The sequence below is a fragment of the Lithobates pipiens genome, unplaced genomic scaffold (assembly GCF_037356315.1).
Source record: "Lithobates pipiens isolate NorthernLeopardFrog02 unplaced genomic scaffold, aLitPip1_a1.2 Scaffold_8, whole genome shotgun sequence".
NCBI lineage: Eukaryota > Metazoa > Chordata > Amphibia > Anura > Ranidae > Lithobates > Lithobates pipiens.
The window spans coordinates 505523424-505786784 of NW_027507903.1; the positions used below are offsets into that span (position 1 = coordinate 505523424).

General features: G+C 44.6%; 1 protein-coding gene across 2 annotated transcripts; it reads right to left on the reverse strand.

Annotated features, from left to right (window-relative positions):
- Nucleotides 1-33188: 33188 nt before the first annotated feature.
- Nucleotides 33189-200326, reverse strand: DENND5B (DENN domain containing 5B). Of its 2 annotated transcripts, XM_077469294.1 has the most exons (22): nucleotides 200091-200326; nucleotides 144391-144447; nucleotides 139893-140002; nucleotides 136340-137000; nucleotides 131990-132177; nucleotides 117558-118094; nucleotides 110553-110784; nucleotides 102603-102753; nucleotides 100869-100962; nucleotides 75532-75663; nucleotides 74333-74485; nucleotides 71366-71444; nucleotides 70638-70719; nucleotides 65421-65549; nucleotides 61040-61161; nucleotides 59068-59213; nucleotides 54560-54678; nucleotides 51270-51457; nucleotides 47897-47979; nucleotides 46688-46814; nucleotides 41783-41957; nucleotides 33189-40399 (listed from the first exon to the last, which is right to left on the reverse strand). In XM_077469294.1, the coding sequence occupies exons 1-22, from the start codon at nucleotides 200200-200202 to the stop codon at nucleotides 40216-40218; spliced, it is 3861 nt and encodes a 1286-aa protein (XP_077325420.1). In that variant the 5' UTR covers nucleotides 200203-200326; the 3' UTR covers nucleotides 33189-40215. The 2 variants fall into 2 exon arrangements, with proteins under 2 accessions (XP_077325420.1, XP_077325421.1); XM_077469295.1 differs by lacking the exon at nucleotides 144391-144447.
- Between the last annotated feature and the right edge of the window lie 63035 nt (nucleotides 200327-263361).

Below are 263361 nucleotides of genomic sequence, written 5' to 3' on the forward strand. Positions count from 1 at the left end.
TCGAGAACTACTTTCAAAACCGGTGCGACGCCGATGGAGTCATAGTCGCACCAATTTCACCACTTCCATAGCGGACAATAGGGTTTGAATTGTCATGCGATTTGAAATTTATTAAGCCCACGTTCACACTGAGGGCAGGTTTGAAATTGTGCAAGATCAGCCGAATTCGCACGCATTACAGTCTGACTTCGGGGGTGATTTGACTGGACATCTGTGCAGGTTCTGGTACAATGTTTTTATTGGCATAAAGGAAAAAAAAAAAGGAAACCAGATAAATTCTCTTGCAGGGGATATGGGCATGGAGCATAAGATAGAAGTTGGACATCTGTGCAGATTGCCTTAGAAGTTGCCAAAAGTAGTGCAGAAACTACTTCTGGGAATTGGTGCAGCGCCAGAAAGTCAATGTCGCACCGATTTTGACAGTGCCGTTGACTGCAATAGGCTCTGATTTGACATGTGAAATTGGCCCAACGTGAACGTGTCCTAAATCACATAACAAGCAGCACTAGCGTGACCAGTGATCTGCTTAGTTGTAACAAATATAAATCAGACCTGGGCTAAATGACATAAAAAAAGAAGAACTCAACCTGATTGTGATAGATACCATAATTGTAAGACAAAATGGGGTTAATTTAGTAAAGCAGATGAGTGCAAAATCTGGTGCAGCTCTTTATAGAATCCAACCAGCTTCCAGTTTTTTTTTTTTTTCTTGTTAACAGAAGTTATTGCACTTTCATTTCATATTTTGGACTGTGATTATTTTATTAGTTTTTTTGGGGGTTTATTGATCACAATTGCATATTATGTTTACTAGGGATGAGCTTGATGTTCGTATCGAACATAAATTCAACTCGAACATCGGGTGTTCGTCTCTTCGCAGAACAGCGAACATTATGGGGTGTTCATGGGAAATTTGAGCGCTGTGGAATGCCCTATAATGCACTGCGAGAATGCAGTGCGTTTCTGTATGATTATTGTCCAAAGCATGCACTTGACCTGCATGCTTTGGCCAATCACAGAACGCACTGCTGAGAGAGCAAAAAATTACCAAATCAATGCCCCACACTGTATAAGGCTGCTTACATAGCGACCATGTTTAGTGTTGGTGTGGACTAGGGATGAGTCAGACACCCCCGGTTCAGTTCGCATCCAGAACATGTGAACAGACCGAATGTTTGCGCAAACTCTCAAACACCGTTAAAGTCTATGGGACTCCAACGTGAAAAAACAAAACTACGAATTTTAAAGGCTAATATGCAAGTTATTGTCCCAAAAAGGGTTTGGGGACTCGGGTCCTGCCCCAGGGGACATGTATCAATGAAAAAAAAAAGTTTTAAAAGCAGACTTTTTTCGGGAGCAGTGATTTTAATTATGCTTAAAGAGGAAGTAAACCCTGATGGGTTTACTTCCTCTTTGATTCCCTGCAAAGGTAAAGCATAATGGACTACTATGCATTGCATAGTAGTCCATTATGTGTCACTTACCTGACACAGGAGCCAGCGAAGTCACCGCTGTCCCCTGTAGTTCCGAGCGTCCATCTTCTTGGTGGGTCTCCGTGGGTCTCGCTGCTCCAGCGCTGTGATTCGACGGAGCGGCGATGATGTCACTCCCGCGCATGCGCACGGGAGCCGACACTCACGGCATATTGTAGACAGCGGTGCCTGTCTTCAGGTAAATATCTCCTAAATCGTATAGGTTTAGGAGATATTTCTTGGACCTACAGGTAAGCTTTAATCTAGGTTTACCTGTAGGTCAAAGTGGTTTGTAAGGGTTTACAACCACTTTAAAGTGAAAAAATAAAAGAGAAATATTCCTTTAAATATCATACCTGGGGGTTGTCTATAGTATGCCTGTAAAGTGGCATGTGTTTCCCGTGTTTAGAACAGTCCCTGCACAAAATGACATTTCTAAAAGAATAAAAGTCATTTAAAACTGCTTGCGACTGTAATGTAATGTTGGGTCCCGGCAATATAGCTCAAAATGATTGAGAAAAAAGGCATGGGTAACCCCCAGCCCATTACCAGGCCCTTTGGGTCTTGTATGGATAATAAGGTGAACCCTGCACCCAAATAAAAAAAAAGAAAGGGCGTGGGGCCCCCAGGCCCTATACTCTGAACAGCAGTATATAGCTGGTCCCAAGAAAGACAGGGACTGTAGGTTTGTTCTTAAGTTAAATCTGTTTGTAATTTGGAACAGGTACATTTTGTAAGTGTAGCTCCAGCCAAAAAATCTATTTTTAAGCTTTTTGGAAAACATAGGGAAGAGTTATCATCACCCTTGTAACATTTGTTTTGCTGTCTGTGCCCCTGTTCAGAAGATTTCACCTCACTTTCTGTCCCAATGACAATTGGATTTGGAAAATTTGGGTTTTTTAGGGAAACAAGGATTGGTGATAAAGCATCAGTGGAGGAGACACCTTTTCCCATATTAACTCTTACGGGCAGCCACTCTATTGCATTGCACCATTGCTGTTTGCATGTCTGAAGTGGATCAAGCATGGCCAGAACAGCAGCCGCTTGGGCACCACATGCTTGACCAGACATTTGACGACCTGCCATACAGTCTGTTGGCAACAGCACTTGAAAGACCCACATCAACGAAAAAGGCAGACTTCCCCTTGCTCCTCATCTGGGATATCCAACCCTAATATACCTCCGGTCCTCTCAAAAACCTGCACTGAGAGGAATGAAGGTATAGCAATAGGTGTCCCAAGTACTTGCAGCCAATTTGCTAGCAGTACACCATCAATTGATTTTAGCAGGCAAATTTGACTACCCCAGTTGCTGAACCGTAAGCCGTCCACGTGTACAGTGTCTGAATGCTAGCTTGGCCAAATTGCTAGCACTGCAACTGCTGCCTTTCCAGCTGGTAGACTCTGCCCCCTTTCATGAATTTGTGGAATGTGTTGTACCTTAGTGGTAGGTTCCAAAACGCCATTTCTTTTCACAGAAGGCCATTCCGGCTCTCTATCGACATGTGGAAGGCAATGTTTTGGTCTCGTTGGACAGGGTGGTCAGCAGTAAGGTTCATATTACCGCTGACTCATGGTCCAGGAGGCATGGGCAGGAACGTTACCTTTCCTTCATGGTGCACTGGGTAACTCTGCTGGTAGCTGGGAAGAATGCAGGACAGGGTTCAGTGTTGTTGGAGCTTGGCAACAACAACCTTCTCTCCACCCTCCCACAGACACTTGACCAACGTGTTCCATGTTTGGCACACATCCTGAATTTGGTGGTGCAGCGGTTCCTGACCAGGTACCCAGGCTTACAAGATTTCCTGAAGCAGGCCAGAAAAGTCTGTGGTCATTTCTGCCGGTCATACAATGTCAGTGCTCAGCTGGCTGACATTCAAAGGGAATGCAACCTGCCCACCAATCGCCTCATTTGTGACATGTCCACCAGGTGGAACTCAACATTGGCAATGGTGCAGCGGCTGTGCACACAGCAGAGGGCCAACAATGAGTACCTGTGAGAGTATGGCACCAAGACAGGGTCAGGGGAGATTGGCTTCTTTTTGCCACGCCAGTGGCTTGAGCTCAAGGATGCATGCACTGTCCTGTCACCATTTGAGGAGGCCACAAGGATGGTAAACAGCAACAATGCATGCATCAGTGACACTGTCCCTCTAGTCTTCCTGCTGGAGCACACGCTTTGTGGAATCATGGACAGGGCACTTGAGGCAGAACAGCAGGAGGAAGAGGAGGACTTCCTTTCCTCTCAAGGACCCCCTTTATCCAGATAGCATTCCTGAGGGCCCACCAAACACACAGAAAGAAAAGGAGGAGGGTGTCAGCATGGATGTGGAGGATAACACTCAGCAGCAGTCTTCAGTCCCCAGAAACCCAAGGAGTTGTACGTGGCTGGGAGGAGGTAGTTACAGATAATGTGATCCTTAGTGACCCAGAGGACTCAGAATCAAAAGCCTCTGAAAACTTATACTGCATGGCCTCCCTGATTCTGCAAAGCCTGCGAAAGGACCCTAGGATTCGTGGTATCAAGGAGAGGAATTATTACTGGCTGGCAACCCTTCTTGAACCACGTTACAAGGGTAAAGTTGTAGAGCTCACCCTGCCTTCGCAGTGGGAGCAGAGCATGAAACATTCATGAGGCCTTGAAAAGGTTTGTGTAACACCTTTCCAGACCCTGGGAGGTTACCATTTCCTGGTGCTGGACAACGTGTTTCTGAGGCTTTGTTCAGTCAGAAGAAGAGTGGTGGAGAAGGTGGCCAGCTGACCGATGCCTTTAAACAATTTTTCAGTCATCAGTGCCAAGTTCTGATCAGTTCAAGTAACCATCTCCAGCATCTGCAATATATGGTGCAGGAATATCTAAGGGCAAGAGCAGACTTGGAGACCTTTCCAACAGAGCATCTACTGTGTTCCTGGGTATCGAGGGTGGACCACTAGCCAGAACCTGCTCAATATGCAATCGCGCTACTGGCCTGTCCTGCATCCAGCATGCTTTCTAAATGCACAATCAGTGCTGCTGGAGGGTGTGTAATGGTTCAAAGAGTGCACCTGTCCACAGACTCAGTTGATAGGCTCACATTCATAAAAATGAATCAATCAGTCTTGGATCAGCAGATATCAAGCACCTGATGCTGATGTAACTGATTGAATTTGCTATGGATCTGGGATCCCTTGAAGACTGCCTATGCTGACTAGGGATGAGCCGAACACCCCCCGGTTCGGTTCGCACCAGAACTTGCGAACGACCCCCGCGTTCGGTACGAACGTTAGAACCCCATTGAAGTCTATGGGACTCGAACGTTCGAATTGGAAAGTGCTAATTTTAACGGCTAATATGCAATATAGTGTCCTAAAAAGGGTTTGGGGACCTGCCTCCTGCCTCAGGGGACATGGGTCACTGCAAAAAAAAGTTTTAAAAACTGCCGTTTTGGCGGGAGCACTGATTTTAATGACGATTAAAGTGAAAAAAAAAAGTGAAATATTCCTTTAAATATGGTGCCTGGGGGGTGTCTGTAGTATGCCTGTGAAGTGCCACGTGTTTCCCGTGTTTAGAACAGTCCCTGCACAAAATGACATTAAACGGAAATAACACCATTTAAAACTGCTTGCGGTTTTAATGTTATATCTGGTTCCTGCAATATGGTTGAAAATCATTGAGAAACATGGCATGGGTAGCCCTCCCTGCCCATTACCAGCCTATTTGGGTCTTGTACGCATATTAAGGGGAACCCCGTACCCATATTAAAAAAAGGAAATGCGTGTGGCCCCCAGGCCCTATATACTCAGAACAGCAGTATACAGGCGGTGCAAACAAGACAGGGACTGTGTAGGTTTGTTGTGTTAAGTTGAATCTGTTTGTCATTTTCAACCGGTACATTTTTAAAGTGTAGCTCCAGTCAAAAAAACTATCTTTAAGCTTTTTGGAAAACATAGGGAAGGGTTATCACCCCTGTATAATTTGTTTTGTCGTCCATCTTTTTTCATCTCACTTGCTGCTGTCTCCTTGCGTTTGCAAGTAGGAGATGTTTGTAAGTTGGATGTTTGAAAGTAGGGGCCTGCCCTATATTATAGCGGTATGTACTGGGTACAGAGCACGCAGACAGCACGCACTATCTCCTAACACTACTGACTGCAAGCTCTATTATTAACCACTTGTTAGCCCAATGTTTGCATAAAGTGAAAGATGAAGTTATGCTGAGTAAATAGATATCAAACATGTCACTCTTCAAAATTGCACATGCCCGTGGAATGGCGCCAAACGTCGCTACTTAAAAAATCCCCATAGGCGACGCTTTAATTTTTTTTTTACTGGTTACATGTTTTGAGTTGCAGAGGAGGTCTAGGACTAGAATTATTGCTCTCGCTCTAACATTCTCGGCGATACCTCACATGTGTGGCACATGCGAGCACATGGAGACATGGGCGCTTTAATTTTTATTTTCTTTTTTTTATTGTTCATTTTACTTTATTTATGTTAGTTTGACATTTTTTTCCCCAAAAATATATTTTTGATCACTTTTATTCCTATTACAAGAAATGTAAACATCCCTTGTAATAGGAATATGGGGTGACAGGTCCTCTTTACAGTGAAATCTGGGGGGTCAATATGACCCCACATCTCACCTCTAGGCTGGGAAGCCTGAAATAAAAAATAAAAAAAATATTCTGGCTTTGATCGTACTGGCGAGTTGGTAGAAGCACCGGAGGGCGGTGAGGGGTGGGGGGCGTCTATGGCTGGGTATTTCAGGGTATCACCGAGTATGGCTGGGTATCTCTGAGTATGGCTGGGTATGGCAATTTATGGCAATTTATGGCAGGGTATTACAGAGTATTGGCGGGGTATTGGCGGGGTACTACAGAGTAATAGCAGGGTACTGCAGAGTATTGGGGGGTACTACAGAGTAATGGCAGGGTACTGCAGAGTATTGGGGGTACTGCAGAGTAATGGCGGGTACTGCAGAGTAATGGTGGGTACTGCAGAGTATTGGGGGGTACTGCAGAGTAATGGGGGTTACTGCAGAGTAATGGGGGGTACTGCAGAGTAATGGCAGGGTACTGCACTGCAGAGTAATGGCAGGGTACTGCAGAGTATTGGGGGTACTGCAGAGTAATGGCGGGTACTGCAGAGTAATGGCGGGTACTGCAGAGTATTGGGGGGTACTGCAGAGTAATGGGGGTTACTGCAGAGTAATGGGGGGTACTGCAGAGTAATGGCAGGGTACTGCACTGCAGAGTAATGGCAGGGTACTGCACTGCAGAGTAATGGTGGGGTACTGCAGAGTAATGGCAGGGTACTGCAGAGTATGCACTGGTATTGCAGAGTATTGGCAGGGAATTGAGGGGTTAAATTCGGTGAGCAGCGATGTGGGCACTGCAGATGCAGCCCACATCGCTGCTGACACCGATCTCTTTCCCCTCCGCTGTACCGATCGGTACAGAGAGGGGAGGGAGGAACAGGCGTCATAACATGACGCCGGTTTGTTTCCAAGTGATCACTCCATCATTTGACGGAGCAATCACGTGGTAAACGGCCGCTATGACCGGCCGTTTACCGTGATCCGTGATGCGACCCGGCGGTCACGGATGCTCTCGAGTGCGCACACCTCGGGGCACACGAGAGCAGAATTCTGGGAGGCCGTTAATTAACGGCCTCTCAGAGTTAAACAACCGCCCTGAAGCCGTTAATCGGCAATGGGCAGTTGTTAAGTGGTTAAAGCTAGATCACTAGCTATATAGGTGAGGTGAATATAGTGGTGTATACTGCAGTCAGGGCACAGACAACAACCACTACACAGCAGCAAGATAGGAAATCAGCCAAAAATGATTGGTGTGTACTGTGTTGAAGGTACACAGAACACCCACTGCTTCAGATGCTAAGTAACACACTACACGAAGCCGCCTCAAAGGCGGCCTTATATAGTGTGGGGCGTGCACTACACAGCCTGAGCTATGATTGGCCACAGGCAGGATGCCTGTGGCCAATCATGGCTCTCCTCGCTGCCGACGCTGCGATTGGCCAAGCATGCGGGGTCACAGTGCATGCTTGGCCAATCATGGGGCAGCAATGCACTGCGCCACCGCAGTGCATTGTGGTCCGCGCACGCGTCACTCGAATTTTGACGCGAACGGCCCAAACGTTCGGAATTCGCCGAACGGCCGAACAGCCAATGTTCGAGTCGAACGTACGTTCGACTCGAACACGAAGCTCATCCCTAATGCTGACTAACCTATTCCTCCTCAATCTTGATAATGCTAGCTTCCAACAATATTTTTGGTTTAGGGCACCACCACCCAAGGCCCAAATTTTCTGCCCCCTTTTAACAGGGGCATGTAATTACAATTTTTGATATAATATTTCACAGCAGGGCCTGTTCCTGCACCCAACAAAAGTAACTGAGGGCTTACAGTGTTCTGGCACCACCAAAACCAAAGGCCCAATTTTTTAGCCCCTGTTTAACAGGGGCAGGGATGAGCCGAACACCCCACAGTTTGGTTTGCATCAGAACATGTGAACAGGCAATAAATTCGTTTGAACATCCGAACACCATTAAAGTCTATGGGACTCAAACATGAAAAAGCTAAAGTGCCAATTTTAAAGGCTTATATGCAAGTTATTGTCATAAAAAGTGTTTGAGGTCCTGGGTCCTGCCCCAGGGGACATGCATCAATGCAAAAAAAAAAAAAGTTTTAAAATTTGCAGTTTTTCGGGAGAAGCGATTTTAATAAGGTGAAACAATAAAAGTGAAATATTCCTTTAAAATTCGTACATAGGGGGTGTGTATAGTATGCCTGTAAAGCAGCGCTTGTTTCCCGTGCTTAGAACTGTCCCTGCACAAAGTGTAATTTCTGAAGGAAAAAAGTAATTTAAAAGCACTCTTCAGATCTGGTATGGATTTTAAGGGGAACTCCATGCCAAATAAAAAAAAAAATGGTGTGGAGTTCCCCCAAAAATCCATACCAGACCTTTTAACCGAGCATGCAACCTGGCAGGCCGCAGGAAAAGAGGGGGGAATGAGAGAGCGCCCCCCCTCTGAACCATACAGGCCACATGCCCTCAACTTGGGGAGGATGCTTTGGGGGTCTGTGACCCCTCAAAGCACCATGTCCCCATGTTGATGAGTACAAGGCCCTCATCCCCACAACCCTTGCCCGGTGGTTGTGGGGGTCTGCGGGCGGGATGCTTATCCCACCTCCCTGTTTGAAATGGTAACGGGTACGTTGTACCCCTACCATTTCACAAAGAAAGTCTAAAAAAAAAAAATAAAAAAATAAAAACACACACAGACACCATTGGGATAAGTCCTTCATTAAAAAAAAAAAAAAAAAAAAAAAAAAGATTCCAGCGGTGGTAATCCACTCTCGATATCCTGCGATGGGTGATCTCCTCTCCAGGGTCCAGCAATGGATGATCTCTCCTCTCCAGGTCCAGGGTCCAATGATGATGTCCAGTGCAGTGCATCCTGTCTCCACCGCAGGAATCCCTGTATAGAAGAATACATACCGGCCTAAACTGAATAAAACATTTTTTTTTATATATTTTTTGGGGATATTATAGCAAAATGTAATTAATGCGTTTTTTTTTTTCAAAATGTACTCTTATTTTTGTTTATAGTGCAAAAAATAAAAACCACAGGGTTGATCAAATACCACCAAAAGAAAGCACTATTTGTGTGAAAAAAAAAAAGGGATGTCAATTTTATTTGGGAGCCATGTCGCACGACTGCGCAATTGCCAGTTAAAGTGACGCAGTGCCGAATCGCAAAAAGTGCTCTGGTCAGGAAGGGGGTAAAATCTTCAGGGGCTGAAGTGGTTAAATTACATTTCTTTCTTTAGAAATGTAATTTTGCTGTGGTACTGTTATAAACATGGGGAAGGAGTGCCACTTTACAGGCATACTAAGGAGACCACCCAGGCACGATATTTACTGGAATATTTCATTTTTATTGTTTCACTTTATGCATTAAGATCACTGCTCCCAAAAAAACTTCAGTTTTTAAAACTTTTTTTTGCATTAATACATGTCCCCTGGGGCAGGACCCAGGTCCCCAAACACTTTTTATGGCAATAACTTGCATATAAACCTTTAAAATGAGCATAAGGGTGTTCGCACAAATTTTTTTTGCATGTTCTGCTGCGAACCGAACCGGGGGGAGTGTTCGGCTCATCCCTAATGTTCACATCATTGAGCTGAGGAGTGATATAGTTCCTGGTGTCTGACCCTCTACCATTATTTAGATTTAAATTTTTTACATTGGATTAGCGCACTATTATTTTTTACCTTATTTACTATAAGTGTGAGATCACTAATGAATAGTTGCAGCTGTCCTGTTTTTATACTATTATTATGACAACATACATAGAAGCGCTTGGGTATTTCTTATACACATTTGTATATCTGACCATTCTATAGAACACATATGAGTTTAGCCCTGGCTCACACCTGAGCATTTGAAGCGCTTTTCTAGAAGCATGATTCTTATTGTATCTTAAGGTGCCCCATCACATCTGATCATAGTGTCACTTGAAGCTTGAAAAAGCTCATGAGCTTCCATGGGACAGAGTCATACGTTTCATACATTTCTGGTCCTTATAGATTTCAAAGGGAGCACCCAGTAATGTGCACTTTTCACTTGATTTTAGCCTCTCTTTCTCCTAGTAATTAATTTTCCATTGGATAAAACAAAACACTGAAAATGCTTGAAGAGCACATGTACAAATATGCATAAAAAATGCACCAAAATGCTTGGCAATCCACAAAGCTAACACATTATAATATAAATATATATATCTTTATTCAATAAGAGTGAAAAAAAGATTGGAAAATGACAGTCATAGGACTGAAATAAAAAACCTTATAGTTGTGTACACTATAACAAGGACTTTTTATATAGGATAAAAAAAATATTGGTTTGTTTCCGCTCTTCCTCCTTCTCCCCTACCATATTAAAAAAAAAAAAAAAAAAAAAAGATTGAGAAGAGTGCGCATTGTTTTGGTAGGTACCTGCTCCCCCTTCTGCTCACCTTGGCAATTTGAGCTGAAGTTCTGCCACCCTCCCTTCAGGTCCCAGGAGGCTGCAGGATCATTCACAGTGTGCAGCGTGGCTTGTGCTTGTTGCCAGGGAAATAGGCGCATCCCTATGCACAATTCCGCAATGTTGGTGAACCAGCATAGGCAAGGTCGCGCATCAGCGCACACGGATGCACAATGTCTTTATTAAGCGAATGCCTGGCGCTGGGATCGGGCGAATGCGCAAAAATGCTGCGGTTATGCAAACGCATGTGCGCAACAACGCCACGGTCATGCCAACGCGCGCGCGAAGTGACACAGACGCCTTGTCTATTTAAACACTCCTCTGACATTGCTGCATTACTGGATTATCATCAGCTTCTCCTGTATACCTATGTTCGTGATTCCTGTTATCTGATCTCTTGTGCACCTATCCCGCTGGTTGACCTGCTCCTACTGACCTCCTGGCTCTTATCGGCTTGCATCCAACCCCTCCTTGTCTGCTCCCTGCATCTGATCCCGGCTTGGCTAACGGACTGAGTATTCCTGTCTCCTGTTCCTGGATTTATGGCTCCAATCTGTGGACTGACTTATCGTGTTTGACCCCTGGCCTGGTTTCAACTCTGCTATTGGACATCCGTTTGTCCTCTCCTTTGGACATCCTAAAGCACAACTGCCTCCAGAGACTTGCTCTACCTAGATCCTGGCACCAGCTGCTACTACCAGGCAACCCGTGCTCCTGTGGGCACCGCATCCCTGTGTCATCTTTAAGGGTTGTGCTGCACTCGGCCGCAAGGGGAGCCCTCCCGGGATCTCAGCCTCCTACCAAGATCCTGACACTTGTGCAGCGGGAAGCTACAAGAAGTCACAGCCAGCTTCCCATGCCGGTGCCAGTAACTTGAAGACCAGCAAAGAATTGGCCTGGGTGAAGACAACGCTAGATCCTTGTATAGGCGAGTGTCTATTTAATAAAAGTCAACAGCTTCAGTTTTTTTTACAGACTTAATTTTTTGGAACCTGGCTGAAGATCCTATTTAACGTGGTAGTAAATCTACTTTTCCTCATCTTTTAATATATAATAAGGATTACCTGTAGGTATTGTGAATATCAGACGGGACCACACTGCTTCTGACGCAGCCGGCGGTGACTGGCGAAACTGGTTAGGCTCTCTGTTTCCTTGTCCACCTTGCTCCTGTGACTGGATGATATGGACACTTGCTCATGCTTGACGGGCCTCATTGGAAATTGGCAATGGCACTGAAGATTTATCTTTCCATCACCAGCTGATAAGTATATATTTACTCTCTTTCTACTTGGGACTATACGCTTTGATCCATGTATGGTCTCCCATGGACCAGGATTGTCAGCTTGCATGCACACTCTGGATATAAAATTATGGCTTTCAACAGTGAGAGGGAGGTTACAGGACATTGTTTTGCATTCAAATCTCTGGCATTTTATGCCACATACATGGGCGTCTGCATAATTTTAGGATCACCCATGCACCGCCCCTTTTTGACAATGTCATTATCACATTATCATGGTCAGAGACTGCAGACATAGAACAATCCCTAGGATGCGTAATGGATAATGGCCAACAGGCCCTCTTAATAGACCCAGCGAAACTACAGCAGTGATCCCTCTGGCTGGATGATCGCTCACTCTGAGTTCCCCTGCGGGCGACTCTGGTCAGTAACGTAGCATGTCTTTACCCTGGCAGTGGCTCAGTCTCTCTCTCTCTCTGGTGGTGTTGGGCAGTGTGGCTCTCTCTGGTGGCGCTGGACAGCATGACTTTCTCTGGTGGCGTTGGGCAGCGTGGCTCTCTCTCTCGCTTCTGCCCTGCACACTCCTCATTCTTTTTCCTGTCGCACTCTCTCCCTCAGCTTTTTTCCAGGCTGCAGTCTCTCAATCTTTTCCTCGATTGAGCTGTAGCCTCCTCCATGTAGGCCACCAATCTTTGGGACTACATGTCCCATGATGCTCTCCTCTCCTAGTCTCCTTTGATTGGCCTTCTGTTATGGCCAATAGGGAAGGAACAGAGCGGGCAGAAAGCTGGGCGAGGAGCCTGGTGAGAGCCGTCATCTCTTCTTCCTGACTGGAGAAAGGGGGGGGGGGGTCACCGGGGAAAACCTGATAGCCCGCAGCTCGCCATTCTCTTGTCACAGCGCCGCCGAGTTCTCTGCTGGACTGAGCAGGGAAAAGAGCCCACAGTCACACTACACAGATAGGGGGGCTTGACAGCACCTTGATGGTGCCACCCTCTGGGGGGTTGCACATGGGTGTGGGCTGCCCGCACCCCAATAGCGATGGAACTATGTTGAATTAAAGATCTGATCTCTGATTCCAGGGGGGGCACTTGACCCCCCTTGCCCCTACCTGCGGACGCCCATGGCCACATACATACTGTAACTGTATCTTTCAATTCCATATACCTCCTCTAGACCACTGTTGACCCTGGATGCCGTTCTTTTCCTTTTCTTATGTCAGCAATTTCGCCCCTATTGAATACATCAAGGAATTAACACCACTCACAATATGCCAGGTGCCTTTTTCCCCAGGATCCAGGTCTGATCTCCCTAGGATAGGATCCATTTCCCATTAGGAGCCAACTTAGCTCCGCATCCTATTCACATGCATGCAATTTCCATGTTTCAAGATATTGATATTGAAGATATTGTATTTTCACATTCCTCGCTATATATATATATATATATATATATATATATATATATATATATATATATATACACATACACACTGTCGCTGGATAAGGGCAAGAATGGTGGGCATTGAGTTTTTACTAAAGTATGATTGACATGTGAATGATTCAGTTGTTATCATTGGCTATTCCATTACGTGTTTTTGATATAATACATTTTGACTTTTTGTCCTTGCAGTGTATTACCTTTCCTTTTTTCCTTATCCCACATCATTGGAGTCAGCTGAGTCCAAACAGGGCTTTTATTATGAGTTCTTGTTGACATGATATAGAGAGCTGCCACCCCAATTCTTCCCCCCCCCCTCCTTTTTGCAGTTTCAAGCGTATAGGGGTTTATTTGTATTTTTAGATATTTATAGATGTATTCATATCTGCCACTAGCAGGGATTTGCACCTTGAGGGATCCTTATTTTTAGTTCTAAGTACTGTGAATATATGGGCTTCATTTTAAGGCAAGTCTCTCATAATGTGCTAGGATGCATACTAGCACATTATGACATTGCCTTGCAGGGGATGTTTTTTTAACTGCAGTTTACTACCGCTTTAAGCTGGCCATACACGGATTCAAATTCTGCTGAACCTGCCAAACTTTGATCGTGGTGTGGCCATCCTTTAACAGACATCAATCGTTCCATCAACTTCTGTAGAAGAGAGATGCTGGCAAATGTTAGTCAATAAGCGGCTGCAGTAGTTCGTCCCCCTGTCAGAATACAATGTCCCAGTTGTGAGGGGGGATTCCTCCATCCACCTTGTTTCTGTGTATGAAGGAACCTGGTGGCTGAATGAAAAAAGAAAATCTGTCTATGGGCACCCTTATCTACATACAGATAATCTAATCTGTGTGGGGTAAAATAAGCCCGATGGACCATCTTGAACTGGATTAGTCGGTCCCTTAAAGCGGTAGTAAACCCGCAATTTTTTTTTTTTTTTTTTAAACCTGCAAAGCAAAAGGCATAATGAGCTAGTATGCACCGCATACTAGCTCATTATGAAATACTTACCTTAGAACGAGGCCCCGACATCTCGCCCGATCCACGCCGAGGGAGCCGACATGCTCCCTCGGCGTCTCTTCCGGGTATCGCGGCTCCGGCGCTGTGAGCGGCCGGAGCCGCGATATCGTCACTCCCGCGCATGCGCGCGGGAGATTTAAATCCGGCCGGACGAGCGCTGCCAGATTTTCACGGAGAGAACCCCCTTGTGCGCATGCGCCGCTGCAGTCAGCGGCGCATACCGAGGGGAATATCTCCTAAACCGTACAGGTTTAGGAGATATTTTTTTTACCTACAGGTAAGCCTTATTATAGGCTTTCCTGTAGGTAAAAGTTAAAAAAGTGGGTATACAACCACTTTAAGGAGACCAGGGATCTGAAAGGGAAGTCCCATATGTCATCCCAATGGTCATTGTCAAGTCGGGAATGTCTTGCATCCATTTGTTCCCGAGTTTCTCTAGGGTAGGGAGGGAGGTCGTCATCAAATGGGAGAAAAGACTCAAAGTGGGCTTATTTGCACAGCCGGACCGGAGGAGGTCCTCTAATCAGGGCCGGATTAACACAGGGGCTTGTGGAGCTGCAGCTCCAGGCCCCTCCCTCAATATAGGCCCATGCCAGTGGCTTATCACTATCTGTAGCCTTCTGGAAGGAAGAGGAGCCCTCTGTGCACTGCACACATGGAGGAGACAAGTGTAGTCACTGCAGCCCAGTCTTGTCTCTGCAGATGTCCGACTCCTATCACAGGATCTGTTCCACTCACACAGATCCTCTGTGTCTGGGAGCTGTCTGGGGGAGGGGCGCTGATGTTGTCCTATGCAGCAGGAGCCCGGGAGGAAGGACATCTCCCATGCTGTTGACATGAGGTTAGTAAATTTGTTAGGGAGGTGTTGTGTAATTATTGTGCTAGGGGACACATTGCTGCTTCCCCCCATGTAATGTGCTCTCTTGTGCCCAGTGCCCCCCATGTAATGTGCCCAGTGCCCCCCATGTAATGTGCTCTTGTGCCCAGTGCCCCCATGCAATGTGCTCTCTTGTGCCCAGTGCCCCCCATGTAATGTGCTCTCTTGTACCCAGTGCCCCACATGTAATGTGCTCTCTTGTACCCAGTACCCCCCATGTAATGTGCTCTTGTGCCCAGTGCCCCCCATGTCATGTGCTCTCTTGTGCCCAGTGCCCCCCATGTAATGTGCTCTTGTGCCCAGTGACCCTATGTAATGTGCTCTTGCGCCCAGTGCCCACCATGTAATATGCTCTTGTGCCCAGTGAACCCATGTAATGTGCTCTTGTGCCCAGTGCCCACCATGTCATGTGCTCTCTTGTGCCCAGTGCCCACCATGTCATGTGCTGTGCATTGCAGTGCCCACCATGTCATGTGCAATGCAGTGCCCACTATGCAATGTGCAGTGCCCACTATGTTGTGCAGTGCCCACCGTGTCATGTGCAGTGCCCACCATGTCATGTCATGTGCATTGCAGTGCCCCCATGTAATGTGCTGTGTCCAGTATGTAATTTGCTGTGCATTGCAGTGCTCACTATGTAACGTGCAGTGCCCACCATGTCATGTGCTGTACATTGCATTGCTCTTCATGTGATGTGCAGTGCCCACTATGTCATGCTGTGCCTTGCAGTACCCACCATGTAATGTGCAGTGCCCACAATGTCATGTGCTGTTCCCACCATGTAATGTGCAGTGCCCACCATGTAATGTGCAGTGTCGACCATGTCATGTCATGTGCCATGCAGTACCCACCATGTCATATACTGTGCCATGCAGTACCTGCCATGTAATGTGCAGTGCCTACCATGTCATGTTATGTGCCTCCCAGTGCCCACCATGTCATGTGCCGTGCCATGCAGTGATCCCATCATGTAATGTGCAGTGCCCAACATGTAATGTGCTGTTCCATGCAGTGCCCACCACGTCATGTGCAGTTCCCACCATGCCATGTGCTGTGCTCAGCATGTAATGTGTTGTGCCCACTGTGTAATGTGCTGTGCTGTTCAGCAGTGCCCACCATTTAATATGCCGTTCCTAACATGTAATATGCAGTTGCATTGCCCACCATGAAATGTGCTATGCTATGCAGTGCCCACCATGTAATGTGATGTGTCATACAGTGCCCACCATGTAAATTGCTGTGCATTGCCCACCATGTCATGTGATGTGTTGTGCCCACTATGTCATGTGCTGCGCCATTGCAATGCCTACCATGTAATGTGCTGTGCCCACCATGTAATGTGCTGTACATTGTCCACCATGGCATGTGTCGTGCAGTACCCACAATGGAATGTGGGGGCTCACCATATCATGTGCGGAGTCCACTATTTAATGTGCTGTGTTAACAATGTAATTGCCTGTGCTGTGTCGTGCAGTGCCCACCAATGTGCCCAATGGAATGTGATGTGCAGGGCTCACCATGTCATGTGCGGTGTCCACCATTTAATGTGCTGTGCTCTCAATGCAATGTGCTGTGCTGTGCTGTGTCGTGCAGTGCCCACCATGTCATGTGGTGTCTTTTTCATTGCCCACCTTGTTTTGTGTTGTGCAGTGCCCACTATGCCATGTGCAGTACCCAACATATAATATGCTGTGCTCACCATATAATGTGCTGTGCAGGGCTCACTATGTAATGTGCTCAGCTGTGCCCGCCATGTCATGTGCTGTGCCCACCATATAAGGTCCTATGCTCACCTTGTGCATGTGCTGTGTTGTGTCCACCATGGAATATTCTGTGTTGTGCAGTACCAACCATGTCATGTGCTGTGCCAACCATGTAATTTGCTGTGCACACAATGTAATTTGCTATGCTTTGCCCACCATTAAATGTACTGTATCCATGTATCCACCATGTAATATGTTGTGCCAACCATGTAATGTACTGGGCTACCCCCCCCCCCCCCGTTTAATGTACTATGCTGTGCTTCCCCTCCCCCCACAGACTCTCCCCCTCACTCTCACCTCCCCTCTTTCTCTCTTTTACCCACTCACCCCCTCTTGCATCCCCTCTCTTTCACCCTGTTCTCTCTCACCACCTTCATCCCCCATTCTCTCTCTTGCCCCCTTCAACCCCCTCTTTCCCACCACCCTCTCTCTATTCCCCTTTTTCTTTCCCCCTCTCTCTTGTCCCCTCTCTCTCACCCCCTTTCTCTCTCTCTTCCCCTCCCTCAGCCCCCTATCTCGGTATCACCCCCCCTTTCTTTAATTTAACAAAAAATTGTTTGCATTTTCATTTTATTTTCATAAAAAGGCCCACCAAAATTCTGAGCACCAGGCCCATGATGCTCTTAATCTGGCCCTGCCTCTAATGCAGATTGGACGATTTGGAGGGGAGAGCTGGAGAATTGGCGACTGAAGGCATGGGAGAGTTGTAAATATCGAAAAAATAGTGCTGGGGGACATTGAAATCAGAAATCTATTTGGGAAGCTGGGCCAGAGATTGATTTGATATTATTTGGTCCACAATTTTAATGTTGAATTTAGTCCAAGCGTGGGGTTCGGGCAGTTTGTAAAAATGCTCCAGAGTGGGGTTCAACCACAAGGGGGCAGCTGGAGAAAATGTATTTTTAGGGTATCTTTCAATTTTAAGGCACGCACTCCATGCACGCAGCGGGGGGCAGTGGATACGGGGCATTAGGGCCATGAAAAAAATGTCATCGCTTCCAACGAATTTACTACCGCCACTTCAACTAGGGTAGCGGGGTTTGTTTTATCGGGAGTGAGCCAACAAGCCGCCGTTACCAGCTGGGTGGCCAGGAAGTATTTTTATAGAGTCAGAGCATGTGTGACAAGTGTTGACCATCCGTATCTGGGGGACTGGGTTCCCCAGATAAAGGAGGCGAAGAGACTGTGTAATTGGGTGAAAAAGGATTTGGGTGAAAAAGGATTTTTGAGGGAATTGGACACATCATATATTTAAAATTTGCTGGATCACAATCAAGAGTTGTGATAATTTAACAGGAAGTTCCTGAACTAGGACTTTCATGGTAGGACCAGGTATTATATTAATGAAAGCTGCAAATGCAAGAAGATTCAAAAAAACTTTTGGAACACTGACGTGGAGATTTGACTATACGCAATCCATGTCTCCAGCGCTATAAAGCGCCCTTTCAGCCTTTTGTTATAATCTATCTCAATAAGCCCGTGTCTCCGCATTTCCCCAAGTAAACAGACGTAGTCACTGTCCTCACATTCTCAGCTCCATCGCTCGACTGCCTCCCCCAAGCACAGCTGCTTGGTTTTTATTCATCAAAAGAAAATGACAAACAGGAAGTCATGGCCCCAACAGCCAATCGCTTCCTCCATGCAAAATGACATCACAGGAAATGACAACACGGGAAATGACCACACAGAAAAAGACAACACTAAAGGGGAAGGCATCCACAGGCTTGGGAGGGAGAAGTACACGTCTCATCCACTTGAGGCATGTACACTGCCCTCTGCCCAGCCACATGCATGCACATCCACCATCTTGGTCAGCATGGAGCCCACTCAATACTGCTCAGAGTAAACAGTATGTAGTAAGATCATTCTACTTGTTCTTACAGGCTTGAGAAGATCTGTGGGGACATTGCCATTGCTGTTGCCAATATACGGTACGAGTATATTAACAAGGCAGATATCAATGTCCTCTTATTAAAGCAGATAAGTATCCAAAAAGGGATAGCGTAGCCACAACAGAGATATAATATGTTTCTCTCGTTATGCGGACTTCGCTTCTCTAATGTGCATAGACATTTAAAAGGTAAGAAGTAAGCTTGATACTTACAAACCGGCAAACGCCCACACACAAAGAACACGTCTCCAAGCCAATGAGATTGTTTTAATACTGATGGTTTTACCGCTGGTCTCAATTCATCCCAAGTGCGCTCTGCTAGAGCGCTCCTTGGTTAAATCAGACACAGGGAGAAAGATGACAATCTATAAAACATACATAATTAAATTTTCACAACAACATGAACATGTTTAAAGAGTAATTCCACTTTTGTTGAAAAAAAAACAAAAAAAAAAAACATTCCCCTCTGGGTGATCTATGCACTTTGTTGCAGATTCCTACCTGTTATTCCTACCCCTGTTATTCTGAAGAAATCACAGCATGTCTGTGTCCATGTGCCGAGTGAATGTAATGGGAGTGAGTTTCATAATTATCAGTTAGCTGCTGCACCTGCAGGGCTCTAATGAGGAAAATTGCAGGATCTGCACCTCTTTAGATGTGATTTCCTATTTGGAGCATCTCACCAAAGATGACATTTGTGTTGCAGGGGATGCCTGAAATCTGACTTATATCTTAGTTGCAGACTTCTGGGAAAATCAGTGAGTCAATCACACAAGTAGGAAATTATGCTTCTGGGGGGAGTCCTGTACACATTCTGTGTACAGAACACCTCCAGGTAGCCATATTGCATTTTAAAGAAAATGACAGAGCTGCAGATTGAAAAGGAAAGGTAATTTTTAAAGCGGGAGTCCACCGGGACTCCGCGTTTTTTTTTTTTTTTTAAAAGCCAGCAGCTACAAATACTGCAGCTGCTGACTTTTAAAATAGTGACACTTACCTGTCCAGCGCGCCCGCGATGTCGGCACCTGAAGCCGATCTCTAGATCGACACTCGAGTGCTGCCGCCGCCATCTTGGGTATGGGAATCAGGAAATGAAGCCTTTTGGCTTCATTTCCTGGTTCCCTACTGCGCATGCGCGAGCCGTGCTGCACAATGAGGACGGTCCCCGCTGCCTCTGGGATCTGTGTGTTTCCCAGCAGGCAGCGGGGCACTTGCGGGAAGGGGTGTAAGTTACGCCCCTTTCCGCAGAGAGCTATCCCGGAAGTGGGTGCAGTTACCTGGATTATCCAGGTAACTGCACCCCCCTCCCCCCTGAAAGGTGCCGATTGTGGCACCGGAGGGGGGGAGGGTTCCGATGAGCGGAAGGTCCACTTTAGGGTGGACCTCCGCTTTAAATAACATTCAGTCAATGACTTGTGTTGCAATTGCATATGCTATTTTTTTCCCACGAAAGTGGAATTACCCTTTAAGCTTGTAGAATATTTTAGTGATTGGGTTTACATCAGTTTTAGCTGCAGCTTCATTTTAAGGGGGGGCAGCCATATTTCTAAGCAGATTAATACACGCAGGGGCCAGACTGTTTCTATTGCTGAACTGTCTACCTGCACTGTGGTTCACACAGAGTTCCAGCCCTGGAATGTGAAGAATGCAGTCTCATGTTTCATTCCTGGATATCTGTTGTCATGACACAAGGGGCTACCAAGCTCTGCAGAGGGATCAAGGGAAATGAGGATTCATGTAAAGGGAAGGCACAAATGGGCCAGTATTGGAATCAATGAAATCAGCCTTTATAGAAAACTTCTAGACATTATATTTGGGGGGTCGTCTATTGTTCCCACTGAACTGACAATTAAAGTTAGCCATACACCAGCCCAATTTTATTCAAACGCATGCAAATTGAGAACCATCGTTATCACAGCACTCTGCAATACTCTTATGGACTCGACAAATTTTGCATGAAAACCAACCCTGACAATTTTTATTTGATTACCATGCCAATGATTTGAACTCTACATTTAGTTTCAGGATGCACATTACAAGAAGTGCAATTTTTTCCCAAACAAAATTCAAACTTAAAGAATTCTGTTCATTCCACAAAGATTTTCCATCCTTCTTCGATTTTCCTTATTACTATGGTCAAAAAAGATAAATCAGTGTAACCAGTGGCAGCCGGTGGTATATATTTTTTTCAAGGGGATTGGGGGGGTTGTGGGGGCGACAAACAATGCACCCACAGCCACCCCCCAATCGCTCGGGCACGAACCCCGCACTTACCCCATCTGAGTCGTGGGCATCGCTTTCTCCTGGCGACTGGGGATTCCCCTGCGTCTCCTCCTCCTCCTCAGCATCACGTTGCCCAATCTCGTGACGGGTCTCAGGACCAATTTCCTAATTGGCCGGGGGGAGAGTCCGGAAGACAATAGCGAAAAAAAGCAAAAAAAAAACACAAACACCCCCTTGGAATCCAATGCATGGATTAGGGGGGCGGTGCCCCGTATATGGATGGACCACCCCTGAATGTAACCCCATTAACTACTTGAAAGTTGCACTAATGTCCAAAAAAATGATTTTTTTTCCCCAAACACGGCCAGCTTAATTTTTCCTAAAGCAGAAGTGTAAGCTCTTTTGCCATAATAGACGTATGCACAACATTCCTGCACATTATTATACAGGATTTATATAGTGTCAACAGCTCTTTACAACATTAGGGAAGACAGTACAGTTACAATACAATTCAATGCAGGAGCAATCAGAGGGCCCTGCTCGTTAGATCTTACATTAGGACATACTTTTACCTGACCAGTGTCCACCTCCAGCAGTGATTGGCGACGTCATTCGCTGCTCCATTCCCCATCTACGCTCTCTCTTTTGCTGCTACTTCCAGGTCATTTGTCGTCCTCTGACTATTGGTGGCCTCTGATGGTGTAAGTGGAATGTGCACAGTTACATCATTACTGTCACCCAGTTACATTGGCATGTCTCTTCTGCCAAAAAAAATAAAAAATACTTTCCAGCAGTTTTCTTCTTTTGACTTTACTTCTGCTTTAATAAAACGACCAATGGTGCATATCAGGCTTTTCACATTAGCAGTGTTGTTTACTGCCCTCTACAGTGAACCACTATTCAAAGGGTGGTAGAGCAGTGACCAACAGGCATTTAGGCAGTGCGGCTGTCACATCCTGAATGCCCGTTTTGTTTTTTCCACTTTTTAAATTGCCAAACAATTTTACATTGTGGGACTCCAGCTTCCGATTGCTGTGCAGCCCCATTGATGTCAATGCTTGAGTTTACCAGGTGTTGCCATCATGAGAGACAGTGGCATCTCCAGCTTTCATATTTGGGGGGGGGGCACATGGGGGGGCAGGGACAAAAGTAGGGGGGCCCCCCACCAAATACAAAATGAAATACATACACACAAATATTTACGAAAGGCAAATCCACTTTGCACTGAAAGTGCACTTGGAAGTGCAGTCGCTTTAAATCTAAGGGGTAGATCTAAAATGAGGGGAAGCTCTGCTGATCTTATCATCCAATCATGTGCAAGCTAAAATGCTGGTTTTTATTTTCCTTGCATGTTCCCCCGGATTTACAGCGACTTTACTTCCAAGTGCACTTGCAGTGGAAAGTGGATTTTCCTTTAGTAAATGACCCCGTGTCTTGAAAAATTATTGGTGGATGCAGCCAGGTGGAGGGGAGGGCAGGGTGGATGCAGCCAGCTGTAGGGGAGGAGAGGGTGGGAGCAGCCAGCTGGAGGGGAGGAGAGGGTGGGAGCAGCCAGGTGGTGGGGATTTGGGGCAGGTTGCGCGCACAGCCCCCCCCCCCCCCCCCCCATGATCTGCCCCTGACCGGAGGGCGGCTGGACGCAGGAAAATTGTGAGCGTTGACTGTTTTAACCAGAAAAGGAACCAATTCTCCTATCCACACATTCAAAGTGGATGGAAGAGTCCTCAGCAATATGCCTTTGTATTCTGACCACAGGACTCCTCAGCAATCAGAATACACTGACCAGCACTGAAGCCCATTTGCCGCAGTGCTGATCAAACTGAAATATTCTAGCAGTCCTGTTTGTGAGAAGGCGAACATTAGATCTACTACTTATGATTGGTAATGGTCATAGATGGAAAGAAATTAGTCCAGTCCCTGCTGAACCGGTGAAAATTGTAATCCGCCCATAACTAGCTTTAGAAGTGTACTAAACTGAATAAGGAGGTCCTATAACTATTTGGTCTTAGCAGTACTCAGTTGTACCAAGCCAAATGTTGATTTTAAAACATTTCCCTTGTTATAGTTATTAAAGTGGGCAACCCAAAGTTCACAATTCACTATAGCCTCTCTGTAATCTGCCCCAGTGTCTGTGCTTTATTATAAAAAAATGCAGCTATTAACCCGCCGAGCATGACCCCCCACCCGCCTCTCTTCTCCCTATCTGACAGCTGCAGTGGGCGAGCCCGAGATTCCCCTGCTGACATCAGGAGGAGAAAGAGAGGTGGCGGGTCACATGAGCGCTGCTATGAGATTAAGTTTATTATAAAACACAGACACTGGGGCAGATTACATTATTAAACAGAGGATAGTGTGACTTGCGAACTGTAATTTTAGCAGAAGGACAACGCAGGCATGGACACGGAGATGACAGGCGGGGAGGAATGGGGGAAGAGGACGACAGGAGAGCTGCGGATGATGGAGGCACTTAAAGCGGGATTCCGCTCTTTTTTTATTTTTTTCTTACCTGTCTCACTGGTGGGCGAGTGCTACCTTCGATTGGCATCCACGTCCGGCGTTTATTTGACCCCCGGCGCGACGAATCTTTTCCTCAGGATGACTTATAAAAACCTGCTCTGGCGTTTTCCATTTTAACTGTGGGCGTCTGAAGCCCACAGGCATTTACTTCCTGGTATATGATGACGTCTGGCTCCCAGCATGCTCCGCTCCATCTTGCACATGCTCAGTGAGAGCAGTGACAAGGAAAGAAAAAAAAACTTTCATTGTCCCCCATGGATTCTTGGGAAATTTCCCAGGGACCATTGCGAGGACGATAGCCACGCCTACTCCCACGGGAGGACAACCCGGAAGTCAGCTGAAACATCAGAAATAAAAGGTAAGTAAATAATATTTTTTTTTTTTCAGGGTTTGTTTAGGTAAGTATGCTATCTGTTGATTTTAATAACATGAACTTTCATTTTTAGGTACCAAACCACTTTAAACTGTGTCAGCAGCCATGATAAACTGTGGTCAGTTTACAAAGGGGAGGGCAGAACCAGGCAGGATCAGCAAGGTATTTCAGTTGATATGGGGGGTGGGGTCCAAATTACACAGCACAAGCACTGTGCTGTATAATATGCTTTAAAAGAACAGGAATCTTTATTTTATTTTTATTTTTTTGGGGGTAACAAAAAGCTTTTTGGTGTATGTAGACCCCGACCATGAATGTCTCTAATCTGCTCCCTTTTAGTCTAATATATAATTGGAAAACATTTCTATATCTGTTTGTAAAGTGCAAAAAAGGACGCGTTAATCATGTCAGAAATTAAAGACTGTCCCGTGGACACTTTCTGCAGTATATCTTAAAGTCCTTCCAGTTATTTTCTTTGATTATAGAACAATACATCTCTAGATTGTAGAGATAGGGATGGGAGTGATTCAGTAGTTTAACAGGGATGACACCTATTTTTGTAATTTCAGTCCACAAAAGACAGGGGGTGCTATTCCACAAGGATTTTTTTTTTTAATGCAAGCAGCAGAACAAAGCCATTCAGTTCCTGTGCTGGTAACAAGCATGCTAGTATGAGGAGAATGCAGAGCCAAAGACTGATGAGCTCACTGTGCCGCTTCTCCTTACACTGTCCAGTCACAGGCTAGGGGCAGGTCCAGGTTGACCTGGACTCAGTGGAATTAGGATAAAATTATACTGGCCAGACTAAGGACATCTAGTGGCACTAAAAGTACTGAAGGGGAATCTTCTGAATTGGAGGTGAATATTGCTGCAAAAGCTTGGCTTTATATTTTTCAATGGGCTAATTATAGGTCCATTTTAAAGTGTCACCTATAAAAAATAAAAAAAATAAAAAAATAGCGGGGATTGAAGTTGGTTGTAATTTTGTGGCTGTGCTAAATATAAAGTTTGACATGTTGGGTATCTTTTTACTCTGCACAACCTCATCTTTTCTATCCTATAAAAAAAAAGAAAAAAGGGTAATATATTGCATTTGTGCCCTAAAATTAACTTAAAATATTTTTTACTGAAATGTTACGCTGGATAAGCAGTTAGGCCTGGTTTACACCTATGCAGGGTGTAGTTTGCAGATCCCAGGTGCATTTTGCATTTTTTCAATACACATTTTTTTTGACTCATAGGAAACCATGTTAAATGGACTGTAGTGTGTTTCTGCAAAACGGAAAATGCACTAAAGAAAATGTGAACCAGGCCTTATGCAAATACAAATTTTTAGGTCACGTGATAACTGCCATTAATTTATTCTCCAGGGTGTCTGCTTTAACCACCGAACCATTTGGCTGCCCAAAGACCAGTGCACTTTTTGCAATTTGGCACTGTGGCTTTAACTGACAATTTGCTATAATAAATATCCCCAAAAAAAAAAAAAATATATATATAAAAACTTTTTTCCCTTAGTTTAGGCCAATAGGTATCCTTCTACATATTTTTGGTAAACAAACACTGCCCAGCCCACTGCTGGTACCATGTGATCGCTGTAACCAATTACAGAAAATCACATGACAATTGTAAACAATGGATGGCTTCCTTTAATGCCATCCCTTGTGTACAATTGTGTTGCTAGATAAGATTGTGATCACATGGTGCAGACAGGGCCAATTACAGCCCATCTGTACCATGTGATTAGCTGTGGCCAACCACAGCTAATCAAACCAATACACACTGAATGAATCAGTTTCATTCAGGTCGGGTTTACACTATTGAAAACTGGATGTAGGATTACACTGGATGCCACCTCATCCCTTTAAAACTTAACACATTACACAGGTTCTGTGCCCGATTAAGGTGGTAATTAAACTCACGTGGTGCCTTGTCTGCATTAAATTAGCCTCAGAACTTGTGTAATCCATATGTGTTCAGGTTTAAAGGGATGAGGTGGCAATTCTACACGGGATCCCCTGCAATAGCCGTTTCACATATCTCCGCTGTGGCTCCAGTGCAAATTTGCACAGGAGCCCTGTGTGTCTCTTATGATCCGTTTCAGGTCCGAATTCAGCCCAAAATTTGGGCAGAAATCAGACCTGAAATGGTGAACCAGGAAGCACAGGACCCCTGCTGGGAGCCGCATCAGCATCCAGTCTGAACCTGTGAGCCTCAGTAAAAATGGTTGCTTATACTAGTGAAATTCACTGGTATAAGCAATCAATGTGTGTGAAAAATAAAATAAAAAAAAATAATCCTGGGGGCGTGGCCTGGACCGGCATGGCGTGAGGAGCACTGTGTGTGAGCTCCGCTGGACCGATATCCGTTTACCTATATCCTGAGGCTATTTCTGCTCCAATTTGTGTTGACACGGGCTACTGAGCATCCTGAACCCACAGGGGACATGTCTCCGCCCAAAGCTAAGCTGGAAGCGGCGGCTAAACTGGCTAAATTCCGCCACGCGGAGAAGGGCAACATGGCCGCGGATGGCGCCTCTCCCCCCTCCTCCTCCTCCGCACCTGACCAGGATGCCAGAGTCTTGGAAGCTATCCTGGACTGCAAAAGTGCTCTCATGGGGAAAATCGAAAAGGTAAAGGTGGATGTGTCTCTCCTCCGGCAAGATATGCAGAAGCTGCGGGACAGGGTGACCGAGGCAGAGACCCGTATTGGCCGCGTGGAGGACGAGCTGCCCCCGCTCCAGACAGCCACCGTGCGATTGCAACACCAGCTATCCACGGTCCTGGCAAAACAGGACGACATGGAGAACCGCTTAAGGAGGTGCAACCTGCGCTTCGTTGGCTTGCCCGAGGGGGAGGAGGGCAATGATCCCCCCATGTTTCTTGAACAACTATTGATCACCTCCTTTGGCCGTGCAGAGATTTCCTCGTCCTTTGTGGCGGAGAGGGGCCATCGCATGCCTGCAAAACCCCCCCCGCAGGGGGCTCCCCCTAGAACCTTCATTGCTAAATTTCTGAATTTTCGGGACCGCAATGCGATCCTGAGACTGGTGAGATTGAAGGGCAACATCCCCTATCACAACACTGAGCTTAAGGTTTTCCCGGATTTCTCGGCGGAGGTTCAAAAGAAGAGGGCACTCTTTACTGAAGCTAAGCGTCAGCTGCGCATACATCACTATTCGTACGCCATGCTTTTTCCGGCCCGGCTCCGGGTTGCGGGAGAGGACAGGGCTCATTTCTTTGATACCCCGGAGGCGGTGTTTGGGTGGCTGGAGAGCAGGGCAGCACCAGCGCGAGAGGTAGCCTGAGCACCCGTGGTTTTACTGGGCATTGTGGCAGCCAGTTTGATGGGGAAACGGGGGAACGAGGCATTTTGGATCCTGTTTCCCGGGCTGCACCGGCGGCCTGTCCTCTGACAAGGTACTGTACTTCTTCTCACCCTGAACCATTTGCCCTGGTGGACGCTGTGGCCTGCACTGGATATTTCCCCTGCTGCTGGACCTATGGCCTCCCCCCCCCCGATCCTATCCTGCACCCCTTTTGTGCCCCCCAGACCCTCTTGTTCCTGGGTTGCCACCTTCTTTCTCCCCCCGGCCCCCCCTCCCCCTATTCTGAACTGTAATGGCCGCCATCTTCCAGACTTGTACGTGTCATTGCTATGGATATTCAGCTATTCACATGCCTGTTGAACGTTCTGTGTCCTTACAGCGGACTCGGACCCATTATGGCACCCCGGGCGGATACGGGACGATGGCCTCCATGCTGTATCCCACTGCCTTGTGACGATCCGTGGATGCATCCGGGGGCCATGCTCCTCATGGTTTTGTTCCTTTTTTCAAAGTTTAACCATTACACTAGGTTTGTTTTATAATGAGACCTCTACAAGGTTCCGTAAGCCGCGGAACTGTTATCTCATGTTTCAAGCTTGGTTTCCCTGGGCCGGTCGGTGTCGGCCCCTGTCTTCGGCCCTTTGGCTGGGACGGGGCCGCGCAGGACGGTCCGGTGTATGTTATACTGTAAGTTTTTTAGTGTACAGTTCTGTAGTTTTCAAACGTTGGTGTTTATTATGCCTGATTATGACAATCGAATGCTGGTTCGTTTACATGTGCGACAGTGGGCTGTGTGCTCTGTTTGTCCCTTCTTTGTTGTGGGAGGTGGGAGGGGGTAATGGCTCTTCCTCCTTAGTAAATTTTTGTTTACTTTACGAGTAGCTTGAAGTGCCTTACTTGGAATGTTAGGGGGATTAGGGCAAAACAGAAACGCAGTGCAGTCCTGACTTATCTTAAAGCTCAGAGGGCAGATGTAGTAGTGCTGGTTGAGACACATCTTACTGGTCAACTTATGTTAACGCTTAAGAAACCCTGGGTGGGCTGGGTGTACCAGGCCCCGTTCTCTGCCAATTCCAGGGGAGTGGCGCTACTAGTGTCTAAGTCAGTACAATTTTTACTTCTCTTGCTTAAATCTGATCCCGAGGGGAGGTATCTCTTCCTACATGCCAAACTTAACGGTCAAGACCTTCTCCTTCTGGCTATATATATATATATACCCCCCCCCCTTCCAGTTCGCTGTTTTAAACGAAGGCCTGGCGTTTATGTCCCAATTCCCCACTGTCCCGGCAGTGTGGCTGGGGGACTTCAACAACGTCGCACATAGGGATCTAGAGAGACTTACGTTGACTCCCCCACCCGCGCTGTCTCCTGGGCTTACGAGGTTTGGTAGGTTCTTCCTGGAGCTTGCTCTGGTGTATTCCTGGCGATATAGATTCCCTATGGACAGGCAATACTCCTGTTTTTCGGCGTCGCACTCTACTATGTCTTGGATCGATTTTATTTTTATTTCCCGCTCCTTCCTCCCCTATTTGGATGAGGTGGGGGTTCAACCCACGAATACTTTCGGACCATGCCCCATATTGGGTCGTGTTGCAACTCCCGGGCCCTCCAAAATCCTATACCTGGAAATTGAACCCCTTTTGGTTGGGAGTGACCCCTGGGCTGCAGGACGCGGGGTCGGAGTGGGAATTATTTTTTCAAGCGAATCGCGATACGGCCCCTTTTGCGATGGTCTGGGACTCGTTTAAGGCTCACGCTCGACTATTCCTGGCCCAACAGATTTCACAATATCACAGGACGTTGGCTAGGGCATTACTCCAGGCGGAGCACCAACTGTCTATTGCTGAACAAGATTTTGTTAGAAACCCTTCCCCAGGTGCGGCTGACCTTCTTAGGCTGCAATCCAGGGTGGTAAATGGCTTACATTTTGAAAAAGTAGAACAAAATATTTTTCATATTAAACAAAGGGTGTATGAGTGCGGGGAGAGGGCTGGTCGCTTGTTGGCTTACCTGGCGCATATGGACCAAAAACCCCCCACAGTGGTCTCCCTACGTGGCTCTGATGGGATGTTGATTTCTGACCCCGACGCGGTGGCTGAAGAGTTCAGGGCATTTTATGCCTCTTTGTATTCCTCGGTGGGCACCGATGCTGGGGACGGGGTGGATGGGCTTCTTAGAACTCTTAATTTACCCTCGCTTACGCCGACTCAGGTAGCGCTGCTGGAGGCCCCTATTACCACTGACAACATTGCGGAGGCGATGTCCCAATTAAACGTGTCCAAAGCCCCTGGTTCGGATGGGTTTCCCCTAGAAATTTTATATTAACTATGCTGACACTCTGACACCTCAGCTGCAAGAGCTGTTTTCTCACATATTTGAGTCGGAAACCCTTCCTCCCTCAATGTGAGGCTTACATAGTCCTTATCCCCAAACCTGGGAAAAATCTGGAACTCCCCGAGTCTTATAGGCCTATTTCCCTGCTTCAGCTAGACATCAAGATCCTGGCCAAGGTCCTGGCTATCCGCCTGAACACGGTTATTCTCGACCTTATCCATCCCGACCAGACGGGGTTTATGCCGTCCAAAAACACGGCTTACAATTTGAGGAGGCTCCACATGAACCTGCAGGCGCAACACAACCTGGTAGGGGCTAGAGCGGTGGTGTCTCTGGACGCAGCCAAAGCAGTCGATTCAGTAGAATGGCGGTATTTGTGGAGTTGCCTACAGCGCTTTGGTTTCGGACCCCGCTTTATTAAATGGATTCGCCTTTTGTATAGCGGTCCTTGTGCCAGGATCTTGGTTAATGGGCGGGTGTCGTCCCCTTTCCCTCTCTCTCGGGGTACTAGGCAGGGCTGCCCCGTCCCCATTGTTGTATGCTATAGCAGTAGAACCGCTTGCGGCAGCCCTTAGGGGACATCCCGGTATCAATGGGCTGGAGTGTGGCAGCCTGGAGGAGAGGATCAGCCTGTATGCGGATGATATGCTGCTGTATTTGGCGGATACAGGCCCCTCCCTCCAGGCAGCTCTTAAGACGATCCAGATGTTTGGAGCATACTCAGGGCTTAAAATCAACTGGGAGAAATCCCAAATTTTGCCCATTGATGTATGTGCCCTCTCTGAGAATGAGGCCTCTACTTCCCTCCTACGGGTTAGCGCGATAAAGTACTTGGGCATCGCTGTCACCAGGTCCCCAGAGGAATACATAAAGCTAAATATAGATCCCCTAGTAGCCACCATGAAAGCCAAAATTAAGACGTGGGCTAAACTCCCATTGGGTGTTCTGGGCCAAATAAACTTGGTGAAAATGGTCATTTTACTTGGGTTTCTATATGTGTTTTGGCACTCCCCTGTTTATTTGCCCTTGAGGCTGTTTAAATCCATAGAAGCCCTGCTAAACTCATTTGTCTGGGGTTTACAGCGGCACAAAATTTTGTGGCAAGCATTGAAGGGCCCTGGGGATCTGGGAGGGGCGGCCCTGCCAGATTTTGCCCTGTACTACCTGGCGGCCCAGGTGTCCCACCTATACCACTTGGACAAACAAGACAAAGACAGGTATTTGACATTTATTTGCCCCAAACGTGGATATTTGCTCACCCATCCCTTTCAACTATTATTTAGAGATCGTGCCTCGGCAGGGTTTCAGGGGAATCGCAAAGGGCTGCTATACGCACACTGTAGGATTTGGGAGGTGGTCAGGAAAAGGCTGACACTTCCTGAGACCCACTCCTATACCCCACTTTGGGATAACCCCGGTCTGAGTGAACTGCGGCTGCTTCCCGACTACTCGATATGGCCCGCACATGGGATTACATATCTCTCTGACCTATACCGAGGACAGGTGTTGAAGTCGTTTCAGGAGCTTAAGGAGGAATTTGCTCTCCCGAACACAATGCACTACAGGATACCTCCAGCTTCGCCATGCTCTCCAGGCACAATTTGTGCAGTCCCCACCCAGTGTACAAAATCTTGCAGTAGTGGATATACTCTTGGGGCAAGATCCACGCAAATTGATCTCCAGTATATATACCCTCCTGATTAGACCCACAGCGATAGCATTGACAGGGGACCTTAGAGGGAGGTGGGTGGAAGATGTGGGGGAGCTTGAGGATGATGAATGGGAAGAAGCCCTAGACAATGGTAAAAAGGCCTCATCTAGACTCTCGGACCGATTCACGCACCTGAATATTCTACACAGAACTTACTTGACACCAAAACGTATAGCCAAATACAAACCTGACTACAGCCCCCTTTGCCCCAGGTGCGGCAGCTCACAAAGCACTTTCTTCCATATCCTGTGGTCTTGCCCGGAGATCCAGCATTACTGGTCTCACATTATAAGATTTATTCATGACAAAATGGGATCGCCTTTGACGCTGTGCCCCAAACAATGTCTTTTGGGGGGTTTTTCCCGATCCGGACTCGGACAAATACCACAAGATATTTTTGCATGAATCTCTATTTATGGCTAGGTTGCTGGTGGCAAGAAAGTGGCTGCAGGCTCAGCCCCCCACACTTCAGGAGTGGATGGCTGCGATTAATAATGTACTCCCATATAAGAAAGAACTTTATTCCCACAGGGGTTGTCAGTCTAAATATAATAAGGTCTGGGACACATGGTTGAATAACGCTGCCACATGCAATGGGCTTCCCTCATAGGAGCTGGGAGATCCTGAATAAATGACCCAGAGAGGGTCAGGACTGCGCTGCGAAACGATGGCACGACATTGTGCACTCCATTTGTAGATCTAGATCTCCCCCGCTGTTACGCTGTCTTAGCTTAGGTTTATAGGATTGCCTTCCATAATATCTTTTAGTTTTTCTTTCTATCATATGCTTTGATATGTTGGGGACCTGTGCTCCCCCTGCCATGCACCATGTATTTTTTTTCTCACTGCTACAGAATGCTGTCATACCGTCTGTTCTACATATTGTCTGTACATCCCTTTTCTTTGTTTTCAATAAAACACCACGTTATTTGTAAAAAAAATAAAAAAAATAATCCTGATCCTTTACTATGGTAACACTGTATTGCTCTGGTGACAGTGTGTTAAAAAAATAAAAATAAAATTTAAGAAATACATTTTTTTTTTAATACATACTGTTACCAGTCCATGTCCCCTAATTTTCTGAGATCTCTCTCTCCTGATGGCCTATCTAATTTCTTGGGACCCGAAAGTACCAGGACAGTGCAAATATCCCTCAAATGCCCTCATGTAAAGTAGACAGGTATTTAGTAAGAGGCATGGTGAGCTATATCTCTATATCTAGATAGATATATATCTACCTAGACAAAATATATATATATATATATATATATATATATATATATATATATATACACACATATACACACACATATACACACACACACACCACAGTTTGTAGACTTTATAACTTTCCTACATTTGGGTTATTTTCACCAAAGAAATGTATAATACATTTTGACTTAAATTTATGTAGAAAGGTCATTTTCAAAATGTTATAACAGAAATGAAGAAAACTGCTTTTTTCCACAAATGTCCATTTTTTTTAATTTTGTTTAGCAATATGCAAAAATTCGGACTATTGTGGCACGCCTTGATATCTTAAGATACCAAGGAGTGCAGCAATATTCTGGATTTTTTTCAGGTTACTGAATCTCACAGACGAGCTGTGCAGCTCCAGTTCACATATGAAAGTTGGTCACTCCCCTAGAGTGGCATCTTTTTGGCTTTTTTTGTTTATTTAGTAAACAATAATGGAAAAAACAAAATAGTGGTGATTAACTACACCCAAAAGTAAGCTCTATTTGAATGAAAAAAAAAAATAATTTCTTATGGGTACAGTGTTGCATGACTACACACTTGTCGTTCAAAGTGTGTGACAGCGCTGAAAGCTGAAAATTGGCCTGGGTCGGAAGGGGGTGAAAGTGCCCGGTATTGAAGCTGTTAACAATGTTTTTTATTTCACCAACCGCTAACGGGTTCATGCCATCCACAGGTTTGCAATGCGATGAAAAATAGTGACAAGGAAATTCTCAAGAGATAAAACACATTTTAATACTGAAAAAAAAAAGTGACAATTGTGTGAAAAAAATTCATACAGAACAGAAACATTAATACTGATGTGGAAAAAAAAAAAAGAAGCAGCTTTTGTCTAACAAACAATTTAAAAGAATTCCAGTACCACATGAGAGAAAAAAGCCGAGTTACATTTCCATGATTCAGATCACTAGACGAGGATGCAGAACCAAATTCATACACAGATTACGGTATTGCTCCAAAGGACAAAAAAAACGTACTTAATCCTTTCCTAGGAATAGAGTCCTCTAGAATCCTTCCAGGAGATGGAAATCGAGAAACATTCTGGTAATGTCCTCAGCTGATTGGTCCATTGCAGGTGTAAGAAGCATTGAGTGAACTACAAGTCCCAGCATGCTCTGTCAGCCAGCAATGCTCTTAAGTACTAATAAACTTATTTTTTTTGGGAAAGCACAGTGTAAACGGACAAGTGTGATAGACAATGCTGCTAGCTATTCAATAAGGAGCTGACTAACACAATGACGCATTTCGCATCCTCTACAGTAATGGCAACAAAGAAAATTAGAGAGAGGAGTACATGTCAAAAGGACAACTCCAACATATACAGTTCACACAAACACAGCCCCCTTTCTCAAGTGTAACAAGTAGTGCAATACTTTAAATTCCACCCTTTAAAACAAAAAACCCAGTGTATCTGAATAAATAGGAGTTTGTACAAGACAGGTCGCAGCCAAAAAAAAAAAAAGCTGTAGGTCCTGAAGCAACGGCTAGTGATTTCATACCACCACCTCTGGAATGACATAGCTACAGTTTAAAAAAGAATCCATGTACTAAGCACCTTTCATACATAATAGGTTACCATTAGGCAAAACATTTGCATTTAGGATAGAGCAGAGAGGGTTAGAACATCTGTCAGGTTTTTATTGCTGTGTATTATGTCTGGGGGAGTCACCCTCTTAAAGTGAAACTAAACACTTTCAATTATTAATTTTAATCCTTATGCTGCTATCATTAGTAAATAGGTAGAAAGGTATATTATATCAACTTGTTTTAAACTTTTTTTTTATTTTTATTTTTTTACATTTCTTCAATTGTTTCCTGGTTTCTAGTCTAGGCCAAAATGATCATACACCCCAGGCATTTTCATGGGCATTTTATTCTTTCATTGGGAGGAGGGGTTTCTCTGCTAAGTACACCCTCCTTCTTGCACGCCTGAGCTAAGGGCAGATGGATTCCAGGAAGTAAATGCTACATGAATCATCTGCCCTTACTAAAGATGGCCACAATGAAAAATGCTAGAGGGGGGGGGGGGTTGTTCTCAACAAAATAAAACACGGAGACATGGATGGATGAATGAGGTTGCTCTGAATATTGAAAATTAATTGAATAGCGATTTCAGTTTGTGGTGTTTAGATCCACTTTTAGATCAGAGTTCAGTTCCTCTTTAAAAGTCCTGGGGACAGCTGTTGCTGGGATAAAAAGCATTAAGAATTCACAGGAACAGGAGGTGAATGAAATCTTCTAATAGGGACATCGGCTCTGGTGACAGCTGTCTTAAAGGCGATTTTCCTTTATATTGGAGAGATTTTTAGCTGAATTCCAGGCATGCACTATTTAATTCAAATATATCCCACAATAGATAGAACAATTTTTGTGCACGAAATGCTTTTGCAAACCCAGTTATTGCCTAGTTAAATTAGCAGTGACATCACTGTGCTGTAAATAGCCTGTACAGAGAGCTGTGGGAGGGACCCAGCAGGCTCCACCCACTACAAGCTGCCTGCAGGAAACTACAGGAGGGGGAGGAGTCAAGACCAGTCACCCTACACAAAGAGTGCAGCAGTGAAATGCACAAAAAAAATTATATATATCTCAACCCATCAATGACTGAATATGGAGTAATTTACAGTCAGGTAAATGTGAAGGGTCAAACATACAGCAAGTGGACTTCTGTTTTTAACCCAGTGGAGAGATTTTCCTTCATTTCCTGTCCCAGAGACACAACAGAAAGTGAATGGAGATCCCTCCAAAGTAAGAGGAAGTCCCCATTAAAATATTTCCTCTATTCCTGTTCTGGTGACAGCAGTTAAAAAAAAAAAAATAGATTTCTCACCACTGTCTACCACCGACAACAGTCACCAGGACAAATAGAGAGGATACAGACAGTAAATAAAACCTAACAGAGGTTCTAACCCTTTCACACTTCATCCAAAACTTTTGAATTGAGTTTTGAATTGATGCACTTAAAAATGTTCTAGAGGCTCATTTTAGCCACAGGAAAAGAAAGGTTCTCCATTGGCCATGTTCACACCTTGGCGCTTTTTGGGCAAACCGATACACTTTAGATGCGTTTTACATGCATTGGCATTCAAGTGCATCAAAGCAGCAAGCTGTGCCAAAAACACACCAATGTGAACATGGCCTATTAGCTCAAGGTAAGCTGTGCTGTCATTGGACAGGATGTAGCGAAAGAAGGGGACTGGCACAAATCAATGTATTTATAAAATATATAGTCTACCTCTATTTTCTCTACAGGTTGATCAATTAAAAAAAATGGAGCAGTTCAGAAAAAAATACCATCTTGTGGTCACTAGATGGTGCCGATGATCACAGCAAATAAGAATTTCATTCCTTTGATTGTCAGCTCCATCTGGTGGTCATAATGTGGTATTTTCCCTGATTCCCTTTTCTGTATGAAGAACAACATTCCATCTGATTTTGACCTCAATTGCACATGCAGTAAAGATCTTATATATATATTTTTATAAATACATCCTAAAATGTTACTGGTTAACACAATCTATGCTACTTTCCCCACATTAAGAAACAGTCGAATGGATCAACGGATCACTGCGTTATAATATGCCAAGTTTACATTAGACTTAGATTAGAACCTGAAAAGTTCAGTGCTGTTATAAAAAGATGGACAGTTTGTAAATGTAAAAAAAAAATACAAATGAAAGGGAAACTGTAAAACTTTAAAGCTATAACGGTAAATAAAATCAATTAATGTAATCTGATCAGTGTATCGATGTAATAACCTTGTTGCTGTGCATAGTTCAATTATATGTGACATTGTCCATGTAGATGGTGGCAGACATAATGCCCATTACATAGGAAGGCTCTTCTTCATAGTGCTGCATAGTGGTTGTGCCTTATTGATCACCTTGCATGATGCAAGTCTAAAAGACAGATCTGCTTTAGTGGAAACAATGCCTTCCCTATGTGGTGTGACTAATTGCAATGAGATACACACAGCCACTAGATGGACACTCTACAATTTCATATGCAATATGACAATGGAAATATGGTACAGCAATAATGAAAAAAAAAAAAAAAAAAGTAAAGTCACATTGGCATTTAAACTGAACTTTTCACTAATACCTGTGAAAATACACAATGCTTTACAGTTTGCCTTCAGCACTCTTCACCTGCCTTTCCTTATTGTGGGGATGCAGCTCATATGCAAGACAGCAGCCTAGCAATACCCAAACCACTCAACTACATGCCTGTGCATGCTGCTAATGTACAACCTGGCAGTATAGCTGATGCAGGAGCAGAGTAGGGAAAGCCGCCTTTCATGAGATTTTCTCAAATTCAGAGCTGCTGAGTGACCACATACAGGAAACCCAACAAAATCTGATGACATGGGGGTCACCGTGAAAAACTTTTTTTTACAAAAGGGTCGTCGCTCCCTAACAGGTTTCCATTGTGTGGCCACATTGGATCAGTAATGGTGCTTAGCGGAGTTCTTTTTTAAATGTGACGGAATCGTAGTGTAGGGATGTTGTCACCAAAATGGTTAAATCCATGAGGAAGGGTAATGCTTCGATCTGGACAAATATGATATAGAATAGGTATAGATCAGGACAGAGGCGGCTGCATTACTAATACTTGCACTGATTTCTTACTATACAACTTAGGAAAATAGTTCTCTTCAGGATTTCAAGGTACTTACATAATACATACATAAACATCTCAGACATGCTTTGCAATTAACACCATAGGAGATGCTTAAATGCCAACTCCACCCAAAACTAGATTCTTATGTGTGTGGGCAATGATGGATTGAATCTCCCCACCAGGTTCCTATAGATCAGTAGTGTGGTTTATCTATCCCTCCCGCATGAGCTGTATTGATGGTGTCACTCTCTAGCATCCCCTCTTCATTAAAGTGCATGTCCAGCCAACCAATTTTATTTATTTTTCGTTTTGGGATGTAGTGGGGGAGGTTTTGAACCTCTGTTGGTTTTTATTGCTGTTAGATTTTTCTCCTTATTTAGGCTAGATTCAGGATCCTCTCCTGTACTGAAATTGCTTACTCTGATTTCATTGCAAACAAGAGGCAGCTTCCTTGTCTGGCTAAAGAACATCCAGTATCAACTAGCCTTTCCTCCCCAGCCTGACTGTATCTAGCTCGCCCGCGTCAATTTGGGTACAAACTCTCTAGATCAATGGGTCTCCAAACTTTCTAAACAAAGGGCTCGTTGACTGTCCTTCAGACTTTATGGGGGCCAGACTGTTGCCATAGGCAGAACAAAACATCCCAGTGTCAGTGGGAGTAAACAATCCCTCATCAGTTGGTGTAAGTGGGAGGAATTGTGCCCCACCATTGGTGAAATTGGGCCTCACTGTTGGGTGTCATTGGGAGGAATTGTACCCCATCATTGGCGCCATTGGGCCCCATTGTTGGTGTTGTTGGAAGGAATTGTGCCCCATTGTTGGCATCATTGGGAGGAATTGTGCACCATCAGTTGGTGCCATTGGGAAGAACTGTGTCCCACCATTGGTGTCAGTGAATAAAATAGCACCTCAAGGACAGGATAAAAGCAAGCAAAGGGCCACATCTGGCTCCAGGCCATAGTTTGGAGACCACTGCTCTAGATCATAGAGGCTCAACATCACATGTGGATGTCACCTAGGGCTAGGACTGCCCACTTTTCTGAATTGATAGCCACCCTTTAAGGTATTTTGAGATTAGCAGAATTTCTCCTAAGAGTCAGCCCACTGCTTGCATTAGGGGTCTTGAGAGGAATACTGAAGCAGGCTGCTGGGATGTTTTCAGAAAGCAATGTACAGCACTCTGCCGGCTTCTCCCACCAGTCATGATCTGCCTGCATTGCATAGCTAAGCACATTGATGTCATCAAGTCTAAAACAAGGTATGTAATAAGAATGCTAAGGTTGTATATATAAATGTTATTAGCATGTTAATGAGGGGTAGGGAGGGGTCAGGAAAGACAAAATTTAATCCCATTAACTTCAGCCTAAAAAAAATAAATACAAATTTTGGCTGGTCATACATTTTAATAAAAAAATCTCTATGATCAGGATACGTCAATCATTTGGCAACTACTGCAGAATTTCAGCGAGATTGGGAATTATTATGGGATGTATCTGCACTCGAGTCACCAGATGGGGATTCCAATTCCCAGCAATAAGAAACCAGTTCCCGGTGGAGTTGGGCATTTAATTAGCACCTGGAGAGGCAGACATCTTGCCAGGTGAATCAGTATTCATGGGAATGCGGCTAATAAATGCCAGTGAACAGGTCAATGACATCACAAGAGGTAAATGTTTTATGGGTTAGACTTCCTGAGAGAGCAACCAATGAAGTAAATGGAAATCAGTGACTTCACAAAAGGGAGTCACTCTGTAAACGGAGACAGGCGTTAAGAAATTTGACATTAAGCTGGCCATACACATATATTGATTTTTCCCCTCCATTTAGCCTGTGGGCTTACAGCAGTGGTCATCAACCCTGTCCTCGGGGCCCACTAACGGGCCAGTTTTGCGAGATAACTGAAATACATCACATATGATTTTCATTTGCTGCTCAGTGATTGCAGTATTCTAGTCTGCATCTCCTCAAGGTAATACGTAAAACCTGGCCTGTTAGTGGGTCCTGAGGACAGGGTTGATGACCACTGGCTTACAGAATAAAAAAAAAGAAAAAAAAAAAAGAGCAGATTCCTACATCCAAGCTACACAGCACAGATAGACAAATCTGCAGCCATTATACTTTGACAGCAGACCCCACATGTCAAAATATACAGCGGCCGCACTTGACTGGATGCAACTGCTGCTTGGCTGACAATTTTCAGTCCAGATTTTTCAATTAAGAGAAGCCAGGTAGGTGGTGGCTGCCAGAGCAATCCAAAAATGGAATTTAGGATAGGTCATCAAGAACCAAACAAAATTCGAACAGTGTGTGGCCAGTTTTAGTCCCAGATCATGAGAGGAGCCACTTAAAAGTGGAGACATCACAGTCATTATTCTGTCTCAAAGGGAATGTAAAGCCCAATTTTTTTACAATTCATTCCCATGTTCCCGTTTGGGAGATTTCCCTTTACATTGTGTTAAAGACTGGTTTCACCAGAGACAGGAAGTGGGATAAAATCTCCATATTGGAGACACAGCAATACAATAAAAATAGTTTCTAACCCTTCCTCCACTGTATGCAGAACTGAAAAACATTTGCATCAGCTTATTATTTATGACTGTTTAGCATTTGATCACGTTCCCCCCCCCCCCCCGAATACTGCGTCACCTTACAAGACAGTTACTGCCACTCTCAGGTGAGTTATTCGGCTCAGAATGTCTAATGCAATGGAAACAAATGAGCATCTACCTGCTTATTTGACAAACCAAAGCACCTTTGATAGGCAGAAAACTTACTGTATTTCTACAGTTTCTGAAAAATAATTAAATAAAAAGTACTAAGTAAACCTACCTGATATAGTCAGAATCTTTAAAAAACTACAGTCGTATTTACACACGAGACAGGAAAATACTCTATTGTACTAAATATCTGATTCAAATTTACTGTAAGTGACAATGTATGCCATGATTCAGAGCCCGACTCATGCTTACGCATTTTGGCTTCCAGTGATTCGCTACCAAGTCCAGTATTCCACCTCGGAACACTTCGGCGCAGGCCAGAGTTCTAGGAAATGCAACAAAAAAATAAAATAAACCCCAGAGGGAAAGAACGATATTGTACAGCGTCCCATAAGCAGAGCTAAACGTCGACGGCTTTGGTGAGGGAACTCTCCAGGACGATGTTGAAGTCTTGAAGAGTTTGTAGCACTCGGACCAAAGAATTCACCATCATGTTATCCCGTAGCAGCGCCGTCTCCTCGTACATCCGAACGATCGTCGGGCATTCAGCCAAAAGAGGAATCCACTGGGAAAGCAAATGATCCCTAATGGACAAAGGCAGAGAACATGGAATGAAAATACCACCTTTAAGCAGTTTACAAATATATTCAGTTAAAAAAAGACCCTTTAAAAAAGGGAAAGCCTCACCCTAGTGGTGGCCATACATGCTTCAATAAATAATTTTTCTATTCAATCTCTCCCAATAGGAATAATTGATCAGCAGGTCATTGCCCAATGGATCAATACGACACACATGGGAAAGCTTTCAAAATCGATAACTTAAGATCATATCTTCCAGTTATCAACTTTTCATTATCAAAACTCATAATCTGATTGAAAAAAATAAAATAAAAAATAAAGCATCCCGGTACTGCTGGTTCATGCAACAGTCAATAAACTCAGGTTGATCAAATATTAATTAGATGTGAAGGGAAGTTATGCCTAATTGATTGTCGATTTGATCATTTTGATTAAATTGCACATTGATCGGAAAAACAAATCAAAGCATGCATGACCATCATATGGCCTCATTCACACTGGCATGGTGAAGCTTGCCTTTGTATGGGTGTAGAGGACATTTATAATGCATGTAAATGATTCATTCACATTGTGTGTTTACCTGCATTTAGGTGCGGTCATTTTAATTTTGTTTAGAAAAAATTAAAAATAAATTCTGTACATCGTAGATCCAATTAGAAATGCTAAACGTGTACTGTAAACGTGATGAACCCCACTTTAAAGTAGTAACAGCTAAACGTGGGAAAAAGTAATCTCCAAATCCTAGTACACACGGACCAAATGTAAGGCGACATTGGCCCGTTCAATAAAAACCGGCCGACGTTCACATGCTGCTAAAAAATATCAGCAGCTGACTGGCTACCAATCAGGGCTTTCAGCCAATGACAGAGTGCTGACCGGAGTGTCCCTGTCAGAACACAATAGAACAGCAGGGGAGATCGCTGTACTAACATCAGATTATTAGTACAGTAGCTTGTCCAGAGCAAAAATATGAACGCCTCTACTCTATCCAAAATGTTAAAAAGGTTTTGGCTTTAAATATACTTTAAGTCTGAGAAATCTTCATCCTTCCGGTGTCTGGTCATGTGACCAATCCTGAGTAGAGATCATTGGTTTTCAAAAAGCCTGATGGCCAAGTCCATCACAAGCCGATCTTGGCAAAGGTCACATGACTAATACCTTCGCATTAGTCACATGATTGACAACATATGGATGATAAATTACATGAATTACAGGATAAAAGTAGTCATATGGAATGTGAAGAAAATTCTATATATTATGATCAAGCCCTTTTCCATCTTGAAAAATGTGTAAAGCTTGCTCTGCATTGTATAGAATAAAATTGATCTATCTCCCCCCCCCCCCCCCCACACACACACACACACACACACACTTATACACCAGCTCACCTTGCTCCCAGGCACACCAGCAGCTGAAACTTTCCATCCTTGCCAATATTTCTGGGGGCAGCTACAATGGAGTTAACGTAGTGACAGAAGGTTTTGCAGGACGATATTTGAAGAAGCTGGTCTTCCTCACCATCCCCAAATTGATCAGTAGTTTCAAAGTAAGCCACGGCCTTCTCTGTATAAAAAGCACACCAGTCACTTTTTAATAATTACCATTTTAAAAAGGAACGGCTCAAACTAAATGTAAAAAAAAAAAAAAAAGAAAAAAAGAAAAAAAAAAGGAGGACACACAGATAAGTCAAAACACATCTTTTTTTAAAGCCATATTAAATACACCTAATTTTTCAACCCATCAGTCATCGTTGGGTCTCCAGGCAGATCATGACTGGCAATACTCCTCTAAAGAGCCCTGATGCAAGCAGCTGGCCGGCTGTTGGGAGGAGTTTTGAAAATACCAAAATGCGGTTGTAAGTTTGGAGGAATTGACGTTTGAGGCAGGCTGTATTTGCATGCAGATCAGTTTTGGTAACACAGATATCAGGGTTGCCAATCTCCCGCAGCATTTTTTACTGACAAAACATGGAAAATTTAGTGGCGAAGCACATTTTTTTTTTACTGGCAACCTGATAAATTATAGAACCCCTATTGAAAACTAACAGTGAATATTTGAACAGTATAAAACATGATATGGAATCACTGACAATACCTATAACAAAGTAATTTGCTTGATTTACACTTAAAAGGTCAACACAGCATGAAAATTATCGGCCACTGATATTTACTGGCAGATTTTTACAAACTGTCAGTAAATTTACTGGAGGTTGGCAACCCTGACTGATATGCGATGCTGAGCCTCCATGATTGAATAATATGAAATCCTATCAATGAATGGTGCAGGCCAGGGATAGTAAGGCTAGGGATGAAAAGGGAGGTGAAGCTGGATGTCCTCCAGCCAAGAAATGAAGTAGGTTTCTATCTGACAACTGAAGCTTCTAATACAGAGTGTGCAGTAAAATTAGAGAAAGCTTAATCAAAGTTCAGCTTTCTTGTCAATATTTTTATTCCGAAAATTTGGAACAAAATCAGCATTTGCCGTTGTAACAGAAAGTGATTGCTCATTGTAAAACAGGAGATGATTCGTTTACAGCACAGAAGAGTATATTTTGACATTGAATTCAATGTATTATCCACATATTTGTGTGAGAAAATCAAACAAAAAAATTAGACCATAAAGAAACACTAACTTATGCAACATATAAAAAAGCAGCTTTAACAATCCATCACAGTTCACCTTTTAAGTGATAAACAGCGCACCAAATTTTAAACCCCACAAGAGAGCCGAAGCTGAAAAAGCATAAACGTATGACGTCTGCACTGCCATTTGACAGATCGGGACAAAGGAACACACTGCCTTCTCTGGATCTCAGGAAAAAGTGACATTTAACAAAATGTCAAACTGGGACTTGCTATTAGTCATCAGGAAGATGGCAGATGTCTGACATTTGGTTCATTTGAACTGCCTGCAGGGGGCAGCAAAAACCTAAACTTAAAAAACAGTTACATAGTTAGTCTGATTGAAAAAAAAGATCCATCCAGTTCATAGCAGTGGTTACGGATTTTGAAGTACACAACTATAGTCCTAAACCTGAAAAAATCCATGAAATTTTTCTCCTTTTGTATATACTGTCTGCCTATCCTAAGAGCACATTGAGAATTGCACATAAACTTTATGTGTTAGAAAGTAGAAGGAGAATAAAGGACTGCTTTTTTATTAACAATGTTTGCAAGATGCTTTACTGGAGTTGAATATCTGGAAGCATATTTGAAGTACACCTACTCCTTAAAAATTATAATTTTTGCACTCAACGTAAAACATTTTTTTGAGCTCTTTGAGGGACACAGGAAGTTTTACACTGTCAGCTTATACTGCCTCCTACAGGAGGATTGGACACCACTAAAAATACTACAGTACATGACTTCCTGTTTCCTTCAAAGGACAAGAAAATAGGAATTTTGTACTCCCTGCAAAATCCTTTTCTTGGAGACCTTTGAAGGACAGAACAATAGTGAAGTGCAGGCCCTTTATGTGGCACCACATCCAAACAAAGAATACAGAATAATAGGGCAGAAAGAAAAAGGACTTAACTGTTGCCACTTTATAACCCCAGGTGAGAAGAGTACACAAAATGTTAGTATAAAATCAATAAAATTATGAACGTTTATGCATAATATATTACCATAAAATGGTATAGAACCGTTAATATGTATGACCTGTAATCCCCAATAGGACTAAAGCTTATATCACATACTGTATGTATCTAAATAGAGTAACTACAAACATCAACATACATAACTGGTGAAACGCGTAGAGTTCAGATTTCAAGATCAATATATTACATATACCAGCTGGCTACATCTGTGTTTATTAATGATTGTAATTACTCTATTTGGATACACATGTGATATACATGTGCTGAATTATTATGGGTTTACCAGGCTTTAGTCCTATTGGGTATTACAGGTCATACATGTTAATGGTTCTATACCATTTTATGGAAATATATTATGCATAAACTCTTGTAATTTCATACGAACATTTTGTGTACTCGCTTCTCTCACCTGGGGTTATAAAGATGTAACCTTTAAAGCCCTATTTTCTGCCCTATTGTTCTGTATTCTGTGTTTGAATGTGGTACCACATAAAGCGCCTGCACTTCACTATGGTTCATAGGAGTCCTTTGAAGGACACAAAGTCTTGTACTGTAGCTGGAACCAAACATTTATACTGGTTTGGAACACCTGGGTCCCCAACCAGCCGCTACAGCATTACAGTGAACTCTAGCGGCAGGAGGAAGCACAGCACACAGCGAAGGATCAGCCATCTGATCGATGCCACGTAATGGATTTGCAGAGGCAGCCGTAGCTCTTCAAGGAGGGCCAAGAATAGATATATAAGTGAGTAATCTTTTGGTGAATGACTCAGTTTCAAGTGACAAGGTTACTTTAACCCTTCTGAGACTACAGATCATTGAAGCTCAGATGCCCAGACCACATTTAGCAGTGCTGAATATGGGTTGATTAACTTAACAAAAACTGACTAGTATGCATAATTTTACATTTAGAGCCAGTTCACACCATAGAAACAGTCCGGATGCATTCCAGGTGCTTTTATGCATGTGCATTTTTGCTGCAGTTCAGTGCTTTTTTTTACCCCTCTTTTTTCTTGACCTTACATTAGGACAAGTCTGTTCCAGTGCATTTTTGGTGCATTTCCAGTGCAGGAAAAATGCAGCATGTTCTACTTTTTTCCTGGAACTGGAACACCCTGTATCTGCAAGCACTGGTGTGAACTATGCCATTGAAAACCATATAACCTACTTTCCAATGCGTTTTTGATGCAGAAAAAAAAAAAAAAAAACACACACTGGACTGCATGTGGTGTGAACTGGCCCTTCAAGCGCAACTCCAGGCTGCTTTTAAATGTAACCTTGCAGTGGGGTTAACACAGGTTAAATGCTCATTGGCTATGGGGGGGGGGGGGGAGAACAAATACTTACCTTACAGTACTCCTCGCTCTCACAGGCTTCATTCTCTGAGTGACTGGTCCCCCAAAACAGCTTCACTTCACTGCCTGCCTGGTCACAGTTCTCTGACATCAAGTACAATGCAGGGCCAGCAGGCTTCCATTGTATGGGAAAATGGTGAGGGCCCATCTTTGGACAACATAGATCATCATCTGATCCATCAGAGTGGAGAAGAGCACTGGCTGTCAGTGGGAATGAGAAGTATCTGTACTTATCCCTCAACTTTCACATGTTGTGCCTGTCTCCAGTGGCTCTTTTTCCTCGCTTCTTGGTCTCACAGGCTCTGCTGAGGCCCTGTCAATCAAAGCCAGTGACAAGGGAGCAGGTTCAAGTCTTGCTGTCTATAGACGCAGGCAGCAGGGCTTGGGAGCAAGCCAACATGAATGCCCCCATAGAAGTGGCTTCCTTTGGTGGGCGCTTGCCGAAGAGGAGCCAGGAACACCGGTGTGGGACCTGAGAAGAGGAGGTTCAGGGCCACTCTATGCAAAACCACTGCACAGAGCAGATGAGCATTTTTACAGTAGTCCTAATACAATCACATCAAGCATAGATGTTTTTAGCGCTCAATAGCCCGGATTACCCCAAACAGGGCTGTGATGGGCAATGGTTTCAGCGATGTACCCATCCTCCAAATGGACGGTCCTTCCAAACACTGCAAAAATGTACATGTGCATGGGTGCCTTTGCATGGTCAGAGGAATATTTTGTTCATATATTATTTTTTGATTCATCCGGCGATCTTTTCATGTATTGCATATTTAATAATAAACTTATTTTTTTGTGGTGTTCAGGGGGATCGATGAGAAGGTTAAAATCGCCCCCCGCCCAGGAGCTCTTGGGGGGGTGTCCTCAGTGTGGAAACTCTCAAATAGTGTTTCATTGTTTGATGGGAGTTAGCTCAGAGGAAGGGGGTCTGTACCCCAAAATGCATAGCCATTCCACCACGTGGCCGTAGGGTAACCCACCCATACGATAAGCCCGATTTTATTCCTACTTTTGTGAGTATAACTAAAATGATTTTAATCAATGATAATTTATGGTAATGCCCTCTTGTGTACGTTTTTGCAGTGTATGGATGTTTTTATACAGCTCCCCAGGGTTTGCAGTTTACAAAATTAAGCCTGTAATTGGAGTAAACAGATTATGCTGACTGATAGAGAGTTTAGCTGCTCCCACAAACACACAATCATTCCTCCTGTCAATCAAGACATAGCCAATGTGAAATAACATGGACCAGACAATTGCATTCAGGGCAAATGTTTACAGAACAAGATCACAAGAAGCAATGTTTCAGTTGGAGAAGGATGAGCCTCTGATTTTACCTATAAAGTCCCAGATGAAGATGCTCTTGTGGAAAATGCGGGCGGTTTTAAATCCATGATGGAAGACTTGCTCCAAAGCTGAAACGAGGCCATTTTCTCCGCAGAGCAGGATGGTTAAACTGCCTCTCTGCAGGGAAACAAATCACATAAGAGGCTTTAAAGAGGTGCTGCTAATGTGGATTAGTGCAGCAGACCCACAATGGAAAACAGCAGCTGACGAGGAAGGGCGCTTTCTGCAGCTCGGCAATGACATACAAGAGGACATTCAGTCATGATTACACTGCAGTGTACAATTGCTCTGTGCTTTCTGTATACCAATTTCATTTCTCTCTCCTACTGTCCTGACCCCATTTGATATCCTTTCACTGTGATAAACTGGATTCAGCACAAAACATGATGCTAATCTGCGCCCTCTTACTTCCCTCCTTTCTGCAGTGCACTATTCTGCCTCCACCCTGCAGTGCGCACTCTTCTGCCCTTCCCGCCACCCTGCAGTGCGCACTCTCCTGCCCTTCCCGCCACCCTGCAGTGCGCACTCTCCTGCCCTTCCCGCCACCCTGCAGTGCGCACTCTCCTGCCCTTCCCGCCACCCTGCAGTGCGCACTCCCTCCCTTCCCGCCACCCTGCAGTGCGCACTCCCTCCCTTCCCGCCACCCTGCAGTGCGCACTCCCTCCCTCTGCGTTGTCCTGTCTGCTCAACCCTGTTATCCTCCTCTCTTCCCTGCACAGCCCAGTCTTGTTGCCCTCTTTGCCCTGCCAAATCTCACTGCCCTATTCCCTGGTCCATCCCAACCAGTCCCCCTTTTCCTATCCATGCGCTGCTCAACCATGTCTTTTTCTCTCCCATTCATTGCCATCTCACCACCTTTCTTGCCCTCTTCTCTCCCCAACTATTACCCATCTTATGCTATATTACAAAAGCCCCCCCCCCAGAATAATATTTTAGCAACACTGAATTAGAAAAAAAAATAAAAAATGGGACAGAGGGTCAGAGCAATTAGTGAGCACACGACAAGTAGGTTAATCCCGAGTCTAAGAAGCCTGGCGTTTTCAGGCCAGGAAGGATTTTATTTTTTAAATAGGGAATTGCATAACGAGACTTTTCTGCTCATTTCCTTTTACTGCAGTAAGGGGGGTCACACAATGTCTAACACACATTCATCTTTTACACCCTCCGCTGACAACACAAAACCGCTATATCAATGTTACCTCTTTTTCCGGCTTATGAAAGTGTTTCACGATATTGTTCACAGCTTCGCCAATTCCCTCTTGGATTTGACCGGCATTTGGCTCTGTAAGACAGGATGAAGAGCTCTAAATTAAAAAGGGACACTACACCGGATTTTTCAGCAAGCAGGCAGGCATTAAAACGTGTAATGTTTGAAATATTTTGATACTAGATTTTATATGGTTGCCCCCTTATTAACGATTTATATAGCACCAACAGTTTACACAGCGCTTTACAATGTAGAGGGGGGACAGCTCAATTACAGTACAGTTCAATACAGAAGGGACAGGAGGGCCCTGCTCGTTAGAGCTTACATTGTAAAAGGGAGGGGGTTGGGGTACAAAAGGTAATAGATGCAGGGAATGATTTGATGGGGGGTGGCTCGGGGAGAGTTGTAAGGTGGGTGTGGGATAGGCTTCCCTGAATAAGTGAGTTTTCAGGGATCTCCTAAAGGTGGACAGGTTAGGGGCTGATCGGATATACCGGGGCAGGGAGTACCAGAGGATGGGAGAGGCTCTGGGGAAGTCCTGAAGGAAACCATGAGAGGAGGTAACAAGGGAACTATTGTTGTCTTTTAAGAACAGATTGGTTCAAAAGGCGATTCCTATGGCATACAGTGCAATCAGCACCTGTGCTGAATTACTGTTATAAAGGTCAATTACACAACAAAAATAAGCTGGGATGGTTAACACAATGAGGGAATTAACATTTGTGCAAGCAAAAGCTTGCACAAGTCTTCTAAATTTAAATCATGAAGCACATGTTGCCAATTAACAAAGGGTGCAAAAGCCCAAAGCTCCAACAGTGCATTTGTAAGTTGCGTAAAATTGCCACCAGCTGCGAGCGGGTGTTCAGTTGCCGTAAAAATGGAGGTTCCGACCTCTTGCATCTGCGTCAAAAACTGGTGTGCTATTGGGTTGCAGTTGTTTCAAACTGACCTTCCTAGAGTTCCTCTAAAGCCGCATACACACTATCAGATTGTCTGCTGATTTTTGTCTTCAGATTTACCAAAACCATGTAGTGGAAGTGCCTGCCTGATTGCATACACATTGAAACTCCTAAGGTTTGACCTCATATTATATGGTTTTGGTAAATCTGAAGGAAAAAATCAGCAGAAAATCTGATAGTGTGTATGGGGCTTTACATGCACAGGTTGCACTGAACATCTCCCCTATGAGACCCATGTGCAAGCAGGTGTGCTGAGAGCCTTGTTACAAGTCTGTAAACTAATTCCGATCTGGTGGAAGTCCCTGTATCTCAACTTTTACTAAGTGAAAACACCAGCTTAAAGTGGTTGTATATCGCTGGATGTTTTTTTCCCCCCGGCAAGGAAAAGTGATAATAATCTAGTATGCATCGCATACTAGCACATTATGTGGAACTTGCCTTGAAACAAAGCTGTTCCAGTGCCACAATGTCAGCGCTGCAGGGGCTCCCATCTTCACCAGTCTTTCTTTCGGGTTTGTGGGCTCCAGTTCTGTGACTGTCTGGAGCCGAAATTACGCATTCGTACAGTCGCCATTCATGGCACAGGGTGGCTGTTCCTTCAGAGCACATGCGCCAGTGATTGGCTGCATGTAGTGTAAATATATCCTAAACAGTGCACATTTAGGAGATATAGGTAGTATATATAAGCAAGCCTCATTATAGGCTTACCTATAGGTAAAAGTCAGTAGAGAAAGTTGACATCCTCTATAAAAGGAGAAGTGACAAAGCTCTTTTGGCCCTACTTCTGTGGGTCCGCTCTCTTGTGACCCAGATTCAGCCGACATCGGACTATAGTCCGGACACTGGAGGGATCCCAACTTTAATGTTATCCACCGAGATGCGTGAGCAGCAGCTGGATTTGCCTTTCCGCCTGCTGCTGAGTGCCTGGGAAAGCCCCTCCTGCCCCATTCACAGTCCAGTGCTCCAGTGAACACTGGAGGGGCAGCGCACACAGCCAGTTACTGACAGTCACCAGCTCTCTGCTCACTGAAGACAGAGAACTGAGCGATCAGCAGTCTTTGATCACTCAGTTCTCAGTGTAGAGGTGGCAGGAGACCGAAGCGGCACCGGTTCAAAGCTGCATCCACCTAGTTGAGTAAATATGTTTGTTATTTTGAAATCCCACACTTCTCTTTTAAAGAGGAATTTAGGTCCCTGGTATTTTAATCCAATCCCTCCTAGCCAGTGTTGACATCGCTGAATGTTTTGTATGTGTGTCTTTAAGACCCAGTAGCTACCTGCGACACGTGTGCATGAACACACAATGCTGGTATTTTGGGACCTTGGATACTTGCAGTGTGTCAATGTGCCACAGGCCACTGCTGGGTCCCAATACTCTATGGAACATTTGAACACACGAGAAGAAAATCTGAAGTAAACTTTCTTATGACCAGCGGATTATCTGATCGTTAGTATACTGGTTTCGACAGCCGATTCTGACTATTTGGATGACAAAACCTGAAGGTGTAGGCTATAAAATGTTTATCATAAGTGAACACAACATCCGATTTTCATTTAATACAGTCTTCATCCAAAAAAATTCATAAGAGCAAGACTACGCATGGTTGGAAATGAAAGCATACATTACAAAACATTGCAACATATCACTTCTGAAGTTGTATTCTGTCGTATGAGAATTTTCCTAAGTTGAGTAACCTTCGATATGAGACTAGCATGCAAAAAAAAAAAAAAATGGACAATTTGTCTGATTTTCTTAGTGTACCACATCCATGCCCAACAGGATATGTCTGGAACATTTCATAGGACTTGGGGTATGTGGCTTGTAACCCTGGATTTGTTGAGCGTGTCATTTTTACTGTGTGGATATTTGTAATATAGAACTCCTAAACTGAATGGGAATTAGCATTTCATCATCTACACTGCATGCAGATTCGTGGTGCTGATGGTTGGATCCCATAATGCAATTGACTATTTTTAAGCCATTTTAAAATTGTACTCTATGCCATTATGAGGGCATATAATGTTCTGTATGGTGGTATTCAGGTTAACAACATGCTAGGTTAGTTTACTGTGTGTTACATAAACATTGTAATGGTGGTTGTGAAATCTTTAATAAAATGCAGGTCCTAGCAGGTATATTGCACTTATGATGATGCAAGTGCTGATAAGTAACATACCCACCAGCAACTCTGTTCTGATCAGCAGGAAAATTGCAGTCACATGACTATGGGGGGGGGGGGGGGGGAATGAAATACCGCTATTTTTATGATTTGGATCACTGCAAAAAGCAGAGAAATGCAATGACAAGTCAATGATCTGTTTGATGAATTAAAGCTTTACAACTACTTTAAATCATACATACAAATTCCTTCTCCAGTAAATAAGAGTTCTACAAACATTACTTACTGCTGTTCTTTCCAGTGAGGGAGGTGATGCTTAGCCTACGAGCCGTTGTGGGGGATTTCTGCTGAGGAGGAGTACGGCTCTGTTTGCTGAGATCATCATCTGATACTGGGGTTATCAGTTCACCGATGAGGATTCTTTCTAAGCTTCCGTCATCTATTCCCTTTCCTAACCAACGACCACATGGGAATCTGAAAGGAAGGGGAGATATCACTTTCAGTAACAGCTGAATTGGACATGGGCAACTGGCAGCTGTTAGTCACAAAAGATCTTCATACACATCTAAACCCCCCCCCCCCCCCCCCAAAAAAAAATAAAATAAAAAAATTGTATTTTGCAGCTTAGATGTGATGGCTGCATTACTTTCCTTTGTGCCTATATTTTCACCTGGTAGACCACACTTCCTTTCCAACACTCACTGCCCTGTATCTATGAAGGAGCAGCATGGATCCCAAAACGCTGCTCACCTGATTTTGAGTAGAAACACCTCCTCCTCACCCATCACCAATACATAGAGGGGTGTCCATTTGTAGTCCACAGAAGATAGCTGAGAAAACTGATAATGTTTGAGATCTCAGTTCAGTCCACAGGAAGTTACAAGGACACTGAATTTCTGGCAGGGTCAATGGGTAATTCACTGTACATGCAGAAACAATTGTATACTGAATAGAAAGAAGAAAACAAATGCAGCCACCACAATCTAAGGAATGTTAGCTGCGATTATGTTAAATTTTTGTTTTTGGGTTTCGATACTTAATTTTTTCTACAAATTCAAACTGAAAGAGAAGGCAACAAAGAATATAATAAAAGAATGATCGGAGACCAATTTTGCTTGTTTACATACTGCTCTTTACCATGGGGGGAGAAAAAAAATGTAATTGTGTATTTCTGAAAACATTCCATGAGCTCCTAAAAATAATTAGCACTTTCCAGAAGCAGCGGGGGATGCTTCCTAGACACTATATGGCAGGACAGAGCACAAGCAACATGTCACCCAGCGGATGAAGTTGGCGATCAGTCCCACAGTATTGAAGAATAATTCCAAGCATGGGTGTTTTATACAATGTAACTATGTATATACCCCTACCTGGCTGATGACTCTGGAAGTTGGAAATCACTAAAGCAGACACCACTACTCCAGCGATCTCCACTTGCCTCTGGGTCCCACACTGATCAGCTGCCCTACTGCATTCTGAACACAGGAGGTCGGCCACTTCGCACACAGCCATTCAGAGAATGCTTTGCAAAACATTCTCTGACTGGACAGGGTGGAAAGTGTGATGTCACTACCTCTCAAACCTGTTTTTTCAGAAAACACTACGGGGTTGATTTACTAAAGCCAAATAGACTGTACACCTTGCAACGTGCAGTTACTCTAGAGCTTAGTAAATGAAGTAAAGCTTCACTTTGCAAAAAATACCCAATCACATGCAAGGAAAATTAAAAACAGCATTTTTGCTTGCACATGATTGGGCTATAAAGTCAACAGAGCTTCTGCTCATTTACTAAGCTCTGGGGCAGTCTATTTGCCTTTAGTAAATCAACTATGCATTCTTTGGGAAAATGCAAAGCATTCTATGAATGGCACCGTGCCAAGGGGCTGACCTCTTGTGTTCAAAAAACAGAAGTGTAGCCACTCTGTTCAGGACCCGGAAGCAAGTGGAGATCACTGGAGTAGCAGCATCTGCTTTAGTGGTTTCCAGTTTCCAGGGGCACAGACCAGGTATGGTATATTCATAGCTACATTGGTCCAAGCTGCACCTACGTAACTATGTATAAAATACCCATGACTGGAAAAATTATTTACATGCATCATGGTAGAAACTGGTGAGAAACAGGAAATTTTAAAGGATCCTAGCAACCTATGTACTTAACCCCTTCATGCCTGAGGGTAAAAAAAAATGTTAATGCCTGAAACACAATTTTGTAACTGACATATTAGTAAAACTGTACATATTGCAACTACTTTATGCATCCAGGTTAATTATACCTCGTTTTTTTCAGGACAAATGTTTTTTAATTTTATTTTTTTTTTATTTTATTTTTTTAGAAAACAGAAAAACGGACCCAAAATAGTAAACAAAAAAAAAGTATTTAGCTGTATATTTCTTGCTACTAACCTTACCTACCACCAAAAAACAACTCAGAATACATGTTCCTGATGGACACCACATATGCAAGTAGTTGTTTGTACCCGTAGTACAGCCCAGAAACAATAGTGCACTTTTTTTTCTCTTACCTAAAACATACTGACACTAATGCAAATTAAAAAAATTATTTAAAAAAAATAATAACCCTGACACCGACCTAGAGGAAACCTTCATCCAGGTATTTTTACTACTTTTATTTATTTTTTACACACACTTGTTTAACTTTTTCCTGCAAGGAGAGAGATACAATGTAAAAGAAAGAAAACACAGGAGTGGGCTACACAATTACTGATCACCGTGATAGCCAGAGGCCAACACAGCAATCAGGTGACAGGAACCATTAGTACAAGACCCAGGGCTCCCAAGGAGAGCCTGGTCTCTGTGCAGGGAGTGCACTTTGCAGCGTGCTCCCAACATGAAGACAGATATGCATACATGTGGCCCCATGGAAAAAAAGCCTAGTTCAGCGAGGTCACATATATGCGTACTGGGGTTAAGGTAGCCAACAATGCTTGGCCAACTGGCTAGCTCACAGAGCAAGTCTTCGGGGACAAGGCCAGTGCTGAGGCAATACCAATAGCTCTGAACCTGGGAAAAGCTCTGCAGCTACCTTTTTACCAAAACAGTCTGAAAAGTGCCCTACACAGAACCCACTGGCAGGTAGTCCCTTCCAGGGTATCCCCACAAAGTCTAGTCCAGTGGGGTCCAGACACGGCACTATATAAGCCTGGCTAAGGTGGATAGATGCAAATTGGACTGAACAGCTTTAGCAGTTATGTAGAAAAAGTCATGATTGAAGGAAAAAAAAAATGATGCTATCAAAAGAAAGTTAGTATTTTCTCAGCCAAGCTAAAGAAAAAAAAAATGGTCATCCTCCTAGGACACTAGCAAAAAAACCGAGGCAAGCTGGTAGTGAAGGGGTTATCCAGGGTGGTCTCACCTTTTTTTGTTTGACAATGTTCAATCCACCTGTAGGTGGCAGTATAAACCTGAAGGTGAGACTTTCTGTACCTTTCAACCATAAGAAATTATATGGAATTGTACATTTCTTAAACACAATCCATGAGCACCTAGAGATAAGCTGGCAACACTCTTTACTCCAACCCCATTCATGACAAAGGATCAGATCAATGTATTGCTTACTTATATGTATGTCCCGTTATCTCGTTTCTGACCATTACGCAGTCCACCAGCCACTTGGCCAAAAGTCCTGAGTTGTCATGTCCCAACTGGACTGTTGTGAGTTTTCCAAGATTCTGACACTGAATGATACAGAAATTATTATTGATATGCAAACATGCTTAGATGCACATAAAAATACATTTGTAAGTGTAGTTTTAGATGGAATGTTGTAGGGCTAGAACCTCTGGCATATTTTTTATTGTGGGCCGTGTCACTGCTGGGGAGATTTACCCCTCGATTTGTCCTTGAGACAATGGAAATCAAGCAAGACATTAAAATTGGAGGCAAGGAAAAAAACTAATTCGTAGTATTTTTTTTTTAGATCTGGCTATGATCACATAAGGTCTAACACCCAGATCAGCCCCCAGACCTTGTGATTTGCTACAAAGTTGTTCATCTTCCAGGGTTAGCACCAATTTCCTAGATGCTCAGAGATGACACAGTCATGTAATGCTGGGTTCACATGTCTGCACTGTGTGGCATCGCAGGCGATTCGCACCGCACTGCTGTGCAAATCACATGCGATGTCTGTGCGGTGCAAATTTAGCCATACATTTGTATTGTATGGCTTAATTTGCATCGCATTCGAACCCAAACTGTGCAGGACCCTTTTTTTGACCCGCCCTGTCTAAACTGACAGTTCGCACTGCGATATGTGAACTGATCTGGGTGGGTCATTAACTATGTATTGACACTTGCGAGTTAGGTGCGATGCGGGAGCCCACAGTGGATTCGCAGGGTTTCCCGCATCGCAGCAATGTGAACCAAGCCTAAATCCTGGTGCCTGTGCATTTCACATTGGGACTGATTACAAAGTTACAACATTGCAGTCTGACCACTGGGGAAAGGAGACTGAGGAAACACTTCCTTATGATGAAAGGCGTTGCTTAAATAAATATGTACGTGTAATATAATTACACTTTGCTACAATGTAAAGTAGTGAGTGTACAGCTTGTATAACAGTGTAAATTTGCTGTCCCCTCAAAATAACACACAGCCATTAATGTCTAAACTGTTGGCAACAAAAGTGAGTACACCCCTAAGTGAAAATGTCCAAATTGGACCCAAAGTGTCAATTTTGTGTGGCCATCATTATTTTCCAGCACAGCCTTAACCCTCTTGGGCATGAAGTTCAGAGCTTCACAGGTCACGTCTGGAGTCTTCTTCCACTCCTCCATGACGACATCATGAAGCCAGAGCAGTCTTTAGCGCAGGGCAAATAGGGCAGCTGCCTAGGGCGCAATCACTGTTGGGGGCCCAAAGCAGCTGCCAATTGAGCCCACGCTGCTGCCTGCTGGAGTTCTGCCACTTGTTAGCTGCTCACTAGTCACTAATGTCAGTTGTAGATACAGAGAAGCACTGCTTCTGTATTTACAAGTGACAGCGCTCCTCTGTCGGCGGCCACTCCAATCCTTCTCCGCTCTGCAAATCTCTATATGAGAGCAGAGGAGTGAGAGCGATGAGGGGAGGAAGGAGGCGGCGGAATGTACACGGGCAAAAGCTCCTCGTGAAGCAGCCAGTCACCTGCACTGACGAACGTCCTGCAAGTTTAGTTGATCTTCTGTAGCTAGCTGCACTCCGGCTGAGATTTTCTAGATGCTAGGAGAGGATTTTGGGAAGGAGAAAATCTCTAAACTGGAGTCAGGGGGAGAAGAGCTCTGAACTGAAATCTGGGGGGAGAGCTTTGTACTTGGGGAGGATGGAGAACTTGCATATACACAGCCCTCAGCCCTGCACTCCATACAAAAGTTGACCCCTCAACCCCGCATTCCCTACGTAGTGCACCCATCAACCCTGCACTCTATACAAAGTTTACCCCGCACGCTGTACATAGCTCAACCCGGTACTCTGTATGTAGCTCATTCCTCAACCATGCACATAGAACACTCTTCAACCCTCTACCCTCTACAAGTAGTAAGCGCTATGATGACAACACTGTAAATCTGTTCTATTACATCTTTTATGTGTTTTTTATGCATGTTTTGTACTTATCATATTGAATAAATATTTTTCAAACTAGATTTACTTTTTCTAAATAATGTTTGTGCCTTTAAAGTCCACCACAAGGGGATGTTGTTTTCTGTACTCTATGTAGTGCACTCCAGAAAACTGCAGTCTGTGTATGGTGCACTCCTTAAATCCTGGTTTATAACAATGCCTCGCTGTTAGTACAGTTTAGTACAGTTTAGCCACACTCACAATTTGATGCAAAGGTAATGATGTGCAGTAGCCTCTAGCAACCAACCAGTGAACAGTAATATGCTATAATCTCTAGCAGTCAGTGAGCAATAATGATATGAAATAACCTCTAGCAACCAGTTAGCAGTAATGATGTGCAGTAACCTCTAGCAACCAGTGAGCGCTGAGGATTTCCAGTAACCTCTAGCAACCAATCAGCAAGTAGAAATAATGTATTTTAGCTTCTAGCAACCAGTCGGTGAGTGGCAATCATATGCTGCAAGACCTTGTAGCACTAATTTAGTCACATGACACTGGGGAGAAGAAATGGCTAATTGGGCCCATTTTGAACATTTTCATTTAGGGGGGGAATCACTTTTGTTGCCAGCGATTTAGACTTTAATGGCTGTGTGTTGAGTTATTTTGAGGGGACAGCAAATTTACAGAGAGAGAGAGAGAGAGAGAGAGAGAGAGAGAGAGAGATTATATATCACACATGGCGGCAAGAAAACATGTGAACCTCTTGGAATTAACTATTTTCTACAGTAATTTGCAATAAAACGTGATCTGATCCTCATCACAAGAGACAAACACAATGTGCTTAAAGCTGATAACACACACAATTCTTATTTATTGCATCTTTACTGAACACACCTAATAAATAACCTAACAAACATTCATAGTGTAGGAGGAAAAAGTAAAAGTAAGTGAACCCTGGCGCTAAAGGCTGGTTAAACCTCCTTTGGCAGCAATGACTTCAATCAAGCACTTTCAGTATCTCTGGATCAGACCTGCACAATGTTCAGGACGAATTTTTGACCATTCCGCTTATCAAAACCGCTTCAGCTCAGACACATTTGGAGGATGTCTGGTGTGAATGGCTCTTAAGGCAATTCCACAGAATTGGAGTAAGGTCTGGGCTTTGACTGGGCCACTCCAAAAAGGTGCATTTTCTTAGTATGAATCCACTCTGCTGTAGATTTACTTCAATGCTTAAGGTCATTGTCCTGCTGCATCACCCAACTTCTGCTAAGCTTCAGCTGGTGGACAGCCACCCTGACATTATCCTGTAGAATATTTTGGTAAACTTGGCAATTAATTTTCCCTTCGATGATGGCAAGTGGTTTAGGCCCTGAGGCACGAATCAAGCCCAAATCATGATGTTCCCTCCACCATTGTGATGCTTCGAGGTTTGTAAGCTATAGTGCTGAGTATTCTTCGTGAACAATTCAACTTTTGTTTGATCAGTCCAAAAAAATATTTCTCAGTAGTGTTGTAGTTTGCCAAAATGTTCTTTGGAAAAATTTCAGGTGCGCAAAAATGTTTTTTTTTGTTTTGTTTTTTTGAGTGTAGCAGCTTCATCCGTGACATTCTACCATGCGTGTTCAAAGACTAATATGGTGGTCTCATGAACAGGGAAGTTTGCCAGTTACTATGATGTCTTCAAGCCTTTAGCTGTTATTTGTGGGTTCTTCTGCATCTCATCGAGGATTCTGCATTGTACCAGGGGAGTCATCTTGGCTGGGTGCCCACTTCTAGGAAGAATAGCCATTAGGGGTGCAAAGGATCGTTACCGATCCGTGATCCGGATGGGTCAACCTGTTCAGACTGGCACACCCCATGATCCGTGGAGTGCTTCGCTGCCTCGGCCTTAGGAAAGGCCGTGGCTTTGGCCTAGCTCCGGAGCGGCGGCCATCTTGGTACACCTGGCGGCCGTTTACAATTTGATTGCTCCGTCCGATGCTCTCCCCTCTGTGTACTGATCTGTACAGATCAGATGACAGCAGCGCTGTGGGTTGCATTTGTAGTGTCCACAGCGCTGCTCTGACAATTGCAGTCACATCCATCCAAAACTACAAGTCCCATCATGCCTCTGCCTCTGGGTGTCATGCTTGTGGCTGTCAGACTCTTGCTATGCCTGATGGGACTTGTAGTTCTGCAACAGCTGGAGGTCCACTAATTGCATATCCCTGGTCTATGGGGTTGATTTATTAAATAAAAAAACAGCTTTTTCACTTGTACATTATAGAAATCAGCAGCGCTTCCCCTCAGATCTACAGCAAGTGCAGTTCAAAATGCACAGTATATTTCCTGTTAGTAAATCAATCTCAACGGGTTCACTTACTTTTTCCTCCAGCACTGTGAATGATTAATGGGTGTGTTAAACAAAAACATAAGAGATTAGCCTAAGCACATTATGTTTGTCTATTGTTGTGACTCAGATGAGTGACATGTTAGGAATTTATGCAATTATTGAATGGTCCACTTTAAAGCACATATGGAAGCCATACCTCAAAAGTCATCTCCAGCAGGTTTTTGGGGATCTGCATTACGCCCGTGTCTCCTAGCTCACCAGAGACACAGATCCAAGGGTTGGATGTGATGATGGCATTGCTCAGCTTCTTGATGGGAATAATCACAGCTCGGTACGGAATCACTAGGGAGCAGAGACTCAAATAAGTATAAGAAGAGGGATTGCAAGGAGAATCATGACTGCACGTGTTAGAAACTGGGTCAGCAAAAAACAGTTGCTTCAGTGTCCGAATTACACAACCCATCTTCTCTCACAAGGCAGAGCAAAGATGACATGCAAACTGCATTAACCCCTTCAGTACCAGAAGGCATTGACATGTAAATGTTCTGACCAAGTTTGGGAGGGTCACAATCTGACAGTATTTCTAGGACTAATTTGCCTACTATAATCTTTAGCATGTTAATGTAATTCCAATAGTCAACTGTAGTGCATTTAAACCTGCAGCTTTCATTAAACAAATTCCTGGTGATTCTGCCTTCATGGTCCTTGTCAAGGCACTTGTTAAATGGTGACCATGCTCTGTCCTTGTCTCCCAGTTATGTTCCTCATTGTCACCCTTTACTTGTGCTTGATGTGCACACAGAAGGAAATTGCTCGACAGTCATTACATGATTACTATGCTTTGCTTCGGATCATTAGTGGGGACCAAAGCTGTCAGCAAATCGCCTGATCCATCTGCCACCAACATGCACCGGTTTAAACTTTATAAAAATTCATGTAAGCCTTCTTAAGCTTTTTGCACCTGAAATATATTTAGATACTGTATTTATTGTCGTATAACACGTACTTTTCCCCCCTAAAATCAGGGGAAAATCGTGGGTGTGTGTTATACAGCGATCCCTGCTGTCTCTGAGGGAAGAGGCGGGAGCGTGGCTGAATTACATAGAGCTGCGACCTCCTGTGTACTGGGCGCTCTGTCACTCACAGCCACACCTCCTGGCCCTTCATTGGGCCACTGTTCTGTCTACCATATGAGCAGGGCCAGGAGGCATGGCTGTGAGTGACGGAAGGCCGGGTACACAGGAGATCGCAGTTCCGTGTAATTCCGCGGCGCTCGCTTCTCCTCTTCCCTCGGAGACAGCAGGGATAATCTAATACTGGTGAGGCTGCAATGATGGGAAAGGTGAGGCTGCAGATGGGCACTGAACAGGCTGCATTGTTGGGCAATTTATAGGCTGCAGATGGGCACCGAGCAGGGTGCATTGTTGGGCAATTTAATGGCTGCAGATGGGCACCGAGCAGGGTGCATTGATTAGCTGTGACCCTCATTTTGCTTCAAAGTTCTTTATTTAAAAACAATTTTTCATTAAACTTCCCTCCTAAAATCCAGGTGCATGTTATAAGCTGATCAATACGGTAATTTCAACGTAAATTCAATTGGGCCTAACAGAAGAAATCTTGTTGATGTGGATTACAACAAATTGCTCATCGCCTTACCATAAGCCAGAAAGTGCCAGATACTGCACTATTTTTTTAAAACAGGACCAGGGCCCCCTATAATTACTACCAGTTCAGAGATGCTTCCTTTTCTGATTGCAGGCTGTAAGCGCCCTATAACAGCCTCTCATTGATGTGTCCGAGACACTTTCAGCCTCAGTCACACAGCAAATCTATACATTCTCTTTAATGTACAAATCAATCCTAACTACTTAGAACGATGGAGGATAACAACCTAGGTGACTCAATGGCTTCCGCTGGCCATTCTATTCATGAATCATCTGAAGAATAAAGCAGAAGCTCATCTCATCGGCCATGAATTAAAACTCCCACAACCCCCTGCACTAATGAATACACTGTCTAGGGATCAGGTTAGGTTGGCGACTGGGAAGGTTAGCATGTATATTTCTGCATTGAAATAAGTCTGAAGGTCAGCTAGTAGACATTTCAAGGTGAACTGCAACGAGTGACAACAGATGCAAGCCAAGCAGAGGTAATCTCAAAGGACATACGGATCGTGGTGAAGACCCCGGTGAAGCAGAAATAGTCCACGGCGTTCAGTGATAGCAAGTGATACAGGAACTGCTCCTTCTCTTCTTCGCAACGCAGGAAGGCATAGCGTTTGTACAGCTTCCTGCAAAATGTATCAATTGATTAATGCAGAAGTTTTTATGTTAGGTGCACGTTCACATGTCAAGTATGTATTCATAAGCCCTCCCCCACAGAACCCATAGCATTTCTCGCCAAAAGGAGGACACCATTTTTGCTCAGGCATCATCCAGGGTCACCATCTACTTCCTGAACCGAGATGCCAACACAGAGATGACAAAGTCATGTAAATCCTGGCACCTGTGCAGTTCTCAGCTCTGTTCACAAATGTCCAACACTGGTCAGCCCCTGTTGCAGTCCATTACCTTGTGACTTGCTACAAGTTACAATGTACAGTCTGATCACTGGGAGAGGGGAGATTCGGGACATGAGCTCAGTTTAGGCAAAGGGTAACTTGAGAGCTCAATGGCTACTTTAACAAAAGATGAAGCTTATTTCTTAATAAAATTATACTGTGGTGTATATGGTGACAGGTCACAAATTTATTCATGCACATGTGTAAAACTTCTACTTTAACTCTCACATTAAGGGGAAAATGTAAAATGAAATAGTCAGTACATACAAAAGTTATAGTCTAGCACTGCCTAATCAAAACAAAGTCATTTATTCTTGATAGATTACAGAAGGGTTAGAACCACTGACAAGTTTTACTGTGATCCTACTGGGGAGATTTCCCCTCACTTCCTATCTTGAGGAACAAACAGAGAGGGAGCAAATGTCTCCTAGAAACTATTGGAAATCTCACCGCTGACGGCTGTCAGTAGAACTGGTATACTCATTTGAAAGTTTCTTTGTACTTCTGGTATTGGTGACAACTATAAAATGTTGGGTTTCCCCATTGCTTTCTCTACCTGTGACAATGATCACCAGGGCAAATGAAGGTGAACCTATCCAGTAGACAGCAATAGAAACCCTAAAGAGGTTCTAACCTTTTTATATACAAATAATAAAGAGTCTTGGCTAGAGTTCTACTTTAAACCTTAAACTGAAACGTCAATTGAAATCAGCTAAACACATTCCAAATGCACCATCTTTTTCTTTAGGTAGCCGACATTGCCTAGGTATAAAAGCCTGTACCCTGCAAGCATGCTGCAAAGAAGGACCTCTGTGTGGAAACAGCAGTTTCTCTGCAAAGGTCCAGCAAGCCCCTGCCGAGTCAAAGCTTTCCAATCAGCAAAACTCCTGCTTCCTGCATGTTGGACCTATGCAGAGAGACCACTGCTTCCACACAGAGCGCAAGGGTCATTCTCTGCAGCATGCTTGCACTGGACTGTATTCAGACTGATTTCTAAGGATAAATAACTATAAGACTTCATACACATCTTGTTTTGATGCAACTGGAATGTATTACGGATTTAAACCAGTACCCTATACCCTCCCCCCTCCAGAAGAGGCCAGTATAGCCATTTCACCCCCTTTACCCTTCCCCAAGCTTCCCCCCATACTAAGGTCTGACATAACTGTCCCTGTAAACATTTCATTATCTGGAGATCATTTCAGTTTAACCACTTCAGCTCTGAAAGGATTTACCCCTTTGCTGGCCAGGCCATTTTTTGCGATACAGCACTGAGTTACTTTGACAATTGCGCAGTCGTGCGACACTGTATCCAAATAAAATGAATGTCCTTCCCCCCCCCCCCACAAATGGAGCTTTCTTTTGGTGGTATTTGATTACCTCTGCGGTTTTTAGCACGGTCACTGTATAAATGACACTGGCAGGGAAGAGGTTAACATCAGGGTAATCAAGGGGTTAAGTGTATGCCCTGGAAGTGATTTCTGTGTGGGAGATGGACTCACTATGTGAACAGAGTGATCCAACCTCCTGCTTAGCAGAAAAACAAGATCGCTCTATTCATAATGACTGGATGGCCATCTGCCTTGTTTACAACAGCAGACCGCCGTCCCGTCTCTCTGGGGAGCGATAGCGATGTCTGCTGGTCCCGCCAATTGGCTCCCCCGCTGGCCAAAAAAAAAAAACTTGCACACTGCACTGATGATGGTCAAAAGGCTGAAACCATTGTATGCAGTTTGGAACAAATGGCTATATTTGGTTAGTAGGCTATATATGCACTATACACCAGCGGTTCTGGATTTGGATCTGATGGGGCAAAAAAATAATGATTTGCATGGCTCTGCCCACTGTCTTAAAATGAGGAATAACCCTATTTTTAAGATATGCGATAGATTAGTCAAGTGAATACCTTTTGTGCTAAGCAGTGGTGGCAGCTCATTAGGGACGCACCTCCCTCTAATCAATGCGTCTGGCCCCTAATCTACATGCAGGGTGCTGGACGCATGGATTTCAATGGGGGTTTTTTTTTTTTAAGCACATGATTAGAGCCTGAGGCTCCAATTGCCTTCAAAAAAAGGGTGGGCTCGGGACGCAGAGCACTGCACCCTGAGCCCACCCTGTTGTGTGACATTAGCAAATTAATATTCGCCAATGTCTTCCCGTTTCTCCTCCTGGCCAATCAGGAAATGGGTCCTTAGGGTCTGAAGATCCCATTGGCCAGGAGTAGAAACGACGGTCGGGATACGGAGGAGATGGAGGGAGGAAGCCGCTGCCGCGACCTGCATGCGGTAAGTGCAGGGCTGACGGGGGGGGGGGGGGGCCTGGTGGGGCCAGAGGGCGAACTAATGGTCTAAAAAAGTTTGTTCATCTTTCTAATAGAGCTGCATGATTCTAGATAAAAGGAGAATCATAATATATTTGCTTAGAATAAAGATCACAATTCTCTCACGATTCTCGCAGCGTAACATATTTCACATTATACAAAAAAAATTGGGCTAACTTTACGGTTTATTTTTATTTTTTAATTGAAGTATATTTTTCCTTAAAAAACTGCGTTTGAAAGACCGCTGCGCAAATATAGTGTGGCATAAAATATTGCAACAGCCGCCATTTTATTGTCTAGGGTGTCTGTTAAAAAAAAAAAAAACATACATTTTATTTATATATAAAAATAAATAGTATATATAAATAGTGTATATATATATATATATATATATATATATATATATATATATATATATATATATATATATATATATATACATATACACACACATATATATGCGCAACAAGAAAAGAAAAGGGATTGGTCTTTAAGTGGTTAAAATGACCTCATCTACCGAAGTTCATTCCTTTCATCTAAAAGAACCCAGAGATACATTGTATCTCTTAGAGCTGAGGAAGGTTGATAAACATTTATCAGCTTTTTTTTTTTTGACAGCTCGGTTCTGCACTGTTTACATAGAATCACAGAAACAGCCGATTAGCAACGTCAGGGAGGTTGAATCGAGATCATGATCTTTTAACGAGTAATCTTCCACCTCTACTTTCTAATCATTAGTGGGTCAAATCAACATTCATTTTCAACAGCAGTGGCGAGAACATTCAAAGAATGAATTTCTAACAGTATGTGGTTTTTGCACGGTAAAATAAAAATTTTTTTGAGGCAGTCGTTTTTATTCAATCAACGGGCTGAAAAACAAAAAACAAAAACACAGACTCAATACCTCCACGCTTCACAGCTGGACTTTCCTGCCATCAGAATACAATGATCAGCACTGTCAGCTATAGCTGGTGGCGCTGATCAAGTATTCAACAGAGCAGCAGTACAGAACTCGATCAGTAGATCAACTTCTGTACAACCACCTTTGCCTATACATGGATCAAAATTCAGCCACTCCCTGACGAACCGGCCAAAGTTTGATCCACGTATGGCCAGCTTAAGACTTTTCCTAAGAATTTTCACTTGAAATGCTATCCATCTATGGCCAGCTTTGGTCCCTTCTCACCATAACATGCAAGGTTACACGGTCTCTCCGATTTACAGTAAGCTGAACTGGGATTTAGATTGTCCAATCACCCTTTGCCAAGTTCTTGTACTGGCCATGATATTCCTCCAATTAGAACATTTCGCTCTATCAGTAGAATGATTTGTTCCAGTCTCTTGGCTGATCATCACTTTTGCAAGTGTTTTTTCTTGTAATGGCAATTTTCCGGCTCGGTGAAAGATTACCAGGGCCAGTTTTACTGTCAGCACTATGGAAAAAGTCACTATTGATCTCTCATCATATTAATGCTGATGCTAAAACTTGTGTCACATCTGATGAAAACGCGCCTAGTGTATTCCCAACATTAATGTACAGAACACTTATACTACAGTGACTGAGTGCTATAATTATCGGAATCAAAAAAATTTCAGGCTTTAGTTGCTGTAAGCAGGACCCCCTTCACCACAGTGTACTGAGCATATCCCACATGACAGTGACACTCACTTAGTAAGCGGCTGATTGGTCAGCAGCTGTTTGAGGTGCTGAGACAGCAGCTTCTTCTCCAGGGATAGCCGGATCCAGCCTCGAGCTCGTCCAACATCGGTCTTGATTACACGCAAGTTCTGGATATGCCTGGAAAAGGATAGCAAGAAGTATTTTACCAGCATTAAAAAGTATCAAGATGACATTTAGCTGTCTAAAGTGCTGTGTGTCAAGATAATTGTTTTTTTAAATATAAAACATTTTTTTAATCACTTACCTATCAGGCCAATTCTGACAGACACGTCTCACATACATGTAAAAAATCTATTTTTTTTTTTGCTAGAAAATTACTTAGAGCCTCCAAATTACATTATATATACACACACATTTTTTTTTCACATAGTTTTTTTTTTACATGTATGTGAGAAGTGACCGTTGAACAAATACTGTGTGACAAACTGCAAAACCCATTTTAGTTAGAAAAAAATAAAAAAAATGAGATATATATATATATATATATACACACACACACACATATATATACACATATATACACACACGAGAAGGGGATAACTAATATGGGTTTTGCAATTTTTTTTAGGTCACACAGTATTTGTTGAACGGTTGTTTCAAAGGCAAATTTGTTTGGGAAAAAATACACTAATGAATTTTTTATTGCACACATACATAATATACTACCTAATTATATACTGAACATGTCACGCTTTAAAACCATGTATGCCTGTGGATTAGCACCAAACTATGGTACCTAAAATTTTCCAATGGCGACGCTTTTTATTTTTACAGGTTACCAGTTTAGAGTTAGAGGGGGTCTGGCACTAGAATTATTGCTCTTACGCCGACATTCACGCGTGTGTGACTTAGGTTTGCATTTGCGCACAAGCATTGGGAGATGGGGACACTTTAAAAATGTTTTCATTATTATTTATATTAAACAATTTTTTTTGCATTAACTTTATTGCCATCAGAGTCTTAACAGGTCCTCTTTATGGAGAGACCTGGGGTCAAGCCAAAGCTCATTTGGCTGTACTTATGTGGATCACAGAAGTGCAGTTCGTTCTGAACTCCTGTGACCCGTTTTCAGCTAGAGTCTGCTGGCGGCTGACGTCAAGGCTTAGGAAAGATCTGGTGGGGATCCGCCCACATGCCTGGACCAGCACCCAGCTCAGGCTCTCAGCGAGCTGCTGAAAGCCTGAGCAGGCCACTCCCACCCCTTCCACATAGAATAGAGAGCTGACTGACTGTCACTAGCTCCCTGCTCATGCTCGGTTCTCAGTGTTAGAACCGGCGGGGGACAGATGCAGCATTGGACCGATGCTGCATCCACCTAGGTAAGTAGGATTCTGAAAAAAAAACAAAAAAAAAAAAAAGTTCCCATACTTCTCTTTTAAGCCTAGAAAAACTTCTTCATAGGGGAGAAGAGGAAAAAAATTAGGTCTCATGGTTATAGGGGGACGTTCAAGGTCCAACAGCTTAGCCAGTGTCCAATCACCTGAATATAGCAGCCAATAACCCAGAGTCTATGAATATCCAGCCTGTGTCCTGTACTCTACAAATACAATGTAGTTTTAAGTAGACTTTAGTGACAAATTAAAGCCCAAAAATCCAAACACTTTTCAACAGTTCCAAAAAATATTTTTTTTCCTTTTGGGGATAAAAAGGATTAAAATGTATGGAGTAAATGTTGACTCTTATAAGCACCCCGGTCAGTGTTATATGATGTGTCCCAACCACTGTAATAGTCAATTTATAGTAAATTTTGCTGGACAGCTTGGTATGTTACAGGAAATGGAAACGTAATGGGAGGATCAACAGGGTGATCACATGCAAAATGCAACCTGTTGGCTGTCCATGAAAATACTGTATACAATATTTCATATTTACCCAACTAAATGATTTAATCATACAAAAACCACTACACACATTCCCTTTAACATGTTTTCAGCCCCCAACCCAGACTGAAAAATGCAGGGCTAGCGCAAGGATTTGACACCCTAGGTGAAACATTTTGCTGCCCCCAATCCACCCCCCCTTGGCTCCACCTGACTTTGCACCCGACTCCACCCCCTTTGCCCTGCCTACGTATACGGTGGCGGGTGGAAATTTTTTGTAACCCCCCCCCCCCGCCCCCCAATGTAATCCCTTTAGTGCAATGCCCCCAATGCACAGTATACAGGTGGGTGCCTCTGACTGATGGAGGGGGATAGGAAGATGCCAGGAGAGGTAAGGGATGCCATTGCGATTCAGCTGCTCTCCTGATTATTTCAACACACATAGTGGCTGTGGCTGCACTCCAGGCAGCTGCCTAGTGGTAACGCCTACCCTGGAAATATAAAGCTTGGGGTTGGACTGACCTTTTAAATTGTAAAGCTTGAACTTTGCTGTGATTTATCACCTGGAATTTTACATCAATCAGCTCACTGTGCCTTGTTCATCCCACCATGTTTGGTACAATTGAATGCTATTAAAAAATGTAAACTTTTGCTGGGAGTTTTTCAAAGTTTATTTCCCCAACAACTTTATACGCCAACATCTTGATAGTCCCTCTGTGGGTTTACCTTTAGAATTTAGTTGTGCATCCCAGTTTTCTTCTTTCCAAATAAACTACAAAATATACACCATCACCCGTCCTAATGTAATTATTTGCAGGTTTTGATGTGAGGGGCCAGGGGACCATTTTGTGTTAATAGGAGGCTCTGCCGTGCAAGACTGAAATTGCTAATTAAGGAATTAACATTTTAAATTAAGGGAATGCGAGTGTTGGCTGCTAAAGTCCATAAGCCTCCTTCAACCACACAAATAGCCTAAAGACTTAGAACTACTTTATAAGGAAAAAACAAAACAAACTCTGCAATGAGAAAAAACACATTAGACCTCAGTTATACAGAGTTTATGGCAATACAGACTTTGTATTTTCTTTTGCCATAAAACCTTTCCCTTGCTGTTAATTTACAACTGCAGTGCATGTGTACTGTGCTAGGAGGGGTCTGGGATTGAACACTGTACAAGAGTGGGAGCTGAGTGGCAGGGTGATGAGTTATGTCATCAATGGTAAAACAATGGCTGAAGACAAAAAACTCAGCACCAGAAGTCATCTGGGAGAAGATGGAAGCGGTGACAAAGCGACGAGAGGTAAGCATGAACTTTGCATGGTCTGAAGAGGGCATACTAGGAGGCAAGAATGCCATACTGTGCATGTACCCTATACCGTATTTAAGGCCCAGTGATGTCATAATTGGGTCTCTGTTGTTCTTTATACAATGAAGGCAGATGATGGCTGGAGGAAGGGGCTGGCATAGTGCTGTACATGGCTTCCTGAAGCCATCACAGCCCAGTGCCTTACTAATCCTTTACAGAGCCCTCAGACCTGATGAAAGCAGTGTGCTGGCTTTTGAATAGATTTATGGAAATAACAAAATTCCTTGATGGGTGGATGTCATTTTGGAGGAGGAGACTGTCCATGGAAATGCCCATGTGTGACTGAGCCTCCATTGTTGAAAGAATTCAAATTCAATACAGGAAAAGAATAGGCTGGGGCGGAAAGAGATAGATGATGCTGACTGTCCTCTAGCCCAAAAATTAGATGGGCACTGGCTTGCTTTAACATCTGTCCTCAATGAATAGACGTGTTCTCGCTCTTAAAATGCCTCATTGGTTTGTGACTGGGCTGACAGGATTCCAGCTTCTACATTAAAGATTCTACACAGTTTATTTTAGCTTTTCTGTCATTTTATATACTAGACATTCACATTATAATGGCCTAGCCTGCACTCTGAATAATTTATTATGACAAGTTTTCAAATATTTATGGTCAACGACTGAGCATTGATCAGCAACTCGAGGCATAGGCGAGTTCTGTTTACGTTTTGTTGACTTGCGTATCTGAATGAAGGAGAAGGCAAGTGCCAGAAAGAGCCAGAGAGAGCGAGCGCCAGAGCGAGCGAGCGCCAGAGCGAGCGAGTGCGAGAGGGAAGGGGGCAGGGAGACAAAAGGAGGAGGACTGAGATGGAGACAGGAGGGGAGGGAGACAGGTGAGGGAATAAGCAGAGAGGAGGGAAAGTAAGAAACGACAAAGAGGAGATGGGAAACAAAGGGTCAGCGGAGAGAAGAGAGGACAAAAAAAAAAAAAAAAAGAGAAATAAATAGAGAGAGAAGATAACAAAGAAAAACAAACAGAATGGGAGAGGAAAAGGGAGAAGAAAAAAAAGAAAAAAAGAAAAAAAATAGAAAAAGCGGTAGAAAGGCATCTTTAGGCCGCATGTACACTGCTGCTGGTAAACGGACGGACGTTTAGGAGCAGTTGGGCATTGAGTTTAGAGGCATTTCAAGTGCCAAATGCTTCTAAACGCACCAACTCGCATTTAGCTGCATTTAGTTTACAGGTTTCGCCAAACGCTTCTAAACGCAGACAGCAAAACACGGCATGTAAAGGCGGCAAAATGGACGTTTTAAATAAGGGCTACTAGCTGTCAATTTAAATCGTTCAGGAGAGATTGTAAAACCCTTCAGTGTACATGAAGCCTTTGGCTTCATGCACACTGGAGCTCATTAACTGCAGTTTATTGGAGTTTGGGCGTTTTTTTTTTAAAAGCCCATAAACTCCACTCTGTTAGCCTATGTGTCCATGCACACACGGACGTTTTTTTTAGCTTTAACCAGCAGTGGAGTTTATGGGCTTTTTCTGAACGCCAGAAATTCGCTTTCAAAATGCCGTTTTGCACCGCCAAAAAACGACAAACGCTTATAAACGCTCATAAACACGCGTTACTTAGTGTTCGGCATTCTATTTTTTCAATGCATTGTGGGAGTTTGGAATGCACTGTGGGATTTTTAGAGTGTCCTCTGTGTATTATTGAAAACGCCCATAAACGCTAACAAACGCTCAAACACTAGTACAAAACGCTGTTAAAAGCACATTTTTCAACCAGCATTTTCTGCCAGCAGTCTGGCGTCCAGAAAAAGCTTTGAGCTTCAGTGTGCATGGAGCCTTAATCAGAACTTTTTTTTTTTTTTGTCAACCCAGTATTTACAATCTTATGCAACAGGTTAAAAGACAACTAAGTCAAAACAAGAGTTGTAACATTCTCAACATGTAAGCAGAATGAAATGTCACTTCTATCTCCGTTATGGATTACATTGCATGCTACGACAATCCTGCTATGCAGCTTTATAAAGTAAAGTACGTTTCTAATAATGAACCCGCTGTCACTCACACACCTCATGTCCTGGATCAGTGACACCCGCAATGATGGTAATCCGCCAAAAGTATCTGATTTTCGTCTTTCTGAGGCCAGAGTAACTGAAATTTCAAATGAGAATTAAAACAATACATCATTCAATGTCTGAGGGCACCTTAAAGATACTCCATTAGGTTATTGTACCAAAACATTTTTTTTGTACCTTAATCAATAAAAAGCAAAAAAAAACAAAAAAAACAAAAAGGGGGGGGGGGGGGAAGAAGGATACCCTGTTACTGACTAAAATATTGCACATAAAACACAGAAAAATCAAGTATTTTAAATACTTGCTTTTTTTATATATTCTTAAAATGTGGCTCCAAGCTTGCTAGAAAACCCAAATACTCCAGGAGAATCATAGCCCTCTTCTCTTCTGGGAGTGTCCAATTACTGGCTGCGCTGACCCAGCTCCTCTGACCCTCCCCTTACCTCCCTAGAAAACCTTTCATGTGTCAGATTTGGGGAAGAGTGATGAATATTATAGTGTGTAATGTAATTGACAGCTCAGGGTCTACTGCAGCTGCCAACATCACAACAGCACCCAGCAATAGCCACAGGTCTTTTGGATGTTTACACAAGGGAGGGCTTTACAGGTGAATAAAAAGGCATAAAATGTTAGATGCACATATAATCCTATGGAAAGATTCCTGTCGAAATATACTGGAGAAATAAAGTAGGCGACAGGCTGTGTAACAAAGGCACATGTACCTGGAGATTCAGAATTGCGCTCATGCCTCTCCTGTCGGTCCTGGTAGTGTACCAGATGAGACCACAAAGCAGACTTCCCCTGCAGAGAACACAAATACAAAATGTGTACAATACATAGATAAATACAGTTTTCAGTAAACACAGACAGCTTCTCAGTGTCTGATATTTTTTTTTTTAAAGCTGGCCACTTACTTTATAATCTGTACAAACTTTACACAATGTTACTTTACCAACAAATACAAAGCGTAAATGCTCATCTAATAATCCAGGTGCATACACTCATAGGCATTGTGCATATATAATTCAGATCACAAAGCCATAGACAATCGTCAAGTTTCTGTAGATCACACAGAGGACAATGTCACAATCAATTAAACAAGTTATGTTGATAGTTATCCAAAAACAGTTCAATAAAAATGATCACAGATAATGCCGCAAGAAATTGGTTTAAAAAAGCCCATCAAGGCCAGTCACTAAAGCCAAAAAAGGGTTAAAGTCTATGTCCAAGCAAGAGCCAAATTACCCCCAAACTGCTTTAAATTTTGCCTGGGACATCATCACCAAGCTTGTAGATTCTTAAAGGAGCAGCTGCTTGGAGCAAAGCTGCTACTGGTGTAGGCATTGTCCCAGAACTACATCTCCTAAGAGCCCTTTCACTACACAATTAAATTGAATACAGTCCGAAGGGCACTTTTTTGGCAGTAGTTCCCTTAACTACCTGTGCCTAATTCAGGCAAGCATTTACCCCATGGGTGCGATACCCATATTTGTGAAAGGATTTGTCACTGGGTGGACGGAGCCTGATGGGAAATTGAGACACTAGTTCCACATCAAGGCTGCTTTACTACTGATCGATAGCGCACGGCAGTGGTTGAATTCAAAAGTTGCTTTAGACTGAATAGCGGCTATGAATCCGCCCACTGCTGTGCACTGTCAATCAAAAGTAAAGCGGACCTAATGGGGAACTAGTCTCACTTTCCCCATCAGGCTCTATCCACCCCAGTATTAAACTCCCAGGCAATGTGCCTGCCAGCGTGATGGGTGGAGTTGCAGGGGAAGGAGGGAGGGAGTGCACAAGTGTCCAGTATGGCACTGTGCTGTCAACCCAAACAGATTGTATAGAAGCTTATTGGATTTTTTATTTATTTTTTCAAAGATCGGCAGGTATATTTCTGCACTGTTTCTAATCTGAGTGGACTTCATACAACGTCTTCCTGAAACAGGATGCGCTGCAGGCGTGATCTGTCACTGGCTGTGGCTGATCAGTGTACCAGCCCCCTCCTGGTACCATGTGAACACTGACCAATCACAGAAGATCACATGACAATTGTAAACAATGAATGGCTCCAATTAATGCAATTCATTTTCTAAAAAATTATGACAAAAAATGACAACTTCAAAAAACTCTATGCCTCTTACTAAACACCTTGGCCTGTCTACTTTCCAAAAAGGGGTCATTTGGGGGATATCTGTACTGTCTGGACATTTTGGGGCCTCAATAAACGATAGGCCATCAGTATTTCAGGACTGATTAATTTTCTGATACCATACTTTGCGGATTCTTGAACTTTCCTACAGGCTAAATAATAAACACCGATTTGGGTTATTTTTACCAAAGAAAATGTGACAGAATACATTTTGGCCTAAATTTATGAAGAACGATTATTTGCAAAACTTTAGAAATAAAAGAAAAACGCTTTTTTTTCTCCCCCAAATTTTACAGACTGTTTCATTAGGAAAAAAAAAAAAAAAAAAACAGCGATAATTAAATACCACCAGTACAGTGGGTACAGTGTTGCATGTCCACTCAATTGTCATTCAAAATGTGACAGTGCTGAAAGCTGGCATGGGCAGGAAGGGGGTGAAAGTGCCCAGTATTGAAATGGTTACAGACATGCGGAAAAGTGCATGTAATGCAGAGATGTACTAGATATGTGTTTTTTTTATTTTTTATTTTACCCAGACACACTTTAAATCAATGTTTCTCAACTCCAGTCCTCAAGTACCCCCAACAGGTCATGTTTTCTGGCTTTCCATTATTTTTCACAAGTTATTTGATCAGTTTCATCTGTAGGAAATCCTAAAAACATGACCTGTTGGGGGTACTTGAGGACTGGAGTTGAGAAACACTGCTTTAAATAACTGCACAATATGTCTATTTCAGATATGTATACCTTTTATCAAGAACATCAGTAAACTAATTCCACGTTGGCAGAGGACAGTTATATATATAGTATAGTAGACCGATAATAGGCACATGATCAAGTGATCTCACCAAATGGACTTTGATATTGAAGCTTATACAATTCCGTGGAGACCTGGAGATTATGTAGGATTGTCAATACACAATATCTACAACTGTTGCATTTGACTGAATCATTTCTTTGGAAATCAAATAAACTATAATAAAATGTTTGTTGACATGTATAAGAAATAAACTTTGATTCACATAGTCCAATAAACATACAGATTAGCATGAGGTGTGGTGATCACCTTTGGACTTCCCAGTGTATAATTACTGTATTTGAATTGCAAAGTGTTTAGTCAACGAGAACATCCAATCAGATGCTTCCTTTCATTATCTATCCTGTACCAGAATAGCACCAGGTGAAATCAGAGGGGCGGGTATTGGCTTTTCAAAAAATGTCGGCCCATAGGTCTCATGTGCTATAATGATGTCAAAAGATATGAGACTTTAAATCCTACAATACAATTGAATCCATCAAAAATATCAGCACAATCACTCACGGTAATGCAACTGAAATCACTTGAATAGATTTATAACCAATACATGTGAATAAATAAAAGTCCAGATATTCTGAAACCAATGTAAAAACATAACTATATCCCAAAAAACGATTTCTCAAAGTGTACCATATTCTCTCTGTACTGCAAATTCTCAGCAGGCACACAATCAGAAAAGTAAACATCAAAGCAAACAACAAACCCTTTTTGGAAGAAGATTACCTGTTTGACCTGAAGGCCATGGCTCCAAATTCGCTCCAGCAGGTCACACAGACTGGCTATCAGAGTGTTTTCTTCTAATCCAGTTATGTTGGCATCAGCATGACCCAACTCCACGGCCTCATGACCCATCTTCTCCACAAGCATCCGTTTTGTCTACACATACATCAGTGTGGTCAGTGATAGACAACTTTGAATTTTACTACAGTACTTTAATTCTCAAAAAGGTTAATAGCCAAAACTAGAAAGAAATTCCATCTACTGGATAGTGAAGGAAATGTGTAAAGTTAAACTTCAGCTATAAAAATAGTTTATACCAGTAAATTGCTCCAATACTTACCTTTACTCTGGAGCTTACCCCTGTAGTAATTATTTTCTGCCACTAGGTGTCCTCAGTATTCCAGGATGAATGATGGATAGAATCTTTAACCCACTTCTGGAGCCCAGAAGGGGGGGGGGGGGCAGCCTGGGCTCAGAGTATTAATGCACTGATTGGCAAGCACCTGTTAGGTTCACGCCATTCAGTGCAGTAGTAAGGATCACTACGTAGAGTATTTATACTTTTTTTTATAATAGACTTCAGCTTTAAACCTCCTGTAATTTTTTAGTGCAGTCTGTGTCTTGTTAGGGAGATTTCCCTTCATTTCATGGAGACAAAATAGGAAGTGAGAGCCAATTTTACCAGAGCAGGAGAATTCTTCCAGCTTGCTACAGAGAAGGACGACACCTGTTCTGGGTGTTGAAGCAGTAGACTCTCTGCTGAGGTCTGATATGTCCCCTGCTAAGCTTGATCTATAGTTCAGCAACCAAACTTATGCTCCCTATTACTGTGTTCATCAGCCTATTCTTAATGTACAAATGTATGTTGTTGGACCAATTTTGCCCTGTCTTATGCACGCGATAAAAACCTTTAAATGAAAAAAAAAAAAACTATGCTCCCTGCTGATTGAAGAGCTCTGGCTCAGTAAGGGGCATGCTTCTGCAGAGAGACCACTGCTTCCACACAGAGAGCGAAGGTCCTTTTCTGCAATATGCTAGCAGGGGATAAGATTTTCTACTTAGAGGGTGGCTGTATAAAAATAAATAAAACTTTTTGCATTTTTTGGAGAGTTGAATTGTAAGTGCACGTTTATTAGGGCTTTAATAGTTTGACAATATTGTTTACACTGACACATTCACATTCTTTAAAATGCAGAATTTACCTTCATCCGACATTCTTTCAGCAACCCTTCAACAAACTTGGAGTTGGTCTGGGCTATGACCGCAGGGGAGAGATCAGAGAGTTTGGGTTGTCTCACTGTCTTGCCCAGGCATCTTGCCTCTTGCATATATTTCTATAGGAAAGGAAGATTAAACACGTTGTTAAAGAAGAACCCTGCTTTTGCTTTCTATCGTCTCCCTCCAAAACTTTCCAGACTCAGTTCTCTAGGACTCCGGTTGTTTTAAAAAAAAACCCTAATGCTTCTCACATGAGGAATGACACATAAAACAGGAGCAAGGAAACAAACTAAACCTGCCACAAACATGGGGTATGTAAATATACATAAGTCAAGGTTACCTTCAATTCATTCTAAGTTAAATGATCAGCAGATCCAGACTTGCAGGCAGCTGAAGTTTTGTGCAAATCTTGACTTTTCCTACAAGTTTAATGCTGCCTCTTTCATTTCCTAAACTCACCTATCGGTCAGTGGGGTGATCAATATTCTTAAAGTGTATGTCAGGACAAAATAAAAGCATTTGCAGTACATGTAGACTGAGTTTTTATCCCTTTAAAGACCCTGCAAGTACAAAATATCCATTGATCTGTCAGAAATGCAATCAGCTCCCAAGTCTTATTGTGGGCTGACAACACAGCTTTCTTGTAGACTGAGTGGTGTCAGCCCTGCCCAGCTTTCTTTAGCCAAATTACTTAACCACTGCCACACAACATAAAGGCTAATTATTGTGTAGTCTCAACATAAGGACTGGAAGGGAAATTTAACCTCCTTGAAATAAAACATGAAGTAAGCCCTGGGCTAAAATTCTGATATCAATGGGTATTACACTTCTAATAGTATATTTAATGGACCAAAGAAGAGCAAATAAGAGAAGTTCAGTGTTACTGTTTATGTACACTTTAAGAGAATACACAAAGCATATGGGATAGGACAAAACAAGGCTAGGTTTGCATATGATGTTAGCTGCCTGCTGGATCTACTGACCATTTGACATCCAGTTCCACTTCCTGTCCCATAGCCAAATAGGAAGCGAGAGGAAACCCCTGCAAATTAAGGGAATCCCTTTGGGACCCGGAGGTCACCAGAACCGTGTCCCCATTGGAAGATTTCCCCTCTGTTACTTTTCTGGGGACAACCCAAAATTTGAGATTTTCTTAGAGACCCCTTTTCACACTGAGCTGCCCCGGGCGTCGGCGGTAAAGTGGTGTTATTTTTAGCGCCACTTTACCGTCGTTTTAGCGGCGCTATTCGGCCACTAGCAGGATAGTTTTAACCCTCACTAGCGGCTGAAAAAGGGGTAAATCTGCCTGCAAAATGCCGCTACATCGGCCCTGCTCCATTGTTTTAAATGGGCAGGTGCGATGTATTCACCACTCCTCCGCTGCTGCAAGGAAGCTGCTGGCAGGACTTTTTGTGACGCCCTGCAGCTGGGGCTTTTTTCGGGTGCTATTTTTAGCGCTGTAGTGCCTGAAAAATGCCTCCAGTGCGAAAGGAATCTTACTTTCACTTTTAATGATAAAGAGGACAAACAGAGGGCGAATCTCCTTAATGGTGGTTTAAAAGAGGAAAAAAAATAAAACAAAAAAAAAAAAAAAAAAAGACGTCCCCGACCCTTTCCATGGCTGTAAAACGCATAGATGTGAACGTGTACCATAGGAAACCATGGTAAAATGGGCTGTAGTGCTTTTCTGCAAAAAAGCGCATAGGTGTGAATGTAGGGTAATACTTCATTCAGAATGCAGACACCCTAATGCCTCGTACACACATTCCGTTTATCGTACGACTTATTCGCATTTTGTTGTGTAAAACTAATATTGAATACAACAGTGCAAAATGTGCTCTACGAAAAGTATGATTTTTGTCGTACGATTCTGGAAAAACCTTCCAGTGTGCGTAGCTACGTATCTGAAATGATGTCAAATATGTATGACCCCTGTGTCCTTCTGGTTTATTTTCGGTTTATGATCATGCGTGGTGTTTGTCTATCGATTTTTAGTGGACGCATACTGTACTGATTAAACCATTGTCGCACGATGGGACAGGCGGACCCGACCCAGTCTGCTAGTATGAAAGGGGCCTTAGGGTGTCTGCAGTCTGAATGAAGCATTAATAGATCGGACCCTTTAGTCTCCTCTATGGAGCGGTGGGTGTCAACGGACATGTGTATTGACACCGGGCAACATCTGATCAAAACATTACATTACATACGTTCCCCATCCCTCTGGCGGATCGCATGGCAGTCAGCGGTAAACGGACAGGCGGTCTGTTTACATCTGACCGCCCATAGAGAAGAGCGGGCTGTGTCCATTCTGCAGACGTGGAGTGGACACAGACTTGTCATCTGCCTGCTCAGCAGGAATCAGCTGATAGATTCCCCACTGAGAAGGCAGACTCCACTGCAACACTCCTAGATATGCATTTCACAGAGTTTACAGTACTGCCCTTGAAAATGCCTTGATCAGCTGTTTTTCTCCAGAAGGATGGAGCCATCTTTGTTCAGGCATCATCCAGGGTCACTACTTCTTGGACTGAGAGAACGTCCAAAAGACGACATAATCCTGTAAATCTTGGCGTCTGGGTTCACAAATGTCTGACATAAATGAGCCCTTGCTGTAGCCCCTCACCTTGTGACTTGATAAAATTACAATAGTATAATAAGCATGGAAAGCTAGCCCTGGTTCACATTGATGCTACTTTGAAATAGTGCTACTTTACTTCAAGTAGCACGATTTCAAAGTAGCAGGTCAGTGCAATTTCAGGCAACATTTGGCTGACATCTGTGCCACTTCACGCAGAGATGTCTATGCAAGTCACATCTAAAAAATATAAAAAAAAAAAAGTGCAGGAACTTTTTTTTGGTGCAGCACCGCAAAGTCAGTTGCACTGATTTGAACGGTTCCATTGCAGACAATAGGGGGCAACATGTCATGCCATTTGGAACTGGGGCCGGAAATACTCAGATCACTGTGGTGATCATATCTGGAATTGGGAGCCTATCAAAACCAGGTACCTGCTCCCCCAAAAAGTGCCAAATGTAGCAGTGGAGGGGGGCGGGGGTGCACACAAGCGGGGCTTACCCTTTTGGGTGGAGCTCTGCTTTATGTACAACTACCCAAAACTTTAAAAAGTTTGGTGTAGAGAGGGGTTAGAACACCTGTCAGGCTTTATTGCTGCCTGCATCCCTGTTAGGGAGATTTAACTCTATTTGTTCTGTTCACTGAGAGTGAAAGAAAATCCCAAATTTGCGTTGTCACCAGAAGAGGAATAGAGGGGAAATCTTCTAATGGAGACACTAGTTATGGTGACAACTAGAGATTTTCCTCACTTTGAAGCAATGTATTCTCACTTTCTGTTAGGACTATGGGCAGAAATAGAAGAGAACTCTCCTCTATGGGACACAGATGGTAAAATATAAAACCGCCAGAGGTTATAACCTCTCATTCTATTCAAACTAGAGAAAAAAAAAAAAAAAAAGCAAAATTAAATCATTACATGGTCAGTTTAGCCAAATGATTATTTAGTTTTGTATAGTTGGGAAAGATTAGAACTCCTGTTGGGATTTTTACTTCTATTTGGCCCTCTGTTAGAGAAATGTACCCTTCCTTCACCAACAGTGTCACCATACAGGAAATGAGGACAAATCTCCCACAAGGACACAGGGCAATAAAATTGAAAGGAAATTCTAGACTTCCCTAACTTTTTTTTTTTTTTTTAAGTTTTGGTAAGATTTACACTTCAATCTTATTGTCTGATGGGTGGCCGTCCCAATTTGTCTCCTTGCTCCAGTTTATATACATATAGTGTGTAGAAGGCCATGCAGCCTCTGTGCCTGGTGTTACAATCTTACATGGCTCAAAGTGCACGGCTTCAGCAACTGTCAAGTGAACACACTAAGTGACGGTTAAGAGACAAGCCTTGCTATTATGGTTACATTTATTGTGTGCATTCGCCTAGATGTAATAGACATCACAGCATGTATGTACAAAACTCCTGCATAGAATAAATGCAATGCATCTGCAATAATTATTTTCCAGAGGTGAACAAAGCAATGAATCTATGACTAAAGCTTTACAAAGCTGAAAACAAAATCCTTTCATGAGGGATAGAAAAAAGCAGAAGCGGGTTCAAAGCCTTCTAAACTACAAAGCATTGCGTGCCCATCTATATAGCAGGACTACAATGACAGTTCAGGGATGACTGCGTGCAGAAACACAAGAGGCAGCTGTAAGTAAAGCCAACGTACCAGGCAGCACTCAGAGAAGGACTTTTTGGGAGGCCGAGCTTGAGCGAGGAAGCCCTCATCCCACTCCCAGAATATCATAGAGTTCTGACGGATCAGGACCTCCTCACATGGCTTACGAGGAGACCCGACACAGGACAGAAAAAGCGAAAAAAAAAAAAAAAAAAGGGGAACAAGCAGGCATGCACATGATCCAGATTAATAGAAAAGAAAAGAAAATGGAAAAGTAAATACAAAGTAGCAAAATGAAAAAACACACAACATGAGAGCCCATTCACACAGGGGCAACTCCTGATCCGACTTCAGGTCGCCCCTAGTCGCCTCAGGTCGCCTCAGGTCGGACAACATTTAAAAAGCAATGTAAGTGAATGAGAGCCGTCTTAATGCACACTACTGAAGTCGCTCCGACTTCAGAAAAGGTTCCTGTACTACTTCTATCCGACTTGTAGGCGACCGGTACCCATTGATTTCAATGGAGATCGCCTCCAAGTCGGATCTCCGTTTATACGGAGGCGACTTTGACAGAATTATTAGCTCTCAAGAGGGAACTCCATGGCAAATTTCTGAAAAAAAATTTGGCGTGGGTTCCCCCTCCGAGAGCATACCAGGCCCTTAGGTCTGGTATGGATTCCAAGGGGAACCCCCTACGCCGAAAAAACGGCGTGGGGGTCCCCCCCAGATCCACACCAGACCCTTATCCGAGCACGCTACCCGGCCGGCCAGGAAAGGGGGTGGGGACGAGCGGGCGCCCCCCCCCCCTCCTGAGCCGTACCAGGCCGCGTGCCCTCAACATGGGGAGGTGCCTTGGGGGAGGGGGGGCGTGCGGCCCCCCCCACCCCAAAGCACCTTGTCCCCATGTCGATGAGGACAAGGGCCTCTTCCCGACAACCCTGGCCGTTGGTTGTCGGGGTCTGCGGGCGGGGGGCTTATCGGAATCCGGGAGCCCCCCACCCTATGTGAATGAGTATGGGGTACAATGTACCCCTACCCATTCACCTGTGGAAAAAAAGTACAAAAAAAAACAACACAGGGAAAAAATATTTTATTGCACAGCTCCGGGGGTCTTCCGTCTTCGGGGGTCTTCTCGCCGGACTCCTCCACTATCTTCTTGTAGCTCTTTTACTAGCGGAGGAGTCCGGCTTTCTTCCTCCCCGCCGCCGGCCTCTTCTCCCGACTTCGGGGGTCTTGTCCCCCTCTTCGGTTCTTCTGCCGGGCCACCGCGCCTTCTTATAGCTCTTTTGCAGGCGGTGGCCCTGTCGTCGCCGTCGCCGCCGCCGCCGCCTTCCGTTCTTCTTCTTCTTCTTCTCCAGGAGATGTTGACACGACGCTCTCTCCGGCCGGAATGCCAGAGCCGCCCTGCGCTGCCACTTATATAGGGACAATGGGGCGGTGTCACATGGGTTGATGTCACATGGGTTGGTCACATGGGTTGATGTCACATGGTGACCCCGCCCCTTACCATGTGACATCAACCCATGTGACCAACCCATGTGACATCAACCCATGTGACACCGCCCCATTGTCCCTATATAAGTGGCAGCGCAGGGCGGCTCTGGCATTCCGGCCGGAGAGAGCGTCGTGTCAACATCTCCTGGAGAAGAAGAAGAAGAACGGAAGGCGGCGGCGACGACAGAAGACCGGGCCACCGCCTGCAAAAGAGCTATAAGAAGGCGCGGTGGCCCGGCAGAAGAACCGAAGAGGGGGACAAGACCCCCGAAGTCGGGAGAAGAGGCCGGCGGCGGGGAGGAAGAAAGCCGGACTCCTCCGCTAGTAAAAGAGCTACAAGAAGATAGCGGAGGAGTCCGGCGAGAAGACCCCCGAAGACGGAAGACCCCCGGAGCTGTGCAATAAAATATTTTTTCCCTGTGTTGTGTTTTTTTTTGTACTTTTTTTCCACAGGTGAATGGGTAGGGGTACATTGTACCCCATACTCATTCACATAGGGTGGGGGGCCGGTATCCGGGGGCCCCCTTATTAAAGGGGGCTCCCGGATTCCGATAAGCCCCCCGCCCGCAGACCCCGACAACCAACGGCCAGGGTTGTCGGGAAGAGGCCCTTGTCCTCATCGACATGGGGACAAGGTGCTTTGGGGTGGGGGGGCCGCACGCCCCCCCTCCCCCAAGGCACCCCCCCATGTTGAGGGCACGCGGCCTGGTACAGCTCAGGAGGGGGGGGGCCGCCCGCTCGTCCCCACCCCCTTCCCTGGCCGGCCGGGTAGCGTGCTCGGATAAGGGTCTGGTGTGGATCTGGGGGGGACCCCCACGCCGTTTTTTCGGCGTAGGGGGTTCCCCTTGGAATCCATACCAGACCTAAGGGCCTGGTATGCTCTCGGAGGGGGAACCCACGCCAAATTTTTTTCAGAAATTTGCCGTGGAGTTCCCCCTTGAGCTCATTCTCTGCTTGGCCTCGGCAAAAGTCGCCTGGCCTGGGGCGACTTGTAAGTCGTCCCAAGTCGGGCTTGAAGTCATCACAAGTCGTTTTGAAGTCGTCCCAAGTCGCGCTGTGATCTTAACTCAAGTCGTGTCCAAGTTGCCTGACTCAAGTCGCCTACAAGTCGTGTTGCCCCTGTGTGAATGGGCTCTGACAGCAACAAAAAAGGCAAAGAAAACCAACACAAAGGAGATACAATGATACAAACACAGGAAACAAAATTTTATAAAGAATTCTGCCTCTGCTACAACAGAATTCTTTCATAGCTTTATTTCAGTGGCAAACAAAATGTAACATAAAACCAAAAACGTCACCTTCAAAAAGAGTTCACAATGTAAAGAGCAAAGGACAGTAACTACATCAGCTTAGCTTTCAAGGCAAATTCTGTTCTACATAAAAACATAAAATTAATCCTTGCCATCAAACCTGCTGAACAGGCCAAATTTTGATCCGTCTATAGCCATGTTAAGACTACCTTCACCCGAGACAGACAATGCTACTGCCCAAAGGTGTTTGCTTTATATCTAGGTTCACATCTATGCGGACTGCGCTTGATGCGTTTTTCTGGCTTGTTTCGTGGAGTGTTTTTAAACCCTTTTTTTCTCCCTGAAAAACACTGTAGCTGGTTAGTAAGGAGCAGGCTGGGAAACCAGCTGTCACATCCTTAACTGATGCGTCATCAGCTGTCAGCGGGGTTCCCTGCTGACAGCTGAATTTAAAAAATAAATAAAAAATCAGGGGAAAAAAAACCATGTCCATACCAGGCCCTTCGGGTCTGGTAAAGATTTTTAGGGAAGCCCCAGGCCAAAAAAAAAAAAAAAATTGCATGGGTTTCCCCCCCCCCTCAAATCCATACCAGACACTTATCCGATCATACAGCCCAGCAGGTCAGGAAAGGGAGTCTCCTCTATGGAGCGGGGGGTGTCAATGGACATGTGTCTGTTGACACCAGCCGACATCTGATCAAAACAGACTAATGGGGATCCATTCCCCATTAGTTTGGTGGATCGGATCAGATGGCAGTCAGGTGTAAACGGACTGGCAGTCTGTTTACATCCAACCGCACCACAGAGGAGAGCGGGCTGTGTCCTTTCTGCAGAAGTGGAGCGGACATGGACTTGTCATCTGCCTGCTCAGCGGGAATCCTTGGACAGATTCCCCAGTCACCAGCAGACTCCACTGCAACACTTCTAGATATGCATTACATTTCACAGAGTTTACAGTACTGCCCTTCCCAATGCCTTAATCAGCTTTTTTTTCTCCAGAAGGATGGAGCCATCTTTGTTCAGGCATCATCCAGGGTATCTACTTCTTGGAATGAGAGACCGGCCCAAAGACATAATCCTGTAAATCCTGGCATCTGGGTTAACAAATGTCTGACATAAATGAGCCCTTGCTGCAGCCTCTCACCTTGTTACAATATTACAATAGTATAATAAGTTTACATACCAAGCTAGCCCTGGTTTACATTGATGCTACTTTGAAATCGTACTACTTCGAGTGAAGTAGCACGATTTCAAAGTAGCAAGCCAGTGCGATTCAAAGTCGCACCTGAAATCAAAAAAACAAAAGTGCAGGAACCTTTTTTTCAAATTGGTGCAGCGCCGCAAAGTCGGAGTCACACCGATTTGAATGGTTTCATTGCAGACAATAGGGTGCGACTTGTCATGCCATTTGGAACTGTCCAATCGCATGACAAGCTGCACCAGTCTGCAATAAGAAATTCTGTTACCAGCAGGATCTCAAGGAAAAATTTTTTGCAACAGATCAAAAAAACAAACAAAAAACCCACAATATTAGAAAACTGTATGCAGTGAGGTAGGTTATGGAACATCCAAATAATAAATGCTAGATTTACATACACAATAACACAAACAAAATGGAATGAAGTGGCAGTTAATAACAAGAAGCGGACAGACAGAACAGGGTGGCAGCATGAAGCTCGATTCACAGAGATAACAGATTGTCGGCACTGGAATTTGGCAAATTCCTTTAGAGAACAATTTCAAGCATGGGGTTTGTCCACTGCACCCAGCAAACAATAGGCACTATTCATGGTGTGCTCTGTTGGAGGAAACATTTGACCTGAAGTGACCGAACAGGGAGGGAGTGACTCCGGGACTAGAGGATATGCTCATCACCCAGCTGGCAACCTGCGACTTCCCCATCCAATGGGGCCGCTGTGATGATCAGCATGTCCTATAGTCTGTGCTGCAGTAACTGATACCTATAATGGGTTAAAAGGACCATTAAAAAGGGACCTCCGGTCTGGCTAAAAACATAAGTAAACTTGCGAAATACCTCAATGAGCGTGCCTTTTAATTTTTTTACATGAACTGTAACACAACCAACACGGAAGCAATATGTTTGGTGCAGAGTTAAAGAACACAAATCAAGCAATTTTGCCTCTAGAGGAGAGTTCAGGGATAAATGGAACTGCAAAGGCTAGCTGGACATGGTTAGAGAGAAATCACATTAATGGCAAAACTTGGGTAATTCAAGGTGCATGGTATAAAAGTACACAAACAGATGTTTAGTATTGAAAACTTCATCATTAATGATCAGTAGCTCCAGAGATATGGACAATTGTAGTGATATGGAAATCATTTCCTATAAAACCCAAGAGTAGCATGTCTCCACGTCCTCCTGTGCCCCCCCCCCCCCCCCCCCCTACTGGTCATTGAATCTATCCATCACCTGGAAGGACCAATAAGATTACTGGGCAGACTGAAGAGGCTGGGACTAAGCCTGAGTTTTATGGGAAACTGTAAGCTGCCTCTGTATCTGACAGATATAAAAAACATGGAAGGGGAGCATTTTTTTTTTTTTTTACTGCCTGAAAAGATAAGTATGGGTTTGCAGGGACTAGTTTATTGTAAAGGCCATACACACGGTCAGAAAATCCAAAGATAAAATTTTGTCTGATGAACGATCTGACGATTTTCTGATCGTTAGTATGCTGCTTTTGGACAGCCGATTACAAATTTTCGGCAGACAAAAACCGGATGTGCAGGCTTGAAAATGTTTATCTGATGTGACCACAACGTCAGATTTTCATTAGTACGGTTTTCTGACAAAAAAATAAAAAATACTGAACAGCAAGACTAGGCATGCTCAGAAATGAAAACACATACAAAACAATTCAACACATTATGTCACTTCTGACATTGAATCCTGTCGTCAGAAAATTTTCTGATAGTTAGTACTCTCTTCACTTTCGATTCGAGACCAGCATCAAATGAAAAACGGACAAAAAGTTGTCCAATAATCTGACTGTGTGTACAAGGCTTTAGAAGTTTAGGCAAGTTTTCAGGCTTGGGTTCACTGTTGATTTTAAATCTTAGGCTAACGCATATGTCAATGCAAAATAAAAATGTACAGTATTGTGCAAAAGTTTTTATGCAGGTGTGAAGAAATGCTGTAAAGCAAGAATGCTTTCAAAAATAAATACTAAATTTTAATTATTTTTATCAATTTATAAAATGCAGCTAGCGAACAGAAGAAAAATCTAAATCAAATCAATACTCCGTGACTACCCGTCTGCTTCAAACCAAAATTCCTACTCTGGATACACACTATCCAATTTTCTGTAGATTTTTTCCTTCAGATTTACCAAAACTATATAATATGAGGTCAAACCTTAGGAGTTTCAATTTTTATGCAGCACAGTGGTGTAGTGGTTAGCACTCTCGCCTAGCAGTAAAAAGGGTCGCTGGTTTGAATCCCAACCACAACACTACCTGCCTGGAGTTTGCATGTTCTCCCTGTGCCTGCGTGGGTTTCCTCCGGGTACTCCGGTTTCCTCCCACACTCCAAAGACATGCAGGTAGGTTAATTGGCTTCTGTCCAAAATTGGCCCTAGTATATGAATGGGGACCTTGGATTGTGGGCTCCTTGAGGGTAGGGACCGATGTGAGTGTGCAATGTACAGGGATAGGGACAATTGTAGACCCTCACTCAGGTTGAACTGGATGGACTGGTGTCTTTATTCAACCTTACTAACTATATATGCAATCAGGCTGGCCCTTGCACTACATGGTTTTGGGAAATCTGACAAACAAAAGTTGTATAGTGTGTATGGGGTTTACACTTGTACACAGTCAGGGATTTTGTAGGATTAGGGTCAGGTGTACGATTAACCAATTATACAAATCGGGTGCAAATGATCAATTTCACATGTAGGTTGAGCCTACGTTCAGACTAGTGCGATCTCAGACATGGCATGTGATTCGCACCCGCACTGCAGGTGCCCATCACATGCGATGTCTGAGCATTGCGATTTCAGCCAGTTGTATGGCTGAACTCACATTGGATTCACACAGAAAAAGGTGCAGGGACTTGTTTTGTTGTTCTCCGCACTCAAGTGTTCTCACCCATGCGATTCCATTTCTGTACGAATCCACAATTTGCACTGCAATCTGGACATTTTTGAGAATGTCATTGACATTGTATTGACACCAGCAGCAGTTCATAGATGGCAGTGTGAACTGCCTATAGGAGAGAAGTGATGCGGGAACCGGCTCTGGAATCGCACTGGTTCCCACGTCACACTAGTGCAAGGCTGGGTTCACACTATTGTGAATTGAATGCGGGATCCCTGCATCCAAATCGCAATAGCAGGAGATTGTGACGGGCTCCCTATGGAGCCGGTTCACATATCTCCGCTGCAGCTCCAGTGCGAATTTGCACAGGAATCCTGTGTCTTTGGTTTATTTCAGGTCTGAATTCAGTCCAAAATTCGGGGCTGAAATTGGACCAGAAACGGTGAACAGGGACGCTGAAGCATTTAACGTGAACCCGGGCTTAGGGACACATGGTTACCAGGACCTAAAGCTCTGTGTGATGAATCCTCGGCACAACATGTTGCTTTGACAAATATGGTAACATTTTATATATTTTCATTATATTCTAAAGCTGGCCGTACATGCATTGAAATTCAGGCGGTTCAGCAGGGCCGGGATGAATGTCAGTTCATGGAGCAGGATGGTTGTACAAAAAACAATCTACTGATCAACTTCTGTACAATCAGCTCGTTGGAAAATGTTCCCATGGTCAGCGCTGCCGACTATAGCCAGCAGTGTTGATCACTATATTCTGACAACAAGGGAGTCTCTGTGCTGTCAGAATACAATAGCTCAGCGAGGGGTGATTCTCCCATCCACATCAAGTGTATGGATGGGGGAACTGAGTCGCTTCTTTTTTCAATCAACCCACTGGTTGAATGAAGAAAAAATAAATAAAAAAAAAAAATCATGTATGGGCTGCCTTAGCTGGATGTTTGTAACAACTTTACAGAGAAGCCCAGACTTTCATTATCATGCTAATACCAAAACACGCAAACAGAATTGAAAACACAAGTGAATGAAGCATGTTGGTTGCTGGATAAACTAGCTCATTAGCATGCAAATGACAACAGCAATCAAAGCGAATAATTCCCTCATCGCACATCAGGAAAAAGTCACCCAGCTGAAGACAAGCTGTCCAGCAGACACTAGTCAGACTGCAATATGCTGGCAATGACAAAGCACCCCGTATATGTTTATCATAGCACGCAATTAGTGGCGTGCTGCGACACCATACGAATTGATACAATGCCTTAAACAAGTTGGTTTAAATCTTGTAAGTCGTCTTACTGAATTCTGCAGAAATTGGAGAAAATGTATAGCGAGGACTTTCAAGTCTGCCTCCTGAAACACAACTCAACTCTACTGGACCTTTTTGTGCTCTCTTAACAGAGCCCAGCAATGGTACATGTAAAGAACTAGATCATGAGAGGTGAGAGTGGAGAGGCTTGTGATGTGAGCGGCTCTCCGGCAGACTCCTACCCCGTGCGTTGGCGTTGCACTAGCCGAAGTAAGCTTGCTGGGTGAAAGCTGGAGGACGTCGGGAAGGGCCGAGGAGCCGAGGAACGACGGAAACTTCCGGAAACGGCCGAGCATTGCCGAATACTGCCGACCACTGCCGAGCCCCGCCGAGCCCCGTCGAGGTACCCGGAAGCAGTGAGAGACGGACGGGTCCCGGGGTGAACGAGCAGGAAGACAGAGCTGTATGGCCCCGAACAGCACCCGCGGAGAGGGCGGAGAGAGGCTGGGGAGAGGAGACACATCTTCAGGGAAAGTGCCTGTATGAAACCTGGCACCTGAGACCCTCTAGGGACGGCATCGAGACACGAGGCATGAGGCATGAGGCATGAGGTATGAGAAATAGCTGTGGGGGGTAGAAGAACAGTAAGGTGGAGAAATAAAGGACTGATTACTGTGATTCGAAAAATTTCCCCCCTGTATAAGCTAAGGACTGATGCTGTAATTATCTCTCGAGCATGCCATATACAGGACTATTTATATATGTATTTGAAAACCTTGGTTGCCCCCTCATACAATAGTGGCCTCAGGAACACTAGTGACCCCCTTTTTTTTGTTTCCCCTCCTCCTCCCCCCTCCCCCTGCAAAGTAAGAGACTGGTGCCCTCTTTTTCTTGGGAGGACGATGGAAAGCTGACTTGACTACACATACTTGGTACACCCAGGGTAGGAGGCCTCCCCCCCCCCTCTTTTTCATCATCCCTACTCCTCGGCTATAAGCTCTAAATATAAGCTTGACCTGCTGATACCGCCTGTTTATACATATAGAGACTCCCAGTAAGATGTCAAGACGGCGAGGAGAGGAGCAGGCAGCACAGGAAAATGGGGGGGCTCAACAGCTTCGCTCCTCTAAGGAAAAGACTGCCCAGGCAGCACAGGCTGCTGCAACTAAGTTAGAACGGTATGCCCGCACCCCAGGTCAGTCCCCGGGGAAGGGGGAACAGCTGACACAGACACTGCAACAGATGCAGTCACTGCAAGTAAAATCTCACCAGGGGGGGGCGGCGGACAGGAAGAGCCAAGGACACACAGGCCCAACTATGGTCGCGGTATCAGGTCAAAAGAGCGCAAGTAGGCGCCAGGGGGTGGCTCAGAGTGAAAGTGATGCTGGCACCGGGAGTAGCCCTATGACTGAGGAGGACCCCACACTAAGGGACGTTCTGCAAGCTGTCAATGTGTGTAAAACCTCGCTGGGAGAACTTTGTGGGCAATTTAAAAACATGCAGGAGGAACTGTCATTGATTAGGCAGGATATACAGAGAACAGGGGAAAGAATGGAAGAATTGGAGACAAGGGTAAGTCAAATGGAAGATGACTTACACCCACTGAGAGAAGAGGTCAAAAACATGCGAAAGCAATTGCATAATCATAACACCGGTATGGATGAAATAGAAAATAGGCTTCGGAGGGATAACATCAGGCTGCTGGGGCTACCCGAGAGATGTGAAGGCTCCGAACAGATAAAGTTCTTAGAATCCTGGTTTAGTGAACTATTTGGAAGAGAGAGTTTTTCATCTTTTTTCTCTATAGAACGGGCCTACCGAGTCCCCTTTAAAGCTCCTCCCCCCGGGGGGCGCCCTAGACCTATGATCCTGAAATTCTTTAATTACAATGACAAGGTGACTCTGATGCGCAAGGCGAGAGAGATGGGCAATATCACATATAATGGAGCAAGGATCTCTCTGTACCCAGATTACTCACTGGAATTGCAGAGGCGAAGAGCCGAATTTTTGGAAGTTAAACGCACTTTACGGACTCATAAGATTACGTATGCACTTTTATATCCTGCACGGTTGAGAATAACAGCGCTTGGTGGTACCCAGTTGTTTGATTCTCCAGCGGAAGTAATCTCATGGCTGGAAGCAAATAAGGGATTATTGTAGAGTGCAAATAAGTTGGGGGGTGGTGGGGGTTTGAGATAATAACGCACGGGGGGGGGGAGAGTCGGGGGGGTGGAGGGTTTAATTGGGGTTTGAATCTAGGATGGACAGGGTGAAAGGGGAAGAGGATAATCATTTATTCTTTTTCTTTGATGTTTTCGCTTTCACTTTTATTCACTTCTGTATGAGGGAAAAGTGGTATGAGAATAGGAAGTTGGAGGAGGAGAGGGATAGAAGAGATGAATGTTTAAAGGTCACGTGTAATCCCCTAGGGGAACACCTAGGTAGGTGGAGGATGGGGGGGGGGTGGTTGGGCGGAGGGAGAGGGGGGAGAGGGGGGAGGGGGGGGGGAGAGGGGGGAGAGGGGGGGGGGGAAAGGATCAAAAAAGTCTGGAAAACCACAACAGTGTTAATGTTGAAGTTAATATAGTTTGCACACAGATATCAATTCAAAAGGGAAATCACGGGATTTATTATAAAAGAGGAAGGAAATTTGTAAGAATCTTCACTTTAAGTGAGAGTAGAATTAGTACAAGGGGAATGAAACACTATAGGGGCTTCTCCCCGATAATTTATGTGTTCGCACTTTGGTTGTTTTTCAATAATTTTGTTAATGTTCTTACACTGAGTGATGCAGGATAAAATACTTAATATAGCCTCTTGGAATGTTAGAGGCCTGGGTAGTCCAGTTAAAAGAGCGGTAGTCCTCTCCATGCTGGAGAGATATGGGATCGGACTAGCCTGCCTGCAGGAGACACATTTAACTAAGATAACAACATCGCAACTTAAAAACAGGAGGTATCAGGCTCAGTACCACTCTACTCACACTTCCTACTCGAGGGGAGTGAGTGTGATGATAGGAGCTGGGGTGAGATTCTCCTGCAGGCAGGCTAGTATTGATGAATTGGGTCGCTACGTTTTTCTGTATTGCACCTTGGAGGATAGATTGTATGTTCTGGCCGGGGTTTATATACCGCCCCCGTTTAAAATGGAGGTGGTGTACAGGCTCACAAATTTTTTGGTAGACAAGGAGGATGTACCAGTCATAATAATGGGAGACTTCAATGAAGTGCTTGATTGTCGGATAGACAGATTCCCAATTAGGTCTCAGGGGGTAGGGATAACGAGACTAAGCCAATTCTTGAAGGAGATTGGATTAATGGATTTGTGGAGGGTGAGGAACGCGAACACTAAGCAATACTCTTGCTGCTCGAGCTCGTACTCAACACTCTCCAGGATAGACTTGGTATTAGGGAATGAAGAAGCACTACAAAATGTGAGGAAGATCGAGTATATGCCCAGAGGGATATCGGACCACTCGCCTTTGATAATAGCATTGAGTACTGGTAGGAGGGAAGAGAGGATGGGGAGTTGGAGAATTAGTCCATTTTGGCTCGAGTTAATGAAAGATGTAGAAGAAGTTTTAAAGAAATTAAAAGAATTTATAATGTTTAACAAAAAAACAGCCCCAATTGATATAACCTGGGATGCATTAAAAGCATTTGTTAGAGGAATACTGATTCAACAGGTGGTTAAAATCAAACAAAAATCTAGAAGCTGGGAGGAAAGAATCAGGAAAGAAGTAATAGAGGCAGAGGTTAACTATGTTAAGGATCCAACACCTGAGAAACAGGTAATATGGTTAAATAAACAACAAGGGTATAAATCTGTGATTATAAAAAGAGAAGAAAATAAACGCATCTTTCAGAAACAGTGTAGCTTTGGAGATGGAGAGGGGGTAGGGAGAATGTTGGCTCGTCTCGTGAAAGCCAACTCCCCCCCCTCCTCCATCTCAATGATTAAGTCCATGGATGGGACAGTTACCACCAATGGGAAGGAGATAGTTGAGATCTTTAGGGCCTATTATGAGGATTTATATAGAACACGGGATCAAAGGAAGGAAGAAGATATGTTAGCCTTCCTGGAGAAAGCGATGCCCCCAACCCTTACCCAAGAAGAGAGAGAGGATTTAGAGGCCCCTATAACTTTAGGTGAACTACGCCAGGCAGTGGCCGGAATGGCCTCCCAAAAATCCCCAGGACCAGATGGGCTCCCAGTGGAGGTATACAAGAAGTACAGCGAGATCTTACTTCCGGAGTTGCTCAGAACGTTGGAAGGGGCAAAATTGGCGGGGAGATTACCTGCATCTATGATGGAGGCGATTATTATCGTGATTCCTAAAGAAGGGAAGGATCCCCGGGATGTAGCGTCATACAGGCCAATATCGCTTTTATGCTCTGATATCAAAATATTAGCCAAAGTGCTCTCTAATAGACTGAATAAAGTAATTAATAGGCTTATACACCCGGATCAGACGGGATTTATAAAGGGTAGATCAACTAGTATGAACATAAGAAGGGCATTCTTGAATATACAAACCCCAGCGGAGAGAGGAGGTTCAAGGGCCATTTTGTCCTTAGACATGGCTAAGGCTTTTGATAGTTTAGAGTGGAGGTACCTATGGCGCATCCTGGAAGGGTGTGGATTTGGACCCATATTTATAGGGTGGATTAAAATTATGTATGGAGCACCTAGCGCAAAAATAAGGATTAATGGGAATCAGTCCGGAAAACTTGAAATGAGCAGAGGCACGAGACAGGGATGTCCACTCTCCCCGTTGCTCTTTGCGCTGGCGATGGAGCCGCTGGCAATAGCCGTCAGGTCACATCCTGAGATAACTGGGTTTCAAAGGGGGGGGGGGTAGAGAGGAGAGGATCGCCCTATATGCGGACGATGTTCTCCTCTTTTTGGGAGATACTGGGCAATCGCTTGAGAAAGTAATCAAAGTGGTAGAAAAGTTTGGAGGCTTTACGGGGTTATTAATAAACTGGGGGAAATCAGAACTGCTCCAGGTTGATGGCCTGAGGGATGTGACCGCATCAGGGATTCCACAAATGGAGGTAGTAGTGGCATTGAAATATCTAGGCATATATTTAACATCAGATGTTAGCCAATATGTGGATAGGAATGTGGGTCCGTTGTTGAGCAAATTTAAGAAGAACTGCGACGCCTGGAGTCGGCTTCCCCTGTCAGCGGCAGGCCGATGCAGTCTAATCAAGATGATATGGCTGCCACAATTGTTATACATACTGCATAACGCACCAGTTTGGATATGTAAGAAGTGGTTTAGAAAAATTGAAACTCTCTTCCGGGAGTTAATTTGGAAAAAGGGAAAGGCGAGAATTCGGCTGCAGGCGTTGCAGTTACCAACAGATAGAGGGGGAGCGGCGGTGCCCAGCCCTAGGAACTACTACCTAGCAGCACAGCTACAACACATGGTGGATAGCGATCAGAAAGAGGTGGGTAATTTAAATAGGGGGGGGAGGTTGATAGAAACCCCGCATGAAACCCTGACTGATGCTTTAGAGGCGAATTCCTTTAAGTATAAGGTCCCTACAATAGTAATGATGCGGAAAATATGGATAACGGTAAAAAAACGGACAGGATGCAGGGAATGGTCAGAATACACGCCCCTATGGGATAATAAGAACTTGCAGGAGGTATTGTCAGTAGGAAAAATTAATGTATGGGAGAGGAAAGGGATAACAAGACTGGGTCAATTATATGAGGATGGAACTCTGAAGTCATTTATGGACTTAAAAGAGGAATATAGCATACCCCAACAGACATTTTTCCGATATTTACAAATCAGGCATGCCCTGGAAGCACAATTTGGCTCCCAGACACCTGTACTGGACAGGACATCACTAGCACAGAAGATAAACTCGATGGATAAGTCCAGGGGGTTTATCTCGACCATGTATGAATCATTATGTAAAAATCCTAATGGGGAAACCGACCTGGTTAAACAAAAGGAGAAATGGGAGGAAGACATAGGTGTAATGTCTGATGAACAGTGGAAGAGAGTATTGGAGCTTGGGCCACTAACCTCAATTTCCCCATCACAAAAAATATCGCATTTAATGTTGATACACCGAGCCTATTTTACCCCCAAAAAGCTGTTTAGGTTCGGTAAGAGGACAGATGCTAATTGTCCTAGATGTGGTGGCTTTGGAGACCTCATACACATGGTGTGGAGGTGTCCAAAGCTATTCCGGTACTGGGAGGAAATAGTTGAAACTATAAACAGAATATTTGGGACAAAGCTGGACCTAGATCCAGGTACATGTATACTGGGTTATAGGAGAAACCGGGGGGAAGGGTGGAATATAACAACTGTAGTTACACGATGTTTGTTTCAAGCGCGGAAGTTGATAGCGCAAAGGTGGCAGGCGACGGAAGCACCCCTATTGAGTGATTGGACCCAAGTTATCAATGAGTTGGTGTGGAAGGAAAGAACGGTATATATACGTAGGGGAAACCTCAAAGGGTTTGAGAAAATATGGGCCCCTTGGTGGAAGGGAATGGAGCACCCAATGGATTAATACTACTGCACGAGGATAGGAGTAGAAAGAGGTTAATACCTATTAATAGCTGAGTCCCGAAATAGTGACAGTTATGGAGACTGTGTGATGTTTAACTGGTACAGAGGTGGGATAGGGGGGAGGGGGAAGGAAGGGAGGGTTAGGGAGATAAGAAATTGGACATGTTAGATAGCAAACCTTATTGTATTATGTTTTTTTACTTGTGTTTTTATGAAGTGTACGGTTGTTTAAAATACATCTGGATATTGTTATGATAAATTGAAATAATAAATAAAGAGAAATTAATTTAAAAAAAAAAAAAAAAAAAAGAACTAGATCATAATATTAAACCCAATCGATTAACTCTTTAGCCGGGTACACATATATCGAAAGTCGGCCGGGCCAGCAGAAACCAGACAAATTTCAGTTCATATGTACCCCTGTGTTCAACAGAAACCAGTCATTACACCGACTTCTGTCCAACAGTCATGCTGGAAAAACAGAATTTCATCATCGCATGCGGCCAATGGTAGCAGTGCTGATCTGTGAATTCTGACATTGGAGGAGGGTGGGGGTGATTGGTGACGTCCTCACTGTCAGAATACAATAGCACAGTGTGGGAGATCCCTGCATCTACACAGTTTGTGTGATAAAAATATGATAAAAGCATGTGTGCGCATTAAATCGCAGTGTCGGCGTGCGTTCCACCTGTAGAATGCTGGTCACCGACCGGGCCCTGCAGCTGGAACGCATGCCGAGGTGGTGATTTGATGTGCACACATGCTTTTATCATAGTGATGAATGTAAGTTCAATTGCTTTTACATTTTTTTTAAATAAAGCTAAACAATATTACACTATGGGGGGTTTCTATGATACTTCCTTATGGTATTGAGCTCAGTCATCAATACAGTGATGACGTGGAGGAGAAAGGAAGAAGCCATTCTTCTGGATACCTATATGCTTATTTGATTCAGCGAGTCAACTGAGAGTCAACTACTGTCGTTGAGCGGGGGAACACAGGAGGGGAGCACATCACTGTGGAACTTCACAAAACAAGAAATATTCACTCATACTTTGGAGCTGCACCAAGCACTTTATAAAAATGTTAACATCTTATATATTTGCAGACATTAAGAACTGGCACTGGTGCACTTGAGATGTCACATTTTTTATGGTTTAATGTATAATTATGAAAATTATGTTTATATGCATTTGAAAGAGGATACACTATAATGTCAAAAGGATTGGGATAGCTGCCTTTACATGAACTTTAATGGCATCCCAGTCTTTGTCCACAGGGTTCATTATTGAGTTGGCCCAACTTTTCCAGCTATAACAGCGTCAACTCTTCTGGGAAGGCTGTCCACAAGGTTTAGAAGTGTCTATGGGAAGGTTTGACTATTCTTCCAGAAGTGCATTTGTGAGATCAGGCACTGATGTGGACGAGACGGCCTGTCTCGCAATCTGTGCTCTAGTTTATCTCAAAGGTGTTCGATCGAGTTGAGGTCAGGACTCAGTCAGTGTGCAGGTCAGTCACGTTCCTCCACCCCAAACTCACTCATCCAAACGATATTGCCAAAAGCATTGGGCCACCCCTCCAAATCATTTGGTGGGGTGATTATGGTGTGGGGATGTTTTTCAGGGGTTGAGTTTGGCCCCTTCATTCCAGTGAAGGGAACTCTTAAGGAGTCAGCATACCAAGACATTTTGGACGATTTCATGCTTCCAACTTTGTGGCAAAAGTTTGGGGGCGGCCCATTCCTGTTCCAACATGACTGCAAACCAATGTATAACGCAAGGTCCATAAAGAAATGGATGAGCGAGTTTGGGGTGGAGGAACTTGACTGGCCTGCATAGAGTCCTGACCTCAACCCAATAGAACACCTTTGGGATGAAGTAGAGTAGAGACTGCGAACCAGGCCTTCTGGACCATTCTTCTGGAAGAATGGTCAAACATTCCCATAGACACACTCCTAAACCTTGAGGACAGCCTTCCCAGAAGAGTTGAAAATGTTATAGCTGCAAAGGGTGGGCCAACTCAATATTGAACCCTATGGACTAAGACTAATATGCCATTAAAAAAGAAGTATGGGTTTTTTGATTTATACTTACCTATGTGGATGCAGGTTCAGACCAATGATGCATCTGTCCCCCACCATCTCTGCAGAGAACTGATGGCTCAATTTTCATAGATCCCCAAGCAGAGAGCTGCTGACTGTCAGTCAGCGTCTCTCCTTTCTGCTTCTCCACGCTCACTGGAGCGGTGAGCTGTGGAGGGGTGGGGTGTGGCGGTCTCAGTGGCTTGCTGAGACTGCCATCAATCAAGACAGCTGTCAGATCCACATTTGGGTAGTCGGAATGACGCGCTGCCTCGACTGATGACAGTTATGTCAGCGGAGAGTGGACTTCAGACCGCTCTCCACTGAAAACGGGTCACAGGAGTGCAAAACAAATTGCAGTTCTGTGACCCAGAGAGGCCCAGCCTAAAAAGCTCAGGCTGGACTTCTCCTTTAAAGTTTGTGTGTGTAAAGGCAGGTGTCCCAATACTTTTGACAATATCGTGTACATAAGAGCACTTTATATACATTGGATTTATTTATTTTGTGGTTTATAAGAGCACATGAATTTATATAGGTGAGCAAGAACAGCGCTGTAGTTTTAAAGTTGGCATTGAATATTGCTGTTTTGACTAAATGATATTTTGTGCAGCTAACATTTTGGATCTTGCCAGTGAAAGGCTTTATAGGCTTGGACAAAGGCAAGACAATAAATCATTGATTTTCAGTTCAGGTTGCAGCTGCAGACACCAGACTGTGGCTAAAGCTCACAGATACAAAAGTGACCTTAACCTCCTGCTAAACAAAGCGGATTCCCCCTCTCCTCCTCGCCAGACATGGGGCAGATGGCTGGCCGCACTAATGTCCCACAACTGCGCACATTACAACATGAGCTATAGAGACAGAGGGCTTGAATTAATACATTTAACATGGAAACCCGAGACGAGTTGACTGCAAAGAGGGATATGGAGATTAGGAGCCTGAAAAAAAAAAAAATCAATTTACGAAATCCTACCTCATTATGAAGCTATCTTGATGCAAAATGACCCTGACATTATAGTCTCCATCTTGTGCTGCCAATGCAATTATGGACGTTTTCATTAGATCATCTTTCAGTCCATACATAAACATGAAAAAAGTCTAAAATTCTTTTTTGCTTTCTGTGATTGCATTACTGAACAAAAGTTATTGGTGCACTAGGACAAAAAGGAACAAAATAAATAAACCCCCGTCAGAAGATCTAACCCTTCCTCGCTCTACTACAAACGTATGTTTTTTTTTTTTCTGTGACCCCACTGAAGAAATGTTCTATTACTACCCGTCCTGGCAGAAGTGAGGGACATTCTGTGCTAAACAGACACAGAAAGCAATAAAAACCTGCCAGAGGCTTTATCCCTTCCCTGCACAATCCATAATTTACCAAGGGTTTGCTTGGGCTTTCAAGCTTCAAGGGTTTGGTTGGGCTTTCAAGCTGAAGTCTGGGCACTCATTTAAATATATTCATCAACTGCCACAAAGGATATGCATCCACTTTGTGCACACTAAATGCCTTTGCACATTCAGTTATTACCTTGTAAAATAGCGATGACGTCACTGTGTTGTACCCATAGTCTGAGCAGAACTGCTGGAGGAACTCAGCAGACTCCACCCACTAGAGGCTACCTGCAGAAAACGACAGGAAGGATCGGAGACAAGACCAGTCACTTCGTACAAGGACATAGCAGCAGTGACTGGTCTTTAATAAAGCTTCTGCACAAGGACAGTTCATACTGGATTACTGCACAGCTCTAAAAGAAATACACAAAGCACGCCAAGATTCAAGAATGCACATCTTTTACTTGGATAGTATTTGCTTATCCCAGCGTTCAGCTTTAAGTTATGCTCAGGAAATAAAAACACCCTTTTGGTTTTTCAGAAAGGAGGGGATCAATGCACAGCATGTCATTTGGGGTTGCAAACCTCCCCCATTTCGTGGGCCCTAGGCTTAGGGCTTCAATGGGAAATCAGCCATGAAGAAATTTCCCAACAGGCCAAAACATACTTGTAGGTGATGAGATTTCCAGCAGAGATTTTGATCTATTCTTGCAGAGTCTGGTTGAGGCTGGGTGTGAATTGGATGCGTTTTTAACGGAATCCAATTCGTATAACATGTGAATGTGACCGTCTTTCAGTGGAGCCGGTTTACACATGTCCGGGGCAGTGTGGTTTTGAAAAGTTTCCTGTGCGTTTTTGGGTTCTGTTCAGTTATGAATGCAGGCGGGCAAAAATTTGCACCTGAATCGGTGAGAAGAAACAAACTGGACTCTGGACTGCAAACCGCAGCCGAACATGTGTGAACCCAGCCTAAAGTGATTCTAAAGGCAGAAGGCTTTGTTACCATAAAGCTTTCTATGCATTAGGTAAAAAACCTGCTGGGTGCAGCTCCTTCCCCCAGCCCCCCCTTATACTTACCCGAGCCCCATCTCGATCCAGTGACGTGCATGGGATCAGCGGCTCTCCCAGGTCTCTCTCCTCATTGACTCACATTGGCTCCTGCTGCCATCAATCACAGCCAGTGGGAGGAGAGAGCTGGGGTGGGGCTGAGCAGGGGTGTGTGTGTGTGTGTGTGTGTGTGTGTGTGTGTGTGTGTCCATCTACAGGAGCACAGCTCAGGAGTGAGCCTGCAAAAGTGCTATTGGAGGTACTTGGTGGGGGGGGTTGGGGAGCAAGGACCACTGACAGAGGATCAAAAAAGAAGACGATCGGGGCTACTCTGTGCAAAAATATGTTTGTTGGCTTTTTTTTTAAACCTTTAGAATCATTTTAAAAGGTGAAAGACTTGCCAAAAAGTTGAAATACATATATTATATAAGTTTACACTTTTACTTCCTTAAGAATATGTAATGCTGTACAATCAGTCTTGTGGTTTACACACATTTTCCACACAGTACAGCAAGCTATATGCAGATCTTGACCTTTCCTTAAAATTTCCAGCTTAGTGTCCTTTCACACAGGCTTGTCCGTCTGCTTTGGTCAGCAGTGATCGACCCGCTGAGCAGGCTCTGGTGTTCTGTCCACCAGATGTCTACGCTGATTATCTGTACCTGTGTTGTTAAATTTACATGTAAAGTGTGTAATTTACATAAAGGCAATCATATGTGGTGTGCATGCTCCATCTAGCATTTTTTTTATTAGTATTATTGCTGCAGTTGTTCTGTTTATTTGATTTACTATGTGTAGTTAAGGAAGTTGTTAGTAAGCAGGGAATTCTGGGTAGAATCTTCACAGGAAGTGAAGCAGCCACCATTCTTTGAGAAGATACTCAGGAAGCAAGACATGTATTTCTCAATCTATCTCCATCAACTCTTAGAGAACTTAAAGAGTACGTTTTTACCATCTCATCCTATATTGTAGATCATGGTTTTTGTAATGTATGCAATATTGTACGTATTGAGGTCTACTTCTGTTATTTTGTAGTTTCACCTGGCTTGTTCTAATAAAACTGAGATCAAAGAAATATGGTATCTGAAGTTTATGGGACAAGTAGGTTTAGCTATATGTCCTTGAGACAGAACACACTGTGCTGAGATGGACCTGTCAAAGCCCTGCTGTCCTCTATGGAGATCGGATGAGAACGGACCGCCTGCCAGTTTTCATCCAGTCCTATCCTATCAGATTCTCCAGACGGATGGAAAATAGGGTTTCCATCCATCTGAATTTCACGGACAGGATTGGATATCGGCGGATGTCACCGCTGACATCCGCCGCTCCATAGGGCTAAATGGAGCATCTGATCAGGTCTGCCTAAAAAACTGACCTGATCGAAGAGCCCATGTGAAAGGGCCCTAAGGAACACCTCCTTTCACACACCATGCCACCGTATTGGTCAGTAAAGACACCCAGGGAGAAAAGAAGCTCAGGCTGTAGAGAGTAGGACAAAGCTTGCCCTCTAGTAGACTGGCAAATAAAGCGGGCCCCTATAAATTATCTAATTTTTTTTTGCTACATTTACTTTCATCATATGATCAGTTTTAAACGTGTTCACTTTAGAGTTAGAACAAAAATAACTAAATATATATGTCCTCAATGAAAAGCACTATAGCTTTTCTAAAATGTTCACTAATGAAGCACTGAATGTAGCAATGATTTAAAGTGACAGCTAAAATGAAACCGTTTATTCAGAATACCAGACAACCCAAGTGATAAAATCCCACAGAGCTGTGGTCTAATAAGAAATAAAAATGATATGAAAAAAACGGCATAAAAGATTACCACACCAGCCCTTTACACTTAGTTTTCCACATTAAAAACCTGCTCGTCTGGATTTTTATGGCTTCTCTTACAGAATGAACAATAGGAAGTAGGAGGATTCTGACGGCTCCAAAAATTTATGCCGCTATTCTAAGGTGCAGCTGGAGGCAAAACTGATTATTCCAGAAATTAAATGGCGGCTGACTCATTTGCCATCTGCTGCCAGAGGTAAAGCTGGCAATCACATCACAGCGACGTACCTCCCGCAAGTCGTTGTCTAAGCCGAGGTGCTCCGAGTGCTGCCGCTGGCGGTCCTTTCTCCTTTGCGCCGTAGCGTTCCGGCTGACCCAGCGACTGTGGAGACAAGCCAAAAAAAAAAAAATAATCAACGGGGGGGAAATTAATTAGCATTCTTCATTTCACAATATGGGCTTAATTCTTCTACAAAACAATCTAGATGGAATGTTTTGCTATGTACATGTACTGTTTTTTTTTTTGTTTTTGTTTTTTTAACAGCTGGTTTATTCAGTCCTCTTTAATTGTTAAAAGGTAAGCTCCGCTTTTATTACAAAAAGAAAATGAAAACTTTTTTTTTGTATTTCAACATGCCTCAACCAGGGATACTTCATTTTACAGCTGTTTCCCATCACTCATTTTATCTACTTAAAGAGGAGCTGCACCTAAAAAAAAAATATTAAAAGCCAGCAGCTACTAATATTGCAGCTGCTGACTTTTAATAATATCACACTTACCTGTCCCAGGTTCCAGCGATGTCGGCGGCAGATAACGAGCGATCGCTCGTCTCGCTGCAGCCACCGCCGCCATCCTCTGTCAGGGAATCGGGAAGTGAAGCATGAGGGCTTCACTGCCCGGTTCCCTACTGCGCATGCGCGAGTTGCGCTGCGCTTCTCTTATGGTCCCCTGCTGTGTCTCTGGGAACTGTGTGTTTCCCAGAACACAACGGGGGGCGGAGCCATGCGGGGGTGGGCGGAGCCATGCGGCGGTCTGGCCGGAAGTGGGTGCAGATACCTGGATTATCCAGGTAACTGCACCCCCCTCCCCCCCCGAAAGGTGCCGATTGTGGCACCGGAGGGGGGGAGGGATAATACTAGCGGAACTTCCCCTTTAGGGTGAAGAACCGCTTTAAAAGTGGCTGTAAACCCTTACATATACCCAATGAAGGGGCCATTCCTCCAGTAATACACACAGATTAAACAAATTCTTCTACATAAAGTTGTACCTGTATATCTGCAGTCTTCTGTACATCCAAAGTGCTAAATTATATATATAAAAAAAAAAAAAAAAAAAAAAAAAGGGGGGGATGGAGAACTAAAGTTACTGAGCTCTGCAGAGTGTGAGGCGTGCTCTGAGAGCTGATTGGATGGGAGAGACACCCCCCTCCTTCACACAGGAACAGAGCTGAGGTTATCGGCTGGAGGTCCCTCCCGTCACTTTTTTCTCTTGGTACCAGGATAAATCATCAGAAGTGGTTAATGCCGATAGAGGAACGAAGTAGCAGACAGAAATGACATTTAGTGCTCCTAAGTGAGACAAGTACAAACTAAACTGCTTTGTTCATATTTTAGGTCTGAGATTTACAACCACTTTAACGCTTTCTTAAAAGCAAAGTATTTCCTTATGGGAAAGCACATAACCTCCTCCCATTATTCCCCTCCATCCCAAACACTGTCAAATGATGGATGGGAGCAGATAATTAACTGTGTAAGCTCTGACACAGACAAGAAATTTACAAAGGGATTAGACTTGGGGCACAGAGGCAAACAGAGCGACAGTGGCTTGGGGGTGGGGCATAGGCCTGCCAAGAGAACCCATCATTTTGCCCTGAATGGACAAACTCACAGATAACTCAATGGATGATTTAAACGCAGGGCAAACCCATGGCAAGCCTTTGTGGGGCTGATCCATTTTCAGGTTTGCTACATGTGCGCTTTATAGGTGGGAGGTGCACTAAAGAAAATAAAACCATATTTTACTTGTTGTTTATTGGTCCGTTCATGAGAACATCAGCCTGCAGCTTAGGAAAAAAGCCTTGCTCGTATTTCCCTTGCCCGATCTTCATATCCAGCAAGTGTGGGTGTATGGCCGTGTGATCAATCTTCATCAGACGCTGCTCGACGGACAGAGCTGGAACACAGATAAAATAGATGTTACAGACATAATCCTGCAGTTCCAGCAAGTCTTGGTGCAACTGAATGATTATTTTTATTTTTTTACACATGGGTGGAAAATTAAACTGAAATGGTACATCCAGAATTTCTTGCTGTCTCTGCCCTTTCACACATAATAATGCTTGAGGCCGGGTTCATACTGGTACAACATGACTGTTGTACGACCGTCGATCCTACTTTGCCCTGCAACATCAGTCCTTCTTCCATCCGACTTGAATTAACAGGATAAGATTTTGCTCCGACTTTGAGATAGTCCGACTTGTCCTTTGACCAATCAAAACGATCCGAGTGTGATAAATTCCTTTTCGTGCTGCTGTAATCACCATGTCGGATGGTTGGGATGAGGATTTGACTTCAATGATATTGACTGGGCTGAAAGTGGACCAAAGTCAGACCAAATTAGTACAGGAACCTTTTCTAAAGTCAGACCAACTTGTGTTGAACCTTAAAACGGGTCTCATTGATTTATACACGTCATGCGCTCCCAAAGTCGGAACATATGTTGCACCAGTGTGAACCGGGCCTGAATCCTGATTAGGAACTCCGAGTCAGACCAAGACATGCCGAGAAGGAAACAATTACCACAACCTTTTGTCCTGATCCATCTGGGGTCAGGAGGTGCCTGAACTTCAGCACTGCTGTTACTTTAAAGACACAGTAAATCGGGACAGGTTCACTTTAAACATGTAGTCCTACTAAAAATACTGGACTGAGAGCCCCCTACTATTAGGTGCCAGAGGATATTTACAGGTCCACCTCTTTATATAGGCCTGTGTTGACAGGCTTTGGGTCTTTGTTGATGAACCAATGGTGCTTGCTTTTGACATTCATTTGAGATGCTTTTGAGATAACTCAGAATTTAATGTCTGGTGCATTTGACCCGCATTTGACTTGCTTTAGGCCCATTTCACACAGGGCTTGTGTGTTTTGACACACTCTGCTTGCTCAGCAGGGATCGATCCATTCATCTCCCCTGAGCAGGCAGATGACAGAGCTGTCTCCACTTACTGTGCAGAGACGGACCTCTCAGAGCCCCGCTGTCCTCTATGGGTGATCAGATGAAAACGGATCCGCCTGTCCGTTTTCATCCAATTCCATCCAATAGATGGATGGGAAATAGGGTTTCCATCTGTCTGGATTTGGCGGACTGGATCGGATAGCAGTGGATGTCAGCGGACATGTCACAGCTGACATCTGTCACTCCACAGAGGCGAAGGGAGCATCCGATCAGGTCCTCCTGAAAAACAAACAAGCATGTGTGAAAAAAAAAAACACTCCAGTAATACACACCAAAATGAGGGTGTGCAGCTTGTCCCCTAGCCTCTGTTCCATCAGGAGATGGTTTGGGGACTGTGGAAGAAGGGGAGGGTGAGAGAAGACAGGATCAAACAGCCTTTTTACACAATGCAGAGGACAAGCATGCTTTACTGCATATACAGACTGAGTTTACTGTTGTGGGTTTAGTAACACTTTAAGCATATGCAAGTGCAGACTTTCTAAAAGTCAGTACCGTATATACTCTAGTATAAGCCGAGATTTTCAGCCCCTTTTTTTAGGCTGAAAGTGCCCCCCCTCGGCTTATACTCGAGTCACCGCCGTCTGTCTACCCGATCAGCGTGTCGTGCAGACAGACGGCGGCCATTCCACTATTCAAAAGCCGCGCCTCCCTGTCTGTGATAGGCGGAACACTCAATTTCCCAGCAGTCAGTGGTCCGCCTATCACGGACATCCGCTCATCCTCATACTACAGACGAGGATGAGAGGATGTCGGTAATAGGCGGAACACAGACTGCTGGGAAATTGAGTGTTCTGCCTATCACAGACGGAGGCGCGGCTTTTGAACAGTGGAATGGCCGCCGTCTGTCACAGACGAGAAGAGGTGCGGCGATCCTGGCATGGCCGCCGTATGTGCAGAAGGACACAGGCTCAGGACACAGGTAGGCTGGACACACAGGGATGGACGGACACACAGGGATGGACGGACACACAGGGATGGACGGACACACAGGGATGGACGGACACACAGGGATGGACGGACACACAGGGATGGACGGACACACAGGGATGGACGGACACACAGGGATGGACGGACACACAGGGATGGACGGACACACAGGGATGGACGGACACACAGGGATGGACAGGCATGTCTCACCCTCGGCTTATACACGAGTCAATAAGTTTTCCCATTTTTTTTGTGGTAAATTGGGGGCCTCGGCTTATATTCGGATCGACCTATACTCGAGTATATACGGTATATGCAAATGCTTAGTCCCAATCCCCTGCCCGCAACACACAAAACCTGTGTTATTTAGCAAATACTATTATGGGGGGAATGTGCTATGGGTGGGGTAGTGGTTGGGATGGCACCTGCTCTTTTGGAGAATTTCATCAGGCTCTGAATCAAAGAACATGGGACCACAAAGTACCATCCATCTGACAGCTTATGAAGAACAAAATAAGGGATGAAGACAAGTAGTGGTAGTCAGTACAGGAAAAAGGGGCATATAAATGGTCTTTAGCATGACTACAGGCATGTTCTTAAATTTCAGGGGCAGCCAACTTTTACATTTTTACTTCTGAATGCAGTGGGGAAGGTTTGGAACCTCTGCTAGGATTTTACTGCTGTGTTCCCGATAATATCTCTGTCCTTCTAGCAGCGGGAGAGGGAAACTGGAAGCAAGAATAATCTCCCAAGAAGTGTTATCGGACAGCACCCACTTTATTTAAAACTGAAAGTAAAGCTTGGGCTGCAGCGGAACTTTAAATGCATAAATGGGAGCTGCTGCTCAAGGCAAAAGGATGATAGCATTTATTTTCTTTACACAGGTCATAAAAAGCTTTGAATTGACAAAGCAAGTCGATTATCTCCAATTCTAAAACAAATCAATGCATTTAGTTATGTGAGAAATGTCAAAGTGAAAACACCGACACAAACTCATGCAAGTGGCAGAGAAATCAAACCGTGAGTTATTTTAAATTTCCAATAAACACAATTACTAGCCGTCTGGTTGACTTTTACATAGAGTTCATGGGGTTTGGGGGCTTCAATGTCAACAGCAGTTAATCTGAGCAGAGCAAAATAATCTGTAAAGAAGAAACAATTAATGGCATGGTTAATGGGTATATTGGGACATATCCACTCCCCTTTACATTTTAGAGATTTGACATAACGAAGGATAGTCAAAGTTTGCCTTTACAGTTTACGAATATGTGGAATACCTTAGTTTAGTGCTTCTCTATCAAAAATCTCATAGTCTTCTGCTCATGCACATGCCGTCTACCTTTCTATTGGTACCCTGTAGGGTACCAATAGTAGCGGTACCCTACAAGGTACCAATAAAAAGATAGTAGGTAGAAGTGCCTACTACAGTGATTTCCAGCTTCCACAGGTATGAAACATACATGCTTACATTGATCCAAGCTGGACCAATGTATCCATGTAGAAAGTGCCATACTTAAACTTCAGCTTTAAATATTCTCAGTGGTTGCTTAAATTAGCAGAAGATAGCAATTTTATGCCTATTTTTTTCTTTGCTAGGGCAAAGAATATAATAACATCTTTAAGAAATATTTTTTCTTCAGTAAGGTAAACGCATATGAATATTTTGTACTTCTGCACACAAAGTGCATGGCACTGTATTACGATTAGTTTCTTAGCTCCTGCAGATAATAGGCTGTTTACAAAGACCAACAGCTCAAGCTGAAATTTGAACCCACATACTGAGATATTATATTGCATATATACACACACACACAATCCAAGATGCAGCTTTTAAAATTATAATTTCATTTATTAAGGGACAAAAAAGAAGTTCAAACCTGCCTGGCCCTATGTGAAAAAGTAAGAGCCCCCTCCAACACTGAATCATGAAAGAGGAAGTAAACCCTGATGGGTTTACTTCCTCTTTTTTTCCCTGCAAAGGTAAAGCACAATGGACTACTATGCATCGCATAGTAGTCCATTATGTGTCACTTACCTGACACAGGAGCCAGCGAAGTTGCCGCTGATCCCTGTAGTCCGCCGCGTCCATCTTGCTGGTGGCGTCTCGCAGCTCCGACCAATGACAGCGGCGAAGCCGCGATGACGTCACTCCCGCGCATGCGCACGGGAGTCGCGTCTCGCAGCTCCGACGCTGCCATTCGGCGAAGCCGCGATTACGTCACTCCCGCGCATGCGCACGGGAGTCGACAAATTAGGCAAATCCATTCTTGGACTTGCCGCATTTAGTGCGCCTGCGCGCCGCTGTCTACGGCGCATGCGGCGTAGACAGCGGTGCCCATTTTCAGGCAAATATCTCCTAAACCATATAGGTTTAGGAGATATTGCTTGGACCTACAGGTAAGCCTTAATCTAGGCTTACCTGTAGGTCAAAGTGGTTTGAAGGGGTTTACTTCCTCTTGAATGAACAGTGATTAATCACAATTTTTTGGAACGCCAAGTTAAATTTCACTTTCCACACCCAGGCCTGATTACTGTTAGACCTGTTGACTCAAGAAAATCACATAAATAGAAGCTGTCTGACAAAGTGAAGCACGCCAACAGATCACAAAAAGCCACACATGCCACAATCTAAAAAAATTTAAGAACAGATTAGAAAAAAAAGCGTTGTACATATAATCGGTCTAGAAAGGGTTTCAAAGACATGTCTAAGGCTTTGGAACTCCAGTGAACCACGGGGAGAGCCATTATCCACAAATGGAGATAACTGAACAATGGTGAACCTTCCCAGTAGTGGCCAGCCTACAAAAATTACTCCAAGAGCATGACAGCGACTCAACCAGGAGGTCATAAAAGAACCCAGAACATCTAAAGAACTGCAGAGATCACTTGCCTCAGGTAAGATCAGTGTTTTTTTTTTTTATAGATCAGTGTTCATAATTCAATAAGAAAGACTGGGCAAAAATAGCATCCATGGGAGAGTTCCAAGGCCAAAGCCACTGCTGACCAAAAACACAAAGGCTTATCTCACATTTACCAAAAAACATCTCAATTATCCCCAAGACTTTTAGGCAAATATTCTGTGAACTGAGACAAAAATTAAAACTTTTTGGAAGGTGTGCATCCCGCTACATCTGGCATAAAACTAATACATTATTTCATAACAAGATCATCATACCAATAGTCAGACATAGTTGTGGTAGCGTGATGGCCTGGGACTGCTTTGCAGCTTCAGGACCTGGACGACTTACCATAACTGATGGAACCATTAATTCGGAGCTCTACCAGAAAATTCTAAAGGAGAATGTCTGGCCATCAGTTCGTGACCTCAAGCGCACTTGGGTTATGCAGCAGGACAATAATCCAAAACACAACAGCAAGTCCATCTCCAAATGGTTCAAACAAAGCAACATTTAGGTTTTGGAGTGGCCTAGTCAAAGCCCAGACTTAAACCCAATTGAGATGCTGTATCATGACCTTCACAGGCTCTTCATGCTGGAAAACCCCCCAATGTGGCTGAATTAAAACAATTCTGCAAAGAGTGGGCCAAACTTGCTACTCAGCAATATGAAAGGCTCATTGTCAGATATCGCAAATGCTTGATTTCAGTTGTTGCCGCTAAAGGATGGCACAACCAGTTATTAGGTTTAGGGGAAATTACTTTTTCACAGAAAGCCAGGCAGGTTTGGACAGCTTTTTTTGCCTCAATAAATTAAACCTTCATTAAAAACTCTATTTTCTTGTGTTATTTTTGTATACTAATAAAATTTGTTTGATGATCAGAGTCATTTAAGTGTGATATATGCAAAAAAAAAATAAAAAAATCAGAAAGGGGGCAAATACTTTTTCACAGTATTGTATATACACACATACAAAATGTAAAAAACAAATATCTGAAAAACCTTTATAGTTTCCGCCAAGAAAACAATTTGACGTCAGTGTGCCTTTAAAGTAGAGGGCCTGAAGCGCAGCTTTCTGATGACACTCGCTGGATGAGATGCTTTGCAGGTAAGCGGATGAACAAGTTATTACACAAACACACAATGCCTCCACCCTACAGAGTAAGGGATAGTATGTGCGCCCTGAGGCTATGTGGAATTCCAGTCCAACAAGAGGCTTCAATGGAGCTTCCAGAGTCAACTCATCCAGATCGCTGACTGACTAATCTGTTCCCTCTCTAAGCCATGCATTTCTCACATAATCCGTTCGCCACACTTTTATGGAGAGCAAGAAGGACAATCCTGTTTCCAGCTCATGCTGGAAAAGGCCCAATGCCAAAAAGTCCCAGGAAACTCTTAAAGGAAAACTCTATCATTAGAAGATTGATACAGCATGAATCGTTGCTTTATAATGCAATTTAATACTAAAAAATAAATTAAAAAAAATATCCTTGCAGTGAGGCTCCCTGCACTGCAAGGATTAAATGCTCATTAGGTCCAAGTGTCAAGAAACAAAGTAATACTCTTTTCTCTGGAAGGCTTTCTGCGCTCTCTCGCTCTCCTCTTCCCTCTAATGCTCTAGGTCAGTGATGGCCAACCTTGGCACCCCAGATGTTTTGGAACTACATTTCCCATGATGCTCATGCATTCTGCAGTGTAGTGTAGCATCATGGGAAATGTAGTTCCAAAACATCTGGAGTGCCAAGGTTCACCATCACCGCTCTAGGTTGTGGGTGGTCCCTTAGCATCTTCACACCCAATGCAGGACTATTGGTATCTCATGCATTGTACTGGTCGCAACCACTGTCTGAAGCACCAAAGAAGGGGCTTCAGGCAACTGGTTGCAGCATGGAGGAAGCCACCTGGAGCAGGGAATAAGAAATTAGACTTTATTCCCCTACCTTTCAATTTACCGGGGATTAAAACGGCCTTTCCAATCTGTCCAAAACGTAATCACTACCTTGAAACCACGACAAACAATTTCTAGAATTTTGCATTCTCATATCTTGCCCTTGTGAATATCTCACAGTTTTTTTTTCCCAAAGGCTTGCACAGAGTTTGAAGTTAAACTTGAGGTATGTCCTTATGTCCTCATGCATCCTCTGCTCTGTCCTTATGTTCAGAGGTGAAGTCATGGGAAAGCAATGCAAATGAATAACATTCCGTCTAGATATCCTTCATAGCAGGATTTCATATCATTTCTTATAGTGTGAGTGTGCCAACTCATAAAAATACCAATTCCAGGTTGCCCTCTTCCCAGTTTTCAGCCTCCATAACCTTGAAACATCCCTGCATGTCCCCCCCCCCCCCCATTTACTTTTTAAAAAAATTTCAGTGGATGTTGGGTCCAGATTGCATGGCATCACAGGTGCTCTCTTCCGCCAGCAGTGGGGGGCTCTTGGCCCCTGCAGAGGATAAGGACAGGTTCCCTGTTGCATTCTCCTGTGAGTTCAGGACTGCCCTCAAGAGGTGTGTCATTCATGCCCTGGGCTCACAAGTAGGATGAACGATGCTGTGCGTCATTCAACCTTGAAGTGGGCCATACAAATGCAGGGGTTTAGGGGATACAAAATAAATTTTTTTCCAGCATTGAAAATTACAGCAGACACTCTTGGTGTGACGAAGTTATGGTATTACCCGTCTCACGTCCTCTCCAGAGCAGAACCAGGTAGGAATTTGCAATTAAGTACAATAAAAAAAATAAAAAAATAAAAAGTGCATCTGAAAATATATAAAGAACTTTTCAGTTCTATGCCCTGTAATTCAGCCTTCCAGGGAATCCTGACCATTGTTTCTTTTTCTCCTTTTTTAAGAAAGTCCTTGTACAATAAGTACAACAATAGTGATTAAATGTAACATTGGCTGAACACTTACTGGCTTCCTTTAAGGTGGTACATGACTGGTAGGTAGAAGTGCGAATTGCTGGAGCTCTGACATTGTACAAACGGATCTTCTCGATGCGAGAATCAAAAACGCGAAGCAAAGGATCTTTCTCTTCCCATAAAGACATGATCTTATTGTCGATAAACGTGGCAAACATCTGCGTTTCAATGAACCTGGAGAGGAATGGGAGGTAGGGCTCTGGCTGGTCTGACAAGAAAGAAGCCTATAATAGAAAAAGTATATACATCGGTAAATAAAAAAAAAAATCCATGATTTAAGTGCAACCTTTTTCTTAAAGTTAAATAAATTAAATGGACCTAAAGCAACATAAGAACTGAACAATTTACTATCCATTCTGCTTCCTTCACCGAGTGCAATGCTCACTCATCTCCTTGTTAGACCCTGCAGGGGATCAAACACGCTCTGCAATTCTATTAGAAGCACTTTTGTTTGTCGCGTTGGAACTGCTGTAGATCAATGCAGAGCCATATTTGAAGGAGCCATATTTAAAAGGAATATTGACCCCCTACAGGGTTTAACAAGGAGGTGAGAGAGCATTGAACTTGGTGAAGGGATCAATACAGAGTGGTGTGGAGTTTTTTTTTTGTGAAGCACTTTGCATTTGGAAAAGCTTTTATATGCACCTTATATAAGAATCATCTCATTTCACTTACTTTTATGTCACATATGGACTTTATTTGAACTGTGTGCACTTTATGAACTTTAGTGGCATTGCCATAGTTCCCAACTGTCCCTGATTTGGCGCAATGCCCCTCTGCCCTCATTCCTCCTCATTTGTCCCTCATTTTGGTCTGATCTATATAGTTGTATATAAAATGCACTTTTTATCTTATCAAAAAGTGTTCTCCAGTGCTAAACATTTCATCTGATTTCTAAATTGCTGCATATGTAAATTCCAAAAGCCAATATAAAGGAATAGTAGTGGTGTAAAAAAAAAAAAAAAAAATGCACTTGTGGGTTTAACCAATCTTGTTTTTTTGTACAATTCTCCTTTAAGGGGGCTGGCCAGGGGTGTGTCCTATGCCTGCATACTTTTGCCGATAGGTGTCCCTCATCCCCATCTCAAAAAGTTGGGAGGTATGGCATTGCTGTTTCCACGTTTATGTTGGCTCACAAGCAGCGCCATCACATCCATTTATCTAATTTTAACGCTCACTTGTTCCTCCCCCAGTTTGTGACTGTATAGTTAGAGAGATGAGCTTGTCACTCCGCTATCTCCTATCAGCATGCTCTGTTAGCACTTCTGTTCTTCCTATCCTAGTCTTAGTGCTCTATATAGGGACTGCAAGAGGCTGAAACAAATTCAAACTCTGATACTTACACTTCTTGCATTTAAAAATATATTTAATAATGTAATTTCGTAAATATGAAATTGCATCAGCTTGTGTATCTTATATTGCCTGGAGTTCAACTTAATGAGGACTTGTCTTGAGGAAAACAGGAGGCAAGTAGATATTCCCTGGATCAATGATCTCTGGTGTTATTACTTATAAACGTGAATATCCAGTTATATTTTTGTGTGTTTAGGAATGCATCCAGTTATTAAAATAATCCACTGAGCTGGGCAAAACCAGTTCTCGAGGGAGTCTCTTCCACATTTTTACAGCTCTTACTGCTAAGAAGCCTTTTTGTTCACGGAGGTTAAATCGCTTTCCTCCAGATGGGGAGTGCACCTTGTCCTCTAATGACCCGAACATGAATAACTAACCCCAAATTCACTATATGGACCACTTATACATTTATACATGGTGGTTATATCTCCCCTAATAACCTCTTCGAGATAATAAATTCAGTTCAGCTAATCTTGCCTCATAGGCATGGAGAAGCTCAGCTATCAGTTTGATTGTCCTTTACTAAGAATTAAGAAGTATTATGAATACCCAATCACATGCAAGGAAAATAAACAGCATTTTTGCTTGCACATGATTGGATGATGGAAGTCAGCAGAGCTTCCCATAGTTTACAAAAATTCTGGAGCAACTACACTCAGGAGTTCACAGTCTATTTGCCTTTAGTAAATAAACCTCTATACGTTGAAATACAAGTGAGGGGACATCATCCTCAATAGGAACACTAATGAAAGTCTAACCCTTCCCCTTATACAAAATTAAACAATGTTTTGGTTAGAGTTGGGGTTTAAGGCAGCCCATAGATTCGATTTTTCTTTTCTTCCACCATGGGTGGAAGAAAAGAAAAAAAAAAAAAAAAAAGATCGCTTGATTCCCCCAGTCGACACAGTGTTGGAGGAATACCTCCCACACTATTGTGTTCTGCTGGCGGGAGGGCACAGGGAGCCTTTCCAGTTGGCAGAATAATATCTACTGCTAGCAGCTATAGCTGCTGGTAGTAAATTGCATGCCAAAAATCCAACATGCTGGTTGTACACAAATCAGTTGATGGATCGACCTGGGTACAATCAGCCGGCATATACATGGATCAAAAGTTGTCAAGTCCCTATTGAAACGACCAAATTTTGTTCCATGTATGACCAGTTTACTAAAACCAAACAATCATGGTACTGAAAATATGAAGAGATACCTGCTAGTTAGCACAGAGAAATGCTCTATGCTGGATCTATGGTATGTCCTTTCCAAAAAGAGCCTTTGTATTGGTCAAAGAGGTACAAAGGTAAGTGTAGCAGAGTTATTCTATCATAGCTGATGGCTGCCAATGTGCTGTCCTGGCCTGAAGGTCCTAAGAGAGCTCAGAAAGAGAAATAAGGGTGGGCCCATGTATCATCAGCGTCTGGAGAATTGACTCAACTGTCTTTTGCCATTTCCCAGCAAAGATTTGCTTTAAACATCTACCTCCAGTGATGTAAAAGATTACAATTTTACTGTCTTCCCTTATATTAACGGAACTGGGCCAAGAATGAAGGTGCATCGATCACATGGTTTCTGCCTTAGAGGATCATCAGATGATATCAGCAGACTGTCGCTGACAGTCCAGTTCTGTCTGAACATCGTTCTCCTTAGAGCCTCTGGCAAAGATCATGTGACCAGCAAGGAATTTGCGTTTTTACAGGAAAATTCAACCTTTTTCAATCTGACAAAAAAAAAAAAACATCATCTTTGACAATGTTTTATTGTCATTTACCTCCCTAGTGGACCAAGTGCATATAGGAACCTTGTTCAAATCTATCCCTTAGTTCCTAGGCAGTGTCGGACAGGTTTCCCTCCCTAGTCTGAAAACGTTAGCAAAGCGAAATTTGTGACTGACATCAGGGGCCATTCTGGAGATTAGTGCTTTCATTTACAAAAAATAAATAGAAAGAATCACACACAGCCTGGCCAATGGATCAGACAGCGCTACAGTGCTGTGTGATCTTTCAGTTTTATGAATGAATGATCAGCACTGTCGGGCTGTGTCATACACTTATTGATCATTTATAAAAGCTGTGACCAGGGCAGCCTTTAATATTGATTAGACCCTGGGCAAACATTTTTTCTTAGGGCCCCCCCCTATGCAATTTCGCTCTCCACCTGCTCTGAGCCTACAATAAAATAGCATCTAGACTCAAGGTCAGTGTACTGAATCGGATAAGGCAGCATTAGCGATTAGTTGCTAGAGGTTACAGTGGATCCTTGCCACTCACTGACTGGCTGCTAGAAGTTACAGTACACATTATGGCTCAATTATTTTCTAGAGGTTAAAGCATGACTTCTGCTTGTTGATTGGTTGCTACAGATTATTGTACATCAATACTGCTCACTAATTGGTTCCTAGGAGGTTACTGGACATCCTTACCACTCACCAATTGGTTGCTAGAGGTCACTGCACATTATTACTGCTTACTAATTAGTTGATAGAGGTTATTGCATATCCTTACTGCTCAATGATTGGTTGCAAGAGCTTAGTGCACATCATTACTGCTCACAGATTGGTTACTAAAGGTTACAGCACATCTCTTCATTGCCTGCACACCATGGGGACTGGGGAGGCGAGGGGACCCATCCATAAACCCCAATGTAATGGGGATTCACATTGACCACTAATGTAAGTGATTTACACTGATCACTAATGTAAATGGGGATTTACACTGACCACCAATGTAAGGGGGACCTTCACACTGGCCACTAGTGCGAATGAAAGGATTGTGCACCAAGCTCCAATGTAATAAGATGTACACTGACCAATGTAACTGAGACATTTAGCCTGCATTCATATTTGTGTGTGTGAGGAACAAATGCAAAAATTGCTTTCCTGACCCCACAGAAATGTGCTGTCCTTTAGTAGATACTCAGCAGTGCCATTAATTGTTAATGACACCCTCATACATCTGCTGTGATGTGTATATTTACATGCACCACAATTCAGGGTGCTGTGGCACCATGTTATTTTGAAAAAGGGTTCCATCTCCAATCTGCTTACCTTTGCAGAACAGGCCGATGTTATGCTTAATGGCCACAGTTTTAGGCAGGACTTTCAAGCATGTCTCTTTACCTCTCCGTTGGGCAGCACTCAGCAGAAGTGATGGTGGATATGACCTCATGGGGGCATGATATACATAGGAATGCCACTGTTCCGTGGCTATTTGCACATCAATGTAGGCGCTATTTACATATCAATGCAGGTTATTTACATGCAACACACAGGGTCTGCAGGTGAGTCATTTGTACATGGCAATAGGCAGAGCTGAGCAGCATTAGTAACAGGGCTTCACACTGAGATATCAGGACACTGCACAGGACTAAAACTTCAAGGGACAAGGAAATTTGAACCGGGATAGTTGGCAAGTATGAGGCAGCTGCTTTAGGCCCCACAACAAAAAATGGGGCCTAGGGCAGATGCCCCTTTTGCCCTGCCTTAAAGATGACCCTGGCTGTGGCCAAGCGATGTGTAAAAGCAGCCGCAGACAGGCGCACAGAGTCGCAGCTCTGATTATCTTTCACTATTATAAATGATCAGCATTAAATGTTCATTCATATTCATATTCATATTAGTAAAAGCTCACCCAGACCTACAGTTGTTTGTACATACACACAGGGCATCAGTAGATATTTTGCGCAGAGCTGCAGGTTTTTTACTATTACGAATGAACAAGCAGCATGGATTCATACTAGGTCAGTTCTATCTGAACATCAGTCTTCCTAGATCCTCTGGCAAAGATATGACCAGCAAGCAATTTATCTTTTTATAGGTAAATACAATCGTTTCCAATCTGACAATAAAGATGAACCGTCTTTAAGAATGTTTTATTGTTATTCATCTCCCTAGTGGACCAAGTGCATATAGGAACTGGTCTTCAAATCTGGTTCAAATCCATCCCTTAGTTCCTGGGCAGCATGGTCAGACAGGTATCCTTCCAGAGTCTGACAACACCTCTAGCAAGGAGACAAATTTGTGACCGACAGCTCTGATCTCTGGCAGCAGGGGCCTTTCTGGAGACTAGTGCTGTCATTTACAAAAGAATTGTTCATAATAGTAAAGGATCACCCAGAGATAGTTGTTTGTGTACACACACACACACACACACACACACACACACACACACACACACACAGCATATGTTACACAGAACTGCAGATTTTTTTTACCATCATGAAGAAGCAGCACTAATTCATACTAGTGAAAGATCACCAAACAGCGGAGGTCCACCCTAAAATGGACCTCCGCTCATCGGAATCCCCCCCCCCTCCGGCGCCACAATTGGCATCTTTCAGGGGGGAGGGGGGTGCAGTTACCTGGATAATCCAGGTAACTGCACCCACTTCTGGGATAGCTGTCTGCGGAAAGGGGCGTAGATTACGCCCCTTTCCGCAACTGCCCGCCCCTTTGCGCAAGTGCCCCGCTGCCTGCTGGGAAACACACAGTTCCCAGAGGCAGCAGGGACCGTCCGGATTGCGCCGCGCGGCTCGCGCATGCGCAGTAGGGAACCGGGAAATGAAGCCGAAAGGCTCCATTTCCTGATTCCCATACCCAAGATGGCGGCGGCAGGACCCGACAGACGACCTAGCGATCGGCTTCGGGTGCCGACATCGCGGGCGCGCTGGACAGGTAAGTGTCACTATTTTAAAAGTCAGCAGCTGCAGTATTTGTAGCTGCTGGCTTTTAAAAAAAAAAAAAAACGCGGAGTCCCGGTGGACTCCCGCATTAAAAGGGGGGCAGACCTCTGCTGGCAGTACCCTTCACCACCATAAGGCCAATAATTTGGGATTCAAAAGTGGTTGGAGCTACAGCCACTATATAGAGGTGCGTTTTGGCGCCAACAGGGCCACCAGCCAGAATGGGACCAAGTGCTATTGTATATTTAAATTTTGATGCAGTAGGAAGGACTTTTAGCCTTTGTCAAGTTTTTGCTGTCTGTCCCTTTGCTGTGTGGCTTTACCTCTTTGTCCTGGTGACTTAGCACAGGGACAGCAAGTGATAAGAAAATATTACAAAAGGTCACTGGAACAAGAATGGATGAAAAGTCTTCCAAAAGGGGACACCTATTCTGGCAACAAAAGTCTACTCCACAGGACTTGCCTTCACTTTGCAGTGATTTCCTGTCATGCTCTAACAAAATCCAGGTCACATACACCACTTTACTTTTTTCTTCAGTTTGAATACATTTTTATTAACCCCAGTACATGTCCATTCTTTCTTCATTACTCGCACTGGACTTGACTCCAAAATCTTTTACTCCATCTGGGCTTAAACATAGGGGAGTATTCAGCTTGGACTTTTGTTAGACCCCGACAACAAATCACTGCAAAAGGTGAGGGGAAATCCTTTAGACTACAATCACTGGAACAGGCGCCCCCATTTCAACATTTCCTATTACTGTTCCAGTGACCTACCAAGGGTTCTATCCATCCCCGCATTGTCCAAAACAAAGTTTTGAATAGAGTTCAATTTTAAACTGGCCCCTTCACTAGAATAAAATATTTATATATCTTGCCCCTGTAAAATTACCTTCTAAAGTGAGACAAAATAATGGTTTACATGTTCCTTACCCTAAAGTCCACCATAAGTGGAAAAAACATGGCTTACTTTGTCAAAGTTCTGCATCTGTTCTCGGTTAGTCAACCAAGATTCCATGTCATGAGCAGCCTGAATGACGAATGCCTCGTAGTCCGAAAACATCTGCGTAAATCGGTTGGCGAACACTTCTCGGATCTGGACATTGAGTTTGTAATCCCTCAGCTCCTGTTCAGCACATTGGAGCTTGTGCTCATCCTCAGGGTCTGTCAGTGGGACACTGATGCTGATCTTGTCCATCTTTATCCCTGTCCTTTTGGTGAGAGCCTCAAGACGGGCCATGGTTTCATTGCCCTTCAGCAGGTCGTACATGTTGATATTGTGGCTGGAGATATTGCCATTCTTCTTATCGTTCACTAGGTCATCCAGTACCAGGCTCTTCAGCTTGGTGGCACTCTCGCTACAGTGCAAATTTCCCTCTGGCGGTATGCCATAGTTCAAGAGAACCTCTGAGATTTCCTGAATAAATTCCAATTTGTTGGGGAACTGTGGGAACTCCTCCGGTAGTTCTATGAAGTGGTTATCAATGTCCACAAAACACAAGTTAGCCTAAAATAAGGAAACAAACTGAAATTAGCATTCAAGTTGCGTATTATAACAAAATCTGAAGTTCAGAAGCATTCAAAAGGCCATCTCCAAGACTTCAGTTCAATTGAAAGCTAGTGGAGATCACACACACACACAAAATATATATATATAAAAAAAGTAGGTGCATACAAATCTGTTAATCCTAATTACCAAAAAGCTAGTACCTTGTAGCTCTAGTGCTGTATGAAAAATTACTTCACTCAATTTTTCACACAGCACTAGCGCTACAAGGTACTAGCTTTTTGGTAATTAGGATTAACAGATTTGTATGCACCTACTTTTTTTATAATTATATGCTTAAGTAGCAGCTAGAGATTTAGAGGGTTTGTTGTTAGCGCGGTGATGATACACTAAGTGGGCGGTTAAATTTTGTGTATCCATTTGAAAAAAAAAAAAATATATATATATATATATATATATATATATATATATATAATTCATCTTTAAAAATTATACATTATAAAAGAGTCCATCTTTATTAGGGAAGCACAATCACCATAAGCATGCCGCACAGTGATCTAATGTCCTCTAATCAAACCGGCTTACTAGCTGTCAGCTCTGACGCCATCTTGCCCCCATCAGCTCAACTGTAATTAGCCACCCATCTGTCCCCTAAATTAATAATGTACCACGCATCTGCATTTTATAAGACAAGGCTGGTAGACCAACATTCTTTGACCAGGGACAACACCAAGAGCAGTGACAACTTGTTAGCCAGAGTACCGCTTCCATTGTTGCAGTACAGCCAAGATAAAGAAAAAGGACTACACATATGGCCTTGGGCATTTGCACCAGGTAAAAAAGCGAAGAAATAATTTGTTACATAACAAACATGTTTACTGGCGTGTTTTTTTTTATTTTTTATATGAGTACTGTATCTAATGCAGAGAACATGTTCCTGGGAGTTATCTGGGATTGTGATTAGTAATCTGTGATGTATAGGAGCTGCCATTATCAATGTATTTTTGAAGGTACAGTCTTGGGTTATCATATTCACCTTTTTCTGCAAGACTGAGTCACAGATCTAAAACATTGACACATTTGTAATTTGGGACATGTAATAATGTGTATGTTTTCTGGGGCTTCTCTTATTTGTTCCCTTTCGGTCCTTTTGATAGATGTGTTCTATTAGTCTTGATGCTAGGTGACATTTCTAGGTGTGTTGGATTCCTGTCCCCGTTTGCAGTAGTTCCTCCTCCTGGCCCCTACATTTTGTCACAACAGACGTACGAGTCGGCAGAAGGATCCACAGCCAACGGAGGTGGTAAGGTTTTCTGCCAGCAGCAGAAATGGAATAGCATTCTGGTTTGGAACTCTAAGAATTCACTCACTGCCTGTAGAACAGGAATGTATACAACTTATTATTGTACAGGGGGCAGCCTGCGGAAATATTTTATGCTATCGACAGGGTCACTTTAAAGCCTATTGCTTTTTGTTCAATTTTAGACAGTGTTGGGAAGGGATAGAACCTTCAGCAGGTCTTTAGTGCATTTTTTTGACCCCCCACTGAGGAAATTTCCCCTTACTTCCCATTTCGCCAATTTATTTAGCTAGAATTGGGAAGGATTCGTTAGAAGGGTCCAAGTTAAGCACACCATACATATTATGTAACCACCTTCATAATCTGTACCCAATCAGGCAGGCACTTGCATTGCATAGTTGGTGGTAGACCTAAAGGAGATTGTACAGATACATTTGTGTGCTTAGTTTTAGAAGAGAAGGGTTTACTCTTCCTAAGTTTTTCCAAAACCAGCGGAAAACTTTGGTTGAGGTTATGCAATAATTTTATGTTCTCCAGTGGTCCTATAGTGAATAAGCAACACCAAAGCTGGTGGGGTAGTGACATGTACAAAGCAGGTGAGATTTCCCTTGCTTTGTAATACCTGTTGATCCTATCAGAAATCCAGTGGGCCGATTACCACCTGTACACTCTGCAGTGTTATCTCAAGATGTGTCATCAGTCCTGCCAGAAAAAGTCAAAAGTGAGATAGGGGGTGAGAGAAAGGAACCACAGCACACGATGGGGAACAAAAGGTGTCCAACACTTCTGGACATGTCAAATGCTGAAGAGGTGGCAGCTCTAGAATAAAGTTAGAATAGAGGACCTCTCCTGACAGGGTCCCAAAAAACAAAAAAAGCAAAGTTGCAGCTCACACCTCTCAACCACTCCCTTGCCGAAAGACCCAGTGCCTCTCATCTTCCAAGTTAAATAATGCCTAAACCATTTTCTGTGAGCATAGAGTGTCACAAACCTGCCTTCTGGTGCTTTTTCACAATGACCTGGATTCACAGGAGGATGCTACAGAGAACAGAGCCACATCATTACATTACACCAGTCTCTGCAGCATTTTAAACGTCAGCACTATCAGAGAAAGAAGGGTGTAATGACCTGTGATATGTGACAAGGGTTAGGTGGTACACAGGGTTCCCACCAGTGGCATCTGCAGGGGGGGGGGGGGGCTGAAGCCCTAAGTGGCTCCTCAAAAAGCCCCAGGTCTCGGTTCTATTACCCCCCGAGCACCGCCGCCGAGCAGGGACCGATCTGATCCCAAGCACGGCTGAGTGTAATAGCAGGTCCCGTGTTCTGGAGCCTGCAGCGTGGATGGACGTGCCACTGGTTCAATGTGGGGACCACGTCCATCATAGATGATGCAGGCTCCAGAAGGCAGCAATTACAATGCGTCACTATGCCACTGTCAGAAGATCTTGACCCCACTGGGTGTTCGGGCAGGTGGCTCTCTTCATCATGGCTCTGGCTGCTTGAAGTCTACTCTACTGTGTGATGGGCGTGCCGTTGAGCTGCAGGAGGACACCTGAAGTCTGGTCAGGTATGTCAGTGTAGGTCAGGTAGGTCAGGTAGGTACACACACACACTGCTGCCACTCAGAGCAGTTACCCATGAATGATCAGCCATGGAAGGAGAAAGTCTGCTTTCAATGGGGCTGTTACCCAAAGCTAATCGCAGGGAACACCTGCTGGATATTCCACATGTAATCGTTAATGGCTCCATTGGCAAGTGTGAATGAGGTTTAGACCCCTTTCACACTGAGCCACCCCAGGAGTCAGCGGTAAAGCGGCACTATTTTTAGCAACGTTTTACCGTCCTTTTAGCGGTGCTATTCAGCCGCTAGCAGGGTGGTTTTAACCCCCCCGCTAGTGGATGAAAAGGGGTCAAATCTGCCTGCAAATCGCAGGTGCAGCGGCACTGCGATGGCAGTATGGCCACTGCTCCACCGCCGCAGCAAAAAATCTGCTGGCAGGACATCTTTTGATGCCCTGCCAGTGCAGCCGAGGCTTTTTTCAGGCGCTATTTTTAGCATTGTAGTGCCTGAAAAACACCTCCAGTGTGAAAGGGGTTTTAAAAGTCCAGACAAGTAATTGCAGCACACTTCTATTCTTTATACAATCCATAGAGGATACATACTAAGAGCAGGTTGCAGTTCTGTGCATATTATGCTGCATCAGCAGGAGGAAGAGTGCTGCAACTACTTGCAGCACGTATAATCACACTAATATTATATTATAGAATACGGAGCCATTAAAGGATTATAGTGTTTTATAAATCTTCACATTAAATACAATCTACTAAACCAAACATGTAAAACGCTAAAAGTAATTAAAAATATAAAAAAAAGTTCAATAGCGGAGAATACATGCTTGATGAACAAAGGTTACATGTACCCTTTAAATGAGAAATACCATTCAGAGGACAGTCAGGGTTGAAGACAGCATTGGGGAGGGTGAGGGGGGTCACATGTCTGCAGCGATCAGAGTATCTTACATGGCGACTGTTCTTTTATGTGTCATCGCCATGCTTCACATGCCTATTTCATTTTCACATTGCATGCTTATCACTCCGTGTAACAGAGGCAGATCTTAGTCTAGAGAGCCCCTGGGGTAATGGCGCTTTTTCTCTCGCTCTTAAAAAGCAGCTGGAAATTAAAGTCAGTGCTCAGAGATAAGCAAACATCAGAGTTGTAGGATATCTAATCATTGCTAATGTGGCGTATGAACATATCAGGGTTATATATAAAGCTGCCGAGGCAGAACCATGGCTGGGAAATGTTGCTACTGCATATCCACAGGAAGTATGAGATGCCATAGGGTGACTCAGTCCGTACTACTGCACCTATAACTGAAAAATTACATTTGAGTGAACTGGTCCACTCAAAACCATCATACTACTTGTGGGGGTCGTTTGGGGGTGATGGGAGGAACTTGAGAAGGAAGGTGGCATTAAAGTATGCCCCTGGACGCCTAAGCCCCTTCTCGTTTCAGAATTGTAAACCTCTGGGGTCTGCTGCAATTACAGCCATCCAACTAAATTATTTTTGCTTTGCCACGTCTGACAGGATGCACAGCAACGCACATGCTGAACAAGTCATGGTACATGAACACTGTGCATGTCTAGCTGTAGACATGTCCCCTGTGTCGTTGAAACAGCTTACCTGACACATCACATAAAGCGAATGGCGCTCAGGATTCCAGGCAAGTCGCAACCTGACCTTGCCAGGAGATCTGCGGATGATGTTGGACTGATTGCTGAATGCTAAGCAACCATCAAAACCTGTAATCTGAAACTAGCAAGTTCCACAAAATAAAAATGTTCACACGGCTGTATGGAGGGACAGTCAAATCTTTTCTAGTTCTGGTGACCTGGGGGTCTCCAAAGAATTCCCTTAATTTGGAGGGATTTCCTCTCACTATCTGTTTGGCTATGGGACAGGAAGTGATGGGAAATCTCTGCAATGGGACACAGATGGTAAAAAAAATAAAATAAATGTCATCTGATCATTACTCTATCCAAGATAAAAAAAAAAAAAAAAAAAAAAAAATAAGTTTTGCTTTTATAGTTTTGCTTTAAGTAAGCAATGAATACCATTTGCTGGCTGTTTAAACTATCATTTTATTTTTCTTTTTATAAGTAACACATGCAGTAGCACATCCTACAGCAAGAAGGATTTATGAATTTGAGTCCCGTCATGGATTTTAAAGTGGGACACCACAAAAACAAAACAAAACGAACGAGCATGTGTACCCCCCCCCCCCCCCCCCATACCAGGCCACATGACCTCAACAGTGTGAACCGAGCCTAAACCAAATAGTCTAAATTGGTTTAACAGTCCAAAGAAAGTTCTGATAAAACACTTAACATTTTGGGATACACTCCCCCTTCACCAGGACTACAAAAATACACATATTAAAATAGATATCCAGATCATTTATATTGATCCATAGATGACTTTAACTATTATAATATTTTCGATCCAACACCTATTCTATTATAGTGGCCTTTAATAAATAAAAATCCTCATTTATGTAGCATTGAGGGTTGCTACATAGTCTGGTTGGAAAAAAAAAAAAAAAAAAAAAGACGACACAAGTCTATCTACACACACACACACACACATGCATATACACAATCCTATACCAAAACTTGACCCAGAGGAAGGCAAAAATTTGGCTTCAGCAGGGGAAAAAAAAAATCCTTCCTGATCCCCCAAGAGGCAATTGGATATTCCCTGGATCAACTTTACCTATAAATGTTAGTATCCAGTTATATTATGTTCATCTAGGATAGAATCCAGGCCTTTCTTAAAACAATCCAAGCTCACTGGAACCCGCTCTTGGAGTCTATGCCACATTTTCACAGCTCTTACTGTGAAGAAACCTTTCTGTATTTTGAGATGAAATCTTTTTTCCTCCAGATGTAAAGAGTGCCCCCTTATTCTCTGTGATGACCTTCAAGTGAATAACTCAGCACCAAGTTCACTATATGGACCCCATATATATTTGTACCTGTTGAACATATCCCCCCTTAATATCCTCTTCTCAAGACAGAATAAAATCAGTTCAGCTAATCCTTCCTCATAGTTTCACGGTTTCAAGCACAGCTGTTTTCAACACGTTTCCTATTTAATGTGTGCTACAAGATTTCACCTGGTCTTAAAGCGGAGGTCCACCCTAAAGTGGACCTTCCGCTCATTGGAATCCTCCCCCCCTCCGGCGCCACAATTGCCACCTTTCAGGGGGGAGGGGGGTGCAGGTACCTGTACAGTACAGGTATCTGCACCCACTTCCAGGATAGCTCTCTGCGGAAAGGGGCGTAGATCTACACCCCTTTCCGAAAGTCCCCCGCTGCCTGCTGGGAAACACACAGATCCCAGAGGCAGCTGGTCCATCCTTATTGCGCAGCGCGACTCGCGCATGCGCAGTAGGGAACCGGGAAATTAAGCCGAAAGGCTCCACTTCCTGATTCCTATACCCAAGATGGCGGCGGCAGCACCCGAGAGACGACCGAGAGATCGGCTTCGGGTGCCGACATCGCGGGCGCGCTGGGCGGGTAAGTGTCCTTATTTTAAAAGTCAGCAGCTGCTGTATTTGTAGCTGCTGGCTTTAAAAAGTTAATTTTGCTTTGATATACATGTTTAAACTTTGGGTTCTTTTAAAATGTTTTAAATGACCAATTCTGGGTTTACAAACAGACTGATTACTTGTACATGATTATGTATGTATTTATATGGATATCTATTTTTATAATGGCTAGATTTATATTCTTGTTACTATTTAAACTTTTTGTAGCACTGACAAAACAGGAGTCGTCCAGTCCGCCAACCAACATCCTGGACATTTAGGGGACCCTCCATCTGAAGCTACGGTGGTCTATAGCCCAGAAAATTTTTAGTTAGTTTATTTTCTGCACAGCAAAATAGATACACATATTTTAAAGATGTTTATTAATTGTATCAACCGTCTCTAAAGGTTTATAAAAATCTAGCCCAGAATAATAGATATTCCATGTCCCTAGGCACATCTTGCCGTACGCGGTCTTCCGACGCCCCAACTGAGAGATCTTTCTGTCTCAATACAAACACAAGCTAGCAGAGCCAAAAAAGAGCTGGCAGTAAGAGGGGATGAATCACCCTCTTCCATCCACACAAGAATACAAATGAAAGGCTCCTTACATAATCTATATACTATACGGTATACAGTCTTCAGCCCACCTAATACAGGCGGCTGTGATGACTCATTGCTACCATCACCACACAACTGCCAGCACTATATATACACACACACACACACACACACACATACATACATACACACATACTGCATCTCACAAAAGTGGGTACACCCCACACATTTTTGGAAATATTTTAATAAATCTTTTCATGTGACAACACTGAAGAAATTACACTTTGCTACAATGTAAAGTAGTGAGTGTACAGCTTGTATAACAGTGTCAATTTACTGTCCCCTCAAAATAACTCAACACACAGCCATTAAGGTCTAAACCGCTGGCATCAAGAGTACACCCCTAAGTGAAAATGTCCAAGTTGAGCCCAATTAGCCATTTTCTCTCCCTGGTGTCATGTGACTCGTTAGCGTTACAAGGTCTCAGGTGTGAATGGGGAGCAGGTGTGTTAAATTGGGTGTCATCGCTCTCAGTCTCTGATATTGGTCACTGGAAGTTCAACATGGCACTTCATAGCAAAGAACGCTCTGAGGATCTGAAAAAAGAATTGTTGCTCTACATCAGGGCTCTCCAAACTATGGCCCTCCAGTTGTTCAGAAACTACAAATCCGATCATGCCTTGTCATGTCTGAATGTCAGTTTTACAATGCCTCTTGGGATGTGTAGTTCCGCAACACCTGGAGGGCCATAGTTTGGAGATCCCTGCTCTACATGAAGATGGCTTAGGCTATAAGAAGATTGCCAAGACCCTAAAACTGACTGCAGTACAATGGACAAAAAACATACAATGGTTTAACAGGACAGGTTCCACTCAAAACTGGCCTTGCTATGGTCGACCAAAGAAGTTGTGTTCATATCCAGAGACTGTCTTTGGATAATAGACGTATGAGTGTTGCTAGCATTGCTGCAGAGGTTGACATGTTGGGGTGATCAGCCTGTCAGTGCTAAGACCATACGCCACACGCTGCATCAAATTGGTCTGCATGACTCATCCCAGAAGGAAGCCTCTTCTAAAGATGATGCACAAGAAATTCTGCAAACAGTTTTCTGAAAACAAGCAGACTATAAAGGACATGGATTACTGGAACCATGTCCTGTGGTCTGACGAGACCAAGATAAACTTATTTGGATCAGATGGTGACAAGTGTGTGTGTGGCGGCAACCAGGTGAGGAATACAAAGACAAGTATGTCTTGCCTACAGTTAAGCATGGTGGTGGGAGTGTCATGTTCTGGGGCTGCATGAGTGCTGCTGGCACCGGGGAGCTACAACTCATTGAAGGAACCATGAATGCCAACATGTACTGTGACATACTGAAGCCGAGCACGATTCCCTCCCTTTGGAGACCGGCTGCAGGGCAGTATTCCAACCTAACGACACCCCCACACAACATGACCACTGCCTTGCTAAAGAAGCTGAAGGTAAAGGTGATGGACTGGCCAAGCATGTCTACAGACCTAAACCCTCTTGAGCATCTGTGGAGCATCCTCAAACGGAAGGTGGAGGAGAGCAAGGTCTCTAACATCCACCAGCTCTGAGATGTCATCAAGGAGTGGAAGAGGACTCCAATGGCAACCTGTGAAGCTCTGGTGAACTCCATGCCCAAGAGGGTTAAGGCAGTGCTGGAAAATAATGGCGGCCAAACAAAATATTGACACTTTGGGCCCAATTTGGACATTTTCACTTAGGGGTGTACTCACTTTTGTTGCCAACAGTTTAGACATTAATGGCTGTGTTTTCAGTTATTTTGAGGGGACAGCAAATTGACACTGTTCTACAAGCTGTACACTCACTATTTTACATTGTAGCAAAGTGTCATTTCTTGCACATGAAAAGATAAAATATTTACAAAAATGTGAGGGGTGTACTCACTTTTGTTAGATAGTGTGTGTGTGTGTGTGTGTGTGTGTGTGTGTGTGTGTGTGTGTGTCTCTATTAGATAGAGATTATACATACAGGTTGTTTGTACAGTTGCTGTGATAAATCAGGAAGCTGAATGACCAAGAGGGTCACACTTCTCTTACTCTCAGCCTGTAAACTAAGATCAAGCAGAGAACTCAATCCCACATACCTCCAACAGCCAACCCTCCAGTGTACTGCCGATACGTTCCTTTCCCCTCCCCTGCGGAGCCTTGTGAAGTACCCCATATTTCTTGGTATACTTCTTTCGTGACTGTTTGGTTTCCCCTCATTCAGTGCAGCAGCAGGTGCACAACGAGCCCATCCTCAGACGGTTACAGAAGATGGCTCATTCAATACATTTTATTTTGCGCTCAGTGAGGCAAAAGTACAGGTTTGTTTTAAAGCCCAACTCCTGGACCGGGGTGTCTGCCAGGTTCTTCTTGCTCTTCGTGTCTCCTTTGGGGATATTTTTTCTCACTTCCCATCAGGAGAAAAGTGCCACAGAAATGAAAGTGTTACTAATCCCAGGACCCTGCATCCACTATATCTGGTCGTACACAGAACATGACAAAGCTATTTTAATACAGTTTCTCATCAGCAGTATATAGCAGTCTTGTGACTTCTATCAGTGTGCAGCTGAACACTTGTTAAAGCTTGTAGGAAGAGCTTTAAGTCTCCTTTGACTGTCCTATGAGGCTGCATGACCCCTGACCCTCTTTCTGGACAGTGCTGATTAGCCCTGTGCAGATCATATACACCCCCCCCCCCCCCCCAAAAAAAATAAAAAGCTAGCAATACACCTCAAACTGAACATGTGCAGAGTGGAGATGGATTGGGGACAGTAAAAGAAGGGGAAGATCAGAGAAGGATCAAACAGCCTTTTTACACAATTCCTCACGTGCCACGGTGAGTATAACAATTATAAAAATTCTTCACTGCATATACAGTATAGCCTGATTGTACAGTTGTGGGTTTAGTAACATTTTAAAAGGCAAGATCACCACAACAGGCTCATGCATAGAAAAGGATATTTTAAAAGGATTTCAATATATTCTGTCTACATACTAGACCAAAAGGGCGAGCTGTATGCGTGTTAAATTGTTTTGATTACCCGCTAGGTGCTACAGATAAACCGCTTCCACGCAGTTATATGAACATATCCAATAGAAGCCTCTGCAACGCAGCAGATAAGGATTCAAAAATTATATATAAAAAACAGACTTTTAAAAAAGCCCTCTAATGCAAAAAACAGCACACCGCATAGAACCATTATACTTTAAAAATATGTAACCGGCAACGTTTTTTTGCCAGACCTCTAACTGCCAGGTTGATGCATCACAATTTCCGGTTTTGTTCCAAGGCAGGCTCAATTCAGGCTGTTGAGTAAGGACTGGATACTGCGGCATGCGTAGTTATTACTGTATGGATAGCACTGCATATTACAGGAACATTCTTATCGGTTACTGTTCCTCCTCTGTACAAAGACCAGCGTGTGACATCACTAAAGAGGCTCAAATCCATGACTCAGCATGGCTGATATATGTAGACATGTAGGGGAGAGGTCAGGTGAAAGGAACCCTAAATGGTTACAAGACACCACTAGAAACTTTCATCACAATTGCTCAGCGGTGCCAGAATGCACTTTGCTTTGTAAGGCCTCGATCACATGGACTTTAGCTTGTAAACACTAAACTTGAGAGCACCTTGTACAATGAGCATCTACAAAGCTTTTAGCAAACGTCATGCAGATTTTTAAAGTACCCTTTAGCTCCAGTCTGGAAAGATGAAGATGGATCTTAATGGATATTATAAAGTAATGGCAGATGGAGGTTTCTGCTTGCTGTGGATATTTAGATGGAAATCCCCATGATGTGCTTCACTCATGCCAAGTTATACAAATGAATACATCGGTTTAAAGGGACCCTGTCAGATCATTTCACCAACAATCTTCCCGCAAGCTTATATGTGCATTAAATATATTGTGTGCATGTTACTTCCCTGTAGAAGCCTCCTTGTGTAGACATTCAAAAGCCCCAAGACTGCAGCGGATTGCAGACATCTTGGATGTGAGGTCAGCCAGCCCAACAGACTTGCTACATATACTCTTACAGCAAGGATATGCAATTAGCGGGCCTGTAGCTGTTGCTGAACTACAAGTTCATGAGGCATAGCAAGACCGACAGCCACAAGCATGACACCCAGAGGCATGATGGGACTTGCAGTTTTGCAATAGCTGGAGGTCCGCCAATTGCATATCTCTGCCTTACAGTATTTCTCTTTACTTTTTCCCTGACAGCTACATAAAAAGTTATGTAGGGAGGTGAAGGGAGGAGCGGAGGAGCTGGGTCAGCACAAATAATTATACACTTCCAGAAGAGGAGAGGTCTATGATGTGCAATTGGACAAAGGGGCTGTTCTGACTTCTCCTGGAGCAGCCACATTTTCTAGCATGTTTAACTGCATCTGACTATAGGACATCCATGCACAACCACGCGATAACTTTTGCGGGCAGCAGAAGGGGGTGTCCTCCACCCTACCACCTTTCCTGGGCTCTGTCGGACCGTGGAGCCCGGGGGTGGTGTGACCGGCTGCATTATACACAGAGAGAGAGGGGGAATGACTATTCATCCTTCTCTGTGACCCTGGAAATTAGGGTTTCGGCTCTTTGTTTACCTGCCCATTAAATCGGTCTGATCAGCTGCTTTCCTGGCTGCTGTGTCTGAGCGGCTGCATTGGAGGCCAGGAGAGATTTGGGGTCTAAGACCCCAGATCTCTCCATAAAAAGGACCTGTCACAAGGGATGTTGTTCATCTAGTCATCTCACTGGTAACCTGTAAAGGCATTAAAAGCATTGCCTATGTAGAATTTTGTAGAAGTACAGTACTTTGGTGCCATTCCACGGGCGTACGCAAATTTAAAGCGTGACGTGTTGGGTATCTATTTACTCAGCATAACTTAGTTTATATTTGACCAAAAATTGGGTATTATATTGCACTTGTGTGCAATAAATTAATTAAAGTGTAATTTTGAGAAAAAAAATTGCATTTGTAAAACCGTTGCGCAAATACTGTCCGAGATTAAAAAAAATTGCAACACCCATCAGTTTAATCTATTGCGTCTGCTAAAAAATATATAAAAAATGTTTGGGGGTTCCAAGTAATTTTCTAGCAAAAAATAAATAAAAAAATTTGTGTGTGAGAAGTGTCAGAATTGGCCCGGTGGACAATTGGTTAAAGGCACTAGGCAAGTGAATAATAAAATCTTTTAAAGGAAGAGAAAAGATTACAAAAAAATAAATAAATATTAAAATACATATTTTTAATGCTTTTACCTGCATTTTAAAAAATATTCAGTTGGTGCCAAAATCTCTTGAAGTGAAACCCCTATGTGCCTAAGCCTAAATTTTTAGCAGAGACCCTAGAGCAGTGATGGCGAACCTTGGCACCCCAGATGTTTTGGAACCACATTTCCCATGATGCTCATGCACTCTGCAGTGTAGTGGAGCATCATGGGAAATGTAGTTCCAAAACATCTGGGGTGCCAAGGTTCGCCATCACTGCTCTAGAGAATAAAAAAATAGCGATCATTGAAATATGTTAAGTCACATTGTATTTGAACAGCGGTCTTTCAAATGCAATTTTTTTGGAATACACTTTCATGAATTAAAAAAAAAAAAAAAAAGTTAAAGCAATTTTTTTGTATAATGTGAAAGCTGTTCTGCCAGCAAATAGATGCCCAACATGTCATGCTTTCAAATTGTGCACACTCGTGCAAATGACGACAAACAGTACTTAAAAATCTCCATAGGCGACGCTTTAAACATTTCCACAGGTTACCAGTTTAGAGGAACAGAGGAGGCCTTGTGCTAGAATTATTTCTCTTGTTCCAGCGATCGTGGCAATACCTCACATGTGTGGTCTGAGCACTGTTTACATTTGCAGGCGCAACTTACCAATGCGTTCCCTTCTGCGCACAAGCACGGAGGGATGGGGCACTTTTTTTAAAATTGTCCATTAAAAAAATTCTGATCATTTTTATTGCGGTCACAAGGAACATAAACATCCCTTGTGACAGTAATAGGCAATAACGGGTACTCTTTATGGAGAGATCTAAAAGACCCCAAACCCCTCCTTTGCACCTAAAAGCATTAAAAATGCCAAGTTTGGCTGTTTTGAATGCTGTTTTTTTAATGTGGCGCCTTTAAGTCTTTCGTAAGCCAAAAGAAATGTCATGACATCGCGTACGGGTTATTCGATTCGAGACTCGACCAAAGCCGATTCCAGGTGAGCCATGGAAGGCAGGGGCGTCCCCTCCTGCTGCTTATGAGAACGATGGAGCGGCTGCTTAGCCGCATCGATTGTTATCGTAAGAAAGCCAAGCGGCTCTAAGAAAAGGTACCGAGGCGACGCATGCAACACCCCGGTACAACCTCTGCTGGGGGTTTTAATACATTTTAAAAACAGAGCACTATGGTTTCGCCTTTTTGTTTTATGTGATGCATATCTGATAGCATATGAATATATTTTGGAGATCAGAGGGTCTACAAATCCTGGACCTTGAGAAGGATTGTGGAGGGTCGGTCTTACTGTCATAATCTTCCGGAGGATATAGATGACTGCTTTTTGATTATGTAGGAGGCAAGCAGGTTTTTCAGCTGCTTGGAGGCACACAAGTCACTTGATTAAGAATGAAGGCAGACTGCCACTGATTGCACCGTGGCGTTTTTGGACTCTTTACAATCTATTATTGTACATGGACTTTATATAATTATTTATTCTGCTACTTTGCCCTGCATAACCAAGCACAATCATGGCACATAGTGTAGCTCAACAACGGCCACTGATTGCCATGTAGTTGGTCACAACACATCACAGGTTCTCAATGAAGACATAGAAAGCCCAAAAGTTCCACATAATCTCCCGATAATCAAAATTGTCCCATCAAATAATATGAACATGAATTCAATAAAACCTACAAACCTCCTGTGGTAGTTCAAGTTTGGTTCGGTCTGTCCCTTCCTTGGACTGGAGACCCATCAAGTACGGTACAGGAGCATCGAGGAAGTGAAGGAGCGAGGCTGGCAGGATGGGGACATAAACATGCTGCCACTGGAATGGGAAAAGCAATGATGTGATCCCTTCTGCTACGGTCATCAGCCGCTGGTAATCTGGCCAAAAAGAGAAACTTCATAATCAGGTTCACAGAATAAAACTGTAACGTGTGCATACTTTTTTTGTGAAACTTAGCATTTGACTACATTTAATTTAGGTTAATGTATAATAAAAGCTATACATGAGCTAACCAATCATAAGGAAGGCCCCAAAGCATTATCAGTTGCTGAAGCTGGCTTTGCCTCTTCCCATCACTGTAAAGTAATGGAAGTCTGAGGCACTGGAGCACTTTTACTAATGGGGTTTTAACATTTTATCTGACATAGCAGAATGCCCCTGAAGTGTAAGTCCACCCCAACACTAAAATCCCTGCATCTACAGACATCCACAAGCTAACACTAACCTATCTAGCCCCGTAATGAGGAAATCATTATACATACCCTTTTTGAAGCTGATTCGATCTCCAGCAGCGGAAGCTCTGCAGAGGACACATCCGACAATGGCTGTGAAATGAATGGGGAGTGTCGTCATCTATAGACTTACTATGGGGCGTCGGTTGTCGGCTGGTGTCCTCTGCACCTGCCTACACAACGAAGCCGCAGCTGACAGCTCAGCGTGGGATCGGCTTTAAAAAAGTTATGTACACTGATTTCTTCTTTACAGGGCTAGATAGGTTAGTGTTAGATTGTGGATGTCTGTAAATGCAGGGATTTTAGTATTAGGATGGACTTCTACTTTAAGGCAGCCCTCTGGAAGACAAGTGCTATAAAGCAACTCATATTTCAAACAGCTTAAAAGTTCACAGTCAAGAACATATTTTATTCAAAAGCTGCAAACAGTACAACAGCCAATTCATTTTGGAAGTTCAAAGATCCCCGTTCCTGGGGGTTTAGTAGGTGCTGCAAGAGGTTTATTCTGGCAAATATGGCTGAAATAGTCTTTAGGGAATCTAAATGAGTGCATTGCAATATAAAAAAACAAAAAAAAAAAAACACACACACACACACACACACACACACACACACACACACATACACACACACACACGCTTCCACTAGTTGCTATTCTATTTTACTGTATGCATCTTCTAAACAGAATTAAAGGAGTTGTAAAGGCAGATTTTTTTTTAACTAACTGCTGAATCGATTACTCGCAAAATGGAAGAAATTCAATAAAAACATCAATCGCTCTCGGTCTGGAGCTCCATGCAAGATTTTTAAGGATGATCATCAGAAAAGTAAAGGATCAGCCCAGAACTACACAGGAGAAGCTTGTGCATGATCCTAAGGCAGTTGGGACCACAGTTGCCAAACAAACCATTGATAACACAATACGCCAACATGGATTAAAATGTCCCACTCCTCAAGAAGGCACATATGTACAGGCCCGTCTGAAGTTTGCCAATGAACATCTAAATGACTCAGAAGGATTGGGAAAAAGTGCTGTGATCAGAAGGGACCAAAAAATTGAGCTCTTTGGCATTAACTCGACTCTGTGTTTGGAGGAAGAAAAATTCTGACATAACCAAAGGAACACCAACCCTACAGTCAACAAAAACATTATGCTTTGGGGCTATTTCTCTGCTAAAAGTAGACCAACTTTGCCATGTATTGTAAAGTCTTGGATGAGAACCTTCTTCCCTCAACCAGAACACTGAAGATGGGGTGTGGGTGGGTCTTTCAGCATGACAATGACCCAAAACATACTGCCAAGGCAACAAAAGGAGTGGCTCAAGAAGAAGCACATTAACATCATGGAGTGGCTTTTACCCTATAGAAATTTTAGAGAGGGAGCTGAAGTTGCCACGTGAGAGCCAAGAAATTATAAAGTGTTACTAAACCCACAATAAAATCTGTCTGTATATGCAGAACACCCTGCTTGTTATACTCATTGTGTAACTTCAGGTGTTAATCCTCTGTATTGTGTAAAACCACTCTGATCTTATATGGACAGATCCTCCCCCTCCTGCAGGTTCACTCTTGGCAAGATTAGATAAGAAACAGTGAGGGTAGTACTGCTTCATGTGCTCACTTTAGTCTATCAAGGATGAGCTTTGGCGTGTTCGCACAGCCCACGTGCAGAGCCTGCCAGAAGTCGGCACTGCGCTAATCACAGGCAGTGAGACATTTCCCGATCTCTGCAGCCGCGCATCGGGACAATGCCTCACTGCCTGCGATTAGCGCAGTGCCAACTTCCTGGTGGGCTCTGCATGTGGGCTTGCGAACACGCAGGAGCTCATCCTTAGTCTCTATTATCTGGAGAGAACATTTCCTTGTTTTAGCTGAGCTAGTCAGGTCACATGATATGAACATCACACATGTGGGCATGTGTACAGGTCCTAAATGACAACCCAGTCCCTTCATCCTCCTTGCCTGGTAACAAAAAAAAAAAAAAAAAAAAAAAAGAAGAGCACAGTGGGTGGGATGTCACATCTTGATTGATGGATGATCCGCCTCATAACAGTATGTGGACACAGGCTATAGTGGAAATCTCCTACCTGACCACACCCTGCAGTTTATCATGTGACCGTAGTATACAGATCAGCCAAAAAGGAATATAGTGGCAGTATTTTAATGTAAAAAATAAGTTTTATAAGTTGTGGACACTGGGGGGGGGGGGGGGGGGCTATTTTCATATAACTGTGTTTAGTAACACTTTTAGGATTTAGAGAAGATCTGTAAAGAGTGGTCCAAAATTCCTCCTGGTAAGGCTGGATTCAACGTTTTAGTGCTTTTTGCATATTTTCTCTACAGAACGTGTTCCATAGGAAACCATGTTAAATGGACTGTAGTGCAAATCTGCAAAAAGCACTAAAAAGACTGCATAGGTGTGAATCCAGCCTAACTACAAGAAATGTCTTACCTCTGTGCTTGCCAGCAAGGGTTTCTCCACCAAGTACCAAGTCATGTTTTGCTTGGGGATCAAATATTTATTTTACTCACTGAACTGCAACTCAATTTATAACATTTGGATCATGTGTTGTTTTCTGGATTTTTGGGAGATATTCTGTCTCCGTTTAAAATACACATATGATAAAATTTTTAGCCCCTTCATAAGTGGGCAAATTTACAAAATCTGCAGGGGATCAAATAATTATTTCCCCCACTGTACATACTAGGGCTAATGTAGACAGGAGCCAATTAACTTACCGGCATGTCTTTGGAGTCAGAGGAAACCAAAGAACTTGGAGGAAACCCATGCAAACTCCATGCAGGTATCATCCTGGCCAGGACTTGAACTGTGGACCCCCTAGTTCTGCAAGGCAGGTGTGAACTGCTTTAATGTAGACCTAACCAAATTCTAACCTTTCCTTCAATCAATTCCTGCTAACCAGTGGGAGTGAAGGAAAGCCCATGTAAAAGCTATGCCTGGCTGGAGTCTCAGGGCTATAGACTCCCTATGTGACAGAGCTACTTTGTTCCATATCATCACAGACTGAGTTACATCCTTCACACCCCAAAGTACAGGGTTACTACCTTCCTGACAGGGAGGAGCATGGGAAAGTGAAAGCTGGTTTGTTGCATTGGGTTTGCTTTGCTTATCACCATTCTTTACAATGCCTTTTGGGATTGCTTGTGTATCGTCCTGCAGGAAGTCCCGCTGTGCTCGAGACACAAGCAGTTAAACCCTCGTTCTGCAGTGCTGAGAACCCGGAATAGAGAACAGAGTGGCCTAGATTCTGCTGAGCCCTGGTGCTTAGCACTTTCTAATTCCCACATGCATGAATAAGAGATAAGAAGTGTTAAATTTTACACTCCTTTGATAGATTTTCTCTCGTGTTCAAGTAAGCAGAGTTTTCATTTTGAGGATTTCAAAGAAGAGGAGGAAGAAGAAGAAGAAAAAAAAAAAAAAAAAAAAAAAGGGGGGAAAGACTACGTTTAATTACAATTTTTAGATCACAAAGGGTCAACCAAGGGTAAAAAGAAAAAAAGTTGAACACTTTGGGGGTTTTTATAGAATGGTGATGTGACTTAAATATTCACGGGTAGTAAATAAATCACTGACATTTAAAAAAAAAATGCATGCACCAGAGTGTTTCACCTGCAGTGAATTTCAGATTCAAGGCTTTATAAGTTTGCCCCTAACTAAAAGTGTCAGGATGTCCTGCCCTGCACATATATATACACATATATATACGTATATATACACATACATACACACACACATACATAAATACACATAAATTTATTTTTGCTGTTAATATCACCCAAGTCTCACCTTGTGAATACAGCAGAATCTGCATTTCAAGTAGTACGCATGTGAAAAGCTGAACCAAGTTCTCCAATCCCAGTAACTCAAAGGTCTCTCTGAGAGGATAGTCAGACAATGGCAGTTCATTAGGTCCTGGCCTCTGACAAACAATAGGCTCATACACCCCATAAAATTTCAGTGACCTTCCTGGCGGTGGCAGCGGGACCTCATACAGAATGTTATGTATATAACTCTCCAATGGCAGAGGTGGCGGCTGTGGAGAAGTCACAGCTTTATAGAGTTGTGTTAGGAACTTCTTGCAGGGTTGCATGAAGGGGAGCGGGGTGATCAGACATATGCACTTGGAAACGTAAAGCGTGTCCCTGTTGATGTCGTAGGAGTTGTACTGCTGGAGCTTCGCCAGGGATGTGGCGTCTCCATCCTCCACACTGCTGGCTAAGGAGTCCATGCTGCAGGAGGATGAGGCATAAACACTGTGTTCTGCATTGTGCATCTGGTATAGAGTCTGCATGGCAGTACATATTTGCTTGCTGGTCACCTCTTCGTAAAACGTTAGCACAAATCCATATGTTCTAGAGCCATCCTCTCTGGTGATGATGAATGAATGGAACTGGGGGTCGCGGGAGTCTGATTGGGTTCGGAAGGACAGCCCCTTCGGCATGCAAAGCTGTAAAAAGTAAATAAGCAATATAATTAATGTTTACCACAAGCCAATATTGCTTCAGGACTCCCAAACTCAAGCATACAAGGACATCATATAATAACCTTTTAATATGTGCACTATATTGCTTAAAGGAGAAATTCACCTAGTAATGCATGTTACACCTGTATTAGTAGTAGTAATATGTAGCTAAAGCAGCAGCCCCCCACCCCCGACTGTTATAGCGGATGAGGGATCCATATGGGCAGACAGCTGTACTGAGAATCTGCAGGAGGCTGACATTGCACCCACCGTTTCCGGGTCCCCACCCACCTGTTCCCCCGTACTTTTATCATTTCATCACTCTTTTCATTCATATTCATTCAGGGTATGCCCTCTTTTAGGCACACTGACCAGTAGGCCAAGGCACACCTCAGGTCTTGGTAGTTAGTATTATCGCATTTCGAAGTGAAGACTGACTACAAGTAATATTATCCTTTAAGGTTTATGAACACCTAACCACCACATTTACTTTATATGAGATGGCTGCATGTCCCATCCCAAAACCATGGGCATTAGTACGAAGTTGCGACTAACAGCCTCCACCCTTCCATAAAGGCAAAAAAAAAAAAGAAAATCCACAAAATTTTGGAGCTTGTCTGTAGGAATCTGGATCCATTCGGGAAAAAAAATAGCATTTATATTGACAGGTACTAATGTTGGATGAGTGAACCCAGTTCATAATTGGAGTTCCAATTTATCCCAAAGGTGTTGAAGTGTGACAAGGCCTTCATTGAGCTGGCTTTGTACACAGGGGAACAGTCATGCTGGAACTATGAAGGGCCTTCCCCAAACGGTTACCACAAGGTCTAAAATGCCTTTGTATGATGTAGCATTAATAGTGCCCCTCGCTGGATGCACCTGAACTCCAATTTGGAGGGGTGTCCACATACTTTTGGCCAAATAGTGTCATTAAATGTTAATTGTAGGCCCAAGAAAAACTTTATTTTTACCATGAAGATTCTAATCATGAGATAATGGTCATGCAGAACTAACCAGTCAATGGATATACACACATTCACCTCAATCTGGATTAGTATAATATATTATTTTTTATATATATATATATATATATATATATATATATATATATATATATATATATATATATATATATATATATATATATATATATATTACACATACATACATACATACATATATATATTACACACACACACATATATACATATGCACACACCAACTTTTATTTTTATTTTTTTACAAGGCTAATCCTTTCCTCAATCTAACTTTGCACTAAACCTAACAATAATCCTCAAACATAATAAAACAAAAAAGAAAAACCCTTAAAAAGAAAATGCTGCCATTTTTCTAGAGCTGAATGTAATTTGTGGTGTCTCTCTCCTTGAGAGGTTGTGTTTTAGATTTGATTTCACGAAACGCAATTACCTGATGTAAAACAAATCATCTTCACAAAATATTTGAAGGAAATGAGTTATGTTGCATATAAGTTCTAGGCGTCAATGAGAGAGTCTCACTAAAGCAGTGCGACTACGCACACACACCAGACTGTGCAGTGTTAAAGCTTTAGAAAGATCACACCTAAAAGGGAGTCTTACAAATGTGTAAAAACAGATCAACTGCATTCAAATATTTTTATCATGTGTTATATCTGAAGTGTAATCTGCGTATATTTTGCCTTCCCTGGTTTCATCAACATCACCCCACCCATCAACATGCTAATGAAATATTTAAATAAAACCTTACATTTTTTTTAACCACTTAAGGTCTGCCCTATAGCACTTTTACTGCTACAGGGTGGCACCTATTACACACAGTGGGAGCAGATCAGTAGATACCATGGACTCTACGTCCGCCGACACCCACCGATCATCAGACAGACAGGATGGTGATCGGCCCATGTAAACGAGGCAGATCGCAGGAATCAAGGGATCAAATGTGCCCCTGCAAAGCAGAGAATAAATTCCATCTCTTCCCCTAGTAAAAGTACCTCACACAGTACTCAAACACTGGTTAGACACAGTTAACCCTTTGATCTCCCCTGTTAACCCCTTTCCAGCCAGTGTCATTAGTACAGTGACAGTGCATATTTTTTTTAGCACTGATCACCATTAGTGTCACTGGTTCCCAAAAAGTGTCAGTGACAGAATGTCTGCTGCAATATTGCAGTCTGTGAAAAAAATTATGTAGCAGAATGCATATTAGCCTAACTGTATGAAGAATTTTTATTTTTTTTTTATTTTTTATTGCATATGTTTTATAGCAGTAAAAAATGGGGGGGGGGGGGGTTCCACATTTTTGGCCATTAGCAATTGTATTTTATGCGAATTGCGAAGGTGTATATATATTTATTCATTCTCATTCATCCCATATTTTCCTACAACTGTTAATTAGATTAAGGATTTTTGGCCATGTTGGCCTTGGTGGGACAAATGGTCCTACACTTGTTTCTGTTATCTGTATTGTCTTTGTGAAATAAAAAAGTTTATTGAAAAGGAAATTTGGCCTTTTAAGCAGGGACTGGCCAAATTTTGATCCATCTATGGCTGTTTCTGTTTATTAATGTCTCATGAACTGGCTTGTTGGAAATTTTTTCCCCAACAACACAGTGGGGAGGCTTCCTCTATCCACCTCACTTGTGTGGATGGAGGAATCCCTAAATTTTTTTTTGATTAGCCCACTGGCTGATCAAAAAAAAAAAAAATTATTCATGTTTGAGCAGCCTTAAATTGGTCCAAGCTGTTCCAATGTAAATATGCAAAAAACATCCATACCTACAACCTTCAGCCTCAAATATATATACAAAAAGCCTACAATTCCCTTTAACACAGATTTTGAGTTATACTTAGAGACCCGTTGGAATCTTTCTGATCGTACCATGTTGACAGCATCTTGGTCGAAGGGGTTCCACTCCACATTTTGAGGGTAGTGAGCAAGGACTTTTGACTTGAAGGTTCTTCTAACTGGGCTCTGGTCAAAGTTTTCACCTGAACAACAAGACAAAATGTTTAAACAGAGAGCTCCCAACTTTTTAATTCAATTAGAGACAACTGATGATTTAAATTATTAATTTTGTTCTTGATTTGAATGCTCACATCACTGAGACCACGAATCAATCATGAATCAGCCCCACCACATCTCCAAGATTTTTTTATTTTATTTTTAGGAATGACAGAAGAAGAAGATTGGACAAGCAAAGAACTTACCACAGGCTTCATGAAAAAAGTTAATACTATGAAAAATATAAATAGGTAAGTTGCCTTTGTAGCTGAACTTTACACAGAGCTAAATACGCTGTTAAAATACATATGTTAAATATTTTACCTGACGATGAATGTGTCATTCTGTCTTTGATTCAGGTGTCCCTGCCAGACAGCACAGCCAGGTCCTCAACATTGTATGGCAGCGACAGAACACCATGGTCAAAAACACCCACGCCCATCCCATTATTGCAAAATAAAGGAGCAGCAGTAGAACACGTCTCTGCTAACCATACTGCCCCTCCAACCAGAATATTCCCTGTCAGCTGCACAAATCCACACTGCAAAGCCTGACTGGCTTCCAGTCTTGGCCCTCCCTCCACAGTGGTGTAATTGGATGGTGAAGTAACTGCACAGTGAAAGGTTATCAACTCTACACAATTTGCTGTGCATATAGAGGAGCCCGATTGGCTCCTAATGTTTCTCCTCCCAATGCTATTCAGGGGATGAGAACGTTTGATATCCAGACTGATTAAAAAACATACTAGCTGCATTTAAATCTAAACTCCTGGCAGATATAACATACAAAATGAACATTTAAATGACTGTATGTATGTATGTATGCATGCATGTATGGCTGATCATTCAATACTCGGTCTCCAGCCTGCAGAGAGCTAGTGACTGTCAATCTTCGGCTCTCTGTTCTTCCCTCCAGTGCTCACTGGAGACCTGGACTGTGGAGGTGGCAGGAGAGGTTGGCTCAGTCTCCCAGTGGCTCGCTCAGAGGCTGAGCCAGCTGCAATCAAGGCTTCTGGGTGGAAACTGAAAGTAAAGTCTGGAGCCTGGACCAGGAAAGTGAAAATGGGTCACAGGAGTGCACTCCTGTGATGCACAGGAGAATATAGCTTTGGCTATACTTCTTTAAAGCTTGATTGAACCTTCAGGTTAAATCAGATAAATGCCTTTAGCTGCATCAAAACAAAAGCAACCACAGCCTGTGTTGAAAAGCCTGTCCCCTGCCAACATGCTGCAGAATGGGATCCTTGCTCTGTGTGAAGCAGTGGTTTCTCTGCAGAGGTCCAGCATGTCCCCTAGCCTACTTAGTGTGATCTATAGTTCTGAAATCAGAGAAGCTCAAGCTCCCTGCTGAATAAAGAAGGTGGTACATCCAACTTTTGCAGAAGGACCACTACTTTCACACAGGGCTTTAACATGCATGTGGCGAGTTCTACTGAAACTGTAATAAAACCCATCTACAGGAGAAAAAAAAAAGGTTCATGCAAGACATGCATTACAATTTAGGGCTCCCTAACAAATGACTGTTGCTTTTTCCAGCATGGGCAGGGCACTTTTTTTTCCTTTATACATAGGCTTGTTCGGAAGAATTCTCGCTTAAAGCTGAACTCCAGGGAAAACTAGTTTTGGGATATTTGCGGTGTAAAAATAAAATTACCTCCCATGTGTGGCTGCTACTCTTGCCTGTAAAACAGTCACATATTCAACCACTGCAGTAGAATATGAGCCGAACATCTGAAACTCAGACTTGCAGTTCCAGCTGTAGTTTAGATATCACAAAGGGATGTGGGGATGTCATTCAGCACTTCCTTTATGCAGAAAAACATTGTATTCTATTCACTGAATGCAAGACTGTCATTGGAAGAGGTACAGATAAATGTCATGATCTCCCCTCCTCCATTCCCAGAAACTCTTGCAGACATCAATGTACTACATCCTTAAACAAAAACTGTATCACCCTATGTATAGCTTTTTCAGTACCGGGGGGGTCATTGAATAAAAGATTACAGAACAGAGCAGCAGCCAAACATTGAACTAGCATCGATAGAGGTCATATTTGTGCACAGCGAATGGCCCAAAATAGTTTATTTTTTTCCCCTGGAGTGCAGCATTAAATTTTATTATAAGAATTCAATACTACATTAAAGTGGATTCTACAGAAATATTGTTAATAGAAATATAAAGAATTAAAAAAGTCAAGGGCACCACCACCACCAGATCATCCACCAGACAAAAGGCAAGAAAAGACCCAAGGAAAGACCTATATTGCCATCACCAATTACCACTAAAACAGAAGAGGTCTGCGTGATTGGAATCAACCTGTCACAAACCCAGACAATTCAACTGAACACATGATTAAAAAATAAATGCATACAAAAATCAATAAAAGGCATACCCTTCAGTGGATCAAGATATAGGCAGCTCATTTTAAAAGGAGATCTTGACTTTTGTAAAAGTCTAGTTTACCCACCCGAGTCTTCCTGTTGATCAGTGAAGAGGTTTACCACCATACAAAAACCCTGTTGGCATCTCTTCAGCGGTGAACATCTTCATTGGCCAACACGAATAAATCAGGGAGCAGAAAAATCTGAACAATGCTCATTAAAAAATAAATTTAAAAAAAGTAGAGATCGGCAAATAACTGCTGCTGCCTATAATTGGATCTACTGATAGAGTGGTCTTCATTAAATGTCATCTATGACTACATTTCTGACCAGGCTATGCTTGATCCAAATTGCCTGACTTTTGGGAGGTTTACTTAAAAGGATAACGAAAAAAGGAACAAATTGAGTAAAACATCTTGACACGTCTGGAGAGAGAATGATAGTCCCATTCGTAAGGCATGAAATCTGCAGTTATCTAACAAGGAACATGCCAGGTCCTCAGTTTGTCCGTCCAGCCAGCAGTGTTCACTGAATGCAGACTGTTTGTTGAAGGAGCTATAGACACAGCTGTGCCAATGGAATGCAGCAATATAAACCTTTTTGGATAGAGCAGGGAAAGATTGGCACTTATGTCAGGTTTTCATTGCTGTCTGTACCCCTAATAGAACACCCCCCCCCCCCCCCCCACAGCCAAAACTGACAACACATTTTGTGGGGAAGGATTAGAACTGGTGACAGCCATTTTACTGCGGTCCATGTCTTCTAATACTGGCGACATTTGGTCCTTATTTCTTCTACAGGCATCACTGGGACAGGAAGTGAGGTCACAGACAGGAAATAAACATTAAATTACAAAAATAAACAGAAAAAAAATTGACTGGAATTAGGCTTTAATTTATGCCCAATGAGTCGGGTCAGGTCAGTAAAATACAACTTCAACCGGAGAAGACAGCTACGCCTGAACTCTCTAATAGAGTTAGAGCATTCCATAGACACAGCTGCGTGCAGTTTCTTCAAAACCAAATGCCAATGGTGTACAAATTGTATAATTTAGGAGTCAGTCAGTCCAAATTAGGAGCCACTAAGCAAAATTTAAAGAGCCAGGACACAGGTTTTCAATTACATGAATGGAACGGACACAAATTGTCAAAGCTCATCTGAAACCCAAACTTTTTTTTATAGTTTTGGATAGAGTGGTAACAAGTTAGAACCCTCTGTCAGATTTGTATTGCCCCTGCTGGGGAAGTGGACGATGTGCCCTGATGGCCAATGTCACCAAGAGTGACCGCATGGGAAGATCCAAGAGACAAATAAAGGGCACATCTTTAAACAAAGACAATAGTTCTAGTGCCTAAAAGGACATTTTCTTCAATCATAGGGGAAGATTTCCTTTCACTTCCTGTTGTGTTTATAGGGCAAAGTGAAGGGAAATCTCCCCAATAGCCTATTGTAGGTAAAAGAAAACCTGGCAGGTTTAAACCATTTCCTATGCCATCTAAAATGTAAAATATAATCAGTTTTGGATTTAGATATCCTATAAGCAAATATCTGGTGCACCAGCTTTCTGGTTCCAGGAATGTGACTGGCTCTGTGATAAACAAAATTGAAACTTTCCCCTTGGTCAAAAAGAGAGTCTGTATATGGATACAAGAACACAATAGGTAAAGATATACAGTGTTCAAAGTTTTCCTGTCTGACTTGTGTTAGTTCTTTCAGAAAGGCCACAATGGCCGAAACGTTTGGCTGAAGGTGGAAAGTCTCCTGTGGCTATATTAGAATTGTCATATAGCAACAAATGTTAACAAGATGTTTTATCTCATATTAGAGTAGCGGCAGTTGAGACTGAGGGGGACTGACAGATGCAGCGTAGAAGGGTGTAGGAAAGGAGGAATAGGGGGTGAGCGAGTCGCAGATCAGAGTGAAGAATTAGCTTGTGGATTGCAGAGATCCAGAGTGGATAAAGTGAAGACTTAACTGGGGTTCAGCCTATGTTACCTGTGCCATTTTCTTGGCTCCTGCCATGACGATCAGCTTCTAACCATTGGTATAAAACTACATGACAAACGAAAAAAAATGGGATGGGTGAACAAAGAATGAGCATCCTAGAGGTGAGCAAACAAGCAAGGTTAGTAAGAAAGAAAATGTAAAAACATGAATATGCAAAGGAGGGAAAGAAAGCAAAGCAAAAACACAAATAACAGCCATAAAAATACCATAGCGACATTTTAAAGTGGACCTTTTTAGTGACTTTACAGGTCTGTAAATAAATGCCTGACATTTTACAATATACAGAAATTGCATAATTTTTCACAAAAGCTCCATATTTGAGCAATAAAAAGCCATGCTCGAGTTCCAGGACCACGACTCGGTTTTCTGCACACAAGAGGAAGCTTTTCCTTAGTCTCCTCTCTGCCAGTGATTGGACTGCAACATTAAAGTGGTTGTAACCCCACTGGGTGATTTTAACGCAATCCCATGTCTTCCATAATGTGGTGTGCCCCAGTGTATGTTCCTTATTAAAAAAAAAAATGTCAGTCTATACCAAATTTCCTAGTCTAGCCGTCTCTCTCGATCTGACAGCTACAGTGGGAGTTGCTGAGAATCCTCTGCTGACGTCAGTCGGGAAGAGGCGAGGAGGGGCTGGTCATGCAAGTGCCAAACAGCACTCTGAAATATAGTAAAGAACAGAATTGTTTCAATACAGCAGATGGACTGGGGCACACAGCATTATGGAACACAGGGGACTGCCTGAAAATTACAGTTATTTCAGCAGGAGGGGAGGGGCAGACACTGGTACGAGCTGACAGGCAGGGAGGGAAGGGGGGGGGGGGGAGAAGAGGACAGGATAGCTGCAGATGACGGAGGCACATAAACTGACCACAGTCTCAGGGCTCTGCAGCCATGATAAATTGTGATCAGTTTACAGGGGGAGGGCAGAACCAGGCAGGATCAGCCAGGTATTTTAGGTGATAAGGGGGGCAAATGACACAGCACAAGCACTGTGCTGTTTTTCATGCTGCAGGGGTCTTCAAACTATGTCCCGCCAGTTAGTCAGGAACAATTCCCATCATGCCTAGTCAATTCTGTGAATGTCCATTTTACAATGCCTCATGAGATGTGTAGTCCCGCAACAGCTGGAGAGTGGCATTTTGAGGATCCCTGCTTTAAAAGGAACAGGATCTTTTTTTTTTTTTGAAGGCAAACCCGGACTGTCTCCACCCCACTATTCATATCCACCGAATCTCCCAGACGGGGGAGAGAGGAGAGAGGAAAAATCCTCTGTTCCTTCGCTTGGATGGTGGAAGCCTCAAAAGTTGTGACCGCCTGTAGGTCCTAAGGATCCCCGCTTTATGTAAAAAACCCATCTCTTTTCTCCCCCTCTCTCCTCTCTCCCTCGTCTGGGAGATTCGGTGGATATGAATAGTGGGGTGGAGACAGTCCGGGTTTGCCTTCAATGAATTTGGATACTTGCATGAGAGTCTCTGGTTTATACATTTATATCTCACGGAAAGGGTAAATATATAGAGATGTCTGCATAATTGCCCATTGAATGATACCGCTTTTAATATTAATTGTCCACTTATGTTGGTAGAAATAAAGAAACCCCCTGAGGAAGACTGCGACCAGTTCCAAGTCGAAATGCATTGGGGTATTTCCTCACACTAAGTGGCCTTTCTATGATATGTAAAAGCAAGAATGTGGGAACTTAAAAGTAGATTTTCGGATGGAGATATATATTATCCATGAACAATTGTTCTATTGTATAGAGATTTACAGATCTGTATTGCTACCACAGAGCTCAGATTTTTTAATTTAATTCACTGTGATATACCCACTTAGTGTTTAATAATAATAAAACATTTTGAAACTTTTTATCAATGTCTCTCATTTGCTGCTGAAAAATCACATGGAGAGTGTCTCTAAGTCTCTAAGATAAGTGAAGGATCCTTATGCCACGTACACACGATCGGACTTTCCGCCAGCAAAACCGTGGATTTTTATTCAAAGGTTGTTGGCGCAAACTTGTCTTGCATACACACGGTCACACAAATGTTGGCCAACAATTACGAACGTAGTGACGTACTACGCGTTTTTTCAGCTCTTTAGTGCCGCCCCAACAAGCTCACATCCAACATTTCCCGTCGGAAAATCCGACAGTGTGTACGTGGCATTAGACTAGATAGGCTGGTTTGCTGTAAACGCGGGCGCATTCCCCTGAAGGAGATTAAACCCTGAAAATGCATTGGGTATTTTCTTGTAGCTATGCATGCACTTTAACAAGAAATGAAAAAAAAAAAAAAGAGCAGTTCGCAGCAACCGGTCCGCACAAATGAGAAAAAAAAAAAAAAAAAAAAATAAAAAAAAGAAGAAGGACTTAGGTGAGATCATTTTGATTTTGCGATACAAAAGTTCTAGACGACATGCTGAAAATTCCTGCCATAGATCAACATAAGTGGTTTTCATGTCCCACGGTAGGAATGCGAGAGAAATATGCCATGCAATCTTAACAATGCAACCAACAAATATCGGATTATGACCTCGGCAAGAAGGAATCTTATCTGAGATGTAATTTTAGAAGCTCTCACTAATGGTGTCGGCTACTTTTTATAGCACTGCTTAGTGCAATTACGTGGTGGTGATGGGTGAGTCGTGCCAACACGTGTACGAGGGAGCAAGGGTGAAAAATTACAACTGTGTATAGAAAGACAAATGGGCAAAATTCTAAAACGGTTGCACGGAATTAAAAAGAACATTAAAAAAGAGGCAAGAGGTTAAGCGGCACATATGGGCAATCTAACACAGATGTCAGTTGCAGCTTAGTGATAGAAGAGTTAAATAATTCATTGTGAGAGTAACAGAAAACCGGGATCATGGGCTATTTTGAGCAGCTCTCTGTTGTGAGCTGATCCGCAGAAGTAGTGAATGAACCAATAACCTCATACAGAAGAAAAACTGCCACATTCAGCAAAAAAAGCAACCTGGTGCAGAGCGCGTAGTAACCTACAGCACCATTCCGGGTCCATGAATCTAATAGAAATCACATGTCCAACTGGGCACAGATAGGACAGCATTACAGAAGAAGAAAGTATCTACACCAAAGACTCAAAATGTAATAGATTGAGCACCTTTAGATATATTGTATTTACCCCATGTGGGGTTCTGATATTTTTTCGCTATTGTTATATATTACTCTATTTTTTCTATGAAAACAATTGCAATAGAAAAATGTCATATTGCAGCTTACAGACCTTCGATGTGGTGGCTGCATTCATTTTCTATCATTTAGGCTCATTCCATTTTCGGCAAGTACAGAAAACACATGCCAATACAGCCATAGATCCAATGTCCTTGTAACTTTCTTCCCAGTTCTCCTCTTTGGGCTAAAGAACTCCTTCCCACTATGATGGAAATGACGGGGGGCATTTATAGTTTAAAGAAGAGCAGCCTAGAGTACAGCGAGTGTCACCCTAGAACGGGTAGCATGTTATTGGAAGGATCACTAGGTGAATATAAAAAAAAAAAAAAAAAAAGCCTGAATAAAAAATATGAAAGCAGCCATCATATCGAAGGACAGGTAAGCTGAAATATATTACACCAGTGGTGGTTACACTGCAGTCCCTGTGAAGGAAGGATCGTCAATGTGTTGTAATGATGCAGTGCGTCATTTACTTTTCTTCAATTTTATTAAAAATTTTAATAAGAAATAGCATTTTTCATCTTTGTGCACAACGAGACGTCACACAGTGTAGTGCACTGCAACATGCTGCACTTCAAAGAAAAAAAAAAAAATAAATAAAAAAGTACTAGGTGTGTCTAAAAAGTCTGGTGAATGGTCCGATATCTCAACAGCAACATGGGCCAGGTTCGCGCGCATGTATGTGGCTATCCAGAGACACGTCCAAGAAGCGCCACCTAGTGTGGAGTACACGTGGCTGTCTGGGCAAACTCGCAGTTGAACACTTTCAGTGTGAGAGGTATTGTCACAATGCAATGGAGCAACAAATGAACATCAAGTTCTGCTACAAAATTGGGGGAAAACTGCAACGGAGATCCATGAAATGTTGGTGCAAGTGTACCGGACAAAAGCCGTGAGCAGAAAACGTGGTTCAAGACTGGTTCAAGCGATTTTGTGATGGGAAGGAAATGACTGAGGATTGACGTATGTCCTTTTGGATAATTTCCCATAAACTGGCTCTGAAAACGCTATGTACTAACGAAACCATCAGATTATCGTACCATCGTTTCAAAAGTGGTATTTTTCGTCTGATTTTCTGATCATGCGTACTAGGCTTTAATCAAAGCTGTCCAAGGCATATGGTGTCAATCAGCCCCATTCACGCCACAGGGCACTTTAACCACTTTCAGACCGGACCATTTTGCTGGTAAATGACCAGAGGTCTTTTTACACTTTGGCACTGCGCTGCTTTAACTGGTAATTGCGCGGTCATGCAATGTTGTACCCAAACAAAATTTGCGTTCTTTTCTTCCCACAAATAGAGCTTTCTTTTGATGGTATTTGATTGCCTCTGCGATTTTTATTTTTTGCGATATAAACGTAAAAAGACCGCAAATTTTGAAAAAAAATGATATTTTCTACTTTTTGTTATTAGAAAAATCCAATAAACTCAATTTTAGTCATACATTTAGGCCAAAATGTATTCAGCCACATGTCTTTGGTAAAAAAAAAGTCAATAATTGTATATTTATTGGTTTGCGCAAAAGTTGTCACATCTACAAACTAAGGTACGTTTTCTGGAATTTACGCAGCTTTTAGTTTACGACTGCCTATCTCATTTCTTGAGGTGCTAAAATGGCAGGGCAGTACAAAACCCCCCCAAATGACCCCATTTTGGAAAGTAGACCCCCTAAGGAAATTGATAAGAGGCATGTTGAGCCCATTGAATATTTTATTTTTTTGCCTCAAGCGATTGAATAATGACAAAAAAAAAATTTTTTTTTTTTTTTTACACAAAGTTGTCACTAAATGATATATTGCTCACACATGCTATGGGCGTATGTGAAATGACCCCCCAAAATAAATTCTGCTGCTTCTCCTGAGTATGGGGATACCACATATGTGGGACTTTTTGGGAGCCTAGCCGCGTACGGGGCCCCGAAAACCAAGCACCGCCTTCAGGCTTTCTAAGGGCGTAAATTTTTGAGTTCACTTCTCACTACCTATTACAGTTTTGAAGGCCATAAAATGCCAAGATGGCACAAAACCCCCACAAATGACCCCATTTTAGAAAGTAGACACCCCAAGCTATTTGCTGAGAGGCATGTTGAGTTCATGGAATATTTTATATTTTGCCACAAGTTGCGGGAAAATTACAAACTTTTTTTTTTTTTTTTAACAAAGTTGTCACTAAATGATATATTGCTCATGCATGCCATGGGCATATGTGAAATGACACCCCAAAATAAATTCTGCTGCTTCTCCTGAGTACGGGGATACCACATATGTGGGACTTTTTGGGAGCCTAGCCGCGTACGGGGCCCCGAAAACCAAGCACCGCCTTCAGGCTTTCTAAGGGCGTAATTTTTTGATTTCACTCCTCACTACCTATTACAGTTTTGAAGGCCATAAAATGCCAAGATGGCACAAAACCCCCACAAATGACCCCATTTTAGAAAGTAGACACCCCAAGCTATTTGCTGAGAGGCATGTTGAGTCCATGGAATATTTTATATTTTGCCACAAGTTGCGGGAAAATTACAAACTTTTTTTTTTTTTTTTTTCACAAAGTTGTCACTAAATGATATATTGCTCACGCATGCCATGGGCATATGTGAAATGACACCCCAAAATAAATTCTGCTGCTTCTCCTGAGTATGGGGATACCACATATGTGGGACTTTTTGGGAGCCTAGCCGCGTACGGGGCCCCGAAAACCAAGCACCGCCTTCAGGCTTTCTAAGGGCGTTACAGTTTTGAAGGCCATAAAATGCCAAGATGGCACAAACCCCCCCCAAATGACCCCATTTTGGAAAGTAGACACCCCTAAATTTAGGGGTACACTAGTGAGACTAGGTAATAAATGGCGGGTGCCCTGAAACTATAAAAAAATAACTAACCAACCAGCGTCACCTGTAACAGTTATATGGTGATCACTGGTGAAAGGGTTAACTAGGGGGCAATTAGGGGGCTTTATGCGGTAGTATATGGGGGTCCCTGGCGCTATAAAAAGCTGCAGCGAACCTAAATACCTACCTGCCTAACTAGCGTCACCTGTGACACTAATACAGCGATCAGAAAAACGATCGCTTATTAGGCTGGGTTCACACTGGAGCGATGCGGGAACGCCACGAATGCGCGGCAGGGTTCCCGCATCGCATGCCTCCCGGCGGCAGTTCACACTGCCCTATGCGAACTGCTGGGAGTGTCAGTGAAATGTTACTGACACCCCCAGATCAGTTCGCATATCGCAGTGCGATCTGCAAACTCGGATCGCATGGTGTGAACACCCATGCGATCCGATTCTGCTGCGGGCCAAAAAAAGGGTCCCGTGCGAATTTGCGGCGGGTGCGGCGGGTGCGGTGAATGGCTGAACTCGAATCGCACAGAGATCGGATGTGATTTGCACTGCAGTGCGGTGCGAATCACATCCGTTCTCATAAACCGCTGCAATGTGAACCCAGCCTTAGTGACACTGGCGACGGGGGGTGATCACGGGGTTAAACCTTTATTGGGGGGGTTAGGGGGGTACCTTAGAACTAAAGGGGGCTAACCCTAACTGCCCTAACAGTTATTAGTCACAAATGACACCCGCCGGGTGATCAGGGGGTTAAACCTTTATTAGGTAATAAATGGCGGGTGCCCTGAAACTATAAAAAAATAACTAACCAACCAGCGTCACCTGTAACAGTTATATGGTGATCACTGGTGAAAGGGTTAACTAGGGGGCAATCAGGGGGCTTTATGCGGTAGTATATGGGGGTCCCTGGCGCTATAAAAAGCTGCGGCGAACCTAAATACCTACCTGCCTAACTAGCGTCACCTGTGACACTAATACGGCGATCAGAAAAATGATCGCTTATTAGGCTGGGTTCACACTGGAGCGATGCGGAAACGCCGCGAATCCGCGGCGGGTTCCCGCATCGCATGCCTCCCGGCGGCAGTTCACACTGCCCTATGCGAACTGCTGGGAGTGTCAGTGAAATGTTACTGACACCCCCAGATCAGTTCGCATATCGCAGTGCGATCTGCAAACTCGGATCGCATGGTGTGAACACCCATGCGATCCGATTCTGCTGCGGGCCAAAAAAAGGGTCCCGTGCGAATTTGCGGCGGGTGCGGCGGGTATGGCGGGTGCGGCGGGTGCGGCGAATGGCTGAACTCGAATCGCACAGAGATCGGATGTGATTTGCACTGCAGTGCGGTGCGAATCACATTCGTTCTCATAAACCGCTGCAATGTGAACCCAGCCTTAGTGACACTGGCGACGGGGGGTGATCACGGGGTTAAACCTTTATTGGGGGGGTTAGGGGGGTACATTAGAACTAAAGGGGGCTAACTCTAACTGCCCTAACAGTTATTACAGTCACAAATGACACCAATGCAAAAAAAAAAAAAAAAAAAAAAAAAATGACATTGGTGTCACTGTGACTGGGGGGCAGGGGTAATTGGGGGGGTGATCGGGGGGTAAAGGGGGGGTGTGAGTGTGCCTGGCATGTTCTACTGTGTGTGTGAGTGTTGGTGCAACTTACTGATCCGCTCTCCTCCGTGTCGGAACGAAAAATACCGACACGGAGGAGAGAATACATCACTTCCTCTCCTGTGTTTACATTACAGGAGAGGAAGTGATGTCACCGGGGATTTCTATTCGTCGGGAGCGATCGCGAGGGGGTGGCCATGAATGAATGGCCGTCCCCTCGTCCGGGATCGCTCCCGAACGAATACCGACCGCCGCAGGCACCGGGCGGGGGCCCGATCGGGCCCCCGACCCGCGGGAGGCAAGGGACGTACATGTATGTCCTTATGCCTGCCCGTGCCATTGTACCGACGTACATCGGCGTGCGGCGGTCGGCAACTGGTTAAAAAAGGTAAGCGTTTTGTGCACTTATACACGTGTGTAAAGCTGGATACACTATACAACTTTTGTTGTTTGATTTCCCTTAGATTTGCTAAAACCGTGTAGTACAAGGGTTTGTCTGATCGCATACAAATTTAAACTGTTCAGGTTTGACCTCATTATATATGGTTTTAGTAAATCAAAAAATAAAAATGAAATGGAAAAAAAAAAAAAAAACTGTATATAGTGTGTATCCAGCTTTAGGCAGTACAAATAACTAGGCAGCCACACTTTTTCGGATCAGAGCGGGTCGGATGAGACCTCTATGGAGCTTCTGTTCAGGTCCGTCTAAAAAACTGACAGGCGGACCAGAACAAATCGGTCGTGTGAAAGAGGCCTTAGGGGGCGATTTACTAAAACGGAAGTACTCAGAATCTGGTGCAGCTGTGCATCTTAGCATATAGGAAAGGAACGCGGCAGAGGACAGAAATTACACTTACTGCTTTAGATTGAGACTAGAACACACTATAGAGTGATGTGATTTGTTCATATTTCATGCCTGAGGTTTACAACCACTTTAAAAAAAAAATGCTCGGGGGGTAAGAGTAGGATCAAGCATGGCTTTTAAAGGAAACAGAGATGTGCACATAACTTCAGCTGCACATACCACTGGATATTCCAAATCGGTTTCGGCACATGGTTTGAAGGCAATCTTTGCTTATAGATCTTTTCGTCTCCGTACTTAATTACCCGAGTTTATTTTAAAAGACACTAAATATTTTGATCCAGAGAACTGGACCAACTGCCCTCCTGGAGCCAGAAAAGAATTTCTCATGTGTGGCATAGTTGGTCACAGTTGCCCTAAAGAGCTGTGTTGTGGCCTTCTGGATGAAAAAGTCCTCGACTTCGTGAAAGGCAAGTCTTTTGTCAAGAATCCTACTACTATCCAAAAACCAATCCACAGAGCCTACACCCCACTGGAAACTGACTTTTCCACTTATATGCTACCAAAGAGTGCTGCGAGGTATAGGGGACCAGAACATCGGCCGTCTGCTTTTATTTAAACAGGATATTGAAAGAGTATTAGTCAAGTCAAGACCAAGCGGTACTGCGACCCAACATATGGCTTCGTATAGGGTGCCTAAAACGACTTCATAACAGCATTCTAAGAAGGAAATAATGAGCACCTCAGACAGATGGTAAGGCTCCTTATTACAAAGGGAGCTTTTCCAACTTTTTATCAACCCCTCCTGGCAGGGAGGATTTTCAATCAGCCTTTTACATAAGCATAAGTTCCACCTAAAGTAAAGCGTATTGAAACCTTATCAACTGCTCTTATTTGCTCCAATTTGGAATGTTAAATATACCATTGATAGTAGTGGTGCAACCAAATGAAAATTTTGGTACCAAAACCGAAATTTCAGGATGCACTTTTTTGAGTTGCATGCCAATTAAAAAAACAAAAAAAAAAACAAACACACACGCAGGCGGTTTCGGCAACCATTATTGCCACTTATTTTTTTTGGCCACGTTTGAGAAGTAAAAACAAAAACAAACAAAAAAACAATAAAAATAAGCAAAAAACCCCTACTAGAACTCTCTTAAGCTGATAACTTCCTGTGCTGCAATCCTATAAACTGTTCCTAGCCATTTCCAAGGTCCACAAATCCCTCTCCTCTATGTAACAGATGAGGAGAGGAGTTTTGTAGTCCCCATCCTACACTGTCACCGACAACATTGTTCCTTCATAGATACAGTGAAGTGAGAAAGCAAGGTTACCCTAAGAAAGGAAGTGTGTTGTTGGCAGGATCACAAGGTGAAAATTAAAAAAAAGGGAAAAGGCCTGCAAAAATCAAAACGAATGCAGCAACCACCAAGAACCGTAAGCTGCCATATATTAGATTTTTGTTCTTGGGTTTTGATATACTTTTAATTACACTTGCTGTGTCATAATTTCATAAGTCTTTAGATTCACATTGGCCTTTTAGGGATGGTTCATATCTCAATTTAAATACTTTTCAAACACATCATCATCGAATGTTGGTGCAAGAAAGGAAAATTCTCCTCCTGCCCATCATTCACAAGCGAGATCTGCCTGGGCATGGGAAATCTATTCACTCCACCCAGTATACACTGTGTATAGCCAAGGGCTGTAGAATTCTATATGGAGCTCCATCTCTGTACCACCCTGTGCAGGTGCTGCTGTACATTTGTTATTCTCAACAAGCTTTAGTCATGGTACGCGTTTATCGCCAAACTCCCGCCGTGCGTAGGAGACGGCCGTGCGGCTGACAAATGACTCGCAGCTGCGCTTGTTGGTTTAAATGCAACAGCACGCAGGTGACGGGTCCAACCGGGACAATCACATCAAAATTACAGGCCGTTACAAAAGGAGTTTCCTGCAAATATAGAAGACGCGCGGTTTCTGCTGGAAACATTAATGGTTATGTTGCAGATTTAGGATTAGAATCACTATTAAAACAATTTACAATGCATTACCCACCAAGCACATAAAAATAAAAGATGACATAATACAAGATTGTGTTTTGCATGGGGTGTTTATCTACAGTGTTATCCAGCATTTTATCAGCTTATGAACTGTATGAACTGCATTTATTGCACTGCACCTTCCTGTTTGTTATGTTTGGCAGGAGACCTGATTTTTTTTCTGCTGCAATCAAGTAACACTGAACAGTGAAAGAAGAGGCGATTGATGAGCTCATCGCTTAGTTTCTCTACTCTCTGCTCCTGTAAGCATGTTCCTTATCAGCAGGAGCACTGCAACACAACAGATTGTGCTGCTTCTTCCTCTCGCACTTATAACACTGCTGTACATGGCCTGCAAGAGGTGGATTCTGGATCAAATCCAGGTACTCACACGGCCTCAAAATAAATAGATGTTTTAACTCAAGTCTTTTACATCTACCTGGAGTTCAGAATAAACTAAGAAGGTAACATTTAAATAAGGAAGGTTGAGTGTACTCTAGTTTCTAATAAAAGTAAAATTAGAACTGGAAATTGAAGAAGTGAGAAAAACTACTAATGCCGACTTTCAGTTACAACTTTCTGCACATCTGCAACTGTCGCTCTGTGTTTGTTTTAAATGCAGATGGGGCCAACAACAAATCTGTCAAGGTACAAATCAATCATCACTCTCCTAACCCCCCCCCCCCCCCCCATGTGCCTTGGCAGTGCCTGTTGCAGGAGTAGAGACCAATGATCCAGCACTGCAATCCTTGCCCGCCAACAACCAATTATGTTGCTCTGCCTCAGGGCCGTTTTTAAGGCAGGGCAAAAGGGGCAGCTGCCCTGGGCCCTGTCCTTGTTGTGGGGCCCAAAGCAGCTTTCTCATACTTGTCAACTATCCTGGTTTAAATTCCCTGGTTCCTTGAGGTTTTAGTCCTCTGCTGTGTCCCAATATTACAGTATGAAGTGCTGCTACTAATGCTGCCCAGCTCTGCCCTATTGTTGTGTACAGATGACTCACCTGCAGACCCTGTGTTTACATGTAAATTACCGGCATTCATATGTAAATAGTGGCGGCTGACAGCATTGATATGTATATCAAGCCCCCCTGAGGTCATATCCACAGTAATCAGCAAGCAGAAATCATGTGCTGCAACCTCTAGCAACTAATCAGTGAGCCATAATGTGTGCTGTAACCTCTAGCAACCAGTGAGCGGTAATGATACACTGTAACCTCTGACAACCAATCGCAATAGCTGCCTGAACTGATTCAGTAAACTGATTTCGAGTCTAGCTGCTATTTATTGTATGTCTCAGAGCAGGTGAAGACAAAACTGCATGGGCATCCCCCCCAGAAGAGTTTTGCCCTGGGTCCAATCAATATTAAAGACAGCCCTGCTCTGCCTACCCATTAACAAGCCACTGCAATCTTCTGGAAGTTGAGGAAAACCAGCTAATGGCAAGTGTACACATCAAGCAGGCAACAACAAACATGCACACCTGAAGAAGGGTCCTCCCAGTCTCTATGGTAGAAGACCGAAAAACTCAGGACTTTTAGAAAAATAAATTGCTGGGAGAACATAAAAAAAACCTTGTTCATTCTCTAAAATACTGTTCTGTGTGTGCCTCGTTTTCAATTCATTAAGGAACTAAAAAGCAATAAAAAAAAAAGGATTACTTCATAAGCTAATATAGATGATCTATTACATGAATGCCCTATGCCAAAATCAGGTATGAGGTCTAATGGCTAAAATGCTGCAGTTCACCCTCAGGAACCATACCGATTCCATGCAAGTGGAACTTCTATACAAGTTCAGTTTATTGCGTTTAACTTTTACTAGTTCTACCTCTTTATCCACATTAATACTCCATATCTCCTGATTAGCAATAGTGAGAGACCATACCAGCATGCTCTTTATCCGCTAACCTCAGAGCAGGACTTTCTATTAAGAATTTTAATTGAATATTTAACATTTCCATGCTGAATTCCTGCAGGTTATCTCCACAGTGGAAGTAGGTCAACCAAAACGCCTGCAGAAAAACTAACAAGTTTGTTCCTCTAATCTGGTGTTTAATTTTTCATTTTACAAGAAAGTTTGATTAAAGATTCCCTGTGTACCAAAGAATTTCCTTTTTTCCCCCCCGTTATGTATTTTAGATACATAAAGCCCGATTTTATTTTTTGGAGCGAGTGGCTTCTCCAGTAATGATGCATGTGCAAACTCAGCAGGTAGGAGGGGCTGCAGTCAGTGGTCAGTAGGCTAACTTATGGGGCGTACACACGATCCAAAAAGGGTACAAAAAACACCGCCTTCAAAGTGATCGGACAATAATCTGATTGTTAGTACATAGCTTTCAATTCATCTGATATTATCCGATGGGACAAGCACCAACATTTTTCTCATAAGATACCAGAACGTAAGATTTTAGTTTAAATCAGTACAGTTGTTGTTTGAAAACACAATAGAAATATACTACTACACATGACATCACTTCCAAAGTTTTATTCTGTTGTACGAGAATTTGTCACTTTAGTAAGCTCTTCATTTTCGATATGAGACCAACAACAAGAAAATAAAAAAAAATTTGTATGATTTTCGGATCATGTGTACGGACCTGTATCATGTAGTGGCATTGAAGTTGGAGCGAGGAACCAAATTCTGCAGAAGGTGGTCACCATTTTTTGCTGAAGCATCATCCAGGGTCGCCATCCATTTCATTGACTGAGATGTAAATCTATAGGTGACACATTAATCTAAAATGGTGGTGCTTGGGCATTTCCTGGCTGTGTTCACAAATGTCTGACATAGATCAGTCCCTAATGCAGCCTCTCCCCTTGCAATGTGCTAGAAAAGTTTCAAACGTTGCGGTATGATCACTAGTAAGAGGAGACTGAGGCAATGCCTCCACCTGCCTGCAGCAGAATGATGGCATCTCAACATAGACAAAGTCACTGGACTTCACTTAATGATAAAAGGTTGAGTTTTTCTGAAAACGGATACTGTTGCTGCATATTGTAACATGTCAGGAATTAATGCAGACCTGAAAAAGGTACTGTAAGGTCCACTATAATATCATTCATTCAAGAGTACCTACCATTTTAATATTCTAACTTGGTGTTGAAGTATTTTATGGTGAAGTCGCTTTCTATGTATAAATGGAATGAGGCAATTAAATAAACCCCAAAGACATAAGATCATATAAAAAGGTATCCCTAGGGCAGTGATGGCGAACCTTGGCACGCCAGATGTTTTCAAAGCACATTTCCCATGATGCTCAGGCACTCTGCAGTGTAGTTAAGCATCATGGGAAATGTAGTTCCAAAACATCTGGGGTGCCAAGGTTCGCTATCACTGCCCTAGGGCAATATGCCGCCCGTATACCCACCCGTATCGATTAGTAAACACCCCCATACGCACAAACTTCTCCATAGAGATCAGCGTAACCCCCCCCCCTTACATTTTCCCCAATACAGATCAGTGAACACCCCTTGTACAGATCATAGTTCTGTATTGTCTTATGTGGATTGCCCGCCGCAGACAATTCCAGCTTTGCTACCCCTGCCAGGCAAGCGGATGAAGAAAATAACTTTTGTTTAGTGGGACCATTAATGGTAGCCCCTTGCTGAGGCTCAGAATTAGTTTCATCACTCTCCCTACCTCGTTTTTCCCAGATAAGGTCAAATTAACTCAGCAAGAGGGAAGAGTGCGATATTACATTTAAGAGAATAGAACGCAATTTGTATGCAAATATCTTAGGACAAAAAAGGAAGAAGGAGGCCGTTAATGTCTGAGACTGTATTTAAAGGGGAAAGGTCTTGAAAGAAAGCAGCCCACGGTGGATGTTGCCATTCTCCATTTTAGGGCAGTGCTCAGGAACCAAAATCTTTATGCGAATTCAGCATACCAAGGCAACTCACCATTGCTCTACAAAAGCGGGCCTACATTTGTAGAGCAAAGATTTGGTTTGGGTAAGGGCAGCAAGCTTTAAAATACTTGCTGCAAAGCGTTCAGCAAATAAAATAAAACAAAAAACCAAACCACGCGGTTGAGCCGATGTCTTACAACCTCCCAAAAGGCCAACTGAACACTGACATGCAGGGCTGTACACATACCATGGCCTCAATGCTGTGCTTCGTGGTAAACAGCATGCTGCATTCAGCAGGCATTACTACCAAACATGGCCCATGCAAGTCTATGGGGCAGCGCTGCAACTGTGCGCAATGCAAGAAATGCTGGAAATGAAGTTATTTTTAAAGATTAGCAGCTTGGCAAAATGTCAATGCTTTGCAAAGCTTGCAACACACAGCTCCTATACCAGATGACGCCTGTACGCACAAGGCCTCAGTGGGAGATCTGACTGGCACTTTAAATAAGCCGCTAACAGACTTCAGCAGGCTTTCATCAAGCTTCAGCACTTGATAAGGCCCCATTCACATGGGGCACAGCCACCTGTAGAAAAGAATGCTTAGTGCAATAGTTGACCACCCAGAACAGTCAGTTCGCATCCAGGGAGGTGGTTTCTGCCCACAGTTAAGGTGAGTCTAAAGTGAAAAGTTTTTTTTTTTTTTTTTTTACCTTAACCACCTTCAGACCGGACCATTTTGCTGGTAAATGACCAGAGGTCTTTTTACAATTTGGCACTGCGCTGCTTTAACTGGTAATTGCGCGGTCATGCAATGTTGTACCCAAACAAAATTTGCGTCCTTCTTCCCACAAATAGAGCTTTCTTTTGATGGTATTTGATTGCCTCTGCGATTTTTATTTTTTGCGATATAAACGTAAAAAGACCGCAAATTTTGAAAAAAAATGATATTTTCTACTTTTTGTTATTAGAAAAATCCAATAAACTCAATTTTAGTCATACATTTAGGCCAAAATGTATTCAGCCACATGTCTTTGGTAAAAAAAAAGTCAATAATTGTATATTTATTGGTTTGCGCAAAAGTTGTCACATCTACAAACTAAGGTACGTTTTCTGGAATTTACGCAGCTTTTAGTTTACGACTGCCTATCTCATTTCTTGAGGTGCTAAAATGGCAGGGCAGTACAAAACCCCCCCAAATGACCCCATTTTGGAAAGTAGACACCCTAAGGAAATTGATAAGAGGCATGTTGAGCCCATTGAATATTTTATTTTTTTGCCTCAAGCGATTGAATAATGACAAAAAATAATTTTTTTTTTTTTTTACTCAAAGTTGTCACTAAATGATATATTGCTCACACATGCTATGGGCATATGTGAAATGACACCCCAAAATAAATTCTGCTGCTTCTCCTGAGTATGGGGATACCACATATGTGGGACTTTTTGGGAGCCTAGCCGCGTACGGGGCCCCGAAAACCAAGCACCGCCTTCAGGCTTTCTAAGGGCGTAAATTTTTGATTTCACTTCTCACTACCTATTACAGTTTTGAAGGCCATAAAATGCCAAGATGGCACAAAACCCCCACAAATGACCCCATTTTAGAAAGTAGACACCCCAAGCTATTTGCTGAGAGGCATTTTGAGCCCATGGAATATTTTATATTTTGCCACAAGTTGCGGGAAAATTACAAACTTTAATTTTTTTTTATTTTTTTTTCACAAAGTTGTCACTAAATGATATATTGCTCACACATGCTATGGGCATATGTGAAATGACACCCCAAAATAAATTCTGCTGCTTCTCCTGAGTACGGGGATACCACATATGTGGGACTTTTTGGGAGCCTAGCCGCGTACGGGGCCCCGAAAACCAAGAACCGCCTTCAGGCTTTCTAAGGGCGTTACAGTTTTGAAGGCCATAAAATGCCAAGATGGCACAAACCCCCCCCCCAAATGACCCCATTTTGGAAAGTAGACACCCCTAAATTTAGGGGTACACTAGTGAGACTAGGTAATAAATGGCGGGTGCCCTGAAACTATAAAAAAAAAATAACTAACCAACCAGCGTCACCTGTAACAGTTATATGGTGATCACTGGTGAAAGGGTTAACTAGGGGGCAATCAGGGGGCTTTATGCGGTAGTATATGGGGGTCCCTGGCGCTATAAAAAGCTGCGGCGAACCTAAATACCTACCTGCCTAACTAGCGTCACCTGTGACACTAATACAGTGATCAGAAAAACGATCGCTTATTAGGCTGGGTTCACACTGGAGCGATGTGGGAATGCCACGAATGCGCGGCGGGTTCCCGCATCACATGCCTCCCGGCGGCAGTTCACACTGCCCTATGCGAACTGCTGGGAGTGTCAGTGAAATGTTAATGACACCCCCAGATCAGTTCGCATATCGCAGTGCGATCTGCAAACTCGGATCGCATGGTGTGAACACCCATGCGATCCGATTCTGCTGCGGACCAAAAAAAAGGGTCCCGTGCGAGTTTGCGGCGGGTGCGACACGAATTCAGCCATACTATCTGTATGGCTGAACTCGAATCGCACAGAGATCGGATGTGATTTGCACTGCAGTGCGGTGCGAATCACAACCGTTCTCATAAACCGCTGCAATGTGAACCCAGCCTTAGTGACACTGGCGACGGGGGGTGATCACGGGGTTAAACCTTTATTGGGGGGGTTAGGGGGGTACCTTAGAACTAAAGGGGGCTAACCCTAACTGCCCTAACAGTTATTACAGTCACAAATGACACCTGCCGGGTGATCAGGGGGTTAAACCTTTATTAGGTAATAAATGGCGGGTGCCCTGAAACTATAAAAAAATAACTAACCAACCAGCGTCACCTGTAACAGTTATATGGTGATCACTGGTGAAAGGGTTAACTAGGGGGAAATCAGGGGGCTTTATGCGGTAGTATATGGGGGTCCCTGGCGCTATAAAAAGCTGCGGCGAACCTAAATACCTACCTGCCTAACTAGCGTCACCTGTGACACTAATACAGCGATCAGAAAAATGATCGCTTATTAGGCTGGGTTCCCACTGGAGCGATGCGGGAACGCCATGAATCCGCAGCGGGTTCCCGCATCGCATGCCTCCCGGCGGCAGTTCACACTGCCCTATGCGAACTGCTGGGAGTGTCAGTGAAATGTTACTGACACCCCCAGATCAGTTCGCATATCGCAGTGCGATCTGCAAACTCGGATCGCATGGTGTGAACACCCATGCGATCCGATTCTGCTGCGGGCCAAAAAAAGGGTCCCGTGCGAATTTGCGGCGGGTGCGGCGGGTGCGACACGAATTCAGCCATACTATCTGTATGGCTGAACTCGAATCGCACAGAGATCGGATGTGATTTGCACTGCAGTGCGGTGCGAATCACATTCGTTCTCATAAACCGCTGCAATGTGAACCCAGCCTTAGTGACACTGGCGAGGGGGGGTGATCACGGGGTTAAACCTTTATTGGGGGGGTTAGGGGGGCACATTAGAACTAAAGGGGGCTAACCCTAACTGCCCTAACAGTTATTAGTCACAAATGACACCAATGCAAAAAAAAAAAAAAAAAAAAAAAAAAGCAATTGGTGTCACTGTGACTGGGGGGGGCAGGGGTAATTGGGGGGTGATCGGGGGGTAAAGGGGGGGGTGTGAGTGTGCCTGGCATGTTCTACTGTGTAGTGTAGTGCAACTCACCGATGCTCTCTCCTCGGTGCCGGAACGAAAAATACCGACACGGAGGAGAGAATACATCACTTCCTCTCCTGTGTTTACATTACAGGAGAGGAAGTGATGTCACGGGACATTTTCATTCGTCGGGAGCGATCGCGAGGGGGTGGCCATGAGTGAATGGCCGTCCCCTCGTCCGGGATCGCTCCCGAACGAATACCGACCGCCGCAGGCACCGGGCGGGGGCCCGATCGGGCCCCCGACCCGCGGGCAGGCAAGAACGTACATGTAAGCCCTTATGCCTGCCTGTGCCATTCTGTCGACGTACATCGTCGTGCGGCGGTCGGCAAGTGGTTAAATGGATACTAGTCATTAAAGACTCCTTTCACACCACACCACCCATTGCGTCAGCGGTAAAACGCAGCTATTTTTAGCGGCGTTTTACCGCCGAACTTGCGGCACATTTCAGCTGCTAGCGGGGCGCTTTTACCCCCCGCTAGCGGCCGAGAAAGGGTTAAAACCGCCGGCAATACGCCGCAACAGCGGCGTGATTACAGTGCTGCCCGATATATAAATACAAAGAATTACCGCTCTAAGGTAATGACTTCTCCCAAAACAGCTGTCTCCACAATCCCACAGGGTGCTGGCTCCGTTTGCAACAGGAACTGAAGTAGAAAAGATGTAGCTGGACAGCCGCACTCGTCAGCGGCTGTGCAGTTAGTCTGTTTACCAGCCTAGATGCTATGATTTTAATTACTTTTTTGAAATAAAGTTGAATAATTCAGAGTGCGGCTGTCCAGCTACATCTTTTCTATTACAGCGCTGCCCCATTGATTTCAATGGGGAGCAGCGGTGGAGGAGCGGTAAACACACCGCTCCTTCACCGCTCCAAAGAAGATTGCTGGCAGGACTTTTTTCTGACGTCCTGCCAGCGCACCGCTGTAGTGTGAAAGCCCTTTCACATGTGTTAGTAAATTTTTACAAATTGCAGCTTTGTGCATCCAGGTGAATTATACATTGTTTCCTCCCTCCCCGAGGCAAATTAGCAGTGGCGGCCGGTGGCAATAACATTTTTGGTGGGGGGGGGCCTTAAACAGTGCCAACAACATCCCCCCCAGGTCCAGATCAATTACCCCATCTATTGCCAGGCAGCGAATCACCGGCGGCTTTCCCTGCTCATCGCGGTGACGGTGGCTTCCCCTTCCCCTGCTCTCCTCGGCTTCCGTTTCTTCTATCCTCCTCAACGGCCAACCGGGACACTTCCTTCTCATACCCGTATCCCGATTGGCCAGGAGGAGGAATAGTGTTTCAATAGGGAATTTTAATTCGCTATTTAAGGCCTCATGTACAATGCTGCTGCTAAACAGATGTTTAGGAGCAGTTGGGCATTTTTTCAACTGCTCCTTAACTCCCCTGTTATCTTATCAGTACATGTACACAGGGTCATTTACAGTCTCTAGGCAGTGGAGTTTAGAGGCTTTTTTGGAATGCAAGAAAAATGGGTTCAGAAGCTGAACTGCTTCCAAATGCGGCTAAATGTGGCAACTCGCGTTTAGCCCCGTTTCATTTACAGGTTTTTGTTATATATAAACGCTTCTAAACCGCAAACGCGGCATGTAAACACAGCAAGATGGACGTTTTAAACGTGGTTACTGTCAAGTTAAACTGTTCAGGAGAGGTTGTAAAAAAGTCCCGTGCACATGAAGCCTAAAACACCTGGGTGGGCTCGTAGAACAATCCTCTGCTCCCTGATCCCACCCTATTTTGAAGCCTATTAGAGCCTCTGGCTCTAATCAGGTGCTTCAACCATAATCCCTCCCCCACTGGAATTCATGCGGCCGTGGATGGGGGAGGGGGGTGGGCCTTCATTTGGTTGTAAATGGTAAAGGCCCCTTTCACACGGGGCTGTCCATATTTAGCATCCGCTTGCTCAGCGGGGATTGCTCCGTTGATCCCCGCTGAGCCGGCGGATGACAAGTCTGTCTCTGCACTCTGTGCAGGGACGGACCTGTCGGAGAGTCCGCCCTCCCCTACGGATTATGGACCGCCTGTCCGTTTTCATCCGATCCGCCAGGTGGATGGAAAATAGGGTTTCCATCCTCCTGGATTTTGCAGAGCGGATGTCAGCAGACATGTCACCGCTGACATCCGTTGCTCCATAGAGCTGTATGGAGCGACCGTTCAGATCCGCCTAAAAAACTGACAGGTGGATCTGAACGGTCCGCACGCGTGAAAGGGGCCAAAAGGCTTCCTATTTTTGTGTTTTTAAAATCAAAAGGAAAACTGGCCCAAAAAAAAAAGTCATTTTTAAAAATGTAGCTGTATTTTTCTTGTCACTTCCATAACCCACCAAAGAATAACCCAAAATAAATGCTCCCACTCGTGACAGTATGTATACAGGTGCCTTGTTGGCACACACTGGCTAAAGAAGCACCTGAAGGAGCGAGAAGCTGACAGCACCGGTGGGGGACCTCTAGAAGAGGAGGTAAGGGACAATATGTGCAATATCACAAAGCAAGTATTGCCTCTTAAAAGCATAACATCAATTTTTATAAAAATAGTAATTGTAGGAAAAAAAATAAAAAAATATGTGCATTTACTATGAGGTTTTTAAGAGCCTGGAAAGCAATGCACCAGCAAACAGCCGATGCCATGCAGGTCTCCTGCAGACTGTCAGTATGAGCCCATACATTGTACAAACGGACAGTTTGACACTGACAGAAAGACGCAAACATGATTTTAGAACCATTTTAATATTTGCATAGTGTGGTAGTACAGTCATTCAAAACAAATGTATCCCATGTACTTTAAAGTTGTTTTAAAGTCTAATGCCCCACACACACGGTCGGACATTTTTTCCCAACAGATTTCGGCCGAAACTTGTCTTGCATACACACGGTCGCACAAAGTTGTCCGAAAATCCGATCGTTCGGAACGAGGTGATGTAAAACAAGTATGATGGGACTACGTAGAAGCCAGTATCTTTCGTCTCCAAATTTTTTGAGCATGCGTGGCACTTTGTGCGTCGTAATTCTCTACCCACAATCGGAAAAAGTCCGATTGGATTTTGTCGTCGGAAAATTTTAGATCCAGCTCTCAAACTTTCTCCGTCGGAAATTGCAACAGAAAAGGTCAGATAGAGCCCACACACAATCGGATTTTCCGACAACATATTCCGATCTGACTTTTTCTGTCGCAATTTCCAACCGTGTGTATGGGGCATAAGTGTTTTACCTTAATGCCTTCTTCCCCCCCTCAAACACTTGCCTACTTCCTCTGAGGGGACTTACCAGCATGGTGACTCCTCAGCACTGCGCTAGCTGAGGGAGCACCTGGAGGAAAGAAGGGGCACAGAACATCGGCCGGAGGCCCCAGAAGAGGGGGTAAGGGGTTGCAGAGAGAAGGTAAGTATAACTTTTTTTTTTGGCCAAAATAAAAAACGAACTTTAACATCATTTAAAACTTCTGCTAACAATCTCTTGAACTGTCTTTTTGCAGCACACAGGACTCCTGCAACCAACACATACAGTGTAGAAGATTGTGCACCATCTGGTACTCACGTGTCACATGCTTTAGTAACAAAGGAAACACATGGCACAATTATTTGCTCATAAATGCATAGTAGAAGGCACGAGCCCAGCTGTAGCTGTACAGCCACAGACAGACCTACTATATTGAACTTCAATATGAACTGCGGTCAGTAAAATGAAAAACCAGTCAATGTAAATTTATGAACAGGCTCCCCTGGCTTCCACTGCCTCAAGAGTTGGTGTGTGGTCAATGGATCACAAATCATTTTCCCAAATGGCAAAACAAACGATTTTTATGTTCTCCTCCTGTCAGATGAGTATAAACAGGTCCACAGAAATCAGGTTCTTATATTTTATAATCTGTAATGGAAACCTGTGATCAGCTGTAGATGTACCTGATGCTCTCAATGAAAGATAAATGTTCCCATGATGCAGAAGGCAAATTTTTCATGTTTTTTTACCCTTTTAGGTTGAGCCTACAGTGCTTACATTATTCCTACATGTGGCAGCCAGGGGGCTCGAAAATACCAGAATGCCTTTACGGCAGAGAGTTTAGTCACATAAACACCCAACCTAAACATGACATTATCTCTAAAACACTCCCAAAAAGTGTGACTTTGTCTAATATAAAAAACTTTAAAGAGGCTCGTGGACAGAAACAGAGGACGGTATCAAAGAAAAAAAACGAGTTTGAGCCCACGTTCACACGGGGCCGTTTTGGCAATGCGATTTGCCATGTCAAATCGCATGCCAAATCGGCAGCTGTTGCCAGCAATAGCACCGTCCGAATCAGTGCGACACTGACTTTCTGGCGCTGCACCGATTCCCAGAAGTAGTTCCTGTGCTACTTTGAGGGAGATTTCCCGCACAGATGTCTCTGAAATCCCTACTGAAGTTGGACTGACATGAAAGTATGAAATTGTGCGCGTTTAGCTGAACTAATATGCAGTCAGTGTGAAGTAGATCCAGGACTTGATCTTTCTGCCACCAGGAGCAAAAGGAAAGTCCATAGCTCAGTGTACGCCACAACCCCAATGAGCAACAGTGACAGGCCCAGCGTTACCACTTGGAGTGGGTCAAATGATCCTCCATACCCAGAAAGAAGTACCAAGTATTTCCTTTGGTTCCCAGTGACTGAAAACAGTAACCGGGAGTAATAGAAAGATAAGTATAGGGAGGGCAAAAGCACAGGCTTGCTTTAACACTCACCTTACCAAGGCTAAATGTTACTGCTAGAAGATTTTAGGTTGAGTCTAAAAATTGGCACTCCATATGCGCCAGTATCTAATTTCTGCTACAATTTCTCCAGATATACTCTTCTATTCACCCCCTGGAGTCCATCCTGCACCTTCATCAAAGTGCCAAGCCCCAATGAAGAGATTATAGTTCTGGCCCTCAAAATGCATTGGAAACATCAAATATGCTGGCTTGTTTATGGCAATATATTTTTTATTTAGACTCATAACTTTGGATGTTGGTGCTCCTCTCTTGTCCTGCCTACATCCCAAAGTGTCTTGGTAGAACCTTCTGTTAGCCCACATCAGGCAGTTTTGACATGTCAACTCGTCGCCTATTGCCAGCAACAGCGCCGTCCGAATCGCTGCAACGCCAACTTTGCAGCGCCGTACCGATTACCAAAATTAGTTCCTGCGCTACTTTTGGTGACTTCGGGGGTGATTTGAATAGAGATCTGTGCACAAACCCGCACAGATGTCTGTCAAATCGCCCCCGAAGTAGGACTGAAATGCCGGTTTGAAATCGTGCGAGTTCAGCTGAACTCGCATGGATTTCAAACTGACCCTCAAGTGTGAATGTGGGCCAAGTGTGAGCTGTCCACCCAGAGTTCAAACCCAACAATACACCAAACTTCACCTAAATCTATGGGAAAGAAATGCATGGTAGGAAGCAGGACCACCAATCCACGTTTTATTTCTGTCTGTAATCGCGCTGGGCAGATTCACCCTCTATCTTTGTCTTGGTATTCTTTGGCAATGGGACAAAAAGGGACAGGAAATCCAAAATTTTAAAAATGATTGCCAGAACCAGAATTGATACACCTTCAAAGAGGGGACACCTGTTGAAGTGACAACTGTCCAAAGGCCAAAGATTACACAATTTCCTTTCCTGTAACCAGGGTGGCAGTAAATAGGAAAAATTGCTTGATTCGACTGTGTAGATGGAGGAATCCCTCCAGCGGAGCTATGTTCCCCTGGGGGGGCTGAGATTTGATCCATCTATGGCCAGCGCTTAAAGTGGAAGCAAACCCATCCATAAACCAGGTTCCTTTCCAAATGCAACACTCTCATTGGTTGTGCTCTCAATCAAACTGTCAAACCATCCAATGGCTAGTGTCATAACTGACGACATGTGCAGCATCACGGCAGTTGAGGCAAAGATGGCAGCTTCCTTGGCTGAAAACGATAGGGAGAGGGCGATATGTGGTTGAGAGCATCTAGTAAAAAATTGTCATCTCACTGTTTAAAACATTTATTGAACACAAGTGTCAGATAAAGCCAATGCGTTTCAGAAGGAGGATTCCCCCTTCAAGGCATAAGTAGCGATTCTGCGATAAACTCTGGGTGAAATATTATAAAAGGAGCCTCAATAGAGACTGCACTGAAGCCAAGTGTGACCTGACCAAGGTTAGGGCAGCTGACTCAAATCTTGGGAATGGCAACATCCTAGAACCCAAAGTAAAATGTATACAGTCTGTACTTCAACAGGTTCACCTCCTTTAGGCTGGATTCACACCTATGCATTTTTAGTGCTTTTTGCAGATTTGCACTACAGAATGTGTTCCATAGGAAACCATGGTAAATGGACTGTAGTGCAAATCTGCAAAATGCAAAAAGCACTAAAAAAAATGGATAGGTGTGAATCCAGCCTTAGGGAGAACACCTCCACTTTTGGATTCACAATAATACCAATGCTCATCCCATAAAGGTCCAGAATTACCATACCACATATCTATCAGTTCCTTAAAACTGTCAAAGCAAGTCATTCTCCACACTTATGCTAATTTTTCACTGACCTTTTATCGAATCTCCAGGGCATTGTGTCCCCAATGGAATACAGACAGCAAAAAACAGACAGGGGCTTTAACCCTTCCTTACTCATAAAACTAACCAAATGTATTGCTTATTCATCTGTTTTATAGTTTTTTTTTTTTATGAATACACAACTGCATCAATGGTGGTTTTTATATCTGCGTGGAGTTCAGTTTTAATTTGTTGTGACTGTCTGCAATGCAGCAACGTGTTCTTTTGTGGTGTCCTCTACTCTCTGCAGAGCCTCAAGTGCGGGCTTGCCAAGAGGACGCCTCTTGCTTTCCATAATGCAGAGAGACAAATAACACCGGGTCACAGGCAGACATGATGCTGATGCATTCGAGCAGCCCAATGTAACCTGTAATTGTAAACTAAAGTGGAATGCAAACATTGCAGCGCTGGAGTAAAAAGGACAAACATCCGAGACTGACAGCAGCAAACAGCAAGAGTCTCCCGAGGTCATAACACAACTTGGAAATGTTGCATGGAGGAATATTTGCCAAGACACCAGTGGATGTAAAAAAACATTCACTGCTGACGAGAATGTAAAGTAAGCTGGTCATGTCTATGCCGTATTAAAGGTCAACTCTGCTTTTTATGCCACCCATATTTAAATGTATGTCAAGCCAGAAACATCATTTTCTAGTTTAGGATAGAGTGGGGAAGGTTAGAAACCCTGTCAGATTTTACTGCCATTGAAGACTACATTAGAGAGATTTATGCTGTGTACACACGGCCAGACTTTGATAGCAAAGGTCCAACGGAACGAATCCGTCTGACAATTAGATTGTGGGGGCATCATCAGACCTTTGCTGTCTAAAAATCAGACGGACTTTAGATTTAGAACATGTTTCAAATCTTTCCGACGGACTCGAGTCCGGTCGAAAAACCTGTTTTTCTGTATGCTAGTCTGGACAGACAAAAACAGATGCTAGGGCAGCTATTGGCTACGAACTTCCATATTCTAGTCCGGTCGTACGTCATGGTTGAATCCGTCTGACTTTGGTGTGATTGTGTGTTGCGAAGTCCGTTCATTCGGGAAGTCTGCCGAAAGTTCGTCAGGAAGACCGTTGGACCTAGTCTGCTGGAAAGTCTGGTCGTGTGTACACGGCATAACTCACTTCCTGTCCACCTGGCAACAGTTTCACTGGGCCACAGTGAGGGAAAGCTTGCAACTGGAAATACATTTAAAAAGGGTTCTAGCCTACTATACTAAAGAAAACCATTTTTATTCTTGTCTGGTAATAGGCCAGTAGGACAGAAAATTATGAAAGCTGCTAATAGCAGTAAACACCTAACAAGGGTTCCAATACTTCCCACTCAGTCCAAAACTAAGAAAGAGCATGTCCAGCCAAAACCCAACATAACTTCACACGTTTTCAATCTGTTCAAAGAGGAGCTCCAGGATCCTTCAGAAAAATAAAAAAGTCAGCAGCTACAAATACTGTAGCTGCAGACCTTTAATAAAAAGGACACTTACCTGATCAGAGATCCTGCAATGTCCTCACCCAAGCCAATTCGGGTGCAGGCACTGACATCTTGTGACTTCATAGCCTGTTTCCTACTTTGCATGCACAAGTCATGTTGACGCCTTATGAATGGCCCTGTAGTCTTCCGTGACCTGTGATGTGTCCCAGAAAACTGCGGGGGAAGGAGGGGTCTGAGCAAAGGAGGGCCCGCGATCTGAGCCAGGAGTGTGTATCAAAACCAGGTGACCACTTCCCACCCTTTTGGGTGGAGCTCCGCTTACAATACCTTATGATCCTGCCACAAGGATTAAAGTGCATAAACTTTCTTATGGGGTGATAACTGTCTTGCAAATGTGCTCTAATGTGGTCATGTAAAAACAAGCCTCTGGTGGATACTTCAAGACACCGTGCCAACACACATTGCTTGGCATGGTCCACTGTTGTAATCAAGAAGCTGGTCCAGATCAATGATGTGCAGCAGGAGTCCAATTAAGAGACAAGGCAGAGTGTTGTCACCTCGTAACAGGAAGACTGAAAGTGTCTGGCATATTTTGATTTACAAATAAAAGTGAGATATGCAGTTACATTCCATTTAAAGCCCAACTAAACCCTCAGGTTTTCTTCAGAAAGCAGCCACAACCTGAAAAGAAAAGCCTGCTCCCTGCCAGCATGCTGCAGAGAAGGACTTTGCTCTGAATGTGGTCTCTCTGCAGAGGTCTGACACACCTCCTGCAGTTACAGGCAGAGAGATAAATCAGCAGAAGCATGTGCTTTACTGATTGCAGAGCTAAAAGGTTTGACTGCAGTGTTTAAAGCGGGAGTCCACCGGGACTCCGCGTTTTTTTTTTTTTTAAAAGCCAGCAGCTACAAATACTGCAGCTGCTGACTTTTAAAATAGTGACACTTACCTGTCCAGCGCGCCCGCGATGTCGGCACCCGAAGTCGATCTCTAGATCGACACTCGAGTGCTGCCGCCGCCATCTTGGGTATGGGAATCAGGAAATGGAGCCTTTCGGCTTCATTTCCCGGTTCCCTACTGCGCATGCGCGAGCCGCGCTGCGCAATGAGGACGGTCCCCGCTGCCTCTGGGATCTGTGTGTTTCCCAGCAGGCAGCGGGGCACTTGCGGGAAGGGGCGGGGACGCCCCTTTCCGCAGATAGCTATTCCGGAAGTGGGTGCAGTTACCTGGATTATCCAGGTAACTGCACCCCCCTCCCCCCTGAAAGGTGCCGATTGTGGCACCGGAGGGTTCCGATGAGCGGAAGGTCCCCTTTAGGGTGGACCTCCGCTTTAAGTGGTTGTAAACCCTTACAACACACTTTTTGCTACAAGTAAGCCTATAATAAGGCCTATAATAAGGCTTACCTGTAGCTAACCTGCATATCTCCTAAACCTGAATGGTTTAGGAGATATCCCTGTATTTGCATGTGCCAACGTCATCAGCACGTGTGCGCTGAAGCAAATTGAAGCAATGGAATGTACGTGCCGCTGTTGCTTCAGTAAGTGTGCCGTTACTGGCGGCTCCCGCACGCATGCGCGGGAGTGACTTCATTGCGTCGCCGGCCAATCACAGCGCCGGAGCCCACAATACCAGAAAGCAACTCCGGGAGCGATGTCTAGGGTTTACAACCACTTTAAGGCTGGTTTCACACCTATGCGAATTGGATGTGGGTTTCTCCACATCCAATTCGCAAAGCGGAAGATTGTGACCTACTCTCTAGGGAACTGGTTCACATATCTCCAATGCGGCTCTGGTGCAAATTGCACAGGAGTCCTGTGCGTCTTTTGGTCCATTTCAGCAAACATTTGGGCTGAAATCAGACCTGAAGGGAGACGCACCGTACTCCTGCTGTGAGCCGCTGCAATCTCCAGTGGGAACCTAGCCACAACCTCTGCAGAGACCACTACTTCAACACAGACAACAGTCCTCTGCAGCATGCTGGCAGGTGGCAGGTTTTCATATCCAGGCTGTGGGTGCTTCACACAGAAAATGCACTGTACAAATCTGAGCATCTTTTGTTTGGAATGCTCCTGAAAATGTATTCGGGCATTTAAACTAAAAGTTCAATTTGGCTTTAACCCCTTCACTCCGAAGCAACACATATGCGGCCTCACTACACTGGGCTTTTTTTTATACGGGGGCGCATATATGGGTTTCTACCTTTTGTGCTGGGAGCACGTCGCACTTCCAGCACAGAGACCGGGGTCTTGCTGAGAGCCCTGGCCCAACGATCGGGACCCGGATCCCCAATTCAGAGTCACCTGATTGCTGTGGTAGCCTTTGATTGGCTACCACAGTGATCAGTCACTGAAGCCAGCTCCTGTGTTTCTCCCCCCACCCTTTCTGTGAATGGAAAAGAAGGATACAATGTAACTTTCTAGTTCCTTGTAGAAAGAAAAAAAAAAAAAAAAACAAACAAACACAAATGAAAGCCCAACTTGAAAAACCACCTGAAAAAAAAAAACAAAAAAAAAAAAACACACAAGATATAATACACCTGGATGCACAAAGTAGTTGTGAAGATATGTACGGTTTTACTAACACATCAAAAATTGCAAAACTGAACTTGGGCATTTAGATTTTACCCTTAGATGTGAAGGGGGTTAAAACCATATCCTCATTCTCCAAAATTAAAACTAGGCACATCCACTACTTAATGGCCCTGTAATCTATTTTTCATTAGATTGTTTATTAGGGCTAGTTTTTCAAAAACAAGGCTTCAAACACGCTTTGTTAAAGAGGAAGTAAACCCTGATGAGTTTACTTCCTCTTCAATTCCCTGCAAAGGTAAAGCATAATGGACTACTATGCATCGCATAGTAGTCCATTATGTGTCACTTACCTGACACAGGAGCCAGCAATGTCACCACTGTCCCCTGTAGTCCGGCGCATCCATCTTCTCGATGGGTCTCGCTGCTCCGCCGCTGTCATTCGCAAAGCCGCGATTACGTCACTCCTGCGCATGCGAGCCGCCACGCGCGGCATATCGCCGTTGACGGGTGCCGTGCTCAGTGCGCCTGCGCGCCGCTGTCTTGGCGCATGCGCCGTAGACAGCGGTGCCTGTCTTTCGGCAAATATCTCCTAAACCGTGTAGGTTTAGGAGATATTTCTTGGACCTACAGGTAAGCCTTAATCTAGGCTTACCTGTAGGTCAAAGTGTGTTGTAAGGGTTTACAACCACTTTAAAGCTCTTTGAACGCCAGTCAAAGGTCCTGTCACTAAATAAAAACGTTTGTTTACAGTCCTGTTTACAGCTGCTTTTGCTTTGGCTTTCACTTCAAAAATTATACCCAATGTAGCTTTAGTGGTGCTTCAAAGCCTCCACAGAAGTCTATGGCAAAGCTCGCTTGAAGCCTCATCGAAGCTCCAAAGCCTCATCGAGGCTCCAAGAAAAGCAAGGTGCAACAGGACTGTAAGCTAACCATTTTATTTAGTGACAGGGGCTTTGACTGGTGTTCAGAGAGCTGTAACAAAGCCTGTCTGAAGCCATGTTTTGAAGCAAGTGTAAACTAGCCCATACTGTGTTTTTCTACCTCCTTGTAAAATTCTCTAAGGCTACTTTCACACTGAAAGTGTAAGAGTGTAAGAGTGTAAAGCGCCACTATTTGGCAGCTAGCGGGTGCCTTTAAACCCCGCTAACGGCCGCAAAAAGGGTTAAAACCACCAGGAAAGCGCCACTTGGCGGCGTGCCCATTCATTTCAATGGTCAGGGGCCCTTTTGGAGCGGTGTATACATCATTCCGACAGCTCTGCAAAGATGCTCCAGTGTGAAAGCACTCGGGCTTTCACACTGGAGAGGAGAGAGAGGCTCTTTACAGGTGCCATTTTTAGCGCTATAGCGACTGCAAAGCGCCTCAGTGTGAAAGCAGTCTTAGCCACTGAACCTCTCCATTTCCTCCTCAGTTTGCTTTGTTTAGAACAAGCAGTGTACATTAGCCTGAAAAGATACAGTTTTGAGTTAATATACAAAATATACTTTTTTTTAATAAGGCCGTACTGTACTGGTTCAGTGGAGGGCTTTTTTGTTCCTTCACACTAACCTGTGATTATACACGCTTATGTAAACTCTGAAACATTTCACATGCTCTATGTTAGTTTTTCCCTCCTTTTTTTTGCAAGCTGACAGCAGCAATGTCATCACTGCACACATCTGCTTCTAGAACAGATGGTGACTTGCAAGGCCTGTGTGCACATTGTCCGAGATGGAGAAATGCAGGCTGTGCTGCCCCATCAGTGTCAGCTGTCTTATTGTGGTGCAGTGACCCACACAAATCCATTATGCTTCTTTAGCAGCGAGGCCTACCAAAAACAAAAAAGGCCAGGCGGAAAGTTGGAAACGCCAACACAAGAGATGCAGAGCCATTCCACGAATGGAGAGTTCTGGAGAGTGTACACTTCCAACAACCAATCATATTCAGAGTGCACATACATCCTAACTAAATGACATTTAGAACGATAAAGCACTAAAATATAATATAATATATATTTTTCCTTCAATGTAGTTTATTACTCGTTTGCCTGTAAAAAGCCACCCTTGTATAGTCATCTAAAAGCCCCGAGACTGCTGCTGGGTACCGCCATCTTGGACTCATCTGACACCAGTATCCCTCTTGGTTCTGCCCAGCTGCTAAATAAAAGGTTATGTGGGCTGGCAAGGGGGATGGGCAGAGGAGCTGGGCCAGCATACACAGTAATTAGACACTCCCAGAGGAGGAGAGGGCAATGACATGCAAGGAAGGAGGGGGTCTGTGCTAGGGAAAGGAGTCTTCCAGATTTTTTTTTTTTTAATTCAGAGGCAATTTGCAAGTAAATACGAACAAATTTGTAAGTAATCCTTTGAAATACTGCAGTTTTACCTGCATGTTTGGTAACAGCGTCTCCTTAAAGAGGAAGTAAACCCTGATGGGTTTACTTCCTCTGATTCCCTGCAAAGGTAAAGCATAATGGACTACTATGCATCGCATAGTAGTCCATTATGTGTCACTTACCTGACACAGGAGCCAGCGAAGTCCCCGCTGTCCCCTGTAGTTCCGAGCATCCATCATCTTGGTGGGTCTCCATGGGTCACGCTGTGATTCGCTGGAGCAGCGATGACGTCACTCCCACACATGCGCACGGGAGCCGAAACTCACGGCATATCGCCGCGATCTGCAGCTTACCCAGTGCGCTTGCGCGCCGCTGTCTACGGTGCATGCGCCGTAGACAGCGGTGGCTGTCTTCAAGTAAATATCTCCTAAACCGTATAGGTTTAGGAGATATTTCTTGGACCTACAGGTAAGCCTTAATCTAGGCTTACCTGTAGGTCAAAGTGTGTTGTAAGGGTTTACAACCACTTTAAAGTATAACCAAAGGCAAAAAAAAAAAAAAAACGTGTTTTTTTTAGTGTTAGAATCAAGATGGATTAGAACCGCTGTCAGTTCTTACTGCCGTCTGTGCCCCTGTTAGCGAAGTTCACCCTCTCCATTTGTCCTGTTTATTATAATCATTGAAAGTCAAATTAAAAGAAAATCCCAAAATTTTGGGTTGTTCCCAAAAAAGTAATAGAGGGGAAATCTTCTAATGGGGACAATATTTCTGGTGACCTGGAGGGCCCCAAGAGATTTCCTCTTCCTGTTTTGCTATGGGACAGGAAGTAAAGGCAAATCTCCCCAATGGGACAAAAGATGACAAAAATAAACATTACAGGGGTTACAACCCTCCCTTACTCAAAATGAAAAAAAAAAAAAAAAAAGTTGCCTATAGTTCTACTTTAATATATCATTTGAAGTGCATTGATACATCTGTTTGATAAGTGCTGATCTTGACAGAAATAGTGTCAGCTGTTGAAGGGGAACCTCAACTCCATCATAAAAATCGCAACAAAGGAAGGAACCCCTATAACAGCGATGGTGAACCTTGGCACCCCAGATGGTTTGGAACCACATTTCCCCATGATGCTCATGCACTCTGCAGTGTAGTTGAACATCATGGGAAATTTAGTTCCAAAACATCTAGGATGCCAAGGTTCCCATTCACTGCCCTATAACATCTAGTAATGGTGGTATACAAAGAGATACATAGATATAAACTGAAGGCCTCTTATGCTTTACTTTATATTTTTCTTTTCTCACAATGGAATTTTTTAAAGGGCAGATGTATCAACTCCCTTTACTTCCTGGAGCTCTGGCTTTGCCTCGGGGAACATGTGACAGGAACTTCCAGGGATGCACCTGTGAGGCCCTGGTTACATTCACCAGTGTCTCACTCAACCAGGAAGTGGAAAATACGTAATTGTAAGGGAAAAAAAAAATATGTTTGTCTATATATGAATTTAACATGACAGAGCTGTATGCTGATGTTACGTGACTTATTTATTTCTTTTTTAGGGGGGGGCCTATGCTGCTCCCATTTTTTTCATCTATCTTTGCAGACTACAGAACCCCTCCCCTCTATGCTAAAGAAAAAAAAGACAACACTGTTCCTCCATAGATACTGCAAAATGAGTGAGCGTTGTCACCCTAGAGCAGGAAGTGTTTTAAAATGGAAGAATCACCAGGGGAAAATCGTGGGGAAAATCCTTAAAAAGAAAAACGAATGCAGTCACATCTAAAGGCTGGTAAGATACGTTTAAAGCAGGCTTTATGGGACAGAGACAGTGGATACTGCCAGTTATGGTCCAAACTGTTAAGAGCAAAAAGGTGTTGTGCCATGGATCCTTCAGACACTACTGTTGCTATCCTCTTAATTCTACAAAGGCAAATAATATAGTAAGAGTGGGCAAACTAAAACCACGAACATTGGGCCTCATGTACACTGGAAGTTTTAAAAAAAAAATGCCCGTAGTTTTAGTTGTAGAATGCTGTAATAAACTTGAGTTTTGTAGCATTTGGCAGCGTTTTTGCATTAGCATTTTTTTTACTTTAAGTTTTTTTGTTTTGTTTAAACTGTACTCCCAAAAAAACGTATGGCTAATAGCCATATTTTTCAGCTTTAGCTAGAGCATTTTTTACAGCTGAAAAACTCCCCTGCTCAAAAACTGCTGATAAAAACCTGTGTGCATGGACACATATGATAACATGCAGGGGAGTTTACCGGCTGCAGAAAAAAAAAAAAAAAAAAACACACACACAACCTGTAGAAACCACCTAAAAACCAAAAACAGTAGCTGTAAAAACTTCCAGCGTGCATGAGGCCCAAGTCTCAGCTAAAACAGTAATCTATGGGTTTTCATCCGTTCTATTGAAGGGTAATCACAAAGCATAATTCTTAGATAAATATCTGTGCATTCTATAAAATATTTCCAGGACTCAGTCTGAATCGTCAAGAAAAATTCAACGCCAGAGGGCAAGAGTCAACTGTCTGTTGACAAGAGGAACTGCGCTGGGAATGGCTACTCGCTGGAACGCCAGCTATGCACTGACCAGAGGGGGAAAACAATTCTTCTGAGCTTTATAAATCAGGTCAGTATTGTGCAGAGAATGGGGACCCTGTAAATCACTATTTAACAAGCTGGGGGATGGAGAACCTGACAATGGGCAGCTAAGGAAAGTGTTCAGGAATTTCTATTAAAACAACTGCGAGAGGCCAAAAACATCACCTACATGTAAACACACATGCTGTATACTGCAACAGCAAACAAATATAAACTATATCGTCAAAAGTATTGTGACACCTGCCTTTACACACACGAACTTTCAAGATTGAGTTGGCCCACCCTTTCCAGTTATAACAGCTTTAAGTCTTTTGGGAAGCAAGTTTGGGGTGGAAGAACTTGACTGGACTGCACAGAGTCCTGACCTCAACCCGATAGAACACCTTTGGGATGAATTAGAGCAGAGACTACAAGCCAAGCCTTCCTGTCCACATCAGTACCTGACCTCACAAATGCGTTTCTGCAAGAAGCGTGAAACATTCCCATAGACACTTCTGAACCTTGTGGACAGCCTTCCTAGAAGAGTTGAAGCTGTTATAACTGTTAAGGGTGGGCCAACGCAATATTGAACCCTACAGACTAAGACTAGGATGCCATTAAAGGTCATGTGCGTCCTAATACCTTTGACAATATAGTGTACTTTTGTGGAGAAACTTAAAAATGAATTTGCTGCCATTACAATTCCGGAAGAGAACTGCCAGAAGTCCCGTTCAATCTTTTAGGCCGCTTTCACACCTTTCTGAGCTTGAATATTGTGTTAGTTATGAAGCGAGTGAACATACCTTGTGTTAGTATTCAATATTTCTGTTCCATTGTGAAAATTTTCCTTCACTTCTTGTGCCGTAGCCAAACAGGAAGAGAGAGAAAATCTCTGCAAATTAGGAAGTTCCTTGGGGACCCCTGGGTAACCAGAACTAGTGTCCCCATTGGAACCTCTCTACTCCTTTTCTGGGGGCAACCTAAAATTTGGGATTTTCTTTTACCTTCACTTTCAATGAGAATGATAAACAAGACAAATAGAGGGTGAATCTACCAAATGGGGGCACAGGCATCAATAAAAACACCAGAACAAAAAAATAAATAGAAAACCCAAAACACACACACAATTTTTCCAAGACACAACATACCACAATGCACTGCATCGAGTTTCTGTGTATTGTGGTGCGTTGCAGAGATATGCAAAATAAATAGCACACAAGGCGTGTTACCGCATAGTGTGGCAACGCGTGCGAGTTACTGTGATGCAAAGATGGAAAGCTGCACAACTGCCTACATTTTTTCCAGCCATTTTATTTTTGGGAAGAGTGGGAAAGAAACTTTCTGCAGGCTGGAATTTTTATGTGACCCCCCCCATTTTTTTCCCCTTACTTCCTGTCCCTGTGACACCCATTCAAGTAATGGGGGTATGGCTGCCACAAAAACGTTCTATGTTGTCAGAGGCTCTAACCCTTCCTTTACTCTAGTAATCCACACATATAGAACATGGCTGTCATTTATGAAGAAATCAGCTGAAATTCAGAAAAGTACTAGCAGAGGTCATGGTTAATGTGTCCAAAGCCAAAACATTTCTCTTGCCTTTGGATAGAATAGGGTGGGGTGGGAATCCCTGTTAGTATTTTATTGTTAACTCCCCATTGGGGGGGGGGGGGGGGATTTACTTTATTAGTCCTGGAGACCTTCAAGGATCAAATTTGTGTTCAAGCTGAGCGCGAGTTCAACCCAAATCTAAGCTTGATCATGGCTTGCCACAAAAAAAAAAAAAAAAAATAAACTGGCCAGTTACCTGTCCCATGTCCCAGACCCCCCTAGCCACCAAAACCAGTGTCCCCATTGGAAGATTTCCCCTATTACTTTTCTGGGGACAACCAAAATTTGGGATTTTTTTTTTTTTACTTACACCAATAATGAGAAACAGGACAAAAAAAAAAAAAAAAAAAAAAATGTATAAATAAAAAGGCTCCTAAAAAATGTGAAAAAATAAATAAAAAGTGTACTTGCCAGAAATGTCTGTTGCTAGGCAGATCATCCTAATCTGCCACTTCCTATTCCACAGTAGGCTTCATTCTTCTCCTCGCGTTGTCTTCTGGGGAATGGGGCACGTGCTGTCTTCTGGGACCTGCGTGTCCCAGAACACAGCCGGCCATTCACAAAGTGACTCAAGCATGCGCAGTAGGAAATGGGCATGTTTCCCTTAGTTTGACTGGTGGCGCCAGGACCCGATCCGATAGACGTATCGGCCTCGGTCGGCTGACATCGCAGGCACCCTGGACAGGTAAGTATGCTTATTAAAAGTCAGCAGCTACAGACTTTTTAAAGTCAGCTGGAGCACCACTTTAATGGATGCACAAACAGCAATAAAAAACTGATAGATGTTCTAATCCTTCTGCGCTTCATCCAAAACTAAAATGTTTTTGTCTTAAAAAAAATAAATAAAAAAAAACTTAAGTATAAAACTCCAGCCCCCCCACACTCAAAAAAAAAAATACAAAAAAAAAAAGTTGTCTCATTATTTGTAACTTTTGAATGTTTTACATTAAAAAAAAAGTTTTGGTTTTAGGGATTTAGATACTTTTTCAAATTGTTTATAGTCTATTGCTCCAATAAAACTTAAGGGGTACTAGGAAATGATGCTCCTAGGTTAAGACAGTATATCAAATGTCAATGCATTATTTTCTAGGGTGGTAAAAAAATGTCCAAACACCTTTTAAAATAGTAATCTCTTTGTAGGTTGCACCCAAAAGTATCTGTTTTCAGCAAGAAAACCATCAAGACATGCATCACGGAGCATAAAAATAAGCAAATCATGGTTTCCATTCTCTGTCAGCGGTGCCATTTCCCCCACACCTGGCCTGTAGTCGCTATTCTGCATTACAATGTTTGAGTACAAAAAGCCATTTACCATATGACCAACTTGGCTCCCAGCCTTGAAGGGACTCTGCCATGGGATTAATAAAAGCCTGGCATCACTGAACTCTCTATTGAGAATACTAGCTCCCTGGCTGTTATGCTGATGCTTTGGCTTCAATGCTTTCAATGCTGTCTGCATCCTTCATACATTTAATGCATTCTTTTTTTATGGGTCTGACTCAGAATTCCTTAAAAAGGATATCTAAACCCCAAACCAAGTTTAGATATGTTGACTGCATTCATTTTCTTTTCACAGGCTAAAATACATTTTCTGCAAGTATAGAAAAAAACCATGTATCCAGCTAAAATTCCAATTTGCTTGTCAGTTCTTGTGTTTTGAAATATTATATTAAACAACCTTCATTTTTTTTCTGAATTACTTTCAGTGAACTACAAAAAAAGGCCTCTCTATGCAATGGTGAGGCAGCGTGAAAGATGGATCAGTGGTCCAGTCTAGAGAGACAACCATGGCTTCCTCCACAGATGCAGTGAAGAAATGAGCGTTGTCACTTTAGGACAGGCAAGGTGAAAATAAAAATGAAAACCAATGCAGCCACCATATCCAATGACAGGTAAGCTGCAATAAATAATATTTTTGTTCTTGGGCTTCCATACAATTTTAGGCCCTCTTATGAACAACAGCAGGTATTTTGTTATTCAACGTGGCATACACAAGTCAGTCACAGCTCCTCTAATTCAGATTTCCACAACCGTCTCCAGACCACACATGTGAAATGTCATTTTACATAGTTAGTCAGGTTGAAAAAAAGACAAGTCCATCTAGTTCAACCTATAAAAAGGGGGAAAAAATAAATAAATAAGTATGGTGGCTGCAGTGGTTTTCCTTTTCAGTTTCTTCCTCTATTTGTACCTTATGAACCTGCCAGTAACACATTTTTCTGTCCTAAAGTGACAACGCACACTTCTTCACTGTATCTGAAGGAAGCCATGATTGTCCCTATAGACTGCACTACTGATTTGGACTAGGGCTGAAACAACTAATCGATTATTAAATTAATCGATTACTATTTTCATAATTGATTAATCGGCCAGTAACAAAATGGGGTTAAAGTTAATGAGTTTGATATTTACTAGATTGACCCTTTAATAGTATATACCCCCTCTAATAGTATATACATTATATATCCCCTCTAATATTATATATATATATATATATATATATATATATATATAACACATATACACACACAGCATCTCTCTTCTGTTATTCTCAGAGTGGATTAGATACATTTACCACTGCATTGAGATATTTAAGAATAAATTGCCTTTTTTAAACTTTACATATTAACTAAATTATACACCACACTTTATTTTAAGGTTATTAACTGATTAAACGAAACAATAATCGGCCAACTAATCGATTATGAAAATAATAGTTGCAGCCCTAATTTGGACCACTAACTAATTTTTCCACTGTGCCTCACTATTACACAGGGAGGCCTTTTTTTGTAGTCAACTGACAGTAACAAAAACGGGGGGGGGGGGGAAGGAAGGAGAAGAAGATTTACTGATACAGGGTGGCAGCTGTGCACCGGATCACGCATATATACACGTGATCCTGCTCTCCTGACTGTAGGGGGCATGCATAATTTGTAGCAGAAGCACAGAACGGGGGATCTGCCTATGTAAACAAAGCAGATCCCCTTTCTGACAGGGGAGGGATGAATTCTGTGTTCCTCAGAGCAGGGACTAGAATCCATCTCTTCCCCTTAGTAAACATAAACACTGCCTAGGGCACACAGTTAACCCTTTGATTGCCCCAGATGTTTAACCCCTTCCCAGCCAGTGTCATTAGTACAGTGACTGTGCATATTTTTAGCACTGATCACTGTATTGGTGCCACTGGTTCCAGCAAAAGTGTCAGTTAGCCCTCGTTCACCCTGAACACGGCTTTAAAGTTGTGCGACTTCATCTGAATGTGCATAATTTCAAAGCCGCATTTCAGTCCGACTTCGGGGGTGACTTGAAGAGACATCTGTGCGGATTCATGCAGATGTCCATTGAAGTTGCCAAAAGTAGTGCAGAAACTACTTTTGGAAATCGGTGTGGTGCTGCAAAGTCAACATCACGCCGTTTGGGACGGTGCCATTGTGGCAATAGGCTGTGATTTAACCAGTCAAACCGCACTTGTGAACGGGGGGGCTGAATGTGAGATTGTCCGTTGCAATATCGCAGTCCTGCTATACACACACACACACACACACACACACGCCTTAGTTTGAAGACGCTATAACATTTGCTAAAAAACAATATATGCTTAATGTTTTTTTGTTTTTTTAACCAAAAACACATAGCAGAATACATACTGGCCTAAAGCTATGAAGAAATTAATTTTTTTTTTAATTTATTGGATAGGTTTGATAGAAGTAAAATATATTTTTTTTCTCACAATTGTGTCTTTTGCTTATAGTGCAAAAAAAAAAAATAAGTAAAAAAATAAAATAAAAACCCCAGTGGTGATCAAATACCACCAAAAGAAAGTTCTATTTATGGGAAGAAAAATCGCATTGGGGCAGTGTCACATGACCACGCAATTTTAAGTTAAAGGAACAGTGCCGTATCACAAAATAATGGCCTGGTCATAAAGGGGGTAAATCTTCTGGAGGTTAAGTGGATAATATATCACTTAAAAGCACAAGAACTGACACAAGCAAATTGGAATTCCAGCTGGGTAAATTGTTATTTTTCTCTACTTGCAGAAAATGCATTTAGACTGAAAATAAAATGAATGCAGTCAACACATCTAAGTAACAAATGAGGAGAAAACATCAGGAATCAGCTAGACTGGTGACTGCACCTTATCAGGACAAAGGACAAAAGGTGCATATCCTGGGCTTGTGACAGACCGCAAAGTAAACAAGAGAGAAACCAGTAAATCACTAACCCACCCCAAAAAGGGCCCCTACAGGGGGCCAAATTCCAACATATCCCAGTGTTGATACTCTCAGGGTTTGGAGTAAGACCTTTACATTTTGGAGGAACCTAACCGAAGAGTAGGCCCTCCACATACAGTACAATTACTATGTGTACGTGAACCGCACCATTAGGACTCTAGAAGGAACTTTGTGTCAATTTGCAATTGCTTCACTTACACACGGAGCTGTATGTTCCAGTAGATAATCAATACTCTCAGCAATTATTCATAAGCACTTTGAATACTCTAATTAAACTGCTAAAATTGCCCATTTAGCTTAAAGAAAATGCACACACACAAAAGAGAAGGAAAGGACAAAATAAGTAAATGCGGATTCATCCACTTGTTTTTGTAAATTTAAACTTGAGCTATTGAGTTATGTAAACAGGAGGTTAAGAGAAACTTGTTGGCAAAAAACAAATGCATATTGCAGGTTTTGCAGCAATACTCACTTTCAATATGGATCTGCCCCCCTGCAGTAATTCCTTTCTGCCACTTGATGTCCTCAGTCCTCCAGGTTAAATGATGGCCATTGTCATTCAACCCACTTTCTCTGAGCAGGGTCTGTCATGCACCTACCCCCTGGACATCACAAGGCTTTGGGAATGAATATGACTACTGCCCAGGCATTCTGTCAGGAGATGAGGAATGACCAGACAGTGTGGGGATCAGAAGTTAGGCTTCTGCTTTAATATGCATTCATATTTGACTGATGTGAATGTGTAGATATGTAAAGTGCTGCGAAAAATGACGGTGCTATACAAGTACCTGAAATAAAAAAATAAATAAAAAAACACTTACCTGGCTAGGAAGCATTTAATATATTTTTTACATTTAGACCTGATCATAATAAATACATACAAATCCACATTCCCTTTATAGCAGATCTGGCTTGGTGTGCCAATACAGCAAATGGCTCATCACGACTTATCCCATTGGCACGTGCGTCTACGGGCAGGCACTAAAAAAACACAGTCACTGGGCAGCAGATGATCAGTAAGGATACTGACTGAACTTTTTAGAGATGTGAACACTCAGCCCCAGTTCACTAGGACGTGGTGCAGGAAACTTGTGATCTGGGCAAGTTTCCCACATGTTCAGATCACACTGTCCTTGGAATCAGCAGTGGGCGTCAGTGCAGCACTAACACGCCAAATACAGGTTGCAAACAGTGCGTTTGCCTGCATAGGATTGGATGGCACAAAACGACCTGCATGCACCGAATCTAAAATCGGTGCATGCACTAAATTGGTGCAATTTGAGCCCATAAAAAAAAAAAAAAAAAAAAAAATGAAGGGACTCAATCACGTCACACTGGATGACATGTGAATTGCACAGTGATGCGATTCCCGTGTGATTCATAGTGTGAATCAGGGCTTAAAGGGGGCTATAAAGCGTGATTATGAAAAATATGACACCGCAAGTGTAATTTTAAAGGAGATGATGGCCACCATATCATCCCTTTACCGCTATTCGGACAGAAGACAGATGACACAGCTAGCTATGCCATAATCCACCAATAAAAATGCCATAAACATTTGGAACCTATTAATATGGGTGACCACCAGACGCATCGTTCCATCTCACTCACACAAGCCTATTACAGACCGGATGACAGGTATATGGCACAGGATCGGGTCAGCGGAGAAAGGAAAGAAGCAGATATTGCCCTGGTGTAATAGATCTCATCATTACACATTTATTGCTTAATTAATCTTCCTCTTTCCACCAACCAGGTTTACAACATATTAAGTGGCTTCAGAAAAATCGCTGGGAAGCCGTGGCAGACAGAAGAAATGTTATACTACAGATAATCGTTTGATGAAGCATTGGACTATTAACATTCAAATACTACAGGGCGTATTTATCAAGCAGTGCATCAGATGTTCAACAAATATTCATTGCAGGTGAATCTTCCTGGTGCATGGGTTTTCAGTGACAGCGATTTTTACAATGCAGGAAATGTGCATTTCAGCAATGATCTTTATGCTAGGTTCACACTTATGCGAATTTCTCCACATCCAATTCGCGTGACAGGAGAGTGTGCCCGGCTCTCAATGGAGCCAGGCACATATGTCCAGAGCAGATTGCACAGGGGTCCTGTGTGTCTTTTGCCCCGTACACACGAGCGGACTTTTCAACATCCAAAGTCCGAAGGACCGAGTCCGTCAGACTATCCGATCGTGTGTGGGCTGCAACGGACTTTAGCTTCGCTAAAGTCTGACGGACTTTAGAAATGAAGCATGCTTCAAATTTTCCCGACGGAACTCCGCCGGACCCGGTCCCCTTCGAAAAATCCGCTCATGTGTATGCTACTCCGACGGACTAAAACCGACGCTAGGGCAGCTATTGGCTACTGGCTATGAACTTCCTTATTCGAATCCAGTCGTACGTCATCACGTTCGACTCCGTCGGAGTTTGGTGTGATGGTGTGTGTCCAAGTCCGTTCGGTCGAAAAGTCCGCCAGAACTCCGCCAGAACTCCGGCGGAACTCCGGCGGAACTCCTTTGGAGGTCTGTCGGACATAAGTCCTCTCGTGTGTACGCGGCATTTGGCTCAGTTTCAGTCCCGAATTCAGGCAAAAATTCGGGCCCGATTCATCCTTGGGACGGAGAACAGGGACACACCGGACCCACTGCTGTGAGCTGCGTCTGTATCAAGTGTGAACCCAGACTAAAAAATTTAAGAAAAAAAAAGAAAATAATAATAACTTACCGTCATAGGATGCGCAATTTATCCCTCATGGGTATTTTAAGGTCCTGAAAATTAAATTAAAGCTGAACTTTAGGCAAACCACTAACTAGCTGAAATGCATATATTGTAGTGCCACCTGCGGAGAGATTGAAAATTTTGCCAGTCACTCGAGACATACATAGTTCTGTCAGACAGAAGGGCCATGTTGGTGACCTGACTTTTCTTTGTGGCAGATAAGCAATGCAGCTTGGTCACCTCCTGGCCCCCACCTGTGATTGGACACCAAGAATTATGCTCTCTCCTGCTCTTGGTAAAGCTGACCCATCCGTGGATCAAAATTTGTCCAGGTCAGCAGGGACCAGCTGAATTTTGATCCATGTATGGGCTCTGAAGTTGTACAGAAAGCAATCAACTGATCGACTTCTGTATAACCACCCTGCTGGGTTTTCTCTGCTCAATCAATGCAGCAGGCGATAGCCTGCGATGCTGATCAGTGAATTCTAACAGTGGGAAAGTGTTCCTGCTGTCAAAATACAATGTTGCACAGCAGAGACGATTCCCTCATCCAACACGAATGTTGATTTTTTTTTTTATATTATATATATGCCAAGTTTCTTTGGCACATGTGCATACAGTAGGATCTGGCTTCTGCGTCCTTTCAGGGTCTGATATGCACTGTACAAGTGATTGATCACAGAAAGCCAATACTAAAGTTGGGTATAAACGGATTGCAATTTGGCCGCTTCAGCAGGGACTGGCCATTTCAATCAGTGTGTAGGCGGCGACAGTAGTTGATCACTAGATGGATTTCTGTCAGACAAGTTGGAAAACTTTTGTCTATCAATGGAAGCCGCAGATTATTGTATTCTGACAGTACTGTACCTCGTTTGTGTGGATGGAGGAATTGGTTCGGTTTTTATTTAATTTTTCCCCCACTTTACCACTACTTATGTATAAGCTTTACAAAGATCAATGTATTTAAACCACATTTCATGTCACCATCAGTTTAGCCCATACAATGCAAGTTATGGGTGCCCTAGAGTCACAGGTGCAGCTTACAGTTTGCTGCCAACAGCTTGTCAAATAAACGACAGGCTGAAACGTGTTGGCAGCATGTGGCTGGAAACTTTATTGCACCGGGTACTCAAAAAAAAAAAATTCTCTCTCTCGATAGATAGATAGATAGATAGATAGATAGATAGGAGGATTTTGCACTGTGGGGCCAAACTGCCACACTTTTTCCAGGGCCTTATGGCCCATACACACGATCTGAGAATCGAACGAAAATACTGCTTTCAACACGATCGTATGATAGGCTGTGTATTAACGTTCAGATTTTGAGAGCCGATCGCGACAGTTCATCTGATATTTTATCGGACACGCAAGAAACGTTCTCTCCGACGATGCCAGATCGTGCGACTTTTGTTTAATCGGTACAGTTGTTGTCCGAAAATAGAATACAAATACACTACAACACATGACATCACTTCTGATTTTTTATGTCGTAGGAAAATTTTCATAACTTTAGTAAACTCTTCAGGTTCAATATACTCATATCCTGCAAAAAAAAAAAAAAAAAAAAAAAACGAACTGTCGTCTGATTTTCGTATATATGCTTGCAATGTATGCACACACACACACACACACACAAACACACACACACAAACACACAAACATTTACATTACCTACATACAGTTTATTAGGATTATAAAGGTGTAGTTAATAAAAATATACAATTTCCCGCCAAGCTCTGACATACATGTGACTGTAGAGATAATGAATATATAAGCTGCCTCTTGTGAACGATGTATACAAGCCATGACGGATGACTACACTTGAGATTTATAATTACCACACATTATGTCACAGACCAGGATCACTAGTTCCATTGCAAGGCCAGTAATGGGATTTGACTCCAAGACCAAGATTATAGGAACTGAGCAGGGAGGGCACACAAGCCAATCTGCAATCATCCTGCCCTGGGAGACTACAAATCCCAGCAAGGCCTGATAGGGAAGTTTTAACTCAAAGGGATAATAAATACCCAAGAATAAAAATGCAATATATTGCAGCTATTTTTTTCCAGGCCAAGTACATTTTCAGTACCTACCAAAAATGCTTGTTGATTTTGCCAGAAACGCAGTATCCTTGTCACTGATCGTCTTTAGGTGAACTACCAATCTCCCTGACCCCCCATGTAATTATAGGTGAACATAAAGACATGTTGGCAGTCCAATCTATGTGACAACCATGACTCCCTCCATAGATGTAGCGGAAGATTGAGCGTAGCTACCCCAGGACAGGAAGTGCGTTACTGGTAAGATCAGATGGTGAAAAAGCTTGAAGAAAATAAATGCAGCCACCACATCGAAGTTTTGGTACACTGCAAAATATGACAGCTTTGTTTATGGGTTTAGATCATTTTAAATTTTTTTTTTTTTTTTTTACAAATCACACATACAAAAATTATATATATATATATATATATATATATCTCCCATGTCACAGTCATCTAGGGAATCACCATCCAGGCAAAGGCCTGAAAAGTTATCGGACATAATTACCCCAGGGTATTCTGCATTGGCAGAGAGTGCGTGTCCAACGCCGTGTCATGTGACCAGGTAGCAATTCTATCTCAGACAGACGCTGCTATGGCAAGTTTTTTAGCTCTCTGAGGTCAGAATTTTAACATATCATCTATGTTATTTTTACACTACAGGTCCACTTTAAGTAGCGGTTTCACTCACCCACACCCCCGAACGTATAGTAAGCAATTAAACACTGCGTGTGGAATAATTTGTGTGCTTCTGACGGTGGGCTGCCAACACAGCCAGGACAATGTTAATACACAGACAAGCAAAATGAGCCTTAAATGAAAGGAAACGGCTACCATTAACACACCCTCTCATCCGCTGCTTTTATTAGAAACAGATAATTATGCGGGAGGAAAAACACAGGGTAGGATTTGGGGGGGGGGGGGGGGGGGGAACAGAAAAAAAAAAAAAAAAAAGGCACACATATAACACAGCATGCTTTTTATTTAGCAATGCAATGGGCGCCAAGTAAAGTACAGAAGCCAACTGCAGACAATTGTCTTTCATTGTGTGATGGCTCTAAAATGACCGCTAAATTCTGATTGGCTGCTCTGTGCTACTGCACATAACTGCCTTTGATGGAAGCTGTAATTAAAGATGACATGGTGCAAGGGCTTACCTGATTGGATACAAATTGGATTGTTTAGGCAAGCCATCATTTTTTTTTTATATATCAAATGGTAAACCTTAAGGCTATTGTGCAATCAAATTGTAACGTGTATGTTCAGCCTAAAATATTTATCTAGAAGACACTGAAAATGTGGTACATTCCCCATCATAAATTACAGTAGATTCCATATAGTAATATGTGACAGGTAACTTATGGCTCGATCATACTTGGAGACAAAGCCCCAGCTTATACATCATTCAGCCATAGACTTATGCCTAGTACACAGGGGCTGTACGTTGGGGTGGGGGACATTGGCGGGTTTAATAAAAAATAAAACTGTCCAACATTCGGCCCGTGTGTATGTCAGCCAGTCCAACAGAAGCTGGCCGTTTGGCCAGCTTCTGTCAGACAAGCAGTAGCTGACTGACTATGCATTAAGAGGAAAAAAACCTGTGTGCAGCAGCCCCCCAATACTTACCTGTGCCTCATCTCTATCAAGCAATGTTGCATGAGAGTCTCGGCTGTCTGGGACTCTCCCTCATTGGCTGAGACAGCAGGCTCTCGCTGCTTTCAAAGTCAGTGAGCCAATGAGGAGAGAGAGGGGAAAGGGGGCCTGAATGGACACAGCAGTGGCTCGGCATAGGTGCCCCCATAGCAAACTACTTGGTATGGGTTCACCCTGCAAGAGGGAGTGGCCAGGAGCACCTGTGAGTGACCCGAGAAGAGGAGGATCCGGGCCGCTCTGTGCAAAACCGAGAAAACTGAGGTTTATACTAATTGTACAGAGGCTTGTTGTTAATAGTTTCTGAACATGCACAGTCTTTCATATGCAATTTTTCTCATCCAAAAACCATACAACAGTACACATTAAATGAAAATCTATACCGATTTTGTACACCCGTGCTTAGGATCAAATGTGTAAAAGCAATAAAGTGCCTCTATCAATTTGAAATCAATATGTGACCAGCTGCAGCTCTAATAAGGTACTATACCTTTTAAACCAAGTTTACCAATTTAGGTGCTGCTTAGTCTGCCTAATATGCCATCCCATAATACCAATATGATGATACAAACAGTGAAAAATAAAACATCTAATAAAAATTACATTAAAAACTAAAAATGAAAGTGATAAAAAGATGAAAAAGGTAATTGAAAGTGATTGTAAAGTCTTGTTTTTTTCCCCTATGAAAATAAACATTTAGCTGCTCTGTTGCAGTGGATTTGCACAGAGCAGCCCGTATCCTCCTCTTCTAGGGTCCCTCTTAAGTGCTCCTGGCCCCTCCCTCCTGTTAAGTGCCCCCAAAGCAAGCAGCTTGCTATGGGGGCATCCCAGTTGAGTCACAGCTCCCTGTGTTCATTCAGAGATGGAGTACCGACCCAGCTCCTTCTCTTTTCTGATTGGCTAATTGACTTTGACAGCAGCAGGAGCAAATGGTGTCGATGCTGTGTATCAGCCAATCAGGAAGGAGAATCTCAGATGGCTGTGACACTCATGGACATCTCTGGACAGAGATGGACCGCATATAAGTATTAGGGGGGCTGCTGCACATAGAAGGCTTTTTATCTTAATGCATAGAATGTATTAAGATAAAAAATAAAAAAAAACTTCTGCCTTTACAACCACTTTAAAGCGGAGGTCCACCCTAAAGTGGACCTTCCGCTCATCGGAACCCTCCCCCCCTCCGGCGCCACAATTGGCACCTTTCAGGGGGGAGGGGGGGTGCAGATACCTGTACAGTACAGGTATTCTGCACCCACTTCCGGGATAGCTCTCTGCGGAAAGGGGCGTAGATTACGCCCCTTTCCGCAAGTACCCGCCCCTTTCCGCAAGTGCCCCGCTGCCTGCTGGGAAACACACAGATCCCAGAGGCAGCGGGGACCGTCCTTATTGCGCAGCGCGGCTCGTGCATGCGCAGTAGGGAACCGGGAAATGAAGCCGAAAGGCTCCATTTTCTGATTCCCATACCCAAGATGGCGGCGGCAGCACCCGAGAGACGATCTAGAGATCGGCTTCGGGTGCCGACATCGCGGGCGCGCTGGACAGGTAAGTGTCACTATTTTAAAAGTCAGCAGCTGCAATATTTGTAGCTGCTGGCTTTAAAAAAAAAAAAAAACGCGGAGACCCGGCGGACTCCCGCTTTAAGTCAGACCATAGCCTTCATTCATTCAAAATGTGACAAACAACCATGCAGTCTTTAAATAAAAATAGTTAGTTTTGTTTATGTATTTTTGAGTTTGTTCCTTCGGAAAATTTTTGTTTGAAAATTCTAAATCAGATTTTGATAGTTGTGTACACACTATACGAAAATCGAACATCAATAAAGGCACTTTTTTTGGGAACCTTTGGATGTGCAGCCATTTTTCTTTTTCGAAGTGTCCTATGGGGGTGGGCTGGGGCCAGCACACCTACTTGGTTTCATTTGGGTCATTCCACGCACCAGGAGTGGCAGATTCCTTCTTCCTTGGTTCTGACAGCCACCATCAGTTTTTAACCCAATACGGGAAACTGGACTCTTCGTTGGAATCTTAAAGTGTAAATAAACCCACAGATTTAACAGTTTTCCAAAACCATTACATTCAAGGTGTGCGCTATGAATGATACCAGTCACAGCTGCTTGTGCTCCCAACCAAAATGTCAAGCCATCAAATGGCTGATGTCACATAACCAGATCAACAAAAGACAACGACTAAGATGGCTGCTACCTTGGCTATAATGAATGGGGAGGTTTAGTTCCACTTTAAAGCCCAACTTTAGACTCTCCACATCCCCCTTGGAGATTGCGAGATATCAGGAAGTCACAGCCGGCTCCCACATCCAAGATGGCAGCACCAGGTAGCCAAAGCCTGGTGAAGAATTGGCTCCAGTAAAGAGAGCATTGGACGTTTGGACTGGCAAGTACCCGTATGTTAAATCTCAGCAGCTACAGTACTTGTAAAAAAAAAAAAAAAAAAATAAAAAAAAAATATATGTTGTCACTTTTTTAAAACAGGACTGAAGTTCCTCTTTAGGCTGCCCATACTAGTAGAATTTAGTTAAAAATTATTTATTTATTTTAAAGAACGTTCATTTGACACCGTGATGAGAGAACTCAAAAGCAGTAGGGTGGAATTTATTTATTTTTTTTTCAAACAAAATTTATATCGAACGGTGAACATGGATTTTATTTAGGAAAATTACATTCATTCCAAAATTGAATGTTAAAAGCTAAAGAATTTTTGAAAGTACTATCGAATGACATTTATCAAGTCTTTGAAGACCAAGAATTTTGGTACGAATACCTGTTCGAAAATCTACTAGCCAGCTTTGGACACATGAATGAAGTGCGGGCAGCACCTCTAGGAGCAAGACTCCCCCACAATAATATAATACAGGCTCTTTATGCTGGGTACACTCTGTAATTATAATTTATGTGTTTATTATAACCTATAGGATATATTTTTCATTACTGAAGTCTACACTGCAGTGATGTCACTAGGGGGTGGCTTTTGGGGCTATAGCTCCGAATCTGGGGCCCATAGCCCTGAGTCTCTGCAGGGGTCCCCAAGGAGAGGGGAGGCTCTCTGAGGACCCCGATGCCGGGGGCTTCTCAGAGGACCCCGATGCCGGGGGCTTCTCAGAGGACCCCGATGCCGGGGGCTTCTCAGAGGACCCCGATGCCGGGGGCTTCTCAGAGGACCCCGATGCCGGGGGCTTCTCAGAGGACCCCGATGCCGGGGGCTTCTCAGAGGACCCCGATGCCGGGGGCTTCTCAGAGGACCCCGATGCCGGGGGCTTCTCAGAGGACCCCGATGCCGGGGGCTTCTCAGAGGACCCCGATGCCGGGGGCTTCTCAGAGGACCCCGATGCCGGGGGCTTCTCAGAGGACCCCGATGCCAGGGGCTTCTCAGAGGACCCCGATGCCAGGGGCTTCTCAGAGGACCCCGATGCCAGGGGCTTCTCAGAGGACCCCGATGCCAGGGGCGGGGGCTCTCAGAGGACCCCGATGCCAGGGGCGGGGGCTCTCAGAGGACCCCGATGCCAGGGGCGGGGGCTCTCAGAGGACCCCGATGCCAGGGGCGGGGGCTCTCAGAGGACCCCGATGCCAGGGGCGGGGGCTCTCAGAGGACCCCGATGCCAGGGGCGGGGGCTCTCAGAGGACCCCGATGCAACGTCCCTGCTACATTGTATATTGCCTTTTGATATTTTCTGTATTGCATAGAGATATTCAATAGAAATTGGTAATTGAGGAAAGAAAATATTTCTTCTAGGTTCTAGTGTGGGGAAGTTTTACCCTTAGCGATAAGCCATGACTACCCCAGGAACCCCAGGAACCCCCTTACCCTGTTATGTCATTGCATCCGAATACAGCTGCAAAGCCAATTTACACATAAAGAGTATAAACTGTGGTCAAAATAAATAAAACACCACAAACCTGCACTTATTCTACAGCTTGAAAAGGAGGGTAAGGTCATCACTGGCCGAGCTGAGAATGTAATATCGCACTGCAAGAAATTATCTTTTAGGCCCAATTCACACCTATGCATTTTTAGTGCTTTTTGCACTACAGTCCATTTAACATGGTTTCCTATCGAACATGTTCTTTAGTGCAAATATGCATTTTTTTGTGCTTTTGCAGATTTTCACTACAGAACGTGTTCTATAGGAAACCATGTTAAATGGACTGTAGTGCAAATATGCAAAAAGGGCATAGGTGTGAATCAGGCCTTGGTAGGCGCAATGTAACATTTATCAAACACCAATTGCCGCTAAAACCAGCATTGCCACAAGTTCAATTCCGATCGCCTGCGATTCTCATCCCTCATTATCTTATGACACGGCTTGGATGCTTTCAAACAGATGTGACCAGAGTCATAACACACAAGCTTACATTATCACTCATGTAAAAAATGGATACTGTTCTTTTTCTTTGGCGATGCTGAGATCGCCATTACTGCCGCCATGAAAATCATTGTATGGGGGCAATTCTGCTCCAGACAGATAGCAACGCAATCCTCCAGGCTAAGCCTAATCATTCCCGGCAGAAGAAGCTTCCTCCACAGCTCTGCAGAGAAGGCTCAGCAGAAGCAGGACGTGGGGAGGGGGGTTGGGATATGGGAATCACAACATCCCCAGATGACATCCGTTACAGCGATTGTCTATGTGTGTCATGAATCTACAATGCAAATATCTTATGGAGGCTGAAGGAGACGACAGGAACAGCAGAAAAGTTCTAAGGCCAAAATACAGATCAAAACTTCCTGCTTCAATATAAAAACAGGGGGAATAATAATAATAATAAATAATAAGCAAATCAACATTGCACTGCAAGTGCACTTGGAAATGCAGTCACTGTAGATCTGAGGGGAAATTTTGAGATGATGGGGAAGCTCTGCTGATTTTTATCATCCAATCATGTACAAGCAAAAATGCTGTATTTTTTTATTTTATTTTTTATTCTTTATTTCCTTGCATGTCCCCTTCAGATCTACAGCACTACCAAGTGCACTAGTAGTGCAAAGTGGATTTGCCTTTAGTTAAATAAACCCTATGATCCCAACAAATCTGTATTATTTAAGAACATTGCTAGGAAATATTTACAAAAATTGTCTCTACAATGGTCTGCTCTACCCGACTACCCTGTAAAAGAGACTTTAATAAATGAAAGAGCCCTTTCACATTGGTGCGCTTAACCACTGCATCCCCAGAAGGATTTACCCCCTTAATGACCAGGCTACTTTTTGTAGTACGGCACTGCGTCTTTCTTACGTTCATGCAATGTTGTACCCAAACAAAATTGATGTCTTTTTTTTCCCCACAAATAGAGCTCTCTTTTGTGGTATTTGATCACCTCTGAGGTTTTTATTTTTTACACTTTTTTTTTTTCTTTTTTTTTAGCGTAACAAGATGTATATCAATTTTAGGCCAATTTGTATTCTGCTACATATTGTTGGCAAAGCAAATCCCAATAAGTATACATTGACTGGTTTGCGCAAAAGTTACTGCGCCTACAAAATAGGGGATAGATTTATGGCATTTTTATCATTTCTTTTTTACTAATGGTGGCGATCAGTGATTTGTAAGGACTGCAACATTGCGGCGGACAGATCGAACACCTAACGGACATTTTTTAAACTTTTTTGGGAACCAGTGACATTAATCAGTGCTAAAAATATGCACAGTTACTGTACTGACACTGGCAGGGAAGGGGTTAACATCAGGGGCGATCAAAGGGTTAAATACATGGTATACAGTTTAGGGTCTCATGTGCACTGGGCGTTCTTAATGCTGCCATTAGAGAGGCCTGGCGGTTTTTTTTTTCCCTACCTTTAAATGCCCCTACATGTTAGCCTATGTGTCCATGCACCTATAAGCGTTAACAGGCAGAATAAAAACCCACTGTCAGTGCATCCATGTGCAGCAGCGTATTAGCGCTAAAAAAAAAAAAAAAAAAAAAAAGAAGGAAATGCTTGATGCCAGACGCGTTTAGTGCTCGATCATTAATTTCAATGGGCAGAATAAGGTATTATTCTGCCCAACTAAATGAATGCCTATGCACCTGATGTGCCTAACCGCGTTTACAAGTATCAAGAGTTTTCTTCTGCCAAAACACTGCTGCCATGAGAAAAGGCATCTAAGAGATGGTCCAGTGTGCATGAGGCCTGAATGTGTTTTCAATGCGGTTTTGGATTTCTGACTCCCAGTATGCATCAGTGAAACTTGGACATGCGACACAACCTTGTGCGTTTTTGTTGCGTTTCTAATAATAATAATAATAGGTGAGTTTCTGAAACAGGGCATCGAAGATGTAGCATGCAGGACTTTTCAAAACACACTGCATCTGCAGCACACTGACATGAAGTGTTTCATAGGATTTAAAAGGAAAATAAGTTGATTCTGTTCTTGGTGCATTTTACAGCTGTGTTTTAGTGCAGCAAACGTGCATCAGTGTGAAAGGGGGCCTTAAACCCAACTCTACACAAGCAGGTAATTAAACAACGGAAAAATATATATGGGAGCCCATTCATGTTTCTCCAGGCCACTGCAATGCGTTAATGTGCCCTGGCAACCAATTCAAAGTACTACCTGTTTCGGAACAAGAAAGAAAGAAAGAAAAAGAAAGAAAAAGAAAGAAAAAGAAAGAAAAAGAAAGAAAAAGAAAGAAAAAGAAAGAAAAAGAAAGAAAAAGAAAGAAAAAGAAAGAAAAAGAAAGAAAAAGAAAGAAAAAGAAAGAAAAAGAAAGAAGTCAATATCAGGCATTAAACAATTGGTGGGGAGAGATCTGTACTTGAATAAGCTATTTAAGTATCACCGGCACAGACTCGATACTACCCGGCATAGAGATTTTTCAGCAATGTAAAATTGTGTGCAATAATGAGCTCCTAGGACTGCCAAATGTGGTCATCATCCAGGTCTAGAAGACCAGAAAGAGCCAGAACATTGTCACACACTGCAGATCTCTATTGCTGAAAATGTTTGTTGCCCAGTTGTCATGCTAATTAAAATTCCAGAGATCTAGAACAAGTAAAAGAAATAAAGACTTCCCGGCTCATTCATAATTGTGCTTACAGAGACATCTGCTAAAGTGTACATATCACCATACATCATCTATCGAGAACGGCAGCCCAAAACCCTGTACAGTAGATGTTATCACATGTGTGTTGTGGTGCGCTGCATTGTAAAAAAAAAAAAAAAAAAAAAAGGGTCAAGCTGTATTTTTCCCTGTTGTGCATTGGCAGCCCATTCATAACAAATGGGCTACCTGAACGCAACAAGCAAAATAAAATGCGTTAACCAGAAGGGAATTCTGAAGTTTAAATCCACCATCAAAGTCTTGAAGTCGGATTCAGGCCAGGCAAATAGTATTCTTAGAGGTCAGCAATAGAGCCGCATAATAAAAGTTTCCTTAGTGTCTGTTGCCAGACTATTCATTTCAACAACAATCTTCCCATTTTTCATGTAATTTCTGCATATTATTTACTTGTAAGACCTGTTTACCTGTAGACATCCAAAAGGCCTGAGAGCCACCATCCCAAACATTCCCTTCACTCCTCCCTCAGTAGCTACATTAAAAAGATTATGTAGGGAGGTTAGAGGCGGGGTGAAGGAGCTGGGCCAGCACAGATCATAATTTACACACAGGAAAGGGCCATGACATGGACGGAGGGAGGAGGTTGTGCTATGGAATGGATTCCTCCTGGATTAGGCAAGTTTTCTAGCAAGCTGAAAGGCACATTGCAAATCAATAAAATATTGTATGTGGAAAGGAAAAAATGAATAACCTTTAACACTAAAGCACTGCATATGATAAACAATTGCCATGTTTTTGTTTTTATAATTTTCACATTTTTCTTCCTTTCGTTACATTTCAGCGCTGCGGATCTCCTAGAGTTTCTTTGCAGTCAGTTCATGTCTACTTTCACTTCAGTAAGGTCATTTTGCAGAGTGGATTTCCTATAGTGACAACAGTGGAACATATCTGTGCAGTATGTCCCATCACCACTTGGGGTCTCCACTGAGAAAGAGCAACTTGAGAATAATTGGGAAATAGGGAAAGAGTTGTCACCTCATAACAGGAAATGCCCAAGGAAGGTCGTTAATGACAGGATCACCATGCATCCTAGCTTACAGACCTCGAGATACTGATTCTTTTTTTTTTGTAATAAACATGTTAAAATAATATGAGTGTTCAAGTTTATTTATACTTTAACATTTGCTGCCTTGGAATCTGTTTCCAAATCATTGGACACGGTCAGAAAAACTTGCCAGCTGGTACTTTAAATAGCACCTGTCACAATAGAAATATGGATGGGTGTTTACATATACAGCTTCCAGGGCTGCCATCTTCATCCTGCTTTGCTACTTGGGAAAACTTTGCTGGATGTATACTTGTTCTAGCTCTAGGAGTCATAAAGTAAGGCAGCAAGTATAAAGCTAATGATTCTGGATCCGGCACAGTGAGAATGGCATCGCCCACACCTTCCTGACATGTCCCTTTAAGTCATCAACATTGCTTTTTATGGGATCCCACACATTGCTTTACACGTATCTGCCAAGAGATTGTCACCCCTGCTTCCCTTCCCTCCTACAATATAGTGATGACAGAAACCAGGTGCCAGAGCAAATCCAGTGCGCCCTGTACCCTCTTATCATGGCATCTTTTTCTCTGTAGCCTGCCATACCATGTTCCCCTCCTGCTACTGAGCCACATCATTAGAAGTCCACTGGGAAGGATTCAGTCCCGGGTCACACTGCTGAATCTCTGGATGCCTGCCATCTCTACAGAGTGCCAACACTTGCCACATAGGAAATAATGCAATGTTACTTTACTGATATGTATACAATGACAACAATTATTCCTCAATATAAGATACAATGTATAAAGGAACATGTGTGATATAGGCTAAAAAAATAAAATAGTATCACAGCATGTCAATGCTGACCATCTTCAATACACCCAACCACCCTGGCACCCAAACACGCATAACCCCCCCACACCCAACATGCATAACCGCCGGGCACCCCATCACACATACCCCCCTCAATACACAACATACATACCCCCCTCCCTCACAACCCAACGTACCTCCCCGACACCCCAACACATACCCCAGCCTGTACCACACATACCCTTCCCCTCAGTACCCAAAACACATAACCTCACCCCATTACACATGCAACCCTGATACCATTCATACTGTCCTGGTACCCCATCACATCCCCCCTAATCATATTCATACTGCCCTGGTACTCCATCAAACTATCCCCCAGCTCCCAATAATGCATCCCACCCTGGCACCCAATCATACATAACCCCCGGCTCCCCATAATTCATACCGCCCTGGTACCCCATCATACATAACCCCCCCCCAGTACAAATCACACATATCCCCATTACCCGTACCTATATTTATACCCCCCTGGTACCCCATCACACATACCTCTGGCTCCCCATAATGCATCCCGCCCTGGTACCCCATCACACATAACCCCCCCAGCACCCCATAATTCATACTGCCCTGGTACCCCATCACACATACCCCTGGCTCCACATAATACATAACCCCCCCCCCCCCCCCCAGTACAAATCACACATATCCCCCTTCCCTGTACCTATAGCCATACTGCCTTGGTACCCCATCATCCCATAATTCATACCATCCTGATACCCCATCACGCATACCCCCCCTGGCACAACTTGGATCATACCTGGCACCTCATCACACATACCCCCCTTCCCTGTACCTATATTCATACTGCCCATGACATTAATCCATACCACGCAAAATCACTCATACCCCCTGGCACCACAGATCCCCCCTAGACCCAACCTGTATATCCACCCCCAGTCTCTGACCCCGGCACACCAGGGACCCCTCATCACCATTCTGTAGACATTGTAGCACAGGATGAGTCCTCCTCCCCCTCCCGGTGTGTGCCCAGTATTCCCGGTGTGTGCCCAGTATTCCCGGTGTGTGCCCAGCCCCGTCCCCCGTCTCACCGGCCAGCTCATCCGGCTCCAGCCCGCTATCCGCGTCCGTCCCGCAGATCACGAAGTAATGGGCCAAGCGGCAGGGCGGAGCGGCCGAGCCCGCTGCTGGAGAGGAGCTCATCGTCCCGGTGTGTTTCCGCTCCCCGATCCGTCCTCAGCACCGGCCGCCTCTTCGATCCATAACCACCGGCCACCGATCCGCGTCCCTGCGATCACCTGAATAGGCTCAGAGCCGCCTGCGGAGTCCACTAGGGGGCACTGCGGAGCACTAACCCCGCCTACTGGCGAGAGCCCTGACTACAAGCTAAACCGCGCCTGTCTGGGAGGAGCCATTCCGGAATCCCGCCCACCTTATAAATAACTTCCGCGGAACCACACCCCTAAGGTCATTAACACGCCTACTGTGTGGCCAGAGGTTCTCCACCGCTGTCTGTAGCGGAAGGCTGTGATTTACTACACAGAGCAATACAATACAGTGTACAGTATATAGAGGAGAAACACCGCTATATACTTATATATACACATAGAAATGTGCGGCCATTCTCTGCAATGCTATCTGGGGAATAAACGAGTGCTGATCCTGGGACCAGTGTTGCCAACCCTCCGAAGTGAAATTTACTGGGAAGGACGCCAACATTTACAAACAGCACCAATTTTTTGCTGGAAAAAATTATGGAATTTACTGACAGAGCCGCATATTTAGACACTACAAACAAGTACCTAAAATGACCGTTTTCTGGTCACCAGAGACCACCTTCTGCAAAGTGAATACCCTGAGGTGAGGGTCCGGACTGGCCTACCAGGATACCGGGAAATTTCCCGCTAGGCCGCCTGCCCAGGGGCCAGTTTGTGTTGCGGCTGCAGCGCTCCACTCTCTCCTGTGGATCACAGAGCTGGCTGATTCTGTTTGGCGGCGGCGCTGTAACACGGTTCCGCCCCCTAGACCGACTCGTGTGATAGTAGAATCAGTGTTCCACCTATCACACGAGCCGGTCTAGGGGGGCGGGACCGTGTTACAGCGCCGCCGCCAAACAGAATCAGCCAGCTCTGTGATCCACAGGACTAGATGTCTGCCCTGTGTGCCTGGATAGGAGGACCGGCAGGGGGCCGCATATAGAGCTTTCTATATTCCTCCATGCAGCCGCTGACTGCTTGCAGGAGGGAGAAGAGGAGAATCAAGCATTCAGCGGCTGCATGGAGGAATATAGAAAGCTAATGCCCCCCTGCCGATCCTCCTATCCAACTTCTTTTACTGACCCCGTTCTCCTTGTGCTCCCTGGCTCTCCCCCCCCCCCCCAGTGCTCTCCTCTCCCCACAGTTCTCTCAACCCCTGTTCTTTCTCCCCCCCCCCCAGTGCTCTCCAGCTCTCCCCATCACTCTCCAGCCCCCACCCCAGTGCTCTCCACCCCCCACAGTGCTCTCCAGCTCCCCGTGCTCCCCACCCCTGTTCTTCCTGCCCCCGGTGCTCTCAAGCTCCACCCATTGCTCACCAGCCCCACCCCCCAGTGCTCTCTGCCCCCGTGCTCTCCAACCCTGTTCTTTTTGGCTCCCCCTCCAGTGCTCTCTCAAGCTCCCCCCCAGCACTCTCCACTCCCCACCCCTGTACTCTCCACTCCCCCCTGCATTTTGTCCCCACCCATGTGCTCTCCATCCCTACCAGTGCTCTCCACCCCCATAGTGCTCTCCAGTCCCCCGTGCTTTCCACCCCTATTCTTTCTGGCCCCCACTGGTGCTCTCCCCCCCCCGTGCTCTCCAGCCCTGTTTTTCTGCTCCCCCCAGTGATATCAAGCTCCCCCAAGTGCTCTTCGCCACCCCCCACTTAAACCCCCAGTGCTCTCAGCCTCCCGTGCTCTTCACCCCTGTTCTTTTTGGCCCCCACCACTGCTCTCAAGTCCCCCCCACACTCTCCACTCCCCACCCCAATGATCTCCACTCCCCCTTGCTCTTTGCCCCCACCCATGTGCTCTCCAACCCCGCCAGTACTCTCTGCTCACCCTTCCCTCCAGCTCCCACCCAGTGCTCTCCACTTCCCCGTGACCAGAGGACAGGCTGACTGGGGCCGGAAAATGAGGACGGCTGAAAGTACAGGTGGCCAGGGACCACTCCATCTCACTGACTGGGGCTGGAAAATGAGGACGGCTGAAAGTGCAGGTGGCCAGGGACCACTCCATCTCACAGCAAACAGATCCTCTGGAAGGAGCACTGTCCCCATCCAAAATGAAAACAGACCCTGCCTGCTGCTGGCCATCATGGATATTCTGCTGGCATGCAAGGTACCGTACTGAGCATCAACAGCACACCTTCCCACAGACAGGGACTGCAGACTGGGACATGGGGCACGGGGAGGGGCTGCAGTGATGGGCACAGTGAGGCTGCATTCATGGGCACAGTGAGACTGTATTCACGGGCACAGTGAGACTGGATTCACGGCACAGTGAGGCTGCATTGATGGGCACAGTGAGGCTGCAATGGTGGGCACAGTGAGGCTGCATTCATGGGCACAGTGAGACTGCATTCATGGGCAGATAAAAGCTGCATATTATGAGCACAGTGAGGCTGCATTGATGGGCACAGTGAAGCTGCATTTGATGGGCACAATGAGGCTGCATTTGATGGGCACTGGTGAGGCTGCATTGAGCTCTTGTATCATATCTGCAGTCTCTGAGAGGAGCCAAGAGTAGGAGCGCCGCGAGGATGGGTGTCATGGTAGAAGTCAGACATGTGTGGACTGTGGAGAGGAGACTATAGGATAAAACTGAAGTCACCAAGCCAGAGCCGACTGACTAAGCCCTGCATGGTGCACCTGAGAGGAGGTCAGTGGCAGCACTGCCAGGCCAGTCTGAAGGGAGATCACTGATGTAAGGGGGGTGTGAATACGATAATGTAAGGGGGCACTGATATAAAGGGTTTCCCCCTTATATCAGCAACCCACCCCCCTTACCTTAGTGTATTCTTTCTGTGGAAGGTGCCCCCCCCCCACGTTCTGAGTTCCTGGGGTCCCCCTTAACAATTGGCCACTTTTAACTGGAATTTGGAATATAACTATATATATATATATATATATATACAAAGCCCTATGTGATTTAATATCTGTCTTATCTATATATAATACACTCTTCAAATGTGATTTAAAATATATGGTTTTCCCTTTTATGAACAAGCAAATAATGACGTTATGCTGTTGCTCTGGTATAATAAAGCTGTGGGGCTGGTATGAGATTTTATTCCCAGTCTGGCCCTGTATAAGGGGAACTTTTATATCAGTGCCCCCTTACATTATTGTATTCACCCCCCCTCCTTACTACAGTGACCCCACCTCCTCAGACTGGCCTGGTGGCGCTGTCACTGACCTCCTCTCAGGTGCACCATGCAGGGCTCAGTCAGACGGCTCCAGCTTAGCTGCTCTGGGTTTTATCCCATAGTCTCCTCTACACAGTCCACACATGTCTGACTCCTTCAGGCAACCCTCATCCTGACAGCGCTCAGACTCTTGACTCCTCTCCAGACCCCCCTCAGAGACTGCAGACATGATAAAAGATGAGAGATGGTCAGTGATTGTGGATATGGTACAAGAGAAGAGATGAATAGAGGCTGCGGACAAGATACAGGGGGTGGTTAGAGGCCCCAGGACGACGTCAGGTGTGATGATACGCGTAGGGAGGAGCGACCTGCTGAAGTCACTGCAATACACGGAAGTCCCAGACCACGGAGTGTTTCCCAAGAACTGGCTGGCTCGGTTTTTACTCTGCATATGATGCTTTTATTTAAATGTAAGTGCAATACCTCCTATTATTCTTTGTGAAATTAATTGTTTATAGTTTTTTATGCTATGGAATCTCTTTATTACTGTTTTCTGGGAAATATCTTTCATACCCTTCCTGTATGAGCCATTAACCCCTGTGAAGATGCTGGGATCTTGGCGGTGTGTAACCAAAGGCCCGGGCTGGGTATTAAGCCAAAGGCGTGCATTATCTCCTATAATTAAGAGATCCATGTGAGCCAGTAAGCAGCAGTTTGTGTCGAGGTGGAAGGTGGATCCTTTTCTTTTATGACCATTCTTGGGTGTTTTGGTATGATACTTGCACAAGTGGATAACAACTATCAGTCTCTATGGACTATCAATTATACCCTATTTGATCAGTTTTTCACATAATTGTTTGATTGAAATAAGGTTTTAGCACCATATTTGTCATATTTTTAAGACACAGCGCCACTTGATATTTTTTAAAATGGTTAGAGGCTGCTGACATAATACAGGAGGTGGTCAGAGGCTGCGGACATCATACAAGAGGTGGTCAGAGGCTGCAGACATCATATAAGAGGTGGTCAGAGGCTGCGGATATGGTACAGATGATGTTCATAAGCTGTGTGGACATGATACAGGAGGTGGTGAGAGAGGCTCTGGAAATGGTACAGGAGATAGTCATAGGCAGTGTGGACATGGTACAGGAGGCGGTCAAAGAGGCTGTGGACATAGTACAGGAGATGGTCAATAGGGTGTGCAGACATAGTACAGAAGATAGTCAGAGACTGAGGACATGTTACAAGAGATGGTTAGAGACTGAGGACATGGTACAAGAGATGGTTAGAGACTGAGGACATCATACAAGAGATGGTTATAGACTGAGGGCAAGGTACAGAAGGTGGTTAGAGGCTGTGGAGACATGGTACACTTTCATATACCCCCCCCCCCACCACCACCACCACCACCACAGCCTTCTCCTCTTCTCTGCTGCCCTTCATTTTCCCCCTCACATCAGTGTCCACCTCTGCCTACCTTCAGGTCCCTCACAGTAGTGTTCTTCCTCTACTTCTTAAATTAAAATAATAGAACTTTACTACCACTTTAATACTGGTTCTGATAGAAAGGTTATATAACAACAGAGAGAGAGCGCATTGACATTGAGAATTACCACTATACTGTGATAGACTCACCTGGGACAGAGGCTTTTGGAGGGAATTGAATGCTAGCCTACCGACTATGGGCCCTGGCATTTGAGGGAGCTACAAGCATTTAGGAAGATATTCTGTTATGTAAACATTAGGACATTATTTAGGAGGCCATGATGGTCTCTGCCAGCTTGGGACTCAGTGGACAGGTGTATGTGAGAGGAATGCTGATTAATGAGATCTGGAAAGCCCGGGTCTTTCACCCAATTGTTTATTGTCTCATTTTGTTGCGTACTCTTTGCTGGGTCCTTTGGGGTGTGGCTGCCTTCCAATGTTCTATTGTAGTGATGGCGAACCTTGGCACCCCAGATGTTTTGGAACTACATTTTCCATGATGCTCATGCACTCTGCAGTGTAGTTCATGGGAAATGTAGTTCCAAAACATCTGGGGTGCCAAGGTTTGCCATCACTGTTCTATTGTGTCTGTCTGCCTTGGATATTATGGGATGTGTATGTAGATTAGCTGTGAGATTGGTAGGGGCGAATTGCTCCAACAACTCTCACTGCTGATTGGACAGTCTACTCCGCCCGCAATGCAAGGGGGGATTGTCCAGAGTATTACCTGTGTACCTGTGTTTTCAATAAACGGTCCATGTTCAGCAACCAAACGATTATTGTCTTGTTTGTTATTATCAGCAGTTGGAATATCTAAAATCTATATTCAGACTGGGAGGAAGCGGTATATGATGAAAGCACTCAAGTGGAGTGTGGGACGTTTTGTTACATATACAATTTTATGAAACAAGTAATATGCTCACAAACATATGATCATAACAAGCATGTCATAAAATACAGATGAGACTGCTTCCAGATCTGACATGGGAAGACCTTTGCGCTTACGCATTTCGAGGAACAAAATGCATTGGATGCTGAAAGGTGACACGCTTGTAATGATGATGTGTTTGTGAGCATATTATCTATTTAATAAAATTTTATAGTGGTAATGCACTAGGTCTTTGTTGTTTTATAGTGTTTCTTGAAAGCATAGTCCTAGGAGAGCACCAAGACATGTTGGAGATATTTTTGTAAGCCGGAGAAGCGGATTTTGCACTAAGTTCTGACACACCATACTGTAGGCGGCAGACGTGGCTATTGTTTTTTTTTGGGGGGGGCGGCAAACAACTCCTCCCCCCCCCCCACTGTCTGCCGGTCAGTCCTTACCCTGGATGCGGGTGGTGAGAGCAGTAGACTGAGCCATCTTCCAGCGAGGTCATCTCTGTCCGTAATGTGGCGAGCTTGGGAAAGCTGCTCCAGTGTCCTCACTTCTCCTCCCACGAGGCATCCAATAGGATCGCCTGACGTTTTGGCCAATTGGGACACGGGTTTCATACATGCTTTCAGATTGGCCGGCAGGAGGATCACTGTTGCAACAGACCTGGGTGGGATCGGAGCGCATCCTCTGGAACCTGAGCCCACCCTATTTTGAAGCCTATTAGAGCCTCTAGCTCTAATCAGGTGCTACAAAAAAAAACCCGGCCGCTGTAATTCATGCGCCCGGTTTCCTGAAAGGGGCCGAACGTATGAATAGGAGGCGGTCACAGTGGTTGTGGACAGATTCATGCTATGCAAGAATCTATCCATTGCATATAGGGGGGTGGCGTGGAGAGAGGGGACGGCGCCACTGGTAGGCGGGTACTTGGGAGGAGGAGAGGAGCTTGTTTGGCCAGTCACATGATAGGAAGAACAGTAAAGAGGAAAACAATGTATAGCACAGGACAGAAGTAACCTATTCCAGAGATTTCTGAATGCCCATAGAGTCCAGAGTCTGCTAATGATTTATAATTTCCATAGAGGAGGCACACACACTTTAGGCTGCTTGTCTTTAGAGGCAGAAGAAAACTCTATACTGTGAAAGCGAAGAAAATAAAGATGCAAGCGGCATCTGAGTGTTACAGTAAATAAACAAAATGTATTATGCTAAGTAAGCAACTCACAAGGTGAAAAAAGGCTCATCAATGTTCCACTGTCAAGGGCACCTGGTTTGCAGACTTCTGCCACAGGTGGCATTGATTCCCTTCTGAGGCTGCTGCATAGGAACCTCTAATGTTCATCTCACCACCTGCGGCAGGAGTCTGCAGACCAGATGCCCCTGACAGCAGAACAGTGACGAGCCTTTTATCATCTTTATATTAGGAGAGCAGAAAGGACCTGTCATCAGCAGAGTTGGGAAACCAGTGGCTGTGGCTATGCCTTAAGCAGCTGCCTAGTACGCCCTGCCCATCTCCACAGCCAAAAGTACTTACAATGGGCATGTGAACATCAGAACTGGACTACAGAGCAATGGAAGAAGGTTGTCTGATCTAATTAATAATGTTTTTTTTTTAACATCATTTGGATGGCCAGGTGTGTGTGTGTGTGTGTGTGTCACTTACCTGGGGAAAAGATGGCACCACAATGCAGTATGGGATGTCCAAGCCATAGAGGCCCCACCTTACAGAACTTGGATCAGTGTTTGTCAACCTTTTTTCAGGCAAGACACCCTTTAAAATTATGAACCTCATTCTAAAATGTAAAAAACGAAATGAATAGTTTTACATAACGCAGCAACATCTCCACACGTAGGTTACCCAACGTTTAAAGTAATTTATTCCTACAAAGCAAATAAACCTGTGCATACTGGTACTGATTAGTATTCCAATGTTTTGCCTCCTCACTCAGCTAAAGTGAACCCAATACTGATGGAGAGGAGTAGGGTAGAGGCCAATAAGGATGCTGTGTAGGCGCCCAATGTCCTCATTGTTTGTTAGGACACAGGTGGCTAGAAGGTTGTAAACTTACAATGATACACAATGAAAACCTGTGGCCTTGTGTATCTAAAAGGCAGGTTTGTTCCATCTGCTGACTTGTATACAATTTTTGCACAATTTTTAGGCACTTTGCCAGGGCAACCCTGAAGAAACCTGAAGGCACCCCAGAAGGCCAGAAGACCGCGGCGACAGAAGACCAGGCCACCGCTTGTAAAAGACCCAAAAGAAGGCACGGTGGCCCAGCAAGAAGAACCGAAGAGGGGGCACAAGACCCCCGAAGTCGGAAGAAGAGGGCGGCGGCGAAGAAGAAAGCCGGGCTCCTCCGCTAGTAAAAGAGCTAGCAGAAGATAGCGGAGGAGTCTGGCGAGAAGACCCCCGAAGACGGAAGAAGACCCCCGGAGCTGTGCAATAAACTATTTTAACCCTTGTGTGTTGTTTTTTTTAACTTTTTTTTCACAGGTGAATGGGTAGGGGTACATTGTACCCCATACTCATTCACATAGGGTGGGGGCCGGTATCCGGGGGCTCCCTTATTAAAGGGGGCTCCTGGATTCCGATAAGCCCCCCACCCGCAGACCCCGAAACCAACGGCCAGGGTTGTCGGGAAGAGGCCCTTGTCCTCATCAACATGGGGACAAGGCACCCCCCCATGTTGAGGGCATGCAGCCTGGTACGGCTCAGGAGGGAGGGGGGGCTCGCTCGTCCCCACCCCCTTTCCTGGCCGGCCGGGTAGCGTGACATCGGATTGTTTGATCGTGTGTACGAGGCATTAGATGTATTAGCAGATTTGAATACAATAAAAAGCTGAAGCTCCAGCTCACACTGTCACTTACAGTAAACTGTTTTTTTGGGGGGGGGGGGGGGGGTATTACATAGATAAATCAAATTGATCTCGGTAAGCACCCCTACCAGTGTTGATTGGTTTGTCTCATTCCTGTAAACTGATACATCTGGAAGAGAGCTTCTTCACCAGATAAAAATAGATGAAAGAAAGCCTAATGCCGCGTACACACGGGCGGACTGTAGTCCGTCGAAACACATTTCAGCGGACAATCCGCTCGTGTGTGGGCTTCAGCGGACTTTTTTAGCATGCAGTCCGGCGTACTAAGGATTTCGGATTTTTCGAAATTCTGTCCGTCGTACTTTGGTTTCAGCGGACAATCCGCTCGTCAGTATGCTAGTTCGACGGACTAAGAATGGCGCATGCCCAGAAAGGATTTACATGGCGGAAGGGTGCTTTGCTGTGTCTTGGACTTCCTATTTCTAGTCCTGTCGTACGTGCTGTACACGTCATCGCGCAAGCTTTCGACGGACTGTTTGTGCATCCGTGTGTGGTCAAGTCCGTTCAGTCGAAAGTACGACTGTCCGTCGGATTGTATGACGAACTAAGTACGCCATACAGTCCGCTCGTGTGTACGCGGCATAAAAAAAACAAAAACAAATGCAGCCATCACATGTACTGCAAGAATTTGTAAGCTGAAATAAAATAATTGTTTGACTTTGGGTTTAATACCACTTTGAGCTTTTCTTCCACTTTAAATGGGATATAAACATGTCGCCTGAGCCTGTGATCTTGTATCTTACCAGCTTTCCCTATGTAATTATGATATAATTTTATGGAAATAGAGCTCTGCTGTCACTAGCTGTTCCAGACACAAAATCTTCTTGCACCTTGATGCTACCTTGTGATTACAGTGTAGGCTGTCTAGTCTGTGTGTATTGTTTGTATTCACGGTTTTTGTACACCTCGAATAAATGTCTTGTTTACATCTTGCATTGTTCTCTCTATAAATCAAATAACCCCCTAGATCTTCCAAATCGAATTTACAGCGAGCTGGACAAAGAGTAATCTGTTTAGTGATAGTTTTAAGGTCAGAGATTAATCATTGCTAGGGTATGTAAATAGGTTTGCTCACTGCTTGGATTGGGAATCTGGAAGCAATCTGACAAACAGGATTGTTAAAGAGATATTTTCGGAAAGACTCTAGGAATGGTTAATGGACTGTAGTGCGTTTCAGCAAAAAGCCCAAAAATGCATAGGTGTGAACCAGGCCAGACTTATTCTTATATAATAAATAATAAAAAAAATGAAAATTTTATATATATATATATATATACACACATACTTGTCACCTTTTGGGGGAACAGGTACCTGTTTTTGACAGGTACCACAGTTCGGTCTCAGAAGTTCAATGCTGTAAACAAGGCTCTTCGCCAAAACATGTCAGCATTTACTCGGTACTGTGATTATTGAATAAAGAATTTGGAATTTCCAGAGTGCGGGTTCTTTCTGTATATCCAAATCCTGGAGGTTCCGCCCCCTCCTCCTTCTTCCGCCGCCGGACCAATTAGAAAGCGCATAACGCTTTGCGCATGCGCAGTAGGGAACTGGTTGTGAGGCCAAAAAGGCTTCCCTGCTGGGTTCCCTTACCAGGAATGGTCGCGGCTGCACCTGACAGCTGATCCTAAGATCAGCTGGGGTGCCGACATTGCGGGCTTCCTGGACAGGTACGTTTATTAAAAGTCAGCAGCTGCAGTATTTGTATTTGTATTTGTATTTGCTGGACCTCTTCTTTAAGCCTAGTACACACTATGAGATTATTGGATGAATGAATGTCAGTTTTTTTTAATGCTAGTCTTCATATTGAAGACAAATAAGTTACTAAAGTATGAAAATTCTCATACGACAGAATACAAATTTGGAAGTGATGTAATGTATTTGTATTGTACTTTCGGACAAAAACTGTACTGGACTGATTAACTACTTGCCGCCCACGCTATACCCAAAAGATGGCTAAAGCATGGGCTTTAATTGCCAGGAGGGCGTCCATGGATGTCCTCCGGATAAGGCGCGATCCTGCGGGCCGAACGCGGCGCGCTCTGAGATTACTGAGTCTATGAGGCTCGGCAGATCACAGATCAGAGTAAGTGGTCGATCCCAGCACCTTACCACGTGATCAGCAGTCAGCCAATGACAGCTGATCACATGATGTAAACAGAAGCGCGGTAATCAGTATTTTTTCTTCCTCGCGCTGTCATTGTGAGGGGGAAAAAAGCCGATCACCAGCTTCTGTCAGAGGGACATCGGTCCCTCACACAGAAAACTGCAACTGCATTTTCTGTGACCACCAGTGTCAGCTGCCAGTGCCCACTGTGCCACCTACCATTGCCACCTATCAGTCCCCACCAGTGGAACCTACCAGTGCCCACAGTGCCACCCATCCGTGATCACCAGTGCCCATCAGTGCCACCTATCAGTGCCAGAGATCAGTGCTGCCTATCAGTGTCACCTACCAGTGCCCATCATTGCCACCCATCAGTGATCATAAGTGCCCACCAGTGCCACAGATCAGTGCTGCCTATCAGTGTCACCTACCAGTGGCTACCAGTGCCCATCAGTGCCACCCATCAGTGATCATCAGTGCCCATCAGTGCCGCTTATCAGTGACACCCATCAGTGCCCTTCAGTGCCACCCATCAGTGCCCATTAGTGCCGCTTTATCAGTGCCCATCAGTGCCGCCTATCAGTGCCCATCAGTGCTGCTAATTAGTGCCCTTTAGAACAGCCTATCAGTGCCCATTAGTGCAGCCTCATCAGCGCACATCAGGTGCAAAATCTCTCAAAATCCCTCAGTAATGTGGACATGACCTCCCCTCCTCCAGTACAATGAAGGATTGCTGTTCATGCATTGTACAAGATGACATAGAAGAGCTGCAACTTGGGTAACTGGTCACATAAAGAGGAGGAAGCCTGCATCAGCGAGGAAGGTAAGTATATCGCTCATGAGTTCCACCTAAAGACACATTCACATCAGTAGGCACCTATGATGTTCTGTACAACGCACACCCACAGGTGTGGATTGTGCGTTTCATTGTTACAAAACATGTTCACCTTTTTCATTTTTTAACTTTATAGAAATGTTTTGATGCAATGTAGTGTGTCACAACATGCTGCGTAAAAATGCAACCTGTCTTACGTTTTTTTTTTTTAGTAACACAGTGCTTTGGTGCGAACAGAAACAATAGAAGATGAGACATATTGCCTTGTCTATGTGTTGGGTCTGTGTTGGGAAACATTGCCAAACACAGCCCAACAAGGCTGCTATGAATGATGAGGAAGGGGAATGTTTTAGCGACATCTGCTGGTGGCATTTACACCATCATAGGCCAGTTACTAGATCCCTATATATATATATGTATATATATCTCTTGACCTGTTCCTCTACATTAGGGGTCTCCAAACTTTCTAAACAAAGGGCCAATTTACTGTCATGTAGACTTTAAGGGGGGCCTGAATGTGGTCGGTGGGAGTGGAAAATGCATCAGTGGGGGGTAAAAAAAAAGATGACATAGCTAGTCAGTATGTTAGTAGTTGGAAGAATAGTACTCCATTGTTGGTGTCAGTGGAAGCGATGGTGCCTCATTGTTGGTGTCAGTGGAAGGAAATGTGCCCCATTGTTGGTGTCAGTGGAAGGAATGATGCCCCATTGTTGGTGTCAGTGGAAGGACTGGTTCCTTATTGTTGGTGTCAGTGGAAGGAATGGTGCATCATTGTTGGTGTCAGTGGAAGGAATGGTGCCTAATTGTTGGTGTCAGTGGAAGGAATGGTGTCTCAGTGGAAGGAATGGTGCCTCATTGTTGGTGTCAGTGGAAGGAATGGTGCCCCATTGTTGGTGTCAGTGGAAGGAATGATGCCCCATTGTTGACGTCAGGGGAAGGAATGGTGCCCCATTGTTGACGTCAGGGGAAGGAATGGTGCCCCATTGTTGGTCTCAGGGGAAGGAATGGTGCTTTATTGTTGGTGTCAGTGGAAGGAATGGTGCCCCATTGTTGGTCTCAGTGGAAGGAATGGTGCTTTATTGTTGGTCTCAGTGGAAGGAATGGTGCCTCATTGTTGGTGTCAGCGGAAGGAATGGTGCCTCATTTTTGGTGTCAGTGGAAGGAATGGTGCCCCATTGTTGGTGTCAGTGCAAGGAATGGTGCCCCATTGTTGGTCTCAGTGGAAGGAATGATGCCCCATTGTTGGTCTCAGTGGATGGAATGATGCCCCATTGTTGGTGTCAGTGGAAGGAATGATGCCCCATTGTTTGTGTCAGGGGAAGGAATGGTGCCTTATTGTTGGTGTCAGTGGAAGGAATGGTGCCTCATTGTTGGTGCCAGTGGAAAGAATGGTGCCTCATTGTTGGTGTCAGTGGAAGGAATGGGCCCTCGTTGTTGGTCTCAGTGGAAGGACGGTGCCTCATTGTTGGTGTCAGTGGAAGGAATGATGCCCCATTGTTTGTGTCACTGGAAGGAATGATGCCCCATTGTTGATGTCAGGGGAAGGAATGGTGCCCCATTATTGGTCTCAGGGGAAGGAATGGTGCCTCATTGTTGGTGTCAGTGGAAGGAATGGTGCCCCATTGTTGGTGTCAGTGGAAGGAATGATGCCCCATTGTTGGTCTCAGGGGAAGGAATGGTGCCTTATTGTTGGTGTCAGTAGAAGGAATGGTGCCTCATTGTTGGTGTCAGTGGAAGGAATGATGCTCCATTGTTGGTCTCAGTGGAAGGAATGGTGCCTCATTGTTGGTGTCAGTGGAAGGAATGGTGCCCCATTGTTGGTGTCAGTGGAAGGGATGATGCCCCATTGTTGGTGTCAGTGGAAGGAATGATGCCCCATTATTTGAGTTAGGGGAAGGAATGATGCCCCATTGTTGGTCTCAGGGGAAGGAATGGTGCCTTATTGTTGGTGTCAGTGGAAGGAATGGTGCCTCATTGTTGGTGTCAGCGGAAGGAATGGTGCCTCATTTTTGGTGTCAGTGGAAGGAATGGTGCCCCATTGTTGGTGTCAGTGCAAGGAATGGTGCCCCATTGTTGGTCTCAGTGGAAGGAATGATGCCCCATTGTTGGTCTCAGTGGATGGAATGATGCCCCATTGTTGGTGTCAGTGGAAGGAATGATGCCCCATTGTTTGTGTCAGGGGAAGGAATGATGCCCCATTGTTGGTCTCAGGGGAAGGAATGGTGCCTTATTGTTGGTGTCAGTGGAAGGAATGGTGCCTCATTGTTGGTGCCAGTGGAAAGAATGGTGCCTCATTGTTGGTGTCAGTGGAAGGAATGGGCCCTCGTTGTTGGTCTCAGTGGAAGGACGGTGCCTCATTGTTGGTGTCAGTGGAAGGAATGATGCCCCATTGTTTGTGTCACTGGAAGGAATGATGCCCCATTGTTGATGTCAGGGGAAGGAATGGTGCCCCATTATTGGTCTCAGGGGAAGGAATGGTGCCTCATTGTTGGTGTCAGTGGAAGGAATGGTGCCCCATTGTTGGTGTCAGTGGAAGGAATGATGCCCCATTGTTGGTCTCAGGGGAAGGAATGGTGCCTTATTGTTGGTGTCAGTAGAAGGAATGGTGCCTCATTGTTGGTGTCAGTGGAAGGAATGATGCTCCATTGTTGGTCTCAGTGGAAGGAATGGTGCCTCATTGTTGGTGTCAGTGGAAGGAATGGTGCCCCATTGTTGGTGTCAGTGGAAGGGATGATGCCCCATTGTTGGTGTCAGTGGAAGGAATGATGCCCCATTATTTGCGTTAGGGGAAGGAATGATGCCCCATTGTTGGTCTCAGGGGAAGGAATGGTGCCTTATTGTTGGTGTCAGTGGAAGGAATGGTGCCTCATTGTTGGTGTCAGTGGAAGGAATGGCGCCTCGTTGTTGGTGTCAGTGGAAGGAATGATGCCCCATTGTTGGTGTCAGTGGAAGGAATGATGCCCCATGGTTGATGTCAGGGGAAGGAATGGTGCCCCATTGTTGGTCTCAGGGGCAGGAATGCTGCCCCTTTGTTGGTGTCAGTGGAAGGAATGGTGCCTCATTGTTGGTGTCAGTGGAAGGAATGGTGCCCCTTTGTTGGTGTCAGTGGCAGGAATGGTGCCTCACTGTTGGTGTCAGTGGAAGGAATGATGCCCCTTTGTTGGTGTCAGTGGCAGGAATGGAGCCTTATTGCTGGTGTCTCAGTGGAAGGACTGGTGCCCCTTTGTTGGTGTCAGGGGAAGGAATGGTGTCTTATTGTTGGTGTCAGTGGAAGGAATGGTTCCACATTGTTGGTCTCAGGGGAAGGAATTGTGCCTCATTGTTGGTGTCAGTGGAAGGAATGGTGCCTCGTTGTTGGTCTCAGTGGAAGGAATGGTTCCTCATTGTTGGTGTCAGTGGAAGGAATGGCGCCTCGTTGTTGGTCTCAGTGGAAGGAATGGTGCCTCATTGTTGGTATTAGTGGAAGGAATGATGCCCCATTGTTGATTTCAGTGAAAGGAATGATACCCCATTGTTGACGTCAGGGGAAGGAATGGTGCCACATTGTTGGTGTCAGTGGAAGGAATGGTGCCCCATTGTTGGTGTCAGTGGAAGGAATGATGCCCTATTGTTTGTGTCAAGGGAAGGAATGATGCCCCATTGTTGGTCTCAGGGGAAGGAATGGTGCCTTATTGGTGGCGTCAGTGGAAGGAACGGTGCCTCATTGTTGGTGTCAGTGGAAGGAATGGCACCTCGTTGTTGGTCTCAGTGGAAGGAATGGTGCCTCATTGTTGGTGTCAGTGGAAGGATTGATGCCCCATTGTTGGTGTCAGTGGAAGGAATTATGCCCCATTGTTGGTGTCAGGGGAAGGAATGGTGCCCCATTGTTGTTCTCAGGAGAAGGAATGGTGCCCCTTTGTTGGTGTCAGTGTCAGGAATGGTGCCTCATTGTTGGTATCAGTGTAAGGAATGATGCCCCTTTGTTGGTGTCAGTGGCAGGAATGGTGCCTCATTGTTGGTGTCAGTGGAAGGAATGGTGCCTCATTGTTGGTGTCAGTGGAAGGAATGGTGCCCCTTTGTTGGTGTCAGTGGCAGGAATGGTGCCTCACTGTTGGTGTCAGTGGAAGGAATGATGCCCCTTTGTTGGTGTCAGTGGCAGGAATGGTGCCTCATTACTGGTATCAGTAGGGGGAATAATCCTCCAAAGGCCGGGTAAAGGCAAGCAACGGGCCAAAGTTTGGTGACCACTGCTTTACATTATTTATAATCCATAAAAGACCAGATTACAATTATGATGATATGATAGCATTATTTCTTGTTGTGTACTTTCACACCCATAAAAAATGCAAGGAAACAAACCCAAATGGAAAAGATGGACTCTGAAATTCTATGTGAATTATATTCTTTTCATACGGTATGAAAGCAGAACTCACCTGAGAACACTCTGATGACGGGAAACATGAAGGAAAATGAGAGGTATACAGAGGTGGCTAATGTTGACAGGAACACCAAAGCAAAGCCTGTTTAGCTGGTGACACATCATACAATCTGATTGTACAATCTCTGTATAATCTAATTTATATTTATCAACAGCGTGTGTCCCCACCTTTTGAAAAGCAGCTCACCACAGGCATACCCCACTTTTAACCACTTGCCTACTGGGCACTTAAACCCATCACCTGCCCAGACCAATTTTCAGCTTTCGGTGCTCTCACATTTTGAATGACAATTACTCAGTCATGTAACACTGCACCCAAATACATTTTTTGTCCTTTTTTTCATACAAATAGAGCTTTCTTTTGGTGGTATTTAATCACCTCTATATAAAGGGGTGGGTCCTGCGCAAATCGTGCCACTCAAATAAAATACACAAATTCAAAATAATATAAATATGTGCATACATACAATGCCGTGAAAAAAAATATGGTCCAAAAAACAGCACGCATAAAAATATATAAAAAATATGTAAAAAAATGGAAAAAAGGTTAAATGATAGAACAATAATAAAATGTCCGCTACTCAAGGCTCCCAGAACTCTCACCTTTAAACGAAGTGAATAAGCAAATCAAACAAACTCCAGGATTCTCTTATTTCATTCATAAATAATAAATAATAGCCATCAGGAAATCCAAAGGAGGGATGCAATGATACAATTCCGCCACTAGAGGGCCAGTCCCAGCTTCCAGAATAGGTGAAATAGATCTTCACTTCTATTTCACAGTGTATGGCTCAAAATAAGAGAGAGGAGGGGGAGAGAGAGAAACAGGAGACTTCCATAGTGTAGTAGTTTAAAAAACGGCAGGTAGATTTATTAAAAAGCAGTAAAGACTCTCACATTTTAATTGCAAAAACAAGCACAATCAGGAAGAGGGTATAATGACAACTTCCTCCCGCCTTACTCTACTTCCGGTTCGTCCTCTGGCCAATCCCTACGCGTTACGTCATGTGACTTCTTCGTGATCCCCATGAAGAAGTCACATGACGTAACGCGTAGGGATTGGCCAGAGGACGAACCGGAAGTAGAGTAAGGCGGGAGGAAGTTGTCATTATACCCTCTTCCTGATTGTGCTTGTTTTTGCAATTAAAATGTGAGAGTCTTTACTGCTTTTTAATAAATCTACCTGCCGTTTTTTAAACTACTACACTATGGAAGTCTCCTGTTTCTCTCTCTCCCCCTCCTCTCTCTTATTTTGAGCCATACACTGTGAAATAGAAGTGAAGATCCATTTCACCTATTCTGGAAGCTGGGACTGGCCCTCTAGTGGCGGAATTGTATCATTGCATCCCTCCTTTGGATTTCCTGATGGCTATTATTTATTATTTATGAATGAAATAAGAGAATCCTGGAGTTTGTTTGATTTGCTTATTCACTTCGTTTAAAGGTGAGAGTTCTGGGAGCCTTGAGTAGCGGACATTTTATTATTGTTCTATCATTAAACCTTTTTTCCATTTTTTTACATATTTTTTATATATTTTTATGCGTGCTGTTTTTTGGACTATATTTTTTTCCACGGCATTGTATGTATGCACATATTTATATTATTTTGAATTTGTGTATTTTATTTGAGTGGCACGATTTGCGCAGGACCCACCCCTTTATATACATTATTTGATAGTTTGTGCTCACTATTTTGTCCTGCTGCATTTTTTAGTTAGCATTTGCACTTTATATCACTCAGGCTCTTTTTCACAGCATCTGTGTTTCATTATATCTGATTTTGGATTTTGTTCCACTTTAGTCACTTATTACCACTTAGCGGCGCGAAGGCTGACCACTTTTATTTAATCACCTCTATGGTTTTTATTTTTTGCGCTATAAATGAAAAAAGACCGAAAATTTGGAAAAAAAAACATCTTTCTTTGTTTCTGTGATAACATTTTGCAAATTATTATTTTTTTCCTGAATTTTGGCCACAATTTATACTGCTACATATCTTGGGTTTAAATAACCCAAATTAGTGGATATTATTTGGTCTTTGTGAAAGTTAGAGTCTACAATTTGTGGTGCAAATCATAAAAAATATATCACATCTGATGGTGGCCCATCTCATTTCTTGCAACCCGAACAAGTCAGGAAAGTACAAATACCCCCCAAATTACCCCTTTTTGGAAAGTAGACATTCCAATGTATTTAGTAAGAGGCATAGTGAGGTTTTTGGTGTTGTCATTTTTTCCCACAATTCTTTGCAAAATTAAGATTTTTTTTATTTTTTATTTTTTTTCCCCCCATAAAACTGTCATTGTAATAGGTTATTTCTCTCACATGGCATGTGTGTACCACAAATTATGCCCCAAAATACATTCTGCTACTCCTCCTGAGTATTACGATACCACATGCGTGGGACTTTTTTACAGCCTGGCCCCTTAGAGAGGCCCAACATGCAGGGAGCGCCGTCATGTGTTCTAGGAGCATAAATTCCACATCTAACTTGTTGACTACCTATAAACCCTTGTACACACGGTCGTATATTCCAAAGGACAATGTCCGATAGGACCGTGTTGTCGGATAATCCGACAGTGTGTGGGCTCCATCGGACTGTTTCCGTCTGAATATCCGACGGACCAAGTTTGAGAGCTTTGCTATTAGTGATGGACGAACTTCCGACGGGACGTTTCGCGAACGCGAAACGCGAACGGGCACAAACGTTCGCGAAAACGACCGTTCGCCGCGGGCTCCATTGACTTCAATGGGAGGCGAATTTCGCAAACCTTTAGGTCGAATTTGCGGCCACGGGGTAATTATTAGGGGGTAGCACGTAGTCCCACCACCTGGACAATAGCATAATACATGTATGAGGTGAATTTGGGATCGATAACTACAAGCATTTTTTTTTTATTTGGGAAATTGTTCTGACAATTCAGGACTATGGAGCTAATGAAGGCAATGGAGGAGAGGGAAGGTCAGGGACCAGGGTAGGCAAACAAGAGGGTGCAGGAGATACAGAGCACTGACAGCAGCACCGTAATACAGAGCACTGACATCAGCACCGTGACATACAGCGCTGACAGCAGCTCCGTGACATACAGCGCTGACAGCAGCTCCGTGACATACAGCGCTGACAGCAGCTCCGTGACATACAGCGCTGACAGCAGCTCCGTGACATACAGCGCTGACAGCAGCTCCGTGACATACAGCGCTGACAGCAGCACCGTGACATACAGCGCTGACAGCAGCTCCGTGACATACAGCGCTGACAGCAGCTCCGTGACATACAGCGCTGACAGCAGCTCCGTGACATACAGCACTGACAGCAGCTCCGTGACATACAGCGCTGACAGCAGCTCCGTGACATACAGCGCTGACAGCAGCACCGTGACATACAGCGCTGACAGCAGCTCCGTGACATACAGCGCTGACAGCAGCTCCGTGACATACAGCGCTGACAGCAGCTCCGTGACATACAGCACTGACAGCAGCTCCGTGACATACAGCGCTGACAGCAGCTCCGTGACATACAGCGCTGACAGCAGCACCGTGACATACAGCGCTGACAGCAGCTCCGTGACATACAGCGCTGACAGCAGCTCCGTGACATACAGCGCTGACAGCAGCTCCGTGACATACAGCGCTGACAGCAGCTCCGTGACATACAGCGCTGACAGCAGCTCCGTGACATACAGCGCTGACAGCAGCTCCGTGACATACAGCGCTGACAGCAGCTCCGTGACATACAGCGCTGACAGCAGCACCGTAAGCAGCCCCAGGAGGAAGTCAGCACAGCACAGGGATGGTGTGATCCCCTCATAATAAGAACCCCCAGGAGGAAGTCAGCACAGCACAGGGATGGTGGGAGCCCCTCATAATAAGAACCCCCAGGAGGAAGTCAGCACAGCACAGGGATGGTGGGAGCCCCTCATAATAAGAACACCCAGGAGGAAGTCAGCACAGCACAGGGATGGTGGGAACCCCTCATAATAAGCAGCCCCAGTAGAAATATGACACCGCTCAACCTCTTCAAAGAGGAGGGTAGGGGCATATAGTACGGTGTGCTTTTTTGGGTCAGGGAAGTGAGCCAAATGAATTAAGAAGGTCTGTGTGCTTGATTCCAAAAATTGTTTATAGACATATACATGGTCTACTGATCACATGTGTTGAATTCCTCCGAGATCCATGCCTCATTCATTTTTAGAAATGTGAGGTAGTTAACACTGTCGTGAGCTAGGCGAGTACGCTTATCGGTCACAATCCCCCCTGCTGCGCTGAACGTCCTTTCGGACAGGACACTGGATGAGGGGCAAGCCAACAGTTCGATTGCAAATTGGGCAAGCTCTGGCCAGAGGTCAAGCCTGCCCACCCAGTAGTCTAGGGGTTCATCACTCCTCAGAGCGTCCACATCGGCCGTTAACCCAATGTAGTCGGACACCTGACGGTCTAGGCGTTCCCTGATGCTGGATCCGGATGACACCTGTCGATGGGTCGGCTGAAAGAATGACCTCATATCCGAAGTCACCAACACATCTTCAAACCGGCCTCTTCTTGCAGGCGCTGTTGGATTGGTACCCGCAAATCCTTCTCTGGGAGTGGGAATTGCTCCTCTGCCAGCGCACGCAAAAGCAGAATGCAGCATTTCTCGAAGCAAGGCCTGGAAGTGCTGCATTCTGACAGCCCTCTGCGACGGCGGTAACATTTCCGCCATTTTGTGTTTGTACCGGGGATCTAAGTACGTTGCCACCCAGTACTGGTCCTTGACCCTCATGCTTTTTATACGGGGGTCCCTATTAAAACACTGGAGCATGAAGGCCCCCATTTGCACTCAAGCGGAAGGTATGTGGTGGTGGTGGTGTTGTTGGTGGTAGTGTCTTTGGGGGTGCACATAGCAGAGAGTGAAGAAGAGGGTGCAGATCGAGAGGATGAGGAGGGTGCAGAAGAATAAGGCTGAGTGAGCCACTCAACCAAGTCTGGTGCGTCCTTTAAAGTAATTGAACGCACCTTCTGCAACTTCCCACTTTGGCTCAAGGCTGTTGCTCCTGCCCTACCCCTACCACCCCTGCGGAAGGGCCTGCCTCTTCCTCTGCCTGTCATTTTTTAAATCACCCTGTGACAAAACTCTTAGTCCCTATACCGCTGAAGGACTGCTGCAGTATAGGGCAGCGGTCAGCAGTAGTGCACGTCAACCCTATGTATTGTGGACCGATAGCGGTCCTTACAGAACAGCAGACTGTACTGCACTCAGGCCTATGTACCGTAGCACCCTATACCAAGTTACCAGTCCTTATAAAAACTTTTGTGGACCAAGCAGGTTGTGTGTTAGTGATTAGCAGACTGTACGTCAGTCCCTATACCAATGAAGGACTGCTGCAGTATAGGGCAGCGGTCAGCAGTAGTGCACGGCAACCCTATGTATTGTGGACCGATAGCGGTCCTTACAGAACAGCAGACTGTACTGCACTCAGGCCTATGTACCGTAGCACCCTATACCAAGTTACCAGTCCTTATAAGAACTTTTGTGGACCAAGCAGGTTGTGTGTTAGTGATTAGCAGACTGTACGTCAGTCCCTATACCAATGAAGGACTGCTGCAGTATAGGGCAGCGGTCAGCAGTAGTGCACGTCAACCCTATGTATTGTGGACCGATAGCGGTCCTTACAGAACAGCAGACTGTACTGCACTCAGGCCTATGTACCGTAGCACCCTATACCAAGTTACCAGTCCTTATAAGAACTTTTGTGGACCAAGCAGGTTGTGTGTTAGTGATTAGCAGACTGTACGTCAGTCCCTATACCAATGAAGGACTGCTGCAGTATAGGGCAGCGGTCAGCAGTAGTGCACGTCAACCCTATGTATTGTGGACCGATAGCGGTCCTTACAGAACAGCAGACTGTACTGCACTCAGGCCTATGTACCGTAGCACCCTATACCAAGTTACCAGTCCTTATAAAAACTTTTGTGGACCAAGCAGGTTGTGTGTTAGTGTTTAGCAGACTGTACGTCAGTCCCTATACCGCTGAAGGACTGCTGCAGTATAGGGCAGCGGTCAGCAGTAGTGCACGGCAACCCTATGTATTGTGGACCGATAGCGGTCCTTACAGAACAGCAGACTGTACTGCACTCAGGCCTATGTACCGTAGCACCCTATACCAAGTTACCAGTCCTTATAAGAACTTTTGTGGACCAAGCAGGTTGTGTGTTAGTGTTTAGCAGACTGTGCGTCAGTCCCTATACCGCTGAAGGACTGCTGCAGTATAGGGCAGCGGTCAGCAGTAGTGCACGGCAACCCTATGTATTGTGGACCGATAGCGGTCCTTACAGAACAGCAGACTGTAACGCACTCAGGCCTATGTACCGTAGCACCCTATACCAAGTTACCAGTCCTTATAAGAACTTTTGTGGACCAAGCAGGTTGTGTGTTAGTGATTAGCAGACTGTACGTCAGTCCCTATACCAATGAAGGACTGCTGCAGTATAGGGCAGCGGTCAGCAGTAGTGCACGGCAACCCTATGTATTGTGGACCGATAGCGGTCCTTACAGAACAGCAGACTGTAACGCACTCAGGCCTATGTACCGTAGCACCCTATACCAAGTTACCAGTCCTTATAAGAACTTTTGTGGACCAAGCAGGTTGTGTGTTAGTGATTAGCAGACTGTACGTCAGTCCCTATACCAATGAAGGACTGCTGCAGTATAGGGCAGCGGTCAGCAGTAGTGCACGGCAACCCTATGTATTGTGGACCGATAGCGGTCCTTACAGAACAGCAGACTGTACTGCACTCAGGCCTATGTACCGTAGCACCCTATACCAAGTTACCAGTCCTTATAAGAACTTTTGTGGACCAAGCAGGTTGTGTGTTAGTGTTTAGCAGACTGTGCGTCAGTCCCTATACCGCTGAAGGACTGCTGCAGTATAGGGCAGCGGTCAGCAGTAGTGCACGGCAACCCTATGTATTGTGGACCGATAGCGGTCCTTACAGAACAGCAGACTGTAACGCACTCAGGCCTATGTACCGTAGCACCCTATACCAAGTTACCAGTCCTTATAAGAACTTTTGTGGACCAAGCAGGTTGTGTGTTAGTGATTAGCAGACTGTACGTCAGTCCCTATACCAATGAAGGACTGCTGCAGTATAGGGCAGCGGTCAGCAGTAGTGCACGGCAACCCTATGTATTGTGGACCGATAGCGGTCCTTACAGAACAGCAGACTGTAACGCACTCAGGCCTATGTACCGTAGCACCCTATACCAAGTTACCAGTCCTTATAAGAACTTTTGTGGACCAAGCAGGTTGTGTGTTAGTGATTAGCAGACTGTACGTCAGTCCCTATACCAATGAAGGACTGCTGCAGTATAGGGCAGCGGTCAGCAGTAGTGCACGGCAACCCTATGTATTGTGGACCGATAGCGGTCCTTACAGAACAGCAGACTGTACTGCACTCAGGCCTATGTACCGTAGCACCCTATACCAAGTTACCAGTCCTTATAAGAACTTTTGTGGACCAAGCAGGTTGTGTGTTAGTGATTAGCAGACTGTACGTCAGTCCCTATACCAATGAAGGACTGCTGCAGTATAGGGCAGCGGTCAGCAGTAGTGCACGGCAACCCTATGTATTGTGGACCGATAGCGGTCCTTACAGAACAGCAGACTGTAACGCACTCAGGCCTATGTACCGTAGCACCCTATACCAAGTTACCAGTCCTTATAAGAACTTTTGTGGACCAAGCAGGTTGTGTGTTAGTGATTAGCAGACTGTACGTCAGTCCCTATACCAATGAAGGACTGCTGCAGTATAGGGCAGCGGTCAGCAGTAGTGCACGGCAACCCTATGTATTGTGGACCAATAGCGGTCCTTACAGAACAGCAGACTGTACTGCACTCAGGCCTATGTACCGTAGCACCCTATACCAAGTTACCAGTCCTTATAAGAACTTTTGTGGACCAAGCAGGTTGTGTGTTAGTGTTTAGCAGACTGTGCGTCAGTCCCTATACCGCTGAAGGACTGCTGCAGTATAGGGCAGCGGTCAGCAGTAGTGCACGGCAACCCTATGTATTGTGGACCGATAGCGGTCCTTACAGAACAGCAGACTGTAACGCACTCAGGCCTATGTACCGTAGCACCCTATACCAAGTTACCAGTCCTTATAAGAACTTTTGTGGACCAAGCAGGTTGTGTGTTAGTGATTAGCAGACTGTACGTCAGTCCCTATACCAATGAAGGACTGCTGCAGTATAGGGCAGCGGTCAGCAGTAGTGCACGGCAACCCTATGTATTGTGGACCGATAGCGGTCCTTACAGAACAGCAGACTGTAACGCACTCAGGCCTATGTACCGTAGCACCCTATACCAAGTTACCAGTCCTTATAAGAACTTTTGTGGACCAAGCAGGTTGTGTGTTAGTGATTAGCAGACTGTACGTCAGTCCCTATACCAATGAAGGACTGCTGCAGTATAGGGCAGCGGTCAGCAGTAGTGCACGGCAACCCTATGTATTGTGGACCGATAGCGGTCCTTACAGAACAGCAGACTGTACTGCACTCAGGCCTATGTACCGTAGCACCCTATACCAAGTTACCAGTCCTTATAAGAACTTTTGTGGACCAAGCAGGTTGTGTGTTAGTGTTTAGCAGACTGTGCGTCAGTCCCTATACCGCTGAAGGACTGCTGCAGTATAGGGCAGCGGTCAGCAGTAGTGCACGGCAACCCTATGTATTGTGGACCGATAGCGGTCCTTACAGAACAGCAGACTGTAACGCACTCAGGCCTATGTACCGTAGCACCCTATACCAAGTTACCAGTCCTTATAAGAACTTTTGTGGACCAAGCAGGTTGTGTGTTAGTGATTAGCAGACTGTACGTCAGTCCCTATACCAATGAAGGACTGCTGCAGTATAGGGCAGCGGTCAGCAGTAGTGCACGGCAACCCTATGTATTGTGGACCGATAGCGGTCCTTACAGAACAGCAGACTGTAACGCACTCAGGCCTATGTACCGTAGCACCCTATACCAAGTTACCAGTCCTTATAAGAACTTTTGTGGACCAAGCAGGTTGTGTGTTAGTGTTTAGCAGACTGTGCGTCAGTCCCTATACCGCTGAAGGACTGCTGCAGTATAGGGCAGCGGTCAGCAGTAGTGCACGTCAACCCTATGTATTGTGGACCGATAGCGGTCCTTACAGAACAGCAGACTGTAACGCACTCAGGCCTATGTACCGTAGCACCCTATACCAAGTTACCAGTCCTTATAAGAACTTTTGTGGACCAAGCAGGTTGTGTATTAGTGTTTAGCAGACTGTGCGTCAGTCCCTATACCGCTGAAGGACTGCTGCAGTATAGGGCAGCGGTCAGCAGTAGTGCACGGCAACCCTATCTATTGTGGACCGATAGCGGTCCTTACAGAACAGCAGACTGTACCGCACCCAAGCCTATGTACCGTAGCACCCTAGACAGACCAAGTTACCAGTCCTTATAAGAACTTTTGTGGAACAAGTGAGTTGTGAATGATTAGCAGACTGCAGCAGAAGGGCAGCAGTCAAGTATAATATTCTTTCTATATTTGGAAGAAAGAATATTATACGTGTACAAGCCTATTACCGTACCACTGATACCAGTCCTGAAAAGAACCTTTGTGGAACTAATAGTAACAGCAAGTCTTTAAAATTATCCTCACTGCCTGACACACTGCTTCCTGCCTGTCCCTATACAAATTGGCAAAAAAGAGTAGGCTGGAACGATTAGCTGGAACAGCTCTTTTGTGGACCTGATAGTAACAGCTAATGATGATGATGATGATGATGATAAAGAAAGACTAATCTGGCTGAGCTGTCCCTAAAATAGCAGCATACAGCGCTCTGTCCCTTTATCTAAACTGACAAAAGAAACTCAGGCTGCTGACCTAACACCTATACCAGTCCTGAAAAGAACTTTTGTGTACCAAATAGCTAGCGTTTTCTCTGTCCCTACTCCACACAGGATCCTTTCCCTACAGTGACAGAAGAAAGAATGTAAAATGGCCACCGGATCGGGTGTATTTATAGGTTAGGGGGAATGTCCAAGTGTCCATGAGCTGTCATGTCTCAATTGGTTGTCCTGTAACACATGATAAACGTGTCACGAAAGGTTAAAGTTCTTGTATACATTAAACACGTAAGTCCGCCGGGGCGAACGACGGAAAAAGGCGTTCGAACCCGCGGACGGCGAAAGTCGGAAATTCGCCGCGAAACGACCGCCGGGCGAACCGTTCGGCCATCACTATTTGCTATAACATTTTCCAACAACATGATTCGATCACGTCAGTTCCGATCGTGTGTAGCCTAGTCCGACGGATAAGGTGCCACGCATGCTCACAATAAAATTCTGAGATGGAAGCGCTCAGTCAGGTAAAACTACCGCTCGTAATCGATATATAGCACATTCGTCACGCTGCAATGTTAAAAATTTTAAAAAATGCAGCGCATTCTCTTTTTCTTTACAATGCTACAAGAATGAAGTTGTTTTGCTGCTCATATTCACACACACTTCTCCCAAACTTATTTCTTTATTCTTTTTCCTCATTTCATCAATACAATATTTTAATTCGCCACATCTCCCCAGTCTTTTTTTTTTATTTTTTATAATTTTGTGGTTGTTTTTTTTAATCAACATCTCCTTTTTTGACAGTTTGCTCATCTTTGCATTTTTTGGTGTGTTTTGTGTGTCAACGTACCACAACACCATTATTATCTTTTTAATTTATTGTTTTCTTTTTTAATCTAGAGGAGGTTGTTTGGTGTTGGTGCCCCTTGTTATTCATTTGACTTTGTATTTTTGAAATGTACCTGCCTACTCACAAATAAACTGTCCTTTTTGAAGTAAAACACATAGGCAAGTATTTCGTCAACAAAAAAAAAACCTTTATTTAGGTGTCAAACAAATAAACAGGAAGGCAACACTGGAGAAACTGGTCAATTTGGTGAAGCCTTTGGCCCCCAGGGCAGACATGAACTAATTTGAAAATGCAAAATTGGTGGCCTGAGGAGTACATATCTCAGGGAGAGCAGTCTGGTCCAGAAGACCAAGAGATCAGGAAGAGCAGATGCCATCTATGTCCCCAGGCTGTGGTCCTACAAGAGGCTGCATCTTCTGTCAGACCAGACTGAACCCAGGCCATCACTCTCTGGTCTTCCTTGGGCACTTCCCTCCAGGCTTCCTTCCAGACTGTGGCTCGGCTCCTGTAGTTGTGGCAGGAGGAGGAGGAGGGCGATGGTTGACCTCCTGGCTGCCACTTGCCACAGCCTCCTCCCGGCTGAGGTCTTCCTGTGTATGAAAATGGGACATAGTTTTAGTTTTTTGGTCATCAATCAAACAATTTTGTGCTCATGACTGTTGCAAATTGAATGTTACCAAATAGAACAGACTATCATTCTGAGCCGAGCATTTTTCATTCTTGTCACAATCATTTTTGGTCACTACTCTCTATTGAGATGTAAACCACTTTGTTAAATCACAACTTACTGATCAATAATAATATCTAGTTAACATCATTAAATGTACGACAAGAAATATGTTCAACAATGCTATAGCTGTCTCAAGCTGGGCCCCTCCACATGTTGCTGCCTGGAAGGCCCAGGTTGGACTTCGGAAGCCTCAGCTGGGGGTGGAGGAAGCCTTGAAGGAAGACTGTAGAGTGGTGGCCTGGGTTCCCCCTGGTCTGCCAGAAAATGCAGCCTCTCGTAGTACACAATCCTGGGGAAATAAATGTCATCTGGATCTCCTGATCTCAGGGAATTCTGGTGCTTCTTTCGCTCCCTGAGATATATACTCCTCACGGCACCAATTTTGCCCTTCACATAGGTCATGTCTGCCGTGGGGACCATGATCTTCACCAAAGCAAGCAGTTTCTCCAGGGCTGCCTTCCTCTTTCTTAGGTCATTATAAAAGGGGTTGTTCTTCTGCCACAGGCAGGGCACCTCCCTGAGCAGATCAATGAATAGCCCCATAAAATTTGATTCCTTGAAGGGATCCATCTTGTCTGCAAGACACAACACAAGACAAACCCTAATAATAATACCATGCTAAACTCTCCTAATCTTGTCCCAACATAGGCCTATATAGAAGCAGTATAGGCTAGTGATGTACCAAATTAAAAATTGTACCTTCGCTTGGGGGGACCGATGGGGTGTCCTCCTTGCCCATGCTGTCTTTTCTATATAAAAGTTTTGAAAATCGGGGTGGGATCTATGGCGCAAAGTGGTATATCAGGGATAATCTTGATATGGGCCTCTGGCCTTTAAGGTACAGACGAAGAGACGCCGCAACGGGACAGGCTCTTTACTATGGAGCAATGGAGAGAATTGCTTGGACAACGCTGTGATGTTGGATGTTCCTCTTTCTTCACTCCGTAGGTTAATGTGTCGCTTGTGCATGGTATATAACTCACCCTTTGTCACATTAGTCTATTTTTATGGCTGTCTGATTACTGTACCATTTACATGTTTTGCTCCATGTTTCTCTGCCCTTTGAATAAAGAATAAAAATTTGAAAAAAAAAATTGTACCTTCGTTTGCACGATCGGCGCGTCAGCTCCTCACTCTGCTCACAGATCGTACGTACGACACACGCGTGTTGCTTTTTATATACAGTGTGCATGCGTGAAACTCTGCCCTCCCCTGACATTCTTTCTAGACTATTCCCCGCCCCTTCTCTTTTGGCGCAGTGGGGAGAGCACATGGCGGAGACACAGCAGGTGCGCACTAATAGTTCCACTAACAAGGAGAAGGGCAAGGAAAGTCCAGAGCCTGAAACGTCCCGATCCTGGAGATTTAAGGCCTCAAATATGTATTTTGGAGAGATGTCGGAGATGGTGGACATATTGAAGAGGAACGACTATGATGGGAAGTATGGACCATACCCAAACCCAAATATCAGAAAGGCTAAGATCATGACTAAAGTTGTGAAGAGTCTTCAAAAGAATTTTGGGGTACGACGATCCAAGGATCAACTGAGAAAACGCTGGTCAGACCTGAAACTGAGGGAGCATGATCAGTACAGAAGGATCAAGTGAGTTCTTCAAAAAAGTAAGTAGTTGTCGTGTGTTCATATTATTATTATTGCTTGCATACTGCTCCATGTGCTTTGATTTAATGTTGTACAGTTTAAAATGGTCACTTTCACGTTCATGGGTTCAATCGTTCGTACTAAACATCGTTCGTTAGCCCACTCCAAAAACAATGTTTTGCCAACTTGCACTTCACTACATTTGTTCACACTACAGGTAAGTATTTCAGCTTTAGAAAGTGTCAAAAATAATGTTCTCACCTTTGAACTCGGCCAAAAAACACAATTGTACGACACTTCCAAGCAATGTTTCCTATTCCTATTTCTGCCCTCTGTATGCTAAGTATTCCTTTTTTACATTCTCATAGGGGAGAGAAGATTCGGGACGTCTGAGGACACCAGGCACCTCCCAAAGAAGGGGAAATACCAACACTAGAAGCAGAGGAGGAGGAGGAAGGAGAGATTGTTGAAGTTGGCCAAATTGTCACCACAATAGGTTAGTGTCGAGACCACAGCTTCTGGTAAGCTAATCAATGTATGTCTGCATATTTATAATACATAGTGTGTTTTTTTTTTAGGTGATGTGGAAGAAGAATCACATTTTACCAGTGAAAGTGCCCAGATCCTCATTGGGGAGATAATGGGGTGCAATCGCTATTTAGACAATATACAGAAAAGCATCAATGATGTTCAACAAAAAATGAAAAACATCATTGATGTTTTGGGGAGAGTCTGAAACACCCCAAACTAGCTAGTATAGTTTTTTATTTTTTAAAAACACTTTTATATTTTAAAAAAAGCCAAATTTGGTAGATGCACACAGTGTGTCAACATGTACTATCTCCTATCATGGGGTATCAATGTACGTGTTTTGTGGGTGCAACCCCTTCCTTGCTACTAAAGTGACTGAGATGAAGGGGTTGCACCCCCAAAACATGTACATTGATACCCCATGATGGGAGATAGCACATGTTGACATTAGGCATGGGATCTGAAGGAAACTGGCCACTTTTTGATTCTCAATTTGTGTGCATCTTCCAAATTTGGCTTTTCCAGGGGTGACACCCCATCCGATGAAGGCAGCACAGTTTGTACATACTCATGTCTGATATTGTCTTCACTTTTCAAAGTTGAACTTGTTATTGTTCTGTATGTTATGCTTTGATACATGCCTGTTTACACAAAAACGGCAAGTTATAAAAATGTTACCCAAAATAATGTTTTCTATACACCAAATATGTTGGTTTGTTGTAAAACCCTTTTCTAAACGCACATGTAAATGTGCTTTGAGTAAAAAGTGAAATTATCAACAATGTGTGGCATCCTTTTTCAATGCGCAAAGCAGTATTTGTAGTAAAGTTGTTGTTTTCTGTGGCAATGGGTGTTATTTACTAAAGGCAAATCCACTTTGCACTCCAAGTGCAGTTTCAGGTGCACTTTTGCAGTGCACTTGTAGTGCATGGATGTGCCTTTAGTAAATAACACCCACAGTGATGTTTAAATTTCCCCAATCACGCCATTTTCATGACCCCACATATTTCTGCCATGGTGCTGAAAATGAGTAATATTTTTGTCAGTAATGTACTACATACATTATCAACAAAAACAAGGTGTGTGTGTAGCAGACCCACAACATAATAAGATTATCTGAAGAAGAGACTGTCACTTCATCTTGCTCAGAACTTGGTTTGCACTGTTGTTAAAAAAGGCCCAAGAAAACAGCAAAAATACTTATGAGACACCTAAAACAAAGCCAAGCAGTAAATGAAAACAAAGATTATTGGAGTTTCAAAGAAAAATGTATTAAAATAATGCCTCTTAGACATTTTCTGGCATATCAGTGGCCCTCCTACCCACAAAGTACTCCATGTATTGGTTTCTGACCTCGCGGGCGCTTTGGGGGGGGGGGGGGGGGGCAAGCCAGGACGAGCAGCTTCAAGGGCCGTGAGGCTGTCATTTTCCGGCAAGTTTGCATCAGGGCCAACTGAGACCACATAGTTCAGAAATGTTTTTAAAAAAAATTGTGCAGAACACAGCAGGCAAGCACAATGTGATTTAGTTTATATTCCGCCATGTGTATTGGCGTCAAAAATAGGCGGAACCGGCTGGCCATTATTCCGAAAGTCTTCTCCATGACTCTTCTGGCTCTGGCCAGCCGCACATTAAAGATCCCCTGATCCAGGGTGAGGGTCCTCATTGGGAAAGGCCGCATCAGGTGGTTTGCCAGAGCAAATGCCTCATCTGCGACGAAAATGAACGGGAGTTCTTCTACATTCTCCTCTGGGGGTGGCAAGCCCAGACTGCCACTCTGGAGACGCCAGTAGAATTCCGTCCGTGCGAACACTCCACCATCCGACATTCGGCCATTTTGCCCCACGTCCACATAAAGGAAGTCATAGGTCGCTGACACCACTGCCAACATCACGATACTATTAAACCCCTTGTAATTATAATAGTACGACCCCGAATTGGGGGGTGGGACGATGCGGATGTGTTTCCCATCAATTGCACCTCCACAATTGGGAAAGTCCCAATGGCTGGTAAAGGGGGAGGCCACAGTCTGCCATTCCTGTGGCGTTGAAGGAAACTGTGGAGTGAAACAAGAAAAAAAATTAGTAATTTTGCACATCAACATTGCAAGCAAATTAGACACAAACATTTTTGGACAATATCAGTATAACATTTTGGGAAGTTAGTATTTAAAGCCTAAAGTATAAAGTCCCCCCCAGGTGAGTAGACCCAGGACATGTGTTCATCTGCCTCTAAAAAGCAGCGCAAGGTCCAGAAAGAGCAGCGCCGCACTCGCTCCACAAAGGGGACGGACGGAAGTTCCACCCCCGCCATCTTGTCTTCACAGAGGGCTGAACAGAGCGCCACGTGGCCGAGGGACGGGATAGAGCAGCATGGCAATGCGGAGGAGCTGTGTGCAGATGGAGAACAGGCAGATGAACAGCACATGGCGGTGGACACGGAGGCAATTAAGCGACCTATACTGGAGGCCATGAATGCCAGTAAGTCAGAACTGATGGGGCGCATTGATCATTTGTCCTCTGAATGTACCTTGATAAGGCCTGATCTTTATAAGATCCGGGGCAGGCTCACCACGGTGGAGGACCGGGTGTCCGGGGTTGAGGACACCACGCACACGCAGGAAACCCATATAGTGGAACTCCGTGACATGGTGCGGTCCCTCCAGCGTAGGGCTGACAACGCCGAAGACCACCAAAGGAAAAAAATATCAGGGTGGTGGGACTGCCCGAGGGATCGGAGGGGGACAAGCCGGTGGTGTTTGCAGAGACTCTGCTTAAAACGCTGCCCTCATTGGAAGATTTACCCCCACTTATGTTGTTGAAAGGGCCCATAGGGTCCCCACGGGCAGGAGACCGCCGGGCGCATTTCCACGGCCATTTCTTGTAAGGTTCTTGAACTACAGGGACAGAGACATGATCCTAGCCAAGTCCAGGAAGACACAAGAGCTACTTTTTGAAAATGCCAAACTGATGCTCTTCCTGGATTTTTCAGCCGCCACGCAACAACAATGCTGCTCCTTCACTGATGTCCGCAGGAGGCTCCGCGTTAGGAGATTCAATATAGCATGCTCTACCCAAGCAGGCTCAGGATTCAATACAAAGGCAGTGTGAAATTTTTTGACAACCCTGTGGAGGCCTGTGAATGGATGGACAAAGAACTGGCTTAAAGGCACGGGACAGTGCGTTCTGGGTCACTAGCCCACAAGTCTGTTAAGGTATGTTGTGCCTGTTGCATGGTTCCCAATGTGTTGTTTCGGAAAAGGACAGAAATCCTGAGAAATGCAAGTTTTCTGACACTCGGCAGTTGGGTGTCTGACATGGGTTGGGGAATCCTCCCCAGCGGGGGAGCCCCATCTGATGATATGAGAGACGGGACGGATCCTCCTGCTTCCCTGGGGAGATGTCAGAGATTATTATTGCTTGGAGTGGCCAGGCAGACGCAGGAATTTCTTCACCAGGACATCCGATAGACAGAAAGGTCCTTATACCTTTCCAACAGAACTAACGGGCCTTGTTCCTGGGGAGGCGGGTGGACCCTGACCAGTATGTGGTGTTGATGGTACTGGCCTATTGGAATGGTGGGGGTCCCTGAGCAGTGCATAACCCTGGAGGTAATGATAGTAGGGCAAAGACTGCCCAGTGGATCATAGGGACCACACACTACTTCACCATGGCTTCTCCTGCGGGGGGGAGGGTTTTTTCCCGAGCCGAACTGGAGCCTGTTGCAATTTTTCTTTCAGTTTTGCATTTTTCACTTTATTATTGTTGTTTGTCAGCACAAGTTAGTACCTTAGGGTTTGCTGCACTCCATTAAGTTTCTACTCTCTGGAGCTTAGAGTGGAAGAGGATACAACGACGGAGAAGATTTTGCCAGACTTTCGATAACAGCGGTTGGATCTCACCGCAAGTTTTTGCTGTTATGTTTATGGGGGGAAGCTAAATATCAGGACACTTTGGTTTGGTTTTAGGAAGGGTACTGGTATAAAAGCAGGGGGTGGAATTCGGTTTGTCACGCCTCAGAGACTCGGGAGTGGGGTATGGTTCCATATGTTACAATATTCTATAATGGTACCGGTAGTCCGGACTGTGAGGGAGATGGGCACACTGGATGGTATACATGGTAAAATGTTGTGGGATGATGGTGGATAGATTAGAGATTGTATCTTGGTATGTCCGAGGCCTGAACCACAAATTTAAAAGGGTCTCGGTTTTCCAATATCTGAAACAATCAAAACCACATATAATCTTTTTCCAGGAAACCCATCTAGATGGAGCCAAAGTGTTGACTATGTGGAAGCCGTGGATTCAGGAAGCTCTACATTCCACATACTCAACATTTGCGAGGGGAGTGTCGGTGCTTATAAGCAAGGCCATTGCTTGCACGGTCCATAAGGTTTTTACAGACCAGGGGGGCGATATGTGGCAGTGGTGCTGGAGGTGTGTTACCAGAAGCTATTGTTGGTAAATGTTTCTGTGCCCCCCCCCCCCCCCCCGTTTCAGGTTCAACTACTGTATGATATGTTTGCAGAGTTTACGCATTTGCCCCTGTTGGTGTTGGGGGACTTCAACGCCACATTAGATGCAGTGTTGGACTCCTCCAACCCGGGCAGGGGAAGCTCGACAGAGCTGGAGAGCTGGGCTTCAGTGATGGGGTTGAATGAACTGTGGAGGTGGAAGCACCCGACGGCTAGATGTTATTCTCATATATCGACCGCGCACCAGTCGGCGGTGAGAATTAATCTGGCCTTTGGAAATGGTAGATTGATGCAAAATGTGGAGAGGGTGGAATATTTACCGGGTGGTTTGTCGGACCATAATCCTCTCTCCTTCACTCTGGCCTTTCCGGCGGGGTCTGGCAGGAGGGGAAGGAGGTTGTCTGCGAGTTGGCTACAGAATGAACAGGTGCTTTCCCAACTCGAGCCCTCCTTTAAAAATTACTGGTCGGAGAACACGGATTCCGCAGACCCACCCATGGTCTAGGATGCCTTTAAGGCAGTTGCAAGGGGTGAATGTATATTGGCTATAAAAACAACTCGGGTAAATGAAAATGAGGAACTCAATCTGCTGAGGCAGCAAGAGAGGGAGTACGCGGATGCTCACGCGGGTTCCCCCGCGGGGGCCTCGCTTGAACATCTACTAGCGGCAAGGAGGCGTCTGTCTCTTCATATTAAAGAACTGACTAGCTCTGAATGGACTAATAATGCTCATAGGGTGTTTGCTGAAAGGGAAAAAAATGGCAAGCTTCTGGCTATGTTGGTGGCTGATCAGCCGCCCCTGGTGCATATACCCACAATTAGAAATGGGACCGGAGACCTAGTTACTGACCTGACATTGATAATGCAGGAATTTGTGACTTTTTTTCTCAAAGCTATACGCGCCCATTCCGGGGTATGACCCTGGAGCTCTGGACTCCTTGCCCATCCCAAGACTGGCAGAGGAGGACTGTTTGACCCTTGACTCCAAAATCACGCTTAACCACTTGCCGCCCGCCCTATAGGCAATTGACGGCGGCAAAGTGGTTTCATAATGCTGACCGGACGTCATATGACGTGATCAGGATTATGAACCGCTGCATGCCCCCGGGGGCGTGCATCGCGGCGATCGTTGTTGCGGGGTGTCAGTCTGACACCCGGCAACTACGATCTCGGTAAAGAGTCTCCGACGGAGACTCTTTACCACGTGATCAGCCGTGTCCAATCACGGCTGATCACAGTGTAAATGGGAAGAGCCGGTGATCGGCTTTCCCTCACTCGCATCTGTCAGACGCGAGTAGAGGAGAGCCGATCGGCTGCTCCTCTGACAGGGGGGGTCTGTGCTGATCGATTATCAGCACAGCCCCCCCGAGGATGCCCACACTGGACCACCAGGGACGCCACCAGACCACCAGGGAAAAGGTAATCCTCCCTAGACCACCAGGGATGCCAGTCAGCACAATGGGTGCCAATCAGTGCCCATAATGGATGCCAATCAGTGCCCACAATGGGCATCACTGATTGGCATGCATTATTGTTTGGCACTGATTGGCATCCATTACTATAGTATAACACCAATGCCGCCTATGAGTGCCCACCTGTGCTGCCTATGAGTGCCCACCTGTGCCGCCTATGAGTGCCCACCTGTGCCGCCTATCAGTGCCCACCTGTGCCGCCTATCAGTGCCCACCTGTGCCGCCTATCCATGCCCATCCATGCCCATCTGTGCCGCCTATCCATGCCCATCTGTGCCGCCTATCCATGCCCATCTGTGCCGCCCATCCGTGCCGCCCATCCGTGCCAGCTATCAGTGCCAATTTGTGCCACCTATCAGTGTCCGTCCGTGTCGCCCATCCGTGTCGCCCATCAATGCCGCCTATCAGTGCCACTTCATTGGTGCCACATTGGTGCCCATCAGTGCCGCCTTATCAGTGCCCATCAGTGTAGCCCCATCAGTGCCCATCAGTGAAGGAGAAAACGTACTTATTTACAAAGTTTTGAAACTGAAACAAAAAAAACATTTATTTTTCAAAATTTTCGGTATTTTTTTATTTGTAGCGCAAAAAATAAAAACCGTAGAGGTGATCAAATACCACCAAAAGAAAGCTCTATTTGTGAGAAAAAAATGATAAAAATTTCATTTGGGTACAGTGTAGCATGACCGCGCATCATTGTCATTCAAAGTGCGACAGCGCTGAAAGCTCAAAATTGGTCTGGGCAGGAAGGTGTTTAAGTGCCCTGTATTGAAGTGGTTAAGGAAATCCAGACTGCTATCTTTTCGTTCCCACCCAACAAAGCACCCGGATCAGACGGTTTTCCTATGGAATTTTACAAGACCAGTGTGGAGCTGTTAGCCCCGCGACTTAATTGGCTGCTGCAACACTGTCTTGATGTCTCCCCCTTGCCGACTTCCATGTTGGAGGCTTACATGATACTACTGCTAAAGCTGGGGAAGGATCCCACGGAATGTGCGTCCTATCATCCCATAGCACTCCTAAATACAGATCTTAAGGTCCTCACTAAAATTCTAGCGATCAGACTAGCCAAAGTCATTCCGACGGTAGTTGATACTGACCAGACGGGCTTCATGCCCGGCAAATCGACTGACACGAACATACGGAGACTTTTTACCCACCCACCTACAACTACCACAAACTGACTCTGACAGTAGAATAGTAGTGTCCATTGATATAGAAAAGGCGTTTGACTCTGTAGTCCCCTTTTCTTTTCGCCCTGGCGATGGAGACCCTGGCCATCGCACTCCGGTCTGCGGAGGAGGTGCGGGCTATCAAAGTGGGGTGTATTAGGGAAACACTGGCTCTCTATGCAGATGACATGCTACTGTTTCTCAGTGACCCAGAGGAATCCCTGAGGGCGGTGTTGGCTATCTTTGATAAATTTGCTGTATATTCGGGTCTTAGAGTTAATTGGACCAAGTCATCCATCCTACCATTGGACGCACAGGCCAAGGACAGGGCGGATCCAGACCTGCCACTTCAGTGGGTAGATTCTATTAAATATTTGGGAGTGACGATCACTCCACGGATGCGTGACTATCTCTCGCTCAATTTACTTCCCTTAAGGGATCCTTAAGCAAAAAATGCAGGCCTGCACTAAACTGCCCCTGTCACTTATGGGCAGGATCAGCTTACTCAAAATGAAAATGCTCCCGGTAATCCTTTATTATCTCCGGCATGCGCCGGTCTGGATACTAGTGACCTTTTTCAAACAGCTGGAGAGTATTGTCAATGCATTTCTGTGGTCACCAAAACCGCCTAGGATAGGGATGAAGGTCCTTCAAGAGCCGAATGACAGGGGTGGGCTCGCAGCACCAGACTGGTTCAAATACTACCTTGCGGGTCAGATAGTGTTTGCGCGTCGGTGGCTCATATCCGACGAAGGAGACGCGGCCACTGTACTGGAGGCCGCTCATCTAGGTTCGTATGAAAGTCTACGTCTGGCACTTTTTAGGGGGACCAATTTGGATCTGCCCATCACGCTAACAATGACAGCCACGATTAGAGCATGGGAGAAGGCGCTCAAATTGGCAGCCCCTAGTTATGCAGGTATGTCCCCCTCCACCCCATTATGGATGAATAGGAGACTCCCTCACTTCTATGGTCTGCCCGATCCTATGGTCTGGGCTATTATGTTTCAATATGTTTATTAAAGGTTTTCAATACAAAACAAACAAAATTCTCATCAATTCGGCTAAGTATTACATCTAGTACAGTGCACAATTGAGTAATTCACCAGTCATTTCTTAAAATACTCTGTCGGTGGCCACGCAATTCCTACAGCCAAAGACTCTGGATCACACATGACCCTACCTGCCGATGCTTGTTACCTCTTATTTTTTATAGGTATCTAATCGTGCAACTAGCACCGCTCAATGAGAGATGAGGAGAAAACAAAAAGCAGAAAAGAAGAGGGGAAAGACCCACTAGTAGAAGGGGAGACAGGAGTAAAGAACAGGAGAGAGTGGGGAAGGAAGAGAATTGGGGGAGAGCTGTGGTCCTAGATTCTCGAGTCCTTACTGCTATAATACCATTAAGCAACGTGTGCCCTGGGATCGTTAGTTAGGTAGGCAATCCATGGGTCCCATATTCTGTGAAACATTCCCATCCTGTCTTGAGACAGTGCGGATAGCCGCTCGTTAAGCATTAACCATGACATTTTATGTTTGAGCTGAGCTATCGGCAATGCAGCAGACCTCCAGTTTCGTGCTATGGTAATCTTAGCTGAAATAAATAGAAAGGTGAGGAGCCTCTGCTGATACTTGGAGGCCTCTACTGCTTTACCTCCCAAGAGGGCCAGCTTAGGCGACTTTTTCAGGTTCAAGCCCGTGATTGTATAGACAAAGTTATACACTCTAATCCAAAACCTTCTGACCTTCGGGCATGACCACCAAATATGGTAGGTGGTCTCCACCTGACCGCAACCCCTAAGACATTGGGACGTTGCCCCTGGTACAAAAGCGGCCAATCTGGTTGGGACCATGTACCACCTTAACAAAACCTTATAGTTTGCCTCTATCACCGATGTGTTGGTGAGTGAGCGATATGCCGTCTCAGAGAGTATATACCAATCATCTAAATCAAAAGTTTCCTGAAGGTCCTGCTCCCATTGGATCATATAACTCAGTTTCTTCGCGGTACCCCTCAGTATTGTATATATAGCCGATAAATGGCCTCTAATTTTATCATATTGTCTACTCAGCTGTTCCATGGGAGTCAGGGACCCCAGGTTCCCCCTGCGGGCCACAACCTGCACATAATTGTGCAGTTGGGCGTATCGAAACTTCTCTGAGGACGGCATAGCAAATTTATCTATCAGAGCTCGTTCAGAGAGCATGCCCCTATGGTCGCATAAATCAGCGATGCGCAGTAGCCCTTTATTTGTCCACCAACTAAATAGTTGAGGAGAGAAGCCCGGGGTGAACTCTTTATTGTTCAATAATGGCGCTAGTGGATTGTGGGGTGACTTGAATTTATGTATTTTCGACAGTCTGTCCCATATAGCCAAAGCCAGTGACAGAGTGGGACACAATATCAGTGGTCTATCCTTCATTGGAAGCCACATTATCTGCGAAATCTGTGAAGGACGGCAGGAATAAGATTCCATGTCCATCCATATAGCATGCGGTTGGTGTGAATGGTATCTGGAGAGGTAGGCCAGCTGAGCCGCATGAAAGTATTTCTGAAGATCAGGCAGGCCCAGCCCCCCATGTTTTTTTAAAGTGTACATTGTGCTTCTGTTCACCCTGGGCCTCTTATTTCCCCAAATAAACCGAAGAATTCCATTTTGTAGTAACTGAAGATCCCTTCGTAGTAAAGCCACCGGTAGAGTGCGAAACAAATATAATATTCTAGGCAATACATTCATTTTAATGGAGTGTAGTCTGCCGAACCACGATGGGGGATGAACCTGCCATTTCGCTAGATCCTCAGTTCGTTTTTTATAAAGTGGGGGATAGTTTTTCCTATACAACGACTGAATCGTCGGGGTCAAATAGATACCAAGGTATGGCAGTGCCTCTGGCTCCCATTTAAATTTATACTAGCGTTCAAGAGCCTTCTGCGTGGCCTCCGACATCGATAGATTGAGCGCTCTAGATTTAGACTGGTTAATTTTTAAATTGGGGAGGGAAGTAACTGGTGATGTCAGTGTTAGCAGTAGGTCGTCAGCGAAGAGTAAGCATTTATGTTCTCTATTTCCACAAGTAATCCCCTGGACATCCTGGCACTCCCTGATCCTGATAGCCAGTGGCTCTATCGCAAGGACAAACAGGAGCGGGGACAGTGGGCAGCCCTGTCTCGTGCCCCTTCTAATCGGAAGAGGCCGAGAGGAGTATCCCTGTAGCATCAACGATGCCGACGGAGTGTCATAAAGCGTTCTGAGAAGAATCAAAAAGCGTTCTCCAAAGCCATATCTGTGTAGTACATCAAACAAATATTCCCAAGAGAGCGAGTCAAACGCTTTCTGAATATCCAACGAAAGCAACATACTCCGTCTAGTGCCCCCACCGTCCCAGTCTGACTGCACTGCTGATATGAGACCGATTAATCTACGGGTTTGGTCTGATGACTGTCTGTTCGGGACAAAGCCGGCCTGGTCGGGATGGATATAGTTCAGCAGGAAGGTGTTAAGTCTAAACGCTAAAACTTTAGTTAGAATTTATAGGTCCGTGATGATCAAGAAAATCGGACGATAGTTAGCACAGTCCCCATGATCCTTGTCGGGCTTCGGGATGACACTGAGATATGCTACATTTTCATGTAAGGGTATCTTACTTCCCCTCCGAAGCTCGTTAAAATAAGAACACAGGTGAGGAATCAATATATCCTGGTATTTCCTATAATAATGGCCCATAAAACCATCTGGTCCAGGGGCCCTTGAGGGGTGTAACGATTTAATCGCCATTTTGACCTCTAGGTCTGTGATTTCAGCATCCATCAGGTCTGCGTGGGCACGTGTCAACTGGGGTAGTGGGGCGTCACGGAAAAAGGTATCGGCCCGACGAGGATCATACTTGGTCTGTGTGCCATATAGTTTGGAGTAGAAATTGTGAAATTCCTTCAGGATAAGTTCGGGGTTTTGAGTGGAGCGACCCGTGGAGAGCCTTAGTTTAGGTAATGTGGGTGTGTGGGGTCGGGGAACTAGTTTCCTGGCTAACATGATGTTCGGTTTGTCACCCATTGTGTAGTACCTATGTTTAGACCAGCTAATATGTTTTTCTGCCTGAGTTGTCAGAGCCAAGTTTAATTCCAGTCTAACGTCATCAATCCTATACCTTATGTCGCAGTGCGGGTGAGTATGTTGTTCCTGCATCAGCCGGTCTAAATTGGCTTCTAGTTGCCGAATCGCATGTTCGCGGGCTCGCTTTTGCCTAGCGCCTATTTGTATCAGTATGCCCCTAATCGAGGCCTTATGGGCTGCCCAATTGATCGTGGGTGACGTATCTGAGGATTTATTAACAGTAAAGTACGTTTGTAGTTCTTTTTCTATTTCAGTGTGCAAAATGGGGTCGTTTAACAGGCTGGCATTTAGTCGCCACGGGGTCGGGGAAGCTTTAGACCACAACCCTGTCAAAGACAGTTTAATTGGAGAATGATCCGACCAGGGGGTTGACAGTATTTTCACCGACGTCAGATACGGGAGTATAGGTGTGCAGACCAATAGATGATCTATCCTGGAATAAGTGTGGTGCACCTGTGAAAAATGTGTATAATCCCTAGTAGTGGGATTACTCTCTCGCCATGCATCGATTAAATCATATAGGTGTAACAGTCTAGCTACCCTATTGCTCCCAGTCGGCGGTCTTTTGAGAGCAGATCTGTCAAGGTTGGATTTATCCATAATTCTGTCAAGCGGTATGTTGCTATCCCCTCCCATGATCACCTGTCCCTGGACCTTGGACATCAGTATCCTCAACATCTTACTAAAAAAGTCCACCTGTCCTGAGTTTGGGGCATAATAAGACACAGAGGAAACGAGTTGGTCATGAATGCGTCCTACTGCCATGATATATCTGCCTCCCTTGTCCTTAATTATGGTGATGGGCGTAAATGGGGTTCGTCTAGAAAAAGCAATAGCTACCCCCTCTTTTTTATCAGGTCCGTTAGCTAAGTAAAACTGCGGGTATTTAACATTAAGATAACCTGGGGCTTGGTCTGGGCTATTAAGGGAATAAAGACACTCAGGGACATTACTCACCTGGGGGACTTGCAAACATTTTCACAGCTTCAGACTAGACATGACCTGCCCAACTCCTATTTTTTCAGTTTTTTTCAAATTTGACACGCATACCAGGCTTAATTTGGGGAGTTGAGGGTGGAATCTCTACCCTCGAATCGTTGCTATCCAGGGAGGACCTGTCTAAAACGCTCTCCATAACGTACAAAGAACTCTTCAAACGCTCACCTAAAGCGGTTACTAAGTGCAGGACCAGATGGGAAGTAGAAGTCCCAGATATTCAGGCAGAGGACTGGGATGATCTATGGACCCAGCCCTTTCAGCATCTCGTATCAGCTGGAGACCGCCTGATCCAATTTAAATTCATACATAGAAGCTACTACACGCCGGACAGAATAGCCAGGATATATGGACTGGCAGCGGCAGAGTGTTGGAGATGTGCTTTTTCTCCGGCCGATGCTGACCATATATTCTGGAGTTGCATGCACATTCAGAGGTTTTGGCAGGAGGTTACCATGTGTATCTCGGAAGTATTGGCGGTGCTGATTCCCCTGACGGTGAGGGTCTGCTTGCTAGGGCTGGTGGAGGAGGTGGTTCCTTCCAGGGCATTGGGAACACTGCTTAACATCCTGCTATTCTATGGTAAAAAGGCCATTTTACCTAAGTGGAAGAACAAACAGGCCCCGGATATTGCTTATTGGAAACATCTAATCAACTCTATGTTACCGTATTATAAAACAACATACAGGGTGAGGGGAAGTGGGAAGAAATTTGATAAGGTCTGGAGGGCTTGGTACGAATCGTATAGTACTGTAGGCTGAGTGGGGAAGTCAGCCATGAGCTCCTGGTGACATACTTTGACGGGGGAAGACACGGGAATGCAGAAATGAGGAAGATACCAAAACAGTAAAGTGGAGGCAACAAAAACGGGGAATGCACAAATTGTAACAAAATGTACTAAGTAAATTCAGAATTGGAGCAGGGGCTACTGAAAATGTACGCTTATAGGTATCATTTAACAAGAGGTTGAAAGGAACCTAGATCCGAGGTGGTAATCCATGTAACAGAGAGGCTGAGCTGTGACAAACTGGGGTGGGGGGGTAGATAGTAGAGATTTGTTAGCATTAGGATGTTAGGCCCTGCGCGGCCAATTGGTTGGGCTACTGTTATGTTAACAGGGCCCAACTCTTGTTGTTTCTGTTCTTTGGAAAAAGAAAAAGTTTAATAAACAGAATTAAAAAAAAAAAGTATAAGGTCCCCTTATCAGATTCATCACCCCCCCATCTCTCTCCAACCCCCCCCATCTGATGGGCCATTGCAAAAAATGAGGGGGGGGTGTTTTGGACAGGTAACCCTCTCCACTTCATTGAGAGCTGAATGCATAAATGATGTGTGATACTTTGGCCAGCCCCTCCTTACTTACACTATACCTTACTTACACACTACTACCAACACAGAACTTCCCTGATGCGCGCCCGGGGCGGCGCGCAGAGGGGAAGTAAACAAGAGGACGTCCAGGGACGCCCTCCCGGCAGTTAGCGTCCGCGCTGTAGCCATCTTTTGGCTATAGCGCGGGTGCGAAGTGGTTAAGTACACAATGGGGTTTATTTACTAAAGCTGTAAAGTGCATAATCAGGCTCACTTCTCCATAGAAACCAATGAGCTTCCATGTTTTATTACCAGAGCTTAATTGAACAAGCTGGGGTTAGAAGCTCATTGGTTTCTGTGCAGAAGTGAGCCTGATTTTGTACTTTCCAGCTTTAGTAAATAAACCCCCGTTGCATACATAAAAGTGGGTCATGCCTGCATATATTTTTAACCCCTTCCCGCCGAGCGTACGCAGATCTGCGTACTCGGCTTCCGGGGGGTATACCGGGATGATGCCCGCACCTGCAGGCATCATCCCGGTACCGTTTTTTACAGCGGGCGATTGGCTTTCCAGCCATAACAACCGATGCGGCTAAAAGCCGCTCGGCTGTTATGCCGGAGGAGCGGGAGGGGACGTCCCCCCCTCCCGCCGCCTCTCGCCGCTGTTACCGGTGCTCCCGCTCGATCGGGAGCACCGATTCCCTGTCCGACGCTTCCGGCTGCTGCGGAGGAACTGGAACGAAGCCGTAATCGGCTTCGTTCCAGTCTCCTCATCGTAAACACGGAAGCGACGTCATGACGTCACTTCCCGTTTACTCGGCTGCCAATGGCGCCGGTTTTAAAAAAATATCCGGTATTCAGAATCGCCGTTTTCGGCGATCTGAATACATTGAAGTGTAAAGGAGGGGTGGGGGGTCTTTTAGACCCCCGATCCCTCCATAAAGAGTACCTGTCACCACCTATTACTGTCACAAGGGATGTTTACATTCCTTGTGACAGCAATAAAAGTGATCAAATTTTTTTTTTTTTTTTTAAAACAATTTAGTCGTTTTAAAATAAATAAAATAAATAAAAAAAAAAATAAAAATTTTCAAAGCGCCCGCCGTCCCCGCGAGCTCGCGAAGCAAAGAAAACGCATACGGAAGTCGCGCCCGCGTATGTAAACGGTGTTCAAATCACACATGTGAGGTATCGCCGCGATCGTCAGAGCGAGAGCAATAATTCTAGCAGTAGACCTCCTCTGTAACGCTAACCTGGTAACCGTAAAAAAATTTTAAAGCGTCGCCTATTGAGATTTTTAGGTACCGTACTTTGTCGTCAATCTACAAGTGCGCGCAATTATAAAGTGTGACATGTTTGGTATCTATTTACTCGGCGTAACATTATCTTTCACATTACGCAAAAAAATTGGGCTAATTTTACTGTTTTGTTTTTTTTTTATTCATGAAAGTGTCCCTTTTCCCAAAAAGTTGCGTTTAAAACACCACTGCGCAAATACCGTGTGACATAAAATATTGCAACAATCGCCGTTTTATTCTCTAGAGCCTCTGCTAAAAAAATATATATAATGTTTGGGGGTTCCAAGTAATTTTCTAGCAAAAAATATGGATTTTAACTTGTAAACACCAAATTCCAAAAATAGGCTTAGTCATGAAAGGGTTAAGGTTTAATCTCATTTTATGCCTACAATGCACTCAAATGTATCCATATAGAGATCCAAGATATGCGACTTTACCCCCCCCCCCCCCCCCCCCCGGTAAGATTGCAGAAGGACATACATACTGCTCCTAAAAGCAAACATCCAGTTTACATACCCAGAAAGAACAAAAGAAGTCCCACAATGGTGAAAGATGCCAATACTCATTTATTTAGTGTTGAAAACAATAGGAACTCAAATTTGTATAGTACAAAATTGCACTATTCACAGTCCATTTGGTATTAACTCCTAGCATGCAGCTGAAAATGAGTGGCTCCGTATAACAAACCACCAAGAACGTAGTAACAACGTGATGTCATCACGTTCCACCAAAGTCCCTAATAAACATTTACTTCTTTCCTTTGCAGGAAGCACTTTTTAAAAGTTGTTAAATCTAGTGCCAGAGTCCCTTTAACTTCCTTTAATACATTTGCATTATTTTGCTCTATCCTAAAATGCGGAGTAAAATGTGCGACTTCACCTCTATTTTTATCTTTGTGCTAAAACTTTAATGACCCCGTTTTACACAATGCTAACAAACATGCTGAGACAGACAGACTCATCCCTAATTACTGGTTAACTTCTTAAGCCAAAAAAACTTTAACTGCTCTGCAAACTGTGACTTGTAGATGTGAATGTTGCAGCAAGGTCAGGGATCAGACACAAAGCAGTAACAATGGTACAGACAGGGCCAGATTAAGAGTATCATGGGCCTGGTGCTGAGGATTTTGATGGGCCTTTTTATGGAAATAAATAAAATGAAAATTTCACACTGTATGTGCAAGAGAACCCATGTGAATGAGCCCTTAATTTTTTTTATTATTTATTACATTTTTGAATTATTTTCTTCATTTATTATTATTTGTTGGAGGTTTTTTTTTATATTTTTTACATTTTTTTCACAATACTTTTTTGGGGAGAATGGAGCCGTGGAAGGTGTCAGTACTGCATACACAGGGGGGGGGGGGGGGGCAGAGCATGGGGGAATCTAATGGACAGTCTTGGGTGATCAGTACGGGGAGGGCGCAATTATAACCACCGATCTCCCTCTAGAGGAGGTGGAGTGGCTTTCAGCTGCTTCATGAAGAGTCATATAGGGAGTGGTGATGGTGTCGTGGTGATGGTGCTTGTGATTGCCCGCCTCATCGATCACCCCCGACTTTCAGGTTCCCCTTGCTGCAGGATGTACAAGGAGCGTCTCATGCAGTGCAGTATCTACATAGTCAGTCCGTCCCTGCTGGGCCTATATTAAGGTTGGGGCCTGGAGCTGCAGCTCCAATAGCCCCTACGTTAATCTGGCCCCAGACGTTCTAATCTTGTGATAAATTTCTAAAAGCATCACTGGGGTTGATTTACTAAAACCAGAGCACTCAGAATCTGGTGTAACTCTGCATAGAACCCAATCAGCTTCCAGGTTTTATTGTTAAAGTTTAGTTAAACAAGCCAAAGTTAGAAGCTGTTTGGTTACTATGCATAGCTGCACCAGATTCTGAGTGCTCCAATTTGAGTTATGCCCCGTACACATGATCAGAAAATCATACGAAAAATACCGCTTTCGAAGTGATCGTACAATAATCGGATCATTAGAACAGAGCTTTTGAGAGCCGATCACAACTGTTCATCCCATATTATTTTATCGGACATGCACAAAACTTTTTTACGTACAATGCCAGGTCTTACAATTTTAATTTAATCAGTACAGCTATCGTTCGAAAATGCAATACAAATGAATTTTTATTGTGTCATATGGGAATTTTCGTGACTTTAGTAAACTTATCAGATTTGATCTGAGATTAGCATGCAAAAAAAAAAATGGACAATCATTCGTCCGATAATCACATCATGTGTAACGGGCATTAATCTCCCCCAATGTGTCCGGAGGAGGAACCAATGAAACGGAATGATAACATTACAAATATCTGCATGTAGTGCTTACCCCCCAAAGGAGCCGCTCATGTTATGGATCCTCTGATTCCAGATGTCAATGACCTTCCTGGCAATGCCGCAACCCTCTGACACACCAAAGCTAAATAAAGAGGATTTCTTTGGGAAAATGTTTCCAACAGGTGAAAAACAGAACAGCAATAACAGAAAGCAGTAAGGCCGAGTCGTAAACACTAGAGGTTGCGGTTTTACTGTATACCCAACCACTCCCCATTTAGCTGCAAAAGCAGCGGAGGGGTGTGTACATGTGCCGCGGCTGAAATGCTTTGCATTGCGATGCAGCAAAAGATGATCCCCGCTGAGCTAGTGCAGGGTTCAAGGGGTTAAAGCAGGCGGTGAGAAGGTGGTCAACGTCTCATAACTTACCTGTTAAATAATCTCTGAAGAGTGATCCAAGCGCAGATCACACTTCAGAGCAACACTAATGTAAACTAGCCCTAAAAGTTTGTAAATTGTCACAACACCACAAATAGTGTCTGTACTTAATTCCTAAAAATAAGGGGAGTCCTATCTAAATGAGCAGTACTGGGAGCTAAAAGAAATTTCATTTTGTTTTTCCGTTTAGTACTATTTGTACAGGGGGTTTTCCCTGAAGACGTGTTGATTTCGTTTTGAATGGTATCCTTATACCGTATTTTGTATTTTGCTAAAAATGTAAAACAAAGAATTAAAAAAAAGTCATTCACTCTCTCCAAATCCTTCCCTCTGACCAGTGTATTTGACCTTTTTGGGCCAAAAGATCCTTCGTTAGTAAAAGGGGATTCCATGGTACAGGCATAAGTTCTTAAAGCAGAACTTCACACAAAAGGGGAAGTTCCGCTTGTTTGCTCCCCCCCCCCTCCACTGCCACATTTGGCACTTGGGGGGGGGGGGGGAGTGTGTACCTGGTTTTGGCAGGTACCCGCTCCCACTTGTGGTCAGATCGCCCCCCCCCCACTCCTTCCTCCAGCAGCCTTCTGGGACTTTCACAAAGAGCTGCTCTCGCATGCACAGTAGGCACAGGCCAGAATGCGTCACTGCTGGTTTCCCTTACTTAAAGCGGGGTTCCACCCTAAAGTGGAACCTCCGCTGATCCGATCCCTCCCCCCCTCCGGTGTCACAATTGACACCTTTCAGGGGGGAGGGGGGTGGAGATACCTGTCAAAGACAGGTATTTTCACCCACTTCCGGGCATAGACTCCCGTGGGAGTCTACGCCATTTCCTGCACTGCCGCGCTGTCTGCTGGGACACACACGGGTCCCAGTGACAGCGCGGAGATTTCCTATTGCGCGGCTCGCGCATGCACAGTAGGGAACCGGCAAGTGAAGCCGATTCGCTTCACTTCCTGATTCCCTCACCTAGAATGGTGGCGACAGCAGCCGAGGGCCGAGCGATCGATCGGCCTCGGCTGCCGGCATTGCTGGAACCCGGGACAGGTGAGTGTCCATTTATTAAAAGTCAGCAGCTGTAGTATTTATAGCTGCTGGCTTTTAATATTTTTTTTTTTGGTGGAATCCCTCTTTAAGATGCCTGGACAATGGAAGGATCAGCTCGGGTAAGGACATCGCTGGATCCCTGGACAGGTCCTTATATTAAAAGTCAGTACTTACAGTATTTGTAGCTGCTGACTTTGAATTTTTTTGGGGGAGACTGGAACTCTGCTTTAAAGTAGAAATTCTAGGCCAAACCTAAGTAATCTTAAAAATGTTCCTTCTCTCTCGTAACACCTATTCTAACTAACCTGTGTAAGAAAGAGGCATATACTTACCTATCTCCCATCCACACCGGTCTGGTCACATGATGCGGCTCCCGTGTAAGCCAGCAGCTGCTGGAGGGGAGAGGAGTGACCTTTCCTCCCGACGTTCACAGCTATTGTCTGGCACTCTCTCCATTCCCTTGCAGTTGCTAATGGCTGACTCATAATTAGACTAAAGCTGCTTGAAAACAGGTAAGTATACAGATTTTTCTTACACAGGTTACTCAAGATATGTGTGTGGGGGAGGGGCATTTTTTAAGGTGAGTTATAGCCTGAAATTCTATTTTAACTAAGACCCCTTTCACACTGAGGGAGTTTTGCAGGGGCTATAGCGTTAAAAATAGTGCCTGCAAAATGCCCTAAAACAGCTGCTCCATGCACTCCAGTGTGAAAGTCTGAGGGCTTTCAGACTGGAGCAGTGCACTGGCAGGATGTCAGGAAAAGTCCTGCCAGCAGCTTCTTTGGAGCAGTGAAGGAGCTGTCAACTCACCGCTCCTCCCCATTGAAATCAATGGGGCAGTGCTGCGATACCACCGGCAAAACGCCGCCGGGTTAAAACCTCCCCGCTAGCAGCCGAATAGCACCGCTAAATCGGCACTAAAAATAGCGCCGCTTTACCGCTGACGCCCTAGGCAGCGCAATGTGAAAGGGGTTTAAAGGAGAAAGGTTTTTTTTTTTCGATTTTGTTTAGAGCAGGGGTCAGCAACCTGTAGATCACGGACAAGTGACTGGTAGATCACGGTCTGGGCTTGCTGATCCACCATCCCAGAGCAGGAACGTGAGGGGAAGTCAGTGGCTGGTGAGGCTCTGGCTAGTATCAAAGCCAGATACACACAGGTTACATACACTGCAAACGTTAGAGCGAGAGCAATAATTCTAGCCCTAGACCTCCTCTGTAACTCTAAACATGTAACCTGTAAAAATTTTTAGAGCGTCACCTATGGAGATTTATAAGTACTGACGTTTGGCGCCATTCTACAAGTGTGCGCAAATTTGAAGTCTGACATGTTAGGTATCTATTTATACGGCATAACATCATCTTTCACATTATACAAAAAAATTTGTTTTTTTTTATTCATGAAACAGTTTAAAAAAAAAAAATGCGTTAAAAAAAATTGCTGCGCAACCTTGTGACATAAAAAGTTACAACGACCACTATTTCTTTCCCTCGGGTGTCTGCTAAAACAATATATATATATATATATATATATATATATATATATATATACAGGTTTGCTGTGCTTAGCCATAGACTTCTATTATATCCTTCGGGTTTGGTGCACTTTCTGAAAGCACACTAAAACTCGCTTTCAGAAAGTGCACCACACGATATGGGCTCTGAGGAAGAGGGTTCTTTCTTGAAACACGCCAGCCAAGCTAACACGGACACCACCAGGTCTTCTGGCATCATTGGTGCACTCCAGCAGTCTTGGAGGCGATTTGTTCCACTTTTATTTGACATGCGTGTATACATCATGCGTTTGTGAGTATAATGTATGCTGTTCTTTGATTTTTCAATAAATAATTTTAGTGGTAATGCACTAAGTTGGTGCACCCTTCTCTTGTTGTTTTGCTTTTTTTTTGGATGCCTATGGTCCTGAGGGGGCAATAAGATCATAGGTTGTGATATCAAGGATCACACACATCACTCACCTTTATACCACTTAAGCGCAGAAGAATTACTGTTCTGGAAGATATAGTAGAAATCTATGACCAAGCACAGCTAGCCCAGGAAAGCTGCAGATGCACTGCGCTGAACCCACGGTGCAGGTAAACCGCAGCATATCAGTGTGAAAGCAGCCTTATAGGGGGCTTAGAACAGTAAGGGCTCATTTACACTTGCAGCTTGGGGGGGTGGTAAAACCCCACAGTTGTGTTTTTATGACCTCCGCACCCCTTTAGTTGCAGTGGCCAGGGGTGTACACATGTCGCACACATCGCCACAGCTGGAGTTCTATGCCCTGTCATGGTTGGTGGGTGTAGCACCTGCCAAGCATGACCTTTTCAAGTGAATAACACCACTCTGCAAGTGTCCTGTAACCCTATTCCGTACAGCAAACAGTGGCAGCTGGTGGTTTTCTGTTTGTGAGGGATGGCAAACAACCAATCCCCCCCCCCCCGTGGCAACTCACACCTCCCTTCTCCCTGCCGCTGTCTGACGGTCGGTCCACTAGCACTTACCTCATCTAGGCGGCGGGCATCGGCGGGGATTGGGCATCCAAGGAGCAGTGGTGGGGATCGGTCATCCAAGGAGTGGTGGTGGGGATTGGGCATCCAGGCATCGTAGGGGCCCGGCATCCAGGCATCGGCCAGCAGCTCTTCTTCTCGCTTCCGCCGTGTGTCTCCTCCCCTCCTCCTAGGCATCCAATAGGATCCCGTGTCCTTTCAGCCAATCAAGCAACAGGTATCAGACCTGCTTCCCAATTGGCCGGGGGGAGGATCAGTGTTGCAACAGCGAATGCAACATAACTGGGTGGGCTCCAGATAGGGTTGCCACCTTTTCTTCAAGCCAAACCCGAACATTTTCACGGTGCATGGCAATTTTTTTGTAGTACAAGCTATAGGATTGTAAAATACCTTGGGTTACCCAAAAAGAGTAGTAATGAAGTGTGCTACAGTGAAAAGTTGCTATAGCCAAATTGCATTAAAAGTGGGGGGACTTAAAGGGGCATGATTAAATAAAACAAAAGCATTTAGTGTACCCATAAAATATGATTCGATTAATAAAAGAAATGTCAGTGAAAATAGCCTACCTTAAAAGTGGACACTGTCAGCCAGTAGAGCAGTGGACAGTGTCAGTAGGGCAGGGGACGGTGTCAGTAGGGCAGTGGACGGTGTCAATAGAGCAGTAAATGGTGTCAGTAGGGCAGTGGACAGTGTCAGTAGAGCAGTAAATGGTGTCAGTAGAGCATTGGACAGTGTCAGTAGAACAGAGGACAGTGTCAGTAGAGCAGTAAATGGTGTCAGTGGGGCAGTGGACAGTGTCAGTAGAGCAGTAGACAGTGTCAGTAGGGCAGTAAATGGTGTCAGAAGGGCAGTGTCAGTAGAGCAGTAAATGGTGTCAGTAGGGCAGTGTCAGTAGAGCAGTAAATGGTGTCAGTAGGGCAGTGGACAGTGTCAGTAGGGCAGGCAGTAGACAGTGTCAGTAGGGCAGGCAGTAGACAGTGTCAGTAGAGCAGTGGACGGTGTCAATAGAGCAGTGGACGGTGTCAATAGAGCAGTGGACGGTGTCAGTAGAGCAGAGGACGGTGTCAATAGAGCAGTAAATGGTGTCAGTAGAGCAGCGGACAGTGTCAGTAGGGCAGGCGGTAGACAGTGTCAGTAGGGCAGTAAATGGTGTCAGTAGAGCAGTGGACGGTGTCAGTAGAGCAGCGGACGGTGTCAGTAGAGCAGCGGACGGTGTCAATAGAGCAGTAAATGGTGTCAGTAGAGCAGTGGACAGTGTCAGTAGAGCAGCGGACAGTGTCAGTAGAGCAGCAGACAGTGTCAGTAGGGCAGGCAGTAGACAGTGTCAGTAGGGCAGTAAATGGTGTCAGTAGAGCAGTGGACGGTGTCAGAGCAGTAAATGATGTCAGTAGAGCAGTGGACAGTGTCAATAGAGCAGTGGACGGTGTCAATAGAGCAGTGGACGGTGTCAGTAGAGCAGTGGACAGTGTCAGTAGGGCAGTGGACAGTGTCAGTAGGGCAGTGGACAGTGTCAGTAGGGCAGGCAGTAGACAATGTCAGTAAGGCAGTAAATGGTGTCAGTAGAGCAGTGGACGGTGTCAGTAGGGCAGTAAATGGTGTCAGTAGAGCAGTGGACGGTGTCAGTAGAGCAGTGGAGCAGTAAATGGTGTCAGTGGAGCAGTAAATGGTGTCAGTAGAGCAGAGGATGGTGTCAGTAGAGCAGAGGACGGTGTCAGTAGAGAAGTAAATGGTGTAAGTAGAGCAGTAAATGGTGTCAGTAGAGCAGTAAATGGTGTCAGTAGAGCAGTGGACGGTGTCAGTAGAGCAGTAAACTGTGTCAGTAGGGCAGTAAATGGTGTCAGTAGGGCAGTAAATGGTGTCAGTAGACCAGAGGACGGTGTCAGTAGAGCAGTAAATGGTGTCAGTAGAGCAGTGGACGGCTTCAGTAGAGCAGTAAACGATGTCAGTAGGGCAGTAAATGGTGTCAGTAGGGCAGAAAACGGTGTCAGTAGACCAGAGGACAGTGTCAGTAGAGCAGTAAATGGTGTCAGTAGAGCAGCGGACAGTGTCAGTAGAGCAGCAGACAGTGTCAGTAGGGCAGGCAGTAGTCAGTGTCAGTAGGGCAGTAAATGGTGTCAGTAGAGCAGTGGACGGTGTCAGTAGAGCAGTAAATGGTGTCCCATAGAGCAGTGGACGGTGTCAATAGAGCAGTGGACGGTTTCAATAGAGCAGTAAATGGTGTCAGTAGAGCAGTGGACAGTGTCAGTAGAGCAGTAAATGGTGTCAGTAGAGCAGTGGACGGTGTCAATAGAGCAGTGGACAGTTTCAATAGAGCAGTAAATGGTGTCAGTAGGGCAGTAAATGGTGTCAGTAGACCAGATGACGGTGTCAGTAGAGCAGTAAATGGTGTCAGTAGAGCAGTGGACGGTGTCAGTAGAGCAGTAAATGGTGTCAGTAGGGCAGTAAATGGTGTCAGTAGGGCAGAAAATGGTGTCAGTAGACCAGAGGACGGTGTCAGTAGAGCAGTAAATGGTGTCAGTAGGACAGTGGACGGTGTCAGTAGAGCAGTGGACGGTGTCAGTAGAGAAGTAAATGGTGTCAGTGGAGCAGTAAATGGTGTCAGTAGAGCAGAGGACGGTGTCAGTAGAACAGTGGATGGTGTCAGTAGAGCAGTGGACAGTGTCAGTAGAGAAGTAAATGGTGTCAGTAGAGCAGTAAATGGTGTCAGTAGAGCAGTGGACGGTGTCAGTAGAGCAGTAAACTGTGTCAGTAGGGCAGTAAATGGTGTCAGTAGAGCAGTAAACGGTGTCAGTAGGGCAGTAAACGGTGTCAGTAGGGCAGTAAATGGTGTCAGTAGGGCAGAAAATGGTGTCAGTAGACCAAAGGACGGTGTCAGTAGAGCAGTAAATGGTGTCAGTAGGACAGTGGACGTGTCAGTAGGGCAGAGGACGGTGTCAGTAGGGCAGAGGACGGTGTCAGTAGGGAAGAGGAAGGTGTCAGTAGGGCAGAGGACGATGTCAGTAGGGCAGAGGACGGTGTCAGTAGGGAAGAGGACGGTGTCAGTAGGGCAGAGGACAGTGTCAGTAGGGCAGAGGACGGTGTCAGTAGGGCAGAGGACGGTGTCACCCGGTGAGAACTGTATATATGAATGCTGTCTGGGGAGTGGAGAACAGTATATATGGGGGGACTGTATATATGCATAGTGTATGGAGGGGGGTGTATGTATAGTGTATGGTGGGGGGAGGGGTGTGTGTAAATGGTGTCAGTAGAGCAGTGGACGGTGTCAGTAGAGCAGTAAACGGTGTCAGTAGGGCAGTAAACGGTGTCAGTAGGACAGTGGACGGTGTCAGTAGGGCAGTGGATGGTGTCAGTAGGGCAGTGGACAGTGTCAGTAGAGCAGAAAATGGTGTCAGTAGAGCAGTGGATGGCGTCAATAGAGCAGTGGACGGTTTCAATAGAGCAGTAAATGGTGTCAGTAGGGCAGTAAATGGTGTCAGTAGACCAGAGTACGGTGTCAGTAGAGCAGTAAATGGTGTCAGTAGAGCAGTGGACGGTATCAGTAGAGCAGTAAACGGTGTCAGTAGGGCAGTAAATGGTGTCAGTAGGGCAGAAAATGGTGTCAGTAGACCAGAGGACGGTGTCAGTAGAGCAGTAAATGGTGTCAGTAGGACAGTGGACGGTGTCAGTAGAGAAGTAAATGGTGTCAGTGGAGCAGTAAATGGTGTCAGTAGAGCAGCGGACAGTGTCAGTAGAGCAGCAGACAGTGTCAGTAGGGCAGGCAGTAGTCAGTGTCAGTAGGGCAGTAAATGGTGTCAGTAGAGCAGTGGACGGTGTCAGTAGAGCAGTAAATGGTGTCCCATAGAGCAGTGGACGGTGTCAATAGAGCAGTGGACGGTTTCAATAGAGCAGTAAATGGTGTCAGTAGAGCAGTGGACAGTGTCAGTAGAGCAGTAAATGGTGTCAGTAGAGCAGTGGACGGTGTCAATAGAGCAGTGGACAGTTTCAATAGAGCAGTAAATGGTGTCAGTAGGGCAGTAAATGGTGTCAGTAGACCAGATGACGGTGTCAGTAGAGCAGTAAATGGTGTCAGTAGAGCAGTGGACGGTGTCAGTAGAGCAGTAAATGGTGTCAGTAGGGCAGTAAATGGTGTCAGTAGGGCAGAAAATGGTGTCAGTAGACCAGAGGACGGTGTCAGTAGAGCAGTAAATGGTGTCAGTAGGACAGTGGACGGTGTCAGTAGAGCAGTGGACGGTGTCAGTAGAGAAGTAAATGGTGTCAGTGGAGCAGTAAATGGTGTCAGTAGAGCAGAGGACGGTGTCAGTAGAACAGTGGATGGTGTCAGTAGAGCAGTGGACAGTGTCAGTAGAGAAGTAAATGGTGTCAGTAGAGCAGTAAATGGTGTCAGTAGAGCAGTGGACGGTGTCAGTAGAGCAGTAAACTGTGTCAGTAGGGCAGTAAATGGTGTCAGTAGAGCAGTAAACGGTGTCAGTAGGGCAGTAAACGGTGTCAGTAGGGCAGTAAATGGTGTCAGTAGGGCAGAAAATGGTGTCAGTAGACCAAAGGACGGTGTCAGTAGAGCAGTAAATGGTGTCAGTAGGACAGTGGACGTGTCAGTAGGGCAGAGGACGGTGTCAGTAGGGCAGAGGACGGTGTCAGTAGGGAAGAGGAAGGTGTCAGTAGGGCAGAGGACGATGTCAGTAGGGCAGAGGACGGTGTCAGTAGGGAAGAGGACGGTGTCAGTAGGGCAGAGGACAGTGTCAGTAGGGCAGAGGACGGTGTCAGTAGGGCAGAGGACGGTGTCACCCGGTGAGAACTGTATATATGAATGCTGTCTGGGGAGTGGAGAACAGTATATATGGGGGGACTGTATATATGCATAGTGTATGGAGGGGGGTGTATGTATAGTGTATGGTGGGGGGAGGGGTGTGTGTAAATGGTGTCAGTAGAGCAGTGGACGGTGTCAGTAGAGCAGTAAACGGTGTCAGTAGGGCAGTAAACGGTGTCAGTAGGACAGTGGACGGTGTCAGTAGGGCAGTGGATGGTGTCAGTAGGGCAGTGGACAGTGTCAGTAGAGCAGAAAATGGTGTCAGTAGAGCAGTGGATGGCGTCAATAGAGCAGTGGACGGTTTCAATAGAGCAGTAAATGGTGTCAGTAGGGCAGTAAATGGTGTCAGTAGACCAGAGTACGGTGTCAGTAGAGCAGTAAATGGTGTCAGTAGAGCAGTGGACGGTATCAGTAGAGCAGTAAACGGTGTCAGTAGGGCAGTAAATGGTGTCAGTAGGGCAGAAAATGGTGTCAGTAGACCAGAGGACGGTGTCAGTAGAGCAGTAAATGGTGTCAGTAGGACAGTGGACGGTGTCAGTAGAGAAGTAAATGGTGTCAGTGGAGCAGTAAATGGTGTCAGTAGAGCAGAGGACGGTGTCAGTAGAGCAGTGGACGTGTCACTAGAGCAGTGGAAGGTGTCAGTAGAGCAGTGGACGGTGTCAGTAGAGAAGTATATGGTGTCAGTAGAGCAGTAAATGGTGTCAGTAGAGCAGTGGACGGTGTCAGTAGAGCAGTAAACGGTGTCAGTAGGGCAGTAAATGGTGTCAGTAGGGCAGAAAATGGTGTCAGTAGACCAGAGGACGGTGTCAGTAGAGCAGTAAATGGTGTCAGTAGGACAGTGGACGGTGTCAGTAGGGCAGAGGACGGTGTCAGTAGGGCAGAGGACGGTGTCAGTAGGGAAGAGGAAGGTGTCAGTAGAGCAGTGGATGGTGTCAGTAGGGCAGAGGACGGTGTCACCCGGTGAGAACTGTATATATGGATGCTGTCTGGGGAGTGGGGAACAGTATATATGGGGGGACTGTATATATGGATAGTGTATGGAGGGGGGTGTATGTATAGTGTATGGTGTCAGTAGAGCAGTGGACGGTGTCAGTAGAGCAGTAAACGGTGTTAGTAGGGCAGTAAACAGTGTCAGTAGGGCAGTAAATGGTGTCGGTAGGGCAGTAAATGGTGTCAGTAGGACAGTGGACGGTGTCAGTAGGGCAGTGGATGGTGTCAGTAGGGCAGTAAACAGTGTCAGTAGGGCAGTAAATGGTGTCAGTAGGACAGTGGACGGTGTCAGTAGGGCAGTGGATGGTGTCAGTAGGGCAGTAAACAGTGTCAGTAGGGCAGTAAATGGTGTCAGTAGGACAGTGGACGGTGTCAGTAGAGCAGTGGACGGTGTCAGTAGAGCAGTGGACGGTGTCAGTAGAGAAGTAAATGGTGTCAGTAGAGCAGTAAATGGTGTCAGTAGAGCAGTAAATGGTGTCAGTAGAGCAGTGGATGGTGTCAGTAGAGCAGTGGACGGTGTCAGTAGAGCAGTAAACGATGTCAGTAGGGCAGTAAATGGTGTCAGTAGAGCAGTAAATGGTGTCAGTTAGACCAGAGGACGGTGTCAGTAGGGCAGAAAACGGTGTCAGTAGAGCAGTAAACGGTGTCAGTAGGGCAGTAAACGGTGTCAGTAGGGCAGAAAATGGTGTCAGTAGGGCAGAGGACGGTGTCAGTAGAGCAGTAAATGGTGTCAGTAGGACAGTGGACGGTGTCAGTAGGGCAGAGGACGGTGTCAGTAGGGCAGAGGACGGTGTCAGTAGGGCAGAGGACGGTGTCAGTAGGGCAGAGGACGGTGTCAGTAGAGCAGAGGACGGTGTCAGTAGGGCAGTGGACGGTGTCAGTAGAGCAGTGGACGGTGTCAGTAGGGCAGAGGACGGTGTCAGTAGGGCAGTGGACGGTGTCAGTAGGGCAGTGGACGGTGTCAGTAGAGCAGTGGACGGTGTCAGTAGGGCAGAGGACGGTGTCAGTAGGGCAGAGGACGGTGTCACCCGGTGAGAACTGTATATATGTATGCTGTCTGGGGAGTGGAAAACAGTATATATGGGGGGACTGTATATATGGATAGTGTATGGAGGGGGGTGTATGTATAGTGTATGGTGGGGGGAGGGGTGTGTGTAAATGGTGTCAGTATAGCAGTGGACGGTGTCAGTAGAGCAGTAAACGGTGTCAGTAGGGCAGAGGACGGTGTCACCCGGTGAGAACTGTATATATGTATGCTGTCTGGGGAGTGGAAAACAGTATATATGGGGGGACTGTATATATGGATAGTGTATGGAGGGGGGTGTATGTATAGTGTATGGTGGGGGGAGGGGTGTGTGTAAATGGTGTCAGTATAGCAGTGGACGGTGTCAGTAGAGCAGTAAACGGTGTCAGTAGGGCAGTAAACGGTGTCAGTAGGACAGTGGACGGTGTCAGTAGGGCAGTGGATGGTGTCAGTAGGGCAGAGGACGGTGTCAGTAGGGCAGAGGACGGTGTCAGTAGGGAAGAGGACGGTGTCAGTAGGGAAGAGGACGGTGTCAGTAGAGCAGAGGACGGTGTCAGTAGAGCAGAGGACGGTGTCAGTAGAGCAGAGGACGGTGTCAGTAGGGCAGAGGACGGTGTCAGTAGAGCAGAGGACGGTGTCAGTAGAGCAGAGGACGGTGTCAATAGGGCAGAGGACGGTGTCAGTAGGGCAGAGGACGGTGTCAGTAGGGTAGAGGATGGTGTCAGTAGAGCAGTAAATGGTGTCAGTAGGGCAGAAAATGGTGTCAGTAGACCAGAGGACTGTGTCAGTAGAGTAGTAAATGGTGTCAGTAGGACAGTGGACGGTGTCAGTAGGGCAGAGGACGGTGTCAGTAGAGCAGAGGACGGTGCCAGTAGGGCAGAGGACGGTGTCAGTAGAGCAGAGGATGGTGTCAGTAGGGCAGAGGACGGTGTCAGTAGGGCAGAGGACGGTGTCAGTAGGGCAGAGGACGGTGTCAGTAGAGCAGAGGACGGTGCCAGTAGGGCAGAGGACGGTGTCAGTAGAGCAGAGGACGGTGTCAGTAGGGCAGAGGACGGTGTCAGTTGAGCAGAGAACGGTGTCAGTAGAGCAGAGGACGGTGTCAGTAGGGCAGAGGACGGTGTCAGTTGAGCAGAGGATGGTGTCAGTAGGGCAGAGGACGGTGTCAGTAAAGCAGAGGATGGTGTCAGTATAGCAGAGGACAGTGTCAGTAGGGCAGTGGACGGTGTCAGTAGAGCAGAGGACGGTGTCAGTAGGGCAGAGGACGGTGTCAGTAGGGCAGAGGACGGTGTCAGTAGGGCAGAGGACGGTGTCAGTAGAGCAGTGGACGGTGCCAGTTGAGCAGTGGATGGTGTCAGTAGGGCAGAGGACGGTGTCAGTAGGGCAGAGGATGGTGTCAGTAGAGCAGTTGATGGTGTCAGTAGGGCAGAGGACGGTGTCAGTAGAGCAGAGGACGGTGTCAGTAGGGCAGAGAACGGTGTCAGTAGGGCAGAGGACGGTGTCAGTAGAGCAGAGGATGGTGTCAGTAGGGCAGAGGACGGTGTCAGTAGGGCAGAGGACGGTGTCAGTTGAGCAGAGAACGGTGTCAGTAGAGCAGAGGACGGTGTCAGTAGAGCAGTAAATGGTGTCAGTAGGACAGTGGACGGTGTCAGTAGAGCAGAGGACGGTGTCAGTAGGGCAGAGGACGGTGTCAGTTGAGCAGAGGACGGTGTCAGTAGGGCAGAGGACGGTGTCAGTAGAGCAGAGGATGGTGTCAGTATAGCAGAGGACGGTGTCAGTAGGGCAGTGGACGGTGTCAGTAGAGCAGAGGACGGTGTCAGTAGGGCAGAGGACGGTGTCAGTAGGGCAGAGGACGGTGTCAGTAGAGCAGTGGACGGTGCCAGTTGAGCAGTGGATGGTGTCAGTAGGGCAGAGGACGGTGTCAGTAGGGCAGAGGATGGTGTCAGTAGAGCAGTTGATGGTGTCAGTAGGGCAGAGGACGGTGTCAGTAGAGCAGAGGACGGTGTCAGTAGGGCAGAGAACGGTGTCAGTAGGGCAGAGGACGGTGTCAGTAGAGCAGAGGATGGTGTCAGTAGGGCAGAGGACGGTGTCAGTAGAGCAGAGGACGGTGTCAGTAGGGCAGAGAACGGTGTCAGTAGGGCAGTAAACGGTGTCAGTAGGACAGTGGACGGTGTCAGTAGAGCAGAGGATGGTGTCAGTAGGGCAGAGGACGGTGTCAGTAGGGCAGAGGACGGTGTCAGTTGAGCAGAGAACGGTGTCAGTAGAGCAGAGGACGGTGTCAGTAGAGCAGTAAATGGTGTCAGTAGGACAGTGGACGGTGTCAGTAGGGCAGAGGACGGTGTCAGTAGAGCAGAGGACAGTGCTAGTAGGGCAGAGGACAGTGTCAGTAGAGCAGAGGATGGTGTCAGTAGGGCAGAGGACGGTGTCAGTGGAGCAGAGAACGGTGTCAGTAGAGCAGAGGACGGTGTCAGTAGGGCAGAGGACGGTGTCAGTAGGGCAGAGGACGGTGTCAGTTGAGCAGAGGACGGTGTCAGTAGGGCAGAAGACGGTGTCAGTAGGGCAGAGGACGGTGTCAGTAGGGCAGAGGACGGTGTCAGTAGAGCAGAGGACGGTGTCAGTAGGGCAGTGAACAGTGTCAGTAGAGCAGAGGACGGTGTCAGTAGGGCAGAGGACGGTGTCAGTAGGGCAGAGGACGGTGTCAGTTGAGCAGAGGACCGTGTCAGTAGGGCAGAGGACGGTGTCAGTAGAGCAGAGGACGGTGTCAGTAGGGCAGTGGACGGTGTCAGTAGAGCAGAGGACGGTGTCAGTAGGGCAGAGGACGGTGTCAGTAGGGCAGAGGACGGTGTCAGTAGAGCAGTTGATGGTGTCAGTAGGGCAGAGGACGGTGTCAGTTGAGCAGAGGATGATGTCAGTAGGGCAGAGGACGGTGTCAGTAGGGCAGAGGACGGTGTCAGTAGGGCAGTGGACGGTGTCAGTAGAGCAGTGGATGGTGTCAGTAGGGCAGAGGACGGTGTCAGTAGAGCAGAGGACGGTGTCAGTAGGGCAGAGGACGGTGTCAGTAGAGCAGAGGACGGTGTCAGTAGGGCAGAGGATGGTGTCAGTAGAGCAGTGGACGGTGTCAGTAGAGCAGAGGACGGTGTCAGTAGGGCAGAGGACGGTGTCAGTAGGGCAGAGGACGGTGTCAGTAGGGCAGAGGATGGTGTCAGTAGGGCAGAGGGGTGTATGTATAGTGTATGGTGGGGGAGGGGGGGTGTATGTATAATGTATGGTGGGGGGAGGGGGTGTATGGTGGGGGAGGGGTGTATGTATAGTGTATGGTGGGGGGAGGGGTGTATGTATAGTGTATGGTGGGGGGAGGGGTGTATGTATAGTGTATGGTGGGGGGGAGGAGAGGTGAGAGTACTTTGAAAACCTGACAATCAAAAAACTTACCTTACAAGCTTGGCTGCTGTCCCAGCGCGATATCTGCACACATTCCAGAGCAGCAGGGAATGGGGAGGCTCCGCCCACCTCCTTGTCCCTTCTACAGCCAGCCAGAGGATTGGAGGAGAGCACCATGGAGGCTCTGCCCACTTCCTTGTCCCTTCTGCAGCCAGCCAGGGGATTGGAGGAGAGCACCATGGAGGCTCCGCCTCTGCCTCTGTGTCCTGACTCCCGTCCTGTACTCAGAGTCTCAGACAGCTAAACAGGAGCAGAAATTAATAAGCGCTACGCCGCTGCGGACCCCGAAGTTGAGGAGACACGGCCACGCAGGAAGGGAGCCACTGACGGGTCTGAAATGAATAATGTCTCAGGTGGTCAGAGACCCGGGCACATGTTTCAAAAACCGTACTGTCCGGGTGAATCCCGGACAGGTGGCAACTCTACCTCCAGAAGCAATGCTCTGTGTCCCCAGCCCACCCTATTTTGAGCCTATTAGAGCCTCTGGCTCTAATCAGGTGCTTAAAAAAAACACTGTTGTAATTAATGCGCCCGGTGTCCTTAAAGGGGCCGGGCGCATGGATTGGGAGGATGTTGGGGCATGCATAGGAGGGCGGCACCCAATGGGCCCACAATGGATGGGCCGCCCCTTACATCAAACAAGGTGTTAAAGCAGGCAGCATTGTGTTGCTTTCTCACCTCCTGCTTTAACCCCTTGGATCCTGCAGAAGCATGCGGGACATTTACAGAGTGGCCCCATTTACTTGAATGGGTCACGGTTAGCAGGCAGTAGCATACACCATAAGCAACAGGGGTCTTAATTCCTGCTGCGGCATGTATACACCTTTTGGCTGCTGCCTCAGCAGCTAAAGGGGGTGGGAACTGGAGGCGGTAAAACTTCAACTCTTTTGCAGGGTTTTACAACCCCCAACTTTACATGAGAATGAACCCTAGTGGTGCCACTGCTGAATGTAACTAAGGGCTCATTTACAAGTGCAGCAGACACTGTGATCAAAATGTGTTTGACAGGTTGTGAGGAGGCGATATATTGCCTCCTCACCACCTGATTTAAACCCGTGATTGGCGTGCAATGCACGTGATTGTGACACAGTAATACGGCGGTTAGAAGTTTAAATCAGGTGTGAGGAGGTGACACTGTGCCCAGCGATCTTTGACTTCTCTCATATTGTTAAGGTAGATCTTCATATCTTTAAGGTTGCCTACCTCTGTTTTAGAGTAAGGGAGGGTTATAACCCCTGTCAGGTTTTTTTTTTTTTTACCATCTGTATCCCATTGGGGAGATTTCCCTTCACTTTCTGTGCCACAGCCACAACAGGATGTGATTGTAAATCCCTCCAAAATTAGGCAATCCCTGGTTGTCACCAGAACTAGTGTCCCCATTAGAAGATTTCCTCTCTATTCCTTTTCTGGGGACAACCCAAAATGTGGGACTTTCTTTCATTTTCGGTGATAACTTTAACCACTTCGGTACCGCGCTATTGCCAAATGACGGCATTAGCGCGGACCTACATTTCCGGGACTACGTCTATTGACGTCGTCCCGGTTACGAGCGGCCTGCGCGCCCCCTGAGGGGCGCGCGCGGCGCGCTCTGTGATCGGCGAGTCCATGAGACTCGCCTGATCACCGATCCGTGCAAGGGGTCGATCCCGACCCCTTATCACGTGATCAGCTGTCAGCCAATGACAGCTGATCATGTGATAGAACGGAGCCGGTAATCGGCTATTATTCCTCCTCGCGCTGACAGCGAGGAGAAAAAAAAAAACCCGATCACCGGCGGCCGTGATCGGGACATTCGGACAGTCCCGATCACGGCCATCAATACAAGGGACCACCTGCCAGTGCCCACCTGCCTCCCGCAGTGCCATCCTGAAGTAAAATAAAAAGCAAAAGTAAGTGCCCCCCGTCAGTGCCCATAGTGCCCACAGTGCCACCCACAGTGCCACCCACAGTGCCACCCAATCTGCCTCAAAGGTGCTGCACCCCAGTGCCGCCCATCAGTGCCCAGCAGTGCCGCCCATCAGTGCCCAGCAGTGCCGCCCATCAGTGCCCAGCAGTGCCACCTATCAGAGCCACCTATCAGTGCCACCTATCAGTGCCCATCAGTCCCATCTATCTGTGGTACCTATCAGTGCCCATCCGTGCCACCCATCCGTGCCACTTATCCGTGCCACCCATCCGTGCCATCTTATCTGTGCCCATCTTTGCCCATCAGTGCCGCCTTATCTGTGCCCATCGGTGCCGCCTTATCTGTGCCTATTAGTGCCGCCTTAACTATGCCTATCAGTGCCCACCAGTGCAGCCTATCAGTGCCCACCAATGCAGCCTATCAGTGCCCACCAATGCAGCCCATCAGTGCCCACCAATGCAGCCTATCAGTGCCGCCTAATCAGCGCACTTCAATGAAGGAGAAAAATGACCTGTTTGCAAAATTTTATAACAAACTATTAAAACATGATTTTTTTTTTTTGCATCTT

Coding starts and splice junctions, on each gene's coding strand:
- DENND5B (XM_077469294.1), bottom strand. CDS start 200,202: ATGAGCTCCTCTCCAGCAGCGGGCTCGGCCGCTCCGCCCTGCCGCTTG. Junction 110,785..117,557: donor AGATGCAGAACTTTGACAAA/GTAAGCCATGTT, acceptor TTTCTATTATAG/GCTTCTTTCTTGTCAGACCA. Junction 51,458..54,559: donor ATAACGGGACATACATATAA/GTAAGCAATACA, acceptor CCTTCCTTTCAG/ATTCCCATGTGGTCGTTGGT.